This window comes from Heterocephalus glaber, unplaced genomic scaffold (genome assembly GCF_053883595.1).
Source record: "Heterocephalus glaber isolate CG9 unplaced genomic scaffold, H.glaber_assembly_v1.0 deba00001778, whole genome shotgun sequence".
Lineage (NCBI taxonomy): Eukaryota > Metazoa > Chordata > Mammalia > Rodentia > Bathyergidae > Heterocephalus > Heterocephalus glaber.
In genome coordinates this window covers 1-241,722 of record NW_028258465.1, presented here as the reverse complement: position 1 = coordinate 241,722, position 241,722 = coordinate 1, and the positions used below count along the sequence as shown (strand labels likewise).

The window sequence follows — 241,722 nt, the reverse complement described above, 5'->3', positions numbered from 1 at the left end:
TTTGACCCATGGAGATCTGTAAAAATGCAGGTCTCTTCTGATATCAAGATGTGTGCTAGACAATAAAATGATATGGAAAATAAAACATTTTTGCAAAGCACATGAATAACCTTTGGTCTTTTCATTATTGACCCTATTTCCATTCCTGCTATTGCCAGAGATGATGGGTACAGTAACTGACTCCTTTGGAACAGGGATCCCTGGGGAAAGGCAGGCTCAGCAAACTCCAGGGGCATCACTCTTGTAGATTTCACTGGGAATTGCGCCCTCTGGAGTTGTGATGCATGGCAGACTGGGAGAGGTCTACACTTTTTCTGGAGTCATACAATCCTTCAGCAATCTCTCCTTGAGCTCCTGGACTAGAAAGCACACATCACATGCCCAGAGGTCAAAGTTCAGTTTGTGGCTCTGCCTGACCACAGCTTCTCCTGCTTCCAGGTCCTAACTCTGAATGACCCACTAAAGGGTGGAGTAGAGAAGGCAAGAAATCCCCACAGCATCTGCTCACCACACCAAGAAATGAGAAACCTAGTCAAGGAACCCCTTGGGGGTCTTTGACGGGGTACAGACCATGAGCACACAGAGCCTGGCTTTTATCGGGGAACGCAGTTCCTTCTTTAAGGCAAGTTCCAAGTTCCCTTATTCCTTCCATCTTCCACAATCCAGTGTTTCTTTGAATGTCCCCTACAGTCTCCCTAATGCAACCAAATGCTACACATTTTCTGGATATTGTCCAACGTTAAATATTCTTATCTGAGTTCAGAGTTCTGTCAGCTGTAGAAAAGGGGTCATTCTTAGCTTCAGTCTGGGGAACAACCAGGACATCACTGGCCAAGGACCTAAACTGAGAAGTTGGGGAGCTGGGCCAGTAGAGATAATTCAAGCAACTAAGCCCTTGGTTTTGTGTAAATCTTCTGGACAAGAAGAATGAAGTTCGGTGGTGCATCTCAAGCCCATTGTTAGGGGCTGAACTAAGTGTTTGCTAACCCCAAAACTCATGCTTTGAAACGCTAAACCCCATCACGGCTGTGTGTTCATATGGAGCCTCTACACTAGCTTACATATGACATGTTTTCTTCAAATCAGAAATCCAAAGTACAAATATATTAAACAGCAAAAGAAAAGATAGATAACAGAAACAGGGAGATCAGTCTGCTGCAAATGGAAAGGGGGCCAAGGAATGGAAGGAGAGGAAACGGAGGGAAGGGGACGCGGAAGAGTTCAGATGCATCATGTGCATGCACCAGCTCCCCAGGGTGAGTGTGGTCACTGTGTCCTGCAAACACGGACTACCAAAAATAAAGAAAAACACAAGTTCATGATCAGAATTTACCTCTGAAACTACTAGGAGTTATGCGCAGTAACGCACTGGCTATGTGACATTTTTCTTCTTAAGGAGGAAAAAGTAGAAAAACTGTAGTTACTTAGATTACAAGCAGAGGCTTGTTGTTCAGTGTATCCTTTCGCTGTAGTGAAGAGGCAGAAATCCATTGGGAGAATTTTGAGTCAAGGAGTTTTGGTGTGTTTTCATTGTCACTGTGACCTCAATGGCAAAACTGAGACCAAGCTGATTCTTTCTTAAGTCTTCATCAAGAATTTGAACCACTTCTTTTCCTGGAGCAATGACGCATTCAATAACCTTTTATTATACCATCTAACCCTTCCTCTTATATGCCCCAAGGTAGTGGAATTTCTTTTTTCCTCTCAACCCTCTTTTTTTTTATTCCTTTACCTATGGAAAACCTTCACTTCCAGCTGGTGCAACTGTGGGCATGTTATTCTTTCACATACTGTGCCCCGAGGAGCTTGCCCTGGGCCATGCACACACACAGCCAGGTGACCATGTCATGTGTTCGCTGATGATGAGTCAAAACTAAGACTGCCTCAAAATGATGACTCAGTTCTTTGTGTGGATTATGAAACGTGGGGGCAGGGACTGGGTCTTTCCTAACCCCCAGGCTTAGTCGATTTTTTTTCCCTTTGTCCAGACAGAACTTGTGGAGATGGTGGGGCTTGCAGAGGATGCAGAAGGAAAATGGCGGTGCTGTTCTTGCCCTCCTCCCTTCCCTCCTTCCCTCCCCCTTCCTTCCTTCCCTCCCCCTTCCTTCCTTCCTTCCTTCCTTTCTTCCTTCCTTCTTTTTTCCATTCCTTTGTATCCCCCTCTGCTTTATTGACCCCAGGAAGCCCTGAGCTACATCCCCAACTCTATTTTTATTTTAAGATAGGTTCTTGCTAATTTATCTAGGCTGGTCTTGAACTTGATCCTCCTCTAGATGGGATAATAGGTGAGGACCACCATGCCTGTTTGTTCATTCATCTTGATTTTTATAGTGAATCACAACATCTACCCCCCTGCTGAAACCTCATGTGCTAAGGCCAAGAATGGCTAAAAAGCTGGAGGGTAAACAGAGTACACAAAGGTCATTATGTCAAATGTGAAGGACAAAGAACTTTGCATTGTCTGCTTGAACTCAGGTACCAGTGTCCCCATACTTGGCCAGGGGTGGCCGGAGCCTACTCGAGTTGACAGTTTGATAGGCATGCAATGCCTGTGAGGGGAAGTCTTTCAGATTGGAGCCTGGGAACCTCACATCAGGAAGTCCCTGATGTATAACTAGAATGATCCAGCCAATCCTTAGCAGGGAGATATTCAAACCATCTAACACTTGGTAGGGCAGTTGTGCGTAGCCAGCGCAGCTGTGTCCATGTATAGCAGCTGCTCGTTAGCTCTGGGGTGAACTAAGTGTTTCTGCTTTCTCCATTTGCTTCCCAGACAAAAGCTACGTTTGTGGGTTACAGCTAGATCAGGGCAATTAAAATCCAGCCTATCCAATTCTTAGAAGACCATACACTCCACCATGAGAGTCACCCGAGAACGAAGTTACTCAGGAGAGTCAGGGCACAAGACCAGCTCTAAGTCAGACACACATTTAGCTAGTGCAAATGCTTCGTTCAATTTTGTAAAAAGCACCAAGAACCAAAGAACTAATGTCCACAGTAATCCTTCCCAGACACAAGTATAGCAAACCAACACACAAGTGCATACCTTCATCATTCCAAGCCTTCAAACATTGCAAAGATTATAGATTTAGAGCGATAGGGGAGTGTACTCAAAATAGAAGATTTTGTTTGTACTGTAGGAATTATGCAATATGATGAGAAAAAATTTGTTTCTAGAAGGCCTGGCATAAATTCTGTACATTGAGAAACAGTAATAAAGAGAGTGAATATAACTGAGCACAAGGGTCCCATCCAAATTATTTAGGTGACATAGAATTCTTGTACAAATTTGAGGCACAAGCTTGAGAGCAAATTCCCCTGTGTGGAATGCATCTAGGAGGCATGCCAAACTAGAATTTCTTGAATTCTATTGAAGGATTATGTAAGCATTCACTTCAGCCCAAAACACCTCAGTTGCTCAGATGCCATTTATGGAACAAATTCATTGAGAACCCTGCTGAGAGTCTGGAAAACATTTCAAAGACCTTGTAATGATTGAAATACGTAACTCCATGCATTCACTGCCATTCATTATACTTCCTAGGAGAAATCCACCTTATTCAAAATCTCTTTCCCATTTTCTAATAGGTTTGGATGTGTGGTATTGGTACATGGCCAAGGCTGTTAAGTAGCTAAGCTCAGCACTTCCTCTTCCATTTTCACTTGGTATCAGAAACTTAATTCTATTGCAGGAAGTTGTGTACCCATGCAGAACTACATCTGCCAGTTGTAAGTGTGGCAAACTTTTGATCAGTGAAATACAACAGAAATATTATGTAGGAAGTCTAGGGAATATCCCACGAAGGTAGGACTAGCTCTTCTGCCTTCTAAAATGCTGCCTGGAAGTAACTCTGTCAGGCTGACTCAGGGATACACCATGGTCAGTAGTGATAAGGGCTGCACCATAAGGATGTTCCAGAAGAGCTAGAGAGCCAGAAGAAGGAGGAGTCTCTATGAAATTCAAGCTCTGCCATACTAGTCCTGGGCCGCCTTTCTATGGGATTCTAATGCATGAGACAGAAATAAACTTCTATCTTGTTTTTGCCAGTATTACCTTTGTTCTATGCATCTAAGCATGCTCAATGTAAATCAAAAGTAAATTCTAGCAGTGTGATTACTAGTAGCAGATAGATGACACATGGGAGAAGGGATGTCTGAATACCCTTAACAATGAAGGAAGTAACAAAAAACAAGAACAACAGCAAAAAACCAAAATGAAACCAACCAAGTCAGGTGGTACCAGAGAAGTGGGGTCGTTGCTGTGACATTACCTGGCCATGTGGCTCAAGAGCCTTTGGAACTGGCTTGTGGGAGGGGGAAGAATTAAGGAAGATTTGAAGATGCTGGCTGAACAGGTAGAGCTGCTGGAACACCTTAGGCTGTTCTATAATGGAGATTCTGGTCAGAGCTCAGAAGACCAGAAAGCCAGTAAAGACCAGGCTCAGGAGGTTTCTATTAGGAAGAAGGGCTGCATTGGCTGTTAGACACCAGACAATGTGTATTGTGCTTTGGCAGAAAGTTTGTCTGCACTTTGCTCGTGTCCAGAGACTTTGCCTGAGACTGAGATAAAGGGTGGCAGACTAATCTTGCAGAAGAAATTTCAAGGCAATCTAATGTTGAGGCTGTGGCATGGCTATTGTTGGGGGCTTTTAGCCAGATTTATGTTGAGAATCAAGACCAAAGAGCCCAGCAGAATGATTTAAAATGTTTTGAGTTTGGCCAGAAAGGAAAGTACACAAAAGTTGCAGCCTGAAAAGATAGAGCAGAAGAGATCTTCATTGCTGAGAAGGAATGGAATAGAAAAGATGTCCTGAGGGCATCAGAAGAAGCAGCAGGTCTCCACCCTTTGCAGCCTCAAAATTGCAAAAGTGAAAGACTTTGCTTTGAGGAGAGAGTCCCAGAGCACCATGTTCCAGAATGGCAGTGACAGCCTAGAGAATTTGTTCTTCAAGATTGGGTTCAGAGTGCTCAGCAATCCAGGCATTCAACCCCTACAGCCAAGAGAGGAGGAAGCCTGGCTACTGCTCCAGCTGGCAGCAGACCTGGGCATCAACCACATGGTGCTGGTTTTAGGAGCGTGCAAAATGCGAGAGTTGTGGGATTAGGAAGGCTTCCACCCAGATTTCAGAAGAAGGCCTGGGAGACAGGCAGTGTGCTCCTGAGAGAGCTGTGTGTGAAAAAGATGTGAGTGTGAAGCCAAAGGTGCAGTGGAGACCCCAGGAATTTGGAGAAGCCAGAACTATGGATTGTCCGAGGAAAACTGCAAGGAGGGAGCAGAGCTGGCCCCAGAGAGAAGCCATGGGAGCTGCAAACATCAGACGTGCCACAGAGGCAGGGAGCCACCCAACCCCTTTGGGGTTCACATTTCACCACAGATCACTTCAGATGCTGCACATGGAACTATAGGACTTAATGTTTGCCCTGCTGGATTTTGGACTTGCCTTGATCCCAACTCTCTGTATCCCCATATTTGGAATGGTAATGTTTATCTTGTGCCATTGTATTTTGGAAGTGTTTAACTTTCTTTTCCTTTGTACAGGGGCTCACAGCTACGAGTTTGCCTTAAATCTCAGAGGAGACTTTGTACTTGGACTTTTTAGCAATGCCAAAACTGTGAGGACTTTGGCAACTCTTAGAGGTGGACTAAATGCCTTTTGCATAAAGGGATGTGCATGAGTCTTTGGCGGGCCAGGGGCAGAATGTTATGGCTGTGTCTAGATGTCCCCAAGGCCTCATACACACATAGGGCTTTCTCTTTCAGAGGTGGCTGAATCTGGAATGTGTGATGCAGGGATTAATGGCGTGTGGTTGCTAAACCACTCCATATGGGTGATTGGTTTGGCGCCATCCTAATCCTGGTAAGCTAGATGGGATAAAAGGGGCAGAAAGATGCTGTGAAGCTCCCTTGTTGTCCATGAACTGTTGCCTCTCAAACACTCTGCCTTGGAGCCACCCGATTGTGGACTGAAACCTCTACAAACTGTGAGCCAAATAAACCTTTTCCCCTTTAACTTTGGGTGTTGGGTATTTTGTCTCAGCAACAAGAGAAATGTAACTAACACAGGATCGCAGTGAGCTAAGGCCAGCCCAGCTACATAGTGAGTTCAAGGTCAGCCTGAACTACATAGCAAGACCCTGTCTCAAAAACAAACAAAAAATCCCAAACCTATAAATAGGTTTCCATGGCAATCCTTTCACAGTATAGTGTTTAATTACTCCTACTTAGGTAAATTGCCCCACGTTTCTTCAGTTGGTGTTAAGGGCCTCAACACTGAGCAGATAATTAGAATCACCTGAATTAATGATCGCTTGGAGCCATCAAAAGTAGCAATTATGTTTGCTTTAAGAGGTATAATAGGAATGAAAATTTCTTACAAAATTCAGAACACCTTAGTCTTTTAAATATTTTTCTCCCTGAAAGAATAATCAAAAGGTGAAAATTTTCTAGAAATTCTATAATATTAAATAGCACTTTTTTCCCAGATTCTGTAATAAATGAGTTTTCGCTGAATATGGTTTTGACTGTTGTGCTGATATTTTGTAAGAATTATTTTTTTAAAATAATTTCATGCTTACATATTACAGCAATTTATTTCACTCTCTGTTGTAACAAGATACAAATTTTTCCTCCAAAAAGAAAAGGTTAAAATAAAATAAAACCACAAAATGATAGATAACATAGAAATCTCAAATAATAGGCTTGAAATTTGCAGACAACTAAATAAAGAGGGAGGTTGTGCGTTTCCTACTCCCTCTATTTCCTGGAAAGTTGGGGGCTTTTTACTGAAATCCTGTGCGATTCTCACCTGAGCAATGATTTACACAGATGGGTGGTGAGAGCCAGCTCTTCCTGGCAAGGCTCTCAGGGAGGCCCAAGGGAATTTATCTTTCAGCCAGACCCAGATAAGTGGAAAACCTGTTACAGGTGAGACAGCTGGACTGGCTACCTGCCATGCTCCAAACAGCTCAAAGAGGGCAGCAAAATAAACAATGGGAGCGAAAGGTTAAAGAACAAAAACGTTAGAATAAAGTCCCTCAACGCTGTCTTCACTCATGTAAAAAAGTAACAGGAACTCTATCCTCCAATGCCCTACTTTCAGGAGGAAGATGACTAGGCTACATGTTCCCTTGCAATCTTTCAATTTCCAGGATTCTTCAGGTATTTTGTCAATAATATATATATTTTTCCCACAGTTATTTTCAGCTCCATGAGGGCAAGAACTTATTCACAGCATTGTATCCCCATTACTTGACTAGCACGCAGCCTGTGGAGTAGAAGGCACTCATGTTCATGTTGAATGGAGAGATTAATGGCTGAATGAATGGGAGAGAACATGGTTGGGAGAAAGGTATGATTAAATATATAATAGGAAAGGAAATTTTTTTCAGGTACTTACTAGTTTACTGAAAATTGAAATAGTGGAATGTTCCATTTAAATTAAAGAACACCTGTACTTCTATAACCTGACAAATCACCAAGCAAATGGTAATAGACAGTAGCCAGTATCTTTTCTGTAGGTCCAAGTAGTTCTTTGGTCTTAGCCTTTTGGGGACAATGGATTATGATATTTTTGTGTTTGTCTGGACTGTGGGAATTTTTTGGTCATTCAGGAAGTTCTGGGGGTGGAGTTAAAGACTCCTTGGGGTTTATCATAGGTGATAAATGAGGTCAAACTTATTTTTAAAATAATACTAACATGTTATTAGGCAAGGAAAATTTAACCAAAAAATTATCCTTAATTCCTACTCCCCCCAGCCTAACTTTTAATCTGAGAAAGAATCATGGTTCATTGGAAAAACAGGGAAAGAAAACTGTGAGGAGGAAATAGAGGAAAAGAAAACAGTGAAGAGATGCAAATGAAGAGACTGAGAAGTGGACCAAATTTGCCTTCTAATATCCATCTGTACACACACACACACACACACACACACACACACACTTCTAATATGCATTTCTGCCCAACCAGGCCAGACTTCTAAGAAATATTATTCAAAATAGATTACGTAAATAACAATATGCAAAATTTTGAAACTCCAAGTCCAATAGAGGGCCCTAGGGGAGCTTTCCTCTGTGGTGGCACAAAGCCCAGGGACCCGTTGGAGGTGGACAGATTTGCATTTTCTGCTTCCCGGTCCTTCTGCCTCCTTGTGCTCTGTTGAGAAACAGCAAGTCTAGAGCCCGGTCAAAAAAATGGGAAAAGGATGAAAAGAGGCCTAAAAGTTATGCAGACACTGAGTGACACACAGAGTAATAAGAACATACATGAAACTACAGCTCTGCCACATACTTTCTTAACCAGAAACAGAGCTCAGCAAAAACTCAGCCAGAAGAGGAAGAGTGTAACAGGTGACAGGTGTTAGTGCTCCTTGTCAGTGTTGCTGGTTTTCCTCCTCGAACAGCCCCTCCATCTCCAACCATGGACATTAGAGGCAGCCACATGATTTTCTATGACAATAAAATGTGAGTGGCAGTGACATGGGTGGAACTGAAACCACAATGAGTTATCACTACACACCTATGTGAATGACTAGAAAGGAAAAGGATGATGATACCCAGTGCTGGGGGAATGTGAAGAAGCTGGATCCCTGCCACACTGCTCTTGGGGATGTAAAATGACACCGGACTTGGAGACACATTTTGACAGTTTCTTAGGAAAATAAACATACCATGTAGCCCAGAAGCAACTGGACTCCTCGGAGGATTATCCTAGAAAGATGGAAACATATGAGCATGCAAAGACAAGAACACAAAAGTTCACGGAAGCTTTGAATCAGGTGTCCTTCAACATGCAAATGCTTAAACTCCAGTGCACACCCAGCATGGAACACCTCTCAGCAACAGAAAGGAGCAGGACATTGTGACACTGCGCTATTGCAACAACTCCAAGTATTTCTGCTGAGGGGAAAAGCCAATCCCCAAAGGTGCATGGTGCATTATTCCATTTATGTAACATTTGGGGGATGACAAAACTTCAGAAGTGGAGAACGGATCAGTGGTGGCCGGGGCTTAGAGGTCAGGGAGGTGGCGGCAGGCAAATGAGCATGATCACCAAAGGACAACGTAAGATGCTGGGGTTCAACCATACAGTGTCTTGACCTTGGAAGTTACCAACACAGAGGTAATAAAGTTGTACACAACTGAATGCACACATGCGCACACAAATGATACAAGTAAAACTCGAAAAATCTGGTTGTGATTTTATACTGTAATTTAGGCAAATGTTACCATTGGATGAAACTTGGTGAGGTGTACCATGAACCTCTCTGCCTTGCTTCCAACAACTGCATGTTAACGCCATAGTTATCTCAATCTAAAATCTATGTCTGTGTCTACATAGCTTAGAGTGACAGCTGACGGTGTAATAACCCAATCAACAACACATGCCAGCAAACTAACCAATCCCCTAAAGATAATTCTGACAATTCTAGATATTTGTATTTTATTTGTTTTCATTTACTTTCAAATTTATTTATTCTCAGATCCATATCATACCCAAAAGAAGTTTTCATTTTCATTTAAAAATATTAAAAATTTTATTATAAAGACAAAATTGAATCGGAGAACTGTAAAAAATTTAGAGATTAAAAATAAGGAAAATAAAAATCACTTTGAATCCCACTCCCCGAAAGTAATTTAAATAATATGGCTTAAGAAATATGCTATAATATAATTCATTTTTAGTTTTGCCATTTTTATGTTATAATAAATGAGTTCATGCATATGTCTTCACAAATTTCCATCGTTTTACTTCTTAGAATCTGTTCTTTTTGCAAAGAATTTCTATTTTATTAATCACACCATACCTCTACATACAAATAATATCAGTAGACTGGGCCAAGAATCCAAGTTATGGCCTCAATATGCATCCATAAGTGAAATAAATAGGATACACATGTGTAAATACTGAATAGTTTCTCTAGTGTGAGAAACGGAAAGTGTAAATAAGGATTAAAATGAATAATTGATAATTTGAAATAGGAAGAAAAGGTCCAAAGGGATAGGGGAAGTGGGTGGGGCAGGGGAAAGGGAAGAAGGGAAAGGAAAAATGATGAGAAAAGAAAAAAATGGAAACAAAGTCTTTGTAAATAGGGAAGGGTGGAGGGGGTGAAGGGAAAACAGGGAATGAAGAAAAAATAAGAACCAAGATACATCATGCACAGGTACAAGCACCCAATGATAAATGTAAAGGTGTTAAATACCTAAAATGTACCAATAAAAGAATTTAAGCAGTTGGCTGGGGATTTAGCTAAGTGGTTCCACCACCTGCCTTGTAAGCAGAAGGACCCGAGTTCGATCCCTGGTACCAAAAAGCAATTTAAGCAAAAAAAAAAAGAATCCAAGTTATGATGTTATACCACAGTTTTGTGTTTATGCAAATATTGCACGACATGGTTCTTCTCCTACAATGTGTGGCGCTGAGAAACATTTCCAGGCCCCATGTGAGTGAGAACTTCGCCCCCATGTTCCTGTGGGACGCTGGGACCCTCCGTGTGTGCTCAGAGACAGAACCAGTTGCAGTTTCACTCCTGCACTTGCTCTGCTAAGGCTACGTATTCTAGGAGCAGCAGAAAGTCCTCCAATTCAAATTCAGAAATTGCCACTCACAGATTCCTGTGGGCTTTTCTGCACCCCCTTCTGAGAAGCATGTGCCTTCAAAAAGCTTTCTTAGGGCCAGGGATTTAGCTCAGTGGTTTCGCCGCCTGCTGCGCAAGCACAAGGACCCGAGTTCGATCCTCGGTACCAAAAAAAAAAAAAGCTTTCTTAAAGCATAAAGAAAAGGAGAAAAGGCTAACAAAACACACTCCTGCAGAGTAAAATTCTCGGGCCTTGCTCAGTCTCCAGTAGTGGGTGAAGTCATGTTTTTTTGACTCCACTGTGTGAGCTGGTAATGGATTTGCCTGGGCAGCAGGTAATAGGCCCTGACATTTCAGAAAGTCCCCCAAGTAGCATGCACTGGAAAGAACACTCTCCATAATTGAGGAACCATCAAAAGAGGTATGTGATCGTAATTCTCAGTCTTCAGCCTCACGGTGCCCAGAAAGGGCATCAGCCTTCCGAGTCTACAAGGGGTAAAGTGGGTAACGCACATGCACACAAGGAAGCGTGCTATCACCTCCAGTCTGGAGGAGGCGGGTTCAGCAGGAGAGGAGCACCTGGCAGGCCCTGGAAGCCACCTCTCCATGGTGGGTCATTAGTTCTAATGCTTTCCTATGTGATGGTCTTCTCACACTTCAATGAACTGCATTTAGTCCTCATTTCCCCCATTACCCATCAATGGATCCTTTTGTGGTGCAGAAGGATACAAGACGAGTGGACAGATTGAAGAGGTGCTGTTTTCCTTCCTGTCTGTAGCTGTTTTCTCATCCCAGGTTTGCTTTGCCATGAAATCAGAAATGTAACTCTGCTTTTGGCAGAAAGTATCCCAAGCCAGCGCCAGGGCACACAATGATTGGCACCCACATGTGGAATTTCAAAGCCAGCTCATTAGTTTCCTCCCACAGAGCTGGGGCACATATTCAAACAATGAGGTTGCCAGGCTAATTTAAGACATGATAGGAAACAGATTTTAGCACATCAGAATTTTTTTAAATGTTCCCAGACAGGAAATAAAAACAAGAAATTTCCTAGGATATTATTTGGAACTTAAAATGGAAGAAAATTGCTGCATCCATGGCAGCTTCGGTAGCCTCGGAAATGAAGGCTGTCAGTGGACGAGCTGGAATCTCTCCCCTTGAGCAAGGGCATCAGGAGGACAATGTGGAGATAATTTCAACAAACAAGAGGTTTCTACCCAAGGTGCATGGCGATCCTTATGACAGCTGTGATTATCACCTTGACAACTGTGCAGAACAGGCTCAGAGTACTGGGCTACAACTTGGGTACAAATGCAGTGACCATAGGGAGGAGGCCACTCAGTCCATCCCTGAGCATTGTTTAGCAGAATAGACTTAAAATCAAAGGGATGAGTTAACTCCATCCCATTCACCTTTGTTTATTGTTTTTCCTTCTCTGTATCACACTCTCCTTTCTAAGGCTGAGGTTCTGCTCTGGAAATGTAGATTCTTATAACACTTACTTTGATTCATCAACAAGGCTGGTATTGTTTAAAGAAGTTTTGTTCCAAAACCAACAATGGCATTTCAACATAACGTCCTTCCTGCAGGGTTTCTAAGATGGCTGTGAGACATTACCTCACTGAGCTAACACTTCAAAAGACCCATAAAGACAAAAGTGGAGTGCTTTATCTGTGTGGCATTGTGGAGTTCAGACTGCAGTGGAGGCAGTGTCTTTGTTTCCCCATTTATAGTTTGACCTGAGAAGGTCATTTAAGCTTTCCAAAGCTCAAGCTCCTCACCTGAAAAATATGGAGGCTGAACCAAGTGATTGCACAGAACTTTGTGGATCTGTGGGCCTATGAAATTGTGAACTAAGGGAAGTTCTCCTTAGGAGGGGTAGAGCACCCACTTATTATACCTTTAAACATGGGCTGAACTTTAACATCCAGCTTTATCTCCTTAAAGGGAAAATGAATATACTAGGCTCAGCTTATGTGCACCTCAGACGGGCCCTTCCTCACCTATTACCCCCAGAGTTGGGCTTTGTTGACAAATCTTCTCTAACCATAAAGACTCCCCCAATAGTTCACTCCACTGCTGAAGCTTCCAAGACCCAACAGTGATGGAGCCAACATCACAGGTGGAGAAGCATCAACAGACACCATTGACCAAGGAAAGGAGGCCACTGCAGCCATGCCCTACCTGCGCCAGATCTCAGAAGCTCAATGGCTGCCTAAGACAGTGTTGATGAACTCAGTTTTTGGGGAGGGGGAGTGGACACAATGGATGAGTTCTGACCAAGGGGAGACACATGTACACAAACTGTAGGCTCCTCAGACTGGTGCTTGCCCAACAGACTGTTCCAAGAGGCCATTATTTCTATACATTCTCTCTGGAGATGACTTTTCAAGATTGATCAACCAGTGTGTTAGTGTGAAGCTCTGGTTAGCTTGGTGATCTTCCCTCACAACCTGCCCCATTTCTCCATTTTCCCTGGAATCCTACTCTATAGTAAAGTGCTAGTACATAATATTTCTGTTTCAGGTTTCGTTTTCTAAAGGATGCAGACCAGGACATGGAAAGCCTTACAAAAGCAGAGCTCCAGGATAGAACTTTGGGCCTCCACTAAGTGGTGTAAAACCAGTGAAGGCAAAGGTACTGGCATCTGAAGTGGCTGCCATACTTGATCGATAAGAGGAAATGACAATTATAAGGATGCTGCTTTGGATGATAGTGGAAGATTTGCAAAAGTGAATAATGGTCTCAAGGAAGCTAGCAGCTTGCATAAATCATGCTGTGGAAGCTGGAGGGCCTCTGCAGCAACTTCAGGGCAGAGAAGAAAGGAAAATCATGCCCGAGGCACATGTTATAGGGTAGCAAGCCCATAAGGACAAAAACATGCACAGCCTCACAATGTCTCCTTGTCAAAGGAAAGGCCCTGATTGGCAAGAGTAGATGCCTGACACACAATGGGGACATTTGTGTGGACAATTCTGATAATCTTGAAAGTCCAAATTTCCCTAGTCCTCTCTGGAGATTATATAATCACCTCACTTGGAAACTACGCAAGGATATTACATGAAGTCCTGTGAGACAACATCAGTTCTCTTCTTGATCTGCCTACCACCACTACTCACTGCCTCCCAGCCAGTAATTATGGGAACATTTGAGAATTTTCTGGATGGGGGGGTGCTCTGAGGCCCCGGAATTAAAGTGACAGGTAGCAGATCAGACATTGCTAGGTATGAGATAGGACACCTTACTAGAATGTCGGGTTCTCTACACCAAGTTCAGGCTGCAGTGACAGCTGCTATATTTTAAACCACATCACTCATCTAGTTTGAAATTCCTGGAGGTATCTGGTTAAGAATGTTGTGTAGACTCTGAAAAGTCTCATTAGAGGAATCATAGCACAGGCCCATAGGATTCTGGAGCAAAGCCATACCTTATGTGGTAGAAAACAACTCCACATTTGAAAAACAGTACAACACTGGTCACAGGCAGAAATTTCATCTCCACCATGGAACATGGAATGACTGTGAAATCATGTCTGTTTATCATGTTATCAGATCTACAAAATCATAAGGCCATGGTATCTTAGTTACTTTCTCATTGCTGAGACAAAATACCCATAGTTAAAGGAGGAAAGGTTTATTTTAATTCACAGCTTATAGAGGTCCATACTTGGCTGGCTCCAAGACATGGTAGCATGGTAGACGAGAAACAGTCCGTGGCAGGGTAATCAGGAAGCAGTGCAATGTTCTTCTTCTTTCCCTTTTTATTCCATCCATGCTACAAGCCTATTGGTTGATGCCACCCATACCCAGGGTGTCTTCCTTCTTCAGTAAGTCCATCATCTATACCCAGAACTATGAAAAACCAATCAGTGAACTAATTCAGTATCACACACCTATGATCCAGTATCACATATTCATGATTCAGTATCACATACCCATGATCCAGTCACTCCCAAAAGCCCCACCTATGAGCACACAAGACTTTGGGGGGAAATCTAGATGTAAGCCATAACACCATGTGAGTAGGGCAATAATCCATTACATGGGACAGGATACACTCAGGACTGGATTAACATCAGTCCAGAACACCTGAGAAAATTACACAAACAGGTGGCCTAGGCTCATTTTACCTGTCATTGTTGTCCCAGGATCTTTGCTTCAGTCCATACCTATTGCATCCTCAGGGATATCCTGTGGCCAACTGACAGAGGGAGAAAAGAATTGGGCCTGTTTTACACAAGGGTGATGTCACACATTGGTGGTAGCCAAAAATGAACTGAGGCTGCTTTTTAACAGCCTCAGCACTGGCATAAGAGTAGTTCAGAGAAATTCTGTCATTGGCACAGTTAGGAGCAATATATATGGTTATCCATAATATATGGTTATCCAATATATATGGTTATCCATATGGTTGAAGAAGTGGTCCAAGCAAAGGATATATGGCCAGGTGTTACTTAACAATGAGAATATGTTCTGAGAAATGCATTGCAAGACACTTTAGTCATTGCGCAAACATCATAGAGTGTATTTACACAAACCAAGATGAGCATGAGATTGCTAGGTGATATAAACTTAGGAATCACCATCATATACTTGGTCCATTTTTTATCAAAATGTTATGTAATTCATGACTGTGTTCTGACTCCTGAGCAGTAGAAAGTGATTGATCAATTGGTTGATATTGAGAAGGAACAAGACTCAAGGACATAGGACAAGGATTTCTAGGAGAAATACAGGTAGAGATATGGGAGTAGACATGATGTTTACATATCTTTGTAGCATATTAATCCTCACCAGAGAATAACAATCTAATAGCAAAGCTCTCAAAAACAAAGCGGAAGCAATGCATGTCAATCAGCTTCTTTCAGAGTCACTCTAGAGTTCAGGCAATGGGGCTTTGAAACCATGGTGACAAATTAAGCACGGATCAAAGACACAGGATCCCTCTCAGTAAGGCCAATCTAGTTACTGCTGCTGCTACTCCTGAACTCCCACCCACCCTGCCAAGAACAGATTGATGCTAATCCTCTGATATGGCCCCAATTTTGGGAAGAGCTGCCAGCCACCTAGGGGCAGGCACATGACATCAGAGCCCTTCCACTTCACAGAACCCAGGGCTTCGGACTTGCTTGAATTGATACTCTGGAAAAGAATCAATTCCCTGCCCTCAGCACAGCACCTCTACTGACATCGCCAGCTAAGGGCCTGCAGGAGGCCTGATCTATTAACACTGGACAGATGGTCTTTTCTTGGAGCAAAGGATCCATTTTTCAAGCAGCATGTCTGGGCGTGGTGGCATACACCTGTCATCCCAGCACTTGGGAGACTGAGGCAGGAGCATCGCAGAGAATTCAAGGGCAGCCTGGGCCACATAGTGAGTTCAATTCTCGCCTGAGTTACAGAGTGAGACCCTGCCTCAAAAAAAAAAAGATGTCAAAATATTTTTAAAAACAAAAACAAAGACAAACAGCCTGTCACGATCAGGTGTAGCTAAGGATGCTCTGAGACAAAGGTGTGGGTCTGATTTGAGTCACATCTTGATCCCAGCATTAGTCTAGAAACAGCAAGAGCCTGCACACCTGCCCTGTGGTGGAACTGGCTAAGAAGCTAATGTGCTCTGCACGTGCAGCAGGACAGACTGTACTGTGACTGCTCACCAAGCTTCCTCCACAAAATGCAGAGTCATGGAGGAGGAAAGAACAGACCTCCTGCCAACTAGTTCAGCTGCCTCAGAAACAGGATGTGGAGTGGAGAAAAGGAGGAGAAAACACTTGCGCATAATGTTTGTGTTAAATAAAAACTCAAACAGGCCGTGTGTGTGTGTGTGTGTGTACACATACAACAGTGGTATGGGGTTAAAGAATGAAAATTAAGCTTTCTCTCTCAGGAGAAGCCAGAAAAGTCAACTGAGATGATAACAGGAAAAATATAAACATATACCAGTTTGTTGAAAAATTAACAGAAGAAAAGGAGGAAAGGAAGGCTAGAACTATTAATCACTGGAGCTTCTAAACTGCATAAGCAGTGTGACTGAGATTCAGAGGGCCAAAGAAGGGGCTGTATTTAGAATCAAGAAAGTAAAAACAATGACTACAATAAGCCAAGAACAATTCAAACTACTGTATGTGACAAGCTGAGATTTAATGAACAAAGTTGGGTATCTATAAAGGTGGTTCCTGTATGCTATGTACTCCCCAAGTGATGTTCAGGTAGCAAATCAGTTTTGTGTTCTAAGTATACAAGCATGTAATGAGCTACAGGAGGATTCCATAAATGTTTATTGAATGAAAAGTAGTTTTTCAAAATCGTGGGCAATCCTAGGAAATCCCTCTAAACTTCCAAAGGTTCAAACAAAAAATTTAGCAGGATATTAGTTTCTAGTAAGATATTTTTTATTAGTTCTATATATGCATACATAGTAGATAAAATGGAAGAGTGGGTGGATGGATGGATGGATGGATGGATGAATGGATGGATGAAAGAATGGATGAGTGGATGGATGGTGGATGGATGGGTAGGTGGATGGATAGATGGATGGTGGATGGATGAATGGATGGATGGATGGATGGATGGTGGATGGATGGGCAATTTGTTCTGAGGAATTTCCTCGCATAGTTGGAGAGATATAAGTTCACAGTCTGCAGGATGAGCTGGTAGACTGCAAACCCAGGGAAGAGTTGAGGGGTGGATCTTCAGAGGAGGCTTGAAGTGTGGACCTCTAATGCCATTTTGTCCCAAAGTCACCTCCTCTGTTTGGGTCTCCTGTTTCTTCTGCTATTTCTCTCCTTCACCCTAGGAATCATTAACATTCCCTCAAACTTCAACACAGAAGACATCTGCTAGGAAGATAATCCCTGAGATCCCCAATCCCCTTCCCCACACTCCATCATAGAACTCATCATAGGCACCACAGGGACATGCTTGAGCCTTTAGCTCTCCAGGACCATTGGAGCAAATGTATCTCATGGTGACTTGAGGACCATAGCCAGTTCTAAGAGAATCTCCCTTCTCAGAGTCCCCAGTGGTCATGTTTTGTACAATGTGACCCTTCCATCTCCCCGCTCCAGCTGAAACTCACTGGACTAGTCTGAACACTTGACCTAAGTTCTTCTCTGTGAACTACAATTTATAATTCACCAATTGCATCCATGGCTTCAGTCCTGTTGGGCATCAGTTCACCACTGGAACTTAGAAATACAGATGCTGGGCTTTCCATCTTCAAAGATCCTGAGGAACTTGCGGATGAGCCCTGCATTGCTGTGTTTTAAAAAGTCCCTCAGGTGACTCTGAGAAGCAACCACGATGAATGATTTTCTGACCTAGCTTAGAAAGAAGAGTTGGTTCCATTGGATTCTTTTTATTGCAAATTTTAACAAAGAAATGGAAAGTGGGAGAATTTCACAGGATTGAATGAGGGCCATGGAAAATCAAAAACATGTGGCATCTGGAGTGGAATGGATGTGATTGGTGAAGGAGCTGGTGATTAGAGAGAGGAGGATGGGGTTGGTGTGAGGAGAGAAGCTACACTGTGAGATAGTGCCAGACAAACACAGATGGAGTGTCACAGAAAGAAAGAGACAGAAAGAACAGAGGTGGAGAAACAGAGAATCAGGCAGAGACAGAGTAGAGATGTCCTTCAGAACTGCTACTTCCGGCTTTGTCCCCCAGACTAGAAAGCCCTGTGGCTTCTCACCACTCACTATTGGTCAGGTCAGTTCCACCACGGAAGTGTTTTCATGGGATTCCTTCTCCACTCTGCTTAGTCCAGGCCTTCATCAGCACTTGCTGGGACTCTGGCGAAAACCTCAGGCTGGTCTCTCTCCCTCCAATACCCTCCTCCCTCAGCCTCTCCCCAGCACTGTCGCTGGTCAAATCCTCCTACCCTTTGGTGACAAAAAGACAGGCAGCATCTGGCCTCCTCCCCTAACTCTTCTGCCACATCAAGGCCAGGCCTCGTCGGTGCAACTGGGACTCCTTCAGCTTCCCTGTCTGTGTCTGGCAACCTCCCAGTCGGCCTTCAAACCCAGCTTGCCTCAGGGTTGCCTTTTCTACCTCCGGCAGGCAGCGTTAGCTTATCACTAACTTCTCACCTTTCCCGTTGGATGGGAAGCCCCTCAGTGCACCCTCTTTCCTAAGTGTCCTCAAATTCCAAGGGCCCAGTGAGTGCATGCTGTCACCAACTGAGTTTGTGGGTTGTGGTCAATGAGGGAGCAACAGTCTGAGAGCCTGAGAGCTGGGACAGCCCTGGTGGGTCAGCCAGGCCTGCTAATGATTCTGCCTTGTCAGCCTCAGACTCCTGGATTTATGAATCCTTGTCGTCATCCCCATTGACTCCCTCATGTCCTCCGGAGACTCCAAATGAATTTTCCCCACAGCTCCACAGAAGCCTCACCAGAGCCAGGAGGTGAGGCAGCCATTTACATGCGGGGACCTAGCTGCCTTGGTGCGCATAAGAATGGTTTCTTTCCCTTATACTTTGTTTTTTGGTACCGGGGATCGAACATGGGTCCTTGCTCTTGCAAGGCAGGTGGCGGCACCACTGAGCTAAACCCCCTGCCCCTTATACTTTGAATCTTAAGAAAATGCCTCATTTTTTAAAAATCCCATTGGGTGGGGCTGGGGATTTAGCTCAATGTTTTCACCACCTGCTGTGCAAGCACAAGGACCTAAGTTTGATCCCCGGTACCAAAAAAAAAAAAAACCAGTTGGGTGTAGTGGCATGAACCCCTAGTCCCAGCTACCCAGTAGGCTGAGGTGGAAGAATCACTTGAACTGAAGAATTCACAGCAAACTTGGGCAACATAGCAAGACCCCATCTCAAAAAACAAAAACTTGACCTTAAAAAGTGTCTTAGTCATGTTTCTCATCGCTAAGACACCATATCTGACACTTGGAATTTAAGGGAGGAGAGGTTTATTTTGGTTCAGGTTCAGTATATAGTCCGTACCTCCAAGGAAGAAACAATATGGCAGTGAAAACTGCTCACATCATGGCAGACAGGAAGTAGAGAGTCCAGTGAGCAGCGGGGAGACAGACCTCCCCGAGTCACATCCACAGAGACCTCCTTCCAGCAGGACCCCACTGCCACACAGCATGGCAGCTGGGAGTCCTGCCATCCAATCGCCTTTCCAAAGCTCCTGCTGCCAGCACGTGCGGCCTGGAGTGTGAGAGTGTGAGAGGAGTGCGTGTGAGAGGCTAGACATGAACCCTAACAAAAAGGAAGAAGGTAGAAATGTGAATTAACTCACTTTCTGTGACCTGAAACTTCCAGCAAAGCTCCAGTGGGAAATCTGTGACCGATGGATCTCAAAACCATCGTCCTGCTGTGAAAATAGACAGAGAGCAATTTCTGACCAGCTTTCGTTTTGCATAGTTCTCCCTTTGATGGTGATGACAAACAGTAAGATTTTTGCTCACTAGAGGAAGCTCAATAGCATGGATCAGGGCAATTGAACTCTCTAGGGGCTAAGCACGAGCCAGGGGCCTATTGAACCTCAGCTCCAGGACTTTCATGAATCTTGGTGGCTTTCACTGGCTGAAAAAAATACTGTACAATCTTGACTCATACAATAAACGTTTTCATTTTGGTTATGACTCCCCCTCGATGGTATCAGCTGGAAAATGAGCAGGAAAGGGTGGATTTCTGCCAACTGAAAGGAGAAAGGCTAGTCTGGGCACAGCAGTTCACAGGACGAAGAGTTGGTTGTAAGCCAACTATTTTTAAATCCTTGTTCTTATGAGCTAGCACATGACCTCTCTCCTAAGGGTGAGGAGACTCCAGAATTGCATGCAGTGTTTGCCATCCTGAGCAGACTGTGTGATTCATCTACAGACTGCACCACTGCCACCTGAAATTAGTCATAGTGATGAACAAGGTGTTGAGCAGGCCAGGGCAGGGAGGTCAGTTTCATCTGATAAGAACAGAATGCACGTTCGAGCTGGAAATTGCTGACTTCCATTACATTTAGGAGACTTCTATGCAAGTTCCGGGGGAGGAGAGGGTTTCTGGGAAAGAGGAAGAGTGGCCATTAAATTGAGCACCTGCTCCAAGCCCTGGTTTTCGATGGTGTCCGGAATCTGAGGGATACTAACGCCACTGGGTGCTGCTCTTTCTTCCTGGAAAGGCATCTTTCCTTCCATGCCTGCAGGGTTCCTGTGTGTGTCCAAATCATGTTAGGAGCAGAACGCTTCACTAATAATCAAGCACCAGTTGGAGGCCTTTCCTATGAAATGTATGGTTTTAATTTCAAAGCTTTCTGCTCCTTTGTTCTTTTTGCACTGTAAAGAGCTTGTAACTAGCTGACTTGTTCTCCCACTTTGGCTAGGAAACCACGAGCAGATCTGGCATAACCTTCAAGCCAGACTTTGTTGATTTTTGTTGCTGCTGTTGTTATGTATTTTTGAAAGAGGTGTGGGGAGAGAGAGAGAGAGAGAAAGAGAGGGAAAGAGAGAGAGAGAAAGAGAGAGAGAGAATAGTAATGGTATTTGAAGTTGCTTTTGGTGTTTTAGGGAAACATTTCCTTCCATCTGGAAAGAATGTCTCCTGTTTCAATTTAGTTCTTGAAATGGGAAATGCTTCGAAAGCAGCAGAAATCTGGTAAAGGATCACAGACTAAAGGGAGATTTGAAAAGTCACCAAATCAAAAAACTCTGGGATCCCACGAGACCGTGGGTCCGTGGTTCCCTTCGGAAGTGTTGCAGCTGGAAAATAGGGATTGGAGCTGAGCCTGGGTCCCTACGCTTCTCTCTTCTGTGTCTGCTTTCAGGCCTCTGAAGGTGACTGCTCAGTCTGCATTGCAGAGGGAACAGCCGCAAACAGAACAGGGTTAAAAGCCCAAATTTGTCCATTTAATGGCTGTTTGACCTCACCTAAGTTACTTGAACCTTCTGACTCTCCATTTCCTCATCTATCATGTCTTCATCCTTGAACTATCTTGCAAAGATTGTAAGATGAAATAATGCTACACACATATTAAATCTCCCCACTTTTCAACATATGCAACAGATTTTTTAAATTAATTTAAGACAAAAATATCTATAGGTCAAGTTCTGAATATAAATTTAATAAAGTTGATGTTTTGATAAGATTAAATGCATCTGTGACGTGAATGTGACAGAGTTACATAAAGGTTCATTAGAGGTGAGTGGGACTATAACACCAAATAATGCCTTTGAGTGTCCTAGGAATTCAGTTCCTTCCCAAAGAAATCAGCCTGTTTGCCAAGCATGCTGGTTGCCAGGTGCTATTTCACCCCTTCTGTCTGAGACTGATGCTTGGGCCAAGATGGCTCTTGTTTACTCAGCTCCCTCCAAAGCCAGCCAGGTCCACTGGTGACCCATAAGGCCAAGCTCAAGCAGAGGGAACTTGAGTCTGGCTGCTCCGTTGCAGTCTAGTTGACATCCACCATCGAGGGGCCCAAGTCATGACCCTGGCATTCAAGATACCACAGTGCTTTCATTACTCACCAGCTTCACCCACTTCTATTCACCAATGTGAAGTTTCTGCTCCTGCCAGTATGCCACACCTGACCTTCCCTGAACACCCGTGCTGTTCAGCTGCCTATTCAGGCTCTACTCGTGCCTTTCTCTTCACTCATAATGTCTTCTCCTAGTCCTTGTCAAAAGCCCTAATCACCCTTTAAAGTCCATCTTCTCTACCCAACCTTCCTTGGGTTTGTCCCAGTCACTTAATGTGAGTCATAAATTGCCTCACATGAGGTGAGTATATTCAATACTATGATCTGTCTGTTCCAGGAACTGGGATCAAATTTGAAGGCAGGGTTGTACATTGTACGAGCTGGTATCTTACCCGCTTTTGACCTTTTATGGTCTTTGATGACACCACACAATTAACTGAATGAAGAGAGGAATAAATCAGCAACCCGGTGACTCATCTTGTAGATGACTGTACATGGCTGTAAGAAAATTGTTTAGTAGCTGCTTAGAATGTATTCAAATTAGATATTTTACCTCGAGTTTATAAGTGAAAGGCAAGCGTTCATTTGAGATGTAGGAGCTTGTCAGAGATGTTCAAATGCTGCTTATTTAATGTTAATTTGCAAAAGAACATGTAAAATAACAGTCACAGAAAGTGGGCGTGATGTGGAAATATGCTTTCAAGAATAACGTTTTACTGATTTATAAGGAAAGTAAAAATAGAAGCAAACAGAGAAAAGACTGAAATAATCTTTTCTCTGTATGGTTTATTTTATGTTTGTTTTGCTTCTGACCATCCAAAAGCAAAGTTGCAGATAAAATCCAACACTTTTTGTCAAAGAACAGGGGACTGTTTAGCAGCCATATATTTAAACTTTATAAGCAGTAAGTAAAAAAAGTGCTTTAGAAAATCTGGGATCTTCAAATAAGGCTGTAATAATACCTAAAATGGTAAGCTTAAAAAAGTCAAAAGAAGCCAAGTTGTGAGTTACAAGGCTGTTTTAAGTCATTAAAATTTCTCTTAATTTTTATTCAAGCTTATTCTAAATCTCCAAAGTAGTGAGAAAAGTTAATCAGGACTTGCTTCTATCTTAACTGTTATTCTTGTAGTAGTTTTTATAGAAAAAGCAGTAGTGATTAGATCATGATCAAAATGCTTTCCAACATTACTGTTTTCATTGGGGAGCCATCTACCCAGTGGTCCAACATTTTTATTTTCTTTACTCCTTGTAAGTTGTCCTGTGAAGAGAAGATATGTAGTATTTGGTGAATGGGGGATGGAATGAATGAAGAAATGACACTGTTCAAAATGATCGTCCAGCGACACCTCACTGAATAATGCCAAGTGTCTCAAAGGCTCTGAACAAACTTCAAAGGCCTGTCCTTGGAGATTCATTTTTTTAAGAATCAGAAAATTACAAAACATTTTAGATGACTTTATTTCCCTCTGTTTTAGACCTCTGGCTCTAGGTGTTTGCTGTTCTCTGGCCTCTATCTCCCTGCTCCTATTTCCAGACTCCAATGTTGGCATTGTTTCTTGGGCTTGGCGTGTGGTTGGATTTACTGATGGTTTTACCAGTGGATTAAAATATTAGATGGGTTGGGGGGGGTTATGAAAGTCAGTATCTTATTATTCTATTCGCATTATTTACTCACTGTGGTGATTTTTTTCCCCCTGCTGTAAAAGTTGAGCTTTCAGGGCTTTCATTTTCTTACTAAGCCTTTTTTTCCTTTTATTACACAACCATTTTATGTTGGCTCTTTTCCCAGTGTGCTGGCACTTCCGCAGTCCTCCATGAAATGTTAAAGAATAGCAGATGTAACCCTGAAAACGCTTCGCCCAATTCAGTGAGTACTCTGGGAAGGAGGTCACACTCCCTGTAAGTTTGGATGCAGCTCCTCTATATGCAATCTGGGACCCATCTCCTGCTCTTTTGGGGGGGCTCCCTGTCTTTATCTCTCGCCCATAGTGTGCTACTGTTTTATACTAAATCAGTCAGGTGATAGCAAGCTGCCTGGGACGGAAATTCAACTCCAAGTTGCTTAAGGAAAATAACAAGAAATTTGATAGGTCAACTAGGAAGTCCAGGGTGCAAGGCTTTAGATACGATTAGATCTAGGGACATATGTTGTCTTTGCTTAATTGTATCTTCCTGAAACAGGAGAAGCTACCAAAAGCTCCAAGCTTCTGTAGTCCTTACCTTTCACTATTCCAAAGAGAGGGCCAGAGGGACTGAGTGCCCCCAGGGGCCACCCAGAATCCCACTAGGAGTCCAAAGCTTGGCTTCACAGCAAGCAACAAAATGTTCCTAGATTGCAGCTTCTGCTCTTGACAACAAAGCCCAAAATGAAGTGGGCACCTGGCAGCTGTTCTAGAGAGGTCTGGTCTCTATCAGGTATGATATTTGAGAATCTGAATTAGCAATAATTTGAATGTAAGGAGAATGTGATCCAGCCACAAGGTAAGTCCTTCAGTTATGAAAACCAAAGCTAGAGGTGAGAAACCATGTTTTTCAGCTGTGCTGTGGAATAAATTCAATCAGGTGAGTAAATAAGCCTGAAACAATAGCCCTCAGAAAGGCCCAGAGCTTACACAATACAGTACACAGCCACATATTAGACTCTCCCGACATGACTCTAGCACTTCTACCTCCCGTCGGGTTGGGTTTGTCTCATGAAGGAGTTCCAGTGGTAACCTGACCTTGAGTTTTGTGCAGGCATCATTTACAAGAGGCAATTGCCTTCCCCTGATAGCATTTACTCCACTGGTTATCTCCCAAGCAAAGAGGAGCACTGTGGTGGACGCTTGTGTTTACAGAATGAAGTAGGGCATGAGTGCAGCCAACTCAAACAGATTTGGGGCTTGGGAGGACAATGGAGCAGGGCAGTTCTCACCACTTGGCGCTTGGCCTTCAGTGAAGTGTTAGACTCCCTATCTGGAGCGTCTGCCCTTTGGAGAAAGATCATTTGACTGGAAGATCTAGTCATTTCCCCCATCTGTCAACCTCCGGAAGTCACCCATTGTTAAAGTTCTTAAGCAGCATCCCATGGGACTTTCCGGGAATGATATAGAAAGTCAGAAATCTAAACACAGAGCATGCAGCCCTAGGATATCAGTTTCTGTTTTAGTTTAAATATTTTTCATGCCCATCCCGTGAGGTCAGACATATTTTTTACAATAGGCATATTATAGATTCTGGGCAGGACAGTAGCATACAGGACAAGCTACCACTGTGTACCAGTCATGTCCAAGCTTCGCGTTCTGGCCTACTGGCTGTTTCCACAGGGCAAGACACAACCAACACCCCACCCTGGGAGAAGCTGCAGACTGACTGTCACCTAGAAGGAGCCTGGACAGATGTCCCTGGATACCTTCCCATGGGTCTTGGTAACCCTGGCTTTTATCAATCCATCTTTTACATCCCCAGAAGTACTTGGTAAAGATGGTTCCTGCCCTGATGATTTTCTTGTGGAGTTTTCTATCCCCAGTGGCAATGAGGCACTGAACTCAGGGGCTGTGCCTCTCTTTGAGAAATGATTTGGAGTATTAGACAGCATTTTCTGTAAAAACCAATCAACAAACAAGCAGTGGTGGCTCCAGAGTCTTGGAAGGGACAGGCAGGGAGCCTGTCTATGCAGGGGACTTTGCTATGCAAATTCACCATCCTAGTTTAGATGATCTGGGTTTGGGAACAGGAGAGTAGTGCATCTTATGAAAATGCAAGAGATCCTGAGGCATATTTGACATCACTACCTTGTGTAGGGCTGACACACCTAAATACCTAATGCATGGAGATGGTATCTAAATTAACTAAATACCTAGCTCAGGTCTTAGCTAGGTATGAATCTGACGGAGGTCACCATTCAGGTATGCAGGCTAAACAAAGTCAAGTATAAATCTGTACAATCTTTTGACATAATTATTATTAGTCACATGCCCTCTTCCTCCCTCCTGCATCCGCCCTGGTGTAAAGGACAACCAAGTCTCCGGCCAAGAGCAAGCTGGTGGGGTCCAGTTTATTAATTCTGTAAAGCCTGTGATGTCTCAGGCACAAGCCATTATGCAATCACAGATGACAGAAGGCTGGAGAATAATACCTGTGTTGTTTAAACGTGACAGGGACTCTTAGAGATAAAGTCAAAGGAAACCTCCATCTTCAGCGGCCCTGTTATTTCCATGTGGGAATAGTGCCCTCTAGCGCTTTCTTAGTGTTCCAGCCTTTGGAACCAGCTGAGGAAAAGAAATCCTTCACAAGTGGACCAACATTGATGAGGGATGCATTAGAACTGATTGATTTTAAATGGTGTTTTTCTCTTTAAAACTGTGTTCTTTAACTGTATGCAAGACTATTCCCCACAGCGCCAATCTAGCACAGAACGGATAACTTGGTGAGCCACACAGAAAGGTCAAAGGAGCCAGTAGCACAATAGAAAAGACATTGGTTTATTCCAGCTCCTCAGTAATGATCTGATGCTGTGAAGACAAACACTTCTGGGGATAGAAAACATCAGCTTTTGCTTTTAAGAGTGAATTCATTATTTTCACCCAACAGAGCTACTGACCTACGCTCATCTAATTTAGTTGAGTTTGGTTTCTTTTCGTTTGTTTTTGAACTGCACAGCTGTTGGTCATTTCCACACATGGAAGAAAAGAATGCAAAAGGTTTTTACTAATAGATTTTCTACAATTTGAATGTGACTTTGAGTTTGAGGTGTTTTTTCCTTTGGGGATTGTGTGTGCGTGCGCGCGCGCGCGTGTGTGTGTGTGTGTGTGTGTGTGTGTGTGTAGTAAGGAATTCCCAAGCATTTGTCTGTGTTAGATTGCTTTATTCCTTTCAGAAGATCAAGCTGATAATTGCTAAGGGGGAAAAAGGAGCTGCTTTAGTTTCTGTCCTCCAAGATGTGGACTTGTATCCGCCCATCTTGCTATAAAGGGTAATATTTGGCTTACTTTTCTTCTTCTTTCTTCTTTCCTTTCTCTCCTTTTTCAGAGGCTGTATCAGGAATGGAGAGTGATGGGAAATATCACTTTAGAACAGAGAAGGAAATTAGGCAGCATTCACTCCTACAGGTGTATATTATTTGGTTGGAACAGGGTAGGACTATGCTACACTAAGGCATTGTGGGTGGGGGCTGGTGGGTGTGTGGCTACATTTTTAAAATTGCGCTAACAATTGAAATTCAGGCAGTTTTTTCTTTGAAGCTCAGATCTGCACTGCCAGTCTGAATGATTCTCCACAGGCCCCTCATGTTCCTGTCCCACACGGATCTCACGTTCACAAGGCCTGATTTAGGGGCCACTCACTCTTCACTGAGTGGCTTTCTGTTAGTGCTCAGACCTCTGAGTGCTGGTGCTGAACTTTGAAGGATTTCTATCAAAATAATCACCCTTTTGGCTCTTCCCGCCTCCCCTCCTTTGCTCCATCCATAGAACCAAGCTTCTCTCTGTCCCTTCCCACTCCGATTTCCGTAATAGCATTTCCGGTGTGGAAATGCTCATGGCCCAGAGTGAATCCCTCTCACACTGAGGAATCCAGGCCAGCATTACGAAGCTACCACATTGTTACCACGCTTGGAAGGAAGACATTGTCCCACGGGGCGCCTTAGCATTAGAAAAACCATTCCTCTTTCCTCCTCCCTCTCTTCCTCCCTCCCATTTTCCCTTCCTTCCTCCTTTTCTTCTTTCCTTCCTTCCATCTTATCTCCTGGCCTCTTATGACTTCCTGTGGCATTTAAGTTTAGCATTTTCATTCAACTGTGCACTGGTTAGTTTCAAAAGCTTGTTTTGTCTTTTCTGCCTATGCAACCCTAAATCACTGTCATTGTGATGCACATAATGTAGACATTCCTAGCTACTTCATACTGGATTGAATAGATTCTAAACAACTGTACAGCTCTAGCACCTAAAAGAGTCTCTGGGGACTTCAGCTTTTGGACATAACAAATTGACATGGAATTAGGGTTGTTAGGAAGCCCACTTAAATTTCAATTTCAGACACACTTATAAGACAAATATGGGCCATAAGTGTACTTTAAAAACCTCAGTGTTGATCTGACATTCAGATTTACCCAGTCTTGTTTTATTTGGTTTTGCTACCTCTGCCAGAACTGGGTTCACCCTCTCACCTTCCACAGCTAGACAAACCAACAAAACACGGAACAGTGGTTTTCAGATGCTGGCAAACAGTGCAGAGAATGATGCAAAGAGAAGTGGAGAGGTGAGGCAATCCTCGTGGCTCCTCCAGCTTGCTCTCTGGAGAAAGTTTCTAAGTTCAGCATGGAAGAGGAGCCTGGCAACCTCTCCGAGAGTAGAAAGCAGAGCTGAGAGTGCGGGGCAGCCCAGGGCAGGTGCCCTGGAGGAAGCTGCTCAGGGGCTCTGATTCTTCAGCCGCCTTCTGGTTGTCCCACATGTGAAAGGACCTACCCAGGCTGGAGGAGGCGGGAAACCTCTGAAGGAGCAGGTGAAGTGATTTCTGGAGCTCACACAAGGTGCGGCATAGAGTAGAGAAATCTTGTAACACGTGATGAAGGCAGAAATCGCCAAATCAGGTTTTTAAAATGAGATCAAATTATATACCATGTATAAGAAATTCATTTCAAATACAAATAAATAAATTCATGAAAGGTAAAAGATTGGAAAACTATATATCATGCTAATCAAACAGAGCTGTAGGGACCATATAAATATAGGACCAAATAGACTTTAGAGCAAGAGATAATTGTCAGACATGATGGGGTCATCTTATAATGATAAAGGGAAGAATGATGAAGTGGTCAGCATTTCAGAATGACCTAGAGGATAAACAATGCTCAATTCGTAGGCACCTAATGGCAGAGCTTCATAATATGCAAAACAAAAGTGACAGAATTGGAAGGAGAAGTAGACAAATCCAGATTTAGAGCTGAAAGTTTCAGTGTTTTCCCGATAAATAGAATACATAGACAGAAAATCAGGAAGGATATAGAAGACTTGAAGAATACTATGGATCAGTGTGACCTGATATTCGTAGAACACTAGACCCTAAGGAGTAAAGAACAAATCCTAGTAAGTGAATTAACTCTAAACACTGACAAAATAGAACACATTCTGGAATGGAAGTGTGAAAAAAATCTGGAAAATCTCCAAGTATTAGAAATGGTTTAGAAATTAAATGACAAAGTTCTAAAACAAACAGGACTGGGGATGTAGCTCAGCCTTAAGCTCTCACCTAGCATGCATGAGACCCTGGGTTCGATCCTCAGGACAGAAAAAAGGTTAAAAAGCTTGAAAACAAACAAAAACAAACCTCACCAAACCCCATAAGCCAAAGAAGGATGCACAAAAGAAATTAGAAAGGATTATGACTAGAATGGATGAAAATTGAGATGTACAATATAGCAACATTTTGTGGGCCACAGTTTAAGCTGAAGAAAAGGGGAAGTCTGTACTGTATATGCTCCAACTAGGAAAGAAAAAGTTCCAGCTAATAAATAACCTAAGCTTCCACCTTAAAATATAGAAGAAAGAAAAGCAAATTGAAACAAAAGTAAATGGAAGGAAGAATATAAAAACAAGAACAGAAATCAATGAAATAGAAGTCAGAAAATCAATGAAACTGAAAGCTTGTTCTTTAAGAAGATCAATAATGTTTATGAACTTCTAGTCAGATAGTCTTGGGGGGAAAAAAAGAGAAAAAGTACCAATTACCAATACCACAGCTGGGAAAGATGACAATATAGATTTTACAGATAGCTAAAAAAATTTTAAAAGAATATTAAAATAAGTGCTTCTAATAACATTTTATGTAAACTGGAGAGATTTTTTGAAAGATACAAAATATCAAAACTCATTCATTAAAAAAACAGTAACCTAAATAGTCCTGTAATTAATTTAAAAAATGAATTTATAGTTTAAAATTTTCCCACAAAAAATGGGTAGACATGTCTTCACTGGTGAATTCTTTCAAAAACTTAGGGAAGAAATAGTGCTAATTCTGCACAATTTCTTATAGAAAATTGAAGACAAAGAAAACAATTTCAAACTAATTTTCACTCCAGCAGTACCCTAGCAACAAAACCAAAGACATTACAAATGAATTACAGACCAATATCTCTCACGAAAATAGATGCCAAACTTTAAAAAATAATAGCAATTAAATCTGGCAATGTGTACAAATGATAATATAGGACAACTAAGTAAAGTTTAGTAGAAGAATTCAAGACTAGTTTAACACTTGAAAACCATTGTAATTCATCATATCCACAGATTAAAGAAGAAAAATCATATGATCATATCAACAGATGCAAAAAAGAATATCTGACAAAATTTCACATTCATTCATGATTTTTTTTTAATAAAAAGGAATAAAATTGAGCTTTCTTAATCTAACAAAGGACTTACAATGAAAACTTACAGCTAGAAACTGAATGCTTTCCTATCAAGACCAGGAACAAGGCCAAACTGTCCTCTCTCATCTCTCCTACTAATCACTGTATGGGAAATGCTAGCTACTGCAATAAGGCAAGAAAAATAAATGAAAGGTATATAGATGGGAAAAGAAGAAATAAAACTGTCTTTATTCACAGATAATATGATTGTATATGTAGACAATCCCAACAAATCTACAGGGATACTTACAGAATTAATAGGGCAGTATATCAAGACCTCAGAATATAATGCCCAATATATGGATTAATTGCAATGAACAACTGGAACTTAGAATTTTTAATGATATCATTTATAGTCACACTGAAAAAGGACAGAAGTAATTTGACATAAATATAACAAGATATGTGTACTATTTGTACATGAATGAAAGAAATCAAATATCTAAATGCATGAAAAGATAAACCAGACTCTTTTATTTCTGGCAGTGGGGGTCAAACTCAGGACCTGGTACTTGCCAGGCAGGCATAGTGCCACTGAGTTTCACCAGACTTTTAAAAAATGTTCCTTCCTTTCATTTTGTTTAATACCACCATAAACAATGCAATATTGGTCATTCATGTAGTCTGGAGAGAGGGAGGAGGTATGTGAGGGAGACATAAATAACTTGATATGGGTTATTCAAGCTGAGTCATTAGACCTACCTCTAGACATTCTCATTAATCCCTCCTTTTTATTTTTTCTTTTTTGCAAGTTTCATGCCACCGTTTTTCCTCTACCCTAGTCCTTCCCTCTCTAATTCCTTCTGTATTTTCCTCTTTCCCTTCCTTTCTCCCTTTCTCTTCTATGCTCCACTTTCCAAGTTTCTATTTAAGTCTTTCTATGGAAGTTTTCAGCTGTCTTTTCCACCTCCTACCACCTCAAGCTACTTGACTAAGGTATTTTACTAAATATAGTTCTCTTCCTAAAATATTTGAAAGAGAGAAAGTGACAGATGACCTCCTCTTTCTCATCAATTTGGTGTTTGGATAAAGTTGATAAATGGTAATAAAGTCTATCAACTGTGTATAACTTTACAAACCCATCACTGTAAGATATTCTTATAATTACCAGTGGTAGTGACAGCCACTTTGGGAATGAAGGACCTGGGCAGAGCTTGTCACTAGAAAGTTACCCTCTGCAGGGAGGGCTGATGACAGTAACAGAGCTCTCTCCCAGCCCTCTGTCTCTTAAGCAAACATTTATTGAGTGCCTGCAGTATGCCAGGCACTGAGTCGGACACTGAAACAAGAAAAATAGCATTTTGTCCTGACTCTAAATGTTCAGTTCTGAGATAAACCAGCATGTGAACAAATATATAAAATATAATAGGGTAATTTAAAGGCTCTTTGACCAGATGAGTAGAATTTTTGGGGAAAATTAGTTTATTCTATTTTCTAACCGCCTTACCAGATAGTATAAACTGAGGCTATAACCACATAGCTCGGCGCTCTGCTGACAAGGCGTCTGAGGTCCTGCCGTGTAGAGGCTCCTAAATGCAAACCTAACTGCATGCCAGAGGGAGGGAAAGCTGGGCAATCAGAGCGGATGAATCATCCCAGGCTGCGCACTGCAGCGAGAGCCCTCTGTTCTGGAATTCATGTTTAAACCACTAAATCGCCCTCTCCCACAGCTCTCTGAGCAGTTTACCGCTCTGGTCGCAAGAGCAGGAAAGATTTGTGTGTGTTATTAACGTGTGTGAGTTGTACGGAGTATGGCTTCACACTGGCAGGGTGGATCTAAACACTGCCTGGATCATCCTGAGTTTGAATCCTGCGTGCGTCCCCCGCTGTGAGGAGCCCGCTGACCCTCCGTGTCCTCTGTCAACTGGAGGTGACGGTGGTGCTTGGCACTGTCAGAAAGCTGCCAGCGTTAGGCAAAACCTCGCCCCGTCCTAGCGCCCCATGGGCTTGGCGCTAGGGCAGTCTGGAAGAAAGCGGAGATTCGTCGACTGCAATGTTCCCGAGGTGGCAGCAGGGGGAGCACAGTCACTGGAAACGAGACCTGAGGAACCGCTGCCGCCTCTCGTCCAGGCTCCCCGTCAGGGCGGCGCTTCGGCGACCTGCACAGACCCACAGGCTGTCCGGTCCCGGAGTCCTTGCTGTCCCGCTCACTCAGGACTGGCGCGGACACTGTCTTCGTGTGTGTACTCGTCGGTCTGTCCAGCCTCCAAGTCCAGCTCACTCGAGTTTGCCCGGGAACCTCAGAGGAAGCTTGGAGGGGAGATGTAAGCTCCCACCACAAACTAAAACCAACTAATCCTCCTCCTCCTCCTCCTCCTCCTCCTCCTCCTCCTCCTCCTCCTCCTCCTCCTCCTCCTCCTCCTCCTCCTCCTCCTCCTCCTCCTCCTCTTCTTCTTCTTCTTCCTTCTTCTTCTTCTCCTTCTTCTTCTCCTTCTTCTCCTCCTTCTTCTCCTCCTCCTCCTCCTCCTCCTCCTCCTCCTCTCCTCCTCCTCTCCTCCTCCTCCTCCTCTCCTCCTCCTCCTCCTCCTCCTCCTCCTCCTCCTCCTCCTCCTCCTCCTCCTCCTCCTCCTCCTCCTCCTCCTCCTCCTCCTCCTCCTCCTCCTCCTCCTTCTTGAGACAGGGTCTCGGTATCTGGCTCAGGCTGGCCTCAACTCACTGTGCAGCCCAGCTGGCCTCGAGCTCTATGAATTGGGGGAAGAGGGTGTGGGCCCTCTCCTTGGCAGTGGGAGGAACGTCTCCCTCTTTGCTTCTGTCTGCCTCTGACAGAAGCAGCTCAGCCCGACACAGTGGAAACACAGTGAGACTCGGAGTCTGCTCTGCTTCTTCCTCAGGAGTGCAAAGAAGCTGCTGACCCCAACCTCTTTTCCGCTCCCTTTGCTCATCTGTACAATAAAGGGGAAAGAAAAGGTGAATCGTTCCTCACATTTATCGTTATTCTATTGATAACACCTACCCTTGATAGCTCCTTTATCCTTTTCGCATTACTTATATCAGACCTTTGAATCTTCCTATCAATTTATGGGGGATATAATATCCCCATTTTTATAGACAGGAAGTTTGCAATTCAGAGAGTTTAGATAACTCATCTCATACAGCTGGCAATTGGCAAGCTAGACTAGAATCTACTTTTCTCAAAGTAACAAAACAAAACAAAACAAAAACGTTATTTTCCCTAACAGAAATCTATCAGGATGAGGCAACAAAAACTAGGGTTAGGATTTATAGCCAGGGGAATTGGAGCTGATTTACAGGGGAGAAAGAAATATGTAGGGGCCTTTGAGCTTGGGAAACTTTATGGAGAAGTCACTTTAGTATTTGTTTAGTTGGTTGGAGTTGGGCCAGAGCCAGCATAGGACCAAGAAATTGAGGACTTGGCCATTTAGACCTAATTCTTAGAGTTCAGTGGGCACAGTGATGCCCTTTCAAGATTTCTGGCTCTGCTCATGAAATAGGGGGACAGGGGTCCAAGATGGATGCTTCAACTAAGGACAAAATGCTCATTTGGGAAGAGATTCCCCCATGATATACACATCTGGGTAAATGGATTGCAGTGGACAGGACACAGCAAATAGAGCAGAGGTTCTGTGTCTTAAAATGCCTGTGAATGGCCCCCAAGATCCTTCCAGGGTCTTTAAGGTTAAACTCATGTCATAATAGTACTAATATGATTTGTACAATGGCACCAAAGCAATGGTGAGAAAAACCCGAAGTGCCTTAGCATGAAATGAAGCAGTATTGCCCAGTTATACTAGCAGTTATTTTGTTCTTCACACACTCACAATAAAACTTGAAAGATGGTACTTGGGCTTCAGAACAATTTTGATGAAGTGGTAAAAGGGATTAATTTTACTAAATCTCAGCCCTGGAGTACATGTGTTTCGAGTACGGAAATGGGAAGCACAGATATGAAAGCCGGATGGTCATCTTGAGGAGAAGTACTTGTGAGACTGAGTTGCTAAGGTGAGAATTTGGTTTGTCAGAAAACAGCTGGCGATATCTGTTGTTGATAATGAAATTAGACCCTTCAGAAAGAACAGAATGTAGAAAACATATCCATCCCCATGAACTTGGCACTTTCCCTTGACTTAAAACGCTGTTCTCGTGAAATGAGATGAGTCATGATAGGGCCTGGTAAGAATTTCTGCTGTTGGATTGTGAAATGTGTCAGCTTTTAGAAAATCTGCATAATTCAATGGACCAATATTTTCCAAATGACCAATGTGCCTCAAAACTGTGTGGGCAAATGTTCCATTCGAAATACAAGACACACCAATGTGTTTTAATGTGACCATATACATAGTTTATTGATGAGATTTCGCATTCCATAATGCCGCTGGCCCCTACGAAACTACTGCTTGTTGAGTTTGGGTATGATCTCAAAGAAAGACTACATTATTGGAAAAGTCTACAATTATACTCTTCCCTTTTCTAACTACATTGGCTATGTCAGACTAAATTATCTTTTTTGTTTCTTCAAATATTTCAGAAAAAAAGTATTGTACAACAGATTAAATGCAGAAGCAGATATGAGAATACAGCTGTCTTCTCTCAAATCAGATATTAAAGAGATTTTAAAATGTAACTCAATGCCACTCTTACTAATTTTTTGTGTTGGAAGACATAGTGTTTTTTTAACTCAATTGTGTTATTTTAGCACACAATGGGCATGGTATTTTAATTTTCAATGAATATTTTAAGTTTATCAGCTTTAAGTTTTAATGAAGTGAATACAAATTTCCTGCAGAACAAAACTACAAAGACTGAGGGAAGTTGTCAACAATTTAAAAAAATTATAAGGGTGTCTTGAAACCAAAGAATTTGAGAAGAGCTAGGGAGTCCTACAGCAAGGCTGTTAGAGTACAATTGCTCGGTATTAGATGCAGTGATAAGGACTTGTAAAACCAGCCTGACTAACGCTGTCAGGCAGGAAGTAAAAGGCGCCAAAGGAATGGTCTACATCTGTGCTGTCCAATATGGTAGCCCCTGGACGCATGTGGTTTTTAAGCAGTAGAAATGCAGCTGGCCTGAATTGAGAGGAGCTATATGTACAGCGGACACACCAAGACTTCAGAGAGCTAGTATAGAATCAGGAATGCAAAGTATATCCTTAAGAGTTTCTACATTGATTATATGCCAAATTTGGAACATTTTGTAGATATTAGGTCAGTCTTAATTTCACCTGTATCTTTTTTCCTATTTTAATATGGCTATTAGAAAACTTTGGGGCCGGGGATTTAGCTCAGTGGTTTCGCCGCCTGCTGCGCAAGCTCAAGGACCCAAGTTCGATCCCCGCTACCAAAAAAAAAAAAGAAAGAAAACGTTAAATTACATATGCAGCTTGTGTTTCATTTCTCCTGGCCAGCACTAGTTTGAGCAAGAAGTGTGGTAAGAGTTGGGAGCAGGGAGAAGTTGCCAAGGGTCTGGGTCCTCCGTAGGGTCTTCACCATGAAGGATAGGATTTTAATGAGTGGGCAGGCTGGGGAGGAAATTTCCGGGTGAAGGGAGCACCAGTGGTGAAATGTCAGGTTACTCTAGGTAGCCGAGGAGACAGCTCTGAGTTGCGTTGTGGGCTGTGTAGGAGAGAAAAGTTTCAGAATGAACTGAGCTTGGAGCTCTGAGAATTTGGACTTTTCCCTATCAGCAGCCACTTCCCAAGAAGAAGAAAACAGGTCTTGCCCGGCAGCTTATGGAACGGCCTGAACTAGGTCCTCTGTTCATTTGGGGACTGAGCAACATAACTGGGAAGCTGCCAGGACCAGGCCTGCCTGAGCAGTGGATTCAGAGTGGTGAGGACAGCTGGCCGCGGGGTTACCTATTTGGAGGAGGCTGGGGCGGGCGGTAGGTTTGGCTCGTGGTGCTCACGTCGCCTGGAGAGGGGGAGCCAGAGGGTGGCCTGTGTGGTGGCCACTCAGCAAGGCCTCTCCCCCTGGCGCAGCGCTCTAGGCTGCGCGTGGGCAGACTCAGCCTCGCTTTCTACCTGCCCTTCAGTCTGTCTTCCTTTTTATTTTTGTCTTTGTTTTACTGAACACTTCCAGAGCCCTTGCTGGGTAGGGAGAGGTAACATCTACCTCGGACCTGAGCCAGCGACTGCAGGCAGGCCGGCCTCTGGGCTGCATCCTCGTAGGAGTGACCTTGTCACCTCCCCGGCCTCGGTGCCCGCAGGCCGGAAACAGGGTTAGCAGCGGAGGGGACCAGGCGGCCGAGGTCGCAGGTTCCAGAGCTGGCGGCGTCACTGGGGCGAGTCCCGGGCAGAGGCCGGGCCTGGGGACCCGGATCCGGCCGCCCCTTCCCCGCCGGGCCGAGTGGAGCCGGAGGCCAGGACGCCAGCGAGCCGAGCCGAGCAGCGCCGCTGCAGGTCGGTGGATCTGGGGGACTCAGGCAGACGTCGCCGGGGAACCCCGAACCCGGCGTGCAGCCCCGGCCTCGGGCGCGCCCGGGAGGGAGCGGGGCGGGGGCGCCAGCGCGGGCTGCGCCCGGGAGCAGCCGCGACGCCGCCGGGAAGACCCGAGTAAAGTCCCGGAGCCTGCGGCTGACGCACAGGAAAGCCTCGGTGGGCGGGGAGATGTGGGTCCCGCCCGAAGCGGCGCCGCGTCCCGGCCCGAGCGGCCTCACTGGGACCCAGCACCGGCCGCGGGCGGGCGGGCCAGGCCAGGTAAGCGGGCGGGCGGCGGGGACGCCTCGCGGGTCCGGGCTCAGCCCCTCGTCTCGCTGGAGTTTCAGGGCACAGCTGCAGCAGGGCCCCCGGACAGTGGCTTTGAGCGTGCTTGCGAGCGACTTTCCCCCTTTTTGTAGCAGCTCCGTGAAACTTACTTTTCTTGGTTCACGTTCGCAGTGTACAGTGATGACATTCATGGTGGGGAGTTGGCACATGTGCGTAACCCATCTTAATTCTCTTTATTCTCCTTCCCCTCCCCTCCCTCTCTTTTCCCTCTATCTCTAGACCCTCTTCCCGTTTGCAAAAGACCTGTTTCCTGTTGTGTTTTATTTTGCTTTTTCAGTTGTGTACACTTTGAGTTTCTCATATAAGAGAAGCCATGTGGTGTTTAAGCTCGTGTGCCTGATTTATTTCACTTAACATTATGGTTTCAAGGTGCATCCATTTCCTTCTCATGACTCAAATTTATCCTTCTTTATGGCAGAGTAGTACTCCATTGTGTGTAAATATCACATTTTCTTCATCCATTCATCTGTGCCAGTGCTCCTGTAGGGCAGTCGTCTGCCTTGTGAGCTTCAGGTCCAGGAACCAAATAGTCCCTGTTACCAGCTCCCAGGGGTGGAACAGATGGGCATTGGTGCCCCCATCTATGAAGGATCAGACTTGGTGGTCGTGGGACAGGAGAATTAGCCCTTATGAAAGCAAAGAAACATGCTGAAGAAGGTCTAAGGGCATTGTTTCCAGAGGCTGCAATGAAGGAGAGTGTCCCGGGTGATTTAAACCCCATCCCCCCCCCTTTTCTGCTTTGAATTCAACGCTTTGAAAGGAAGACTCAAGTGTTTGGAATAATTTAACTTTTAGATTAATTCTTAGAAGACAGGTTTGCATCCAAATCATAGATGGGATTTAACAATAGCAGCCATTAACACTGAGATGCATCCAGGCATGGTGGCACACACCTGAAATCCCAGCACTTGGGGGGGATAGAGGCAGGAAGATTGCAAGTTCACGCCTCACCTGGGCAACTTAGTGATTTAGGGAGACCCTGTCTCAAAAAAGTTTCAGTGCTATTTTCAGCTGTCGTTGATTAGTTGTTACCTCTTTGGCCTTGAGGGTTTTTTTTTTTTTTTTCACTTTTTAAAGTCAAGATGATGCTTACTCTCCACCTACTTATTCACTTAATTCCTCTTTTAACAGGTATTTATTTAGCGCTTACAATACGCCTAGAATTACAACATCCAAAGGTTTTCATACACATAAAGTAATATGCAAATTAAAGATAATTTCTTTTCCCACTTGCTTTCCATTTAGCAAGATATTGGCAACAATTTTCTTTTTACACATCTTAAACCATTTACTGTGAACTTGGGGAAAAGATGCTCAAAAAGGGCTCCCTTTGCAACCTGGAGGACATGCATATGAAATTTATTATCATGATAATAAGCAAAAAAAAAACCTCCACTTACCTTCGAGATATGTTGAATTACTCTGGTGACTGATCACGCAAAAGAGTTTTTCTTTGACTTGCTGTTACTGCCAAAACAGTAAGAATTCTGACTTGGAGGAAAGTAAAATACTGCGGTATCAAGGAGACACATTCACATTAACTTCCTTGACCCAGGAGATGTGTGTACAGTCTCTGCCTTGGCCAGAGCAGGGCTACATGGGGAGAAATACATGCTTCTGTTTTACAACAGGCTGCCAAATATATATCAAATGTGGTTTCTTCTTTAGGTAACCTGAGGGTTTAACCACTGTCAGACACACATCAGAGACAGATTAAAGGTAGACTTTAAAAGCTTTGCCCAGCCACTGTGGATCACCACAGAGAGAAATAAAACTATGGATGAGTTAGAAGTATTTTGAACTGACAGAACTGGAATCAGGGAATACAGACATGAAATTTATCAGGAAGTGATGACAGTTACCCTAGAAGTCAGCTCATCAGAGGGCCGGGGATTTAGCTCAGTGGTTTCGCTCCCTGCTGCGCAAGCACAAGGACCTGAGTTGGATCCCCATTACCAAAAAAAGAAAAAAGAAAGAAAGCGCACCAGAAGCCAGGCAAATCTGAAATAAAGGGGGGGAAGGTTTCAGCAGTTCCTGAGGGTTACTCCTCAGAAATAAAGCCTCGTGCAGGTCCTGGGACATAGTCGGGGCCTGTGCTCTGGAGTCATGTGCCTTCAAGCTACTCAGAGGCTGACAGATGCTGGAGGTGTGGGCCGCAGAAGGTGCTGGCTGAGAACACAAGCCAGGAAGAAAGTTGGGGCAAGACTGTGGTGTTTGGGGGAGGGTGGAGAACGCTTCTTGAAGAAGGGGGGCAGGAGGTCACGCTAGAGCAAGAAAGGATGTGGTCAAGGGTAGAGGAAGGGGACTGTGGTTCATGGGGAATAGCTTGAGACCAAGCTAAGAGGAACTGCCCTATCTTTGGCTTGAAAGCATTTTTCTGTCGTCTTTGAGTGACTATAAAAATAGAGAAATTTGTCTCTAGTTTCTTAACTTTGTCTGATTGAAATCCAAGGAAAGAAGTAAACATGGACCATAGCCATCCATCAACAAAATTTTAAACTCTTAATTTACCCCTTCTTTTGTTACAGCATGGCTCAGTGGAATCAAGTCCAACAGTTAGAAATCAAGTTCTTGGAGCAAGTAGATCAATTCTATGATGACAACTTTCCGATGGAAATCCGACATCTGCTGGCCCAGTGGATTGAAAATCAAGACTGGTAGGAGCAAGCATACTTTCCCTAGAAGTTGATATACAAATGCTTTATGATCTGTCCATATGGAGTTGTCCTATAGTCTGCTTTTGACTCAGTAGATGCATCCTTTTTAAGTACAGAATTTTGGCAGGGGTTTGGAAAGCCTTCTCGAAAAAGAGGGCAATTATCCTTCCTAGTTTCATCAGTAAGACTTGAAAATGTACAGGTGTTAGTGCTTCTTCTGTAAGCCAAAACCTTCCAATTTTTTAACATATTAAAAAACCAAGAGAATCTATTCACTATATCAATTCCCCACCACAGACTCAATGTAAACAGATATTTTCTTTAGGAACTCCTGTTCCCCCTTCTCCAGGGATCTTCCTCCTCCACAGACACCCAAGTCCTGCCCCCAGCTGTCTGCATGAATTTGGATTCATGGCCAACTCCTTCCTGGCCCTGGCTCCTCTGCCCTTACTGGAGTACCTTGAAGATAAATGACTGGCTCTACACCGACTGCATCTCCTAAGACCCTCTTGAGCCTTTATATGTGAGGAACACCTCAGAAAGGCTTCCCTTATATGTTTTTTTTTTTTGTACCAGGGATCAAACTCAGGACCTTTTGCTAGCAAGGCAGGTGGCAGAACCACTGAACTAAATCCCTGGCCCTGCTTCCCTTATATGAAACTATCTGATTCATAAGCATTCTTCCAAGCTCTATTCACACTCTACCATTTTTTTGTTATCATTTAAAAAATTGTGGCAAAGTCTACACAATATAAAATTTACCATTTTGGCCATTTTTAAGTACACATTTCAGTGGCATTGAGTATTGTCACACTGCTGGGCAGTTATCACCTCCCTCCATCCACCTGCAGACTTTTCATCTTCAAGTGAAACTGCGCTCCTTAAACAATAACTCCCGTCCCTCCAGTCCCAGCCCCTAGGAACCATGGTTCTATTTTCTGTCTATACATGTGACCACTCTGGGTATTTTATGTAAGTGAAATCTCACACTGTTTGCCCTCTTGTGGCTAACTTATTTCATTTAGCATAATGTTTTCAAGATTCATTCATGCTGTTGCAGGTATCAGAATTTTCTTTATTTTCAATGCTGAATAATACTGCTTATATGTTTGTACCACCTCTGGTTGGATCAATTCCTTGGTCACTGGATATTTAGGTTGTTTCCATCCACCTTAGGTTGTTGCCAATGAAGTTGCTGTGAACACCGGCATGCAAATATCTGTTCAAGTCTCTGATTTCAATTCTTTTGAGTATAGACCCAAATAGAGAACTGTTGGGTCATGTGGTAATTTCATGTTTAGCCTTTTTTTTTTTTTGGTACCGGAAATCGAACTCAGGACTTTGTGCTTAGCGAGGCAAGCGCAGTGCCACTGAGCTAAATCCCCGGCCCCCTCATGTTTAATCTTTTGAGTAACTATCACACAGTTTCCATATCGGCTGTACCATTTTACATCCCTATCCTTCATCCATGAGGGTTTCAATTTCTCAGTGTTCTTGCCAAAACTTTTGTTTCCATTTTTTGGCTGTTGCTTTCTGATAATGGCCATCCTGATGAGTGTGAAGTGGCATTTCATTGTAGTTTTGATTTATAGTTCCCTAATAACTGTGATAGTAAACGTCTTTCCACGTGCACAGTTTAATTTTAGCAAACCTCTAAATGATTATTGCTGTGGTGCAGATTCATCACCTTAAAATTCATGTGGTAAAGAAATAGATATTTCACCAAGTTGTTTGCTGACGTGTAATATCAAAAACCCCTTTGATTTTTAGGGAGGCAGCTTCTAACAATGAAACCATGGCGACAATTCTGCTTCAAAACTTGTTAATACAACTGGATGAACAATTAGGTCGTGTTTCCAAGGAGAAAAACCTGCTCTTGATACACAATCTAAAAAGAATTAGGAAAGTCCTTCAGGTGAGAATGCATTCTACTTTTTCTCGATATTTAGGTGTGTGAGTCTTGAATTCAGTAAGAAAGAAAAATATAATCTTATATTACTTTCAAACCATTTTAAGGGTAAATAATTTTAATGATCTCACCATTTAAAGTTTTTGTGCTCAGTCTTGTTTTATTACCCAATGCTCATCTTTCATGAAATTTTGCATCTAAACTGTGTGTGGGAAGGTGCATGTATGGGTTGCTCATGTGGCTTGTTTAATCACTAGGATCAACTTCAGAAATACTCGAGGAGATTTAAAAAGACAATAGTTCCATAGCTGTCTTCCAGCCCTTCATGCTCTGTGTCACAATCTGAGTTAGTATTGTTCTCCCTCATAAGTGGACGCATCATTGGCCTATGTTCCCATCAATAAAATAATATTGATACATTACTGTTAATTTAAAATCCAAAATTTCATTAAGATTCACTCTTTGTGCTATATCATTTTACAAGTTTTGACAAATATATGTCATGTGTCCACCCTTACACCAGCATACAAATAGCTTCACTACCCTACAATCTTCTCCTCACCTGTTTTTCCTTTCCTCCCTTCACACTGAATGCCAGGAAAATGTTAATCTTCTTACTCTTTATAGTTTGTTTTTTCTAAAACATCATACAATTGTGACTATACTGGTGTAGCTTTTTTTGTATTTGTTTTTATTGGAGGAGTGTTGAGACAGGGGCTTGCTGTAGGCTCAAGGCTGGCCCTGAACTCACTATGTAGCACAGACTGGTCTCGAACTTGCAGTGATCCTCCTGCCTCAGCCTCCCAAGTGTTGGGATTATAGGTATGCGCCACCACGCCCAGCAATGTAACCTTTTGGGACTGGTTTTTGCACTTAGCGGTAAATATTTAAGGTTTCTTTCTGTCTTTTCATGGTGTTACAGCTGTCTTCTTTTTGGCACTGAGTAGTATTCCCTTGTACGGATATACAACCATTTGTTTATGTTTGGCAGTGCTGAATAACGCTACTGTTAGCATTCATGCACTGGTTTTTATATGGGCATACACTTTCAATGCGTTTGCATGAATATCTGAGTGTCACTTCTGGATCATTATTCTTGGACTTTCTCTTTGAAACCTTTTTAAAAAATTTACTTTCCTCTTTGTTTTTCTCCTTCAGAGTGACTTATTTAAGAAAAATACAAATGATGGATGCTCATAATTTTTAAAAATACGAAGCAAAGCAAAAATGCAAACAATGCAAGATCTACTTAGAAAGAACCATATTAATATTTAATGCACATTGATCTATGCATCTCTCCCTCCCATAGATAGATAGACAGATACTTAAATAGGCAATTGCCACCTGCAGCATCTCACCCTCCTGTCCTCGTACATTTATATGTACAGGTAGATGAGATTACTGTCGCTGCTCCTTCGATCTCTTGTACACGCGCATGCGCGCGCGCGCACACACACACGCACACACACACACACACACACACACACACACACCAGGAACTCCCTATGACCCTCACCTCACTCAGTTTTCCTTCATAACTTTTATCAACTTCTGATCTCGTCTATATTTCCCTGTTTCTTTATTTTTTACCATCAGAATATAATTTCCTCTAGGGGAAGGATTTTGTCTACTGCTGTACAGTGCCTATTTTATTGTTTCTCTTTTCATCATCATTGGCTCTCTGGTAGAGGAACCCATCTCTTCGGTTTTATACGGTGTAATTTTTGTACCAAGTAATGCCTTTTACAAATTTTAGGTAGAAAAAATTGTATACAGTCAGCAAATATTTGATGCCTTTTTATGAGGTTATCAGTCACATTTGAAGCATTGGGGATGCAATGGGCCAAGTCGTGAAGCTTACAGTCTAAATGTTTAAACTTCCTGAGCTCTGTTTTCTAAATTATATGAAATTTTGTGGCTGTTTGTCATGAGCTCGTATTAGTGAATATGGGGGGGAAGGCATCAGTAATCTTGTCTGATAATAGAAAAAAATTCTATCAATTACAAAGGTCTGTTTAGAGTTTTGGTGTTAATTCTGTGGTTAGAAATCTGACCACCAAGGCTGGGGATTTAGCTCAGTGGTTCTGCTGCCTGCCTTGTGAGAAATCTGACCACCTATGAGAATTTTTCACAGACCGTGCCAGTGACTCTGTTAGTGAGAGTTTGAAACTTGGTGGGTGAGACACACATGCACAAACATAACCCACATCTCACACGCTCTGCTCTCTGCACCACCATGGCCTTTTTCTAGGAAGATTTTTGGAGAGCTTGAATAAAATTTGTTAGAGCTGAAAACTCCTTGCAAATTGAACCAAGGGTGGATTCTTTCTTCTCCAGTCTGTAAAAATCCAGATCTTGGTTCTGAAGATCCAGAGAAGTGAGACTATTAACATGACAAGGTAGGCGAGGACTGGAGAAACATTTTGTAAGATCACAGGATAATGTTTTACATCCTGAGCTCTCTGAACTTGCCAGACAGTATCCTGTACCCCTGCTGGTTTCTCAGTTCACTCCTCTTCCTTCCCCTCTCTGCCACACACAGAGAAGCCAAGAGATCACCACAGGGTAAGGCCTGAAGGAACACAGAGCACCATGTAGAACCCTAAAAAAGCTCGGAGTCAAGGGGGATCAGTCTTCTGTGCCATTTTGCCATACAAGAGTGGCTGTCAATTTGTTAATCACCCCACAGTTATTTTCTCAACTCCCCAAAACAATCCCTCAAAATCTGTCTTCCTCTAAGATAATTACCTGGTGCCAATGTCACAACAATCATATTTCAAAGGTTTAAAGACTTATATGTTATGTCATTTAAGATGAAATAAGAAATAGTTGTCCAGCGTTCGTTTGCTGCATAATTTGAGATAGTCAACAAAAGGTGGATGCTGTGTGTCTTAGTCACTTCTCTCACTGGTGAGACACAATACCAGATACACAAAAGTTAAAGGAGGAAAAGTTTATTTCAGCTCACAGTTTATAGATGTTTCAGTCTATTGTTGGCTGGCTGCAAGGCAGGGTGGCGTGGCAGAGGGGCATCAAAGAGGAGAAACAGTCCAAGGCAGGGCAGGCAGAAGGCAGCAACTAGCAAGTAGCAAAAAGCAAGGCTTTCCTTCCATCTTTCCCTTTATATTCCATCCTGGCTACAAGCCCATTGATTGGTGACACCCACATCCAGGGTGAGGCTTCCCTCTTTAGTAAATTCATTCAGACACACTCAGAACTATGCTAATCCAAATAGAATAATCCAGATATCACACAACTTAATCCATATTCACACAGCCTAGATCCAGCCACCTCCCCGAAGCCCCACCCATGAGCACATGAGGCTTTGGGGGACATCTAGATACAAGCCATAACACTGTGTTTCATGATTCCTTACCCTAGGTGCATCACAGCAAATGGGAATCCATCTGATCAATTGAAGTTGCCAATCACTGGAAATTTCATTCTTAAACAATTTTGTATCTATTTCTTCAAACCGTCATCTTATTTAAGACTGTATAGATTGGGCTCCTTTATTTAATACAAAGAATCAATAGTAATTTGTCCTTTCCCTGCATTCTGATTCTCCATGAAGTTTGTCCGAGTCTAAGGCTTCCTTATGGAATACATTGTGTGTAATGGGACATGGTTTTTATTCCAAATGGCAGTTTAGATTTCTTAAAAGAAGAGATTATGTAATTTGCTTTGCAGCATACTGGGTAGCTACTCCATAGATATTTATTAGCTGAGTTTTGGTTCCAATGTATTGACTTTTACATCAGGCTAATACTGACAGTTGAAGATGCAAAGTGAAGAGGATGTAGACAAAGCTCTTAAAGAGCTTGCAATCTTGAATGTGCAAGGTACAAACAAATATTTATGATGTAGTATGGCATGGCACCATGGTAGAGGAAACGGCAGCCATAATTTGCAAAGCTGGAAACATTCACGCTGGTTCTGAAAGGAAGATTCAGTACTCTCTGAAGACGGGAAGGGAGAAAGAGAATCTTATATAATGGGAAAAGTGAGAGCAAGAAAAGGACTGTAAGAGAATGCCTTCCCCTCTGAGCAAGTGGGGCACTTTTCATAAGGAAGTTGAGGACCTTCAGTGCCATACCAAGCAGCTTGGACTTAAGCAATGAGAACTGTCAGAGATTTCTAAGCCAAAGTGTGATATAAATACATGTTTTTATTGAAAACATATCTGAAACTGCTTTCCTCTCTAAGCAGATTCACTCGTCTATTGTAGGAAAAGAACATTGGAGAATTCTGAGGCTGAAAGTTTCTTCTCTCCTGATTTTAGCACCTATTTTATTTTTCCTAACACAAGAACTAGCTGTTGTGTTTCCAAAGGGGGAAAGCCTAAATGGTTCATACGATGAAAAGTCAAGTACATGACTTGGTTTTTGGGAAATGTGTCCTCCTAAGCTCTATCCAGCAACTGATGTGGGAACTCAGACACTCTGATGGGCATGTGGGTCCACTGCCCAGTGGCCAGAAGTAGGAATGCACAGAGCAGTTGTCAGCCCCAGAGCATTAACCCATGGGTGGGAAAAAAGTTAGACTTCTGGAGGGATGACCGACTGCTCCCCTGAGAAAGAAGGAAGGAAACAAAGATACCAGTTGATGGAGAGGACAGGAAGACATTGAGAGCCATATTGATTTTTACTATCCATTGGCCTCATATACCTGGAGCATCATGGGGACTATGAAGAATGTGTGGGCAGATTTTCATAGTAACAATGGGAGAACTGTGCCAATTTGCTAGCAGTTTAATAATTTTTTAAAAATTAGTTTTTCCCACAGCCTGGACATGAAAACCCATAAGAAAGCTGTCTACACTATTCTAAATCCATCATGATCTGGACCAAAGAGATACTTAACCTAAGATGGAGGCAGTGCACAAGACTTGTTATCTTATTAAGTAAACTGTTTGAAAGCATACTGGGTAGCTACTCCAAGCTATTGTTGTAAAAGCAAGTTTAATAAGCAAAAGCATAAAAATGGGAGCAGAAATTACTGAAATTGTAAACAAAGTTAGTCCAAAGCAGTTAGAAACTAATTTTTGTTTAGCTTCACAATTGTGATTTAAGTGAGTAACGATCAAGCAGAAGGTATCTAAGTGTAGGTCGTAAGCATTGAGCAACTGCCTTTACCTGGTCCAAATTAATCGCTTCAAAGGAGTCCATTTTAAGTCACCAACAAGAAGTTCACAACTTGGGGGAAAGCTAGTTCTCTCATCAGTCTACTAAGCACACTTAGGACCTTTGCTGCTGCCTTCTCCAGAAGTGACTTGGGGATAAAACATTTGATCCGCTGACACCTGCCTCTCCCCACTACTCCCTTCTAGTAATGAGGACCCAGTCAAAGGACTTGGTGTGTGACAGATCTTCAGCAGTCTCTTACCACAGTTGGCCACTTTGGTCAAGAACTCGCCAGCCTCTCAGTGGGCTCCCAAGCGCACAGTCAGGTGTGAATGGCACTGAGCAATGGTGATACCCAAAGAACAAGAGCTTCATGGGCACCTGTGTCAAGAACCTGCCTATTTTCTGGCACTTAATCTGTGCCCTGTGCCGCAGTACAAAGATATGGGAATGGGAAAATAAGTGATACTATATCAAACTTAAAGTCGACACAGCTGCCTTTCATAATGTATGTCTCATGTCGGTCAGGATTTATGCTGCAAAAAATTTAAATGTCATTAGCTTTCTGGAGCTAATAATCATTTCACCATATCTCTTTAGATTCTTGTGTTCCTTTCCGTGAACCATAAATAGTTTCCCCAGGAGTGGGATGGGGAGGAGGAGAGACTGATTTCCATGGCACATGGTGGTTAGAGCAGCAGAGGTGATGCAGCCCTATCCGGATGGCACTGCAACAATTCAATAAAAAAGAAACAGGATGCTGAGCTAGGCAGTGGCGATGGGAGTGAAATATATGCACTGGAGTTGTGAGATAATTTGGTAAAAGAATTGACTTGTGTGAGAGTGAAAACCAGACAACTGAGGGTTTTGGTTTGGTTGTTAAATAGATGTTGATACACAGAAGATTGGGGTCGGGAAGGAGGTGGGATAACGAGATGAGTTTGATGAATTCTAAGTGGTGTGCAGCAGGAAGCTAACAGGAAAGAGCTGGACCCAACACATCTATGTATTTGCCTGTCTCTTCCATCAACTGAGCCCCTCGGGTGCACTTTTCTCTGAAATCCCGGTGCTCAGTAGAGTCCCACACACTGCGGGGTTCAGTGTCTGACACTGAAAATATGAATATTGCCTTGTTGCAATGAGTATTCCTAACGAATGGGGCAAATATCACATCATTATTACAAATGCAGTTTAGACAGAGTCCACAAAAGCAATTTAGATTTTAAGATTTTTCTGCTGGAGTCAGCAGTTTCTAAGGATGGAAGGAATTGGCTCTGCAAAGCAGTGTATTTAGAACATATGGCACACACAAGAGAAGGTCAGGCTGGATGAGAACAGAAGCAGAAAGCTGAGGAAAACTTTCAGAGGAAGGAGGGAGGCACTAAGCATCTGGTAGCTGAGAGAAAATGGGCTGTCTCTAGAGAGAAGTAATAACTGAAGTGAAGGAGGCCAAAGACAAGCACAGGGACAAGCAAGTAGCTTCACAGGGAGAGAGGGTGGATGTGGTGTTGAACCAGCACCGACTCCCAGGAGCCAGAAGATCCGATTCTTTGGACTTAAGGAATGCAGAAGGTTACACAGCAGAGTGAGTTACTGGAATACCAGGGTTGTGTCCTATGGTGAGGAAGAATGAAAGCACAGATGGAGGAGGCAGGGTATAAGCAAATTTATTTAAAAGATATAAAGGCAAGGAAGTAGAGCTCCCACTAGATGGAAGGGGATCCTGAGTAGGACACCCATGAAGGCTCTTTGTCTACGGGTTTCTAAGCAATTTAGAAGGAAGCTTGGGCTACTGTGCAAGCAGTATGATCTTTCCCCTGTAGGAAACTACATACTCTTCTAGGTGCAATCTATGTAGTGTTCATGCAGTGTCCACGCATGGCCCATGCACCCTTGAGTCAGTGGCCTGCTCGATCATGCTCTGGTTATGCTCTGGGGAGGTCCTCGACAGCTGTAGAACATCTGGCAGATGTTTCTGTTAGATCCCTAGAGGGTGATGACTCAGTGGACTCCATTTTGGATTTCCCAACTCCATTTGGGGCCACTGTCCTTACTGCCTAATAGACTCCTAACTCCTGTCTCAACAAGACAGTACAATGACAAAATGATCATTAGAGATTCACTTGGAAATTGCATGAGAGGACTGGTAACACTTTCTTTCACTGCCCTCTCTGCTTTCACTGGAGAGTTATACAGTCAATCTGAAAGAGACGTAGATTGAGATCTAATGTTGTGTCATATTTTAACATAATGTTCAGAGTAAGGATATCACTTTTTTTAATGTTTTTATTGATATATAGTATATATGCATACAGTAGGGTACACAAATCTTGATTGTACAACTCTATGATTTTTTAATATATATATATACTGTATCACTAATTTTCTGATTGGATTGGTGTAGATTTGCTTGGTTGTCTTGAAATTCATGTGACTGCAATTTTGCAGAATGATTTTCTGGGGTTAGATCTTTTTTCACTTTGCATTATGAGATTTATCCATGTTGTTGTATGTATCAGTATTTTCCTTTTTCAAAAATACAGCTTAGTATGCCTTTATAAAAGCATAACACAATATATTCATCCCTCTGTGGGTGGAAACTTATGTGTAATGCAAATAATGAGCATTCTTGTTTGTATTTTATAGTAGGTGTGAAAACTCATTTCTTTTGATCGTATTCCCAGAGTTACACTTGTTGGTTTGTAGAGTGTTACAGATGTTTGGGTTTAGGAGATGCCAAAATGCAACTTTTCAGTGGGTTGTACTAATGCACACTGCCACAGAAGTGTATGAGAATTCTGTTACTCCTCTGCTTACTAAAATGTGCTGTTGTTGGTCTTTTTCACTTGTTTTACTGTGTGTACAGTGGTATTGTACTGTAGTTTTAATTTACATTCTCCTGATGATTAATGAAGTTCAGAATTTTATACTTAGTGGCTATTTTGATGTCCTCTTTTTAAAATGCCTGTTTAAAGTATTTTGCCCATTTAAAAATTATTTTGTATCCTTGTGTTTTATTGACTTGTAGCTTTTAATATATTCTGAATGACCCCTTTTATGTATGTCTATATATGTGCACATAATTATATATTTATGTATATAATATCATCTTCTATATTGTGCCATTACTTTTCAGGCTCCTTTAAATGCTGTCTTTGATGAACCAAAGTTCCTAATTTTAATGAGAACTAATTTTTCAATTTTTTAAATGGTTACTGTCATTTGTTTGTCCTATATCATAGACATTCTTCTAGATTTTCTTCTAGGACCGTTATTGTTTTAACTTTTCACATTTACAACTATGATCCTTTGAAACTAATCAGTCCAGATAATTGTCCACTTGGCCCAGAACCATTTATTACAATGACCATCCCTTCCCTTTGCCTTTAGTGCCATTTTTGTCTTGAATCATGCCTTGTATTTATGTGACTATTAATATGCTAGTCCGTGTGTCTTTCCTTACACCAATACAGCTAATTACCATAGAGTTAGACTAATTCCTGATATATAAAAGTTCAAAAACCTTGTTCCCTGTCTTCAGAATTATCTTGACTTTTCTTGATGCTTGCAGCATTCATTTGAGCATTAGAATTAACTTATCAATTTCCACTAATAAATTTGATGAAATTTTCATTGAGATTATATTGAATGATCCAGAGATAATTTTGAGAAAAGTTGACATCCTAATAATATTTAGTCTCCCAATCTATGAACATGAAACATCTTCTCACTTATACAAGTCTTTAATTTTTCTCAGCATTGGTTTTTAGTGTTCTAGGAAAGTCATGTCTTACAGATGTGCCATAATTTAGCCAGTCCTCTAGAAATGAGAATTCCACTTCCAATTTAACTTCATTGTATATTTATCTTTATAAGCACAATGAAATGTAAAACTCACATATTTCTTAAAGTATGCTTTTCAAGTGCAATAATTGGTACCTAGCACCATTCATTCTTCCCCCTGTATTCTGATCTATAGGCAAGAAGTCAAAGTGCAAAAAAGGACCCTAATGTGTCCCAACTTTTGGTTTTTTAGAAACCACAGCTGAACCATGTTGATCTATTTCCTGTTACCAGAATCTCTGGGGAATGATTCTTTGGCCTTTGCAAACCAATACAATCACCAGGAAACTCCTCCTTTTGACTGCTGCTATGAGTTAAACCTATTTTCCCATTCCTCACTGAGTGAGCAAAATAACTGATCAATGAATGGAAGAACATTTCACCTTTTTAAAAAGTTATCCATTTCTATCTATGCATAGATAGATTGTTGATTTTAGACTGTTAATTTTTCAAATTTGTGACTCGTTTTTAGCTGTACTGAAAAGCTAAATACATATAGGTCTGAATCTCAGCCTTGTAGGCAACTCTTGTAAATTTATTACTTTTCAATCCACATGAATCCTGACCCAGTAGAGGGTTTATCTCTGTCTTTTTGCTAATGCAGCCAAATATATCTACTGATTTTTAAACAGCTTTTTATTATAAATGTGATATATATCCAATAAAACTTATAAAACATACCACCGCCTGTCTTGCAAGCAGAAGGTCCCAAGTTCGATCCCTGGTATCAAAAAAAAAAAAAAAAAACCCACAAAACTTACAAAACATAGATATGCAAAAAACATCTGTAGCTCTATCTTTGATTGATAATCACTAAAACATTAGATAGCCTAATATTATTTTAAAATGAATATTATTTTGTAATGTTCTTTCCTAAACTTAATACATTAATGTAGTCAGCATTCTCCTGTGACATTAACTCTTTTCAGCATTATTTTTATTTAATTGCCCATTTGTTATTTTCTCTGGTTCTTTACCTATATTACCAGGTGAAGTATACATACTTACTGTCAGAATTTCATTCATATTTCTGATTATTTTGTTAGGATGGTGATTTTAACCCTGTGCATCAAAGTCACATATTGTATTACAGTTTTTAATAGTCATTGTTGAGAAGTCTAAACTGTGTTAATGAGGACAACAGTAGCTACTCTAACAGGTGAGATTTTATTTATTGTGCATGTAATAGTGTGGTTGTTGTTATTATAGTAGATGTGGGTGGCTTTTCTTCTCAGGATTCAGGCATCTGGGATCCTCATATCGCATGGCTCACCTGTTCCTAAAGGGCCACAGGATGGTTCCACAGATAGGGAGAGGAGAGAAAGAGCATAAATCATAGCCACACCTTAAATTCTTTAGCCTAGAAATGACACATCATCTCTGCATCCCGTTAGCAGGAAACAGTTGTGTGGCTTCCATATCATTCAGGGCATGCTAGGAAGAGGAATCTGTGGTTAGGATGCCACCACCTACCTGTCAAAACTTACTGCATCCTCCCATGAAGTAGACAGTTAGCTATGCCTGCCACACTGAGTAAAACCATTTTGGTACAGAATTCGCAGTATCCAAGTTTAACATGACACAACAATTCCATGTCAAGATATGTATCCATGAGAAATTCTCACACAGGAAATGGATAGCCAGACAAGAGTGTTCTTTGTCTCATTATTCATAATGAAAATGTAAAAATGAATGTCTGTCCTTAAATGTCCATAGTGAATGAAGTTTTTAGATACATGTTATAGTACTATCAACGTATGGAAAAAAATTGGTTTCTGTCTCTGGGACTAATTTATGATAATTTTAAATAAGCTTCTTTTTCATTGATGAATCTACTGCACATTGCATACTTCAGTTTACTCTGTAAGGAACACAAGTAAATCAACGCAAAGTTGGTTATGACTCATGTAGAGTGAATGAAAACACAAATTCATCATTAAATGCCAAATAAAGCAAAAACAAAACTAAATGGATCCCAATCCATTCATGTATCACTTAACAACAGGGTCGTAGGCAATTTTAGCATGGAGGGAACATTAGAGTATTCTTGTGCAAATCTAGATAGCAGAAGTTGTCACTTAAGTGGCCTTTTGATGTAACGAGAGACTTCAGTGAATATGGGATACCAGCCTAACACACACACTACCTTGTAGTCAACTCTTTATAAGTAAGAGTATACTCTAAAATAATGATAAAAAGTAAATGCATAAGCCATAAATACACTGTCACTTATTACCATTATCAAATACTATGTACTGTATGTAACTGTGAGTTTAATACTCTAAGACAGTCAGTGTAGTAGCCTTGTTTACACCCAAGTCACCATGAACACGTGATTCCCACACTGCATGATGATGTCACGATGGCTAGAAAGTCCCTAGACCATAGAAATTTTTCAGCTCCATGAGAATCTCATGGGACCACCATCTTTGACCCAAAAGCCATCGTGCAGTACAGACTGTAAACTGAATGGAAGGATGACTCTAATATATATTATTGAGTTAAAAAAAAATACTCAACCCCATGTCTGATGTAATTGCCCATAGGAGCAGTGGGAGAGGAAGTAGAAGACAGAGTTCTCACCAAGTTTTGATTTGTCTGTTATTTGAACTTTTAAAAAATAAGTCCAAATTACAACCTTACTTTTTCAAAAAAAAAAAAAATTCAGAAACTTTATTCCTAGAATCTCTAGAGTGTGAGGCCCAGAAATCTGTAATTCACAAAAGCCTCACAATTGATTCTGATAAACTGCCAAGGCTAAAACCACAGCCTTGGGATAAATTTCTGCAAGTGGAATTGCTCTGTCAAAGGGTGTGAAAAATGTTCAGGCTTTTGATAAGAATTGCCAACTCGTCCCCTAGTAAGGCACCAATTCACATTCCCACCAGCAGTGTGTAAAAGCTCTTTTCTTCATCAACAGTGAGTGGTATAAAGTGTTTTAATCTTTGCCGATTTGATAAATGAGTAAGTGGTACGTCTGATTTATTTCCACAGAAGCGCTAGTTTGTTGCATTTGGCTCTCTTTGGGGGACATTCTGACCCATCTATCTTCCTGCTGAACAGTTTGGCTAGATTAATCTCCTTCAGTTAGTGTTTCATTATAAAAACTACTTGGGGAACTTGGTAAAAATGCAGATTTGGAACCCTGGCTTCCAAGTGGTGGAGCAGAAGCGAGGTGGGTTTGGAAATGTGGGTAGCAGAGGAGGATCCAGGGAGTTCACAGAGCAAAGAGAGGCCTCCGGGCCTGGGAGTTAGATGAATGAGTACTGATGTCTTTAGGGCACAGCGCTTTGCATTCCTAGAATCACCTCTTGCTCATTTCTTGCTGTGCCCTCTGCCCAGGACTCGGTTTCCCTTTCCTCACCCAGTCCACGTTCCACTCTGGGTGCCGTGAAAATCCGAATTGATTTCTCCCTCCTCAGCTCTCTCGAAGCCCTTAGTGTCTGAACAGCTCATCCTGACACTTCATCACACCTGGCAAGTACTTTAGATAGATGAGAGTCAACTTACAGTAATAAAGCTATAATCTAATGAAAGTTGTAGAAGTAGCATTTTAGTACAAGAAGAAAGCCCGAGGGTAGCCTTGGAAATAATCCTGCAATAAATTACATTTGTGATAGCACTAAATTAAAAGCAATGGCAACTCTTTAGAACCTGAAGTTTAAAATCGGAATACCCTTAAAGAATTAGAAATTAGTGTTTCTCTGCTGACATGAGACTGCTTTTTATTTTCCACCCGGCAAAGGTTTAAACCCCTTGATACCACGTCTGTTTGATAGCAGACTGAGCTGCTGAGGTGAATCTGAGGACCAGATTAGGGTGGGTAAGAAAGCCCCTCGACCGATGCTCTCCACATTGGTTAGTTATTAGGACCCCTAGAGATGTACCTGAAAGTTAGCCATGCTCCGCACCCGCACCTCCTATGTTCTGTTTCAGTTGGGAGATTTTAAAAAGTGTATGGGTGATTATAAAGTATAGCCAAGTTTGAACCCAAAGTAGTGCAAAACAAATACATGTAGATGTCACAGACATTGCATTACTCTTTGCAAAAGGAAGGGAATTTTTGAGTTGCCTTTCTAGTGGAAGTGATTGGTTCTCAAAGATTTACTTACTATTTACCTCAAGCTTCCTGTCATTTCTGAGAAGTCTGAATCAATTTACTTCCATTCATTCATTTCCCCAGGGAGTGTGTAGTAAGGAAATCCTTCACCGTGGACACTGGTGATGTTGAGGGTCCCCTGCCTGCACTCCTGATCTGTGTAATCTACCAGAGGACATAAATTATGCAGATCATTGCTAGCAGTTACTCTGGAACTGAGTGTTCCGGCAGGCTTAAGTGGCTTCCTGCTTTAACAAAGAGAGACAACCAGCATAGCCTACTCCCCAAATTGACCAGCTTTGTCTAACTTGGATGCAATACGGTTTTTGAAAACTTTCGTAAATCCATTACGTTATTCCATCTAACTTATTGTAAATCCGAATGATTACATTAGCAGAGTATTTTCTAGGTCACTCAAGGTTACTTCTTTCTAATCTGAAAGAACATTTCTCAACTTTTCATAGGCTATTTTTTTTAATACAAGTAAGTGGACTCTTGTTTATCTAAATGTTTGCTTGCAGAGTAATTTCACAGCAGCAAGATGAAGGCATGAGGCCAGGTTGAATGAAGTAGGTCACAAAGTCCTTTAGCGAATTTGGCAGCGGGTCGCAGTTCTAACTGTGTGGTGATATCAAACCGTTGCACTTGTGTCCACACTGGAGGAAGACAAGAGTGATGCTTACTTCACACAGACAGTGGAAGCAATGCAAGTGTTCCACCAGCTCAGTCAGGCCCCTTATTTGAATGTTTGATGGGAAGAGAAGAGTTCGTTATAAACAAATGCACTTTTTCTGACGACTCAACAGCATTTGATTTTTTTTTTTCATGATTTCACATGAATGCCCCATTTGACTAACCCTTTACTCCTGGCAGGATTAAGCCACACTGTATCACTGATCATCTTTTCTGACATTTTCAAGGAGCCTTGCTTGAACAGTCAACAAAGAAGCTAATGCTTAAAATCACAGCTCATCTTTGGATCCTACTTCTCCAAATTGATATGTGTGGATACATGTGATTGTGGCGTGTACAAGAAGATACACAACTGACCATGGGCTTCTTCACTCTTTGTTTATTGATAGGAAGTCAGTGTTTCTTTGGTCCGAGGTCATGAGCAGCCTGGACCCCAAGATAAGCAATGCTACCTAGGGTCTTCATTGGAATAGGGAGCTATAAGCTGTTGTGATTTTGTTCCAGTGGGAGCAGCAGTCTATCCAACTGTGCACAGATCCATAGTGACAAAATGAGACACAGCGGAAAAGGAGTGGCCCATAAGTTTTGGGGTAACCGATAAGATAGCATCAAACACAAAGCAGATGTTCTCCAAACAGTGCGCTGGAAGGCGCCAGAGCCTGCTTGACTGTGTAGGTCCTGCACAAGTGAACCAGGCAGAGGGACGAGTGAGTGAGAAAATCCAGTCCCCACCTCTGTTACAAGCTGTGTGTCCCAACATGAGGCGGCCCTGGTGGTTCTGTTGTAAGTTGCATGAAGGCATCATAGGGCCTAGCAGCGCCCTTGGTTCTCTGTAATCCCCTCTCCCCCTGGGACTCCACACTCTGATTCGGCTGAGACACATCTAGTTTCTTGAACACGTGGGTCAAGTCGCTATGAACCTGGTATCCACAGCAGACCTGGCCACCAGCCACCAGCCAAGAGGAAACCACTTAGGAGGGAGGTCCTAGTTAGGCCATCAGTGAGGCCAGAGGCTGTGGACGGGCAGGACTTGGGAGCCCAGCCAGCCTCGTCCTGTGCACAGCTGGGAGATGTCGCTGCCAACCAGCGGCAACCACGAGAACAAAGTGTCCCTTTTGCTCCCATGAGTCCTATAGAGGCAAAGAGATTTTTTGCAAATACTTTTTAAAATCCATATGGGCTCAGGATAAAGCAAATACATAAAAGGAAGACCTTCCTTCTGCTCAGTTTGGAATGAAATCTCAAGGTCAAACTGGCCTTAGAAAAATACTTTCTGTCCGCTTCCTAAAGTCATGAAGAAAAAGTGAAGGACACAACACAAATTAAATCCACCAAGCCCTCCAAAGTGTTTGTGTAATTGGAGACAGATAAGTAATTTTATTCTTTTTATAAACTAATGTATTTTCTTGATTATAAAAAGAATCAAGATACAGAATCTTTTAAAAAAAATCAGTAAATTTATCTTTGTAATCACACCTACCACGAATAAACAAAGCACATGAATCATTGACGATAGTGGGAAGATAGCTTCTCAGCACCCCACCCAGCCACCATGTGGCTGTTCAACTGAATTCAAAACAGAGCTCCATCCTTGTCCATTGGGAGACCCCTGGCCCACGGCAGGTGAATTATTTCGGTAGGAGAGCCCAGTGCTTTGATTTGCTAGCAGTGACATCACCTGTGATCAGAGGTGTTGCAAGGGGATTCTCCCCAGAACCAACTCCATATTTCTAATAAATAATCAGCTGCAAAATATGCAGAGAGTGGAAAACAAGAGTTATGCAACTGAGAGTTGTGACTTCCTGTTAAACTTTATGGAGGAGGTGAGAACAGAACAGTAAGAGAAACTATGCTGAAATACTTCTTTTTTTGATCTTTGGATTTATTTTGCTTCCACTGCCATTCTATACAGTATTGAGTACATCACTGTCCGCAGAGGCATCTTAGAAAAGCAGCACTTTAGATAAGGATGGGACCTTAGGAATAATGAATGCTTATGCAGCATATATCATCTGTTGGGTAAGAACTTGTTTTTAGGGAAATTTTTATTTTTAAAGAAAGGAACAGTCTGTTGATATACAGTCTCCTTAACCACGGTTATGCTAAGACTTCAAGCTATATGGTTCATGTCTCGGTCAGCTGTAGAGGTCCTGTGAACACTTTAGCACTGCATGCCACAACACTTGAGGCTTGAGCTTTTCATTACTTTCACTGGCAATTATTTCCTTGTTTCTAACACAATTCAGTTTGACAAATGAAGTCTACACGGACACCTAAATTGTAAAACAAATGTGGCCCAGACCAAATTGTAAGAGCAGCTTCCTGTGTATCACACCTTTGCTCAAACCACAGCTTTCTTCAGAAACAGTGTATTTTAAGCATCAGGTCTGATCTGCCATAGACTCCTGGGGAACCTCTTGCTTCTGGTGGCTGAGCAGAAAGGAGAGATGTATCAACAGTATGTAGAAAAGCATTTTCTTCACATGAATCACTTTCTTTATATAGAAAACCAGTCACATTTATACAACATTCTCTGCTGCTCTTGGGAGAACTTCTACACTTAAAAAATAAGAAATTTCCGCTACGTAGATTTGTGTATTTTTTTCCTCCATACAGTTTCCCTGGGCCTTTTGCTGAAACTCCAACTTGGTATTGGTACACTTTCTAAATTTTTTTTTTTTTTTTGGTACCCATGATTGAACTTGGATCCTTGCACTTGTCCAGCAGGCGGTGAAGCCACTGAGCTAAATCCCCAGCCCCACTTTCTAAATTTTATCCTTAGCCTATTTAATCACTCTTCCACATAACAATAAAAAATAAATTTGGCTACTGGTGTCTAACTGGCTTCTTGCATCTCCCTGGAAAGTAAAATGATTCCTGAATCTGTTAAACCAATTCTTCTGTTTTCTTAGCTGCAGAAAATGGGGGTGATAATGGTCCCTTGCATAGCTGACAAAATAAGACTTTTTGGAAAGAAATTACAGTAATAATAAAAATACCTTTTTCGTAGATTGATTTGTGTGTCTTCTGATTTCACCAGCATCCTATACTATGTAGGACTGCACTACATTATATATTTAAGTAAAAGTTCACATGCACAAGCATATATCCATACAAATTCAGATGTATGCATGTATCTTAGAACAGTGGTGAACGTCATTTTTTTTGTATATCCTTTTATTGGTACATTTTAGGTGTACAATATAATGACATTCATCATTGGAAATATGCACCTTTACATACTCTCTTGGTTCTTATTTTTTCCCCCTTCCCCTGCCTTCCCTTCAACCCCTCCATCCCTCCCTATTTGCAAAGACTTTGTTTCCTTTTTTATTTTCTCATATTAATTCCATTCCCTTCTTTCCTTTCCCCTACCCCTCCCACTTCTCCTTTGCCCCCTTTCTTCCTATTTCACGTTATCTACTAAACCTTTTAGTCCTTATTTACACTTTCAGTTTCTCACGCTAGAGAAACTTCAGTATTTACATGTGTGTCCTATTTATTTCACTTAAGAGTATCGCCTCAATGTGCATTCATTTAGCAATAAATTTCTCTAATTTCTCATTTTTGATGGCTGAGTAGTACTCCATTTTATTTAAAAACCACATTTTCTTGATCCAGTCCCCAGTAGATGGTCATTTGGGCTGTTACAAATTGTGCTACTATGAACATGGGTGCACATATATAACTGTGGTATTATTCTTTTAATTCTTTGGGGAAGATACCCAGCAGGGGAATAGCTGAGTCAAATGGGACTTCCAGTCCTAGTTCTTTGAGGTATCTCCATACTGATTTCCACAGTGGTCGCACCAGTCTATACTCCCACTAGCAGTGGAGCAGTGTTCCTCTTTCCCCACAGCCCCACCAGCCTTTGTTATTGGTTGATTTCTTGATAGCAGCCATTCTTTCTGGGGTGAGGTGGAATCTCATCCTTGTTTTCATTTGCATCTCTCTAATGGCCAGTGATGTTGAACATTTTTTCATATGTTTATTTGCCATTTCTACTTCTTTGTCTGAGAAATGTCTGTTCATTTCAGATGCCCAGTTTTGGATTGGGTCTTTAAATTTGTGAGTTCTGAATTTTTTAAGTTCTTTATAGATTCGAGATAGTAGACCTTTGTCTGAGGGACTGCTGGTGAAAATTGTTTCCCACATTGTGGGTTGTCTGTTCACGCTGCTGGTGGTTTCTCTTGCTGTGCAGAAGCATTTTAGTAAGAAGAGATCCCACTTGTTGATTGTTTGTGCTAGTTCACGGGCAACTGAGGTTTTGTTCATAAAGCCTTTTCCTACCCCAATGTCATCAAGAGTTCGACCTAACCTCTGTTCCAGCCGGTTCAGGGTTTCTCTTTTTATATTTAGATCTTTAATCCATTTCGATTTTAGTTTAGTGCATGGTGAGAGATATAGGTCTAGTTTTAGTCTTTGGCAAGTTGAAACCCATTTTTTCCAGCACCATTTATTAAAGAAACTATCTTTCCTCCAGTGAGGGGGTTTGGCTCCTTTGTCAAAGATGAGGTGGCTGAGTGTGTCTGGAGTTGTTTCTGCATCTTCTGATCTGTTCCACTGGTCCTCAGGTCTGTTTCTTTGCCAGTACCATGCTGTTTTTATCATAGTAGCTTTGTAGTATAGTTTCAAGTTGGGGGTTGTAATACCCCCTGCCATGTCTCTGTTACCTAGAATTGCTTTTGCTATTCTGGGTCTCTTCTTTATCCAAATGAATTTTTGGATTGTTTTCTCAAGGTCCATGAAGTATGCTGCTGGGATTTCAATTGGGATTGCATTGAATCTATATAGCAATTTTGGAAGTATGGGCATTTTCACTATGTTGATCCTTCCTATCCAGGAGCAAGGGATGTCTTTCCATTTTCTGGTATCCCCTTCAATCTCTTTTTTCAAAGTGCTTTAGTTTTCAGAGAAGAGGTCTTTGATTTCTTTTGTAAGGTTGATTCCTAGGTATTTCAGTTTTTTGGATGCTACTGTGAAAGGAATTGTTTGCCCTATTTCTCTCTCAGTGAGTCTGTTGTTCGTGTAGAGGAAAGCTATTGATTTTTGTGTGTGGACCTTGTATCCAGGTACTTTACTGAGTTTGGTTATTAAGTCTAGAAGACTTTTGGTGGAGTTCTTAGGGTCTTTGATATAGAGGATCATGTCTGGTGAACATTATTATATGCTGGCTACACTGCTACATTAGATGCTAACTACTTTTATGGCCTCATTTAATCCTTGGGGGCCTGCAAAGATTAATAAATCTATGCAAAATCCCTTACAGGAACTTATTATCGTTATTTCCCCCATTTTACAAATGAGGGAACTTAAGTTTGGAAAGGTCACACAACTGCCCAAAGTCACATAGATAGGAGGTTAAAGAATTAGGTTGCAATCTTTTTTTCTGAATCTAGAACCTATACCCAAAATTTTATACACATATAGGTCATTGCCTCAAATTTTGTCTTTGTGTTTCTTCCCCTGAATTTCAATTTATGATATTTTAACAGCTATCCTGAGGTATCATGAACACATACGTAAAGTGTCCAATTTGTCCAATGTAGCATAAGGATATGCTTGTGAAACAATTACATAATTAAGATAATAAACATACGGGCCGGGGATTTAGCTTAGTGGTTTCGCCGCCTGCTGTGCAAGCACAAGGACCCGAGTTTGATGCCCCGTACCAAAAAAGATAATAAACATACCCATCACTTCTAAAATTTACCTAGTGTCCCTTCACAATCTCTCCCTCCTGCTCTGTGCCCCAACCAACTACTGGTCTGCTTTGCTCAGTATAAATTGGTTTGCATTTTCTAGAGTTTAAATAGAGCCACACTGCCTGCAATCCTTTTTAATTGGCTTCTTTTTTTCAGTATAATTATTTTGTGACTCATCCATATTTTTGTCTAGGTCAACAGTTCATTCCTCTTATTGCTGAAGAGTGCTCCATTGTATGGACACACTATGAGGAGGTATTATTTGTGATCATTTTTAACAATTCTCTAGAATCTGAAATAATCAAGAAGTTAAAAAGTAAATCAGATTTTTAATTCAGTAGCATTCTGTTCTTTATTTTTATTTTAATACTTATCATGCATAGATCCCTAATATATTAAATAGATGTTAAATTTTAAAAGAATGGGGTGGGGAGTTAAGAGAGAGAGGAGAGAAGAGAAGAGAAAGAGGGTAAAAAATTGTGCCCCAGATATAATACCATTCCTGTCTTTCAGCTATAAATTAGTTTTGAAATATGACTTTTTAAGGCATGCATATGAAATATATATTTTGCATTATGTATTGTATAATTTTCTACACTTGGAATTTTTTATTTATATAAATTAATTCAATGTGCAAGTATATTCAAGTATAGAAACTCACTGATACAGTGCTTCACTTTTAACAGTCGAAATCCACACATCTTTTCTTTGGCAATATAGTTGTAAGTGGGCAATAAATTTGCTCACCTTGGCTATATTTATACTACTGACGAAGAACGCTTTAGAGGAAGACAGATGGCTTCTTTTTGAGACGTGCAGATAGGAATTAACATAACACCTAGCTCCAGATGGCAGGTTTGAGAGACTCATGAGTGTCACCTAGGCTGGAATCTAGCTTCCTTAAGCCTCAGTTTTCCTGCCTTTAAAATATTAATGGCTGTTTTGAAAGGCTGCTTTGGCTTTAAGCAAAACGGCATTTCTGAGCACGTGACATGTAGAAGGTATTTATTTATAAATGCTATTCCCCCACCACCAGCACCACTACCTCGGCCCTTTTTCCTGAAGAGTTCTGTAGCCCCCTGGGGCTCACAGGCTTCTTCAGCCCCTTCCTGTTTCCCAACTTTTCATGGACCTCTCAGCACCTGTCCTGGGCCAGAGACTGGCATTTGGATGTCGCTGAATGGAAGCCTGAAGGAGATCTTTTCTACCTTACAATGCCATCAAACCCAGGCTGTAGCTTTGGAGACTGGGGACTAGGAGGGATTGTTCTGTGTCTTGTGTTTTCATGGGGCACCAAGGAGTGTCTCCCAGAGGGCTTGTGGCTGCTGTGTGGCCAGGGCCTGTCACAGGCATTTGGATTCTAGGTGGGAGGTGACAGCTCATAATGGAAACCAGGAGTTTGCATATTGTGGCCTTTCTCCATTAATGGGGCCCCTGGGGAATGTAACAGCCTATTGAGTGTCGTTTGGACTAGCCTGAGTGTTGGCACATCCTCAGAAGTGGTGATTAGGAAATCATGTACCCCAGCACTCTGAAAAACCCAAAGAAGTTGCCAGGGAAAGCCATGAAGAAACAACTTTAAATGTTTGGAAACTTGGCTACGTTGAGTTAGAAAATGGCTACATAAAACCAATAGGGATGCTGTTTTCAAGGGAAATATCAGGATGGAAGCAATTTAAGTTCCACTGGAATAAGAGGAATCCAGTGCAACTTAAACATTAAGAAGACTGGTTAACATATTTAAAGTTCTACACTATAACAGACTTATGGTTGGGGGAAAGGGGGATTGAAACCAGGTTTGAGTTCCAGGTCAGCTTCTTACATAGTTCATGACCCCAAAAGCCACTTCATTTCATGAATCATCACTAAGGCTATGAACTGGTGATTCATAGTTATTTATGTCACTGAATTACTGCATAAGAGGACTACATAAGAGTAGGAACAGATAGGCCAAATACAGGACCCAGCACATAGTAAATGCTCAATAAATATTTAGCCAATGAACGACTGAAGGGCACCTCATCCTCTTAGGGATACAAATGGAAACCATCACTGTAGCTCCCCCTTCTCTTTAAACAATATTTAATCATAATGTATGTTTCCATGAAAAGCTGAAAGAATATTTATCAGTGCTAACAGAATGTCCTTTAGGCTTCTGTTTGTCATCTATAAAATGGGGATGATTCCACCTGCCTCTTGGTGGTACTTTGGGAAGCACAAGCCCATCACTAATACTGGCAGTGTGTAAACACTTCAGATAGCGAAGTGCCTTTGACAAACAGACAACTAAGTAAAGCTAATATTTGGTAATTTTCCAGTAGAAACCAAGAGGTTTCTGGTTTTGCCAAACGGAACAAGGGTTGTCACACAAACAGTTTTATTTTGCAGGTAGTTTATAGATATGGAAATTCAGTTGAGAAAAAGCTATTTTGTTGGTGAATCTTTATCGACATTTGAAGAGCACATACCCAGTGTTTTAGAAATTTAGAGGGGTTTCCAGTAGTGAGTAGTGCTTGCTTTGGCGGCACCCTTTGCTCTGGTTTGAATCTCTCAGGGCTGACCACAGAAGCATGGTCTCAGGATGACCTGTTTTGTCTTTTTAACCTATTCATCACCTATTTTGCTGATGCTGACCAAAAGATTTCCTTTTCTAAGTAAGAAAAACTCATCTGCTTGTGAGCATTATATAACTTGCGTGCATGAACTGATGAAGTGAATCAGCAGTATTTCACCTGTCTCTTTTTTTCTTCCCCCAGTCACCTCCTCTGCATTTCATATTTGACTTATTTGTCCTGAACCCTCCAGAGTCAGTTGCTGAATCTGTTTCTCAAAGCATTGTTGCGTGTGAGAGACTATGTTTTCAGAAGGATATACATCTAGAAAGAACTATGTTCTCACTGTCATTAAATTTATAGTTATATGCTCTACTCTTCCTAAGTAAGTTGCTTCCTGTTACTTCTCTATTAAGCAAAACAGTTGATAATGTCTATTTCATCATTGGTGTGCTTTATGGATGACAATAATTGTTTTTAGAGGCCATGGAAATTATTGCTTTTTATAAAATATGGGCATTAATAAAAGAAAGAAATGTTCCATGGACACTTCAAGCCTTCTGTCCTGTAGAAAATTGGGACCTCCCCCACAACAAATACTGATGAAAAAATAGAGCTATCATTCAGATAGCTTGGCTTCTGTTTTTGCTATGTGGTCTCTGCTTGTGACCATACACCAGAACATCAGGAGCTCCCTGATAACGCAGTTACTTTTTAAGGGCATATGTGTTTGCTAATCAGACTGCCTGGGTTCAAATCTTATCTTGTCTTAATTTTTTTTTCCAGGTTCTCACCTATTAGCTACGTAGAGTTTCAACAAGTTACGTAACTCTCTGCACCTTGTTTTTCTACGTTCTCTGTAAAATGCAGACAGTGATGGTCTTGTGTCCATTATTGTAGGGCTGTTATTGAGAGATAATTCATCTAAAGAGCACAGCACAGGGCCTGACCCTCACAGAGTCTTCAATAAATGTCGGTTTATAAATATTATCAAGAACTGCGTGTAGGAAACATGTTTCTTTAAGATTGTTAATAGGCAGGAAAATTATACTGAAGGGTGAGCTACTGGGTTTCAGTATGAAACATACTTTGAGAACATATTGAGGTCAATTACCAGGTTTGATCCTGATGTTAAAATAATGACTGCCACACCAAAAACCTCACAGAACAAAAAGACTAATCTCGGGAGCTCTTAGCCGCTTTTCATCTTATTGACCTCACTGGACATTGTGCAAGAAACACCTCTATTTGATGTCATGCAACATAACTTTCTACTGATGCCATTAAATGTGCAGAGTATTTGATTTCAATACGTACATCTGTTGAGTCCAAATAGCACTTGATTGACAATCTGAGCGATCACCAAGCACTGAATGTCTCCTCTCCCTGAAAGGAAACACCCTTCTTCAGTTGGCTTTACCATCTCTTTCTTGCCTAGAGGACCCCAGAATGTTCCCTCATGAAAGTGGGAATTCTCTACTTCCTGCAGTGTCCTAACAACAGGGTCCAGACTAATTCTAATTCGGGGCGCAGGCTCACTGGCCCAAGGGACCAGTCTTGCTCTTTTCCTGAGGGATGTATGTTTGCTTTTCCTAAAATGCTTTGTTAACTCAAACACACTTCTCTTCTAGAAAACTACTCAAATCAGAGGTATCTTAATTTTTTTTCCAGGCAGCTATTGCACCGTGGAACTTAAAACTTAATCAGGCATAGGTTTTGATTTGTCTTCTCCTCTGCCAAGTTAGAAAAATTCCTCATACCAAGTGATTTATTTGGCCAAAAAGTCACAAAAGCACAAATGAGACCTGGAGGTTTCCAGGATCTTTTTTAACTTCTGTGTTCTAATAGAAGGCTAATTATTTTTGCCTTGAGACAGCTTGACAGCAAAACAGAGTAACTGAGAGTTGGAATTCTGTGCCACTTAATCCACTCTGAATGTTGCTGATGATTGATTTGTGGCCATCATGACCTGACCAGAATTCTTCAGTAACAAAAAAGCAGTGTCAGTGTCTGTTGCAGCCCTGGCTCTTTACCCTGCAGTCTTCACGACAAATCCTAGCAATCACCGACAGAATCGGACCATCCACAGGCCCATACTACCCCACTGTAGAAATTAGGAGTTATTATTTATTTTATGTCTGTATCCATTAGCAAAGAGAACTAGGTACCATCTGTAGAAGCCCGGACAATCTCAGAATCCCTGACATGAACTGATTCCACAGTTTGCCGCCCAGCTAAGTCATTAGCATGTATTTATTTGCTGTCATGTCTTTAGAGGCTATTTGATGACAGAAAAATAGTAAATGAAAACTGTGGAATACAAATCTGCATCCAGACTTCATATGGGAATAGATACCTGTAATCTTTAGCCAGTAAAATTAAAGATTTAAAAAAATTTTTAGGTGTACTTTTCCTGTTTTCCATACTTTCTACAATGGATCTGGATTTTCTTTGTAATCTGAAAGGCAAAGGATGTTGTTTGAAACAATCCAACATATGAAGTGTGACTGAAAAATAGTGTTTAAATAAAAAAATAATTACGGTAAAAGACACATTGCCATTAATCTCCCTCAAAGTACTTACTCTCACTTCAAACACATGTATCTCAACATTCGTGCTACAGTTCTGGAAGTCCTTTTTTGCCAATGTCTTTCATTGTGCTGTTGTGGCCGCCTAGATGTCCTGAATCAGTTCAAAATGCTTGCCTTTGATGGTCATTTTGACTTTGGGGAAGAGCCACAAGTTGCACAATGCCAGTTCCAGTGAGTAAGGTGGCTGAGGACACAATACTGTTTTTACCAGCCTGCCTGTCCATTGGGCAGCACTCGGCAGCAGTATGCCCCATATTATTTGTCACACCTTGTAAAGACACTCAGGAAAGAGGACTTCCAGAACTGCTTCAGAAAGTGGCAAGAATGATGGGATAGACAAGTGTGTTTGAAATAAAGGAGAGTACTTTGAGAGGAATTAATGGTAATGTTCCTTTTACTGTGATAAATGTTTTAAAATTTAAACATTCAATGTGTTTTTCAATCACCCCTCAAGCTCAGAATCAACTGAAGAGAGGAGTTGGTAGCCATAAGAACCATGCTTTTTACAAAGAACGTGTAAGTGTGCGTCTGGCACATACTATATATGTCATTCACATGTGACTGGTTTGTGTGGGACAAAATGAAGACTCTAGCTTTCATTCTGAAATGAGAAGCCTTTGGAAGGTTTGGATGGAGTGATGGCATGATCCAGCTTGCATTTTGACAGGGTCACTTGGAGGCCACGTGGAAGCCAACTTTTGGTGGGGCAAGGGACAAAGTCAGGAAACTGAATTTGAAGAAGGTGGTAGAAGGCAGCCAAACAAGGATGGTAGTGGGAGAGGTGGCAAAAGGAGGGTGGATGCCGGCTATTTCTCCATCACAATGTTAGATTTTAGAAACTATTCTCACAATCAGTTATTTATTACATAGAGATTTAAATATCTTACAGTTTACATTTTTATCAGAAGGCTCTATGATAAATATAAAAAGCATTGAGTATAAAAGAACTTCTCCCCAAAACCAGTACCAGCACTGATTTTACCTTTCCCTCTCAAACACCTACCAATTATTAAGTACCCTGTCTGTACGGAGCCAGATAAGATGAGCCCTTGGGACTTCTTCCTGCGCAAGCACCAGAACTAAGTCTTCGTTCAGAGATCTCAAACTCCAGCCGGGCCATCTTTGATAAAGATGTCAAAATTATTCTTTGCAAAGGATAGTTTTTATGCTGTAACAATATATAAAGTATGATTAAAATGCACAGTGAATGTTTAAGTTTTAAAAAAATATTATAGTAAAAGACACATCACCATTAATATCCCTCAAATATTCCCCTTGTCTCAAACACGCTTAGCCCATCATTCTTGACACTTTCTGAAGCGGTTCTGGAAGTTCTTTTTCCTGAGTCTCTTTACCATGTGTGACCAAAAACAGGGTGAATGCTGTTGCCAAGCGCTAGCCACAGAAAGGCAGGCTCATAAAGCATTATTGTGTCCTCATCCACCTCAGTTCCTGGATCTGGCATCCTGTGACTTTAGGCTCTTCCCAGAAGTCAGAATGGCCATGAAAAGTAAATGTTTTGAATTGATTCAGGACATCAAAGCAGCCACAACAGCGCCAACTAGAGACACCCACGGAAGAGGACGTCCAGAACTGCTGCTGAAAGTGGCAGGATCGATGGGATAAGTGTGTTCAAAATGAGGGAAAATACTTTTAATTTAAGCATTCATTACATTTTTACCAAAACTTATCATATAATTTTCCAATAATTTGGGGAAGAATGTTTCGTATTTTATGAGATGATGATGATGTGCATGGTGGTGGTTGTGGAACTTCCTTTACTATGTACTGATGCTACTTTTTTTTTGTACCGGGGATCGAACTCAAGTCCTTGAGCTTATGAGGCAGGTGCAGAACCACTGAGCTAATCCCCGCCCCCTGTACTGATATTACTTTATTACTCAGAAAGTTACTTTAATTTTCTGGTGCATCAAATCCTCAAGTCTAGAAAACACGCTAGTCTATATGGCAAAATCTTTATATAAACCCATTGCAAATTTAACCTTGTTTTTTCTGGCAACTGAATAAAAAATGAGCAGTAATTTTAAATGTTCATATTTACAATGCACTATCATTCTGTCCCAGAAAAGAAATGTTAGAACTGAGCATCATAAAAACAATTCATTGGTTTAATTCCTTTATGATCAAAGCTTTGTTCAGTGAGGAAACAGCAGACTTTTTCTTTGACTCTGTAAGTAATGCATATTAATTCTAGGGATCTGGAAAAATGAAGAAAAACAAGGTAATAATCATCCATGGTACCATCCAGATTTGTAGCCACTGTTGATATTTTCACATATTTTAAGTGTGTTACAGAGGAGTAGCTCACCCTCCTCCATGAACATCTTTTCCTCCTCTCCTCTTCCACCTTTTCCTCTCCTTCCTCCTTATTTTTCACAAAATGGGGATTATATGATTGCCCTTTAGTACTTTACATAAAACATTATCAAAAAGACTGTTATGTAGAAAATTTAGTTACCAAAAAAAAAAAGAAAGAAAATTTAGTTACCTGTTACACATAATCTCAAATTGTGGTTATCTTCGGAGATGTGCAAATGGAGCTATGTGTGCTATAAAGATTGGACTAATGATAAATTCAGATAAACTGTGAGAAAACCTGTAAATGTCTTATTGTCTGAACAATTTCCTTCAAGTTAAAATACATTAAATAATAGACATTAGTATCTCAGTGAGATTTTCTTAACCTCAAAAGATGAAAAGGGAGATGTAGAACAGAAAACATCAGACTGTTTAGTATTATGAAATAAGAAAACTACTTCTGGACTTTTTCTTTTAATTGTCATGAGAAGGAAATGGGCATTGTATATTAAAATCTAGTGTATTTCCCCTTGGTAAATAGAACAGTGACTACAATTTTTTATTTTTAAAATCAAATGGTGTTTCAACTTGAAATAGGAATGAGTCTATGAATAAGAGAACTGTGTTTTCTCATTTTGCTTTTAGGGGTTGGAATAGGAGATTTAACTCCCTAAGGAAATCTTTTGTCAGTCTTCCACAGTGCTTAGGATTAATGCCCTTGGCTTTGGTAAGAAGGACTTCAGCTTTGTAATTGATAAAAAAATTTTCACCAAGTTTTCAGATGAACTATAAAAAGAAAAAAGACAAATATACAAAACATTAAACTGTAAAATAATTGGACTATTAAATGCCAGAACATTAGTGAAATCTATACCAGTATCGGGCAAAAAAAAAAACTAAATCAGAAAAAGCAACTCCACCTTCTTCTAATAAAATATTTTCCAAAGATATATGTCTGAGACCTATGGAAAAAATACTGTATAACAAGAGACTTGTAAGCACACAGTGTACTTCTGAAAATGGTCTACTCCGCCATACAAAGATCTTTCCAGGAAACCATGTGTATAAAATAGGAGCAGAAGTCTGAAAGGAGAAATAGGTTAAATTGAAAAATTCAACAGAATGATATGAAAAGAGGGACACGGTGACTAATGTAAGAAAGGATTCCATGGAGGGGGAAGAAAAACAAAAGTAGAATTAAATCCATGTCGGATATGGTTGACGCCATGGATGATAAATAGGTCACATGAGAGTCATATTTGAAGTACACAGTGTGCTGATATGAAAGAAAATAGTTTACAGACATGAGATTAAGAACAGCCAACAGATCACTGGTGTAGACAAAAGCAAATGGAATGGAAGTGACAATTGAGAAGATATTCTAGATGAACACTTCCCTGGGCTGACGAGGAAACCAAGGAGATACAGATTTGAGAGACTTAACGCAGCATGCCATTTCTTATCTTGACATGGAAGTTTCAAAACCTGAACTTTTACTCCACGCCATGACAGTTAGGCTTCAGTGGCAGCGTCACGCATCCATGGCGAATTGCGATTGGTACAGGGGAAACAGTGACGGGGGAGGGGAAAGTAGGAATCACACATAATCAGAGGCAGGTGAATCAGTGCAGAGCCCACAGTGCGGGGCGGGCAGTGAACGTGAAGCTATCGGTTAGGTGGTTGTGGTGAAAACAAGGTCGTGAACTGCTGGATGCAGAGATGCTTTTGCTGAATTCAATAATGATCGTAATAAACATGATAAAGAATACACCTTCCAAAATAGCAATGGGAAAGATAAAAGCAACAGGAGTAGAGACTACATAGCAGAAGACAAAGGAAACAGAAAACTAAATGACAGAGTAAATGAAATATATTAAATATGGCAGTGACTTCAAATGGCTGGAGTCTTCTTGTTAAAAATAAGATTCTTCAAGGTCCTGAGTTCGATCCCCGGCACACACACACACAAAAAATAAGATTCTTGCTTAGAATCAACACAAAATTCAGTCATGCTGTTTATAAGCAACCACTAATACAAAGCATTAAAAGAATTAAGATGTATTAGGTGGATCCATGTAAAAAAGTGTGTGGTCATTGTTCGTCATATTATAATTATAATAATTATAATAATAATAATATAGAAGTGAGATATCATAGGTGACATTTATTTAGTACCAAAGACATGCGATATCTCATTTAATGCTCATATTAACTGTAAGGTTGTCAGACGATGTCAAACTTCTAAAACAATAATCATGAAAAATATTGTAACACCGTGAGACAATTGTATGAACTAACATGTAAAGTAAAAATTATAAATACAAAAAGAAATGAATATGGGACACTTTTAATACATTTTCTCAGTCTTCTGACATCAAGTAGGCAAAAACATAAGTGAACAACATCTAAATGCCATCATTTAATAAGGTACGTTTAACCATAGCATTTTGATGATGAAAAAAATATAAATAAACTAAATCCTAACAGTGAAAAATTTATTAAAGAAAATAAGATGGGGTCTAAAGTAATCATTCAACCACTATTTAAAATTATATTGTTGAATAATTTTTAACAATATTGAACTATCAGTTAAGTGAAAAAACATACATAATGATGTATAGCATAGTTTGTGGATTTTATTTTAAGGTGTATATAAATATATATAAAGATACAAGTAGAGAAAATAAACTAAAATTGGTATTTATCAAAATTTTAAGATCATTTATCTCCAAATATTGGGATTTTAAGAGATTTTATTTTGTTAGTGATTTTTATGAACCTTAATGATTTTGCATCAAAGTTTTTCTACAAAGGCTATTTTTACATCTCTCTCTCTGCAAAATTGACCTTTGTTTAATCTTCTGCTTAATTGGCTGTGATCTTATGAACATCCCACTTGGTTCTCACCACTTTGGGAAGAAAGGCAGGGTAGAGATTTTACACAGAGAAAACGAAAACTAAGGGAGGTAAAATGGGTTTTCTTTAAATGTCATCGTTAATTACGACAAAACTGGATCCAAAGTCCTTGACTGCTGGGACCTCATATCCTCAGGACTGTCCAGTGTAGTCTTCTGGATAAACCATGTCACCTCAAAGACCTTCAAATGCTGCGGGATCAGGGTTCCAAGTTCATTATCAGGGACCTGAGGTAATAGAATACGTAAATCCATAGCTTGATATGATTCCTCACCCAAGATGATAGAAAGAGGGGACTACATACGATTCATTTGTTCTAAGTCAGTAAGGAACCGAGGCAAGGAGACAGATACATTTTCATGGGTCTTGAATGTAGAAATGACCATGAGCTTCAAAGCCAGTCAGCTTCACAGGCTGACACTTGAGGGACAAATTTCACCCAGTCAGCAACCTCTCTAGAGAGGCCCCAAGAGAAAAGATGTCTTAAATACAAAATGTTACAGTGATTTGCATTTTAGACCAAATCAAAGGCCACTTTGAAGTGTCATTCTGGGTGCCTGTAACCCAGCTTCAGGACTCAGAGTTTCAGAAGTGATGCAGTGTCCTGTCCTCATGTCCACTGGTGACTTATAAGTGCTTTACCCTTCATCTTTCCATTATTTGTGAGCCATTGCCAAGCCCTTCAGTTTCATTTCTCTCGGTGTTTGGACAGTCTTAATACTCCCTGCACAGTTGCACTAGATATCAGATTTTTGTTCAATGGAAAATGCACAGGGGCCTGTGAGGGTTGCTTTGTAAACGTCAACAATCTTCACAGAATGGTTTTGTTTCTTCGGATTGGAATGATTTTTCCACTTCTTGCATTAGGAGTTCTAAATTTTGTACATTATGTAAATCAATTAAAGCTTTTTACCAATGGAACTTTTATTAGGATGAAAATAGCTTTATAATTTTTTGTTCTGATTGCTTAATAATGCAAATCTTCAGAAAAAATGCAAATGGTAATAAAAAGGCTCAGAAGAAAGGAGAAAAATCCCCTGAAATTCCAGCAAAGTAAGAGAACCATCAGTAACATTTTGGTTGCCATCTTTTCATACATTTACTGCCTAAGTATTCATTTTATTTTCCAATTTCCCCCCACTACTTTTTGCCTTACCTTATTCACACCATTACCCTTAAAGACATCAGCACCAACCAAATGGTGCACACTTCCATATCTAAGGCTATGATTGCTTAGTTAAATAAAAATATAGGATTTAGGCCCATGCATGTGTATGTGTATAGCTATGGCATCTTGTAAATGATGAAGTCAAGATTTCATCATTTACAGAAATGAAATTTTATTTCTCGGCTTTCTAAGTTTTACAACACAGAAGGCCCTTTCTCTTCCTGGTGGCCAGCCATCCATTGTGTGCACGTACCCTGGGTCTTCAGCCACTCCTGTGAGCCAAGCAATCTCACTGCTGGGGTTCTCCACCGTGAGCAGTACCACAAGGAACAACCTTATACATAAATTACCGTGGACTCATGCTTTTATTTTTATGGAGTAGATTCCCAAAATGGACTTACTAGTCAAACATGTAAGCTAAAATTTAATAGATATTATGAGATCGCTTTTCTGAAAGGCTGTAACATTCACATTTCCAACAGCAAAATACATGGGGACCTTTTTCACATAGCTTCACTGACAGATACTATTCTTTTTCATTTTTATCAATGCGATTTTGGGGAAATAGTATCTTTCTTTTATCTTGATGATTTTTTTCTTTTGGCCTACTTGTGAAGTAGCAAATCTTTCCCCATATTCAAATGTACTTTTTTGTGAATTTCCTGTTCACTTATACTGGGCTTTTACATCAGCTTCAAAGAGTTCTTTTTATATATTAAAGTTATTACTTTAAAATATATTAATAATTCTTTCATGAGTTACTAATATTTTCCTCAGTTCATCATATGTCTTTTAACTTTATGACATCATTTTCCATACAGAAAATTTAATGTAATGAAAAATCTATCTTTGTATAATTCCTTGTATAATATCCTTCTATAAGTTTCTGTATAAAAAGTCTCCTTAACTCTTAGATTATACATGTCTTCCTCAATTTTATTGTAATACTTTTTTAAAGTTAGTCTGGTAATCTACGTGGAATTCTTTATATAGAGGTCTTTTTCTTCTGGGTTATACAAGCAAGATTTTTTTCTAAATAACCATTTTTTCCCACTGAACTGAAATATACCACCTTTTCAAATGTCAATGTTATTGCATAGTATTTCCACAATTTTATTATGCCCTGCTAATTTAGTTATGTGTTGGTAGTATTGACTATAAAGGTTTATTGTAATATTTTATGCAGCAAGTCTTCCTCCCTCCACATGGAGACAGTTAACTTGGTAGCTGATTAGTTAAAAGTAACTCAGCACTAGCATCAAGTTGGATTTTGGCTGAAAGTTACTTACTATCTCTTTGTGTCACTTACCTGTAAAGTAGGATGACAGCCTTTATCATAAACAGCTGTGAGGGTCAAATGACGCAAAGGAGACCACTTAGAAAAATTTGACATATATCAAGCACTGAAAAATGAGTCTGTCATTTTCTTAAGTATCGTCTAACATCTTTTATATAAACTCTAAGATCCTTTCTTTGAATTATTTCTTCAATCGCCCCAAGCAACTCTTGGAAGTCTTTTATTGCAGTAACTAGACATATTTATTTGGGGGTAATTAACATTTTTATGATACTAAGTGCCCATCCTTGAATTTGCTATGTTTTTAATTTAGCTCATAGTTTTTATTGTTGTTGTTGTTTGTTTCGTTTTTATTGGTACCAGGGATGGAACTTGGGACCTTGCGTTTGCAAGGCAGGCAGCCAAACCACTGAGCTAAATCCTCGGCCTCCACGCTATGTTTTTAATTTAAATCTTCTCAGGTCTTGTTTAACATTTTCAATGTAGCTCTAGTTTAATTCATAGAAGGAAGACCTGCATCTTTCTTGTTAAATTTGTTCTCAAGTTTTTTAAATTTTAAGTTAAATTTGTTTTTAACTGATACTTAAAAACATTAAAATAATACATATTTATGAAGTACCATATGTTTCATACTTATATCGATTTTGTGATATTTAAATCAAGTTAAACATATCTATCTCCTCTAACATTTGCCATATCTTTATGATGTATTGTTCTTAAATTTTTTTTATTTTGAAAACAGTATTTTTCCTATTTCTAGCTGTAGATGCTATTGCCAGGAAAGAGACAACTTGTGTATTCATTCTATAATTTTTATGAGCCTCTCTTTTTGCTTCAATGCATAGTGATATCCTCAAAGAGAGATCGGTGTATAGCTTCTTTATCAATATTTACATTTTCTATTCCATTTTCTTACCTTTATAATTTCATCCATGCACTCTTTACTGGTGATGATGATGATGATGATGATGTATTTATCGTTCCCCAGAGGGTCGGTGAAGGGTGACTGAGCGTTCCTGAGGGACATAAGCGAAGGTTGGAGAGGACAGTGTCATCCCCACCAGAGGAGCAGGCTTGAGGTTCAGTTCTTCCCACGGCAGCCTTGGACCAATGATACACTGCTCAACCAGGGCAAGGGTCCCTTCTGAATTTCCACAGCAGAATTCCCAGCCCTAGAGGTCTATTAGTCCTCCTGTCCTCTTCCAGCTAATCTCAAGACCCTAGTTTTGTATCTTTATGGATACTAGGAAGAAATAACTAATGAAAACTCCAGAAGGCTTTAAAGACAGATGTCTTTACCAATACAAAGCCCAAATAATATGCTTTTTCTGTTTTTCTCTGAGGTAGGAAAGGACTGTAACAATTTACTCATCTTCTCTCTCTCTTTTTTTTCTCATTCGACAAGCATTTATGAAGTTTCTTTAAGGTGACAGCTAGTTCAAGGTTAGTCTTGAAGATCACCAATCACTCTTCTGAAAGATGCAGTTTGGATGGGAAATCAGATACTATGTGGATATTAAAAATGTGACTGCTATGTGTTGCTGCATTTTACACAGAAGCAGAACAATGGTGAGGGCCTTGCGTTCTTGGCATTCCTTAGAAGATCAGGAAGGGACACTTACCAGCAGGGCCACAGCAGTCGCCTTTACCAACAAACAGCAACTAGAACTGCCAGGGGTGTTAAAGACCTAAGTCATCTCAGCAAAAGTTTCTTAGTAATTTTATAGTCAAACACCTGGTTATTGTTACTATCTTGGGTGTTTAAGCCCTGCAGCTACCTTGGGGTTCCATAAATAGTGATTACCCTGAATAGACTTAACACAGATGTTCAAGGAAAGTGAATGTAGCTTGTAGCTCACAGGAGCTATTGAACAAAGAAAGGATCAATTTTTTTTCTTTTAAAGGAGTAGTGATTTGGAAAGGTTTAGAATGAGAAACACCTGGATTTGCTGTGTTGCTTTTCCTTGGTTTCCTGGTTCTGCAATTTTCACAAAGGGTCTAATACCTGGGCTTCCTAATATGTACTGCAAGGTTACTGCCCAGGTAAAGACAAAGTCTGTAAAATATTCCGCACATAATAGGCACTCAGGAAACAACAGGTTACCTGTTCTTTTCCAGTCATTTTGAATTAAGCAACTTATCTCTTATTAAAATGCTGTGAATTCTCTCAGAGCATTGAATTTTATTCATACTAGTCTGACTCTTTTTTCACCTGGGTGCCAAATTTTCAAAGCCAGTGTTCATCTTCTACAAAAACCTCTGCATAAACCAAGCAGAGAGAAAGATTTGATATGGAATATATGTGTGTACTTTATCACTTCTTATTTAGTTTTAATCCTAAAAGTAATGCGTGCTTCATTGTTTTAAAGAAATTCTAAGAATACCAAAGAATTCAAATGAAAATGAAAATACCTACCCTCGAGTCCATTCCTCAAAGGTAATCAGTCATTGGTGAGAGTTTGTGCCCGTTCAGGTCTTTTTCTGGGCAAATAAAAGTGAAGCGTTAATGATTCTCTTTCAAAGATTACATGAATTCTGGTCAGGTTAGCACTCTCTATTATTCCTTCTAATTGCCAGCGTGTGAGAGTTAATTCTTTATTCAAAGCAGCTTTCGGTGCATTTTTGGTGCGTGTGTGATTTAGTCCTTGAGAAACACCAGGAAAGTCCCCACTGCCTGATGTTAAAGACCCCAAATTCGCAGCCTCTCTTTCTGGAGTTTCTTTGATATGTATATAAATCAATTTCCTGAAACATGATTCTGTCTTACTTCATCGGCTTTGTAATCAATTTTGGTCCCTTCTGTAATACTAGTGGGAGAATTTTTTCTTCTGTTTTGATGATTTACCGTTCGTGAGCTTTAAGCTCCCCTAACGCAGCCATATAGAACCCTCCTTGTGTCCTCAGTGCTTTACAAGTTACAGAGCTCCCTCCATCGCCTCCCACGCCCCTCCCAGTGACCCTGCAGAGAAAGGCCTATCATGAATCCACCTAATAATATTGTACAGAACAGTTTCATGCCCCCCAGATTCCCTGAAACCACTAACATTTTTATTGTCTCCATAGTTTGGACTTTTCCTGGACTTCATATAGTTAAAATACATTGTGCATCCTTTCTAGATTGGCTTCTTTTGCTTAATGATATGCATTCAAGTTTCCTCTGTGTCTTTATGGCTTGATAATTCCTTTGTTTTCAGCAATGAATAACATTATATTGTATGGATGTACAACAGTTTATCCATTCCTCTACTGAAGTGCGTAAAGTATTGGGTTCTTCCAAATTTCAGCAGTTATGAATTAATCAAGCTACTATAAATATCTATGTGCAGGTTTTTGTGTGAAAATGAGTTTTCAGCTCCTTTGGTTGAATTCCAAGGAGTGTGATTGTAGGATCCTATGGTAAGAGTATGTAGTTTTATAAGAAACTGCCAAACTATCTTCCAAAATGGCTATATATTTTTTTACATTCCAAACAACAATGAATGAGAATCCCCCTATACACACATATTTTAACATCTCTGAAACCAGAATGCACCTTATAATCAATAACACCTCGTAATTGCTGTTACCATGTGGCAATCACAATGTCATTGTTATTGTCTGTGATGTGAAACTGGGTCATAGCTATTCATGTTGTTACCACTGTAGTTAAATTATATGCACCTCTTGTACAGCACATGTTGAGTTTAATTGCTGTTTAAAATGTCATCAAAATATAACACTATGATTTAGGGTTGGAGCAAATAGTTATCATGTATGGAAAATAGAATAAGAAGAACAGGATATAAATCTGATATTTGTTAAGCAAATATTTGTTACTGGGTGAAATTTTGTATTTTCTTAGAAAGCTACAATAAAGTGCTTTATAGTATGCAAGAAGGGAATTTTCCCACAAGTAAATGAAATTGTGTTATATTTTATTACTGAAATGGGTGCAAAAGAAAAAAAAAGAGATTGCCTGTCATACTCAAAACAACAGTAGCTGGAGAAATCATCAAATTCCTTATAATAGATGAAAGAATCTCAGCACAATAAGAACCTGGAGTAAACAAATCATGCACCTCACAGCATTATCATTAAGATGTACAGCATCAATTTATCAGAAACATCCTGCTGATTGAACAGAATGCATTTAACTTCCAGCATGATGCCACTGAGGAAAAATGAAAAATATGTGTTTAATCAAATGGGTAGAGCTTTTGGGTGGGAGGCTGGTTTATCTCGGCAGGACTTAAAATGACACTATCAATACAACCACATCTTTGAGGGGATTGTAAAAAGCAGAGTGTCACCATGACTTTATGTCTAGCTGCTGGTTACTGAAGCTGCTGTTGTATTTAATTTTAAAGTGTAAGATAATGGATAAGAATAAAAATGTAATCCTCAAGGTGTTACTGGAGTGAACCACAGTGGATAGATGATGCTGACCTAATGGAAGACTGATCAGAAATCTTCTGGAACCGGCATCTACCATATGTTCTAGTTCTCAGTGACTTCATGGACATCTATCTGCACAGTTAAACAACACTACCACTGAAAAATCTGTAACATGGTAGCTAATTGTGATGGTGTGACTACATCACTAAACCCCTCCATCTTGGTGTAAACCAGCCATTGAAAGGATGCGAGTCCTGGTTCTTTTCTGAACTTTCTACTGAGAACTTCTAGTACGATCGAGAAAATGCCAGCATCAAAAATTACAGAAGAGATAATAGTTTTGCATACTCTAAATAAATTATGCCTCACTGACATTTCTGATGCCCCACAAGGCATTCTTTTTACAGAAAAATATGGTAGCAAATAAGTTTAAAAGAGTCAGAAAAGTAGAATTCTAAATAAATGAAGAAATTTTTGGAATATATTAACTCATTTGTTTCATACTGATATATGATTAAATGTCTACATCTATGCTGAAATAAATTGAAAGAGTTCCCTCAATGAGGAAAAATACAAATTGAAAGTCGTTAAATTTTTTAACATTATGTCATAGTTCATATTTTTGCTTAAAGGTAAAAAAAAGCCTTACTAGAAATAAAGGTCAGCTTGTTGTAATGAAAGATTTTACTCACCAGTAATGTACAAGTCTAAACATGTCTGACAAAAACACTAAGAGAAAAATTCATAAAGTGGCCTTTAATATAATTGAAATTGATCAGGCCAAAAAGAATTGAGCATGGATAAATTTAAACAAAACAATTAATAAATTTGTTTTGATGAAACTATTTAAAATATTTGCACCCACAACTCAGAATATACATTCTTTACAAGTCAACATGATACTTTTACAAAATATCCATATAATGGGCCACAAAGGAAGTCTTAACAAACTTAGAGTGATTGAAATTACCCAAAGCTATATTCTGATAAAAATTAAATTATGCTAGAAATCAGTTTTAAAAAAAAATAGAAAGTCCCTGTTTAGAAATTAACTGATACATTTCTGAATAAGTCTTCCAACCGTGGTGAAATCCTGATGGAAATTAGATGATTGGAAAGGTGAAAAATTCTGTCAATATTTGCACAGGATATGATTTGTGTATGTAGAAAATCCAAACATCTACGATATAATTTTCCAATTGATAAGAAATATTACAAATATATTATTAGACCCAGTAAGAGTTGAGCAAGCTTTCTGGAGTCAAAAATCAATATATGAAAAATAATTACATTTCTGTATATCAGCAAAAAAACCAATTAGGAATGAAAAATACCAGTATCAAAAAAATGCCAACAATATAGAAATTAGCTTAGCATAAGATACTTAAAATCTCTATTGGAAAAGTACCATGTTAGTAGACATTAAAGAAGGCCTAAATAACTGTACTAGAACACAATTATAATCATACCAAGTCTCTAAATTTATCTAAGGATTTAGTGCCATTCAAATGCTCGCTTTGGTTGAGCATGTTGTAACTTAAACTTATTTTAAAATTTATAAGAAAATGCAAAGAAAACCTATTCTACTTGACATCACAACTTAGTATAAAGCTGTAGTACTAAAAGATAGCCTGTTGGTGAAGCTGAGACAAAACCCTAACATGGAAGAGAGTCCAGGAACATTCTCACCCACCCACCATTATTTATCCACTTGGTTATCACCGAGTCAAGAATGTTTAATAAGAAGTGTCAGTGGAAATGGGCAGTTTCTCTTTCTCTGGCTTTCTTTTTCCAGCTTCTTCCCATCAACACACATTTAAGGTTTGTTTTGTTGTTGTGTGACGTGCCTATACTTAGTAACTACTGATGCAGGACCATGAGTGTGCCTTGATACTTAGGAAAACTGCTAATTTGATAATGAATCTACAGTGCTCAACTTTCCATAAGGTGTTTTGTCTCATAAATTTAAGTGAGATGCTAAATTAGTAAAAATTAAAAAGTGAAAAGATATCCTTGAAGAATACAGTTGATTCCTGCCTCTTAACAAAGGAGAAAAAAATGAGTAATTTAACTTAAAAAATATGGGGGAAACTGAATCTGAAAAAGAAGATAAAAGAATCTTAAGAAAAGAAATTGAAAAAGTGTACAAGAAAGCTGAGAATGTTGAATGATCAAGGAAACATTCCATAGCAGTGAGAAAAACAAAGACAAATACTGGTAATTCTTGAGGTGCTAAAGGAACTCCTGACCTTAGGTCGGACTAGTTCTTGAGTTTACATTAATAGCAGAGCTTCCTAATTAGCCCTAGAAGCAGCACTTTCTTTTCAGCAATGGAATGAGTTTAAAATAAATTGAAGGCAACATGAGAAAATGTGTGGCTGCTCTCAGGGAATTAAGTGCAAGTTATATTATTTTAAAAACCAATGGATGGGAAAATCAACAACGGGAATAAACTCTAATAAAGAGAATCTTTTTTTTTGCTTAAATTCTTTTAGTGGTACATTTTAGGTATACAATACATTTACATTTATCATTGGGTGCTTGTACCTGTACATGAGGCATCTTGGTTCTTATTTTTTCCCCATTTCCCTGCCCTCCCTTCACCCCTTCCACCCTTCCCTATTTACATAGAATTTGTTTCCATTTTTTTCTTTTCTCATAATTTTTCCTTTCCCTTCTTCCTTTTCCCCTTCCCCTCTCACCTCCCCGACCCCTTTCGACCTTTTCTTCCTATTTCAAATTATCAATTATTCGTTTTAATCGTTTTAATCCTTATTTACACTTTCCGTTTCTCACACTAGAGAAACTATTCAGTATTTACACATGTATATCTTGTTTATTTCACTTAAGTATGGCCTCAATATACATCCATTTAGCTATAAATGTCTCTAGTTTCTCATTCCTTATGGCTGAGTAGTACTCCATTTTATTAAAAAACCACATCTTCTTTATCCAGTTTCCAGTTGATGGGCACTTGGGCTGTTTCCAAGCTTTAGCTATTACAAACTGTGCCGCTATGAAGATGGGTGCACATATGTCGCTGTGGTATGATTCTTTTAATTCTTTTGGGAAGATACCCAGCAGGGAGATAGCTGGGTCAAATGGGACCTCCAGTCCTAATTCTTTGAGGTATCTCCATACTGATTTCCACAGTGGTTGCACCAGTCTGCACTCCCACCAACAATGGAGAAGGGTTCCTTTCTCCCCACACCCCCACCAGCATTTGTTATTTGTTGATTTCTTGATAGCAGCCATTCTTTCTGGGGTGAGGTGGAATCTCAGTGTTGTTTTCATCTGCATCTCTCGAATGACCAGTGATGTTGAGCATTTTTTCATATGTTTATTTTCTGCTTTTACTTCTTTGTCTGAGAAATGTCTGTTCATTTCAGATGCCCATTTTTGAATTGGGTCTTTGAATTTTGGAGGTCTGATTTCTTTCAGTTCTTTATATATTCTAGATAGTCCTTTGTCTAAGGTACAGCTGCTGAAAATTTTTTCCCACATTGTAGGTTGTCTCTTAGCTCTGTTGGTTATTTCCCTTGCAGTGCAGAAGCTTTTTAATAAGATGAGATCCCAGTTGTTGATTCTTTGTGCTAGTTCCCATGCTACTGAGGTTTTGTTCATAAAGTCTTTTCCTATGCCAATATCTTCAAGAGTTCTACCTAATTTATCTTCCAGCAAGTCTAGTGTTTCTGTTTTAATATTTATATGTTTAATCCACTTCGATCTTAGTTTAGTGCATGGTGATAGATATGGTTCTAGTTTTAATCTTTGGCAGGTTGAAATCCAGTTTTTCCCACACCATTTATTAAATAGGCTATCTTTCCTCCAATGAGGGCGGTTGGCTCCTTTGTCAAAGAGGAGGTGGCTGAGTATGTCTGGAGTTGTTTCTGCATCTTCTAATCTATTCCACTGATCCTCAGGTCTGTTTCTTTGCCAGTACCATGCTGTTTTTATCACAGTAGTTTTGTAGTATAGTTTCAATTTAGGAATTGTGTTACCCTCTGCCATGTCTCTGTTGCTTAGAATGGCCTTTGCTATTCTAGGTCTTAAAGAGAATCTTAAACTGTTAGCATGCAGAATCAGAAATGTGGTATCCCTGCTTAATAAATAGGATCATTTTCACTTCCTGAGTTTCCATCAAGTCATTTTATTTTTCCTTTTCAAGATTTCTGGTGTAAGGAGGAAAATGAAGTTTTTAAAAGACTGCAGAATATGGAAGAGCAGGAAATTGTAAAACCCTAGTTTTACAAATAGGAGTGTTAACATGCATCATCTGATAAAAATTGTGGCAGCAATTTTTAAAATGTTTACAACCAATAATCTATTTTTTTCCTTAAAAATAACCCCTTGGTTTACCAGTCTGCATAATCTACTCTTGATTAAGAGGAGGGCAGAAGGAGACTAAATTAGTGCACTTCACTGATCTGCCTCCCATTAACCCTGCTTCAGAAAAAGTCTGTAAAGAAGTTTAACATTATTGGCTGGTGATGTTGCTATTAGTTCTATAAATCAAAGCTAGAAAACCAGCAGGTAAGGTAAATGAGTGCAGGCATTCTGATTGGTGATCACTATGACAGCCATGGAGGGTATTTGATTCACCCCCCACCTCTCTCAAGGGATCTGGTATTTTAATTTACACAACATCCCTGGTGGCCGGATTAGTCCCACAGGCTGCCAGTTTATAGTATCTGCAGAATTAACCTTGGTAAGAAAAGATGTGTATGCTTAGATATAATAAAAACATTGTTCCTGAAATGTGCGTATAGATTCACTTGAGTGTACCCATGTAGTTGTGCGCTAGTAGACGTGAACACCAACAAACAGCAACCCAAACAAATGTTTTGAGCATAAAGCACAGAGTTAATAAGTACTGGACTGTGACCACCCTGGTTCATGAGCGTTCGTATGGGAGTAACTCCTGTGTCCAAACCCTGCCCTGGGCCTAACCTGGCCTCCGGGGTGTGTTTAGGGTCTTTCCTAAAGAGGTGCTGGAGAACACATAATGATTGTGAAAAGTGATTTCTGACGGCAAAGAAAGTTATACACCCTTCTTAAAGCTCTATGTTTGGAATATGAATTTCTGTGGCTTTAATAATGGAATAATTATTGGAACAAACCTCACATAATTACTGTTGATTTTCAAGTGATGGTGTTTCTTTATGATATATATATATATATATATATATGTTCTTATACTGTTTTTTGCAACTCTTTTTCAGGGGAAATTTCATGGAAATCCAATGCATGTAGCTGTGGTTATCTCCAATTGTTTAAGGGAAGAGAGGAGAATATTGGCTACGGCCAACATGCCTGTCCAGGTAACATTTTGTGAGCTCATAATTTGCTATCATCTTGAACTCAAGAGACGTTCTTATCTTCTATCAAACTGAATTCTTCTGTCTATGTTAGTGGTGCCACCATTGGCCCAGTCACCTGTAATCAAGATCTTGGAATCATCTCTGAGTAGTTCCTTTCCTCTCCATATTGTGATACTCATCAAGTCTTTCCAGAGTTCATTTCTAGAATCTTATCTATATGTTCTTTTCTGCTACCACTAGTCTAGGAATATGGTGAACACCTTTTAGCTGAAATCATAATAATCATTTGGACTCTGCTTTCTCCATTACGTGAATAGTCACACACTGATCTTGACTACAACTCTTCAGTAGTTTCCTATTTCCTACCACATAAACTAGTCTCCCAGCAGGAATTTTGTCTTACAGAAACTCCACAAATACTTCCTTGTTAATTGTTTGAGTGTAATTTTCCCTAATGTGCTTTAGGTTATAGTTTATCCCACTATAATGAACGAACAGAGCACCCATCAAAGACAACTAAAGGAATCAATGAAATTTCTAAGGAATACTTTTCCAGTTAGTCCTTATAAACTTAAGGGAGTATATTATCAGTTTTCCAAAGAACATCCTCCATACTTTAATAAATCATACCATCATATTTTTGAAGATATAACAAAAGTCCCTTTTTTAATCATTAAAAATTCTCAGGCTTAGTTATTGTCAGATTATGAATGTTTCCAGAGAACTCTGAAATTTTAACAGCTTATCCTTTTTAGATGATGAAGAATATTATTATTTTCATTTAAAAACTATAGCAAGTTTCTAAAGTACATGTAGTTTGATTCAGTGCCTTTTGAGTAAAAATTAAGACACCACAGTGAATATAAAATATTCTGAATATACAAGGGGTAATCAAACATACAGGTGTAGAGATTTTAAAATTCTGACAATAAGACACATTGCCATTAACCCTCTCAAAACACTCCCCCTGGCTTTAACCACACTTTTCTCATCATTCCTACCACAGCAGTGCGACTACACACTCACTAGAAAGGACCGCCAGAACTGCTTGAGCACACAGCAAGAATATTGCAAAAAGTACATTCAACATAAGGGGAAGTATGTTGAGGGGGATTAATGGCAATATTTCTTTTACTGTGATAATTATTTTTAATTTTAAGAATTCAGTGTATTTTCTGATCACGTCTCCTATATTTGCAAGAGTCCTTTTTTGTCTCCATTATTTCTAGTCATGTGTTTGTGTGTTGTCCCCTTCAAATGTCAAATATTAGTCAAGTGGAAACATTTGTCACTCAGAATAATCTGCCAGTACCGTAAATTGCTGTGAAAGAAGCACTGGTTTTTAAGTTTTAACTAGGAAGACAAATAGTAGAGTCCAAAATAAGAGAAGGGGAATTGTTTGGAGGCTTTGGCAAACTGGAGAATGTGGTATGGTTGAACATCTGACAAAGAGTCGAGGACCCAGCTCCCCCTTGAGTTCCGCCTCTGATTTGTGCGGATTTTAGCCACCAGACTTTCTACCCATCCCTCCCGCTCGCCTGTGAGATAACGGGACAGCTTGTATGTGTCATGGTCACATGCCTCTTACCTGTGAGGCTCCACATGGTGGAGAGTAAGCCTATTTTAGAAATCTTTTCTAGATCAATGAAATTGATACATCAGTAGCTCATAGCCTCGTAGCCTCATAGCTAAGATCGTTAGAGTGCTGGAGAAGTGGCAGTCAGAGGAGTAGCGTAGCCTTTCTGCTTAGCCAGACTAACATTTTCCATCTCCTTCAGTAAAGCCTTTTGTCCTAGAGTAGAAATAAATCCCACCCCGGGAGATTTAATCTCTCCAGTGGTGAATTTTATTTGAATTTAATGTAATTTCATTGTACTAATTTTTATAGAATTTCAAAACTAGTGTAATTCTGCCATAGAAAATAGGAATATTTAAAAAATCATAAAATCATCTGTAATTGCAGAGAACACACGGGTAACAGTTTGGTGTGTGTGTTCTTCCACTCATATGCTCTTGAGTTTATATCTATACACATATCAGTATATTTTACAATAAAGATTACATACACTTCCATTATAGAAGCAATACATACACCTAGCGAACATATACATAGTGTTTTATAATCTTTTCAGTTCCTTAAACTTTAACACCATTTGTATTATTTCATTAAATACTTTCCCACAGCATGGCTGTATTGTTTTGGGGGCTTGGGATTTTCTTGGTTTTTGTGGTTTGGTTCTGGGGTGGAACCCAGGGCCTCGTACATGGTAGGCACACACTCTGCCACCCTCAGCTCTTAGGAGGTAAATTTTTAGTGGCTGTTTAATATTTTACATCATGTTGATCGAAATCTCAGTTCTGAGTGTATGCTGCATATGTTGCATTCATCATGAATCTGTTTTATCAACATCAGTGAAATGTCAAGATCCTTTTTCCAGGGACCCTTGGAGAAATCCTTACAGAGTTCTTCAGTTTCAGAAAGACAGAGGAATGTGGAGCACAAAGTGGCTGCCATTAAAAACAGCGTGCAGGTGAGTGTGCTTGTGTAGACACCAGAGAGGCTGGCTGTAGTCGCCACACAAGGAACTGTGCACCAAGCGGGTGTTTGCAGAAACCGTGAGACAGTTTGTTAGTAAGATATATCTCTCTCATGCAGTCTGTTTATATGGGGAGGGTTTCTTTGTGGGAAGCTTTTAAACTCCAATCTGAATTTCTGTGAGAAAAATAAAAGCTATCAGGATATCTATTTCTTCATGAATGAGCTTTGGTAATTTGTGTTTTTTAAGAAATGTGACCATTCCAACTATGCCTTTATTGGCATAAAGTTGCTCATAATATTCCTTTATTTTCCTTTGAATATCTAAAGAACCTATAATGATATCACCTCTGTCGTTTGATACTTGTACATCTGTTTTCCTTTCTTCCCCCTAGTCAATCTGGATAGAGATTTATCAATTTCATTGATCTAGAAAAGATTTCTTAAATAGGCTTACTCTCCAATATGTGGTATATGAAATACAATGCTAATTTCCTTTTCTAAAACTTACATAGTGTTCATTTAGTCTTTTATAAAAATAATAACTATTCAATAAAGTTAAACTACTGGGCCAGGGATTTAGCTCAGTGGCACCACCGCCTGCCTTGCAAGCACAAGGTCCTGAGTTCGATCCCCCCCAAAAAAGTTAAATAAACTACAGACATTTAAAGGTAATCTGCCGCATACGTTGCCTGAATAACACACAGAGAGTTTAAAGGACAGTATTTCCAAGCATTTGTTTTCAGACTTCTGATTAAGGGATCTTCCAAAACAAGTGAAACGGGCGTGCAAAGTCTCTCTTACACTGCACAAGGACAAGTCAGGTTCACAAGATAGACCTAAGGCAGAAAGTCTCGGTGCGTTACAGTGTCAAAGCAGTGGCTCTACTGACTACACGTGTGTGCGTGCAGATGAGTAGCGTATTATGGTGAGAATACTGACCACATTCATCAGGCACACATGGGTTTTGCATCCAGCCTCCCCCCCCCCCCCGCCGCTCTCATTTGCTGTGGTGCTGGGATGGGACTGAGAGTCCTGCACACCCTAAACCAGCACTGTCTCACCCAGCTACCCCAGCCTCTCCGCCTCAAATTCCTTTTGAAGCCCTGAGAAGTGTGTTGCAAGAGAAGCACACCTTTTGGAGCCCAAACCAGATCCCTCCCGAGGCCTCTACCTCCTCCCCACCTGTCGTGAGTGCTGGCTGCCAACCAGGCTACCCTCAGTCAGTGACCGAGTGACCGGGCTGGGAGGAAGGGCCAGACCTCGCCTCTAGGTGGGGTTAACTCTGATGCACGTCTCGTTCCCGGGGTCTTTTGGCACCAAGACCAAGTTGGACTCCAGGGGGCCCACATGCTGGCCAGCTCCTCCCTCGCGGGTGCCTCTGCCTTATTTCCCCTCTCCTGGGAAGACTCCGTGGGCAAATCTCATGCACCTGCTGCCCATCCTGGGTCTGAGTCCAGGAAGCCCGGGGCCCCATTGGCCACACCGGTGCCTTCCCCACAGGTGCTCCCCCCACTTGTGCCTAACCTGGTCTCTGAGAAAAGTTTGGGGATTTGCACTCTGGCAAGTGTCTCAGGCCACCAACAGGGCTTTGCAGGTCATTGCTGGCGTTTTCACAGTGGCAACCACTGATGATGATATCTGAAAGCTTTGTAATTACTTTAGCATTGATTTTTCTAGTTATAGTTTAATATACTTTTATTCATTTTGATGTACTTTTCGTTAGAAGATCCTGCACAATGTTGTCTTCTTTCAGCTTTTAATTAATGTTGCCATCAGAACAGGGAACCCCAGTATATCTCTGCCTTAAAACTATCATGTTTTAATTTGTTATGTTGTCTCAGGCATGAGTTTTAGGAGCCTAGAGACATCCACAATCTTGGCTCTTCAGAAATTTACCATTAACATGAAGTGCTGCAAGTGATAGTAAAGTATAGTGAAAAGAAAGAGATCTTGAGCTAGACTAGACTGGATTTGAATCCTTGCTGGAGTATTTGTTACTGTATGGCCAAGCCTCGATGTCCTCAATTGGAAATAATTCACTTTGCAGGTTGCAGAAAGGATAGCGTGTGTAAGATTTAGGCATGGCAAAGGTTGCTAAAAAAATTCATAGCTGCTATTGTTATATAGGCAATATAGTGGGTAGTCAATAGCTGCTTCTTTGTTTCTTTTCTAAGATTTATAAATGTCAACAAAGTCATTTTAGAGAGCGAGATAACAAACAGGGTGGAAAAGAGGAATGGTAGCTGATGCTTGTGAAGCATAGACCTGACCCCAATACCATTTTTGTTTGTTTGTTTGTTTGTTTGAGACAAGGTCTCACTTTGTGTTCAGGCTGGCCCTGAACTCACTCTGTAGCCCAGGCTGGCCTGGAACTCATGGCGATCCTCCTGCCTCTGCCTTCTGAGTGCTGGGTTTATAGGCGTGCACCACGGCGCCCAGCTCAAACACCATTGTGCTGTATGATCTTACAACTCCATACATACTTTTATTGTCCTTCCTCCTCCTCCACCCACCTGCTCTGCCCTGTTCTATGGACAAAGAAGCTGACACACAAAGACGTTTTCTCCAGTTCATACAGCTTAATTAATAAGTCACAGAGTAGGAATACAAATTGAGACTCTGACTCAAAATTTGATGATTTTCTTAATGAGTAATTTAGCTGACTAAAATTTGGAATTTGTGGAGAAAGATCTGCTAAGGTAGATGCATGATTTCTTAGGACCTGTTGGAAGGGGTAGGCAGTGGAAATTTCAACTTTCTATGAAGAAAGAAGTTTGTAGCCTGGAGTCTAAGGAGCAGTTGGTCCAGCTTTGGTAAGGGTAGAGGCTCAAGAGTCTGACTGTCCAACCCTCCCCCAAACTCCTCCCCAGAACCTGCGTGACCTTGGGCAGTGAGACCTTCCACGTCTTCAACCTCTGCTTCTTGTCCTGTGAAGGCGAGGATGACCCACAGCTTGAGTAGCATGAGACTCAATGAGATACTATACAAAAAGCCTTTTGCCCAGATGTTGACATTTAAACACTGTTATGACAGAGCAGGAAAACATCATTGGGGTTGGAAAAAAGTAAAGTAAGTCTGTCTCAAAAGACAGAAGCAGGCAGGAGAAAGCATGGGTGTGTCTTAAGCAGAAAGAGAACATACCTAGGCTGAATTGTCATAAAGTTACGGCAGCCTGTTTGAATGGAGATTAGGCAAGAGGTGATCGTTGGCCCACTAATGGAGTTAAACAGAACTGCTTAAGAGTTGTAAAAGGGCAAAAGCACTCATTTTCTCCAGTTTTTTTTAAAAAAGAGTATGACATCACTTGAAAACAACTGAGAAATGAGAGATAAGAAGCCAAAGGATTTCCAAACAAGCAGAAAAAAAAAAAAATAGTTGAAAGAGCAAGTCCAACCTGGATCTTCCAGCATTATTCAACTTTTTGTGAATTAGCTTTGCAGAAAAGTAGGTTCATTCTGGTCTTCCGATGCTGTTGGAGGCTGGAAGCACCAAACTGTTATTTAAAAATATCTGTGAGGTTATTTCATTGGCATGCTGAAACACTGCCCCATACTTTGATATTTCCTTTTGAGTGATACATTTTCTTTTGTGTAAAGATGACAGAACAAGACACCAAATACTTAGAAGACCTGCAAGATGAATTTGACTACAGATATAAAACAATTCAGACAATGGGTAAGTTTTTATTTTGTCTATAACTCTACATAGGGACATGAAGGTAGCATGAATATTGAGGCTTAATTTTGCTGAGAGTTGATAAGCAAATTTGTTCTACTTCCTTAGGTGAGTGTTAAAAAAAAAAAAAGAGGATACAGACAAGGTGTATTTCTTTGTTTTTGCTTCTTCCTTTTCTCTCTCTCTCTCTCTCTCTTTCTCTCTCTCTCTCTCTCTCTGTCCCCCCCCCCCCCGCCCCATGTTAGCAAGGAAATAAGTTATGGTGAACACTGGAAAGCATTAGATAATGAGATTTTCAGTTCATAAAATGCTACATAAGCAAGATTTTGTTACCTCTGGGGTCTAAAAGTTAGTGAAATTGTAAATTATTACAAGCAGGAATGAGTTCCTGGAGATCAGTGCTACTTTGTAGAGAAATTAGCCACAGTGTTGTTCTGGAATCTCATTTTCACAATTACACAAGTCAGATTAGCATCCCTACCCCACGTTTTTATAAACATAACTGGCCAGCATAAACAGTCACTTGCTGTATATCAAAAACTGTAATGTTCAAATTTAAAAATATGATGTTTGTTTATAACACATCCCCACTGAAGAGGCTAAATTGCTTTTGTTTTGTATTAGATATTTTTGTTAATTTGCCACTCTGTCACTTGTAGTTTTAATGGGAGTCTAGCCCAGTGTGGACAACAAAAGGAAAAATAAAACATTTAGTCTTTATTAGTTCCTAGACCAAGTAAATAAAACAAACTCTTGCAGGCAGTTACCTTACTTATCTATTTGAAACTAGATCTCAGAAAGAGTCAAACATGATTTAATTCTGGGCACAAAGGGAAGCCCCTTCCTTCCTTATTTATACCAAATACCCAAGCTTATCTTTAATACAGAGGTGTCTAGTAAGGGACCCATTATAAAAACTTCTTACTTTCCTCCCTCCACCATCAAAAAATGAACATTGAGTGAAGAACGAATGGCCAGCCTCAAGGTTTGTGAGACAGAGGTCGTCTTCCTCAGGCGATGGATGTAATTCCTTGGATGTAATTCTTCCTGCCACAGTGAGCATATCCTTGAACTCAGTTCCCAAGCTCGACTGTCATGGCCTCATTTTGTCTCTTACAGCCTAGGTTCCTGCTCTTCTCCAGGCTGGTATGGGATGGCTGCCTGAAACCCGTTGGGCTTTTGGGAGCAGAGAGCTTTGGCTTGGAGAATTCCCAATCTCATGTGTCTTCCTCCGCAGATCAGGGAGACAAGAATAATGCCCTGATGAATCAGGAAGTTTTGACGCTGCAAGAAATGCTCAACAGCCTAGACTTCAAGAGAAAGGTTAGTGAAGAATCTTAATTTGGCCATTTGCCCATTTTTCTCTGTTTCTTAAAGCTAATCCTACTGAAAAGAATCATGCTCTTAGATTTTATCAGTTCCATTTGCACCGAGTGAGTGACAGGCAGTGTTTCTAGGAGCAGTGCTTGCGAACTGCCCAATTCAAAGCTCCCCCTCTCTGAGTCTGTTAATCTGGCTCACGGGTATATTTACTGTAGCTATCGTTAATTTCAAACTGGAAATGTTACTCGATTATTTTCACTATTTCAGACATAGCTGTTTTAGTGGCTTTGCTTCATTTGCTAAAATGGATTTCAGTGTATATGTGTAATTTAAAAATTACTTGACGATTGCTCAAATTTTATTGGAAATAAGTGTTCTAGTTCTTCCTCTAAGAAATGACACTATGTTAAACAATTCTCTGGATTTCAAATTAGTTCACTCAAAACTGAACGCATTCAGTCTAAACTCAGGCCAAAGAGAAGAACTTTTCTTCTGGTTCAATGGAATATTTTTCATAAAAGGAAATGTGTTTATTTCCATTTCCTACTTCTCTTCGAAAAGAAACACAATTGATATTTAACCAGTAACTGATGATCGGTAGTTCATTTTTTTGTTGTTGTTGTTTTTTTTTGGTATCTGGGATCGAACTCGGGTCCTTGCGCTTGCGCAGCAGGCGGCAAAACCACTGAGCTAAATCCCCAGCCCAGATCAGTAGTTCATTTTTAAAGTTCAGCTTCATTTTTTTGTTGTTGTTTAAGAATTTTTATGAACATTAAACATGGAAAACTATAAACTCAGAGAGTTATACATAAGTTTGTAAGCATGCAAGTAGGTAACCCAAGGTAAAACTTAAAGCTTCTATGGATAATAAACCTATGCTATATACTTTCTGCGTGCCATGTTATCCTATTTTAGAAATAAAATTTTAAGGAGAGAAAGAACCTTGAAAATCACTCAGTCCGTTCACCTGGTTGTATAGATGAGAGACCTGCATTCCAGCAAGGTTAAATGCTTTGCCTGAATTCATAGAACTTGTGGCAAAGCCCGGATAGAAACTCAGGCCTTTGAATGTTATGCTTTTCCAGACCCTAATAAAGACCTAATTAACACAGAGAGGCTCAAAGTTTAGTCTATATACCTTCAAATTAATGAACAATCATATTTCTGAAAAAATAAACATTTTTATACATCCATTGAAGAGGCAAATACCTGGTTTTTGTGTGCGTTAGTGGTACTGGGGATTGAACTCAGGGAGTGGTGTATTGCATCCCCAACCCTGTTTATTTTTTTATTTTGAGGCAGGATTTCACTAAATTTCCCAGGCTGGCCTCAAACTCACTCTGCTCCTGCCTTAGCTCCCCAGGTAGCTGAAACTGCAGGCATGTGTTTCCAGGCCCAGCTAAGTGTGTGGTTGTGTGACGACAACATTCAGCACTGTCCCAGAAATCACCAGTTCAACTTATGTACACTGAAACACATGAGAATGTTAGATGGGGCTCATTCTTCTTTCTGATGACTCAGTCTAATTGTAATCATTAAATTGTTTGGAAAAGCAGGGCTGTGGTGCCCAGGAGCTAACTCCTGGTGGAATGTTTGGTCAGACTTTTAAGCAAGCTTTTATCTTCTAGGTCCAGTTGTTTTCTAAGTTTGATTCTGGTTGTTTCTTATGAAAACCTCTCGGGCGGTGCCTTTGTTTCTAGGAGGCCCTCAGTAAGATGGCACAGATAGTGAATGAGACAGACTTGCTGATGGGCAGCATGCTGCTAGAGGAGCTGCAGGACTGGAAGCGGCGGCAGCAAATCGCCTGCATCGGGGGTCCGCTCCACAATGGGCTCGACCAGCTTCAGAACTGGTAAAGCGAATTGACTTGAGTTTCTCATGAAAACCACAGGAAGTACAAACTTCAGTGTCTCTCAGCCAGAGAATACAGGTTTCCATTTAGCTTATTGGTGGCATATGAGCAGCTGGAAACTCAACAGTAGAACACAAAGATGGATTTGTATAAATGTTCATCTTTTCCACTTCTTGGGGTAAGAGGATGGTGTGTCTTCAGGATGCATAAGAATTGCTTCATTTTCCCATGCAGAATATCAATCTAAAACTCTTAAATGGATTTTGGAAACCAGCAGTACATTTTCTGTAAGGATATAATAAACACTGGCTTCAAAATCTTCAAAATTTATATATGTGCCTCTTAAAGATACCAGAGTTAAACATTAGCTTTGTGTTTTCAACACAAATTTATTTTGTTAAAGATGTTGATCAAAAGATGCAAAATTTCAGTTAGAAGAGAGGAATAAATTCAAGAGATCTATTGCATATCATGATTGTAGCTAACAGTGCATTATCACTGACAATTACTGAAGAAAATAGAGTCTAAGAATTCTGACCATTATAAGTATGTGAGGTAATGCATGTCATTTGGCTTTGAGTTAGCCATCCTACGATGTTTAATATATCAAAATATCATGTTGCATACTGCAGATATACACGATTTTGTTATGTTAGTTATAAAATGAGTTTTCAAAATCTCAAACAGTTGTTAGAACACAGCATCTCCATCTGTGTATGTGCACAAGCAGGTAAATGTAGGTATCATCCTTTTCAATATCAGATAAAAATGTCAATAGTCTTTCCACCTCATAGACACAAAATAAAATTATCTGACTAAAAAAACAATTGTGAAGTATAATGAGAAACAAAAATGCACAGATAAAGTTCACAATCGGTTCATAAGGGTCCAAATGAAAGCTGTGGAATCATGCAGGGACTGAGGGCCCTCCCTCTCGCTGAGAGCTCTACTTCTCAGGAAATGTAAGGGTGGGCTCATTTTAAAACACAGTGATTTCCAGTGGGGAGGTACTTTGATTCTCTAGCCCACTGTCCTCTCTTGTAAAAACAAGGTAAATGATAAAAAGGAGCAATAAAGAACTTTAAAAAATAGTGCTCATTTCAAAATCCTGGCAGGGACTAGAGAACCCTTTCCACAACTTTCAGAGGAAAGAGTTGTTTTGGAGCCAGCGGGGCTTCTCACATCCAGTGATGTGGTTCGTGTCCATTTCAGTCTTTCTTAGTCTTCCCTGTTCATCTGGCCCAAACCATTGATCATTTTTAGCTAATACTTAGGGCTAGGGCGCACACGCATGTGTGTGCGTGGAGATTCTTCAGTATTCTTACACATGATCTTCTTCGTGCCATGCATGTTTTGTAGTTTTAGATTGCTCTTGCTTTGCCTTTTAGTGAGTGCTATATTCCTAAAATACCTAATAGAGAGAGATTTGGTTCCAAGTATTGACAAAATTTCATAAATAATGTCTTTAATTGAAAAATAAATTAGAAAACACCGAAATCATTTAACATGTGATGCATATTCAAGAAGAAATGGATTAGGAAAAGAATAAAGAATTCTCACTAACTTTAATTGGAATGGATTCATTTTAATTTGATAACTAATAATTTAACATTTATGAAATATGGTCAGTTGTTTAAATGCTCAATTATTAAGTGGAAAAACTATCATTTGCTGTTCAATAGCTTTACCCTACTGGCAGAAAGTCTTTTCCAACTCAGAAGGCAGCTGGAGAAATTGGAGGAGCAATCTACCAAAATGACATATGATGGCGATCCTGTACCCATGCAAAGAACTCACCTGCTGGAAAGAGTCACCTTCTTGATCTACAACCTTTTCAAGAAGTAAGTCAGTCTTATCAGTGTAATGCTGTGTGACATCCTCAGTTCTATGGAGTAAGGACACCCTTATGAGATTCAGGGGGTGGGAGTTCAGGTGGAGGAGTGGCAGGAAAGTTTGAATACTGAGCCCCCAGGAAGAAGTGAATTGAGCCCCTAGAAAGTTCTGAAAACCACATCTCTACTTTCGCTACTTGTTCAATAATACTTCTCCCACCAACTGACTCAGTTTTCCATGAGCTAAGCCACGTCACCCATCTACAGCTCAGTTTTAACATTTTAGAAAAGATTTCAAGGATTTCTTCCTAAACACATATCCAAGAAATGGAAAGAGGAGATGTTTTTGAGTTTATAAACTCACTAAAAAAAAGATATTAATGTGTACCAGAAGTCCTAATATTCAGCCCAAAATGACATGAAATTAACTCTCTAATATGATAAAAATGGACCCCTTGTGATGACTCAAGTATAACAACTAAGAATTATTTACCATTATTACTTAGGGACAATCCTCAGGCATTTTCCTATCTTGTGATCATTACTTGTGTGTAGCTGCTGGAAAAGTTTGCATTTAGTGGGCATTTGAAAGTCTTCTAGGTGTAGAAAATTTGCACTTATCGAGAGGATAGCATCCTGTTTCTCCGTGGTTTGCAGCCTGTCGATATTCACAATGCTTTCAGATGACAGCTTGATTTCCTTTCCATCTAGCTCATTTGTGGTTGAGCGACAGCCATGTATGCCCACCCACCCTCAGAGACCGATGATACTGAAAACCCTCATTCAGTTCACAGTGAAGCTCAGGTAGGCAGAACGCCTTCTCTTGTTCCATGTTTGTGAGCTGTCGCCACTGGTGGTGAGGAGGCCATTTTCTCTTAGGGTGCCTCACATTCAACTCGTCTTTCTGGAGCACCAAGCTTCTGTAAATTCCAGAAATGTTAACATGACCACCTTGCTTGTCAAGACCAGGACAGTGTGGGATATTAATGAGGACACAAGGGACATTCACGTGAAAGTGTCAAATCCTAATATCAGGCACAATGCGATTAACTGCTGAGAAGGTTAACTCACAAAGAGGACCCAAGAGACCTGAAGAAGGAGGAGAATGACGCAAGAGGGAGCCACAGAAATAACGACTTCCTGAGTCCATCAGGAGACAGAATGGAAAAGGCAGATGGGGGACAGATTGTGGAAGGCTGTGAATATCCCATCCAGGAAATGTAGTGGCACATTTTCCCTCTGTGATGGCCTAGTAACTGGCTTCTCAAACTTTCCACAGAAACTCTGAACACTGCAATTATCAGGATAGCCCTACTGTGTACCCGATTTAAAACCACATGCCTTTTGTGTTGTTTTTGCTCTGCTTTAACTGTATATTTGATCTTTTCCATTAGGATGAGCAATCAAAACTTAGTTTTCCCTAATCACACAACAATGACTTTTTGTTCTCTCTGTCAAAGATTTTTATCGTGTCTCTAACTCCAAGCCCTAAAGCTCAGAATTCCTAGACTCCTGCTCACTTCTGGGAAGCTGAGACTGCAGACTAACAAATAACTGGTGCAGCCAGAGTAGAGAACAGTTTAGGGTCCTAGCTAGAGTCCCTCAGCACAGGTCAGCCTTGGAACTCTGTTTTAAAGAAAGGCACTTGTCCTCAATTTGCATTTCAAAGCCTTAATTTAACCTCTCCCTTGGTTTTTGCACCAACACCTGAGAGCCAAAACCCAAAAGGCTGAAGCCAGGTTCTTTCTTAAAATGTCATTCTTCTCCGAAGTTTATTGCTCATCCCATATCTGTGTATCACTCTGAAGACTGTAAGAACAAAGGGAAATGGGATGGGCGGGGGTGGCACCTCCTGCTTCTGGAGACGCGGGCCCTAGAGATGACCGAGCAAGCCCACAGTGCTCTCTGCGGAAAGGGGAAGAGAGAAGAGGGCGCAGCAAAAGCTTCTCCACGGAAGAGGCCCCTGGACAGGCACCTTGTATGCTGTCGGAAGTGAGTGCAGGGGCATAGACCAATAGTCCCCGGTGTGGGCGCCCTGTCGCCTTCTACCCACAGCTGGAGCTCCTCCTCCTCCTCTGAACCCTGCTCCCCACTGTCTTGATAGACGATCCTTTACTTACTATACAGGTTTCCCTGCACCCCTCTCTACCGTCACAAGCACTCTCCTACTTCAAAGGGAGGATGACGTGGGACCCTGGTGTCAGTCACAGCATCATCGCACGGTGAATGAGATCACCCTCCTAGGCAGGATAGGAAGGAAAGTGGAGGAGAAAATATCCGACCACATTCACTTTCAGTGACTTTACACTTAACATACTCAAGACCCTGAAACCATTCTGTGCTTTCTTTGTACAGGACATTCAGGGACCTTTGCTATATTCCACCCACCCTTCTGTTTGGGCTGTCTGTGACCTGTGATTTTATTTCTCTAATGTTGAGGATTTATCACCATATTTCTGTATTCCCTCTGCCTGGCTGGACTCCTTCCTTTCATGTGTAGCTGACTCTACATTTCTCTTTTCCTGATTCTCTGCTATACCAGTTCCCAGGTCCTGGAGGCTGCGTTGGGTTTCTAAAAGGAGGTCATTATATACTATTTGTTCAAAGTTAGGTCGTTTTTAGTTACAAACATTTTTGTTTACATATAATGTGTTTAAAGATTAAGAACGTATTTGAAATGGGATTTTCCATATTCATTTCAGAGGCACCTGGTCTTTTTCAGTATTTTCACTATGTGTAACAGTTATCAAAACATTTAGTTTGCTAAGTTGACAAAACTTTTTTGGAATATGATGATTAAATAGACCCACGTTAATACCCTTGCAGAGAATTTTTCTTATATCTACACCGTTGACCCACATGTGGACTTTAGCCAAAACAGATGCCTGTATTCGTGACCTGGCCAATGTATTACCCAGCATACATGACAGAGCAATGGGCAAACTCTCAAATGTTTGTCTGTGATGATATTGAGGGCCTGATGTCAGCATTGGTAACATGGTGAGCTAAAGAGGAATTATACATTTTAAAACACATTAACATACAGCCAGGGATTTAGCTTGGTGGTACCGTGCCTGCCTGGCAAGTGCAAGGTCCTGAGTTCGATCTCCGGTACTGCAAATACACACACACACACACACACACACGTTAACATATAGCAGGAGATAATATAAATTTTATGTATTTGTATATGCTATACATATATTTAATTCTTTAAAAATAAAAAGGCCTTTAACACTTCTAATTTTTATCTTTGATTCTGTTATCTCTTTTCAGACTGCTAATAAAATTGCCAGAATTAAACTATCAGGTGAAGGTTAAAGCATCAATTGACAAGTAAGTTTTCTAATTTCATTAAAAAATGTAACAATGTAAGATATTTTTAAGTGAATTACCCTTATTTTATACAAGAATTTTAAACTTTTAAAATTACTTCTCTAGCTTTATATATCAATGTACTTCAACTGTTTGACTTTGAAGTTCAAATATTTGACAGAACCCAATGAAGAAATAATTTTTTTTTTCCCAGTCCTGGGGATTGAACTCAGGACCTTCCACTTGCCATGTAGGCGCGGTGCTGCTGAGCTAAATCCCCAGCCCTGAAGATTTAATTTTTAAAACTGTATTATAGGGCCGGGATTTAGCTCAGTGGTTACATCACCTACTGCGCAAGTGCAAGGACCCAAGTTTGATCCCTGGTACCTAAATAAATAAATAAATAAATAAAAATAAAATTGTATTATAAAAGCTCTGTTATATATGATCCTGTAAGGTAGTCTAGAAAGTTTTTCTAGACCTACTAAACAGATGATTTTAAAGAATTTTCTTGGTTTTACAGGAATGTTTCAACTCTAAGGTAAGATGCTTATATTGTAGAATTATTTTTGCTATTCTTATAAATATATTGTACTTGAGGCCAGATGGATAAATGACTAAGATCTCCTCTCTAGCAATCGAAGATTTGTCCTTTGTGGAACACATGTCAAAGCCATGTCCATTGAAGAATCCTCCAATGGAAGTCTCTCCGTAGAATTTAGACATTTGGTAAGTTTGAGAGTAAAATTACACAGGCTTTTCTTCTCACCCCAAATTGAACACATCTTTACTAATAGGCCTTATAATTCTGTGTAGTTTTGTTAAATATTTCCTCAGTGAGATTAAGGATTATATTGAGAAGTGAAATATACTATCATTGGAGAACTAAAATGTTATAAAGAACTCACACAATCAGAGTTCTTAACAATGGTAGCGTACTACCTAAGTATATAGAATAGTTGGTCAATCTATTTGATGATAAAGACAAAGATGATTTACCTTAAAATGGATAGGCGTTCCTGGTTCCTCTTTTTAAATCTCCCCAAGGAGCAGTATCCTGCAATGACACAACGTGCCTAAACGTGTTTTCATCTCAGAACAGCTTGAGTGGATGGGATGTTCCTGGTCACAGCAGTTGTGCGGTTTACACTGGCATGTCTAGAAAGCTCCAGCCCACCCTCATCCTGTTGCTTCTTGTTTTTCACCACTTCCTCTTAACCTAGAGTTCTCTTTCTGTCTTCTTCCTAATTGTCTGCGTAGATAGCTCTTAGATTCCCAAGGGCCTGGTGCTATTCCTGCCACACAGCATGTTACTCTGGTTTATTAACATTTAGCAAGCCCCTCCCCTGGATGTTGAGGCACCACCAAATCAGCCTCAAGAGGTCTGCTTTCTGAAAGATAAATTTCAGGTTAACAGAAAGAGATCTCTATACCCTCGGTTGTAGTGGTTTTTGTTTTGGGGTTGGTTTCCAGGATTCCCTCCTGTTGAATCTAGGCAACTGGATCAAGTTTCAGTGAGCTAGAAAGTATCAGGGTGACAGTTCTAGAAGTCAAAATGCCCAAGAAAATGATGACAGTAGGTACAACCACTTTGATTTGTAGCGGAGTATTCTCCTCATTTAAACACTGTTGTTTTCTTTTACAAAGCAACCAAAAGAAATGAAGTCCAGTGCTGGAAACAAAGGAAATGAGGTAGGAAATATTTCCTCCTGGAGAATTTTTAAAGAAAGAATCCTGTAATATCTCATTTTTTTACAAAGCTCTTGCACTGCTTAATTTTACATAAAATCCAATCCATGTTTCTCGGATTATAAACACTAAACTTGATAATTATGGACAGTAACGGACATTTTTAATGGAAAAATAAAAAGAACATATCATAATGCCCTCCAAAATAACTATTACTACTTTGGTACACATTATTGCAATATTTTATTTATGTATATATTACTTTAAAAATATATCACATGCATTGTTTTATAATCTTGTTTGACAGAAATATGTGGTGAATAGCTTTCTGTAACTTTCAGTACACTTGGAGAACATCATTTAAATGTGTTGCATTATATTGCATCTTAAAGGTATGCCATAACTTCTTTAGTTGGTCCTCTATGATTGTAAAATATCTTAAAAATCACTTATTTTCCCACAGAATTGAGGTAAGGCTCAAAAAACATGACACGTATGAAAATCATAGGTGAAGAACAACCCTTTTATTCTGTGGTATCCATTATCTGGCCCTCTGAGGTTTGTACTGCACTAGATAAATTAAATAAAACAACAGATTTATGCAGTCTGAGTACTCACACTTGAGTCAGTGGATGACAGAGTGGTGAGATCCTGGATTGGAAGTCATCATGGAGATCATCTATTGAGACAGCATTGTGTCTGTTGACCTGTGTATTTGCAAGTAGGAAACCTAGCCATGCTCTGACTGCTAATGTGATCTTTGGCAAATGATCTGGTGGAGAAAAACTGCATTTTCTTTGCTAAGAGGCCAAGAGAGAAATGCCCAACGCTCCCTGCATAGAGATGTTGCATATGTCAGGCCACCTGCATGAAGCAGAAACTTATTTCTGTGCCATTGGTACAGGTCCAGTTTCCTACCCTTAGTCATAGCCCCGATGAGAAAGAGCTTCGAATTGTTGGGAAGAAAAGTGCTTGAGTAATCCAGCCTCCAAGTATATCTGGTCTGTTATACCCACAAAACCACCAAGACCGTCACAAAAAGCCCTGCGCCATTTTCCCCTCTTAAGAATTCTTCATTCTTTTGTGCCTTAAAAATCATTTACCAATATCACAGTCCCACCAAAGATAAGCTACTCATAAGTCTTCCTAGGGCAGAATTTCTGCTTAAGGCAGAGCCCCAAGGAATTTTCTACTGTCAAAGATATCACCTGAGCACAGCTTTTGAGTTTGAGGATATTCTAATGAAACAAATAAGTGGGAGCTAGTATTCTCACCTGGTGCATTATGAATGAAAGCCCATTTCACACATATCACTAGAAGTTTGACCAAAGTTGTGTTTCATTCAGCCTGACATTCCTGAACAGTATAATTATACATGAGTCCGAACAGACTAAACACAATTATTCTGAACTTTTCTTAAGCAAAACAAATACAATGGGAATACATCTAAATAGCTGAACTCTACCAGTACATTGCCATGTTTATGAATACAAAAATCAAAATCTTTACTTGGATTTCCCTAGAGACAGGAAATCAAAGTAAATCATTTCCTGTAGAAAACCAAACACTGTTTATTATCACTGTCTGCTTTTATTGTTTAAATTTATTTCCTCTTATTTTCTTACTAATAAAATCATGCTGTCATAGCATGACCTTGTTTCTTCCTTTTTCTTTCTCAGGTTTGCTAGAGCAGGCTCGTTGTACGTTAAGCTGTTCTTCGAGCCCCCCCTGTTGACAGAATTTTAGTATGACTCCCAGGGACACTTAACCAAGCCACCAGGCTATGTGGTTATGTCCCGAAATATGTGAAGAAGTTGAGCTGGCCAGGAGGGATGACCAAAAGGAAAGTCAGGAAAGAGTGGGGGACGTGCTGGCATAAAGTGGGGTTCATGAAGCTGTGGCATTTGCATTGTGCCAGGAACGCAGAGCTTCACCAATGTAACCCTTAGGTTTGTGTAACTCTTGTGGCAATGCTATGGAGTACATACTATTACTTGCTGATTTCAGTTAGAGAAACTGAGGCACTGAGCGCTCACACAGCTTACTCAGGATTACATGGGCAGTTTGTGACCAGGCCAAGATCCAAATGCTGGCAGTGTGGATACCCCTGTCACGCTGCTTCCAGGAGGGCAAGACCCGGTGGTTGTCTCCTCTCCTCCTTCTCCCTCCCCAACCACCCCATCACCTTACCAAAGTGTCATCAGCTCACAGATCAAGGCTATCTCCAAACAGAATCCTTGCCAAGTTTAGAAGGAATGTAAAACAACACCTGCTCGGGCACTGCCATGAACAGTGCCCTTATCTACTGTGTCTCTCTGTGTATTTTGGTTGTGTCTCAGTGGGATGGGGGGAAAGAGCACCAGAGTTGGGCTCTGCCTCTCACCTAAAGTCTGACACTGCAAGCTACGGGACCTCCCCTGTTCCCAATTTCCCTGTCTACAGAATGGGATAACATTACTGTACACTTCCTAGGGTTTGCCCAGGACCAAGTGAGATGGCATGCGAGAGTCAAGGGTGGAGAGTTGAAGACTGGGGCCATGTTTGCTGTAGGTCTTCTAAATCAGCCCTCTGCTGCCCCCTCTGTAGATAGCAGATATTACACCAACTGAAACCTGCTCTAAAAGATGGGTCCTCAATTAAGACAGCTGCTGACCCTCATCCTTCTCTGGCCATCTGCCTAGTACTCCCCTGGAGACATGGTCCCCTTTAAAGAACTCTGAGTTCTTCCCTCTTCTAGCTCCACAACCCTAAGTCCTCAGACCCCCATTTATGTACATCCCTTTCATGGGATTTTAAGTTTAGGGTTTCTATTACCTCTCCTATGACTCCTACACACACACACACACACACACACACACACACACACACAACTTTGGGTTCTTCAGTTTGGCTCTTGTGGTTGCAAGAACTCAGAGTGAATAATCATGAAATGACTGAGATCGTATCAAGATGTCAGGAATGAGTTTCCATAAGGTCACCTTTCCAAACCCCCTTAAAACTCCAGCACCCTGTGACTGACATGAGACTGCCTAAAAAGAGATGACCGAAGTGTCGGGATATACGGGAACTCCTAGCTCTAGCGTTAGATAAAGACAGGAAGTTGCACAAGACCACTCCTGTTTCCAGAAGATCCAGGAAGACCAAAAAGGTGCCTCACCCTACTTCTTTTGGGGCAGCTTCGTATGATGTGTTTTACACATGGAAACCTGGATGGGAAATTTACTCTCAAGAATATGTTCCCAGGTTTAAAAAAAATTTTTGAAGTCCATTGGACTAGGCAGTTTCTGAAGCTCCTTTGACTAATATTCCCCAATTCTCAGAAGTGCAATACAGGCTAGAGGCCATAGATTTTTAAAGATGAATTTAATTTTTAAGAATTTGCTTTTGAATTTTACAGCATCCCTTGAGGAATCTGTAGACCCTGTGGCAGAATCAAGGCTAGCAATTATCGCCTCCTTCCCCCACCTTTGTTTTTTCCTAGGAAGAGGCAATGGAGAATTGATTCCTAGCAAGTGGGCCGAGTCTGAAGCCTTTAGTCCGTGCCTGTAAAGCAGACATTCCCATGAACCGCCCCCGCCCAGGCCCTTATCACACAGGGAGTCAGGCCAGCCCAAGAGTGATCACTGAGATGTGAAAACTGTTGGAAAGGGGACGCTGGACGTGTGGTCTCTGCAGTTTGCTCTTTGTCAGGAGACGTCAACTGATAAGTGACAGTGTTAGCCACAGGCTGGGCTGTTAGGTGATTTTGTTTATGTGGTGGGAGCCATGAAGCACAGAAAAGCTATTAGTAAAGCCTGGGTGACTTGAGTTTCATTTAACAAACAGCCCGACAGATGTCCTGTCCGGTTCAGTGTGCCCAAACACAGACACACCACTCGCATCCACCCAGCCCAGCACTTCCCAGCAAGCTGGTTCCCTTCTGAACTCCTGGAAGCTAGAGTTGCAACCCTTTCAAAATTTATTTTTTCTTGAGATACTGGGGGCCAAACCTACAGTCTTTGCACTGAGCTACATGCCTAGCCCTAGTTTTTATTATTTTGAGCTAAGGTCTTTCTAAGTCATTGCATTGTGTGATGCTTTTCTTAGAGGTAGAAATAAGCATACCACTAAAACCTTAGGCTACAGTGTGCACCATCCACACGGCAGTTGTTTTACATAGTTATCATTCTACGTCATTGCTTGTGACTCTGGAATTAGAGGTCATCTCTCGGGGGATTGCTCCATCCCCCCCCTCTTTTTCATTGCTTCCCAGCAGCTAACCCGGTGTCTAACACATAATAGGTGCTCAATGTTTGTTAAATGGATTGTTTTGTTTTCTGTACCACACAGTTTTCCATGTGCAACAATATAAATGATGGCTTGCTAAGAAATAAGCAAGAAATTTTTCTTAGCAGAGGTATTATTTCAAATACTGGTGCATTGCTAGTCACTGAGTAGAGAAAATGAAATAAAATAAAGAGACATCTAGACATACCTATCATCCATTAGATTGTATATTTTGCCCCAGGTGGGGCCCTGGCCAACTTATTTGACCAGTCTTGTAGTTGCTTAGTAGATTACCCACTGGGTATTTTTCCTTAGAAATACCACACAGTCAGTCTAGCTGTAACATTCAGTGCCACCTGATATCAGTATTGTACATGTGGCTATTTTAGATCTGTGGTCATCTCAGATGACAAGGGTGGCTTTCACTGCAGACACTTATGGTGCAGCTCATCTATGCTGTTTTCCCCCTCTGTGAGCAGTGGGCTCTGGGAATGTGAACCTGAGTAGCCTGTGGCTTAGACCCCACAGAAACGGGAGTGAAGGCTGTGACTGATAGCTGTGCGAGCTGTTTAAAATCGACGATGCTGCTCTGGCAGGGTTGCTTTTCTCCTCATATGTGTGCTGTCTGTTGGATTCATTGCTGCGTTTTGTTGTAAATGTGCATCACAGTTGCACCAGAGATTCGCAGGCAAACTTTGGGAATTAGTTTAAATCACTGAGACATCCTCTCATCACCCACATTATAGTTCAGTAAGTAGCACCTAAATTGGAAGTCTTTCCCCAGTGAATAGACAGCCCTGAGTGTCATTGCTCTGTCTGGAGTCCTGGTGTCTCACAGTCTTTGTGACCCACTGTTTGGATGGTGAGCACACAGGTGCTACAAAGAGCTGAGGCAATTATGCATAATGAATTATTCCAGCCACATTTAATCATATAAATTAAACTATAAAGAGGCTAGAATGAGCAAAAGACAGAATTCATATTTTGGGTTTTCCTGCTCTCTCTCGGTGCAGAATTCCTTAACTCTAATCACTGTCATGCATGTGGGGAGTCCCCCTCCCCATGCCCTATTCCCCAGCAGACACCCAGTTGACGTCCTACAACCTAACTCAACTCTGACGCCGTCTGCTGATGTCAGACTCCATGGGTTAAGGGCCCTGGGACAGCTGAGCCCCCTTCCATTTCAGATGCCCATTGCCAGGTGAGATGGCCACCCAGAGCTCCGGACCCAGAATCTCCAGTCTGAGCAACCTCGAACTCACTTTGAGAGCATGAGGGGGCCTCCTCTCGAGGTCTCCCCTCGCTGCATGGATGGCACTGTCACTGCAAGCATCCCCAGGCACAGGGAGAGCCCTAGAAGCCACACTTGTCACATGAAGCCCTTCACACAGGTGCAAGAGGAGAAGCTGGACAGTGACCCCGGCTCCCCATGCCCTGGCCTTGCCACCATGTTCCAGCGGGACTTTGAGAAGCTCAAATTAGCCAGTTAGGTTATGTGAAGGCTACATATCAAGGAAAGAGGCTAGCAGCCCCTATTTTACCAGTTTGTTAATTTATAGTGGTTAAATATTTAAACGTAGTATTGAATCTCCATGTGTACACTTGCCTGGGGCCTCTTGAATGTTCCGCACACACTTGAACCACCCTGCCCACCGCTGAACCTGGTGAGAACATGAGAGGCACCCATCAGTGAACAAAAACTGGAAGTTATGTGTTCCTCCGCTGTCTCAGTGCTTTACACAGTGTAAACACCCTCTCTTCCTAGGGTGGGGGGATTTTCTGTTGTTCACAAATGTGTTTTTTGCTTAAATTGGTGCCTAAGCACAAACCAGCTAATTGATCTTTCTTTAGTTGTCAACCAAAGAAACAGCAGTTTATTTCAACACTGTGGGAGGAGTGGCTTGCTGGTGTGTTGGGCTAGGGGTTCTCCTGGGGGAGTCTAAGGGGCTCCAAGCAGAACTTTCGTGATGCATAACTTCTCCTGACCCATGAAAGTGATCCCACTACTCAGTCTGTTACCTGCAGGCGCCACAACCACCCAGCGCAAGGGAGAGGAGATTACTTTAATTCTGTACCTGCTTCTCAGTAGCAAACCCTAAACGTAACATCTTCATTGCTTCTTTAAATATATATAAAGGATAATAAATGCACACCCTGTGGCCAATTTAAAAGATTCCAACTTTGCAAATAGAGTTGAAGCTTCCTAGAACCTCTCCTTAGTCCTTTTCCTTTACACAGGTTTATGTGATTTCAATACTCTATGTGTATGTTAGGAATTATAGACTTAGGAGTGAATCTTAAGATCTGGCTGACTCATGAAAGACCCCCCACTCCCCGGCTCCCCAGAAGTGCAGATGTCGTTTTTGGGAATTTTAAGCCTGACTGTTGTTTGCAATCCAAGTGTCAAACAGAGAAGGGGGCATGGACTTCACCGTGGACTTTCACAGCGTCACCACTGCTCCAGCAGGGCGCCTCACCCCTGCCCACAGCCTGACCGTGACCCTTGACTGCACGGGTGGGTGGGGCTCCCGCCTGGCCCCCTCTTCAGCCTTCCATGCTGCAGCGTCAGAACCGCTCAGCACTGCAACCCCCAGGCCCTGTCACCTTCCACACTCCTACCTCTCACTGGGGATCCAGATTACAGTTGTCCTTTATGAGAAAGTGAACAAAACCCACACTGTTGCCTTATTAGGGTTTCTGGAATGCACAGAGGAAAGTGCATGGTCTCACCTACCATGTCTAACCGGAAGGCAATGTTCACAAATTCATGATGGTGCTAGGAGTTATTTCTGTACACCTACACATACATGGGATATTTTATTAATATTGGGTAAATCAAAAGGACAGACTTTCAAAAATTAAAATAAATAATTTGCATTTCAATTAAGGAAAATAGATTGGAATTTAAAAAGCCCGAAATGATCTTGTTTTTGGAGACTTAAAAATCACTCTCTTCGTGGAAATGAAGATTTCTCAAACTCTGTATGACTTTTATGACAGTAAGAGAGAACGCCCAATAAGAGGGGATGTCTGGAGAGGTTTACTTTAAGGTTTATTAATTTTAAAGAAACAGGTCTGGTATCAGCTAGCAGGTGTGCGTTTGCAAGATGAGTCTTTGTTACTCCCGCAGGGCTCTCACGTGGTGACCGAAGAGCTTCACTCCATAACCTTTGAGACACAGATCTGCCTGTATGGCCTGACCATCGATTTGGAGGTAGGTTTCTCTAATGTGATGAACAGAGACAAACGATAGAGCTATTGACAGTATATTGTTCCGACCCTCTTCTGACAGTCACCATGAAACTCAAAAGAATAAAGAAATCTTGGGGGTTAAATTGGACATGGTTGACTCTGAGCACCTTGAAGGCAGGATACCCTGCCCTGTTTGTACAGCACCATCCTGGCCCAGTATCTAGTGCATACTGTAGCAGATCCTCAATATTTGTTGAATAAATGAACCAATCAGTGTGAGGATAAACAGAATGTAACACACCTTGAGTATAATCCTGTTTGTGGAGTGTGTTGTTTTAGAGTGCTGCCTTTGTTCTTTTATCTTAATGAATGCAAACAAGTTTGTTACACTTTCAGAGGTCCCCTCCTCATCTCCTTTCCCCAAATCTCTGGCCCCATAAGCTATTAAGTTCCTGAAGTGGGTCCATTATTGTCTACAGGAATCTGATATCTGTTATTGGGAAGGGGCTGTTCTAGGCTGATGAGTCTCCCAGGCCAGTCTGCGAAAGCCTCTTTATTCCATAAGGTAGTGCAGTAGCATTAGTTCTGCAACAAGACACCAGCTGGTACCAGCTCAGATAGCTTCCTCTCCACCTTTTTTGGAATAAAATACCCCACTTCCAGTACTGACATTCATTAGGCATTAGGTCATCCTTTGAATATTCAGATTCAACCAAAGGTAAATTTAAAATCAGATTCTCTAATGTAATTTAGACAGAGGAGAGTTGCTAAATCAATAGGATCTCTCATTAGTTGCATTTGAGGCAGTACTATATGTGACACCGGAAGTGTGAATATCTGTGCAGGGGCAGGGGAGACACTGGGGAAGCTGCCTGACTCCCTGTGCCCTGACTTGCATCTGCTCTGAGAGTCCTGCTGCCCTCAAAAGTCATTTAGTGACAGACAGCATGGACATTAGGACTGGAAGTGGGGTTGGCCTGAGATGACCCTTTGGAGGAGAGGGTTAAGTGTAAGTGTAATGTGAGGTATTACTACCTGTAATAATTCTTCTTTTAAATACCAGACCAGTTCATTACCTGTGGTGATGATTTCCAATGTCAGTCAGCTACCTAATGCTTGGGCGTCCATCATTTGGTACAACGTGTCAACCAGTGAGTCCCAGGTAGGGTCCTTATTCCTAACCTTTTCCCTCTAGTTTTGTTTGATTTATTTTATTGTGTGTGTATAGTTTTATTTCTAGCTGCATGATGCCTCCCAAGACTTATTTAAAGTAGCATGTTCTGACACATTCTGAGAGTTCTGGCTAGCAAAAGGGATAAAAATCTGTTATCTCTGAGTGTTTGGTCAGCTCTCAACAACAATGTGCATCATAGAGAGTTCTCTGGCCACCTTCTGGCTCTGTCCACCAGAAGCGAAACTCCTGGACTGCCATCAGAATCTGGTATCTTACTTCTTTAGCTTCCTCTGGACCTTTTCCCTCAATGTCTTCCATAAAAACAGAGAATCAGTTTCTGGAATCTTCATCCATCTTTCCTAACTGTACTCCGACAGTACAAAAGCTTGGTTGATTCCGTCAGTTGTGCCCTTCCAAGGCTTAAGCTGGGTGTTAGTGACATCTAGCGGTTATTTGAGACCCTGACCAAAACTCATCTCCAGTCACAATGCGAGTGATTAATAGATGCTCTACAAAGACCAGGGAAGGGAGTGGCCAGAAAAGATGAGCCAGCACTTCTTCTTGCTTCCTCTTCACCAGATCTCAGTGTATGGTTTCAGAAACCACCAAGGACTAGAAAAATAGGTCAAATCTAAATAACAGCATGTCTTGTTAATTCAAACCAAATGTTCCCTCCAAAGAATTCTTTCCTGTTAGATCCCAGCAATAAGAACAAAGCCAGTATAGGTCAGCTCCACGTACTCTTTCCCTTCAATCAGAGATGGCGGGGAAATTGGCTGAGCCCTACTCCTCCTTGAGCACAGATGCCCTCACCGGGAGGAAGCTGCCCTGTCCCTGTGCCAGGCTTCTTCTCAGCCTGAAGAGGTGGAGAACTCAGTGAAAAAGTCACCTGGTCTTTAAGGCCAAGAACAGCCCCAAGATTAAATGCCACTCCCCATCTGGAGCTACACATGCCTCACTTTTCCTTCCGCTCCGGGATGGAGGGAGGAGATGAGCTACTTCCCTGTCCTCCAGCCTCTTGTCAGCAACTCTGTGGAAAAGCCACCAAGGCCATCACGCTAACCACCCCTGATTTCCTCAGTGCCAGCCCGAGACTGGAGATTAGGACATACCCAGCTCCTAAATCCCCTCATTACACCACTCATTGCAGAACCCGCTAAGCAGCTAACCCTGATTTCTTAATTCTGCCCTGCTTTGGAGCCTAAGCTTTTTGACCCAGATTATATTCTGTGCTTTCAGACATTTTTCCAGACACAAGGAACGTTCCCTAGAAATTATTTTTCTTCTCTCCTCTTCTTCCTATCTCTCGCTCCTTGTTGGAGGCTGTGTCCTCCTATTCCCACTCCCTGAAGTGTCTTGGTCCTTTTCCTTGCTGCCCAGCATAGCTCGTGCTCACCAATGGCCCCTCCAGATATTTCTCCAGGTTTCTCAATGCTTCCCCTCCTTCTCTTCTGAGAACATATTTCTTGGTTTTCACACCTAACTGCTTTCCCGCAATCTGGAACAAAGTCTTGTACTCCACTATGGCTGACCCAGTTGCTAGCATAACCTTGTTTATAGTTGATCATAGGGAATAGTCTCTTATGTAGAGCAAAATAAGAAAAGAATACTGCACTACCCATAAAACAGGAGTCTGAGGTTAATCATAAACTCGTATTATAGGATTCCTTTCCTTAGCCTGTGACTTTACTGTTTCTTATACCTTGTGATGATTGATTGGGCCAAGGTATAACTTGTGGCAACTCATAACGAGCCAATTAAGCATAATACAAGCTTTCTTTAAGATGAATATTGGTAAGCACAGTGGCATATCCCTGCAATTCCAGCTGCTCTAGAGGTTGAGGGAGAAGAATTGCAAGTTCAAAGCCAGCCTGGGCAACTTAGCAAGACCCTTGGTCAAACTTAAACAAACAAACAAAAAACTAGAATGGTATGGGGATGCTGGTCAGTGGTAATGTACTCCTGGATTTGATCCCCAATTCTGAAAAAAATTATTATTATTTCAGAAAAGAGTATCCGTCCAATTATTTGTTAGATAGTGTTAAATACTTATATAAGCTGACTGATAGTCCAGGGACAATTAAGAGATGCCAAATGATTCTTTCAGGAAAGAGGGAGCCCTGAATTATATTACACTTAAGGAACAAAAGGCCCTTTGGGAAAAAGACAGCAGCAGTCCTTAAAAGGAACAGGATGACAGCACATCTGTGCTGTTAACCTAGGTCGGCCTGGGCTGTAAATCCTGTGCATTGAGTTCCGGTGTTTTCAGGGTAACGAACAAACACAGTCCGCATCACAACTCTGTTTCAGAACTTGGTTTTCTTTAACAATCCCCCACCTGCCACCCTGAGCCAGCTCTTGGAGGTCTTGAGCTGGCAGTTTTCTTCCTATGTCGGCCGTGGCCTTAATTCGGATCAACTCAACATGCTGGCAGAGAAGCTCACAGGTGAGAGTGGGAGGGGTGGGGGGTTCCCTGCTTGGGCCACTCGTGTTTCCAAGCGCCAGGATGATGTCACTGCCATGATTAGAGGGCCTGTTGCCACAGCTTCGTGAGTGGACACCACACTGCCAGCCACAGGGCTAGTGCTGCTGTGTCCCCTTCAATTCTCGCAGAAGCCCTTCAAGGCCCACATTTATAGATGAGGATGCAGAGGAGCAGAGGTTAAGTGACTGCCACCCTGGTGGCCAAGACGCGGTGGAGTCAGGCTGTCAGGGCCCCTCTCCACACCACACTCCAGCGTGTCCGTCAGCTGCCCCCACTGAGCGTGCTACGCGACCTTCACGGTGCCTTCGTCACTCACATTCACATCTCAGCCACGTAACCCACCTGGAAAAGGACCGATTCCTTCAGCAAGTGCAGGAAATGGGACAGAAACTTCAAAGCACCCAGTAATAAATTGATCTGACTATCAAGAAAGTTTCAGCTTTGACTGAGATTTCTGAAGTTTACAAAATAGTTATTAGTACGAAAAGCACTGACCACAGTCTAAGCTTTGTCTAAAAGAATTTTAAGAGATATCTGTATTTTGACTAGTGTGGTGTTGACAGATTTACTACTAAAAAGAGTTCATGTTGGTCTGTACACATTTATCCCAAAGTAGGGCCAAAGATGCATTCCTGCAGCAGGGATAGAATGACGTGTGATTGAATTTTGACCTCAGTCATGCTGGGTGGTTTATTACCTGACCTCATCAATAGGTATTTAAATAAATCAGGACTATGGGAATTATTACAGAAGTAGATTATTGCATACATCTTTTTGATCCATATTCAACTCATAAATAGCAATAGTAGGCATTTAATTAATATGTGTTAATGAACAAAGTTTTTAATGTGTACTATAGATAGCATCCATATTCTTTCAGACCCTTATCTAACCATGCATATGAGTTTAATTAGCAGAACAATGTAGGTAGTATGTCTAACTCCTGTCATACTCTGGATCCAGACAGCCTACGCTGCCTATCCTGCAGTGGATATTTAGTCCATTCTTTACATCTTGAGGCGAGGCTGTTGGCGATCTAGCTACACCCAGTTTGTACCATTTTATTTATAAATGTTAATTCACCTTCATCAGGCATCTTACTGTCCCTTGTAGGAGGCACCCTCATGTCCAGCACACCTTATCCTTGTCCCACATTATCCTTGCTCCCTGGAATTCTTCCCTGGATCTCTTCTCACAGTTTATATCCTACCCTTTCCTGGTGCTTCCTAGAGCCATTGTTAGTGGCTCTGTCTAAAGCTTCTAAGAAATGTCCTAGGAGTAAGACAAGCAATCATATATTTGTATCATCCTACTACTCAGTACACTGTAAGACCAAAGCAGGCACATAAGCAATGCTTGAAAGGGAGGAGAAAAAAAATCTACAGTGAACACAAAATTCAAGAGTCTCATTATGGAAATGTTTTAATCTTATTTTATTTCCCTTCACTTCAGTGCAGTCTAGCTACAGTGATGGACAACTCACCTGGTCCAAGTTCTGCAAGGTACAATAGGGGAGGGAAGGGAAGGTCATTGAAACCAATACTGCTCTTGTCTAAGCTGAGGTTTCGAGGATTTCCTGGATAAGGATATTTTTCAAGAAAGTAAAGTATTGTCCAATTTAATGAAAGCATTTTATTGAAAAATGGAGACTGAGTTACTGCTATACAGTGTTATTGTTTAAATAACCATTATCCTGATGTGCTTATTTATTCCAATAGGAGCACTTACCTGGTAAATCATTTACCTTCTGGACATGGCTTGAAGCAATATTGGATCTAATCAAAAAACACATTCTTCCCCTTTGGATTGATGGGTGAGTGAGGGGCTGTTTCCATGAGTCAGGTCCTCTTTTTCTGTTCTTACTGGTTTTCTTTTCCTTTCAAAGATGTTTAGTACCATGGGCAGGAGAAAAACATCTGTAGTTTCTAACTTTCTCCAGAAAGTGTTGACATACATCTATGAGTATGTCAGGGATGACTAACTTTTGGTTATACACAAACCGATCTTTAGGTCTATTGTTTATGAATGAAATAAATGCAGTAATGACCAGCTGAGCCTTGTCTTGCTCCATTTTAGGTACATCATGGGCTTTGTTAGCAAAGAAAAGGAGCGGCTGCTGCTGAAGGATAAAATGCCCGGGACATTTTTACTAAGATTCAGTGAGAGCCATCTGGGAGGGATAACCTTCACCTGGGTGGACCAATCTGAGAATGGTAGGCCGTCTATTCCTGTGCCTTTAGTGTCCTCTATTTGGGTTCCTGGGATTCCCAGACATGTGTGGTGTGTGGATCTGTCAGCGAGCACTCACAGTGTGGTTTTCCTGCACATTCTGAAAGCCTGTGTGGTCGCCCGTGAGCACAGGCACCACTTGTACCGTCCAGGCTGCGCAAGGTCTGATGTTGGTTTTCAATCCTGAACTTAATGTGGGCAGGAAGAATGGCCTCGAGGAACATCTGCAGGATCTGGGATGTTCCTCCAATGTCTGTCTTTCAGGAGAAGTGAGATTCCACTCCGTGGAACCCTACAACAAAGGCAGGTTGTCTGCTCTGCCATTCGCTGACATCCTTCGAGACTACAAGGTCATTATGGCTGAGAACATCCCCGAAAACCCTCTGAAGTACCTGTACCCTGACATCCCCAAAGACAAGGCCTTCGGTAAACACTACAGCTCCCAGCCATGCGAAGGTGAGGGCCTCTCTCTGCTTTTCTCTCCACCTTTTGGGAAATAACATCATATCAGAGCAAAGTAAACGAAGCCCCTCTTTTTGTGTACTTTGATCTCTGAGCCCCAGGGTAGGGAGCACCGAGGTCAGTGGTTGCTGAAGAGGGGCCGCTGGAGCCATCAGACAATTAGTGGTGGTCACAGCACCCCCTCCCTATCGTGGGGGTCACTGTAGACCTCAGGGCTCCTCCTTCCCAAGACAGGAGCAATGCTGACTTCACTTCTAGTCCTGGGAGAAAGGAAGAGAGGAGGAGGTGACAATTAAAGCTTTTACAGGGGTCCAAAGGTTTCTCACATTGCTGTCATCTTATAATTCAGTGCTTCATCTTCCCCTCCCTTCTCTACCTTTCCTGGTGCATCCTGAGGGCCTAGAACAGCATCTGGCCAAAACAGGCATTCAGTAAATATTTACTAACTACATGAAAGAAAATTAACGAAATTAGCTATAGAATTAGAAGGTGAGTTCATGCTTTTGGCTCCTTAGTGAAAGTACACTCCCCTGCCCCATGTCATGGTTTCTTGCTGCATCTGCAGATTCAACCAACCCATGATTAAGAATGTTTTTAAACTGCATCTGAGCCAGGTGCAGTGGCACATGCCTATAATTCCAGCAACTTGGGGGACTGAGGCAGAGGGCTGCCAGTTTGAGGCCAGCTTGGGTAACCTAGTGAGATCCTGTCTCAAAATTTAAAAAAAGAAAGGTTGGGGATATGACTCAGCTCTCCCTGAGTTCAATTCAGAGAGAGAGAGGTGGCGAGGGGAGGAGGGGAAGGAAAAGGAGAGGGGTAGGGAGGAAGAAAAAAAGAAAAAGGAAAGAAAGGCAGGCTGGGATGTGGCTTAGCACTCCCTAGGTCCAATCTGTAGTGCAAGGAAAGAAATTTTTTTCTTGCCATTATTTCCTAAGGAGTGCAGTATAACTACCACTTAAATAGCCTTTACATTGTATTAGGTACTATAAACAACATAAAGATGATTTAAAGTATATGAAAAGATGCCTGTACGTTACATGCAAACACCACACTGTTTTATATAAAGGACTTAAATCCAAGGATTTTAGTATCCACTGGGTTTGCTGGAACCGATTCCTCGTAGATACCAAGGGACAACTGTGTGTGCTGTCTGCAAAAACCTTCATCTCTAGTGAGTGAATCTCTGGGCACTCTTTGTGGGAGATCCTAGGGTTGTCACACTCACAAATGGTGACATGCTGCTACCAGAATTCATCCTGCTCTGGAACAAGTGGCCCTTAAGTGGCACTCTAATATAATGAAATGCAAATGCCAGTGAACAGGTGGCTGTTGGAAATTGGTGTACCTGGGAATGCGGGGAATGTTCCCCAGGGTGGGTGAGCAGTCCTCATTACTACAGCTTTCCTAGTCAGGATGGGCAGTGGTGTTTGAGGAATGCTCATTCTGAGCTTCAGAAATTTGTGTAATAATAAGTTATGATTAGTGTCAGTTTTACTGAAAAGAACTGGGGTACTATAAATCCTGTAATGCATGAATAAATCAGGACTTACAATCACATGTAAATGCAACGAGAAGAAAGGTAATATAGTTCTTAATTTTTCTCACACACTTCAGACACGTCAATATGTGAAGTCATGTTAGGCCTTCAGAGGGACTAGTTCTCTTCTTGCACATTTTGTGCTGATCTAGATGACTGTTTCTTCTATTTAACTGAAAATTTGTGTGAATCACTGAACAACTGCATTCTCTCTCTTCCTTTTAGCATTACAGATATTTCTCGAGATGCATTGGTTTCTATTTTTATCAATAATGTCGGTAATGTTTCCCCCCAACACTGTGCCCTTCTTTTCCAGTTTCAAGACCAACAGAAAAGGGAGACAAAGGTTATGTTCCTTCAGTCTTTATCCCTGTTTCCACAATGTGAGTAATCTTAGTCACATGTAAAATATTTATTATTGAATTTTTTTATTAAAAAAAGATCTTCCTATAAGAGATTTAAGGGTAGATCAGAGTGCATATAACTGAGAATAAAGCATTTTAATATCTAATAATTATGTCTCCTTTCTTGTAAGTCATAAAACTAGTCTTCAGGGCACACTTACTGCAGTCTCTTATGACTGGAATTAAAAGTTGCCCTTTTATATGTCATATATAGTGTGGTTTATATGTCATCTATAGTGTGGTTCGATGCTGTGATATGAAATGATGAATTAGGCAGCTCAGTGTCACAGACAGATGCAGCCCTAGAAATGGGTTCCGGACACACTAAGTCACCATGGCGCTGATTCCCTCATCTTAGAACCCTGACCTATTGTCTTATCTCTTCAAGCCGAAGTGATTCTGCTGAGCCACAGTCGCCCTCCGACCTCCTCCCCATGTCTCCAAGTGTATATGCAGTGCTGAGAGAAAACCTGAGTCCCACAACCATCGAAACTGCCGTATGTTCCCTTCCTTTTCCATTGCTAGTCCAAGCGTTTGCAATGAAATGAAGGGGGGTGTGGATCAGAGCAGGAAATGTGTATGGGTACAAATTCATGCCTGGTGCTGGTGTCCCTGACACTGCGGGCATTGAAAGCAGACACCTTACTTTGCTGGAACTGCTTTAAATTGCTTCCATCAGAGAATTTGCTCCACCAGAGAACAAAATATCCCTACCCAGCACACTGTCCCTAGTCACAGCCCCATCAGTTCCCACACTCTCTCCACTTCAGTAAGCAACATAGACGCACTAGTCAATGTGTTTATGCCTGCCTTAACACCTATTCGAACAGCTTCAGCACCACAAATCCCAATCTCCCATCTCCGGAGCCTCTCCAAGTAGTCCATGAATAACCATTAACAGCAGCATAATGCGACTCTTCTTTCCGAGATTCTGATCTGCAACACGTGAATGCTACTCACAATGCATTCTGTTTGTTCTTATCCCCCCAAATTGTCAAATCGTGCTCCCAATTTACATGAAAGTGACATTCATCATCAAAGAATCTTGAAGGGATCCTGAGACCCCAGATTTGTATCTGGCTAGAAACTGAGTGGTATTTAGTCCTTCTCTGGAAGATTTCCAGGGACGGAAAAATTCACACTCTTCTCTAAGAACTTATTCCAATGTTAATTGCCTTTAACACACAGTTTTTAGGTCTTAACTGAACTTTTGCTGCATTCTACATCCACTTTTTCACTGCATTTTTGGTGTGATGAATGGGCTTTCTTCAGTTTTCAACCTACTCAAAAGGTGCCTTTTATTTCAGACTAATCAACCACAGTTACTTTTCTTGAGTACTTAGTGATTAACTGATAGAGAAATTATAGAGCAGTTAGTAGACAAGAAAAAAAACAGTGATTTATTGGTAGTTTCCTCAACAAATATTTTCATTTTCAATTTTAGATGAAGTCGCCGTATCCTGCTGAGTGACCAGATAAACTCTGCCATTAAAAGACTGTTCTTTGCCAAAGACCACATCTTGTTTCTTCAGCTTTGTAAATACTGGTTTCCAGGAAATGGAAGGAGTCTGGAGAGCCCCTCTTGCTGGCCTAATGCCTGAATGGGCAGAGTGGTGGCTGCAGGGCAGCAGATCCATCCACACACCTTTAAGAAACCAGTGTTAGTAACAATATAACATTCACAAAATACAGTACTTCTTTGCATGGTTTTTTTCTTTCTGATTTGTTTCTCAAGTGCCGCTTATGATCTGCACTCTGGAAAGTGTAAACATTAACATTTTAGGGTATGTTTAGAAAAAGAGACGCTACCTTACTCCAAACCAGCAGGAAGGCCTGGGAAGCCGAATCAGAGCCAGCACATAGATCCAGGATAGGTGTAAGGAGGAGGCCCCGAGAGCTGCAATATGGCCTAACTGTGATCCTCTTAATTAGCAGCTCAACACTGTCCTGGCCCACGAGGGGCACCTGTCTTACTAGGGAGAGAGACCCAGGGTCATTCCTAGCCGTATCTTCAGTTGCATGATGTTCCAGGCACTGGAAGCAGACAGTGAGGTAAGAATCTCATGAAATGAGAGCGGGGAAGAGTAACAGCCCTGGCCTCAGGTGACTGATTCCATCTATGGGTTGTGTGCTCTTCGTTTCTAGAAGAGATTGAATCAATGGTTCTTTCCAGCTCTACTGGCCTGTGCTCCTCAGAATTTAACCTGAGACCACAGTGCACTTTCTTTGCTCTTCTGTGCTTTGCTGGGTGGAAATGCACGTGTATGAGCCGCAGGTCTGTTTTCGCCCCTACCTCCCCATGACCAGCTGCTTAGCGATACCAGGGCCCAACCACTGACCTCAGTAGTAGTATGAGATCCCCAATGCCCAAGACCTGAGGGCTCCCTGAGTCTGATGAGCCCAAGGAAAACTGCTGAGCCAGGGGAGGAAATTGTACTACTGAGGGATCTTCCATGACTGACTGCAGAAATCCCCTAAGCTGCTTTCCAAGGGGGAGCCCTGACTGCAGAGTCAGAGACCACAGTGCCCCCTAAAGGGCTTCCCTCTCCTTCCATTCACCTCCTGGCCCCCAGGCAAACCCAACAGGCACAGACTCAGATTGATGGAGTTTGTCATGGTTTATATCCAGATGTCTCCCCCGAAAGCCTCATTATGACCATAGGTTTCTGGGGGTTGACTGGATCTTGGGGTTATGGCTGACTTTCTGTTATGAGCTGGACAGAAGAGTTGGGTCACTGTGGGCGTGGCCTGGTAAGGTATGTCTCCCTCCCAGGCCCTTCCCTTCCCTCCCTGCTTCCTGTCCGCCATGCCATGAGCAGCTCTCCTCTGCCAGGCCCCTCTGCCATGCTGTCCTGCCTTGGAGCCTGCCCACTTTGGACTGAAGCATGAGCTAAAGTTGATCTCTCCTTTAAGCTGTGGGTGTCAGGTATTGTGTCTCGGGACGAGAAAGTGACTAAGACAGATTTCAAGGAGAAAAATTAGCTCTTACTATTATAAGCTGCCTTTTCCCTTAAAGAGACCCACCCACGACTAATCTTATCATCTGTACCCACCTGCATGTTCCCAACTGGATCCTATATGGTTCCCACAGGGCAAAACCCCCCTGCTGCTCCAGAGCCAGTCCCTTACTGCTCCGCAAGCTCCAGACAGAACCCTTAGGGCTAAGGTGTCCATTGTTGGAGGACCACAGCTTTCTTAAGGTGCCTTTCCCAGTCTCTACAAACCCACTTTTCTACAACTGCCTGAGACGAATGTATCCACTGGCAGCAGAGATGGAGGAAATAGTATAAACCTGAGTGTGATTATTACAGTTTTATATTTGAAAAAGTAATTTGCTACCAAGAAGTGGTCAAACAAGTGGATTTAGAGACCAGAAAGCTGCACATGAGCTACGAATGCAATGGGAAGGGAATTCAGACCATATTTCCAGCAAACTCCAACCCGGAATATTCTTTCTGCCAACTATGACTTAGTTCAGACTGCTATAAAAGTAGATGGTCTCTAAACAACAGTAGTTGACTTCTCACAGTTCTGGAAGCGTGAGGTCCAAGATGGAGTTGCTGCAGGGCCAGATTCTGCTGGGGCCTCTTCCGGGTGGCTGACAGAGGACTTCTCACCTGCTTGAAGCACCCTCAGATCAGCAGCGAGCTTGGGAGTCGCCCGGCTCTCTTTGCAAGGGCATGAATCCCCCTGAGCCAATTATTAGAATTTCAACATATGAACTTGGGGGTGGGGACAAACATTCAGCTCCCAACAAGCTCGTGACAAACTATAATGAAATAAAATATAGTTTCAAAATATATATCACATTTTCACTTCTTCCCTCACTCATCCCAGACCAATCACAGGTATGCATGTTGCTAATACCTTTTCAAGTTTTTTAAATGTAATCACTTGAACAAATTGTATCCGTGCCTTTACTGGGAAGTGTGGAAGTAGGTGGCTAGCAGAAGGTTCCCTCCAGATGTAAGGTAGGAAGGAAAGGGAACGGAGTTTAGGGTTGAGCCATCCTAGGGCTCTGTTGTAGCAACAGGGTCCAGACTTAAACTCTAATCCTGTGCACGGCTCCAGTTTCTAACACAGGGTAAAGACTCTGTCTTTAAGTTGTGAACATTTATGGATTCGATGTTACATTTTTATAATCTGGCTTATAAGGGTATATTCAGAGTAAAATTCACCCTTTTTCTTTTTGTCTATGAATTCTAACAAATCCACACAGTTCAGTACCCACCACTGTAGGACACAGAACATTTCCACCAAATTGGCCCATTTCACTCCCTGTTGAAATCTTTGAATGACGTGACTCTATGTCAGCAATTCTTGCTGGGGTGAATGGGCAGAAGACAGGTTCATAAATTTGAATGGCAAAAGTTACAGTTTTATTTCTACCAACTTCAAATTGAAGGTTTTAATTTCCATCAATTCTGAAGAAGGGCAGCAAACCATAACCCACACTACTTTTTTGTGATATCATAGTAGTTATAGTTACCTCAAAATATTGTTTATCCAGAACATAATTTGGAAATTGTATTCATCAGACCACTTCTGGCTACTTAATGCCATTTATAAAAAAGCACTTATATTACAAAGGTGGTTTCAATGCAGCTTTAATATATCACAAAGTTGGCTCAATGTCTGTATTTCAATACAAACGGTTTCCTCTTTAATCTTGGGTCTTTTATTTAAATAAAAGCATTACTCTTCAAAGGAGTTTATAGGTTTTGGCAGGCTGCCAAAGGGGTCATGGCACCAATTCTTTTAAAAATAGGAATTCCAGGTCTGGATAGAGACCTAATTCTCCACAAATATCCCAAAGTCATATACTCTTTGGCCTCAGACTTCAGGTCCTGTCCTCCAAAACACAGACACAAGACTGAAAGCTAGAACTGCTTTCAGTTTGCCGGCTCAGGCTCTGCATGTCCTGGCCGGGGCCTCTCCTTCTTCCAACGCCATCTCTGGATGTTGTTCATGTACCCCCAGGCTCTCCACAGCCTTCCTGCCAAATGTACACCTGTGCACACCCTCACAAGGGTATGCAAGAAAGGCACGGGCACACCCGCCTCCCCTGCAGCTTCCTCTGGAACCTCGCACAGCACTCAGCACGTTGCCATCCATACACACCATCTGTCCCTCACCTCTCCAAGCCACCCTGTAAGTGCAGGGATCAGGATGGCCTTGTTCAAGCTTCCACCCCTAGAAGCCAGCAGTCTGCCCCTTCATAAATCTTTGCTAACGATTTAGTGTTTGAACACATTCAGGACAATGATTTGCCCCATCCTTTCCTTTGGTCCTTGCTCTGTCGGCAAGACTAGGCTACAGTTCTCTAGGAGACGCCTCCAAGCCTCAAATCCCTCATGCTACAGCGCAGCTAACCACAGCATGCTGTTGGCAAATACAGGACTTTCGCTCATTTCACCTCCCCTTAATTTCCACGCTCTGTAGAAATGGCCTGGAACAGCACCATTTCTAAGCCCACCCTGACTTCCCCATGCTTTAGATGTCATCTCATCGGCGCCTAATGACCCCACATCCGCCCACCCACAGATGAGCCAAATGTTCCTGAAATTTCCTTTAACTCCCCCTTCCCCGGCCATTCCTACTCCTGGCCCTGTTCAAAGTCCACACAACACGCTCTTCCATCAGGCTTGACAGCCCTGACTGTTACAGATGGAAAAAGTCTAAGTGGCAGGTCGCTCTAAAACCCTTCCGCGAAGATTTCCAGAACATTCTTGCTCACGAGTCTCGTCCTCCCAAGACGCTGCTGCAGTCAGAAGGAAGAAACCTGACTCACTCCCGGCGGTGGGTCAATGTGTTCATCCATTGCAAAAATATGTTTGAGGACTACCCTTTATCAGTCATGCCTTTCTCATCTAAACCCCAAGACCCAGAAGTGATTTTCTTGGTGATTTTCTCAGTTCTCCCAAGGATGGCACACAATGGAGGCAACACGGCACAGTCTTTCCTGCTGCACTTATGCCCTGCTGAGGAGAGATGAAAACAGACACATAATCTGGGAAACGAGGGTGGTAACCAGAAGAGCCATCGGCGAGGGTCTTTCTGGGGGGGGTGACTGAAACCAGCTAAAACACAGGAAGGAGCCTGTCCACGAGCAGTCAGGAAGACAGCGGCCCAGAAGCTCAGTATTCGATGCACAGGACTCAGCAGGCAAAAACTCGGGGCATTTGAGGAACAGAGGGGCCTTCTTAAACTTCTTCCTAAGTTTGGAATAAAGGCGCCACATTTTCCGTCTGTACCTGGCCCTGCAAACTCTGTATCTGTCCTGGGTGCTGCTTCTTCGCACAAGGGGAAATAAACGTGCACTTGCTCTGCGGGGTTCACGGCCAGTGCCCAGGAGCCATGCAGGCCTCGGTGGTCACGGGGACCGCGAGAAGGCCCCTCCCACTGGGGGTTCCCACCGAAGTGGGCGCCCAGGCCTCCCAGACCAGGCACAAACTCAGCGGGCCGGGCCCAGCTCGTTCTGCGCGGCCACACTGCAAATCTCTCGCACTTCTGCTACAATCTCAGACGGAGCCCACGCGGGTAGCAAGCCCAGTAACAGGACGCGACAGCCGTCCCCTCCAGCGGCCCTCCGACTCAGCACGGCGCAGGCGGCGTAGACCCGGAGGGGAGGCAGGGTGGCCCGGCGGCCCGGAACCTGTGCAGCACTTGGAGTAATCGCGAAAGTCCCCTGGCTGCCTCCGCCTTGCGCAAGAGTCCAACAGGCGCTCGCTGACCGCAGTCCGGCAGGCCACGCCCCTCCCGGCAACCCGCCCCGGCCCCGCCCCGGCTCCGCCCCGGCTCCGCCCCCGTTCCCGGACTTCCCCGGGAAATCCCCGGGCCGCGCCTGCGCACTGCGCCCTGCGCCCGCTTTCGCTTTTCGCTTTTCGGTTTCCTATCAAAGGGCGGCTTCTCGCTCCAGGTCGGTTTCCCCGAAACCACGCGGGGCGGCTCTTCCAAGCAGTCGCGCCCCTCCCGCCGGAGCGCCCGGACGTCGCCGCGCAGCGCCCCCTCGCGGAGGGTGGAGGCTCTGCAGGGACAGCGCGGTCAGGGCAGAAGTGTGAAAGGGACCCGATAGCGAAACACAGTACTCCCTATGTTCACATCCGTTCGCATGTCTGTGTTGTTACAGTAGGAGGACGGCACTGTTCTCATCTTCATCTTCATTCAACTTTTAAGTGCGTGTTTTCCAACGTGATCACGTCTTTGAGAGCACATTTATTCCATACATGGTGCTTTTTCAGTCGGAAGTACAGGTTGCTTCTGGTTTTTCACTGTTATAAACGCAGCTGCCGTGCACACCTCCGGAGACACACGTCACCGACACCTGGTTATTTCCTTGTAGATTTCCTTTAGGTCCAAGGCTTCTAAGACATGATTTCTGTTTTCTGCATTACAACATTCATAGGATTCTGGGTGTTGAGCCAGAACACAGCTTGTTGCATGTGTCACCTTCCTAAAATATGCAGGCCTTTCCTCCACACTGGCGTGAAAAACCTCAGACACGCACAGTGATCTTGTTCAAACCCTGCTTTGTACCCCTGCATTTTAGTTTGCTGCTGTGCAGACAGCTTCCTGTAACTGAGAAGAAAGTACATTAACCAAGACAAGTAAGAGACTATACGATCCAAATCCAGAATCCAAACTAAACTAAACGAATTAGAATGTGGAATTTGGAAATTAGAAGCCCTTTATTTCATTTCCATTGTATTAAGAATGCACAAAGTAGGCTTCTACTGACAGACATTCTCGGAGTTGCATGGTAGCATGGCTTACAACTAGGAAGCCAGAGGATGAAGACATATTGACAGGCATTTTTAGAAATTCCTGTTTAGATATTGAGTTACAGCAATATTACCAACATTAGGAAAAGAGGGTGACCTGAAGGAGAGGGAAGTCTCTAAACATCTGCTTTGGGCCAGACTTGTAAGTACCATTTTGAAAGAGATCAAGGCTGTAAAGAGCCCCCACAAGGAGGGCTTTGATGAGGATGGGAGAAGGACACACAGGCTGAGGAGCTTCTTGAACATGAGAGGCCCCAGGGGAAATGCTGGAGGTGGCAAAGGCGGTAGGTGATCCTATGTGGGGAATTTGGTTTCAGGAATCAGTTGCAGCAAGCTTAGTTCTGCCCGTGAGATCTACACCAGTGATCTAAAACAGAACGGAGGCTGCTGCAGTGAAAACCAAACTATTCCCACACCCAGCAGGGCGAGGTCACTTATCATGCCGTGAGTCTGGTCCTGCCTGGGCTCTCCCACGTGCTGAAGGCATGGCACTGACTCAGTCGTGGCCTGTGGTCCCTCATCCTCCAGGGTCCAGCTGGGCTTGTCGTGGGGGCCAGGCAGGGCTCTGAGAGCACCTACGACCAAGCTCCAAAGGATACCATGTCACAACTGCTGCACAGTGCTGGTCAGATCCAGCCTGGCCCCAGTGGCCAGGGAAACAGACCCCATCTCTTGCTGGAAGGAACTAGAGTCACACTGCAGAGAGATGTAGATAGCACAGAAGGCAATGATGTGGCTTGTTGAAAATAATTTACTAGAAGATCCTTCTAATTTGTTATGATGAGGACTATGTAAGTGATAGTATCTTTTGCTGGCTTGTAAGCTTGTGGTCTTTATATTTCTAGTCATTGTAAATATTTCTGTTATGAGTTCCTTTAAATGCTTTTCGCAACACCAGGCGTGGTAGCGCTTGCCTTTCACAAGTTCCAGCCCAGCCTGGGCAACTTAGCAACAACTTAGCAAAATTGTCTCACAGCAAAAAGTACAAAGAGGATGGAGCGGTAGCTCAGGGGCATGACCCTGGGTTCAATTTCCAGTAGTGAAAAAAATGCTTCGTGTAGGACAAGGCAGTCAAATAAACGAGGTGACCAGGGAACACAAGAAGGGATGAATAAAGAACAGGAGTAATATTGCCCTTTTTCTCCTCCAAGCACAAGGAAATTTCCTCCAAGTGACCGGGCTTGAGTTGTTTCTAGCGTCTTTGCACATAGCACCACGCGTCTGCCTCACTCGTGGAGGATGTGGTTTCCAGACTCCTGATTGTCTTCCCTCTCTGTCTGCACAGCTCGGAGATGAAGATTCTCATCTTACCCGGTGTTTCTGATTGGCTGCCAGTGACAAAGAGGAGGTTGTTTGTTGCTCTTTTCTATTTAAACCCAATGCAAGTCTTTGCATTTATTGTTTGAAATCATAGCCCGGCAGCTTTCTAGCTTGCTAAGATAATGTCGGGTTTCCATTTTGTCCTCTGGGAAGGAGTTCTGTCCGTGGGGGTGGGGCATCTCAGTGACACAGGTGACGAACGCACACTTCTCACTCAGGACTCTGTGGGGCAGGTGCATCTGTGCCAGGTGGTGGGATCAAGGGGTCCACACACCTCTCCTTCAGGCCCCAGGCTAGAGAAGCAGCAGCTACCAGGGGGCAGGCTGTCTGCTGGCCCAGGCAGGGAGCCCAGGACCACCAGTCAGTCCCCACAGACCACGAGCAGTTCCAGGTCAGACGGTAGGACCTGGAAACTGCTGCTCTTCCCTTGGCCAGAGCAAGTCATGCAGAGTGCAGAGGGGAATGCTACCCGTGGTGTGCCCACGATGCTGCAGGAGGGAAAGAAAAGATTGGAAAAGAATACAGTTCACCAGGCATGGAGTCAGCTACTTTTTCCCTAGTTATGTATCTAATGCAAATGTGATATTGTTGATAAAAAGATATAGCTTCCCAAGCTGACGTCTATCATGGGTTTGGATCTTGCGGTTTATGGATCTCTAGCTTTTTATTTATTTTGTTTGTTTTTTGTTAACGCAGTCAATATATTAAGTAGTCACACTTATAGTTTGCCTGCCAAGAATTTAGAATCATAGAGGGATAAACTTGGATGCTTCAGCAATCTGAATAAGAAGGGAGCATCAACATTAAAAGCATTAGGAGAGAGCAGGACATAGGGAAGCTTAGTTGGGTCATTGGACAATGACACACAAGGCTGGAAAGAAAGGTGGGAACATTTGCAGAGGCTCCAGACCAGAAGTCAGCTCACTACTGGCTTCACTCGAGTGCATGTGTGATGAGAAAACAGAGATGGAGAGAGTGAAAAGCTCTAATTATGCACACACGCCACATCACATCCCCGGGAACTTGTGCAGATCCTTCTCCATCCAGAGTTGCCTTATTGTTCAAGGCTGGACTCAAATCCCATGCACTTGAAGGACCCAATTGGTTTCATGGGCCTTGGCCATGCCTACCTGTGAAGGTGGCACGTAACCTGAGGTTTGACGCTGAGACATGGAAGAGGAGTTGGCCAGCAAAGAAGATGGGAAGAGGAATGCTGGCTCAAGGGGCTTTCCAGAGAGAGAACTGCGGTAAGAAGGCCCTGAGCTTGGGGAAAAGAGTTTGGCATAGTTGACGAACAAAATGCTGAAGTAAGCAAAGGAGAGTGGCACAAGATGGGGCTAGAGAAAGTGATAGGGAAACCAGGGCTTTATAGGCTGTATTAAGAAATTTGAAATTTATAAGCACAAGAAAAACCAGCATAAGATTTTTCAGGTTGGCCAGCGACGTGACCTGCTTTGTAATTAAAAAAAAATCACTTGGGGCCAGGGATGTAGTTCAGTGGTAGAGCGCTTGCCTAGCATGTGCAAGGGCCTGAGTTCCACCCCTAGCACTGAAAAAGCTATTCACTCAAACTGAGTGTGAAGAATGAATGGAATGGGGCCTGAGAGCTGAGAGGAGGCCGCCGTCTGGGCTCCCACTGCACTGTCCAGGTGGGAGTAAAGCGGGCGGCAGAGCACAGGGAAAGGAGTAACTGAGACTGGGCACTGATTAGGAGACGGAATCAGTGGGCTTGAGGATCAGGTACAGCCGAGGGGCAAGGGTGTGTCAAGGATGACTTCCGGCCTCTTGGCATGTACCATTAACAGGAAATGAGCAGGCCTAAAGAGGAGGGTGGCTTTGGTATTTTTTGTTGGTTTTTTTCTTGGTGCCGGGGATCAAACTCGGGTCCTTGTGCTTCTGAGGCAGGCGGTGGAACCACTGAGCTAAATCCCCAGCCTGGCTTTGGTATCTTTAATTTTTAAATTTTTATAAGTCTGTCTTTGCAGTACATAATGATTACACTCATTGTGGAGAGTCGCTAAATATAACATCTTAATTCTTTTTACTTCCCCTTCCCCTCCTCTCGCCCTTCTCCACCTCTAGATCCCCCTCCTCATTTGCAAAAGATCTATCTCCGTTTCCTAGTGTCTATTTTTACTTTGCTCTTTGAATTACTTATACTTTGGATTTCTCATATAAGAGAAACCATGTGATATTTAAACCCACGTGTCTGATTTATTTCATTTCACATTATGGTCTCAAAGTGCATCCATTTTTCTATAAATGACTGGTTTACCCTTCTTTATGGCAGAATAGTATTCCATTGTGTATAAATACCACATTTTCTTTATCTATTAGTCTGTTGCACATATAGGCTGCTTCCAAGGTTTAGTATGAGTTGTACTGCTATAAACATGGGTATACGTGTATCACTGTAATATGGTGTCTTTAACTCTTTTGGAAAGATACCTAGGGAATAGCTGGGTGGGATGGAATTTCTACTGTTACTTTTCTGAGAAATCTCCATAGTGATTTCCACAGTAGTTGCAGAAGTTCACATTCCCACCAAAAACGAAGAAGGGCCTCCTCCACCTGCAGCCTCGCCAGCATTCTCTATTTGAGCTCCGGATGAGGACCATGCTCTCTGGGGTAAGATGGAATCTGGCGCTATTGCACCTGCACGTCCCCAGGGCTGGTACCCAGCATCTCTAGGCGGCTGAGGTCACTGGGTATCCTAGTAGGGTCGCAGAGCCAATCAGGTTCGTATTCAGGAGCCCTCCATCTAGAAGGACCCAGAAGCTGGGAGAAAAGGGTGGGAGCTGCCAGCCCTGGGTCAGGCTGGGACAGAGACAGCAGTCCGGGCGACAGGAGCAAGGAAGACGTGTTGCTATGGAGAGCAAGGAAGAAGGCGTCGCCAGACTGCAGCGTGCATTATGCCAAGGCTTCAGGGGATCAGGTAAGGCCAGGACCAAAATGTGTGCAGCGCCTGGGTTTAACAAGAGGAAAGTCAGCTGCTAGACTGTTCCCAGAACGACACCATCCCGAACCCTGTCCTCTGCCCGGAAGATCGGCGCCGCGGCTATCCCGCAGCGGCTCCCCTGCCGTCCCGGAGCACGCGGACGCTGGAGTCCCGCCCCCGGCTGGGGCGTGCGGAGGGAGGCGCGCCGCGCACGGAACAGCCGCACCCGATTGGCCGAGCACAGAGCCGGCGATTGGCCGAGGCGGCGAGGGCGGAAGGGGGCGTGGCGGCGGCGGGACCTTTTCCCGCTGGTTGCTTTCGGTTCCCAGCCTCCGGTCCGCGACCAGCGCAGTCGGTGTCGACCCCGCCTTGACCACCGCTGCCCCAGCTTCGGCTCCGCGATCCCTGGTGAAACAGCTTCACCCGCGGGCCCCACTGTCCCCGAGCCTCCCGCCCTGTGTCCGCCCTGCTCCTTCGCGGCGACCCCTCCTCCTGCGGAAAGTCCGAGCGGCGTCGCGGACCGAGTGGACTCCGGCCGGGCCCGACCCGACCGCGGCGGCGCTGAGCCCTGCCCGAGGCACAGCCCCTCTGAGCGCCCGCCGCCAGGTCAGTGCCCGGCCCTGGGAACGACCGGACCTTCAGTCTTCTTGGTGCCGTTGTTTGATACTAACGTTAATGTTAGTGACCGGTGTGTGTTCGCAGTGTGTGATTGCGCGCACCGCGGGAGTCGGTGCGTGTACGGATCGCACCTCATTGCTTCCTCAGCCCTCACCCGTTCCTCCATGTCTTGGTCCTGTTCCCGTTTGTCAAGGCTTGAGCTCCCTGTTATCTCGTTTTGCTCTTTAGTTTATTTATACTGGGGGTTTGTCATATAAGAGAAACCATGCAGTATTTAAGCCTGCATGTCTGTTGTACTTGGCTTCGTTTTATGGTCTCAAGGTGCACCCGTTATTATGTCAGTGTTTGAGGGCGAGGAACGTGCTGAGCTCCAGGAACGTAAAAGCAGGATTTAGTTCCAAATAATGTAATTGCTCTTGTAAAGATAAATTCTGAGCTGTACCAAAGAGTTCTCGGGCAGATATATAGAAGTGCGGTTGTTTGTGCCTCGGATGTTGTTTCTGTAGGTTAGAGAAGGAGTTTTTGTTGGTATAGAAATAAGACAGCCTCCAGCACAATCACAGTGTGCACCATTGGTACACAGTGTGTACCAGTGTGTTCCACAATCAGTGTGTACCATTGGTTAATGAGGACGCTGCCCTGGAACTTGTGTGATTATTTGAAACGTACAGGATTTCAGTTGAACAAACTTAGTGAGCACCTACTGTATGCAGAAGTGTCCAAGGCTCAGAAGGTGGTAAAAAGGAAAGTGAGCCCTGGGGTGCCGGAGCTTACACTCTCTGTGGGACAGGAGATGTCATAGCGCTTTATGAGGAAGATTGATGCAGGGACAGGGCATGATGAGGACAGGTCAAGGTCGTCTCTGGGAAGTCTCAGACCCAGGGCGTTTATACCTCGCTTTGATTGCTGGTAAGATTGAGAGAGGAGAGGCTGTTTTCAAAAGGGTGAGTGACAGTTGGGAAAAGCACAAAAAATTCAGTAATGCAGAGGACCGTAATATTGATTATGCCCAAGGCAGGCTGTGAAGTTAACCCCACAGTTGGCTTCTTTATAGAAGTGAGCCTGGCTGAAGCCTACATGCCAAGGTCAGAGTAACTTGCACCCAAATTCCTTTCCCACAACTAAACCTTCTAACTAGAAGGACAATGTTCCAATTACAAGCATATGTTTTGTCTATTCTGTTCCTGCTTTGAGAATGCTTTGTCTTGTGCTTTATGAGCCTTGTTTACATTAAATTCCATAGAAACCACACATAGTCCTGCCCTTGCATGTGGCTCACCTTTACCCCAATTGATTGTCAATAAAGTCAGTGCCTGGGACTGGCCAGCACCTTTGTCGGTTGCACTGGCATTGGTCGTCCTGGTGCCCCGCTTTCTCTCCTAGTTCTGTCTCTTAGTGTATTTTTTTCCTCAGGCCTGCATCGTGTACTGGGCTGGTGGATACTGGAACCTGACTACAGGGGTCTCTGGCACAGTAAAAAAATACATGAATAGTTTGGTGTCTGGTTGCTTTGTTGCTGGATGAAGACGTGGTGGGATGGAAATCAGCCTCAGAATGGACAGACTTGCATTTTTGCGCAGGAATATGGTCCAGCCCTGGTGCTCAGAGGCCAAGTTGGAGAGAGAGTGTTGGAGGCAGGAGAGGAAGGAGTCCACCCTGCATTTGGGGGTGATGTGGGGTGGCCGTGCCACTCCCTGGGTTGGTACCCAGTTTCCTGAGAAGGTGGGATTGATTCTGGATATGTTAACATGAATTTATTGATTCACCTGCTGTGTGCCAGGTACCCTGTTTGCATTAGCTCGTGCAGTCCTAACCAGCTTGAGAAGGGAGCTTCTGAGACTGCTTGGCTCAGAGGGATGCATTGTAGCCTCCCACTGCCTGATGGTCCAGTGTATGTGCCCGAGACTCCTGCCTGGCAGGAGGGAGACAGCTGCAGATCTGGAGCCTTCTGCTCAGATAAAGTAAATTTGAAGTGCAAAACGAGCTTGCTGCAGCAGAGGTGCCGGGGTGTGGCCTTGGGGCATCTTTACTGGGATGATGGTGACTAGCTTTGTGGTGTACAGGACTCCTCGCTCTTTGGACAGGCGCTGGTGGAGTAGGTGTGACTTCGTGCCTGCACATGTGTGTGCTCACGCTAGGCGTCCTGAAGATCCAGACCCCGTTGTCCGAGGTCTGGTGGGGCAAGATCTTTTGGGACAGTTCTGAGTGTTGCCAACCGGGCACTGCACCCCTGCTCGGATCTGGATCTGGATCCTATCATGTGATGGTCATGAGGCTCTGTGTTCCGAATGGATTTTTGGACTTTCTTAAATCAGGGTTTTGTATCTTTTAATCTTGAGAACCACCACATAAAAACTGGCTTAATAGTTATCCAAAGAGGTATTACCTTCAAATTGTATTTAACATTGTTGTATCAGTCTTTAAAAAATCATTACTGAAATTTAGGAGTTCTTTGTGGCAGATTTGTTGCTTGTAGTAGGCATAAAAATGTATATCTCTTAAAATGTGTATAACAAAAATATTAACTTCACAATGTAAATCATAAAATATGAAATACCAGCTAAAAGTATTTGGGGTTAAATTACAACCATACTGTAATTTGTAGGAGAGCAGTTTTTAGAGAGTTCTTGTGACTTGTCTTAAATTTAATAATACTTTCCATTTATTTATTTGACAAAAGTACAATGTTATTTTAAAGTCATATTTATTGATGTTATTTTAAAGTCATATTTATTGGACAAAACTACTTTGTGCCTGACATTCTGGAGCAACCCCAATAAATAGAAATCCCCTAAATACTTCTCTTCATCAGCCTAAAACAGACAATAATCAGAATTTTAAAATATATGTGTGGTACATCAGAAGGTGGTTTGTGCTGTGAAGAAAAACATTCCAGGGGAGGGGATCGTGTTATCCAGGGTAAGAGGTGATCGCAGTTGCAAAAGGTGGCAGAGGAGCGTCCCTGATCCATGGACATTTGACTTGAAAATGTATTTCCTGGTGAAGAAAAAAAATGTTGACCAAAAAGCGGGTTTTGGATATAGGTACCATTTAAATAACATTTCAGAGACCAGTGATGGCCTGGGTTACACTAGAGAGTAAGTAGTCAGGCTTGAGGGCTTCGTTCATGGTGTGTCTTTCCTCCCGCAGGATGTCTCAGTGGTATGAGCTCCAACAGCTGGACTCCAAGTTCCTGGAGCAGGTCCACCAGCTCTATGATGACAGTTTCCCCATGGAAATCAGGCAGTACCTGGCCCAGTGGCTAGAAAAGCAAGACTGGTGAGCGCAACTCACTGGGCAGGGGAGAAGAGTTTATCCACGCTTTAAAGATGGTTGTTTGTGAAGGCGAATCTCCTCCACAGCCCTGGGGTCACTTGTCACAGAAAACTTTGTTGATTTAAAAAAGGTCGTGTGTCTCTGTGAAGCTAAATTCATTAATCACTGGGCACTTTGACATAGTTTTATTAAATTTAAGTGTAATATGTATTCACAGATGCTTTGGGCAAGTTGGACAATACTGACACTAGTTCTTTTCCAACTTGACATCCAGATTATGGAAAGAATTAGTTTAAAAGAAATAATTAAAGGCACATTGTGGTAAAACATCGATTAAAAATATAAATAAGGTCATAAAATTAAGGGAGTGTCTCTTAAAATTGATGTGTTCTACTTTAAAAGGTATTATTTGCTGACTGAAAAATCCTAAAAACTCTGAAAGTATTTGACATACAGTGATGGCGTTGTTGGTTTTTTTTCTCACCAAATAATCACCCTGAATCGTTTCCTGCACGACCTCTTAGGCATTGTCAATTTTCATGTCAGTCTTATATGCTAAGAATACTACATAAACTTGCTAAAAGCAGAATTTTAAAAAGGAAACAATAAGACCTAAGAAATGCTTAAAAATTACTTTCTAGCAATTTCAATGGGGAAGGCAGCGTCTTGTGTCTCCTAGGGAGCATGCAGCCACTGATGTGTCCTTTGCCACCATTCGCTTCCATGACCTCCTGTCGCAGCTGGATGATCAGTACAGTCGCTTCTCTTTGGAGAATAACTTTTTGTTGCAGCACAACATAAGGAAGAGCAAGCGCAACCTGCAGGTATGGCCTGGGGTTCGTGTTTGAGCTCATGTTCCCACGCTTGCCCAGCACAGCTTTTAACATCTGGTAAATGGCCTGAGCACGCGCTCCTCAGTGTTAGGGCAGTTCCAGAGCTGTACATGAACCCCCATGTACAATCTGGGCCAGTAAAAAGCCTACTCACTATAAACCCACAGGAACGTTAGGGTTAGGTGTAGCACTGTTAGGTGTCAGTGACAGTGGGAGAAATGTGAAGCCTTGTTTTACTAATATTGTTAATATTTGAACTAAAGAGAAGGGGCTTGGTTTCAGGAGTAGTGAGCTGCAGTGGCACACAGCTTGGCGGACGGACCACCGGGATCAGCCAGGGCTAAGTCCTCGGGCACAGATGAGGAGGTCGGGGAAGTGTGATCTCTCTGAGGCCCCTGGTGAGTTGTGACTCGTACCAGACTCCACCTTGCCTTGCTTCGGGTGGAGTCGCCTCCCCTGGAAGAATGGCGGTAAGGCCAGGCATGGTAGCACACGCCCTGTATTTCCAGCACTCAGGAGGCTGAGGCAGGAGGGTCACTGTGAGTTCTAGGCCAGCCTGGAATCAAAGACTGTCTCCAAAAAAAAAAAAAAAAGTGGAAAATAAAACCAAAGATTGACCCAGACATGAGAAGAAGCTGCAGAGTTTTACGAGTTCATCATATTCCCAGCCTGCCATTAGCCTAATGTCCATATTAATTCTTTATTAGTGAGACTTTTTCTGCTTTAATGGAGGCAAAAACTATCATTTTCTTGTTTTCATACAGCAAAACCAAACCTTTCACTTTAGATAATTGGAAGCTTTTCTTTTTCTTTATGAATGTACCTGCGATGAGTGGGGAAATCAGATGAACTTTACAGAAATTTGCTGTCATTTAGACTTTGCCTGAATGTACCTGTGATAAAGAGCCACGATGACCAGTATTTGGCATATAGGCTGCCTGCGATGGATAGCTTTTGCTTAATTCAAAGCAAAGGTCAAAAGATGCATTAACTGAGGAGCATCACAGATAACTCCTGCATAACTTTGTAGCCTCTGAACCCTAACAGGACTGTCAATACAAAAAAAAGTCTAGGTGAAAATATTACAGGAAGGGCTGGGGGTGTGGCCCGGGTAGAGCACATGCTTGGTTAAACCTCTAGTTTGGAAGAGAATATTTATATGAATGTTCATAAAAGTACTTGGTTTTTAAACCAGGAAGTACTTTAGGTACCTGCCCTGAACTGGTAAGTTAAAACCACTTTTGCCCAGTTTGGGAAAGGAGTATTTTGATTTAACTACAGCAGCTTGTGTGGAGTGTGACAGATGAGAATTGAAGTTTCTCAGGGAATATAAACAAGTCCAGATCTATGTGTAATATGCAGTGGTTTAAACATCCGGAGCTTTAGCTTGTCTTTATTCTAACCACCTGATTATGTTACCATTCTAACCACTCGATTTTATTCTGACCACTAAATTATTCTATCTAGGATAGTTTCCAGGAAGACCCAGTACAGATGTCTATGATCATCTTTAACTGCCTGAAGGAGGAACGGAAAATTTTGGAAAACGCCAGGAGATTTAACCAGGTACTTTTTTCCTAATTGAACACTAAAAGTAAAAATTCATTCCTTCGCTCATTCCACACATACCACCAAGTCCCAGGTCAGAGCAGTGGTGAATGGCCCTCTGATTTTACAGGCACCAGCAGCAGGGAGAGCCAGATTTAGAAATTCTGCAGAACCAGGCTTTGAAAATGATCCTTGTCTAATGTGAGTAGCTTCCAGTGAGGAGTGAAGCAGCATAGGAGCTCCTTGCACGTGGAATGAAGACACCATGCTGGGCTGAAACAGGAATGGAAGCAGGCAGAGGGCGAGAAGGTTTCTGCAGCCATGCAGGGAGTCTGTTCGGGGTCCGTACTCCGTAGAGGGGAAGAAGTAGTAAGTTTTGAGGGAGAAAAAGAGGTTGACAGGCTTTGTAACGGGCAAGTGAAGTGAACAGACACTTCTCAGAAGTATCGCTGGCCATTAGAGAAATGCAAATTAAAACAACACTGAGATTCCATCTGACCCTAGGAAGAATGGCTATCATCAAGAAATCAAATAATAACAAATGCTGGTGAGGCTGCAGGGAAAAGGAACCCTTCTACATGTTGATAGGAATATGAACTAGTACAACCACTATGGAAATCAGGATGGAGATTCTTCAAAAAACTGAAGCTAGAAATTCTATATGACCCGGTTCTTCCCTTTCTAGATATCTTCCCAGAAGACTTAAAGACATCATAGTACAGCAATCCATGTTTATAGCAGCACAATTCATAGTAGCTAAATCTTGGAAGCAGCTTATATGACCATTAACAGATGAATAGATAAACAATATGTGGGATATACATACAGTGGAGTATTGCTCTGCCATAAAGAAAGATAAACTTGAACCATTTGTAGGAAATGGGTGCATCTTGAGACCGTAATGTTAAGTAAAGTATATCAGACACACAAGCTTACATATCACATAGTTTCTCTCACATGAGATGCCCAAAGTATAAAGAACAAAATGAAAGCTAGATAATAGGAAACAGGGAGATGGATCTTTTGCAAAAGAGAAGGGGTTCAAAAGATGGGGGGGAGGGAAGAAGAATGAGGATGTGTCACGTGCATGTATCAGTGCCACACAGGGAGCGTGATCATTGTGCACTGCAAGCGTGTACTAATAAAAACGAAAACAAGAAGAGAACCAAGGGCTTTATTTTGAACAAGATTGAGATCCTTATTAAATATTCAAGATTTCCAAACAGCAAATGAGTCCAAATTGTATGGTACCAAAGGTGCCAAGGTGTTTGGTCATGGTCTTGCTATGCTGCAAGCCTTCCTGATGGGGTTGGGGAGCAGCAGTTTTTTGAAGTTCTGTGGCATTTGCTGTCCCCTTCTTGAGCAATAGTGGTGAGAACAGCCCAGGAGTGGGCGGTTGAGCAACCGCATAGCTTGGGTTTTGACTGAGACCATTCTGACCTGGGCAAGAATCCAGGGCACACAGTAGGAAGTGCACTGGGTGCATTTTATCGACAGACAGCAAAGTCAGTGGGTGCCGATGGGAACCTCAGAGTGTGGGAGGGGCTGGAAGTCAGCAGAAGGCATTGTGGGTCTGCCCTTTCTGCATGGCCAGAGAAGCCCCGTTGATCACTTGGTGCCTTGTGGTGCCTGGGACTGATGATACCAAGCATTTTCACGTATTCTGATCCTGATATGTATAGTTCAGATGCTTTGAGCTTTATACATTTCAGAGTGTATAACATGAAAGAAAACTTTCTATGAATAGACAATACCTGAACCTGGTAGAGATAGAACAAAAAAGAAAGTTATAGACCAAGTTTACTTAGGACTGTCAGTGTAAAAGGCCTGTTAAAATATCAGGGGTCAGAATTAAATACTACATTAAGGAAATAAGGTGTTAGAGAAAGGTGGGATTTCTTATTGCAGGTTACCAGGGTGGACTGTAACTGGGGAGTCCATTAATACCATCCACTGTCTCGTAGATCCAAGGAGGAAAAGCTTTTGCTTCTTTTCACAGGTACTGAAGGGTCCCATTCCTGATTAACTCAAGAGAAAATATCTCCTGAGATAGGAACGGATGGACACCTCTTACATGTGCTAAAATATACGTCTTAGTTCTAGAAGTGGCGTTTACTCAACTGGGAAAACTCTAGCAGTGGGAAGGAAACACATGGCAAGACTCCACTATTTTCACTGCTAGTGAAGAGCATATTGGTGGTTATTGGTCAGGGCAGTTAGGTAAGAGAAAAGCATTAGAAGCAAAGAATCGAAAATACAAGAGGATAAGCTCTCCCTGAGTTAATTCATAACTGTAATGTGATCCCAATAAAAATGGCCACAAGTTGTCTTCTGGATGTGAATAAGTTGATTCAGAAATTCATGTGGAAAATAAACATACAACAGTAGCAAGCAAACTCCTGAATCCATGGAGCAAGGAAATGGGCCTGGCCTTCCGTGGTATACTGTGTATGTTCTATAATAAGCATGGTTCAGAAGTTCAGGTTTATGAACTGGGAGGAAGAAAAAGAAAAATTCTGGAAATAAACCGAGATGCATATGAAAATCTATTGATAAAGGTTGCAGCCCAGAGCACTGGCACTGAATGCAGTTAAAACAGGTGGATAGGCAAGTGGGAGAAGTTAAAATTGGACTTGTACACAGAATAAGCTTCAAGTATTTGAGAGATCTAAAAGTAAAACTGAGGGCTGGGGATTTGGCTCAGTGGTTCCAGTGCCTGCCTTGCAAGTGCAAGGTCCCAAGTTTGATCCCCGGTACCAAAAATAAATAAATAAATAAATAAATGTAAAACTGAAACTCTGGTGTGGCATTGCACAGCAGGGTGACTCTAGATAATAATTATGTGCTGTGTGTCTCCACAGCTGGATGAAAGGGTATTAAATATTTTCACCCTGAAGAAATGATAGAGGACTGAAGTGGTAGACATGTTTGCCCTGAACAGTATACAGTATATACATACATTAAACCATCACACAGTAGCCCATTATTGTGTACAGTTTTTATGTATCTGTTTAAAAAAGATAAAATATTTCTAAATGCAAAAATTAAGTAAAAAATGAAATCTTGCAAGTGCAGGGGAAAAATAGGTAAACTCTCACAATCTTTTAATAGGAAAAGACTTTAAGGTAAAATCTAGGTATTAAGAAAATAAAAGGCTGGTAAGTTTGGATGCATTAAAAACTCCCACGTAGAATCTGAGCTTTGAAGAAAGAAGGAAAGCAACTTTCTTACTTTGAAAGTTACTGTGTGTAGACCTTTCTTAAGGTCTATACACACTTTTTGCTGTGTTGGGGCTTTAACTCTGAGCAAAAAATAATGTCTGTCTAGAGTCTGGTCTCTGTGAAAACAAGGACAGTCATGTTTGCCACTAACACCTGGGCCTGCAATACTGTCTGCCACATCCCTGACTAAATCAGGGTCCCCCAAATGTGATGAGACATGGTCAGGTGTAAGTCTTAGTTCTCATTCCTGGGCAAATGCCTTGACACCTACAACTTAAAGGAGAGATTTATTTTAGCTCACAGTTACAGTCCATGGTCAGCTGGCAGAAGGGCATAAGCAGAAAAGCTGCTCATGTCTTGGTGGCCAAGAAACAGAGAGGGGAGAGAGAGAAATGCTTCTGGGTCACACCCCTAGGGACCCGCCTCTTCCGGCCAGGCCCTGCCTCCCGACAGCGAGCCCAACTGCGCTGCCCCCATGATTTAGTCACCTTCCAGAGACCCTGCCTGTGAGTTCATGAGGCCTTGCGGGGGACAGTCTCAGTCCAAAGCACAACATAACAGTTACTATGCATCATCTCGTGTACAGTTTGAGAAACTCTGACACAGTGCCTATGTGGTACCATTCAGCTGTATGAATTCATGGAAAGTGCTCGAAATACTGTTTATTTCAGAAATGAACTGAGGTAAGACTCTGTAGCCTTCTTACCAGTTTGCCAGCATTTTTTTAGGGCTTCAGGAACTGAGCTTTTTAAAGTTGAAATATATGTGGGAAGCCTGTAGTAAATTTTGGAAAGTCTCAGAGGCAGAGAGGGCATGAGGTACCTACCAACGACTTTGGAGTGTGGGAGAAAATGATGGCTGCTAACCAACCACGCACTTCCTATTACAGGCCCAGTCGGGGAATATTCAGAGCACTGTGATGTTAGACAAACACAAAGAGCTTGACTGCAAAGTCAGAAATGTGAAGGACCAAGTCATGGTGAGCATTGAGTAAATACATGCATTTATTCTGTAATTTCGATAATGGAAACAAAGTTTCTATATTAGTCATTTTTCCATGGCTGGGACACAATACCTGACACCCACAACTTAAAGGAGGAGAGGTTTATTTGGCTCATGGTTTCAGAGAATTGAGTCCATGGTTCATTGGCTCCAAGGAAGAAACAGTATGGCAGAGGGGCAGGGCAGAGGAAAGCAGCTCGCACCATGATGGGCAGGAAGCAGAGAGAGAAAGGGGAGCAGAGGATGAGATTGCAGCCTTCCAGGTCACACCTCCAGTGTCCCTCCTCCAACCGGCCTATGTCTTAACAGCACATCTAGCTACTGAGCTCATCAATGGATGAATCCACTGAAGACTACAGCACCTCCATGAGTCCCCTTCCACACACATGAGACTTTGGAGGGATTTTAAATCTAAACCTCAACAGTTTCAGTTACCCGGAACATAAACCTAGTAACTAGTTTTTCAAGTCATTGAAAAGAAAATTTATGCTAAAGTTTCAAACCAGAAGTAAATAGATTAGTAAAACCAGTGATCAACTAGACTTTTTATGACCCCTATTGTAACTTCCAGACGCTGAGGTTATCTTTTTCTTCCTTCCAAGATCACACAGTAAATTGCTGACTTTGCCTCCATTGTCCAATAGATGAGATGTGCTTCTCTAAGTGGCCCTTTAATTCCGCAACCCTTAAATCAGGGTGTTCCTGGGGCCAAGCAGAGCTCCAGGATAAACATGGCCCATCTGCCTCAAGTACCTGTTTTAATCTTAGACTTGCAGGAGGAACAAAAAACAGGAATTCAGATACATTTCTGATCAGAATAAGATGTCCACAGCAGTTTTAAGCTAAAACTTCCAAGGCAGGTTGTAGAAGCACTGGGCTACTGCAGCCCCTTGTTGGGATAGCCCGCCATATGCCTGAACATATGGCAGCATGGCCTGGACTCTTGCTCCTGACAGCATCTTTTCAAACCCAGATTCATCAGAGCAACTGTATCCTGAAGCCTCCTAGAACATGCCACTAAAGTAGCATCAAGTGAGCTAGGTCTGGAATTAGCCAGAGAAATCCAGAGAATAATGTGTAGAAATGTGATGAAATCTGAAACAAATGAGGTTCATTTGTGGGGTGAACATAGAGTTGGTTGTCTAGACTGAACTTTCTCTGGGTGTGGCAGGGAACTTACTAATTACACCAAGACAGTGGACGTTCAAGCAGGACTGTTCCATAGACGGGGTGTGTGGTCACCCTCCCTCCTTGGAAGGATTGAGGACATTGGCCATGAGCTGCCTGTTCCCTGCTGTACGCATCACACTGAAGTTGTTAAATCCTGAGGGAGTCCCATAAATGATTAGGAACTGTCAGAATTTAGGCCCCAAACCAAGTGGTGACAGTTTGAGGATTGTTACATGTTCTCGTTTCTTGGAAAATGTGACTACACACTTGCTAAAGGGATAGATACTACTCTGTGTATGTATTAGAGTTTTATAAGTCCCATAAGTCTCTGAGGGAGCTGAAATTGTTACCATGTTTTCCTGGGTTCTGTGGAAGCAGCAATCTTTTTCTTGAAGTCTTTAGAAGCTGATGATCAGTGAAAAACATGTTTGTCTTTATTTGTAGAGTATAGAGCAGGAGATCAAAACCCTAGAAGATTTACAAGATGAATATGATTTTAAATGCAAAACCTCGCAGAACAGAGGTAAGAGTTAATAAAGCAGTTTTATGTACACCAGATATCAAAGGCGGTCTTTCCGTATTTGCCAAGTATTTTATGATTGATTCGCCAGTCCGGACTTCCTGATGATCCAGTCCACACGTCCTTGGGCTTGCTTCTGTTAACATTTTGAGCCAGATCATCTGTCTCAGGACTGTCTTGCGCCTTGCAGAATGTTTAGCAGCATCCCTGACTTCTCCCTAGTGGTGCTGGGTGCCAGGAGCATTGTCCTCTCAACTCCGCAGTGACAACCTGAATATCACCGGACAGTGCCCGATGTCCTGGGGGGAGGGCTGGCTCACCCCGGGTTGTCCCATACTTATGGTGCCTCAGCCAGCCCTTGATCTGGACCGGCGCAGATGTGGTGTTTCCCTGCCCTGTCACCCGACATGCCTCACCCCCAAGTCCATGTGTCTGTATCACCTGGGCACTTTTTTCGCGTCTGAAAGCAGTTTCACTCTGTGTCAGTGTTGCTGCTTGTTTTCAGTGATAGTAACTGCAGAATGCACACTGTACAGCAAGTGCATGTAGGGGACTGCTTTTCGCCTAGTAATTGGTTGATAGATGGGGATTATCAGTATGATTTGGGTAAAAGGTATGAGAGAAAAGAACCTCAGTTACTGCCTGCTAATTGTCCACTCCTCTTTCCAAGCTGTGAAGTTTTGAATTTTGTCATTTGTGTTCATTTAGGTAAAAGTCTGGCAGCAATTTAAATAGTAAACAGTACTATTTGCAATTTCCATGGGTCACTGAAAACTAGTACTTGGTTTCAGTGTGTCCAGTTTTTATAGTTAGGACATTTTTTCTTGATTGTTCAATAAAGATTAAAGAACAGACTGCATCTGTATCATCTCTCCACTAAATTCATGTGAATCTTGGTTTTCATTGGTTTATCTTCTTACGTGTTTTTATTTTAATGCTCTCAATTCACAGAACATGAAACCAATGGTGTGGCAAAGAATGACCAGAAACAAGAACAGCTGTTACTCCATCAGATGTATTTAATGCTTGACAATAAGAGAAAGGTAGTGCTTACTTTCCAGAAGAGCATGTTGCTTTTGATGCAGTGATAGACTTGAAGTTTAGAACAGAGGAAAAATTTTTATACCCACTTGGCTTAATGTCCTAGTTGAGAGTGAAAGGATATTTGCTTTGCTTGAAAAAAAAAGACTTTAAAAATTCAACGATTAAAAACAAACTTATTTCACCTCACTTCCTCTTCTCTCTTTAGGAAATAATTCACAAAATCAGAGAGCTGTTGAATGCCACAGAGCTGACCCAGAACACCCTCATCAATGACGAGCTGGTGGAGTGGAAGCGGCGGCAGCAGAGTGCCTGCATCGGGGGGCCGCCCAACGCCTGCCTGGACCAGCTGCAGGGCTGGTAAGATGAGGCCTGGAGCCACCCAGGCACAGCTGGCCCTGCCAGAGCTTCTGGCTGGAGCTTGGTGCAGAGCGGCTTCTTCCGGGCCTGGAAACACTAGGAGAGCACAGTGTTGTTCATGACCGTGGCCACATCCAGCCCGGTCTCTTAGTTTGGAGGCTGCTAAGACCTGGCGATGCATCGCTGGACTGTCCCCAACCCCAGTGGGGTGGGCGCGAGGCAGCGCACTTCACACCTCGAGTCCTGGAGGCTGATTAAGAACACCACATCTGACGCCTTGTCTGGTCTCCCAGGAAGCATGGGTTTGATGCGGCAACCATTTGGTCACCGCCCAGAGCACTTGAGAGAAGCTGCGCCCTCAGTGTGGAGGAGGGTTGATTCTTGTCCTTGCCTGGCGGGATTCTCAGTGTGGGGGACAGACGGACAGACCGACAGACATGGGAATAGTGCATGGCTTCTGTGGGGGGCGGGGGAGCCACCCGCCCCGCCCGCCCGATGGTGATGGGCGCTGCCTGAGCTGGGATGGCGCTGTCCAGCAGAGCAGCCCGGTAACTGCGAGGGCTGCTGGAGCGGCAGGCGGTGCTGACCAAGGGCGCGGTTCCCTGGTGTGTGCTTAGAAAGCTGCTCTGGCACAGACTGGGGGCAGGAGCAGAGGTACGGTCCCAGGACCTTGTGGCTGTCCGCGGAGCCAGGAGAGGCTGCATGGGCACGGAGAGTGTGGCCTTGAGGCGGCACTGACGGACGGAGGCCTGACACAGTCGTCCAGTGCCCCAGGACTGCGGCCCTGGTGGGGGCCTACTCGTGAGACTGCGCTGTTAATTTTTAAAAATCCCAGCTCAGCCATTTGTTTTCATTCTGTGAGTTGCCCGTGTGCACCCGTCTCATGGTTAGACAGTTCCCAGGCTGTTTGCTCTTACGCCCTGAGAGACACTGACTCCTGAGACCTCCCCAGACCCCTGCTCCTGCCTCAGCCCTCCAAGTGGCTGGAGCCCCGAGTGATCACTGTGGGCCACAGGCTCCCCTGGCAGGGACAGCTCCCTCTGGCGTCCCCCCTGCGCCGTGTGAGGACCGATTCCTTGCGTGCCAGGGCTCCTGGGCAGGATGCTTCTCCTGGGCACCCCTGCTTCTCGCTCTGGGGTGAGGGGCTCTCAGTGTGGGCTGGGCCAGGGAGCGAAGCTGCCTAGTGAAGCAGATGGGCTCCAGTAGGAGAAGACGCGTTTCCGCACTTCCTGTGTCGTCCTCCTGGCAGTGGAGGGGCCCCTCGCTGTTAGCACCTCTCAGGAAAGAAGAGCCGAGATGGTCTCTGAGCTTCCTCATCGGACTGTGCTTCTCCAGGCCTTGGGAAGCTGCAGTCTGCATTCTCCCCTCTCCCCTCCCTGCATGGCCCCATGGCTGGTGCTCAGGTCCCTGCCTTAGTGTGAAACATCAGCGGCTCCTCACAGCCTCTTGGGTCACCCAAGGCATCTGCTGCTATTTCCCCTGCCCCTCTCTGCCCCCTTGTTCTCCCCTTTTGAAATCCCAAAGACCTTAGAGGTCTGTTGAGCCTAGCATGGTGGCACATCCCTGTAATCCCAGCTCCTTGGAGGCTGAGGCAGGAGGATCATTGTTGCAGTTCCCGACTGTGGCTAGGCACAGAAAGATGAAAGATTATTCAAGGATCACTTGGAGTCAGTGTCCAGTCTGTACTCCAAGAGGGCCCAGAGGGGCTGCCGTTAACCAGACCCCTTGGTGGGAGAAAGTCTCAAATGATAGCCCTGAACTCTGTGTAAACCTCTGGCCAACGCCCCCACAGATCACAAGTTCGAGGCCAGGCCGGGCAGCTGAGCGAGACCCTGTCTCAAAATAACAAATTAAAGATAAATAAAGAGGGCTGGGATATAGCTAGGTGTTGGAGGGACCCTGGGTCCAAGCTCAGGAGGGTCGGTCCCTCGATCTCAGGGGCCCGCAAGGCTTTTGATCTGGGCTGTGATCTTTCGGTGCATGTTGGTTTTTTCTATCTGAATAACTGAGCTCCTTAAACCACAAGCCTGGTTCCTGCCGGTCCTCACAGGCGGGAGTGCCCAGCACAGGGAGCGCGTGTCGCCCGCCCTCCCCAGGTTCCTGGCAGGGAGCACGCTGGTTTCCGTGCCTCCTCAGCCCCGCCGCCTAGGGCTGTTGCTCACCTAGACTCCCGTGTCTCGCACCCAGGTTCACCGTGGTGGCCGAGAGTCTGCAGCAGGTGCGGCAGCAGCTCAAGAAGCTGGAGGAGCTGGAGCAGAAGTTCACCTACGAGCAGGACCCGATCACCAAGAGCAAGCAGGGTCTGTGGGACCGCACCTTTGCCCTCTTCCAGCAGCTCATCCAGAGGTAAGGCCGCCGATTTGTGTGCGTCTGTCCTCGGAGGAGTGCTCTCCAGCTGCCCAGATTTCCGAGGGGTTTAGTGGCGGTTGGTGCCTTCTGAATTCCTCCTCTGTCTCAGAGGCCCCCACTCATTCCACCCCAGCCTGGAGCCAAAGTAACTTCTTCTGCCTTCTTCCCCTCACCCAGGCTGTGCTGTGCATCTCAAGCCCTCTCTTCTGAACTCCTAGCAGGGCACCTCGCAGCCTGGCTCCCCATCCCCTGACACCCAGGGGTGCCCTCACCTGGACGTGGCTGCCCACCAAGCCCAGCATCACATGCTCACACACACGGTTTCCAGGCTCACCGGGCCTCCTGTGTCTCTCAGGTCCTGGCTGCAGGGACGCCCTGTGCCTCCCCTGTGCGCATCTCCCTCCCACCTTGCGGCCACTTAGCACCCCTCTGCCCAGACAGTGGCGTCCTGGAAGTTTCAGCCTCACTGTCATCCTGAACTCTTCCCTGAGTTCCCAGACAAACGTTCTCTGTCTTCCAGACCTCCGAAGCTCGTGGTCCTCCCCGAGCCTGCCTTGTGCTGTCAGTGGTCCCGTGCTTCTGTTACCTCGGTGGTCCTCCCCCACGCAGGGCCTAGCACTGCACCTTGTGAACAGCAGGCAGGTGTCCCAGGCGTAATTAGGAGACAGACATAGTTAAGTGGAAGAGCAGAGTTCATATCACAGGGGTGTTTGTTTTTGTATCTTGACACTAACAAGTCATACAGAAAATGTCTTGTTTCCCTATGGCTAACTTCCAAACAAAAATGCGTATATGCTGGATTTTAAAATAATTAAGGAGACTTGTTTGTTTTTTGTGTGCAAATCTGACCGTTGGTGCAGATTTACAGAAGAACGTAATTGAATTCAGGTGTTTGCTGTTGGACAGTGTCATGGGTCGTTACAGTCACTGGGTGTGCTGTGTGTAAGTTAGATGTGGGGCTGTCTTACTGGCTGGTGAATGCAGCTTTGTTCATCCAGTTTGTTAGGCTTTTTTGAACTGTTTTTCAGGCTAGGCTCTCTAACTCCATTTCCTTTTTAGTCGTTTAGTTTTTACTGCCTCAGCCTTGACAGAAATGCTAATTTGTCTGCATTTGCTGGGTATTTGCAGCTCCTTTGTGGTGGAAAGACAGCCATGCATGCCAACGCATCCACAGAGGCCTCTGGTCTTGAAGACTGGAGTACAGTTCACTGTAAAGTTGAGGTAATAAAGAAAAAATGCAGCTATGTACACTGCCCATAGCATAATTTGTCTCTGTTATCTCCTAATACAAAGCTATTACAGTGGACCCTCGCTCAAGTTATGACCAGCCTGACATACAAACAACTTGGGTTAGGATCAGAATTTTAGTTTTAACTTATGACCAAAGTCTTGAATTATGACCTGAATGCCAGCCACTTGTGCTTCCAGATGGTCTCGGGTATAGATTTAACCCTTAAAGAGTCCTGGAAGGAACATGACAGCATCCTTTCCTGTGTAGGGTTAACTGAGAAATCCTGGGCCAGTGTCTCTCTAAGGACACTGAGATCTGCCTGTGTACAGGAGAGAGACTGTGAAGACTGTAGAGGAGCCTGAGCCTTCAGTTGACCAGCCTGAGTTACAACCAGCCCTGGGGAACAAATTAAGCTCATAAATCAAGGGTCCACTGGATATAGGGGTTTAAGAGGAAATAGTTTTCAGTAGGCATTGTATTATGAATTCTTAGACTATCCAGGCTGCTGTCTTTTATCGTCAGGATAGAAGTACAGCCAATATAAATGCAAATACACGCATCTGTTTTTCCTCTGACTGCATGTAACGCATGTGCATAGTGAAAAGGAGTTCACAATTGCACACGAATGTGATAGAGCATGGCAGTTCCAGCAGCCTCCCTGCTCCTGAGAGTAGGCCCATAACAAGAGCTTCCAGACTCCCTGAAAAGGGAACAACTCTTGAAGTAGATTATACCTGTGGGTTTTTCTGGTGAGTGAATTCCTAGCTTTCGTGAGATTCCCACGGTGGTCTGTGATCCAAACGTCAGTGGACCAACACCACAAATGCCCGGTGTTTGCCTTGCATAGTGTTGTCCGTGTCCACACAAATGCGCAAAGCCGAATGGGTGTGTATGCATTCCTTACACAGACACACATGTAAAACATGTGATGTGCATTATTTCAGTTTTGAAGATGAGAACCATACATGAACATTGTTTTGTAGCTGGCTTTTCTCCTTGGCAGTAGTGGGCGAAGTGTTTCCAGATGAGAACATCTGGCCTTGCTCTGTCCTCATGCATGGCCCATCATTCATCTGCTCCTCTGGAGATGAGCACTGCACCCCCAGAGGGGGCCATACCCTCAGGATTAGCCACACCCTTTCTCGAGGGGTGCTGCACTCCCTCCCTACTGGGCCATGAGCAGTGCTACAGGCTAGCGTCCACGGAATCCAGAACTCAGCACTGCAGGAAGAGTAGAGATGGAATCCATTGCTGACCCAGGACCCGGCTCCTCCCACCCTCCAGCTCATAGAGGAGGGACCCAGAATCCTAGGAGCCCAGCGCTCCAGGCTCCGTCCTTCCACACTGCCCTGATGTACAGGAGGGCAAGCTTCCTTTTTCCGATTGTGGGTGATGGTTTTTCTTTTCTCCCACTAGGACAGAAAAGTAGTTCTAAGTTCTACAACAAGTAATGTTCACTGCTTTCCGCCCATCTGAGGCCAGAAGTAGAACAGTTGGCGAAACTTTGTGTTGGGGAGGTTATGTAGGACATAGCCACCTTTGCCGACCCTGGTAAGAACAAGAAGTCAGTGCTGGGTTCCCCCAGAACTTCATGCTGCGGTTCTGCGCCGGCAGTTTCACAGCTAGGAACTGAAGCTGCAGGTGCATGTGCTGAGAAAAGCCAGGCAGACATACAGCATGTCAGTTTCATTGTTTGTAAGAACCAGCAACTAGAGGGGTGACGGTTTCCATACATGTTCATAGATGGACACTTGGCATAGTAAATAGATTGTCGTAGATCGTTTTCTAAAGTAATGACTTTTTTTTTTCTCTCCAGACTGTTGGTGAAATTGCAAGAGCTGAATTATAACTTGAAAGTGAAAGTCTTATTTGATAAGTAAGATATTTTTAATATTATCTAAGATAATATACCATTGAAATGCTAGTTTTGTTAACCAAATGTGGACTGCCCCCGTTGAATGTGTTGATTCCCGGTTGCCTGGCAGCACTGGGCCCTGGGTGGGAGGAAGTGGCCTTCCTGAGCACGAGGGCTGAGCCCGGCTGCTACTCAGGTCCACCTGGGCCGACACACGTGGCCCAGCAGATAGAAGTCGATGGGTGCCACACTGCATGTTGGCTGCGTCCCCTAGGCCTGTGCCTTAGATGAAAATGAAGAAAAGAAGGCGCATAGGAGATCACAGCTGGACTTGGCACGTGTAGGCCAGCTCCTGAGGGCAGCCCTGGCCAAGCCCAGCTGGGGCTCAGCCTGCATGGCTCCGTGGCCGGCTGCGAGGCGGTTTCTGGAGTGAGCTCAGAGGCACTGGTGTGGGGCTGTCACCCCACCTCTCCTGGGCAGGGGGCCCATTTGCCATACCGTGCGTCAGCTCAGGCCCTGTTTTGGTTTGTTTGTGCTCCTTTGTCTTTTCAGTGTCTGCCAGCTCTGGTCTTTCTTCTGCCACACTCTTCCTTGTACTGTAAATTCTTTTTTTTCAAGTGGGAAAATAGATCCCTTTTATGGCAATTGTTCTTCACAAAACACTGCCCTTCGAGTTGAGATAGGAAAGGAGGATCGCTTCCTCCTGGGCATAGTTATCTCTAAGCCGTATCTAGGCTGTAACATGACTGTCGTAGTGTATCTGGTATTGCTGTAACGAAATACTTGAAACTAAGCACTTTATGAAGAACAGGACTTAGCCCATAGCCTGGTGCTGGGAAGGTCAGGATTGGGAGGCAGCATCTGTGCAGCATCATGTCCTGTAGGGGCGTCCTGTGGGCTGACTGTGGGGATCACACACAGGAGTGGCAGGAGCCAGCTGGGAAGGCCGGACTGGCTTCACTGCAGCCTGCCCCTGGGGCAGCCAGTGCAGCCCTGCCAGACCTAACCCACGTGCCTGTCACCTCAGCATGGCCGCCCAGGACCAGGGCACTGGGCCTCTGGCGCGTGACCTCTAGGGGACAGGCTGAGGCCAGAGCACAGCAGTCGCTGGGTCTGTGCAGAGCCAGCCTTCCGCCATCGCAGCCTCGGACGTCGTGTTGCCCGCTCCCCGAATGACCTGGCTCCTCCAGAGCTGTCTCGGGGACACTGTGGTGACGGAGAGTGAAGGTGAGGGAGGGTCCCGGTGGAGGGTGCTCCGGCTTCTGTGGAGGCACAGCGTGCTGAGCACGGGCCCTCGCACAAAGCCAGGCCTTCACACAGCTCACACCTCACGGGGCCCTGGAAGGAAGCTTGGCCCAGGGTGAGAAACTGACCCAGGCGGTTTGTTTAGTGACACATGGCGTGTTGCGTGTGGGAGGCAGGAAGGGAGGGAGTGGATGAAAGGTCAGCAGAGCAGCGCTGTAGACTTTATTTCTCCCTTGCTTACTTACATGCGTCTCATGTTTCTGTTAAAGCTAATTGCAAAGTTCAAATCCATCCTCTTGTTTTTGCAGGGATGTGAACGAGAGAAACACAGTAAAGGGGTAGGTGTTGCACTCTGCACTGTGGTGTTTTGCTACCTTGCTGTCTGAGTTTGAAGCCAATTAAGCATTTGTGTCTGATTGTGCAGGTTCCGGAAGTTCAACATCCTGGGCACACACACCAAAGTCATGAACATGGAGGAGTCCACCAACGGCAGCCTGGCGGCCGAGTTCCGGCACTTGGTAGGAGGCCAGTCCTCCCAGCGCTGTCTCTGGTCTGTGGGACTCGCAATGCTGGGCAGTGCTTGGCCAGGCGGAAGATGCCCCTTGACGTTCTTGGCTGGCTGGTGACCACTCATCACTGCACTGGAGCATCCTGCTTCCGCTGCGTCATCCCAGCGCTGTCCAGTGCTCTGCCAGCGATACCTCTGCATGGCTGCAGGGATCTCAGTAAAAATACTTCCTGAACCTGCATGTGCATAAGCTGTCTGCACGCGCCACTCCACGGTGGGACTACCACGTGGAGCCCAGGGTTCACTCGAGGCTGCTGCTCCCACCCTCCCTCCTGCTCCTTCTCCCAAACCCTTCCGGGCAGCAGCAGCCTGACCCTCCCACTGTCTGCCTCCCAGTTGGATTTTCGGGCTGCGTTAAGTGGCAGTTGCCTCTTTCTGCTTCCATGGAGTGGGGCTGCCGGGTGTCGCTGCTGAGCCTGAAGTGAGGTCGCGTGTACCATTTCTTCTAGTGACTGGCTTGCCAGCCAGCGCACCTTGTCGCTGGGTTCAGCTCAGGCCTGAGGGTGGCCCTAGGTGCCCGCAGGCCCCACAAAGTCCCCTGGAGGGTGCTCCTGCTTGGGCCTGGAGTCGCCTGATACACACTATCTGGGACCCCCAGGCCCTGTACTGCCCGCCCCATCCGTCTGGCTGCAGCGAGAGGCACTCAGTTCGGAGATCCACAGGGGGCCATTCTGCCTCTTGCCCACCCTGGAGGTCTTGTCCTCTCTTCCTAGTCCCAAGGGTGGTCAGTGGTCAGTTACAAGAGTGAGTCCGAGCTGACAGCTGGCATGCAATTTACTGAGAGGGTTTCTTGTTTTTCAGCAACTGAAAGAACAGAAGAACGCTGGCAACAGAACCAACGAGGTGAGGGCCCCTCGGTTGCATGAGCTCCAGGCAGGCAGGTCTCCCCGGGAGGGTTTGGGCCCGGGGGAGGGGCTGGGGTCTGTGGTAATGGTAAAAACCTCTGCTGCCTGCTTTCCCGCTGTCAGGCAGCCCAGAGGAGGCGCTGGTGGGTGGGGGAATTAGAGTCCCAGGAAGTGTGCAGGACTTAGCTGGGCGCAGTCACTGTCCAGTGGGACAGAGCCCGTCCGTGACTGCACGCTGAGGACAGGGTGGCCCAGGGCGCACTGCTGCCTGGTGGCATTGTCTTTTCAGTTTCCTTCTCACAGCCTGACCCTTGAGGAGTCGTTGTGATGCATTTAACAATGAACCCTGGGCAAAGGACAGGGCTAGAGTTTGGGTTTGGATGGGCTCTTTCCTCCACACACAGCATGCTGTCCTTCCCACCATGACCAGTGGAGGTCGCTGGGACAACGAGACAGACTCGCTGGTGTCCCATAGCCCTGGTTTGCACTGTAACTGCTGTGTGACCTCATGGTCTAGCCTGGTCCTAACCTGCCTAGTTCTAAGTCAGTTGTGATGCTTAGGGGAACTGGTTTGTATAAAGGGACTTTGAAAACCACCCTTTTCTACCCAAAGGGCAGCACTTCTGACCCGTCAGGAGTTGGGAGTCAGCACTCCCTGTAGATAATCACACCTGAAACACATCCACACCAGGAAGCCTTAGGTTGTGTGCAAATCTAATGGAAGTTGCTGCTCCCCGACTTGCATTTCTTTCTCTGAATCGCTAACCTTTGCCATAACTGCAGACCTTTTATCTCAGAACACTGAGAAGCTTGGAATAATTAAATCTGGGATCAACTCTTAAATATTGGAGTTTTCAAGCTGTAGCTGTGTGGTCCAGGATCTCTGCCATTTGTTTATTTCGCTTTTGAAAGTTGTAGGATCAGTGAATGAATTCTTATATCCTTTTCTTCTTCTCTTTTCTCTGTAAGGGTCCTCTGGTTGTTACTGAAGAACTTCACTCCCTTAGCTTCGAAACCCAGTTGTGCCAGCCTGGCTTGGTCATTGACCTCGAGGTAAGACTTCTCGGGTCCCCAGGAGATGACTGTCTATGTTTGCATCTCACTAGTACATGTATTCCAGTTTTTCAGTTTTTGTTTAGAGTTACTTTTTCAAGTATAAACTGCGCAGAATTACAGTTCATCCTCTGTTAACCTTAGAGTACACAGTTCTTGCGTTGAGATGATCTCAGGCCTTTGTCACTTTGCAGACGACCTCGCTGCCTGTGGTGGTGATCTCCAACGTCAGCCAGCTGCCCAGCGGCTGGGCCTCCATCCTGTGGTACAACATGCTGGTGGCGGAACCCAGGGTATGGAAATGCGTGTGCTCTCATACGGGGTGGGGGGTGGGGTAGTTCACCAGGGACCCCTGTTCTAGCTGCTGCGTCTCCAGAACAGCCCGTAGAGGCCAGATGTGGAGAGGGAAGTGACAGACTCTTGTGGGGTTGGAGTGACCCTCCGAAAGTGCAGCGTGTGTATGTGTGTGTGCGCGCGCACGAGCCAGAGGTGAGGAGAACGATTCTGCCTCCGAGTGGCTAGGTGCAGCCAACTCTCATTGTGGAGGAGGCCTCTGCTGTCACCGGCTTGCACCATGCACATCTAAGAGGCACTCTTGGAGCATGGCTGCTCCCTGCTTGTTCTGCCGAGCAATCCTGTCCTCAGCATCATTGGCAGGAGCTCCGAGTGATTTCTTGCAGGGGAAGTGCAGGGTTAGGGTCCCGGGCAGCTCTGGTCACGTCTTTGCCCACCCATCGCACATATCTGTGTGCATGTTTCTAATGTATATGGTGTTTGTTCACTTTGACCCGGTGGCCAACAGCACTGCAGTTCAGGCCCACATGCAGCGCAGCTAGCATGCATCCTTTCTGCGTGACATGTCCCAGCTTTGTTGTGCACAGAACGTCACACTGCACTTTAGCTGTGCTGGGTCCCACTTTACACAGTGAAATCACCAAGAGAAAGCACAAGACAAAATCGTCACTCTGAATAAGTGCACAAAGTGCACTCGTTTGCAGCCCGGGTGCTGAAACTAGAGCCTGGCGGGCCCGGAGTTTTTCCATTTCGGTTAGAGGTGGAGGTGTTGCGGGGCTCCATTTGCTCGGCCCCTCTGTGATATCACAGCATCAGTAACCACAGAGGTGCCGGGCTGTCAGCTTTGGAGTGATAAGCAAACCTGAACAGATTGGCAGATGCAAGCCTGTCACAATGAGAGCGCTCTTCTCCATGGAGATCATGTGTGTCGCACCTGGACCTGAGCTTGCAGGTGGGTGTAGGGCGGGGCGATGGCCCCTGGTGATGGCTCGGCTCCCTGTTCTCTCCCTAGAACCTGTCTTTCTTCCTGAACCCACCCTGTGCACGGTGGTCACAGCTCTGCGAGGTGCTGAGTTGGCAGTTTTCATCCGTCACCAAGAGGGGCCTGAGCGGGGACCAGCTGAACATGCTGGGAGAGAAGCTTCTTGGTATGCACGCTTAACTTCATGGCCTGCACAAATCGAAGCCCAGAACAACCTCTCTGCTTGCTTTCTCACCCGTTTATTCTCTGTTTCGGGGAGGGTGGAGGAGTTCCAAAATCCAGCTGCTGCTTCTCACAGCTAAATGGGAATCAGATCTCACCTCGGAAAGAACGAGACCTGAGGAAAGGCTTCCCTGACCTGTTCCTCAGTGTCTCCTGCCAAGGCTTCTGAGAAGGGGCCCTGAGGGAAAGTTTCTTGGATTTTGTAGAACACATTTTCCTGTGGAGGAAACGAGTTCTTCATGAGAAAGGTGCGGCCTTAATACGCTTAGGGAGAGAGGGTTAGGGTCCTGATGTGTCTCTCAGACCCTGGCTTTGGGTCAGGTCGTCCTGTCAGTGACCAGCACCCATGCTTTGTTAGTCTTACACCCAAGAAGACCCAGGACTCCCGCCTCTCAGAGCCGGGTCTCTGTGGGAATGGGTGAATCGGAGTCATTCCTGCAAACTTCACAGGCGGCCCTTGTGCAGGTCTGTGCGCACCTGCCCCTTCCTGGGCCGTCCTCCATGGCGGGCTCTTGCACTGTGTAATACAACGCCCACACCCTGAAGTCAGAGAGGACCTCCTTGGCCTGTTGTGGCTATCTGAGGTTCTCTCGGGAGGGCTACAGGCCTTACCCCTTAGGCCTAGCTGTGCCAGGGCCCTCCTGGTGAGGGTGGCGGTGGCCTCCGGTGCCCTCAGCCCGTTGGGAGGCCTTCGGGATGTATGTCATGAACGGCTGAGGTGTGCCCGTGGTCAGGTGTCCCTCGGGTGCCCACCCACGTGTGGTCTTGATCTGAGTTTGAACTTCAGGCAAAATGCGTGCGGGGCCTTTGGAAGAAGGACTCCACCTGTAGTGGTGGTGGGAGGGGTGTGGGTGCGGGTGCTGGGCAGGGCCCCCAGTGCAGCTTCTGCAGAGCCCACCGGGAGGGTGATGTTCAGCCCAAGGCAGTGGCAGTGGGCAGGTGAGGGTAATGCGAGGACTGAAGAGACCTCTCTTTCTTGAGGAGAGGGAGGGACAGGAACAGATGGTGCAGCTCCGAGGCGCTCCTGCTTTCCCTCAACACCGCTTAGGATCCCGGTGCCCGGGGTCCACTGTCCATTCCTTCGGGCCATGAAAATAAAGTCAGCGCACACACCTTGCAGACTATTTCAGTCACATCCTTCTGTAGCGTATTCGATCCCTGCTAAATCACCAGCATACACAGGGTCTTCCTCCCGCGGATGGGAGGCCTTTTCTTTGAGAGCGAGCACAAGAGCCGCCAGTGCCCTAAGCATCAGAGCAACTGCTGACAGCTGACAAAGCGTCTGTGTCTGCCTAGGTCCTAATGCTGCCCCGGATGGTCTCATCCCCTGGACTAGGTTTTGTAAGGTGGGTCCCGCCGGGTGTGGGAGGCTGACTGCTTCTTGCTCTGTCGCCTTGCTCCCTCATTCTCTGCTGCTGCAGGGAGCTGCTTGCTTGTTTTGGCGTGTCTCTGTCTCGCCCATGGAGCCCTGGGGCAGGCTGTTTTCTTTCCTTCACACAGAAGCTGGGTCTCCAGGCCGGAGGCTGACAGGAAGCACCTGCTGGGAGATAACATTCTTTCCCTTCCCCAGCCCTTTGCCCAGCAGTGTCTGGCCCCGTCGTGTGAACCTCGAGCTCTGTCCCCCTGCGGCGTCCCTGGCCGCTGCTCCTGTTTGCAGAGGAAAGCAGGGCCCAGCTGCGGGGCTGGGTGGGAGGCCCTGGCCAGTCTGCTGCTCTGCGCTGGGGACTCTGTGACTGCGGGGCGCTTTGCGAGTGGAGTCCAGTGAGGGGAGGAGAGGCAGGAGAAGTCACTGCTCTGATGATGCATCTGTGTGTTTTTAGGAAAACATCAATGATAAAAACTTTTCCTTCTGGCTTTGGATCGAAAGCATCCTAGAACTCATTAAAAAACACCTGCTGTCTCTCTGGAACGACGGGTAAGAGCAAGAGCCACTGATGGCTGTATTTCTGAAAACATTTTTGGTGCCTCCTCCCTTGTCGAAAAGCCCAGACGAAGCCTGAGTGGGTATCATTGTTTGGCGGTTTGTGTCCCTTCCCAGAGATGCACACAGCCAGGCAGTCAAGGTTCTGTGGCAAAGGAACCGCATCAGGTTAAACTTACACTTTCTTGTCTATGTGTGCAAATATTTATAAAGCGAAACGTAAAAAGTTCTGGGTGCCACTCATGCATTCATTCATTCAACAGAAATTTCTTGAGCATCTATTACATTGCCCCTAGAAAAAAAACAAAAGCTCTTTCAGCTTGGTACACTGTGCCTAGGTCATTTTCCAGATCAACTGATAGTTCAACAAAGGCTGTAAGTTGACCAGAAGGGCTGGAATATGAAAACGCATTGTCTCTGTCTTTGGATTCAGTATTAGAAATGCACAAATTCAACCATTTTCATGGCCTGTAAAGTCACTGGGTGACAGCACAGGGTTCGAGAATGCTCCCGTATTTCCTGAGTGTGCCATCCTGCGGACCCCGTGCTCCTCGTGGTTGTTTTGTTTTGTGTTTTATTTGGCACATACATGTGTAAGTGGAAGTCTTTTGTAAGTGCCAGTTAAATATATTGTAAAATCGTCCGTATGTCCTCATCCTGTGTTCTGTGCTCAGTCCCCTGGTTCATACAAGAACATGAAAACTGAAAATCTGCGTCTGAACCCGGGCAGGTGCATCATGGGCTTCATCAGCAAGGAGCGGGAACGCGTGCTGCTCAAGGACCAGCAGCCCGGGACCTTCCTGCTGCGGTTCAGCGAGAGCTCCCGAGAGGGCGCCATCACCTTCACCTGGATGGAGCGCTCGCAGAACGGAGGTGGTGAGTGGCGGCCCTCCCACCTGGCAGCTTTGGTTGTGAGGTCCAGGTCCCATCCTTGCCCGCTGAGGCCCAGGCAGGGGTCAGGAAAGCCTCTGGACACTGGCAAGTGCCTGCCTGGAAGGCGTTATGGAAATGATGACTGTAAAACACAAGGCCAACTTCTCTCCTTTCTGTCCGACCTGTTCTCTGCAGATCAGGATGTGAGTCAGTGTCCTTGCAGATCTCGGGCGGGTTCACATTCCCACAGCGAAGGTCCCCGCCCCCTCAGGGTGGTGCCTGTGTGAGGGCACGGAGGAGCACAGGCATCGCAGGGAGACTACTGTTGGTTTTCTCTACCAGCGCCATCATCCAGGGCCTGATGCCAGGGTTGTGGGGATGGCTGCGGCCTCCAGTCGGCTTCAGGACAGCCGCACATCTCTGTTTGGTGCTTGTGTTGTATTTCTGTGCAACCAAACGAGTCCATGGCTCCAAGACTCCCCAGACGCTGCCGTTACACGGCACAGGCGAAGAAATTGTAATGTGTTGATTGCTTTGCACAGATGCTGATAGTCTGCTTGGAGGACTGGAGGAGAAACTGATTTGTCCCAAGACTTAGGTTTTCAGTGGGGAGACGCAGAAGGCTGGGATACATTCTTGATCTGTTTTCTTCTGATGGAAAAGCAGGAGGGCTGGGTCAGAGCCCGGGCAGGGGTAGATGTGGAGCCTGCCCAGTCCCCCTTTCCCTGGAAGTCCATTTCCTGAGCCAGCAGAGAGAAAGCTTAGCAAAGCAAAGGCAGGAAAACACTTGGCAACCAGGAGAGTCTGAGCAGGGGGCGCAAGCTGCAGAGATGAGCACAGCGTGGTCAGTGGTTGTCGTGAGCCCAGAGCAGCAGCTGCTGGGTTGGTTCCGAAGAAGCTCTGCCTCGGGGCTGGGAATAAGAACAGGAGGGAATTAAGCTGTGACTTATGGCATGAAGGGTTAGAGGCAAAAGTAGGATATTTTCAGAAAGTTGTTTTCTGTATTTAACCATCCTTTATTTTAATAAAAAACTGTGTTTTTCAACACGGAAAGAAGAACAGAAAACCAGCTTGTCTTTCAGTCCCTCAGTCTGTGGCCTGAGTCCAGATGACTGGTGGTGCTTAGTGGTTTATCTGCTCGTGGGCAGCATTTTGGTGGAGATGCAGGCACTTCAAGGGATTGAACAAATGACTTTTGGCCATATTTCTGAATCTCAGTAAAAAATGACAAATGCCTTGTTCCTGAGAGTAAAGGCTGCCTTTGCTTTTCCTCTTTTTAAGACAGGATTCGAATTAGAAGTAAAGCAGTCCACTGTGTGTCCGATAACTCCTAGATGTCGTTCTGTCCCTCGAGGCTCCCTGGGGTCCATAACTCTGCAGGGTTTTGGTCCCTGCCTGTTGTCTTGGGCCACACTTTGCAACTCACTGAGCTTTCCCGTTTGCAGAACCCGAGTTCCATGCGGTTGAACCCTACACCAAGAAAGAGCTTTCTGCCGTTACTTTCCCTGACATCATCCGCAATTACAAAGTCATGGCTGCGGAGAATATTCCAGAGAACCCCCTCAAGTACCTATACCCAAACATTGACAAAGACCACGCGTTTGGAAAGTATTACTCCAGGCCGAAAGAAGGTGAGTGGGGAGCGGGCCACGGCCCCTGGGTGGAGGCTGTGTCCTCAGCTGGGGTGGGTGACACAGGTACACCTGGCTGTTGCTGACCCACCACAGGCTTCCCAGCCCAGGGTCAGTGCCATTGGAATGAAATGTGTTACTTGGCCCGATGTAGCTCATAAGAAATGAAACCTAATTCATGGGTCAGGAGCACAGACAGTCTGTTTCTGGTCTTGTTACATTATCACTTTTCCCCATGAAGCGGGTAAAGGTTAGAATCACAGCCGCCCGATGTCTGCCAGGCAGCTCATGTTAAACTGAGGAAACTGAGGTGCAGAAGAAGGGAGCCCCCATCCCAGTTAGATCCTGTTGTTATTAATGGTTATTACAAGGGGGGGCCTTATCTTAGGATATGAGTCTTCTGCCTCTGGCTTGTCCGTGAGTTGCATTTGAAAAAGTTCAGCTTAGAACCATCTAACTTCCAAGGCCATAAGCCTTGGAGCACAGCATCACCAGCACAGCAGGTTGCTCTTCACGGTCAGAAGCCTCACCATGAGGATGGTTACCCTGGCGTGGAGATGCCCTCGGCTTACTCTGTATATCCACATCAGCCACACCAGAGCGTGCTTCCAGTGTGTGCGCTCCGCCTTCTTGATCGACCTTAGCCTGGCGGGCAGAAGCTCCCAGCAGGAGCCCTGCTGCAGTCCCCTCTGTCCTAGTCACTCTGCACCCCCACAGGAATCTCAGGCAGAGAGGCTCAGAGCCTCTGCAGAGATGCAGGACTCTACGTTGTCAAGGACAGCCGTAGTAGCAATGGCTCCGTCACTTGTGTTTCTGCTGATGGAATTTGTACTTGCTGTGCTTTCTTCCAGCACCAGAGCCGATGGAGCTCGATGGCCCTAAAGGAACTGGCTACATCAAGACTGAGTTGATTTCTGTGTCTGAAGTGTAAGTGAGTGCAGAAGAGTGGCATGCTGGGAACCTGGAGCCAGCCTGCAGGCTGGGGCCTCTCCATTGTATTTTGCTTTGCATTTTGCTGTTCCATTGTAACTGCTATTGCCTTCAAGGTTGGACTTCCTGGAGAGAGCCCAATTAGGATCCTGGTGTTACTGCCTTTAAAAAGCAAAATGCAAAACACAATAAAAAGCCAAAGTTGTATTGTAAAGTATATAAGTTCTCCCCAAACTGAAACTTGGAAAAAGTACAAATAAAATAAACTGTTTTTCAGTGGGAAAGTAGTTCTTTTCAGTCGAAGAAAGGCCAAATAATGATTGAGATCCATTTTCTCCACTTGCTTTTATTTTGTTGTTTCATTTTGTAAAAGGTAGAAAGAGTTTTGGGAAGTCCTTGTCAGTTATTTGGCCCGCAGCACTGTCTTGGGGTGAATGGATGTAGCCTTCATGTAAAAACCCTCTGTGGATCCACTTTATCTGCATACAGACATCAAGGTAGGGACGAGGGATTCCCCGGCTTCTCAGGTGCCTCTCTGTGCAGGGAGGCCAGGAGACGCTGTCCCAGGCTGGCGCTGCACACGCTTACCCGAGGCATCCCCAGGCAGAAGTGCGCAGGTCCATCTGGCTCTTGCTCCGCACACCTAGCATCCCATGCACTCCCCAAAGGGCCGGGCTGGGGACATTAACCTCCCACGACCTATGCGTTTTATTAAGTGTATGGACTTTCCCACAATAAAAGTACAAAGCGGTCAATCACAGAGAGGATAAAATGTCTGGATTTGCACCCTGCTTTCATAACACAAATGTTGACACCCCTCTCCTCTCTCCCCATTTCAGTCACCCTTCTAGACTTCAGACCACAGACAACCTGCTCCCCATGTCTCCCGAGGAATTCGACGAAGTGTCCCGGATCATGGGCCCCGTGGAATTTGACAGTATGGTGAGTAGTGGGGCAGGGCTGTCCCACCCTCTGTGACCAGTGCCCACTGGCACCAGGGCCAGGACGAGCCTCGGGCAGAGCCACGGAAAGGGCCTTTGTTAGATGAGTCAGGACGAGTTGGAGCCTGCAGTGTTTCAGCAGCCTATGTCCTCAGCAGGAGTTTTGATTCCTGACACCCCTGCAGAAAATAGGAGACACTTCAGATACTTAAGTCCCCCGGCATTTGAAGTAGAAAGTTCTACGTGTGGCAGAATGTCACATGTAAGGGTTGATACTTTTCTGATGAGAAAATGTTTTTCTCTCTTGTTACTTTGTCACCGCGTCTAAGCGTGCCATCTGTAGGAAGGAGCCTCATGTTGGGGCAGTAATACTTGGTGGCTACAGTAGTCATGCTTAGCTAGCAGCAGTGAAACGATCTCACGTGCTTTGTATAAATCTTTTTTTTTATTTGGAGAGCAAGTTTGGACACCAGCTCCTGAAGCTAGGAAGGGTTGCCCCAGAAGGCCCAGGTCAGGGACCGAGTCAGCGAGTTTCATGGTAGAAATACGGACCTGATTGTTTGCAAAGGCGAGATCTTCCTTTGGGGGAATGTTTTGCAGTACATCAAATAGTACTGTTTGCCTTTCAGCCTGAAATCCTTCCTCTTGAAGATTGTGTTTGGTTGGCTGGATTTTTGCTGATGCTATTTAATTTTAAGCTCTTTTCCACATGGAGTTATTCCAGCTCATTTTGAAAAGTTTGTTTAATGCTTTAGAAAAAAATCCTCTCAGAGTCATTACTGGCTTTTCATACCTGGTGCCTGGCAAAAACATGCGCTCAGTCATGAACGAGGAAGTTAGGGAGAAAGGGAGCTTGGGGATGAGAAGTCCCTGCAAACCCAGGGCCGTTAACCCATGTGGTGTGCTCAGGGACTGCATTTATGTGGCCTCAGTGTTGGCTACTCAGATCCAATCTCTCCTGTGTGACTTTTTCTCCATCCCTTTCCCCTACCTTATGAAGTTCAGGCTAAAATCTTTGGAGAGTGTAGTTTCTTATACCTTCCTGATTGTTGAGGATGACAAAGGTCACTTAGAAGAACACTTAGCTAGTGTGGCAGCTGTTGGCAGAATGAATCTTTTATCTGTGTATGGTAGCATCCCAGCCCTGTGATAGAAAGTGCTTTATAAGCCCGATATGAAAAATGGAGTAAATGTGAAGTCTAATTAGAAAACATAAGATAGATCAATGGAACAGGAGTGAACTTTACATCGCCTTCCTTCTTCCTGACTGGTTAGATCATCACCACCACCCGACCACGATTGCCAGGGCACTGCCTAAGCACCCGCACGGCCACGCCCCTGTGGAAGCCGTCTGCACGGTGTTGTAGGGTGGCAGCGTGGCCTCTGGGTGAGGGGCTGTAATTGGGATTTTGCGGGCAGAGTTCCAGTGATGTCATCGCTATTAGGCCCCATGACCTTGAGAAAAGAAGGAGATTAGCTCCCTCCATCTGGGCCCACAGTGGAACTGCTTTCTGTGGGCTCTCGGGTGGTACTGTGGGAACAATTTAAATATTGGAAGTAAAGGCCAGGAAGTGGGTTCGTGGTCCTTGGTGTCCCCTGCAGCCATTCCATTCCATTCCATTCCAAGTGATTTCATTCATTTATCTGTAAAATAAATCTCAGTCCCTTTCTGTCTCTCTCTTCATCACTTTCTCCCTCTCTCTCTGTCTCTCTGTCTCTCACCCCCCCACACACACACGTAGAGCCTCTAGATAAACCCATAAAGACCTAACCTAAAAGAGGCTGTAACACAGGAACCATCCTGTTAGATACAACAAAGCTTGGCTTAGTCTCTAAGCTGGGCTGACTGCCCTGTGGTTTGCTGTGTCCCCAGCCTTGTGACTTCCTTCAGCATCCACTCCTGGAATTAGGGCAAGTGCCAGAGATGGACGCCCCTGCTCGGAGCTGGTGACTTTCACCAAGTTGGGCTGGCAGCTGTGGGCAAGAGTGGCACCGGGAGCTGCTGTCCCATCCACCTCAGCAGCAAGAGGACCACAGGCTGCCAAGGAAGTTGTTCAGGGGGGTGGAACATCAGTGTTTTTTGCAGCGTGACTTGAGTTCGGCCTAGATTTCCAGTCACTAAACTTTCCCTCTGGACTACAGCAGAGCCAGGCCACTCTGAGAGCCCTTTGGCCAGAGTGCGGAGTAACAGGAGCATTTCTTCCTTGTCTCCTGGTTCCTTTAATTTACGCTGATTTATCTTTTTGACGAACCTGCCTGCTAGGGCCTGGCAGCCCACCTAATAGATGAAGACTTGTTACGTGAGTAGCACATTATGGTCACAGTGACAGGATTTGAATCCAGGCTTCCTTCTTTTCTGTCTCCCCCCTAAACTCCACCATCTCAACTCCAAGTCTGCGTGGCTGATGAGGCTGCAGCACAGGGGCAGCCTCCACAGTGATTTCAGACTGTGCCATGGGCCCTGCTTGGAGCCCCTGGGCCTTGGAGATGCTCCCGGAGGGGCCAGTCTGGTGCCCAGCATCTCAGTCTCCACTCTCCTGGCACCGGGCTCAGTGTCCTTTGCTGCGGAGCTGCTCTGTGCACTGTTGATGTTCAGGGTTGTCCCTGGCCTCTGCCCACTGGATAGATGCCAGCAGCACACACCAAGTCGTGACAAACAGAAAGGTCCTCAGACATTGAAAGGAACAGAATCGCCCCTCACTGAGAACCTCTGGTCTGGGGATAGATGAGTGTGACAGTCAGGGACCAATGGTGGGGGAAGGACCACAGCACTCTCTCTGCAGCTGGGCAGAGGCACGGGGGGGCAAAGGAGGTCTTAGTAATTCTGCTTCTCTGACTCGGACCCAAAGTACATTGTTTATTTTTCCTACTGAGTGACCTTTAAGGAAAAATCATCATTTCCCTCTCATCCCTCTCCTCTGGCATACAGCTCAGCATTTCTTCTTCCTTGTTTTGCATGAGCACATTTGTCACATTGCTCTGTCCCCAGACTTGCAAAACAGCAGAAAGCTTTCTGCCGCCTGGATGGATTCACAGAGCTAAGCCAGCCAGCTATAGAGCAGTAATCCTCCAGCTTAGGCGATCTAAAAGGCCTTGATTTGTCCAGGAAAATAGCTAGGACATGCTGAGGGCCCTGTAATCCCATGGTGGTTATTTGCTTGCTCTTGGAAGTATCTTCCTGCTGCCCCATTCCAGAGTGAACAGTAATGTGAAATGTGTGAATCTGCATGTCACAGGGTCAGCGTAACGAACTTACCCACGTTTTATCTTTTCACAGATGAATGCTGTATAAAGCGTGAATTTTTCTGGTCTCTGGCGACATTTTTCCTTCCCATCTGCAGTTCCCTCATGCTACTCTGTTCCTTCATGGCCTGTGTTTCTAGGGAAATGAAAGAAAAGACAACAGACTGCAACCTGTGGTCACAAGTGAATATTCCTGTAAGTCAGAACCATGCTACCCTGGAGGGCTTCATGCGTCTGTTGATGGTGATGCTGAAAGACACTCTCCACAGAGTGGATTTGCAAATGAAAAACATCCAGAGACCCCTGAAACCTCTGAGTAGATTGAGAGCCCTTTGGGAAAGGTGAGGAGTTCAGCAGCATCTGCAAAAGCTGTGCAGTCAGTGCCTGAGAGTCACAGGCGTTGGATGGATACACGGTTAGTTGCGGAGCTCCATGTAGGAATGGTGAATTTCTGCTCTTGACAATTCTATGCATTCTCTCTGCTTTAAGTATGGCTAGAAGTTTTGGATTGTTTTATTTGTGGAACAGTTCGGAGCCAAGTTGGGTACAGTTATACGGTGTAGTAACACTTTATCAAAGGTACCGATCTCGCATCTGAGTGGGGAAGGCAGAGGTTGTGCTCTTTATTATTTGTGTTTTTTTTGGTACCGGGGATTGAACTCAGGTCCTTGCGCTTGCGCAGCAGGCGGCGAAACCACTGAGCTAAATCCCCAGCCCCGTGCTCATTATATTTTCCACACTGGCTGCTGCAAACTGAAGACAAGTTCTGTCTTGAGAAAATTTGCCTTCTTCTGTTAGATGTGGCTAGTGCTATTGGCTAATAACAGTAGAAGGAAGTTTGGGCATTTCTCACATTCATGAGTAGTGAATTCTGCTTAATCTTTAATATCCAACACTGAGTGTATTCCGCTTTTGTCTCCATCACCAGTGAGTAAAATTGTGACCTTCTGTCAAGAGAGCCAGCCTATCAGCAACATCTCCCTCGAGGAAAAACTTTTTTTTAATTGAAATTCTTTTATAGATTGTAGATAAAGCCAGAAATGTAACTCATGCTTCTTTTTTGGGGCGGGTGGGGGTACTGGGGATTGAACTCAGGACCTTGAGCTTGCAAGGCAGGCGGCAGCACCACTGAGCTAAATTCCCGGCCCTTTAACTCACATTTCTTTTTTCTTTTTTTTGGTACTGGGGATCAAACTTGGGACTTTGCGCTTGCAAGGCAGGTGCCGGAACCACTGAGCTAAATCCCTGGCCCCTAACTCACATTTCGTAAGTGGCTTGTCTTTATTGTTAGTAGCTGGTAATCTCAGCCATACAGTTGAGAATGGAGTAGAGAAAGTAGTAACTGACAACTTGAATCCTTAACCAGAGATAATGTGAGAATCCAGTGTCTCAAAAACTTGTGTCCTTTGTACCTGCACTGAGAACTCCATCTTGTTCGCCGATAAATGTGTTTTCTGACAAGTACCCTTGCAATGGCTCCGTGATCTGTCCTGAGCTTTCTCCAGGCCCTTTCTGAAGGGGCTTGTGGTTTTCCCTCCCTCAGCTCTGACACCCAGAGGTTCCGGGGCACGGGGAGGGGTTCTGCTAATGACTGCACACCTCATGTCTCCATCGTCACCCCACAACCTCTCTGTTGTAGAAATGCTTTGGTTTTCTTTGGTGGGGATACAGTTTTCTTGAAATCTGTTTTGAAAGTTGAGCTAACGTATACACGCTGCATTAAACACAACCTGCGCACAGTACAGTGCTACACACAAATTGAGGCCTCCTGTCCGTTCTTACCTAAGACAGCATGAACCTGGCTGGGTTTTGGTTCACTCTTTAAGTGGAAATGATAAGACACAAGACAACATTTTAAGAAATAATTGTTTATTTGCTGAGATTTAACTATTTGCCATATTTTTGTCCTGTAAGAATGATATGGCATGCTTTCATTTTACCAGATTCCTGGCTTCTAAAAAGTATTAAAATTCTAATGTTAGTCTCTCATGAGCATTTAGTATAAAGATTTTTAAAGTTGGCCTTGTGAATTGGTTTAATATTTACCTTATTTACATATCAGTCCTCATTTTCACATAAGATGAATAATACTATTTTCCTACTTGTCATTCTTATCTACCCTGCTTCTAATCAGAGCTGTGGCAGGTTGAGAAAGACCGATGGGAGAGAGGGGTTTATATTCATGTGTAATTGGCCACTGTAAGAATCACTGACCAGACCCTGGCTGAAGGATGTAGTGGTTTTTTGGGGGGTTTTTGGTACTGGGGATCAAACACAGGTCCTTGCACTTGCACAGCAGGTGGCGAAACCACTGAGCTAAATCCCTGGCCCGGATGTCCCATTTTGACAAGGCCTGGTGCCTGTACTGCACTGGCAGGTTTGGAAGGAGCTCTCGACCATTTCCCTTCCACTGGTACAGGCCCACTTGCTCTGAGTGGATTGTCTCCTGAAGATCTTACTGCTTTTTCCTTTAGAAAGGGGAGGGGGTGTTGGAAACAAACTGCATGTGTACCACTTGGAATAAACCTACCATTTCTAAGCAACAAATTTTCTGAGATGGCAGTAAGTTAACAAGCAAAATACATATTTGCCTACAAACTAAACTATTATATGAAGGCAAGTCTTAATAAACAGAGCTATTCTCTGTCACATCTGATTGTCCCAGGGGAAGGACAGGAAAAAACTACAGCATTTTGAAAATTCTTGTAGCTACCATTTAAACCGTGCACTATTCCCAAAGTAAAGCCATATTTACTGGAAGCATCTTTTGGTTAAGATTCATTCAGGTATTAATGCATCAGATAAACGTACACTGAGCTGCCACGAGTCAGGCACTGGCTAGATGTTTAGAAAATGCTGGTAAACAAAACAAGGACCCCTATGCTTGAGATCCTAAGTTGTTGTAACATACTGGGTCAGATAGTCTAGTGCAATCACCTAACCTACTAAAGCTTAAGATTTTGTGAAGCAAACATAGCCAAAAGCTACAAATAATTTAAATGTAATATATAAAAATTAGTTTTAGAAAATGACATTTAAATCAGTTTTAGGAAGCCTAAAGATAATCAGTATTATTTTTAGAGCTGTCTAAGAGAAGTTTATTGAGCTCATAAGTGATACTGATCCCCAGCGCTTGCAAATTTTGGTGAAGGTGTTTGTTATGCTCACTGAGAAATTAAACTCTGTTTGATTTATTGTCCAAAAAGGAACCATACTTATTTGAATATGCCTGAAATGTAGCAAGCTGTCAGATAGCCTGTCGGCAGACTCCCGCCGAGTCCTGTACTTCATGATGCTGCCATAACACTCAGACCTCCCTGTCAGCATCTGTCTGCAGCCTTCCTTGTTTCATGATGTGTTTGCTGTTCTGGCTGCCTGGCTGCCTCACTTCGGAGCAGGCTTGTTATTGACCATTTGGAGAGACAGCAAGGGGTGTGGCCTGCCTCACACAGCCGTGGAGTTGGGCTCAGGCTTGGGAATAGAAGTAAAATCCCCAACCTCTACCTTCAGTGCTTTCCATCCAGCTGCTGTACCTGATCTCACTCCTGTTTTGAGTAACTTCCTTAATTTTCTAAACCGTCTCATCCCAAAACAACACACACCTTGTCTAATCTGGTAAATTACATCCCTTCCAGACATAACTGTAAAATCACCTTTCCCCAAAAACCATGTTTTAACTGCTACCTAATATATTAATGGGCTGCCTCTCCGAACTATGCTTTATAAATTTACTATGACCTATGAATAATACTGTGAGGATTAGCAAGTAAAATTAGAAAGATTATCCCCATCCCACAAAAATAAAATGATCTTTTTACACAGCAGCACATACAACTTTTCACAGCTGGCTCACCTCGGTGTCTGATCTCTGCACTGCTGTCCCTCTGTGGGCGCCTGCATACTCAGCGGGGCTTGAGCACATGTCAGGATGTAATGCTGTAGCACTTCTGCCTGTCTGTGACACTCAGCAGAGACAGGCTCAGTGGCACACACCTATAATCCCAGCATACGGGAGCCTGAGGCAGGAGGTTGCCAAGTTCAAGCCCAGCCTGAGCAACTTAGCAATTTAGCAAGACCCTGTCCTACAAAATTTTACAAGATTTAGAAAGGGCTGAGGAAGTAGGTCAGTGTAAAGGATCTAGGTTCAATCCTCAGTACTGTAAAAATCAAAGATCACCTCAGGTGGCCTAAGTTGTAAGTTCAACACATGTTCTACCCAAGCTGCGTGAGCTGTGCTGTAGGATGCAGAGGAAGCCCTGGGGCTAAGGGTCCTGCATGGAGGCCTGTTCCTGGGCCCAGCTTCACTGGAAGAGTGGGTTAGATAAGGGAACTTCTGGTATGTCTTCCTTTCCTAAAGTGTCAGTAATGAAGACGGTAAACACCCTGGCTCCTGTGGCCGAGCAACTTAGTCTGTGAGAAAGCACCTTGATACATGAAGACATGGTATTCGCCCACCCCGAACCCTGAAAGGACACCAGCGGTTCCCACAGGAGGAGCTAGGCACGAGATCTGGCTCACCAGCTCGCCCAGCTCAGGTCCTGGCGAGGCCGCCTGGTTCAGCTCTCCATGTAGATCTCAAGGCCTTGTGAAAATTACCTTTCCTCTCTTTCAAGACTAAGTTCAGTGGTTCAGTTAGACAAGCATTTGCCTACTTTGTAAGCTTCTCCAAACCGTGGGACAGAGGACTGGAAATGCATCTCCCAACCCCACCTCCCCAGGACGAACTCCTTGTAGGACTCTCCTCCTGGTCATCAAGGGAATCCCACCTGACACCCTGCATACTGCCTGGCTCAGAGTAGACATTAGAAGTGGCTCTGAGAAGTGGGGGTGGCAGTGCTGTAATCCCAGCTACTCTGAGGCTGAGGCAGGAGGGTTGAAAGTTTCAGGCCAGCCTTGGGGCAACTTAACGGCACCCTGTCTCAAAATATAAAGAGGAAAGGACTAGGAATGTAGCTTCATGATAGAATGCCCCTGGTTTGATCCCCAGAGTCATAAAAAAGAAACAAAAATGTGTTTGAACCATCTGGACACAGTACCTGTGTTCAGCAGATTACCAACCCAGTGACAAAAGAAAACTTTGCAAGAAGATTCATTTTTCACAGGTTTTTTTTGATACATGTATTTATTATGCTGTAAAAAGCAACGCTACCTGATTTCATTTAAAATAAACGTTTCCCAATTTCAGAATACTTAAAATTCATAGTTTCAAGATTAGATTCACTTTGGGAGATGTTGGAAGCAAATACATTCATAGCTGTGTAACCCCAGGAAGAACCTAACTCCAACATCAGGCCATTCAGTCCCTACCAGACAGACAACAGATGAACGGCTGATCCAGCTCTGCATCTAACAGGCGCAGGGGGTGGGGGTGGGTCAACAGGATGAGACGATCAGAACTGAGACCAGCAAAACAGCAATGCATACAAAGCTATAAATCAACAGGACCATCTAAAACTCTACAAAAAGGCCATGGGATCCTAGAGCCAAACAAAACTCTGGAGTTTACTGATGGCAGCAATTAACAGCATGTTCAAAAAGCATTTAAAACAATGTACTCATTATTACCAGCCAAAAGCAAAGAGGCAGAGCGTAAATAACACGGATAAATAGGGGCATACCGTGCTACACCACAAAGGTTTTACAAAACAGTTTTGATTTGAAAAAAAAGATGAAGAGATGAACTCTTGTTATCAGAGAAAAGCCTCAAAATCACTGGTAGTCTTCAAGCCACACAGTGGAACCGCCTTACTATTCCATTCAGGCACACGAAGAAAGCTGCTATTTGTGCAAAGTTATCTCAGTTGATTTCAACCCCAGTGCAGTCAGTTGCAGTAGACCCAGGGCTGGTGCTGCCCACACGGCATCTCTGGGGACCTGACTGGCCTGTGGGGAGTAAGAAGCAGTGGCAGGACTGGATGCCCAGCCTGTCCCCGGCATGGAAGCGGGCCTGGGAATGTGACCCAGTCTCACCCAGGGAGGTGCTGTCTAGGAATGAAGCAAAGCCAAAGCACCTGGAGGTTGGTGGAGTGAGTGTGTAATAAAGCTTGGAAACAGCAGTTTGTGCTGATCAGGGACCAAAAAGGAAATGGCCTTCTGAATGTGGTAACAGCTAGCATTTGGGTAGTTGAGATTTTTGTTCATTTTGTTAAACATAGCTTCAAAAAAGTCCATTTGGGTGTGTGTGCGTGTGCTGGACACGTGCTTAGGATCAGAAATCCTCAGTAACATACCCCTTTATCTCTTTGAGGCATGAGAGGACAAAATGTATGTGCAAGTCCTAGGAAACTGTTATTTCCATTCTGAAGACCCCTTTTACCCACTTTCTAAATCATGAATTCACTCCCTTAGAGAAGTGATGGGTCTCAATTTAGTGAAATGGCCTTTTCTTACTATTGAACTACAGAGTCCACTGAAAATTATACAACTGAGAATCAGCAGACATGTGGAGCAATCTAGTGGTCCCCAAAGGGGACAAATATCTTGGTGCAGACTTTGAACAACAGGTTCTAAAACAAATGTCATCTGCCCCAGTTCCCATATCATCAGAACGACTTTGGGAGCGTAGAACATTTCTAAACGTGTGTATAATTTCTTTGAGAGCCACAGAAGCACACACCTTCATTTTTTTAGACTTATGAAGTGGACTAGTTTATACTTAGCTTAGTATTTGGTCTCTGGTTCATCCTCTATAGACAAAGGGTGAAGTGCTAGCTCTGATGCCAGAAGTGCGAGGTGTTTTCTGACTGACTGGAAACGTGAAAACTGCATAGTTCGCCAGCATTCCCTGTCCCGGGCAGAGGGACAAGGCAGATAGCTAACACCTGAGGACAGGGGCCGGACTGAGGGGACATAGAAAAAGGAAAGTTTTTTCAAAAGTATAACTATATTCACACATACATTTTGGTCACCAAACATATCTTAAACAGATTCCCTGATAAAGTAATCTGAATTTACATATCCTACTAACAGTTGTTAACTATTACGTTTTTTAAAGTTACATCATGAATTGAGGGTGATAGGAGATATTTTAAACATTCAACCCTAAGTGCATATTGTTCAAACACTCAAACTAAATCTATATTTGAAGTCTTGAAAATCACACGGTTTGTTTCTAGAGACAGCCTCGACCCCTCGGGACAGACTGTACAACAGTTTAATTTGTAAATGCAATCAGCAGGTCATCACCATAAACTGAAAGTTCACGACACACACAAATCATGAGGACCACACAGTTAAGCTAGCATTGGTAACTATTTCTTTTACATCAAATTGTACAATGCACGAGGTAAATATTGATCACATTATGGAGGGAGATGTTTTATTTCTATTTTTTCCCCAAAGAGATCAGATTTGTCCTGTGCGCACAATGAAGAAAACTCCAGTAACACTGAAATGAACAAATGTGGTAAAATATACATCACTACCAGATAGAAATACACACGTTCTTCATAATCATTTTCCACAATTAAATAGGTAAGTGACTTCAACCTTGGGATTTAAGACTTTTATAACAATCCATCAAGATTCTTGTGGACGGTTTGATTTTCCTTTCCACTGTCGGCATCTCCTTGAGGTGTGTACTGGGTTTGGTATTCCTGGAGGATCTTAAACACATCATGGTGTCCAAAGTGCAAAGCTTCATCCATGGGAGTGTTATTCCACCTAAGACAGGTGACACAGGAGGGCAGGTCACTTTCTATATGAAGGTGAGTGTCCTGCATTCCTAGGTTTTCAGTGCAGGCTAAATGGCCATTCAGATTTAGCCACTAAGTATAAATTAAAAGGAAATGCAGAAAGGGATTTATAATTCAAAGAGTGGTCTCAGACATAAGTTGGGATGTGAGGAGGAAAAGGATCTCTATAAAAGAATCTTGTTTGCACTCCCAAGGGCTTAACCGGGATCTTTATAAGGGAAGTCCTATTACTGACAGAAATAATAGACATATCTAGGGTTCCTGAATTGTAGCTCCATGAAAAGCCCAATGGGTCTCTTTTAAAATAAAATGGTAAAAGAAAAAAAAGCAGGTAAATAACATGCATCATCCTAGCCTTTGACAAAAACTCTGTGATCCCATCCATTCAAAGATCACGTGAAATCTCAGGAGGCTGGAAATGATCGTGGTGTCACAAGCGCTTAAACACACTGCAGGGGCAAGACTGGCCCTCAGGAAGTGACGCTTTCTTCTTCTCCGGCCTGGATGGGAAGTGGTGCCCCACTGGACCACTGCTGACCGGAAGACTAACTTCCCTTCCGCACTCGGTGGTGCTCCAAGCTGAGCAGTGAAGATTGCAGGAGAAGTGAAAAAGACACAGCACCACAAAAGCCAGGGGCCCAGCCAATGACAGAGTGCACCTGGGTTCCTTAACATGGCAAACCATGAAGCCAACTTCCCACTCTAAAGGCCCGGGCACTGACTTCCTGTGGCTGCTGGGTTTGTATCCCTGGACTCCTGGTCACCCTCCTGCCCCTTCCTGTGTCCTTTCTTTTCCGTCTCCTCAACCTTTTAGCCTCTTAATGGGGGTCACAATGTGAAACCAAGAGGTGTTTAAAGTTCTTAACATTTTAGGTAACCTTAATTTTTAAAATCAGGTAAGTAACACTTTATGCGTATCTTTGTGTTTCTCAAAAAATGGCAGAACTGGTGGTGTTGTGCTCCTCTAAAGGCCTGCATTAGTTCAGGGAGTCAGCGGTTTTACACAGGGACTTTTCAGTCATCCTCAACAGCAAGTGATGATGTGAGTTTCTGTAAACAGTGCCGGCTGCAAGTTACCATTTTCTATGCAATAAGAAAAGAATTATCTTGAGTTTCCAGCTTCTCTTTTGCAATATAGACAAAGGTGCAAGATGTAGTTACCAAGTTAGTTACTTAGCTACCTAACTTTCCCTGTCACAGGGTATTTTTACTTCCACAATCATAGAGGCCAGTTTTGGGGACAGGAGTTCCAAATATACAAAGCACAGTAAGTACAGTATTTCCCAGGTGTATTAAATACTGCTTTAGCCAGAACTGTAAACCCAAGGAAACACACTTTACACTTCCTTGCTCTAAAAAGAGCTGATGGCTGTTGCTGAGAAGTGGGCTGGCAGCCTAATGAGGTTTTGGAATAAGGTCATTTTGATCATGGTGTTTTTAACAATTGCAGAGATAACGTTAGATAATCAGATTGTTACCACACTCACAAAATAGTTAACAACTTCTCAGGCACTGGCATCGTAACTTTTCTCATTTCTTGAAAGGTGAACCATTAAGACCCAGGCCTCCATTAAAAGCAAAAAGTTACAGCGTAATAAACAGGTCTAAGTGCTGGAGAGTAATCAGGTTGCTGCAAACTTACTGTAGCTCCCATTTCTCAACTCTAACCCCGAAGCCCTCAGACCTGTCAGCCCCTCCATCAAGCACTTTCTCCTTGTAAATTCTTGGAAACTTATTCTCCCTGCCACTCCAACACGTAATGTCCAAGCACATGAGGACAGAGGTCACTGCACAGACAGTGTGGACCTCAGTGGCTCGGCAGCCCTGCCCTGCCCTGCCCACTGGACAGCATTTGCTACAGGACGTGTCAGTCTGCCATGTGAACCCCGTGGAGGGGAGAGGTGCAGGCTGCACCCTTCCCACTGCTCGAAGAATGCCCTCCTTCGTTCCACGCCTTCCAATCTCATTCTTCTCCAAAGCACTCGTTAAAATCCAACCTCCACAAAGCCACCTAGAATGGATTCTACCTAAATCTGGGGATTTCAACAAAATCCAAGATACTCTCAAGTTCTTGTGTATTTTTTTTTTTACTTAAATTCTTTTATTGGCACATTTTAGGTGTGCAATACATTTACATTTATCATTGGGTGCTTGTACCTGTACAGGATGTATCTTGGTTATTTTTTCCCCATTACCTGTGCGCCCTTCACCCCTAAATCCTTCCCTATTTACATACTTGGTTTCCATTTTTTTTTTCTTTTCTCATAATTTTTCCTTTCCATTCTTCCCTTTCCCCATCTCCTCCCACTACCGCCACCCCTTTGGACCTTTTCCTATTTCAAAGTATCAATTATTAGTTATTAATCCTTTTAGTCCTTATTTACACTCTCAGTTTCTCACACTAGAGAAACTATTTGGTATTTACACGTGTGTCTTATTTATTTCACTTAAGAGGATGGCCTCAATATGCATCCATTTAGCTACAAATGACTAGTTTCTCATTCTTTATGGCTGAGTAGTTACACATGTATTTTTATGTGATTCTGTAAATGTTCACCTTATCTGCTGGATGTGTAGTTAAAAGCCCCATGAGGACAGAAATCCTAGTTCTCTTTCCAAACACAACTGTCTTTTTCAAACAGTGACTTGATAGGCAAAGCTGAAAACTTCCAAACAATGTATGGTCCTTAGCTAAGAAACAGGATACAGGAGATAGAATAATCTATGTAATCTGTAAAGACACCGTAACAAATTCAAGAACGCCATGGTGGTGCATATACCATCACATGAACACACCAGTCCTGCATCATAAAAACCTGACCTGCCAATTACATTAGAAGGGAATATAAGGGCTGGGGATTTAGTTCAGTGGTTCCGCTGCCTGCCTCACAAGCACAAGGACCCAAGTTCAATCCCTGGTACCAAAAAAAAAAAAAAAAGAATATAGATGCTCACCTGTCTTTGGGGAAAGGATTTACTTTGCAAGCTTCCAGCAAAAATTTAACAACTTCAACGTGACCTATACCCACCCAAAACAAAAAAAAGATTTTAGTTTTGAGTAGAAATTAAGTCCAGAGAAAAAAGCAGGAATGGCTTATGTATTACCCTCTGCAGCAGCTACATGGAGTGCTGTTCTGGAATCGTAGTCCCGCTGTTCCATATCCATGGCCGACAACGCAAATCTGAAAATTCATAAGCACAGCTATTCATTACACAGTAAATCTAATTCACACCTGTAGCATTTACTCTATCACTACAGGCCAAGGGCCCCAGGTGCCTAGCCTCACCTGACTCGAGACCGGTAACTAGAGCCCCATCCGCCAGGACACAGGTGTCCTGCCTGGGAAAATGCTACTCTACCTCCATTCCTTAGCTTCGCTCTTTTGGGGTAAGATGAAACATTAACCATCTCTCATTCAAACTCAACAAACAATGCCACAACTCTGCCAACGTTTAGGGGCTGGGTCTCAAAAGGGCAAGAAACTAGTATCTAGTGATGTGTTTTCACTGAGTCTCCCACTGTTTAAACAGACACCTTACAGTCTATAGTCTGCGTGTACTAAGCAGGCTTGAAACAAGCATGGAAATGAGGCCTAGACACTTTCCACTTGAAAGCTCAGATGCAACCCTATACAAGCACCTTATATTCATAAAGTGGAAGAATACGGCCTTTCTAATCCTGGTGATCTGCTGGACACTGAATGCGTCCAGTTAAAGCAAACCATTAATACTAGTTGGCCACTTCCCACTGGGGGAAGAAAAATCTGGGCTTTTAAAGGAGAGAGAAAGGACAAGACTGGATAGCAAGCCTTTGTCACTGGAGCTGGGGATTTAATATATATTGTTCAGATCATTTTTACTAAAGAGAAATGGCCGTGAACCCTTAGTGTGTGCTTGCTCAGAAGGAATTTTCTAGGTGCCTGCAAACCACATGCTGATCCACCTGTTAACATACCTTCGAAGAGCGGACACATCTCCAGTGTACGCAGCAAACAAAAGGTTTATCACTGACTTGACCTGCGAAGAAAAGAAAGTTCAGAGCTCCACAGGAGCACACACAATGCCCAGCTATCCCAGAAGTATTTCCATGCACTTTGAACACTTCAGCCAATCATGAAGTTATCCCAAGAGCTCTTCCAAAACTGAAAGGACACACACGGTGTGTCCCACACACATGAGGGAAAATTCATAAAGATGTGCACAGGGGAGGGAACAGAACGATGATGTCCGCTCACACAAAGAAACGGGCACTCAGTCTGAGATCTCCGCACTTGGGGCGACTTTACAACTCTTCTCATTTAGTATGGCTCAGTACTGTGGTCAACTCTATACTGATCAAATTCTCATCACATCCTTATTAAAAACAGAATCATGCTAGGTAAACGTGTTCCCACTGCCAGCCATCACTTTCCTCACCAGTCACAGGCTTCCTTGCATCTTAAGGGACAGAAGTCAGTGTTTATCATCTTAAATTTAACAATGGGGAAAAGAGGGCTGTACCATACTCCCTGGGGTCCAGGCGAGTGCCCAGATGGTGCAAACTGGGGCCTTCTTAGAACCCACGGCACTGCTTAAAAGGTGGGTGAACTCCCAGATATTAAGTCACTGTCACTGGGTGGGTCAAGACTCACAGTGAATATCTCGATAGTTAAGCACTTTCTTGTTCTTACAATTAAAGGGAGAATGCTAGTTATCTTCAAAGGCCACTCGTTTCTGGTTTGCTTTCATACTTTATCCAACTCTGCTTAGGAAAAACTCCACTATTGATCATCTGTTTGTAAATACTTCATACATTCCCAATTTTGTCTCACACTTTGCAACTTCAACATTCATACTGATGCCACAACTAATACTGGTAGAAAAATTAATTTTAATTGGAGGGATGGAAGGTAACTCGGCTCTCCATGAACAAAGCCATGGCCCTGGAGCTGTGCTTCAACATCTGAAACCAGAGCTGGGTGTATGGGTCCACACCTGTAATCCCACCACTGAGGAGGCTGAGGCAGGAGGACTGCAAGTTTGAGTGCCACTTGGGCAACTTAGTGAGACCTTGTCTGTCTCAAAAATCCAAAATAGGGCCAGGGGTGTAGCTCAGTGGTGCCACACCTACCTGGCAAGCACAAGGTCCTGAGTTTGATCCCTGGTACCGCAAAAAAAAAAAAAAAAAAAAAATCAAACATAAAAAGGCTGGGGATGTAGCTGAGTGCAAAGGCCAGGGTTCAATCCCTGGTGCTGCAAAAAGAAAAAAAGATCTGAACACTGGAATCCTCCCTTTGCATGACAGTTTCCCTTTCACACAACCTGGGAACGTGTAAACTACGAACTGACAACTGCTGGGCTTCTCTAACAGCATTTTCAAGTGTGTCTTATAGAAACTAGCCCACAAGGTGCTCTGTGGAAGTGAGGGTTCTGCTGGATGTATTAAATCTCTTGGTGGTTCATGAACGTGTGAGAGCTCAGCAGCTATCTAGCTAGCAGAGCTGCACACCCCAAAAGGCCACCACTTATGCATGTGTCAGCATCTCTTCCAAGCCACCTTACCTCTGTCCCTCCGGCCCACTGGCTTCTCGCTATGCCCAGCACCCCGAAGCTAGCCCGTAAGAGTTCAGAACTCTGTCCGGCAGGAGAGAGAATGTCACCTGGGGTGCTCTGACACATTTACCAGCATCTCTCCTGGGTCCAGTTGTTGGACCCCTGCACCTCAAACTCACAGTCCAGGCAAATGAGGTAAACACAGGATTTGGGGTGTTGTGTTGTTTTCATCTCTAGGTGACTGATTTGCTCCTGGGTTATAAACCACTACTCCAGATGCCTTCCACTTTATTTCCCTCTCAGTAGGATCACTTCCAGATCCTCAGTTCCCTTCATGCTTAGGCCACAGGGTACTGACCAGCTGTTAAGAGAATCTTCATCCTCCCACTAGTCTCTTGACGATTTCTTGGCAGTTCCCTTCATACTTTCTTTAGGCCTTTACTACCAATGGTGACCTTAAAACAGGTGATATTCACCAAAATTTTACTGAAAGATGAAACACTGTTCTCATGTCTCCCCTCACTCGTGCAAAACACTTGCTAGTAGCTACCCCTTCTTCCTTCCCACCATGCCTCAAACCTGAAAGCATCCTCCTCATTCCCGAGAATTGCTTCCTCACCTCGTGCTCCAGATGTATTCTCCAGACCCTGTGACCTGCCCGTGCCTCTCCTGCTCCTACCATCAACTTCTCCCTCCTCCACAGGACCCCGTCTACCTGGACAGTCACAAACTCATCCTATTCGGAAAAACCAACACTTGGTCCCATTGCTCCCCACCTCCATGAACATTTTTATAGTTTATATTTTTAACTCTGTGGGAATGACCGCCACATCACCGGAGCTCCAGCAGCTCCCCGACACCCCGAGTCCTGCTCACCGGACACTCCCCAAGCCCATCTTCCTCCATGCTGCAGACCCCCCCTTCCCCTCCCCTGGCTGGCTGCTCCATGGGAGCATGGCCCACTGTCTGCTGCTCACTGGACTCCAAGGGCCACTCCAGCTTCTTGATTTTTAGCATGGTGTCCCTCAGAGTTCCCTGTCTTCCTCCCGCAGAATGACTTCCCAATCCAGACCTCACATCCAAGCAACTGTCCCTAAACTCCAACTCCACAGCTCCACTTGAGTGTCACCCTGACGCTTCAAACTCAAAATCAGCAACAGCCCGAGAGCCCGTGCTGCACAAGTCCGCGCTCACCTGCCTACCAGATGTCACCTCCAGGAGGCCTAACAGGCACCTCAGCCTAAGGTCCAAAGCACAGCGACCAGCCTGGCTTCCCCACCTGCACTTGGCTCTTCCCGGCTCCCACCTGGGGATGACACGATAGTCCCCTCTTGCTCACCTACAACGCGAGCATCACCCGGGGCTGCTGTGTTTGCTCAAGGACCTTGGGTCCTCCACAAGTCACCAGCCCAGCCCCAGCTCGGCTTCTTCCCATGAAGGTGAGTGTTTCTGCTGGGAGGTATACCACACCCTAAAATGTAGGCAGGATCTGCGTCTTTCCAGGCGCGGAATTATTAACCCATACAGGATTATACTGATCATATGTTAATATGATCGTACAAGATCATCTTCCTTGATTCTGGGCTCTCACAACCCACACCTAACACCTGGACAGCTCTTTCCTCTACCTCCAAAGTACGCCTGCATCTCTCCCCAGTGCTCTCCTTTTTGCTGTTTATTTTCGTTTCTTTCTTTCTTTTTGAGACAGGCTCTGTGTTGTTCAGGATGGTCTTGAACTCATGTAGCCCAGGCCAGCCGTGAACTCCCCTCCAAATATTGAGACTGGGTTTCTTCACTCCTCCCACCTGGTGCACCTGCTTCTACTCCTACCATCCAGAATATCGCACACACTTCTAATCATCTTCTAACACTGCTCTGATCAGTTTCTAAGCAGAGGGTGTCAAGAGACTCCAACATCATTGGTGATAAAATTTAAATTCTTTAGCTTTGCATCTGCGGCTCTTCAGTCTGGCTTTTCTCTCAACCTTGAGACAGTGAAACCAGCCTCTCCTGGTACCCCGTTTTGTCTGGGTGTCTCTGATAACTCCCAGATTCCCAGTCAACCCTCCCCTGCCTCCCAGGCCTGCCTGAAATTCTTTCTCGCAGCCACACTTGCACAGGGAGGCCACCCCTGCACCCATCATCCACACCGCTTGTTGCCAGTCGCCCTGTGACAGCACGTACCAAGGCAAGGACAGGCACCAATGAGAGGCCTCCTCTGCCTCCCCAGCCCTTCCCAGCCACCGCGCACACTAGGAATCCCATCTCCTGAAAGCACCTTGTCTCTGCCCGTTTCTCATTGAAATGTTATTCTCTCCAGCCCCGTGAATGGTTCTCCAAGTAATGTCCTGCTACATTGCCTCCCTGTGGCAACGTCACACATGCCACATGGTACATTTCTGTGTCTTACCTCCCCACTCCTGAAGAAAAGGCTGCCACCCAGTGCTTTCCTCCCTGGGGGAGAGGAACACTCATTTGTGACCAATCTCCTGACTTTCACAAAGTGAGCGTCCTGTTCTCCAGATAGGAAAGCACTAGAAGGCAGCACGTGCATGGGCATCATTTAAAACCAAACCCACAAATGCCCTTCATGCCAGCAAACAGCCACTGATATTCTAAGGTATATAAACCTTGAAATGAGCTATGGGTAGGATGCTGAGCAAGAAAGTGAAACTGGGTTAACAGCTGTGAGACAACAGAGGCAGTGTTAGGTCACTTAGGGCCAGTTCATTTCCTGCTCTGTGAAAGAGTTCTGCCCATATTCCCGAGTAGAAGGACACACACTCTGCAATCCGCAATGGCCGCCACAGCGAACTCCCCAAGGAGAGGGTCCCGGCCCAAGTTCACTCCTCCACCTTCAAGGCACGCCTGTGAGAACTAAGGCGCTAAACCTGACGCAGCCATGTCCCCTGCTGGCTACTTCAGTCACGTTAGTTTTAAAACACCCATCAAGAAAGCCAAGGTCCACAAACAATGGCCAACAGTAACCTCCAGGCATGTAACACGCGAAGCCTGGGCAAGGCAGACGACACAGGGAGGCAACACAGCCTCTGGGGCTCACGCTCACTGGATGCCACCCACAGGAGCCAGAAGCTCCATCTGGGGAGTCACTAAGCATTTATTAATTAAACGTCAACAGTTTTCCCTTCACCTTGCCGATTTTCCAGTACTACTGTTTTTCTTATCATCTGTTAGAACCTGCGGGAACCAGACAGCCTTATCTTAGTTTATTTGTACAAGTCATGACAACGGAGGACAAAAATGTTACAGTTCACAGAGTCCATTTAACACTGGCATGCCTGCTGTACCAGAACCTCACTGTTTTCCATGACAGCTAGAAGCAGGTAGCGATTCTATCAATTTTACAGGTCCCACGTTGACCTGTAAAATTGTGTAAGAAGCTAACTTGCCTGCCTTGCAATTATTAGTTATATCATCACATCACTTTGTACTTACATAGCAGATGACCCTAACAAATTCAGTAAAGTTTTTTTAAATCCTTGACAGGCTGGAGGTAAAATATATTGATGGGAGTTCTTAACAGAGTTCATCATCTTATCCAAAGGACAGAAGGAAATTAAAAGATTAAATAGCACTCTGGCTCTAATTCATAAAAGGTCTTTACTAAATACTGGGAGAATGGGAAGAAAAGGAGAGGGAAGGAGAGAAATGGAGGGACACAGGGAGGGGGACACTGTGTCACCGGTTTTACATTTTACTCAACTACTAATTTCCAACTTCTACCAACTGCAAAACTAAGTCGTTCCTTGTTTTTCATCCTTAGTTTCTGTCCTCTTACAAAGACTAATTCAGCTCCTTTGTAGTGGCTCTAATGAAAAATAAATCAATAAAACCAAGGACCTGAAAAGCCATCCTGTTTCTGTCCCTTCTAGTTTGACGGGCACTGCTCTCCAGTTTCCAGGTCGCTACAGGATCTGTGCTGTGGAATGGATCCCCTTCTGCTCCTGTTAAATAAACCATCAAGACTGCGGATCCAGTTTTGTTTTAAAAGCTTCACTCTGACTTGGCCACTTGAGGCTTTGAAATGAAAACAAGCTTTGAGACTTCTTCATGTTTCTCTCATAGGCAGGTTAAAACACAGTACCCGTTATAGCGTAAAGGAAAAACTGCAGTTCCCGATTATGTAAATTAAATTCCTTGGTGACAACGGCAGAAAAATAAACCTGTACACTGTATTGTAATCAAATGTATTTCCTCTTTCCAACCCTGCTGAGCTTAGAATTAGAAAGGATGTATAAAACAAAATTACACTGCTTTTTCTTTTCTCTCCTCTCCCCGGGGCAACTGGGGTTTAAACGCAGGGATTTTGGCCTGAGCTACCTCCCAGCCCTTTCTGTTTTTCTCATTTTGAGACAGGGTCTCACTAAGTTGCTAGGCTGGGTTCAAACTCACAGTCCTCCTGCTTCAGCTTCCCAGAGTGCTGGGGTTACAGGCGTGTGCCACCCTGGTGGCTTTATACTGCTTTTCTGATTAGATTGAGGCCACATTTCTAAGCTTTCCAATGGTTTACTCAGACCCAGATATTAACATGCTACATACAGAAGAAACTAATCCAAACTGAAAAAATCAGATCAGAGGATTAGAAACAATCTTTTATGGGAAGAGCAATGCAGCAATTTCATGACCATATTTCCAAATTTTTACACAAATACAGGAGGATCTCATATGGTAATTTCAAGAGAGAAAAGTCCATCAGTAATTTCACCCTAAAGGAGAGGCTATTTTATAGAAATTTACTTTAACTGTAGAGGGTCAAATGACAGCTCCAAACATTGCATTCTGCTCTTGATTCAGCTAATATGTATTTCAGCATACCATTTCCAACATTTATCAATGAGCACATTAATCAGAAATAACTTCATTGGTAAACCAAGGAGTCACGAGCATCTCAAACAAGTCTGACAACTCAGAAAGACAGGAAATTCCTAAAGAAGAGTATGAAGCAACTGCTGCCCAACTGAGCTGCGTGGCATCAGTACAGCTCCTCCTGGTGATACCCTGAGGACTGCAGGCTGAGGGCCAGACTGGCTATCACTCTCATGGTGCCCAGGCTGCTAAGTGGCAGAAGAGGACTCGGGCGCAGCCTGCTTGGTGCCAGGCCAGGCAGCCGCTGCCTACACACCAGCACCAGCATTTCCCAGCAGCACTTTCTCCACACGGTACCAAGGTGAAAGTATGTTGGGACAGGGAATCAGAAAATAACAATGATGAACCACCTGACAGGAAAATCAGACACACTAACTCTCTACTGAGGTGCTAACCAAAGACGCTTGTTTTGAATGAAAACAAGGGGACAACATAAGTAACTCAAGTTGATGTGTCAATACAACAACAAATGGAAAAATGTTAAAGATATCATCCTTAGGGGCCAGGGATTTAGCTCAGTGGTTTCACTGCCTGCTGCACAAGAGCAAGGACCCAAGTTCGATCCCCGGTAACAACAACAACAAAAAAAATTATCTTTATTCTTTGCATCAAAATTGCTAAAAATGAGTCTCGGGTTAATGTGAATAAAAACAAATATGGCTACTACAGCACTAGCAGCAAATAAACTCCTTATCTCAGTGGCTCAAATTATTCTGGTTGTGCCAATGAGTGGCTTAAAAGGATACCAATGCACTCATAAGCCTTCCTCTTTTTATGCCGGAGTATGAAAATAGGTAGCAATATATCTCTGTGCAGTCTGAAAACAGCACTCCTAATTAATAAGTACTAGAGGAAAATAAAATTGAGATGAATAAAGTAAAGGCAGTTGTTCTGAAGAATGAACCTCCACTTTTTCATGCGCCAGCCCCAAGAGTATTTGCGTTGCTCTGACAACTATCAAAGTCCTCATTCACACTCTTCCTTGTCGTCTTCTCTTTACAAATATTTGTAAAGCATCATGAAGATTAGTCAGCGATACATTAGCGGGCTCAGATTTGGGCACAAGGCCTTTCTGGAACCCTGAAGTGTTATGTTTGCTTATAGTTTTTATTTAACTCAAACAACTACACAGAACCCAAATGTCAACCTAGAAACAAAGATAAAATAGAGAAGAAATGTGTCACCAAATACACATATTGCTGAAAAAATAAAATCAAGGGCCACTGGAATCAAAAGATTCTTATAAAGACCCTATCTGGTGTGAATTGAAAATAAACACAAAGAGCCGGGGATTTAGCTCAGTGATTCCACTGCCTGCGTCGCAAGCACAAGGTCCCAAGTTTGAACCCCGGTACCGCCCCCCCAAAAAAGAAAGAAAGAAAAAAAAAGAAAAGAAATACAAACAAGGTCCCCACGGGGAGAGGAGGCTGTTCCTGCTCCGAAACAAAACCAGGTTTTGGCAGCAGCACAGGTGGAGTTTCGGGCTCACTTTGAAGTCCGTGGACCTGTCTCCCAGCGTGCCCTAGACCAGTGATGGTGACCTTTTAGAGCTTTCAGTGATACAGAGCCCACTGCAGCACACCGTGCCATAGGTTCACCACTGCTGCCCTCCATCCAGCTGCGAGAACAAAGAAGGTACGTGGAAATGAGTGTTTATCACTAGTCCAAACACAATATAGCCTTACCAACTGCCTGTTAGGGGGACAAATTACCATACTTAACTGTACTCTCCTTGCATATGCTGTATGTGTATATATACTTATGTGTCTATTTAATATTTGTATGCATATACATACACGCATGTACTTTTAGCAATACTGGGGACTGAACCCCAGGCCTTGCACATACACGACAGGCAAGCACTCTACTCCAACTCTTTTTAATTTTGGGAGAGGGTCTCACTAAGTTTCCCAGGCTGGCCTTGAGCTTGTGATTCTCCTACCCCAGCTTCCTGAGTAGTGTCACTATATTCTATAATATAGATATTCTTTACCTATATTCTTGTTCTATCTATATTCTTTAATATTTACTTCATGGTTCCATTATGAGAAGTCCAACACGTGTGCTTTATGCACCCTACACACACGCGCGTGCACACGCAAAATAACAATGTGTTTCTCTTGTGCTTCTGGCACTTTCACAGCCACCCTAACCTGATCATTACTCAAGTTACAGTACCAAGCTCCTCCAGCGTGTTACGCAAAGCTTCTGGAGAAAGGGACATTTTTTATACCCTCAAAGGTAAAGCGCTTGAGTTTGGTATGTGTGTATCAATGTAAAATTTCATGTATGTAATATGCACACACACACAGGGACAAATTGTAAAACTTCTTGGCATCTATATTTCAGCATTCCCCATTCTTATCAGTGATTTTTAAAAATTCTATGAAATAAGGAGGTCACACATGGTGCAATTACACACAGATCTCACTTGTTAGTATAATCTGTATTAGTTGAAAGATCTCCAAGTAGAAGCAAAAAAAAAAAGCAACCCTAAAAACAGATATTCTATGTAGAAAGGGCCCAAAGAAGCTTTCAAAGACCCTAGGATGTTGTAAAAACCTCTCTCTGGCAAACAAATGCCTGAAATCCCCAGCCTGACTGAAGGTGCTACCGGCCTAAATGCCAGCTCAGGACACACAAACTGGGCACCAAGGGGACCACCAGGGTGGACAGCACCTCTGTCAACATGGCCAGGTTCCTCCAGCTCTGTCTCCCGCTCCACCATTGCAAACATTTCCCACCTTCTCCTTGCTCGGAAGCCCCTACCAGCCTCTAACCCAGTCATCTGAAGCAGAAACCTCCAGGGCTCTTCAGAATGCTGGCAGCCGCCACGCCTTCAGCACCTGCAAACCTCCCTCTCTGCTTCTCACATCCTGCTGTGCAGAGCAGTGGGGTTGTTTGTTCTTGTTTTCTGAGGCAGGGTCTCCCTATGCAGTTCAGGCTGGCCTTGAACTCACTATGTAGCCTAGGTTGGCCTGGAACTTGCAGTGATCTTCCTGCCTCAGCCTCCCAAGTGCTGGGATTTTCGGCATGCACCTAAGAGGAGGCACTCCTTCTACCACAAAGCTAAAGTGTCGGACCCCATGTCTTCTCAGGGACCTCACTGTACTGACCACTGCCTCTTTTGTGTCTACTTCGAGCTCTCATTCTTTACTGGATCGGTTTTTATAGAGACAAACATGCTCTATTTTAATAGTCCCTGGCCTTTACATTTCTAATCTATTTTTTACTTATCTATTTATTTTTTTGGTACCAGGAATCGAACTGAGGTCCTTGCACTTGTGAGGCACGTGGTGGAACCACTGAGCTAAATCCCCAGCCCTCTAATCTATTTTTTAAAGGGGAGGGGTAGGAGGCTACCAAACAATAAAAAGTGACCATACTAACATTTTTCAAATAACCCATTTTAATATCGAAATAAAAAGAAAAACAGAAAGAGCAACACATAAATAAAGCCTCCTCTGTATCTGGTACAGTTCAGTGCTCCAAACTTCTCGAAATGCTCTTCCCCTTGACTCCTGATAGTACCACTGCACTCCCTCATTTTCTCCTCTGGCCTCTGCCTGAGTGAAGCCTCCTACTCTATCCTGCTTTCAGGCGGGAGTTCTTAGGGTTCCTTGTCCGACAAGCTGTCTCCCGGGCAGCCCCACACACTCTGCATCTCCAGCTTCCACTCCCTGCCCCGTCACGACCTGGCTAGCTTAGCAGACCCTTGGGCACTGGTCAGCCTCTGCACTCTGCTGACTGCTTGTGAGCCCCGCCCTCCCCCTCCCCCTCCCGCCCCAGCAGGATCTCTTGCCGCCCGCCCGGTAATCCCAGAGTGAGGCTAACAGTGAATCCACCAGCGTGCAACAGAAGGCAACAGGCAGGAGGCCGGGACCAGCACACTCCAACCCCAGGGCTGGCTGGCGGAGTAATTGTTTACCTTAAGACAGTACCAGTCCTAGTCTTAGCCTTATTTTGTTTATAAAAAAAAAAAGCACACCAAAAACCCCTCTACTGTTGAATCTCTTGTTTAAACCATGGTTATCGTGATCCTTGTTACAATGGCCAACACTAAGCTCCTGAAGTTTGCTTCCCCAGTGCGCTCTCCATCTTAGTAAACACAAACCCGTTACACCAAAAACCTAGCAGCCAAACTGCTCTCATCCTTCACACCCACCAAATACTATGCCACATGCACCCCTGACACACGTAACTACCCCACCTCACCTCTGCTCCACACCCCATCACACTTAGCTTGTCTCCCACTACTCCATTTTGAACAAGGCAGTGTTTAAAGACCAATCATGTCATTCTCCTTCGTAAAAGCTTACAAATTTCAAGATGCACTGTGAAGTGACCCCCTAATGTGGCCTATTAGACCTTGCAGAAATGTTTCCCAAACCATGTCCAGAGTCACCCGTGGCAAATGCCTGAGTAGAAAGTAAAAGCTTCAAGCTCAAAGGAGCTACGTTCTAAAATGAAGACATCCTAACAATCCTGATATGCATTAAAATATGAGAAAACCCACCCACACTGCATAATGTGGTTGTAAGACTCATGCATGGCCAATTTTCTATTTTGCCTCACTCTTTCAGTATTTGTCTTTTGCCTCAAATGTGCTAAACTCCTTCCTGTCCTGGGACCCTGTCTCAAAAAACAACCCCATCTCCTCCATAAAACAGGAAGTGAGGCAGCAGAGAAGGGTCTGCAGAGGTGCCTGGGTTGAGGGTGTGTCTGGCTGCTTCCACCATTAAGAGCATGAGAGGTTTCCGCTGAAGATGAGTGGGGTTGGAGGTTGAGTGGGGCTGCAGAGTCTGGGACCTTAAGCCAGACTATCCCATCACTGTACCCCGCCTTGCCTCTGAGTCCTTCCCAGCATAAACATTACACTTCTGGGAAAGCCAACCACACCGGAGCACCCAGACTGACATCTGGTTATACTCTCTCCAGCACTCTACTTTCCTCTTATTAGCTTCCTTAACAATTTTTTAAAGACATGTCATTAAAATTATAGCTGGCTATTTCTCCCTGTGTGTATTCCTCTTCCTCCCAGAAGCATGCTGTCTGAAGACTGATACGCCTTTTTTTTTTTTTTTTTTTTTTTGGTACTGGGGATCGAACTCGTGTCCTTGCACTTGCGCAACAGGTGGCGAAACCACTGAGCTAAATCCCCGGCCTGGTATTCATATTTTTATACTCTTAATTATAGTTTACTTCTGGCGATTATAGTGTTATTTGTGTCTCATCAAGTCTGTTACAGATGTATAAAAATGGCTATGGGATCTACCACTTTGCAACTCCCCTCATGATTAAAATGAACCAGATCTCATGCATCGGCATTAAACCACTGCTCATTTTGATTATTTTAGTCATTATTCAGTAACTACCTCCTACATTACAGACCTCACCAGCTGGACTGTGCTGCAGAATTCATCTCTACATATCCTGGGGACCCTGTAGTTTCTGACACTTAGCAGGCAAGTGAAGAACAATCAGTGTACACAGATCTGAACTACACCATCAAGCATCTTAGACTAAATATGTCTGCGGCTATGTAAATAAAAACTAGTGAAATGTTAAGAGGGGATAATATCCCTCTCTTAACCTTCTTTTGATCCTTACATGGTAGAAAAAAGGATCTAAAGTAAAAGAATTTTAAAGATAACGTATTTTCATGAGGGGCCTGTATGTGCTGTATTACCATAAGAGGGAAACAAAATTCCTACAGAGCAAACAGGATAAAAAACTGATAACTAAAACAGGGATTGAGAATACTGAGCTGGAAACGGAAGAGCCCTGAGCCCTGGCCTTCAGCCACTTTCTAGAGTCTCTCTCACAGAGGGAAAGCAACTTCCAAGGGCAATGAGCTATTTGACCACTCTCGTACCACACTACATCTATTAAAAAAGCATTACGAAAAAGAGTAGCTTAAATGTAAAGTGGATAAAATTGCCAGCTGTCATAGTAAAGGAGCTGGGACAGCAAGGGGGAATTTTGTTCAATCTACTTCAAAAGTAGAATTCTAGGGGCCAGGGATTTAGCTACATGCTTTCACCACCTGCTGCGCAAGCCCAAGGAACAGAGTTTGATCCCCAGTACCAAAAAAAAAAAAGTAGAATTCTGTTTCTTCACAGTACAGTAAATACAGCATATCCCTGGCTTGTGACTGTGGTTATATTTAATACAGTCATTAAAAATCAAAATACATAAAAAAGGCCAACCATAAATGGCAACAAGCAATACAGAAATTTCACTTCTGTCACTGAGTCATCATAGTCTTGGTCCCTCCAAAAAACCAAAGTGTATCCTAAAAACAAGCACAGAAGTAAACAAAGATAAAATAATCCTTGGGTAATAAAGTTCTAGATCATAATTGAGAACGGTCATATACAGATGAAACTTCTACCTGGGGTTCTATGAGAGGCTCCTGGAATTATAGGTAGTAAACATTTTTAATCTTACAGGCATTCAGAGGAGACAAAAGGATTTTTAAAATGCATTTCTAAAATAGCTTGCAAGCTACAATAAACATCTACTTTCAATAACATTAATTTTTATTTAATGCTGTAGGACTATATAACAAGAACTTAAGTAATGAAAAGCATTCACATCAATAATAAAGGTAAAGAATGATTTTAATGTTAGCATTTAGGACGCTTTACCTTCTAAAATCAAGTAATATTGGATTTAACTTTCCCACCTACTTTAGAACACATTTCAGATGATGTCTGAACTTATCTACTCAAAACTCCCCAATGGGAGTATTTAATTTTCACTAAAAGGAATTTCTTTTCTATAAGTAGAATACACACGTTTATATTAAAACCATAGGACACTGGTGATATGGGATGTAGACACCACTCGCTTTATGCAAGGTATAGTGGAAAAATAAACTTCACAGGATAACCTCGTTTTCCCTAAGGCATTTTAAAATTCCTACTGTCCTTTATTTTCATGAATTATCCCAATTTTATTAGTAAGATGACAAATTTCTCATTATATTTTACAGTATGAAAACGTCAGTGTGGTCCTGAGTCACGGCGGAAGACGTCGAATCACCCTGCTGCAGACAGGCAAGTCTGCCCACACCCTACCGAGGTCCCCAGTCCCACGGAACATGCCTAATCAGCCCGCTGCAGACAGGCAGGTCTGTGCACGCCCTACCGAGGTCCTGAGTCACACGGAAGACACCGAATCAGCCCGCTGCAGACAGGCAGGTCTGTGCACGCCCTACCAAGGACCTGAGTCACGCGGAAGACACCGAATCACCCCACTGCAGACAGGCAGCCACCTGATTCCACATTACAAAGGCACAGAGGACACCAGACCACCAGACCAAGGTACTGAGTCCCGCTGTTCCCGGCCCAGAGGTAGGGGCTTCTGAGCCGTCGTCCCACTGCTCCTGGTCCAGAGGAAGGAGCTTCCCGGTCACCATCCCTCCCGGTGCTCCCAGCCCAGAGGAAAGGGCTTTTGGCCCACCTTCTGTCCCTCTGCTCCTGGCCCAGAGAAAGAGGCTTCCGGGCCACCATCCCTCCCACCGCTCCCAGCCCAGAGGGAGGGGCTTCTGAGCAACCATCCCACTGCTCTTGGTCCAGAGGAAGGGGTTTCCCGGCTACCATCCCTCCGGCTGCTCCCAGCCCACAGGAAAGGGCTTTTGGGTCACCATCCCTACCGCTGCTCCAGGCCCCTGTCCCACCTCACCCAGCTCAGAGGAGGTAATCCGTGCAGGCGCTAACAGCCCCCCGCCCCAGTCGAAATGAGAAAACATGTAAATAAGTCTCAAAACCAGACTTCCAGATCACCTACAGCAACCCCAAAGGGAAATGAGATGGAACACTCTGATACTCAACCACCTGGACCCACTGAACTGGCAACAAAAGGGGATCTGGAAAAAATGAAATCAGAAATAATTTCTCAGATAACAGGAGAAATTGTGCCCTTAGTGCAAGACATGATTAATAAATCTAGAGAGGAGCTGAGGAACATGATGGAATCCCAACATAAGAAACAAATGGAATCCATAAAACAGATGAAAATAGATTTCCAGGACATGAACAACTCCACTGAAAGTCTACACAGCAGAATGAGCCAGTGTGAGGACAGAATTTCAGATATAGAAGATAAGATTGCAATTAGTGACCAGGAAAAGAAAAATTGCTTCAATATTATAAGGGGACATGAGAAATCAATCCAGCAGCTGCTAGACGATGCAAAAAAGCATAACATAAGACTGCTTGGGCTCAATGAAGAAACAGGAGAGAGTGCTGATGACATAAAAAACCTCTTCACAGAAATAATGGCAGAAAACTTCCCAAGCAGGGGAAAAGAGCTTGACATACAGATAAGTGAGGCATGTAGGACTCCAAATAGCCTTGATCAAAACCAAACTACACATAGGCATATAATTGTTAAGATTCCAGAAACACAACAGAAGAACAAAGTTCTCCAAGCAGTCAGAAAAAAGAAACAAATCACATACAAAGGAAAGCCCATCAGAATCACAGCAGACTTCTCAACACAAACCATCAAGGCAAGAAGAGCTTGGAGTGACATATTCCAAGCCCTAAAAGAAAACAGCCTCCAACCCAGATTGATGTACCCTGCAAAACTATCTTTCAAAATGGAAGGAGAATTAAGATACTTTCATGACAAAGAGCACCTTAGGAACTTCGTGAATACCAAACCGGCACTCCAAAGAATTTTACACAATAGCCTAGGAACAGACATTGAGGATCACAACCCCAGGAAGCAAAGCAGAATGAACCCATCTGGCATGATGAGAAATTCAATGTAAAGGGGGAGAACCCAACAAAAAGAAAAAGTCATGGCAATGACAAGTCAATACGTTTCAGTTATAACCATCAACGTTAATGGTCTCAATTCACCAATCAAAAGAAATAGACTGGCAGAATGGGTCAAAAAGCAAAACCCAACAATATGCTGCATACAAGAAACACTTCATTCAAAAGGAAACTCATAGACTGAAAGTTAAAGGGTGGAAAACAATACTCCATGTGACAGGAACCCGAAAAAAAGCAGGAGTAGCTATCCTTTTGGCAGATCAAGTAGATTTCAAACCAACACTGATTAAGAGAGACAAAGAAGGACACTACATCCTTGTAAAGGGAAGAATCCAAGAGGAAGAGATGACAATCATAAATATCTATGCACCAAACACTAGTGCACCCAACTATATAAGACAAATACTAACGGACATGAAAAGTCATATATGCACTAATACAATTGTAGTGGGGGACCTCAACACCCCACTGTCACAGATAGATCAACTAGACTAAAAGTAAGTAATGAAATACTAGAACTCAATCGAACTCTTGAACAAATGAACTTAACAGATGTTTACAGAGTCTTCCACCCCACAAAATCAGAATACACATTCTTCTCAGCTGCACATGGGTCATTCTCAAAAATAGACAACATACTCACACATAGAACATGTTTAAGTAAGTGCAACGGAAGTGAAGTTATCCCCTGTATATTATCAGACCATAGTGCAATAAAATTGGAGATCCATAGCAAAAGAAACTCAAAAAATGTCATAAACATGTGGAAATTGAACACACTTCTGAATAACCAATGGGTCACAGAGGAAATTAAAGAAGAAATCAGACAGTTCCTTCAATTAAATGACAATGACAATACAACATACTGGAATCTATGGGACACAATGAAAGCAGTCTTACGAGGGAAATTCATAGCAGTGAATATGCATATTAGGAAAACAGAATGAGCCCAATTAAACAACCTGATGCTGAACCTCAAGCTTCTAGAAAAAGAGCAGGACAAACACAAAGCTCATACAAGGGAGGAAATTATAAAGATCAGAGGAGAAATCAATGCAATGGAGACTAAGAGAACAATACAAAAAAATCAATGAAGCCAAGAGTTGGTTCTTCGAAAAAATCAACAAAATTGACAAACCTTTAGTCAACCTTGTCAGAAAAAGGAAAGAAAAGGCCCAAATCCATGCAATTAGGAATGAAAAGGGTGAAATGACAACAGACCCAACAAAAATCCAGAGGATCATCAATACCTACTTCCAGAACCTATATGCCAATAAGATGGACAACACAGAAGAAATGGACAGATTCCTAGATACATATGAATTACCAAAGTTGAACGAAGAAGACCTAAAAATTCTGAACAACCCAATATCAACCAATAAAATTGAAAATGTAATTAAAAACTTATCAACTAAGAAAAGCCCGGGCCCTGATGGCTTCACTGCTGAATTCTACAAGACATTTAGAGAGGAACTGCTGCCACTACTGTTTAAACTCTTCAATGAAATTGAAAGGGAAGCAATACTCCCAAATTCATTCCTGGAAGCAAGCATCACCTTGATCCCCAAAGCAGAGAAAGACCCAACTGAAAAAGAGAACTATAGGCCAATCTCACTAATGAACAGAGATGCAAAAATCCTTAATAAGATACTGGCAAACAGAATGCAGAAGATCAAGAAGATCATACACCCTGATCAAGTGGGATTCATCCCAGGGATGCAGGGATGGTTCAATATACGAAAATCAATCAATGTAATACACTGTATCAATAAAGCCAAGGAGAAAAACCATATGATTATCTCCATTGATGCAGAAAAAGCATTTGACAAAATCCAATACCCATTTACGATAAAAACCCTACAAAACATTGGAATAGATGGTCTCTACCTCAAACTGATAGAAGCCATCTATGAAAAATCCAACAGCCAATATCATACTAAATGGTCAAAAACTGAAATCCTTCACAGTAAAATCAGGAACAAGACAAGGATGTCCACTATCACCACTCTTGTTCAATATAGTTCTGGAAACATTAGCCATGGCAATTAGACAAGAGAAAGAAATAAAAGGAATAAAGATAGGTAATGAAGAAGTCAAACTGTCATTGTTTGCAGATGACATGATACTCTATATAGAAGACCCCAAGAACTCCACCAAAAGTCTTCTAGACTTAATAACCAAATTCAGTCAAGTAGCTGGTTACAAGGTCAACACACAAAAATCAATAGCTTTCCTCTACACCAATGACAGACTCACTGAGAGAGAAATAGGGCAAATAATTCCTTTCACAGTAGCATCCAAAAGACTGAAATACCTAGGAATCATCCTAACGAAAGAAATCAAAGACCTCTTCTCTGAAAACTATGGCACTCTGAAAAGAGAGATTGAAGATGATATCAGAAAATGGACAGACATCCCCTGCTTCTGGGTAGGAAGGATGAATATAGTGAAAATGGCCATATTTCCAAAACTGCTATATAGATTCAATGCAATTCCAATTGAGATGCCACCAGCATACTTCATAGACCTCGAGAAAACAATCCAAAAATTCACTGGAGCAAGAAGAGACCCAGAATAGCAAAAGCAATTCTAGGTAACAGACATGGCAGGGGGTATCACAATCCCCAACCTGCAACTATACTACAAAGCTACTGTGATAAAAACAGCATGGTACTGGCAAAGAAACAGACTTGAGGACCAGTGGAACAGATTAGAAGATGCAGAAACAACGCCAGACACACTCAGCCATCTCATCTTTGACAAAGGAGCCAAACCCCCTCACTGGAGGAAAGATAGCCTCTTTAATAAATGGTGCTGGAAAAATTGGGCTTCAATTTGCCAAAGATTAAAACTAGACCTGTATCTCTCACCATGCACTAAACTAAAATCAAAATGGATTAAAGATCTAAATATTAAAATAGAAACTCTGAACCAGTTGGAACAGAGGTTAGGTAGAACCTTTGAAGACATCGGTGTAGGAAAAGATTTTATGAACAAAACCTCAGTTGCCTGTGAACTAGCACAAACAATCAACAAATAGGATCTCTTCTTATTAAAAGGCTTCTGCACAGCAAGAGAAACCACCAGCAGTGTGAAGAGACAACCCACAATGTGGGAAAAAATCTTCACCTGCTCTTCCTCAGACAAAGGTCTACTATCTCGAATCCATAAAGAACTTAAAAAGATCAGACCTCCCAAATTTAAAGACCCAATCCAAAAATGGGCATCTGAAATGAACAGACATTTCTCACACAAAGAAGTAGAAATAGCTGATACATGAAAAAATGTTCAACATCACTGGTCGTTTGAGAGATGCAAATGAAAACAACGCTGAGATTCCACTTCACTCCAGAAAGAATGGCTGCTATCATGAAATCAACCAATAACAAATGTTGGCGGGGCTGTGGGGAAAGAGGAACCCTACTCCACTGCTGGTGGGAGTGTAGACTGGTGCAACCACTGTGGAAATCAGTATGGAGATACCTCAAAGAACTAGGACTGGAAATCCCATTTGACCCTGCTATTCCACTGCTGGGGATCTTCCCCAAAGAATTAAAAGAATCATACCACAGTGATATATGTGCACCCATGTTCATAGCAGCACAGTTTGTGACAGCTAAAACTTGGAAACAGCCCAAATGCCCATCAACTGGAGACTGGATCAAGAAAATGTGGTTTTTTTATAAAATGGAGTACTACTCAGCCATAAAAAATGAGAAATTAGAGACATTTATAGCTAAATGGGTGCACATTGAGGCAATACTCTTAAGTGAAATAAATAGGACACACATGTGTAAATACCGAAGTTTCTCTGGTGTGAGAAACTGAAAGTGTAAACAAGGACTAAATGTATAATAGGTAATGTGAAATAGGAAGAAAAGGGGCAAAGGGGAAGGAAGTGGGAGGGCTAGGGGAAAGGATAGAAGGGAATGGGATTAATATGAGAAAATGGAAAAATAGGAACAAAATCTTTGTAAATAAGGAGGAATGGAGGGGTTAAAGGGAGGGCTGGGCAAGGGTGAAAAATAAGAACCAAGAGAGACTATGTAAAGGTGCAAATTTCCAATGATGAATGTCATTATATTGTATACCTAAAATGTACCAATGATTAGAATGAATAACCGATAATGTAAAATAGGAAGAAAGGGTCCAAAGGGGTAGTGGGAGGCACAGGGGAAAGGAAAGAAGGGAAAGGAAAAATGATGAGAAATGGACAAAATGGAAATAAAGTCTTTGTAAATAGGGAAGGGTGGAGGTCATGAAGGGAGGGCTAGGAATGGGGAAAAAATAAGAACCAAGATACACTATGTAAAGGTACAATTCCCAGTGAGAAATGTAATTGTGTTGTATACCTACAATGTACCAATAAAAGAATTTAATACAAAAAAGAAACTCAGCCGAACATATATGTGTGGTTCTATTTCTAGATTCTCTGTTTTATTCCAATGATCTATATGTCTTTCCTTACACCAATACTGCCTTGATTACTGTCGCTTTAGAGGAAGTCTTAAAATTAGGTACTAAACGTCTTCCAACACTGTTCTTTTTCTTTTTCTAGGTCCTTTGTACTTCTACATAACTTTTAAATTTCAATATCCAATTCTTCATTTATACCAAGTATACATAGACCTGAATTTTTATATATACCTTGTGTTTTCTAATTCAGCTAAATTCAAATACAAGTGCTAGGGGCTCCTAGAAATTTCTTAGTATTTTCTCTGTCTACATATAAAGATTTTGCCTCTGCCTTCCCAATCCTATCCTAATTGTGTCATTTTATTGCTAGACTATTTTGGTTTAGCCCTATGTTTCAAAGTTTAATGGACAGATGAAGAGTAGGCATGTCTGCCCTTGTTCCCCACCTTAGGGAGAAAGCATTGTATCTTCTCCATTCATATAAGGCGTTCTCTCTGGAAGTATGGAGTACATGTCTTTGATCTGCTGAGAAGGTTCTGTTCTACTTCTAGTCTCCTGATAGCTTTTACCATGAACAGCTGTAGAATTTAGTCCAATACTTTTTCTCCAACTAGTGACAGGATCATATGGCTTTTTCCTTTCCTCTGTTAAAATGATGACTTTTGGGGGTGGATCTTCCAATGCTGAACCAACACTGCCATCCCTATAATAAAACCACTTTCTACATCCTGCCAGATCTGACTTCTAATAGTTTGTTTTGTTAAACAAATTTCTATCTATGTTCATACTTTTTTCTTCTATTATCTTTCTCCAGTTTCAGTATTAGCACTATGTTGATTTCTTAAAATGAGGGGAGAAGTGTTCCTTCTTTTTTCTGCTTTAATTGTTTGATATAATTTATCAGTTAAAATGTATATGAGCCTGTTGTTGTCATATAGGTAGATTTTCAAGCTAGGAATATACTTTCTTTAATCGGTGCTATTCAAATTTGATATTTCCTCCAGAGTTAGTTTCATTAATTTGTCTTCCAAGGTACTTCTTAGAAGTCGTCAAATTTATTTCAAAAAAGATTTTTGTAATATGCTCTCTATATCCTTTTACATTCTGTAAAATCTGTGGTAATGTCTCCTAGATCTTGATATTGTAATTTAAAATATATATATAATTGATATTGTGTAATAGGAAGAAAAGGTCTAAAGGAGCCGGGGAAGTGGGAGGGGTAGGGGAAGGGAAAGAAGGGAAAAGAAAAAATATGAGAAAAGGAAAAAAATGGAAACAAAATCTTTGCAAATAGGGAAGGGTGGAGTGGGTGAAGGGCAGGCAGGGGAAGGGGAAAAAAATAAGAACCAAGATACTCATGTAAAGGTACAAGATCCCCTGCTCACTTCAGCAACACATATACTAAAGGTACAAGATCCCAATGATGAATGTAACTGTATTTTATACCTAAAGTGTACTGATAAACTTAATGTGGAAAAAAATTTAAAAACAACCAAAAAAAATAGTGTCTTGGCATAGTGCAGTTTCAGTAATAATTGAAGAATGGAATAAAATTGTTTTTCTAAAAAAATTATCAAAACTTAATAAAAGAAACTTAATAATAGTTACATTTCTATAATTCAATTATTTAGCTCAGAACAATGCCAGAAAAATTCAGTCCAATGTGGAATTTACAAACCCAACCCACTCCCTTAGAGTCTCTTCTCTAGCATAAGATAAATGTAGACCTCCAAATCTTTTCTGCCCAACTTACTCACCAATCCTTATCTCTTCTTTGTTCACCCAGGATGAGACAAAATCTCTGCTCAAAAATAGCTTTAAGACACAATGAAACTGAGTTCCATGTTTAGAAAATAATCTCCCAAAGGATAAAATCTGCAGAAATGCATTTCCATGCTCTATAAAGGTGAATTTTCTATTTTTTATAGTTTAACTCATAAAAATTCTAAATGTATTCATTCCAAAATGGGCCCTATCAATTTTCAATAAAATACCCAATACAATGTTTATTTTTCAAAATAGTGATTTTTCTCCAAAATGAAATCATAAACTCCATGTTTAGAGACATAGAAACACTTTTCTCACTTCAAATTGGCAGCTTTCCTTCTTTGTGGATATCAAAGTATCCAAAAATACCTTTGGGCCCAATTTCAGTAGAACACCAACTGTCTAGGATATGTTGCTTACTCACTCTTATAGCTTCTAGAACAACCCGTGGTGAGTGGAAAATCCCCTCTGACCTGAATCCGCAGAACTGCTCTTTCTCTCCTTGACACTCAAGGACTCGGTGATTATCAACATTTGCTACCTTCTGGACATCCACACTTTGTGGTAGACGTTTGCTGCTTTAGCAGATTTCAGCTAGGTCAACCAAAGGAGAAGGGTAGAATTTGTTTCACTAAAGCTCATTGTCTTCTCTTCTGTATTCATTTATCTTCATTATTTATTATCTTTCTCCTCACTCATAATTTCCTTCCTCACTATCACTCTTCCTCTCTATCCTCCCAATGTTCTGCTCTGTGATGGCCATGAAAACATGCTTCTCAGATTTGAGATTTTGGGCACCCTTGTCTGCTGTACTGTGAATCTGTAATTACATTTGAGCCAAAGCCATTCTTCCAGTGGGAAGCTTTTAGCCAACTGAGCAAGGTAGGAATATAATGGCAGCTCTCTACTCCTTTGAGGGGCAGAACTTTGATGCTAGAATTTTCCAATGACTTTGCATACTTTTTTAGAGCTAACTAAAGTCTAAGACACTTCCCCAACTTTCCTGCTTTTCTTCTCTTCACCCAAAGATCAGATTTGAGTTGTAGTCTAATGATTGTCCTTGCCTTCTTTCTGTTATCCTCTCACATTATTCTGCCCTCACAAGTGTTACACTTAATAAATCTCTTAGTTTTCTCCTCCTATGTCAGAGCCTGACTCTGGAGGGTACCCAGGTTAACATAAGTGGTACTGAGAATTGGCTGAGAACACAGGTCATTAAGTGGAAGTTTGGCATTGGCTCAGCCACCACCTGGCAGATGTTATTCTGGTTAGTAAGTGGGATATGAACAGTACCTACACAAGGTGGTAGAGGCTCAATTGCTAAAAACTTCACTCATGGTTACCTGGGAAAATATCCTGGTGAATAGGAATTCTGTGGCTAGTTCATATTTACCCACTGGGCTTGAGGATCCACCCACTAGTTATTCCCTAGTTCCTGACAGTGTTATTAGAACTGGCTTGGAAGTTGGACTACCCTCATGATGTGTCTTTGGACTATGGGGAAAAGCTATCATAGTGGAAAAGATTTAGTGGAAACATCTGAAACTATCCATAGACATCCAAGTTGGTAAATAAAAAAAAGTATCATATCCCAGAAGTAGAGTGAAAATTATTGCTATCATAAAAAACTAAATGGTGCAGAAGTGATGATCACTCTGTTTAACTCACAAGCATGGCCCCTGCAGAAATCAGTTGAATCTTGGAGACTAACTGTGGACTATCATCTACTGGATCAAGTAGTAAACTGATGCTCACAGTTACTGCAACAGGTGTGATATTGTGCTATTCTTGTTAATAAGATTTTGGGTACATGACATATAGCTGTTGATTTGGGACAGTGTGTTCTTTTCCTTTCTCATTAGAGAAGAAGATCACAAAAAATTTGCTTTCATGTGAAATAGACAATAATACTGATTTTCAGTTTTGGTATTACCCTGACTCTCTGCCATAATTTTTTTTCTTTTCTTTTTTTTTTCTTTTTTTTTTTTTTTTTTGCAGGACCAAGGATTGAACTCAGGACCTTGTGCTTGCAAGGCAGGAGCAGTACCACTGAGCTAAATCTATGGCACTTCTCTGCCATAATTTTATCTGAAAAGATTTGTTGGCAAATTAATAGTTATACCACATTTTGTGATTTTCTAGGGTGCACTGGACACTATTGTTATTGCTGATTTTACTACTTTAGCCAAGGCAACATAATTGTTCTAATCAATTGTTCTTCCTTCTAGCCAAGACTGAGATTGCCTGTGGGTCATAAACAGTACTATAGTCCAGTGCCAAAGAAATAGGGGATAGGTCAAATAGGCAGCAACTCCTCATCTCCAATAAATTTAAGAGGGGGGATTGTGCAACAGACTCAAAACTCAAGAGCCAGGTACACCTGGAAGACATCTCTGAGAAGTGGTCATTTCCTCAGGGTTCTCAATACTAGCATAAACTATACCTACCATAAACAATTTACAAGCATCAATGGGGAATTAAACTGAAAATAGAAAATGAGAAGACACAGAAGCAAGGTGAGTGACCCTAGACTTCCAGCTCACCAAAGGCAAACCCAGGGGGCAATGAGGTGGAACAATTTGAAAGCCACCCACCTGGACTCTCTGAAGTGGTAAGGACAAGAGTAACAGAGCAAATGAATGAGGCTCTAAAAAAAATCAAATCAGAAATAATTTCTCAGATAACTTTTGAGATGATGGCTATAATAAAGGACATGATTAGTGAATCCAGAGAAGATACAGATTAGAAAATAGAAGAGCTTAGGAAAGTGATCAAAGCCATGAATATTCAACATAGGAAAGAAACAAAATCCATGAAACAGATCCAGATATCCAGGAGATTAAAAATTCTGTTGAAAGTATATGTAGCAGAATGAACAAAAGTGAGTACAGAATATCATATTTACAAGACAGAACTGCTGTTAGCAATCATGAAAAGAGAGATTTCTTTTAAATAGCAAGGTGCCATGAAAAAATCAATCCAACAGCTGCTAGATGATGCAAAGAAGAATAACATAAGATTGCTCAGAGTCAATGAAAAAACAGGAGATAGCACAAACTACATAAAAATCCTGCTCACAGAAGTAATGGCAGAAAATTTTCCAAGCATGGAAAAAGAATCTGACATACAGATAATTGAGGCACACAGAACTCCAATTAGCCATGATAAAAAAAACCTACCCCAACACATATAATAGACACAATTCCAGAAATTCAACACAAGAACAGAATATTAAAAGCTGATAGAGAAAAGAGACAAATCAGTTATAAAGGAAAGGCCAACAGAATCACAGCAGACTTCTCAAAAGAAGTGCTTAAGGCAAGGAGAGCCTGGAGTAAAGTATTTCAATCCCTAAAAGAAAACAACCTCCAACCTGGATTGATGTATCTTGCAAAAGTATCTTTCAAAACTGATAGAGAAATAAGATAGTTTCGTGACCAAGAACACCTGAAGAAATTCATGACCAACAAACCAGAGCTCCAAAGTGTTCTAAAGGACATTTTAGAAAGAGATAATAAAGACTCCATGAAACCCAACAGAATGAATCTCTCCAGCAAGGCAAGTAATTAAACAGAGGGGAAAGAAAGGGAACCAACAACAGGAAAATAACATGACAAGGATAAGTCATGTGACAAGAACCCAGAAAAAAGTGGGAGTAGCTGTTCTATTTGCAGCTAAAATGGAATTCAAGCCAAGACTGATCAAGAGAGATAAAGAAGGTCACTACATCCTTGTTAAGGGAACAATCCAAGAGAAAGAGATAACAATAATAAGTATATATGCACCAAATACTAGTGCGCCCAACTATGTAAAACAAATATTAATGGACATGAAAAATCAGATAAGCACAAGTACAATTGTCACATATAGAGATCAACTAGATAAAAAAATAGAGAAATATCAGAACTGAGTCAAACTTTTGAACAAATGGACTTAGTAGATGTCTACAGAATGATCCATCCCACAACATCAGAATACACATTCTTCTCAGAACATTGGATGTCCTCGAAAATAGACCACATTCTAGCTCATAAAACATGCTAAGTAAATGCAAAAGAATTGAAATTATCCCATGCATATTATCAGACCATACTACAATGAAATTGGAAATTGATGGAAAAATAAACCACAAAAATGTAAGAAAGATAGCCTCTTCAATAATTGGTGCTGAAAAAACTGGTTTTCTTCATGCCAAAGATTAAAACTAGACCCACATCTCTCACTACACACTAACTGAAAATTGAAATGGATCAAAGATCTAAGTATTAACACAGAAACACTAAATCTGCTGGAAGAGAGAGTAGGTAGAACTCTTGAAGATATAGGTGTAGACAAACACTTTATGAACACAGCCCCAATTGTACAGGGAATATCAGAAAGAATCAACAGCTGGAACTTCATCTCATTGAAAAGCTTTTGCACAGCAAAAAAAACCACCAAGTGAGTGAAGAGACAACACACAGCATGGGAAAAAATTTTTTGCCAACTTCTCCTCAGACAAGGGACTAATATCTACAATATATAAAGAACTCAAAAACATCAGACCTTCCAAATTTAAAGACCCAATCTAAAAATAGGCATCTGAAATGAAGATACTTCTCAGATGAAGAAGCAGAAGTAGTAAATAAATATATAAGAAAATGTTCAACATCACTGGTCATTTGAGTGATGCAGATGCAAACAACACTGAGATTCCACCTCACCCTAGAAAGAATGGCTGCTATCAAGAAATCAACCAATAACAAATGCTGGCAGGGTGTGGGGAGAAAGGAACCCTTCTCCATTGTTGGTGGGAGTGCAGACTGGTGCAACCACTGTGGAAATCAGTGTAGAGATTCCTCAAAAAACTAAAACTAGAGGAAAAGCGGCCCTACACGACCAGCTGAACCGCCTCAAGGTGACCCTGCCGTCCTCCATTCCTCCTGCATGACCCTCGCCCCAGTCCAGCCCTCCGTGGCAACTGCTGGCTGCCTCCGGTTAGGCCAGGCCTCATCTGGCCCTCACAGGCCAATTTAGCAGCTTAAATGAGTAGCTAAAGCAGCTGGGAGGTTGCTTAACGATGAGTAGGCCCCACGCTTCTGAACCTTGAGATCCTGGCCTAAACCTGGGAATTGGCCCTCTGATCAATTACCAATTTGACAGAAGAGGATGGGAAGGTTTCTTCTCAGTCTGCAGCTGAACAGTCACAGGATGTAGGCTTCATCAAGTTTTCAGGAAATATTCTCTTGAGACCATAATGTGAAGTGAAATAAATCAGACACATGCATGTAAAATCGGGTGCTTTCTCTTATATGAGAAACCCCAAATATAAACAGTGTAAAATAAAAGAGGAAGTAGTGAGATCTTTTTCAAATGAAAAGGGGAACACGGGATGGAGGAAAAGGGGATGAAAGAAAGAATTGGGAGAAAAAATGGAGACAGCCTTCAGAAGGGGGTCAAGAAACAGAGGGAGCAGATGGATAACGGACCAAAAAAAAAAAAAAAAAAGGGGTGGGGGATGTGGCTCAGTGGTGCTGCCACCTGCCTTGCAAGCGCAAGGTCCCGAGTTCGATCCCCAGTACTAAAAAAACAAAAAGAATTAAGATGTGTTTATGTATATGTAGCAACTCCCTATGATGAATGTAATCATTATGTACTGCAAACATGGACTAATAAACATAAAAATTTTAAAAGCGGGGGAAAAACCCTAAAACTAGAGGTTTCTCAATATATTCCTCTTCTTGGTGTCTTCCTGAAAGAATTAAAGGCATCATACCTCAGCGATATATGCACACACATTTATAGCAGCACAGTTTGTGATAGCTAAATCTTGGAAACAGCCCAAATGCCCATCAACTGGAGACTGGATAAAGAAGATGTGGGGTTTTTTTTATACAATACCATTCTGCCATAAGGCATACAACTGAGACATTTTTAAGTAAATGGATGGACCTTGAGACCATACTCTGAAGTGAAATAAATTGGATACACATGTTTAAATATTGCATGGTTTCTCTGGTGTGAGAAACTGAAGGTATAAATAAGGACCAAAATGTATACTAGATATTGTGAAATAGGAAGAAAATATTCACATGGGAAGGGGAACTAGGGAAGGAGGAGGGGGAAAGGAAGGAAGGGAAAAGAAAAAACAAGAAAAGAAAGGTAAAATGGAAATAAAGCTTTTGTAAATAAGGAGGGAAAGAGGTGTTGAAGGGCGGGGGGGGGAAGGGGAAAAAAAGAACCAGGATATATCATGTACAGATACAAATTCCATGTGGTGAATGTTACCATTATGTATATCTAAAATGTATCAATAAAATTAATTAAGTAAAAGAAATATCAGATGAGATGTTTGCCTTCATGAAAATATTACAGAAGGATGCACGCTAATATATTATTTAAAATTTAGACTTGTCAAAAAAGAACCCAGGAGAACGCTATTAGACAGAAGGAAGGGATGAGGTGGGGCATATGGATATTATCAAAATATGCTGTGTGCATGTATAAAAATACCACACTGAACCCCAAAATTTCATAAAATTAATATTCACTAGTAAAAATAAATTTTTAAAAAAGAACCCAAAAAGTGTTTTGAGGAACTCAAAGATTAACACTAAGAGATTTCTTATAATCACTAAGTGATACAATTCTAGTTAAAATATAAGACCCACAGATATAACTAATGTCTTACTTTAAGGAGGTCAGGGCATTCCCAGCTCAAATTTCCCTCAAGAGAGCCAAGTTTGAGTTCTTAGATACAATTATGATAATTCTTAGATCTTCTAAAATTAGTCAACCATTTCTCAATTTAGAGCTTAGATTCTCCCCCCATATTGTGAACATTTAGGGGTGCCTCGTCAGAATTGAAGAAAGGTGTCCCCTTGGGAATTTCACCTTCCACTCTCTCTTGTGAAGGGTGCAATCTCACCCACTCAGCAGATAATCTTATTGCCTACCTCGCAACGAAAATTGAGACCAAGAGTTGCGAACTCCTTCAACTTCCTTCATCTGCACCTCAGATATGCTGCTCTCTTGGCATGTGTCTTGTCTGGGACAGACTTACCACATCCTCCTGGGCTCTTGTTCCTCCCTTTTACAGCCTTCAGGGTCTAGTGCAGCCCAGTTAAGACCTGCTCACACCTTCAGTCCTGGGGTTGTGCTCCTTTCTATGGTTTGTTTTCCTCAGTTTTCAACTAGTCTTAAGTTTCCTTGCTCTAAAATGCAAAAGCTTTCTCTTCAATCTGTTCTCTAATGTCAAACTTCTTGGAAAAGCACTGTGATTTTTATCATCACCTCTTCCCCTCACGTTGGCTTCTCAGTGCTCTACACTGTTATATCTCAACTCACAGCTCCATCCCAAGACTAACAAAAAGGTCATTGTGTCTGTTTTATGCCAGTACCGTACTGTTTTTGTTGCTCTGGCTTTGTAGTATATTTTGAAGTTAGGTATTGTGATACCTACACCATTGCTCTTTTTTGCTCAGGGTTGCTTTGGCTCTTCTAGCCTTTTTGTTTCTATATGAAGTTAGGATTGTCTTGTCTAATTTTTTGAAAAATGTCATTGGTGTTTTGATGGAAATTGCATTGAATTTGCAGATTGCTTTAGGAAATGTAAATCAAAATGACATTGATATTCCATCTCAGCCCAGTCAAAATGGCTATCATCAAGAATACAAAAACCTATAGAGATTGACGAGGATGCAGGAGTGGGTGGAAGTAATTTATATACTGTTCATTGGGAATGTAAATTGGGAAAAAACTATGGAAATCAGTATACAGTCTCCTCAAAAAAACTGAAAATAGAGCCATCATTTGATCCAGCTGTATCACTCCTCTGTATTCATGCAAAAGAAGTAAAGTCAGCACACTAGAGATACCTGTATACCTGTGTTTGTTGTGCCACACAACAATTAGCTAAACAATGGCAACAGAATAGGTACCTATCAATTGACAAATGGATAAAGTAACAGTGGTATATGTGTATATACAATGGAGTATTATTTAGCTATAACGAAGAATTAAATCCTGTCACTTGCATGAAAATGGATGGAACATGTTAAGTAAAATAAGTCTGTTATGGCTTATGTCTAGATGTCCCCCAAAGCCTCATGTGCTCATAGGTGTGGCTTTTCAGAGGTGGCTAGATCTAGAGTCTGTGATTGATTCATGCTGCAATGTTAGGATTAAGGGTGCTAGGATTAAGGGTGTGTGATTACTAAATTAGTCCACCAATTGGTTTGGCACCACCCTAATCCCAGTAGCCTAGATAGAGTATAAAAGGGGCAGAAAGAAGCTGCTAAACATTCCTTCCTTGCTTTGCTACCTTCTGCCTGCCATGAACTATTTCTCCTCTGCAATGACTGTCTGCCATGCCACCCTGCCTTGGAGCCAGCTGATTATGGACTGAAACCTCTACAAACTGCAAGCTAAATAAATCTGTTCTCCTTTAACTTTGGATGTTGTGTATTTTGTCTCAGCAACGAGAAAAGTAACCAACACAAAGTCAGATTCAGAAAGATAAATATTGCATTTTTCTCTTATTTGTGGAATCTAAGGGGAAATATAGAAAAAGAGGAAAGGAGTGAGTAAGGGAGGGAGGAGGGAAGGGAGAGAGAGAGATAGAGAGAGAGAGATGAGAGAGATAGAGATGAGAGAGAGAGAGAGAGAGAGAGAGAGAGACTAAGGAAGATGTGAATAAAAGCCCTAGAGGTATAACTGTTATTTTTGTCATCTCTAAAATTTATCAATTCATTTAGGTGCATTAGGCTCTCAGTCAAGACTTCCACTTTGCCATTCTATTGTGCCTGGATGAGGAGATTACACCAGGGATTGGCTCTGAGACATGCTTATGAAACGGATTGGTAGTGACTCAGAGTTGAGCACACGCATGGAAGCTCTAGTGGCACATGACATGAAACTTTCAGTTAGTAAAACACCAAGTCAATAGAATAAACTGCAGGAAGATCACACCAGGCTGGCAGAGTGGGCAGAAGTGGAGGAGACAAATGTTCACGGACAAGACAGCAGATGCACACCAAACAAGGCTCCTATGTTATTGAGAACTTTTTCATGTTTGAACTAAGGTTCTTTATCTCCACTGAAGTTACTCTTCATTTCAGTGAAGGTCAGAAGGCTTGAATTTTGAAACCAAATCTCAGGACTGGGTTTTATAGCAAGAAATTACCTTTGGTCAATATTTTCATGTATATTTGTAACTGAGGTAAGGTTTTTTAAACCTAAATCTAGTGTCCTTTAAGTAGACATTATTAAAAGCTATTTATTGTGAATATGCTAACATATTTTCCTTTTTGTTTCCATTAGATGTATGTGTATATCTTTCCCCATGTATATCTTTTTACCATGCATGTGTTTGGTAATAGAAATATGTAATTACTTGAGGTGTTATTAAAAGTCTTCGGTAGGCCATCTCAAGACTGTATTTTTTTCAACTGGTGTTGGATTGCTCTTACAATTTCCACTAATAAAAATATGTGCCCTTCAGACAGGAACTAGATAACCAGCTTGTTTCTGCAAAAGTTGAACTGCAGCCAGTCTTGTACAAACTCATTTCATAAATATTTCTCTCTTCAAAAAAAAATTGAGGAGATGGATGGATTCAAAATTTTCCAGGAAGGCACCAAGAATTCTGCTCATGATTATCTCAGGGGGGAAGCTTCCATCTGTTCCCTACAGTAGTTTAACTTACTTTACTTTGCTTCATATTTCAGGACCTTGGAGTTTCTGCATAAGAGCAAATGTTTTTCTGATTTCACTGTTTTATTAAAATATCACATTAATTTGAAGGATAAGTATTTTGCTGTATTGCTTATAGTATTATTTTAAGATAGAGAAAATATTTTGTCATAAAGATTTCATGACATCTCTGAGGCTATATATTTATATATCTTTGAAATGTTGTGATTGATTGTGTATTGTCTCCAATTTCTCTGCCTCCCTTACAAACCTTCTCAGGGCCAGTTATTTAGCTCAGTGGTTCCGGTGCCTACCTTGCAAGCTCAAGGTCCTGAGTTCAATACATAGTACCAAAAAAAAAAAAACAAAAAAACTTCTCAATAAGGTTTAAAAAAACTTATCTCATTTATTTCCCATTCAATTCTGCTCCCTGGCCCATGAAAGTCACCTTCATGTAATGATCAGATGCACCTCTTAACTCTACAATTTCAATATTATGCATGATTGTAAACTAATGAGAGTACTTTTAAAAATGAGTAGGATTTGAAGATTGTTTAAGAGGAAATCCAAACACCATTTGAAGAATAGCCGTAGCATTGGAACAAACGCATAACTTTTTCTGCTAAATCTTTTGAATATGTAAGTGCTGTAATATTTATGTACAAAATCATTTACATTTATTATCTCATTTCATACTTTGTATTAATATGCTATCCTGTGTTTTTTAAATAAACACTTTCTTACTTTACTATTCATCTAGAAACTTTCACAATAAAAATGAGTAGATCTTAATTTTTAGCAGTCTTCTTTTTCATTATATTCTAACAATTCAATATGGAAAATATCAAAGTGAATCTCTATATGACAGTTAAGCTGAATTGTCAACTTGATTGACTTGAGAGTAGCCCAGGAAATTAGTAAAGCACATCTTTGAGTGTGTCTGGGTGAGTCATGGAGACACAATCTTGGGTGCTGTGCCTGATCCCTCTCCCCTTCCTCTCTGGCCCTGTTCCCCTGCTTTGCTTTCTTCCTTCCAGGAATTGAATATTTTTGTTCTGCCACAACCTCCCCCTATCATATTCCTGCCTTGAAGCCACCAAATGTGGACTGAATCCCCTGAAACCATGAGTCAAATTAAATCTTATCTCCTTTAAGTTGTGGGTCTCAGTTATTGTATCCCAGTGACAAAAAGCTGACTAATACAGTCCATAAGATTTTCTTTAATTAGAGGAATTTCTTACATTAAATTTTTTTAAATCCCCAGGCCAGATAATTTATTATGTTAAATTATTTGTTTAGAACTTTAGAGACTTTACTGCTGTTCTCAGAAAAAAAAAAAAAAAAGCAAGCAAACAAAGTCCATATGAAGGTACTTTCAACTCTTAGGTGAAAGGTGGTTCTTTATAACATTTTTCTAATGGGCTCCTGTAATTTTCCATCACAAATTAGTAGCCAAGCTTCTTTCAAGCAGACACATTTTTCATATGCTCTACATACAGGGTTGAACTTGGGCTATGGGAGGGAACCAGCCCAAATAACTCTGTATGCTCACATTTTCTGCTCCAAACATTTTTACACAGAAAATCAGGTTAAAAGAAATCATCCTTGTCGGAGAGAATGAGGAAGTTGCAGAAGAACCACACCCAGTCCAGGCCAAAGGTATGCATAGAAAATAAGCCAGTCCTCCCTGCTTGTCTGGATGCAGGTGCCTGGCAGTAGGTTAGGCTCCTTGAATATATCAGTGAGAATCCTCCTCCCCACCAAAATGTATAAGGTCAGTGAGTCCTCACAACCCTGTGAGGCAGGTAGTACTACTTCTCCCACATTTTACAGAGGAGAAAACTGTATTTCAGGTTTATTGTAGCACCAGTTGGAGAATTGGACAGCTGCCTGAGTGAGTCATGGTCCAGATGCTCAATCCTGCAGCCACAAGGGCCCAAGACAATTACCCAATGCTTTTGGCACTGTTTGGTTTAACTGTGCCCAGCATTCCCCTTGAATATTTAATAATATATGCTTACAAATAACTCATTGGACTGATTATCCTTTAGATATATATTCTAGTGAACATTTCTTTTCAGTATTTGAATTGTCAGTTCTCATTTCAGTTCTGAATTTTAACTCTGTCCTGTCATGCCAAACTGAGAAAACATTGGCATGGATGTTGGAAGTGGGCAATTCTCCCACCCAGCAGGACCATATTTCACACAAAATAGGCAAACATTGAAATGTGCTGTTACCTCATCTCTTAGAATTAAAGCTAAAATTGAGGAAATCTACCACCAGGGGGCAATGTACTTCTTATCACATGATCAGAACCAGAAGTAACAAATTGGATTGATGGCCACCAGCCATATTTTGTTTGATTGTCATGGTTTGTTGGCTTGGTCATTTGAAATGGGAGCCAACATTGAATAATTAGAAGTGTCTACATAAAAATATAGATTTTCATTTTTTTCTTGAAAAGTCAGAAGATCTAGCAACCACTGGCTCTACATTTCCTCAAGGTAACAATTGGCTGTAGCTGAATCCAGCCACCCCATTTGCATAGCAGGGCACTCTAGTCATTCACTCAATATATACGTGTGTAGTTACACCCAGCCTGCTTAGGGTTACTCACCTGGCTCCTGGGGCATCTTGAGTCTGTGAGCTCCTCATCCTAACAATCAGGCTATGACACAAAGTATGGTGACAAGGCAACTTATATGCACAAACCTTCTAGACTTTTTAGAGTAAAAATATTCATTATTTTAAAATGACACTGTACCAATGCCATCTGGAGTACAATAATTAATACAATAATTAAACATTAATATAGAGCTAAATTTTTTAATGACCAAACTTGAGGTATAATTTGACATAATTTTCACTAATGCTTAATTAATTACTAAAATTAATTTATTCTAACTCTGTTCTTATCTTCTGTGTGAAGTAGAAATTTGTGTATTCACCTTGAATCCACATTGTGGAGGAATCAAGACCCTTTTTTGCCCCAACAGTACTAGGTTTTGGGGAATTTGGTTATATGTTTTGTTTTTATTTTTTCCTGTACTGGGAATTGAACCCAGAGCCTCCTACATGATAAGCAAGAGCTCCACCACTGAGCTATATCCCCAGTCCTTTTCTTTTTTATTTTGAGACAAGGTCTTGCTAAGTTGCCTAGGCTGGCCTAGAACTTGCTATCCTCTTGCCTCAGCTTCCTGAGTTGCTGGAATTAACGGTTGTCGGCCTTCATTGCCAACCACACTATATATTTTGTTATTTCAAACAATTTGGCATCTGGTCATTGTTGCAGGTGCAAGCAAGAATTGTACAGCTGTCCCATGGAGATTCTTTAGACTTCTTACCTATTTCATTCCCTCTAGCAGACAGAAGAAACTGTTGGAGGGAATTAAGAAACAGAGCCTGCTCTTCTCATTTGTCTTCTCCTTGCTCTTTTGCGAATTCAAGTCACAATCACAAGCAAGCAGAGAGAGAGAGCACTGGTCTCCAAGGACTTGGAAGTGAAGATTTTTTTCCTGCTTGACCCTTAGACTACCCTCACTGTTCAGAGTAAAACAAATTGCTGTTTCACCCAGAGTTACTATTGTTTTATTGAGGTAGTTTGGGGCAGAAGACAGCTCTAGCTTTTGGTCAGAAAAGTTTGTTTGAATTATTACTATTATTTACTGAGTATTCTAAGACAATTTACTATTACTTGTATGCTGAGACTTATTTTTCTCAACTACAAACTGTGGATAATACTTTTACCCTTACTACTTCCCAAAACAAAAAGGATTATGTTATTGTAAATAAAGTAATATGTAAAATGAACACAAAGTGTAGAACAATTTGGAAAATGACCCTGAAGCAAACTGACCTAAAATGGCCACTCCTCTAATTCTGAGGATTTAGTAGCTAGGATGCGTGAAACAAGATCCTCATCCTTATCCTCATCCTCATAGTGAAAGAATTTTGGCCGAGGAGAGTTAGTGAGTTCTTGAAATTCTGCCAGTTTTCTGGTGCTAACTGTATAGGAGGACACCAGAACATAGGATTCCCTTGTTATGAAATCTTTCTTTGATCAGTAAATAGGCAAATTGAACTTCAGAAATATGTCTTCTAAATGCAATCTCTACCACCTGGACCATAACCAGACAAAAACTTGAGTGTTACAAAATGAGAGGGAATGGTTCAAAGATTATCAAAATAATTTGTCTTTCAGATTGATAACGTTTTTTAGTTAAAACTCAGACCAAAAAATATCTTTTCTTGCATGGTGTTTAATATATAATTATAAATTTAATGTTTTCAAATAAAACCATAGCAAAACACATTTTGTTGCATTGCTGGGAAGTACAAATCATGCGTTTCATTGCCCCCACCCATTCTGAACACATAAGGAGACTGAAACATGTCATCTCAGAATAGGGCAAAATGCAAAGTCACGTCAGAAACAATTCCTGTTGGCAAAGGTTAATCTCCAAAAGTTATTGCTGAGATATTTACTCTTGATTTTCAGAATCCGGGAAACCTGCCAGGTTCTGGGAAGACGCATAAAATTAAATGGAGAAAATTCCATTCTATTTGGAATCTCAATCATTTCAGAAATTCAAAATATATTTTTGGGTTTTTCTTTTTTTGGTACCAGGGATCGAACTTGGGTCCTTGCGCTTGCGCAGCAGGCAGAGAAGCTACTGAGCTAAATCCCCGGCCCTCAAAATATATTTTTAAAACCTCACTGTGGCATCAAGGCGAGGCAGATGATCCATTGTGATAGAGGACCTGGCCTCCTCTCTCTCCCTCTCTCTCTCTCTCTCTCTCCTCTCTCTCTCTCTCTCTATCTATCTATCTCTCTCTGGGTCCTGTGTCCCCTCCCTGGCATCATGAAGGATTGAGGAAGGGAGAAGCCTGCCTCGCTCCATGGGTTGTGAAATGTCTTCTGTAACAGCCTTTTTTGCCCTGTTTGGAACTACTTCCCAAGGGATCAATCCCCCAAAGGTTAGAAAGGTAAAAATAAAATATCAACATTCACATCTGATTCATTTTTATGGTAGAACTGAAATTTCTGCTGACCTTTGGTTGTTAAAATTTGAAATACTTTGGCTCTTTCACTTATATTGTTTTTTTGATTCTTCTATTTCCCTCGTGCCTCATAGCTCATCACTGAGTCTTTGCAATTCATGTTTCAGAATGTATCCAAGTTTATCCACCTTTCTTCATTTCCGCCCTTAGACCAATCCATGATCATCTCTCATCTGCAACTTCAGCAATAGCTTTCTGGTATCCCCGGTACACACTTTGCCCTTTTCAGTGTGTCCTCCTTGCAGTAGCCGCTTCAGATGAAATAACCCCCCTGCTCAAAATCCTCCAGAGGCTCCTGCTACACATCCTTTTCCTGGTGTCTTAGTCATTTTTCTTGTTGCTGGAGCAAAATACCTAACACCCACAACTTAAGGGAGAAGAGGATTATTTTGGATCATGTTTCAGTCCATAGTGGGCTTTTCAGTCCAAGGTTGGACAGTCTGGCTTGGTGGAGGAAAGCTTCATGGCGGACAGGAAGCAGAGAGAATGAAGGTAACAAGTAGTAAGGAAGATATATTTGCTCAGGTCACGCCCACAGTGACCTGGACTTCTAACCAGATGCCACCTCATAACAGCAAGTCAGCTATAAGCCTCCCGATTCCAGTCATCTTGCAAACACACAAGGCTTTGGAGGCCATTCTAGAACAAAACTCTAACCTGAGGGCCACTTCCTGTCTCCCTTGCTTACTGTGCACTAGCTCTGCTCACCTTATCTCTGCTACTGAACTGCACCAGCTGGACCTTCTGCTTGCTATCCCCTGCCTTCAGCAGTCTTTTGGTCATCCTAGATTCACTTTAATGTTGACTGCTCCAAGCCATCTTTTGCAGTTCAGGCAAAAGTCATGCTCTCCCACCCTGGGTACCCGCTATCACAACATGCTGCATTTTCTCCATGAAATTACTTTGCTCATTTCTTTGCTTACATGTTTTTTGATGTTTCTGCCCCCATATGCTGTGAGCTGTACAAGTAGGATCTTTTTGTCTTGTTCATAGCTGTTTTTACAGCACATACAACATCCTGTAACACTGTAAGGATTCAAAAACCTTTGCTGAGTAAATAAATGAAAACTTGATTCTGCTTTCAAGATAGAACATTTATCAGTTTCATCCAAAATTTAAAGGCTTAAGCCCACTGACTTGCCACCTTGTCTTATTACATTAAGTATGGAGGGTGGGAGAATTTTGTAGATCAAATCCCTTATTTGGGGCTCTAGCTTATAGACTCAGGCTCCATAGAAAACTTGTAAACAACTACATTTTCATCTAACATATTCTTTTTGAACTTATAAAAAATTTGAAAAAAAAATACAAAGAGCACTCATGTACTTTTCTAGGAGATTCAACAATATTAACATTTTGCCATATTTTCAGTTTTTCTTCTTGCTTTGTCTCTCCACATTCACACACAAACACACACACATACACACATACACATACACACTTCTCTGCATCCATTATTACAATGATGACTTTAAAATAGCAGATTTCTGTTTCTCCTATTCTTGCCATATTTACTAGGAGGCATTATTCACAACCAATGACTTTTTCACACTGGAGGAAGATTTGTATTAACAGAGAAGTCTTAGTAATCTGGGTGTACATTTGAGTCCACCCCACTGTATAGACCTCAAACAGAAAATGTGTTGAGCTCAAAGCCCCAAATAATGAAATTTACCATTGTCAGAAAATTGAAATTTTGAAATATCATTTCTCTTCTTTCAGTATAAAAAAATATAAAAATGTCTATTGTTGTTACTATCATTATCCCATGTGGTCCACAGATGTTTTAAGCTGTTTTGTTATTAACAGTACAAACATTAAAGAGAAGAAATTAATGTGTTTGAGAGACGACAGAAAATTGAAATTGAAACAAAACTTAATGTTAAATTTGTGTAACATTTTCAAATGGCCCCAGAGAATTAAAGAGAAAAATTCAGAACCAATATTTCATTCTTATCTTTAGTTTGATGAGGCACTAATACATTCTGGAGAAACACAGTCAAGATATTCCCAACAGGCAGATAATCCATACGTAATCTCTTCAGTTATAGAATATTGAGTAAAAATTTTTCCCTGGCAAGTTTGATTAACTAGTTATACTTTTGTACAGGTTAAAATGAGGACTGGTTTGGTGAGAAAGGTTTTCTAGAAAATGGATCAAGATAAGCCAAGGGGCCGAGGATTTAGTTCAGTGAAACTGCACCTGCTTTGCAAGCACAAGGTCCTGAGTTTGATCCCCGGTACCAAAAAAACAAAGAAACAAAACAAAAGAACAAAAAGGTAAGCTAACCTGGAACTTGAAATCCTGTATGATCATTGATAAGAACAATAGCATGGAAATTACTTCTCAGGGTTTTAATGTTGGATTTGCCACTAATTAAATGATATAAACTTGGATTGCTTAACCGGTGAGATAATTACAGATAGTTGTAAAATGTATTTGTTCATTCATTCGCCTGCCAGGAGCAGTGTTCCTTTCCATCTCAGCTAGCCACTAGGAGCTGGGAATAATGGGGTGCAATGCCACCATTCCATTCCTGCCATCAGGTGTCCTGCCTAGCCTCCCTGGGCTCTCAGAAGTCTCTCCCAAGAATGGGTGGAGTTAAGCATGTAAGAAATGACAAAAGGAGATCAGAAAAAGGATGCTAAGGTGTCCAGAGTCTTGGTAAATACAAGGACTGAATTCCAGATTGGCCCTGGGGCTGAGAAAGACTGCCTATGAGGTGTAGGTAGGGCAGCCCAGGCAGCCTTTCAGTCTGAGCGCTACACCGACACTGGTGAGGGGCGGGGCCGGATCCCGTGCCCAATTTCACTTGCCAGGCCTCATGCCCTACACTATGGCCTACACTGTGCCCTACACTAGAGCCCATACTATGGCCAGGGCTCTGCCTGTCCCTACACTCAGGCATCTTCTTCCAATTTGCAGAAAGACACAGCATAGAGTATGTGTTCTCCAGACCCAAAACTGTGCCCTTAAAACTTAAAAAAAAAAAAAAAAATTAAGGAGAGTAATGGTTCATGCTGATATTCTGCACTTCATCAAATTTCTCACGTGTACAGAGCATATTTTCAAGACTTCCAGTACATACTGTGTACCTATTGTGTTTTATAATAAGATACAGCGGGCTGGGGATTTACCTCAGAGGTTCTGCCACCTGCCTCGCAAGCACAAGGGCCCGAGTTCGATCCCCAGTACCAAAAGCCCAAACAAACAAATAAGATACAGCAATAGGTTTTAATATGGAGCTTAAATTCTTCATCTACTTTCAGAGCTCAATATTTACATGAAAATAAAATATTCCTATCTTATTCACCTTTTTACTATAATATTTTAAGAATAGTGTTATTTCTATTATTCTATTAAATGAGAAAAACACCAAATTCACGTGTAAACCTCAGTCATTTATTTGATCAAGATTTTTTCATTTATTTTGTTTCAAATCTTAAAATTTGTGGTTCTACATAAAATAAGAAAATGTAGCCTAATCTTTTCACATACCAAATGCTGGTGTGGAGCTTAAAGTCCGTGTCATTTTTATCCGGGTTCAATTTCCTCTGAAATACCTGGGAGCCTTCCTCATGCTAAAAGAAAACAATTTGTGCACTCATGCTCATAAAAATTGAACTGTGAACCTGCAATACAAAACAAACCATTGTGTGGGTGTGCATTTTATTGACCCTAGGATTTGAGAGTTTTCTGGAGAGCCAATCTAAGATATAGTATTGTTGTGATTCTTTAACTGTCAAAATGTATTGAATGTTCATTATGCAAAGCATTGTGGAAATAAGCAGCTAGAAAAGATACCATTTCTTCCTTCAAAAGGATAAGGTTATTTTGGTATTGAAATATTTCTTTTTAGAATATTGTAGTGAGAACATGGGCAAAATTATGTAGTTGCCTTCTCCTGATATGATATCTTTTTGGTACCTACTCCTCCTTAGAATTCCTTCTTTTATTATGCCTATATCAGAATTATTTGCTTATAATTTATTTTCTTAGAGATAAGTTCCCAAAGTGACAGATAGTAATTAATCTATTAAACTGAGCCATACTATGGCATGCTCTATCCCTACTAGTAACATATTGCTCTTTCATTCTGAGACAATATTTTAAAGCATAGAAATGACGCTAACGGGGATTTCCAAGTGTCAAATTGGATGTCCTTCAAATACAATACTTGAAGAGCTGCCAACATTGTCTCCACGTCCTGAGGGAGGGAAGAAAAAATTGGACCAAGTCTTTGCATTGCCCGAAGGAGTCCCTAATAGCACACTGGCCCAAACCACCATAGTAAGGTAGGTCCTGCTACATCTTTGTAGGGTCCTCTGTTTCAACAAGCCAAATCCAGTTTTCCACACTTCTGTTGGGGGAAAATATAGTTCTCAAAAAGGAGATGGAAATGACTTTCGGGCTGTACAATTCTTCCTCCCCTTCTCCTTCTTCTTTCACAGTATTAACACATCTGGCTAGAAATTTTAGCATCTCTTGTTTCAACCCATTGAGTTCCAATAGCATCTCCCTCCTCTCTCTCCACCTGCCCAATCACTGTACTAACCAACATGCTCCCCATACATTTCCAGATATGTAGGACAATCCTGGCGAGAACAATTAGTCCCCCATTTTAAAGCCAATTAGAATTTTCCCTACAGAAATGCCATAGCCCATCAGCCTCACTTTCAGAGGAGCTGAATGGCCTTGGATATCCAGCAACCATGTCTTGGCTGGGAAATACAATTTATGTGTGAGGAAAAAAAGCAGACATGAACTTTCCCCTTCAACATTCTCAAAGTAATTCCAGCCCACTATCTCACCGTGAGTCAGAAATCCAGACTCAACTAAAAGAATGGGAAATTTTTTTGAAAGTAAAGCCATTTCTTGGGATGGCAGCTTAGTGAGGAATAGTTTGGCAGTTTGACATTAATATTTCTAATATTGTGACAGCAGCCCTTAAAGAAATTATTCCTTTTGAGGATAGCACGACTTCAGAATTTCATGTAACTAAAATTGGAGCAACACTCTGTCTCAGGATCAAAAGATCATTTTTAAGGAATCATACATAAGAAAAAATTGAGAAAGGAGCATTATGCTTCATATACCATGATAAAACATTAATATATTTTTTAAATTACTTGCTTAACCCAGTTTTTAGTGAATCAATTTGTTTCAATTTTATTAATTTTTCACGATCCTGGGATTAAATATTTCTAAAATACTAGTGAGAACGAGAAATACATATTACCCTAACAGAATACATGTCCAGATTATGGTAAGTAAATCAAAGTTTCAGGGGCCATAAAGAATTTCACTGAGAGAGTAAAGTCCTTCTGTTTTCTTTTAGATAAGATATATGTGTAGCAGGCTCATGAATGCCAACGGTGCCATTTTATGAAATCATGTTCAAAGAGCGTGATTAACAAGATTGCAGGGAGAATAACTTTTAAAACAATTTATGTAAAAAGTAGAATGTGCAATGTCTGTGAAACTTTCAATAGATAAAATGTAGGGGCTTTTTTGGGCAGTATCAGTATGCTTTAGCAATATTAATGGTTTGTTCCTAGTGTAAAGATTAAGATTGGCTTCTATTTTAAGCACTGAACATTTGGTACATAATGATGCTGATTTGATGTGCTACAGGTGGTTTAATTGTTAGTTATGTTGATAAGAAAGTCAACTATATTTCTTCACCAATGAGCCGTATGTTGACCAAATGCCAATTTAGGAGAATAAAATCACTCAACTGTGAATTCCAAGAATACATGGCTTTTTCTATCTGGTTCCTGGGCACAGAGCCTGGGATGTAGAAGGATCTTGAGGGATGGATAAGTTGCAAACCATTTACTTAGTTCTTCTAGTGCCATAGCCACAGACCTTGGTGGTTCTCCCTCTGAACCCGACTCAACATGGCAAACTCCGATTACTGTCAGTAACAACTGTCATCATGCATTTACTATGCATTAGGCATACAATAACTACTTCATTTAATTATTAAATCAGCATCATGGGATAAGCATTACTACCAACATTTTCAGGTGCAGAAACTGAGTCTTAGAAGTCAGTGATTTGTTCAGGATAACATGGTACCAAAGTACAAATCCAAGTCTCTAAGACCTGATTCTATGTCTTGGGTGTCTATTCTGAGCAAGGCATTGTGCTAGCAATTAGAGACTTCCTTAAGATAAGCTTCTGCCCTCTACAGAGGGAAGAAGCCATGCAAAAAGTCACTCCATTCCCTTCCTAATGGACTATACAAGAAGTAGGAAGATAGCAAATAATAGAATTTAAGGAAAGAGAGCAGTTACATAACATTAGAGATACTGACAATCTGTAAGGAAAGGAGAATGGTTGCGTGTGTGTTGCTCTCTGGATTCCTGGAGGAAGGCGAGTTATGCAAGGTGAGTAAAAGCATCCTATCTGGGTCTTGAACAATTCTGTCCCCAAGTCTAGACATCGTTAGGCAATGCTGTACTGCTCATGACTGTTCAGCTGCTCCTCAGGCCAGCAGGTGTGTACGGAACGGTTCTGCCGAGCTTAACAGTGTTTACTGTCCCAAATGCAATTCTTGAGGAACAGGTGCGCTTCACACAACTCCCATGAATTTGGAAATATCTATTATTTGTGAAGCCACAGAAGGCTGCCTCCCATGGAGCGACAAAGTAAGTCTTCCTTCTCCCACCTGGATTCCCTCTGGCCGATGTCCACTGCTCTGAAGCTTCCCTGAAGAACGCACTGTCCCCACTGTGAAGGGCAAGTCTGTGAAGCAACCTGATGCCCATGCCAAGGGTGCCACTGCTGCCCAGCAGAGCCTCCACAGGCAGGAGGAGGCCCTTTCCGCCGTCAGTTGACTCCCACACCCTGCTGCTATCACCTACTTCCCCACTAGATTTTCCACTCCTCTTCATCTTCTTTAAGCAAAAATCTGTCCCAATAGTAATACAGAGCAGCAGTTCTTGGTGTGTTTCATCTCCTGTTTATATATATCTAGGGAAAAAGGTCTTCTTTTCCTACTATTAAAATATAGGTAAACATACTTACACTTGGTGATAGAAATCTGATCCAAAACTTTACAATCAGCCCTTGCCATTACCAAGCCAAAAGAATAACCTGTTTAGGTTAATAGTATTTGCTTCACATTTGTGTAACTGAAAGAAACCATTCTAGTGGATTTTTTTCCTAAAATAAACAGTTTACATTAAGGATGAAGAAACATTCACTCGTAGTGACCAAAAATGGGGGAGGGGGAAGGAGTTCACAAGTTTTAAAGTGGAGTTTCAACCAAAACACCCTACTTCATACAGATGAAGAAATCCAGAGTGGGTATGTTGGCTTTGGTGGTTAAAATCACATAGGTGGTAGCAGAGACAGGATTACAATCTGGGTTTTCTGCTCCTTGGTCTAAAGCGCTGCCTTGGGGGAAGGAGGGAGAGAGAGGTCAAGAGAAATGTGTTTGGGCCTTTTTCCCACTGTGGGAGAAAGAAGAATGGGCTTCTCTGTCCGGCCTTGGTTAGCGTGTGGTTATTTTCTAGGTATGTGTCATTGCTGGCTCTTGCCTCTCCCACACAGCAGACTCTTATGCACTGAGCTCAGAGGCTCTGAGGCACACACCCGGAGCTTCTTCCCCAGCAAGGGCTGTGCAGGCTGTTGCAACTTTGCACAACGTGCCTCATTCCAAAAATACATTGTCTGCTTTGGCTGAAATGGTTAGATTATTAAGGCTCATTACTGTAGCTTGAATTCTCTCTGGATTCCTTTCACTTTTTCCTTTCTAAATTTCTGTGTTTGGGACCGTCCTTCTATTTTCATGCTTTCATTGTCAAACAATTCAACTTTTATACACTTTGCATAGCCCAGACGTATTTACTTTTGCTTCCTAGTAAGTCATTTTCTCCAGACTTTCATTAACATCCAAGCTTTTTTTCTTTACTGTGCTTGTCTAGACTGCCTGAGGAACTGGAACATAATTTCACTAGCACCAAGGGCAACATTAATATTCTGCTCATTTTCTCTCCTTGGGGCAGGGAGGGGCTCCTTTTCTTCATTTCCATCAGGAGCCAGAAATCTATGCCTCAGCCAGCTTCAGGAATGCCCCTGGCCACACTGAGTGTGATGTGGAAAAATATGTCAGGGGTAGGTTTAGGGCAGCTGCTTCACCACGTTCCTGTTAAAATGCCTGGAAGCATAGACTGCTCATGCTAAGGCACCAAGAGGCCTCTCTGGCCTGGTGAGTACAGGGAGAAGCCCTGTCTGCTCACTGCCCTGGCCGATGCATGTTAGAATGCAGGGTCTCAGTCTTCAGTCTGTGTAAGGTCCACCTTCAGGCAGAGAGTTGAGGCTTGCATTCCCAGCCCTGAGGACTCCTCCTCGAGAAGCCCAGATTTCAGAAGATTCTGATGCAGGGTGTCTGGACCTATTAGGGATTTAAAATTAAGGTTATTGTCCTTTAAATATATATACATATATTTTTTTCTTTAGCTGTGGCTGGATGCCAGTTTTGAGGAATGTTATGAAGGAAATGAACAAACAGAGGAGGAAGTAAACCAGATCTCTCAACTCTGCTCCTTCCTAGTTTACGAATCTCTGATTCTGCACTCCTTTCCATTGGAATTTAGAAGAATCCATGGAATTTAGAAGAGCTTTCTTGGCATTTTCTTCTCCCTACTTCCTCCCCCTACTCAAGACCCTAGGCTGATAGGTTATGCTAAAATATAGAGAACATGAGGGTCGAACTTTGGTACCTTTGTAGAGTTATTCCTTGCTAACTAAACACAACTGCAACATGTGCAGTCTGGTCCTCACCCCCCTTGTCACCTTCTGGGCAGAGTTTGCTTAGCTTTCCCAGATTAGAACTGCAAGGGGATACTTTCCCTACATAGGAGAAGGGGAAGAATGTATCCTGAACTCAGGCAAGCTTAAAAAGTGAAGGGGAGTTTTGGAACGGCAGGGTTCACATATATGTGTCACTGCCAGATCTCATGGAGTATGTTTTTCACATGAGCTGACAAGGACTCTTCTGCATGACATTCCTGTCCAGGGTTAAGGTGCTGAGGAGGGATGATAATACCTCAAACCCTATAAAGACAGAGCTGAAGATGCCTGCTGAATGGTTTCTTGGATTCATTGTATCATCTATAAAGGGTTTTCATTAAAATGTCCAGAAAGCTGTTTTTAATTTAGAGGCAAAAAAAAAAAAAAAATGCCATAAAAGGATGGTGTAGGGGAAAGGGGGAAGAATGCTAATAAATTCAAGAGTACAAAAGTAGGTATTCGGCAGTGTGACCATTTTTACTCTGTTCATCTGTTCAGAAGACAAGTCACACAGTAGAATTCTGGAGAAAAAGCTCGGATTATGTGACAAACTCAACCAATAGAAGGATGGAAATCTGAATAAACCTCACGCACAGGGGCTTCTGACCAGGCAAAGGACACGTCCCTCCCATACTTCAGTAGCTCTGTGTCTGGCTATTAAAAAACAAAATTATACATTTTCTTTGTTCATGCTGGGGAGCACAGCCAGGGCCTCATGCATGCCAGACAAGTGCTCACCACTGATCTATACTCTCGGCCCAGCATTTTAACACATGGGGTCTCTCTCCAGAATTCTCCTGTGAGTGCACATTCATCTGCAAATAGAAATTATGGATTTCTGAACAAAGATAGTCTACAGGACAAGAGACAGTTGTCTGAGGAGAGGAACCTTTAAGAAAAACCCAAGCCAGACAGTAAGGAAGTAGTTAACAAAGTTCAAGAGAAACTCTCCATCTGGATAGTCTACACAGGCAGAGAATGCAGCAGGCTGCCTGGCACCGAGGGACATTCTGTAAACACTCATGGAAGGAGGAGGGAAGGACAGGGCTCTCTAGTGAATGCTTCCTAAATTGTTGGGAGAGATGGCTAGAGTCAGCACTGGGGTGACAACAGGCTAATGAGACCAAACTTAGACTCCAAACAGAAAGGGGCATTAGTTCTGCCTTTCAGAGACCAATGCATAAACACAATGAGGGTCAGGAGCTAACGTGGATGGCTTGGGCCATTGGAAACTGACCCAAAGGCTCACATAACAGACAGGAAGACTGGTAGGAGGATATGCCCAGCAGGAACACTCTGCTGAGAGTCCAGATGAGTGAGTGCTTCCAGGCTGTACCTCTTCTGCTCATAGTAAGCTCCCCCATCTCCTTGACCTTCTTCAAGCCCTTCTATTTACACAAAGTTCAGTTTTGCTCCAGAGCCATCTGTGTATATTGGTAGGCAATGGACAGGGTGAAAGAAAGGGACCAAGTTACAGAGAATGTAAAAAAAGGCAGAGATACAAAGGCACAGTCTTTGATGTAGGCAATTTCTTCTTCTTTTTGCTTAAAACAGACATTCCCTAAATTTGTCATTGGATTGGCTGATTAATGTTCTCCAATTTTTCATGTGTGTATGGGGGGGCTTTTCTATATACAAGTATTGTTATATATGTATTTTTTTCTGGTGGACTTAACTGGTCCCAGTAACAAAGATTTTCTGCCTGCTTTCTCTATGCTGAGCTGCAACATTGAGAAACACAACCGTTTATGTCTCTTACAGCCCAGTGAGGGATAAATAGTCACACAGGATTATTCACTTACTTGAAAGAAAAGGATGGGGTACTATGAGAGGAGAGGGCATTTAAGTGGTGATCTAGAGTAAGTTTGCACCAGAAGCAAAGAGAAAGTTTCAAACAGAATAAAAGGTACATGCAGAGGCAATGAGAGGTTCCACAATGACAATGTAGCAGAGTCTTAGAGGTGGTGATTTGACCAAATCGTGAGTTAAGAGCTCCTTTGCTCCTAAGACAAGAGGGCTTGATGCCTACTGTAAGGGCTAAACCCCCTGCAAATCTGCCCTTGCTCTATAACCCTGCTGGAGCCATGAGATAGCTCTGGTACCCTGGGAGATCTGAAAAAAGGCAGTTGTAGAATTGTCAAGGGAGCCTGGCCAAAGATGTGGCTAGAATTTAGGCACAGCCAGAATGGGCTTGCAGGGAAAGTTGCAAAGTTTTAATTTTATCCTAAATGAAGTGGGAAGCCATTAAGGGTTTTAAGCTGGAGAGTAACCTGATCCGATTTATGTTTAAGAAGGATTATGGTGGCTCCTGGATAGAAATATGGATTGCAGTGGACAAGAAGCTAACATCTGGTGAGTTTCTGTGTGTGCCTGCCTTGGAATACTATATATTATCTTCACAAGCAAGGAAGTGGAGGCCCTTTGAGATTATATAAATTGCTAGAGTAACTAAAAAAGCAGCAAGGAAATGAGTACAATTGTTCCTGTCATTGTACAGTGAAGGCAGGGAGCATATTATACTGTACATCTAATAAAATCTCAGTGATTAGTCCTAAAATGTGGTTAAGTGATGGTCACGTCAAGAATGCAGTGATCAAGCAATGATTAATCCATTTTTGGGCAGCAAATAAGTTCCTGATCCTGGTTGCTCCTCTGAGCAATGCTCATACAGCCCTGTCTGATTGAGCTATTATAGGATTTTGCTCTTAAAACCTCTCTTATCATTGTTAAATGTGCGAAAGACCTATTTTCTCTGTTTTGATCTTTGTGTCATGTTGTTTTCCAGGAAATGGTTGCTAGGAGTGAAATCATTTTATGATTTAGAGATAAGTGGAGCCTAGATGCCTCAATTCCTTAAAAAGTGCAAAAAAATATAGTAATTGACTCGAAACTTATTTTCACGACCCTAGTCCACCTGATTTTTTGTTTACTTGGGGTTATCTCCCTCTCTAATGACTCTCTGAAAAGCACACGCTGAGGTTTGCACTAAAACATTGTCCCGGAGACTGTGAGAGAAGGCCAACTGTCAGGGCTCTTCAGAGCCAACAGCTGACTGTAGCGTGTGTTCTCGGCGCCCACAGGCCCTGCCATGAGTGGAGGGCCAGCCAGATGTGTGGAGTGTGACTTACCCTCAGATGTAGTTGCCTTTTTATAGTCTGAGAGCATCGAGCATGAAGGGAAAGCCCAGTGAGAGGGGAGGTTTGGGAGAGACACATGGACATCCTGGGGCAGCCCAGAGGCTGCTGATAGTCCTGGGCTCTTTGACTCTCTATCTCTTTGCCCTTTCTCCAAACAGCCCTTAACATTATCTCTAATTATTAACCTAAAAGAGTAGACTCTTTCTTTATTGCTCTTACAAAACTGCCATATACTAAGCGGTTTATAGCTTCGGGCTAGTAGCTGTGTTTAAAACATTCTTTAACCTTATTTGGTACATTTCCAATGTATCACCTGAAATTCCCATGATATGTCAGAAAAAGAAATGGACATGAGATCTCATCAGTAACTGTCTAGTAACCTCCAGGTAAAAGTCACAGTTCTGTGGAACCCATGCCCAGAATCACAATTGGAATCTAGGTAGAACCATCCAGGTAAATTAGGCCACACTTCCATTTCATAGGCTTGGAACTGAGACACTGATGGCTCAAGGAATTGCCTAGGTGAATCAGTCAGGTAATAACCAGGCTGGAACTAGACCTCCAGCCTCCTGACTGAAAAAATTTCCTGTCCAGAAAAATTTTAGAGAAATATTTTAAATAAACAAAAAAGCTAACTCTTTGGAATTACACTTAAAATTTATTATAGGAGGCCCAGGGATTTAGCTCAGTGGTGCCACACCTGCCTGACAAGCGCCAAGATCCTGAGTTCGATCCTGGGTACCAAAAAAACCCCCCAAAAATTATTATTGGATTTCTCACTGTACAAGGATGTGATTTTTCTTTTGCTATTTGGGCAAATTCTAGCAACTGCACAGAATTAAGGCATTTTTCTTGGCCACATTCACAAATTATTATTATTATTATTATTACTATTATTATTTGGTACCAGGGGTCGAACTTGGGTCCTTGTGCTTGCACAGCAGGTGGCGAAACCACTGAGCTAAATCCCTGGCCCCTACATTCACAAATTATTGAAGAAAAACTACAATAACCAAGGGGACTAGGTTAATCTCCAGAATCTCCATCTTTGCTCCCATCCTCTCTACCTACTAACTGTAGGCTCTGATGGTAACAGTGGCCAAGGAAACACAGACATTGCCTTTGAAAGCTTATTGTGAATCCAGCCTCAAGGAAGAAGGAATGTGCAGTTTTACATAGGAGACTAGAAATATTTAGTGACTAATACACCCGATGATTCATCAATCCCTGAACCTATTTCACTCTGCTCTTTTTTGTTCTTGAGAGTATCCTTGTCATCTTTATATACCTGGATTTATACTTAGCAAACATCACCCACTCTTGATAGTATTCCCTAATCTCTGTGATAGAATTCATTTCTATATCATTTTATCCATCAAATATACAGATACATGATATTTGTAACATCCAGAATGCTGCATTTTAATTAGGAGTTGGTGTAGCTGTGTCTTTTCTATCTCTTCAAACCTAAACAGAGTATCATTTATCGACGTAAGTTTAGATCCCACCGGGGTGTTTGGTACTGATAGACAAACAAGATGCTTATAAAGACTTTCTGTAATTTGAAATTTTAATAATTTTCCTCTTCTTTATGAGATACAACAGAGAAGAAATTTGCTCAAGATTCAAATAAAATTGTGAAAAGTTCATTTTTAAAATTTTTTTTTCTATTTTTCAAACAATTAAACCCCTGTGTTATCATTAAGAGCTTCAATTATGGTTACTTTTCATATGCAAAATGATGGAAGATGTGTCAAAAGCTAACATAGCTTGCGATTGATATAACATTTGAAACATTTTGAATTCTTGAGCTTCATGAACACCCTATGTTTGCACTGAAGTTTTGAGCCTCATATAAACATCGTATATTTCCATTAATATATGAATTAATTTCATGGTCAAAATGTAGACCAGATCCTGTTTCTCTGATTAAAAAGCAAAGCAGAACCCCAGTTGCTTCTCATAGCCTCTCAGTTAAACCCTGAGCTCCTCACTGTGGTCCACAAGGCCCTGTGTGAGTCATGCAGTGCTACTTCTCCACCTCATCTCTCCACACGCACCCCACTTAAATACTCTTTTCTTTCCCATGCACTGAGGCCCTTCCAGGGATTCTTCACCCCATATGCCTCCTGCCTGCCAATGCCATAGCTATAAATTGTATAAGACTATATTCGATCTCAGATCTTATAATGATTTACTATTTCTACACTTTTATTTACCAAGTTAATAAGCTTTAAGTGTTTCTTATATCCTGGGTACAATTCAAGGTTCAAAAAATAGAAAATGAGTACAAGAATATGAGCCTCATCATTCTCTAACTTATTACATCTGGTCTGCTTTACTTAAGTTATGCACCAAGTCCCATATTTGGGGAATTACTCCTAAACAATAATTTTTAAGAGTGTTTCCGCATGTGCAAATGAGTCTCATGTAGGCATTTCTCTGATGGTTCAAAAGAAATGAGGGCAAGGGCCATATCTAGCTAGAAGGTGTATCTTCACCAACTCTCTTATTAATTAGTGCCATAACCTTACTAATTAGCAATTTCTATACACAATACTTAATGAAACCTGGAATATTACAGGCTGATCTTTTTTTTTGGTACCAGGAATTGAACTCAGACCTTGTGCTTTCAAGGTAGGCAGCAGCACCACTGAGCTAAATCCCTGGCCCCTGGAATATTATAAAGATAAGTAAGCTCCTTCCACCTCTAGGGAAGGAAGGTACTTTTAGTTTATACTTTTCTATTAGTGAAGAAATTGCTTTTATATTTATGTTTGAGATCATCAAGAATCAAATAATTTTCTCTGTAAGGTTTTCATTTAAATATAAGTCATTCCTACATCTTTTACAAAATCTTGACTTCAAGGACGGTGTCTGTAGGTTTGAAAAATATTTATAAGGTTACTATTAATTGCTTACTATTTCTATCACCCAGTATTGGTTAGGAAAATTAAATAAAATTTAAAAGGAGTCATTAAAAATTAATGTCTGATTTGTAGTATTTTCTATGCTTATAATAATAAAGCTGAAATGGTTTTCAACATTGACATAAAAACTTTTTATATTGTAAGAAATTACAAAGATAGAGCAAAAGAGAGAATATAACAAACTATATTTCTCACATTTGTTTCAGGTTTTAAAAATAGCTGTTTTAGGGCCAGGGATTTAGCTCAGTGGTTTCACCGCCTGCTGCGCAAATGCAAGGACCCGAGTTCAATCCCCAGTACCAAAAAAACCCCCAAAAACAAAATAGCTGTTTTAAGGAATCAATCATTACTGATATAATTGGAGCCCTCTGTGTACAACTCTTCAATCCAATTCCTGATTATATATATATCAGAGGCAGTAGCCACTGTACTGAATTTGACGTTTATTATTCCTATGCATGTTTTAAATTTTTAAACCACATATGTATAAAACCATAAATGACAAGTTGTTGTACATCTTTAAAATTTTTATAACCATGGTATTAAATACATCCATCTGTAACTTGTTTTGTTTTTCTTCAACATTGTTTTTGTAGCTTACTCTCTTTGATATGTGAAATTAGGAATCATTAATTCTAAATAATGTATTACTCTATGTGAAAATCGTATGTTATTTTAATCCAGTTTTCTACAAGCAAACATTTCAGTTATTTCTACAGATTTTTTAAAAAATAAAATAAGATAGTTTATTTGGAAAAAGATGGAAAAGAACGATGATAGCTAGCCTGGGAGAGTGGCAGGCATCAGAAGTGAATACCTGTGGATTTTTGTCCTTAGTTCCTTTTTATTTAGGACTAGTGATTTCTCTCATCCCCCACGTGGGCACCTGGAAGTTATCTCATCCAATTGGCTCCTTCTACAGAGATTTTTTTTAAACATACCACTCTGTTTGTTGTACCATCCAGGGTGCATACGAAAAAGGTATACCTCAGAACCGACCCATATGGTGTTGTCCTTAGGAGCACTGGCTCAGTAACAAATGAAACTTGCGCTTTGTAGAGCTGTTTTTTTGTGCCTCGTGATTGCTTATTGTAAATGTCAGATGCTTGAAAAGTGAAGATATAGTTTGAAGAAGCCAGTGGTTCCTGGAAGATCAATAATGATTGTTTACCATGGTATATCCAAATGCATTGTGAACTCTGAGTTTTGGATACAGCTCCATAAATAATGATTCCTGTAGAATTTGGTAATTGGTTTCTGAATTGGTGGTACGATCTTATCATGGAATGAGCATAAGTACATAAAAGCTCTGGCTCATTTTTCTTTTTCAGGGCTTAGACAAATTTCAGAGATTGAACGAACATTAGATTTCATAGCTCACAACCAAGTGTAACATAATTGCTATGGGTCTCATATTTCAAACCACTGCTAATTTTCTCCACGTCAAATGCCCAAATGCCTATGGCATAATGAAATATCAGTCAAGTGTCTTCTATTAGAACTTTTCAAGGTTTTAATCGTCCTTGAAAAAGAATGTTATTCTGACAAGCAGTCTCACTGTCCACTCAGCAGCTCTCAGTTTCAACTGCTTTGTAGGTCAGTGGTCTTTTTTGTTTTGTTTTTGTTTTGTTTAGTAGATGTTCACAATGCATAATGATCATATTCCTTATGGGTGGTTGGTACATGTACATGACACATCTTCTTTCTATTTCCCCATTTCTTTCCCTCTCCCTCCTCTCTCCGCCTTTTGGTTCCCTTCTCATTTGCACAAGATCTTTTGGAGTTCTCAGAATCTCTTCATAATCAATACTGGTCTCCTGGCTGTCAAGTGTTTTTCATTCAAACTGGTAATCTATAGTCAGTTTAACTAAAGCATTTTAAGGTAATGATCATCAAGTCTAAATTACTTACAGGAAGTTATTTCTCTTCATGATATGTCTCAGCCACAGTCATCTTCAACTTTGTTCCATCCCTCGGGGCCCAGAAAAAGAAGCACCTCCCACCCATTCTTGTTCCAAAAGGAAAAGAGAAAGGACAGAAACAGGTAATGACTCAACATTTCTGTCCCAGGTGGCACATGACTTCCTCTCACATTTCATTAAACAGATCAAGGTGGAGCCCGCCACTAAACAAGGTGTAGAAGGACACACACTCTTCTCAGCTACACATGGGACTTTCTCCAAAATAGACCGTATAGTGGCTCACAGAACATACTTAAGTAAATGCAAAGGAATTGAATTAATCCCATGCATATATATTATTAGATCATAGTGCAATGAAATTGGAAATCAATGGCAAAAGAAACCACAAGAATTTCATAAACACATAGAAATTAAATAATCTCCTGAACAACCAATGAGTCACAGATGAAATTAAAGAAGAAATCAGACAATTTCTACAATTAAATGATAATGACAGTACAACACACCAGAACTTATGGGATGCAATGAAAGCAGTCCTAAGAGGGAAGTTATAGTCATAAATTCCCACATCAAAAAAAAAAATAAGCTCAAATAAATAACCTAATGTTGAACCTCAAGCCTCTACAAAAAGAAGAGCAAGTCAAGCCCAAGGCTCATACCAGGGAGGAAATTATAAAAATCAGAGAAGAAATTAATGCAATTGAGACTAAGAAAATAATACAAAGAATCAATGAAAGGAAGAGTTGGTTCTTTGAAAGAGTAAATAAAATTGACAAACCCTTAGCCAACCTCATCAAAAAAAGGAAAGACTCAAATCCATGCAATTAGGAATGAAAAGGGTGAAATCACAACAGGTCCTGCAGAGATCCAGAAGATCTTTAATACCTACTTCAAGAAACTGTATTCTAATAAGATGGAAAATACAGGAGAAATGGACAGATCCCTAAATAGATATGAATTACCAAAGCTGAGTCAAGAAGATATAGAAATTGTAAATAAACCAAAATCAGCCGATGAAATTGAATATGTAATTTTAAAACTACCAACAAAGAAAAGCCCTGGCCCTGATGGATTCATTGCTGAATTCTACAAGAAATTTAGAGAAGACCTAATGCTGCTACTCCTCAAACTCTTAATGAAATTGAAAGGGAAGCGATATTCGCAAATACATTCCTGGAGGCAAGCATTACCCTGATTCCAAAATCAGAAAAGGATCCAACCAAAAAGGAGAATTACAGGCCAATCTCCCTAAGGAAAATAGATGCAAAAATCCTCAATAAGATACTGGTGATACCGGCAAACAGAATGATGCAAATCATCAAGAAGGTTATACCCCAGGGATGTAGGGATGGTTCAACATACACAAATCAATAAATATAATACATTATATTAACAGAGCCAAGGACAAAAACCATATGATCCTCTCAATAGATGCAGAAGAAGCATTTGACAAAGCCCAACACCATTCATGATAAAAACTCTATAGAAAATTGGTATAGATGGTCTTTATCTCAGTTTGATAAACACTATCTGTGACAAACGAACAGCCAATATCATATTAAATGGTCAAAAACTGAAAGCTTTTACTCTAAAATCAGGAACAAGACAAGGGTGCCCAGTGTCACTACTCTTGTTCAATATAGCTCTGGAAATATTACCCAGAGCAATTAGATAAGAGAAAGAAATAAAAGGAATAATAAGAGGAAAGGAAGAAGTTAAATTATCATTATTTGCAGATGATATGATACTCTACATAGAAGATCCCAAAAACTCCACCAAAAAATCTTAGATTTGATAACCAAATTCGGTGGCATAGCTGAATACAAATTCAACCAACACTCAAAAGTCAATAGCCTTCCTGTACACAAATAACAGACTCACAGAGAGAGAAATTAGAGAAACAATCCCTTTCACAATAGCATCCAAACAAATCAAATACCTAGGAATCAATCTAATGAAAGAAGTAAAAGACTTCTACATTGAAAACTATAGTACTCTGACAAAGGGGATTGAAAAGGATATCAGAAAATGGAAAGACATCCCTTGTTCTTGGATAGGAAGAACCAATATAGTGAAAATGGCCATACTTCCATAATTGTTATAGATTCAATGCAATCCCAATCAAAATCCCAACAGCAGGGCCAGGGATTTAGCTCAGTGGTTTCACCACCTGCTGCACAATCCCCGGTAAACACCCCCCCCCCAAATCCCAACAGCATATCTCACAGAATTAGAAAAAACAATCCTAAAATTCATTTGGAACCAGAAGAGACCTAGAATAGCAAAGGAAATTCTGGGGAATAAAGGCAAAGCAGAGGATATCATAATCCCTGACTTTAAATAATACTACAAAGTTACAGTGATAAAAATAGCATGGTACTGGCAAAAGAACAGACCTGAGGATCAATGGAACAGACTAGAGGATGCAGAAACAACTCCAGGCATACTCAGCCACCTTATCTTTGACAAAGGAGCCAAATACCTTCACTGGAAAAAAAGATAGTCTTTTTAATAAATGGTGCTGGAAAAACTGGCTTTGCACATGCTCAAGATTGAAACTAGACCCATATCTGTCACCACACACTAACAAAATAAAAATGGATCAAAGATCTAAATATTAAAACAGAAACACTAAATCTTCTGGAAGAGACAATAGGTAGAATGCTTGAGGACATAGGAGCAGGCAAAGACTTCATGAACAAAACACAGACTGCATGAGAAATATTACAAAGAATCAACAACTGGGACCTCATCTTATTAAAAAGCTTTTGCACAGCAAGAGAAACCACCAACAGAGTGAAGAGACAAACCACAGAGTGGGGAAATTTTTTTTTTTACCAGTTATTCAGATAAAGGACTATTATCTAAAATACATAAAGAATTCAAAAATTCAGACCACCCAAATTTAAAGACCCATTCCAAAAATGGGCATCTGAAATAAAAAGATACTTCTCAGATAAAGAATTAGAAATGGCAAATAAATACATGAAAAAATGTTCAACATCACTGGTCATTTGAGCGATGCAAATTAAAACAACACTGAGATTCCATCTCACTCCAGAAAGAATGGCTGCTAGCAAGAAATATCAACCAATAAAAAGTGCTGGAGGGGCTGTGGGGAGAAAGGAACTCTTCTCCACAGCTGGTGGGAGTGTAGACTGGTGCAACCACTGTGGATTTCTCAAAAAACTAAAATTAGAGTTTGACCCAGCCGTACCTCTTTTTGGTATCTTCCTGAAAGAATTAAAAGCATCATAGCACAGTGATATATATAAACAACCATGTTTATAGCAACACAGTTTGTAATCGCTAAGTCTTGGAAACAGCCCAAATGCCCATCAACTCATGAGTGAGTAAAGATGTGCTTTTTTTTTTTTAATACAATAGAGCACTACTCTGCCATAAAGAAGGATGAGCTTCAGACATTTATAGCTAAATGGCTGGACCTTGAGACCATACTCTTAAGTGAAATAAGTTGGACACATGTGCTTAAATAGCGCATTATTTCTCTGGTGTGAGAAACTGAAAGTGGAAATAAGGACTGAGATGTATAATGGATGTTGCGAAATGGGAAGAAAGTGTTCAAATGGGAAGGGGAAGAAGGGAGGTGGGAGGGAGAAAGGAAGGAAGGGAAAAGAAAAAAAAGTGAAAATAGAAAAAATGGAAACAAAGCTTTCGTTAGTAGGGAGGGGAGGCAGCTTGAGGGGGGAACGGGATAAAATAAAATAAAATTTATTTAAAAATACAAAATAAAATCTGAAACCTGTATTTTCAAGACAAAAAATAAAAAATAAAAAAAACACCCCAAGATGTAGAGGTAATTTCCTGCCTGTGGGAGAGACACAAATAAGGAGGAGCAGTAATACAATCCACCACAGAGGCTGCTTTCTACACAAGCATTCTTGGACTAACTATTGGACTATTTCAGTCAATTTTATCTTTTTAGGTATTGCTAATATATAAGTAAGAATGCTTCTTTATCTCTGGGATGCAGTGTAGTTGATTTAATTTTCCTGCAAATCCACAGAAAAATATTAATTAAAATCACTTCAAAAAGTAATGAATATTTGGAAGTCCCATGATTATAATTGTGGTCTAAGTGTGAACAATATAAACTCATTAATTTACCTAATTGAAATCTTTACTATGCACTCTTAATGAAGGAAAATAACTGATTCCCATTCTACACCCAAGCCAGCCACCAGAGAACCCCCAAAAAGAACTTCATGCAGTATTTTAAACCTGGTCACTTAAATATGTTGCTCAAATTTGATGCAAACCTTGTCATTTTTGTGCAGGTCTTACGTTGATGAGGACTGTGAGAAAGGCAAAGCATTCTTACAATAGTAGGTGGGATGAGACAGCAGGCTAATAGGGAGTTTGTGTTTTACCCAGATGAAACGTTTCTCTTTTTTTATCACTACTCGGATCTCAAAGAACCAGGATATCTTCAGCTGATATACTCTTGCCTTTGAACATCACAGCATCACGGGACCATTGAGGCTTCAGCTGTGACTGGAGGTACAGAGGTATGTTTCCATATCCCATAGTTGGTGACAAGGTGACATTGAGCCTTAGATAGCCCTAATCATAATTTAATTATGAAATGATTTTTCCCCCAAGAAAATACAGTATGGCTCACAACAGTAGAAGTCTTTTACTTGGTTAGCTAGGCTAATGTCTAAGTATTTAATTTTTCTTGGTGCTATTGTCAATGATGTTTTTTCCTCAGTGGGTTCACCATTAATGTATAGGGACACTATTGTATGTTGATTTTGTATACTGCTACATTACTGAATTTGTTTATTAGTTCTAAGAGTCTTTTGGTGGATATTTCTGAGTCCTTTGAAAGTGCAGAGGATCATGTCAACTGCAAATAATGGTAATTTGACTTCTTCCTTTTCTGAAAATATCCCTTTTATTTCTTTTTCTTGCTAATTGCTCTTGCTAATGTTTTAAGAACTGTGGTGAACAGGAGTGGTGATAGTGGACATCCTAGTCTTGATCCTGATTTTAGAGGTAAAGTTTCAGCTTTTCTTCATTTAATATGTTGTTGGCAGTAGGTTTGTCATAAATGGCTTTTATCCAATTGACATAAGGTGATTCTGTACCTATTTTCTTCAGTGTTTTTTATCACAAAAGGATGTTGGATTTTGCAAGGGTTTTTTCTGTGTCTATGGAGATTATCATGTGATTTTTGTCCTTCCTTCTGTTTTTATTGATTTGCATTTGGTGAGCTATCCTTGCATCCCTCGGATGAAGCCTACCTGGTCCTAATGTGTGATCTTTTCAATGCTTTATTGCATTCTGTTTGCCAATATCTTGTTGAAGATTTTTGCATGTGTATTCATTAGAGCAACTTGTCTGTATTTTTCTTTTTTGGTTGCATTCTTGTTTGGTTTTGAAATCAAGTTAATAGTAGCATTCAGGAATGAATGTGAGTACTCTTTCCTTTTCAATTTCATTAGAGTTGGAGGGGTGTTGGTGTTAGATTCTTCCCTGAAGTTTTTGTAGAATTCAGCATTGAATCCATCCAGACTTGGGCTTTTCTTAGTTGGTAGGATTTTTACTACTGCTTCAATTTCATTGCTGGTTATTGGATAATTCAGGGTTTTAAAATCTTCTTGGTTCAGTTTTGGCAATTCATATGTATCTAGGAACCTATCCATTTCTTCTGAATTCTGCAGTTTATCAGTGTACAGGCTTGTGAAGCAGCTGTTCGTAATCATTTTGATTTTGGTAGTGCCCATTGTGATTCCACCTTTTCATTTCTAATTGCATTGCTTTGGGTCTTTTCTTTCCTCTCCCTTTTTTTGGTAACATTGGCTAAGTATTTGTCTATTTTGTTTATTTATTTTTGGTATCGGGGATCGAACTCGGGACCTTGGGGTTGTGAGGCAGGCGTGGAACCACTGAGCTAAATCCCTGGCCCCATCTATTTTGTTTATTCTGTTGAAGAACTAACTCTTCAATTCATTCACTCTTTGTATATTTTTGTCTTAATTTTATTGATTTCTGCTCTGATATTTAAAATTTCCTTCCTTGTAGTAGCTTTGGGTTTGGATTGATCTTGTTTTTCTAGGACACCGAGGTGCACCATTAGGTTTTTTATTTTGCCTTGCTCTGTTTCTATGAGGTAAACATTCACAGCTGTAAACTTCCCTCTTAGGACTCCTTTCATTGTGTCTCATAAGTTTTGGTATGTTGCACTGGCATTATAATTTAGTTTTAGAAACTGTTAAATTTTTCCCTTTATTTCTTCTGTAACTCATTGTTTATTTAAATGTGAATGGTTTATTTTCCATATATCTGCATAACTTATGTTTTCTTTTGTCATTGATTTCTAGCTTCATTGCACTGATAATGTGCATGGTATAATTTCAATTCTTTTACATATTTACTTAAACTTGCTTTATTGGCTAGTATTTTGTAGAAAATTCCATGTGCTGTTGAGAAAAATGTGTATTCTGTTGTTGTTGGGTGCATCACTCTATAGATATCTATTAAGATCACTTGTTCAAAGGTTTTATTCAACTCTGATATTTCTTTGTTGATTTTTTTTGTCTAGTTGATGTATCTATTTATGTGTGCTATTGCATTCTCTTACTGTTATTGTGTTCATGTTTATCTGGTCTTTATATCTAGTAGTACTGGTTTTATGAAGTTGCATGTACCATTTTTGGTGCATATATATTAATAATTGTTTTCTCTTCCTGTTGGATTGTTCCCTTAGTCAATATGTAGTGACCTTCTTTGTCTCTTTTGATCAGTTTTGGCTTGAAGTCCATTTTGTCTGAATATAGCATAACTACACTTGCTTTTGGGGGGATCCTGTTGGAATTCCTATGAAATTCTGTTTTTCATCCTTTGATTTTTATTCTATGAATTCCTTTTTGGGTTAAATGTGTTTCTTGTATGCAGCACATTGTTGGATTTTGTTACTTTGTCCATTCTGCCAGTCTGTGTCTGTTGACTGGGGAATTGAGACTATTCACCTTTGGAGTTATTATTGGTAGATACTGACTTATTCCTGTCATTGCCTTGTTTTTCTGTTGCTGATCCCCTGTCTTTCCCTTCTATTTAGCCGCTCTTTATCTGATGTTTTCATACCACTACACCTTTTGTCATTATTACCTTTATTGTCTCTTTCTAAGATATCTTTCAGAAGTTTTTGGAGTGCCGGTTTGGTGGTCATAAACTTTTCAGGTACTCTTTATCATGCAAATATTTTATTTCTCCATCAGTTTTTCAAGAAAATTTTGCAGAATATATCAGCTTGTGTTGGAAATTGTTTTCTTTTAGGGCTTGAAACACTTCACCTCCAGCTCTCTTGGCCTTTAAGGTTTGTGTTAAGAAGTCTGCCTTCTGATTTTTCACTAATTCCAATTAATATTATACAGACATTCTCATTTAACAACTGAGTTCTGCCTCTGCAGTAAATACCTTGGAGGATAGAAAGACATATAAAGTATGTAGTAAAGGAGTTTACTGATCAGGAGTGTAAGACAAAAGTTAAACACATAGAACAATCACAGAGGGCCATGCATGCTTCTGTACACCTGTAATCCCAGCATGGGGGAGACTGAGGCAGAGGATCACCATAAGTTTGAGGCCAGTAAAAGAAAAACAAATACAGAGCCAAAAATAATAGTGCTAATTGTTCAATTGTTTCCTGTGGCTTGGAAGAGTACACATAGCCCTTGAGAAAATATGTGCATCCTATGATATGACATCTCTGCATATCAAAAAGTGTCAAAGGCAACATCACTTCTAAAGAGTTTGTTTATATCTGAGAATGTATTTAACTACAAGTAAATCAGTTTTATTATCACCTGAGGAACTGTTGGAAGCAAACAGTCCTTAGAAGTGAGCCCAATAAAAGGAGTGGAAGGACACATTTTTCTGGCCCCTAGGAACAGCAAATTTTTCTCCCTCTATCATATGTGATCAATGGGTCTCATCGGACCATGCTCTAAATCAATCTCTCACTATCCAAAAACTATTGGGTAACCCCCTCCAAATGTTAGATAGCTTATTTTTCCCCACTATCAGACATTATAAAAATCATACATGTTTTGAAGACATTTATCTTTTCATGAATTCTGTGTTTCTTTGCACAACATGCTTAGTGAGTGTGCCTAAAATACAGTAGGCTGCAATGGCTGAGTTCCATTCCTGTGACTAGGTCATTAAATGAATTCATCGCTAAATGAGGAATGTTATATCGTACATATATTACAATATTCAGAACAGAGAAATGGCCAAAGGAAACTCCAACTTAATAACTTTACTTTTATTTGCATAACTCTTACATGAAGTACTGCAGTGCATAACAGAATATAAAACTATAGTAGTGCACTGTGCAGTATAATCAGTGAAAATACTGTATAAATAAGGTATACTAAACAAAAAAAGACATCGAGGCTCTACAAACAAGATGTACAGAACCATACCAAAAAATGAAAGAAAGAAAAAGATAGGTCATAAGTCTCAGTGGCAGGTCATAAGTCTGAACAATGTGCCTTGGACATAACACTGAATGGTCATTAAACAGGTGGTTCATTAAACAAGGAGTGTGTGAATTAGTCTTAAATCATCTAGGAAATGTTGGGTCCATTTCTCATGTTCTTTTGTTGTTTTTAAGGTATCTACTATTAATTGGTCACCCAAAACAGCCCTGTCTTTTAGTTCTGATGCTCTGTCCTCACATTGGTCACTTCTGCTGCCCATATATTTGATAGACTTTTTAACCTCTCGGATTTCTGTTTGGAGCCTTTTTTATGAACTGTAATACTTTCCTATGCTGGTCTTGCATGTTTTGCATCATTTTGTTTAGCTCTTTTATCTTTTTATTAGTGCCTTCTGTAGACTCACTGATTGTGTTATCTGGCCCAAAATCTTAGTAGGTATATCTTTGGTGAGCCTGCCAAATGCCTTATTGATCTGTTTTGTTATCTCCCCTGATATTATTTTGAATAATCTGAGTGTTTGGCTTTTGATTTCCTCCCCTTCATTGCCCCATGGATCAGTTTTGGGAGAGTTGGGAGTTTCTGGAGGTATTTTTTTGGCTTGTATTCTCACGTTTGTGTTTGTTTGTTTGTTTGTTTTTGTGTTAAGGCTTGAGGGTTGATTGTAATGGAAAGCTTTGTTTCTACTGTGCAGACCTCTTTAGTTGATGTCTACTTTTCAGTGGTGTCCTCTAGGAATAGCTACCTATTGGCCTTTGCCTCTGTCCCAGGATCCAACCACTTCTGTTTACAGAGATGGGAGGGTGCAACATTTTTGGCCCAGGATGCAGTTCTCCAGAAATGGGCCATGGTGTTGTTAATGACCTTAAGGCAGTCCAGAAACTGTCATCCCCAAAGAACCATTAATAGCAACAGTTATGTCACCTTGGCTATAATAATTAAATCAGCATTGATTATAGCATCAAACACAAACCAAGTATTAATAAACCTAAAGGACAAATAATGTACCATCCTTAAAGATAGGAAAGAGGTCTATAAAGACTCATATCTCTACTAAAAATAGAACAGTGTCCAACAGCAATAGTGCAAAGTTAACTAGCTGTATAGAGATTCATAAAACTAGTCATTATACTAGTAAAAGTAGAGTGGGAGAAAGAAAGAGCAAAATTTGAGAAATTAATCAATGAGACAAGAGGAGGAGGAGAAAAATGGAGATGGGCATCCTACTGAAGAGTAAAAAGGAAGTTAGCAGTGTTAGAGAACAGTCATCAGAAAGAATAAACAAGTAAAAGAAGAAAAAAGATAAACAGAGCAAAAATACAAGAAAGAAAAGAGAAAAAATTGAAAGGAGAAAAAAGAAAAGGAGAGAAATGAAATTAAAAGGGGGGAAAAAGGGGAGAAAAAGCCCCAAATCCCTCCAAAAAACCCAATGTAAGAAAGATAAAAAATATTTAAAAATAAAAAAATTTTTTAAAAGATTGAGTCAAAGAAAAAATTCTTGTGTTTTTGAATGAGTGGTTTCTTTCCAAGATCTGCAATCTTGGGAACCACCCAATCATGATTTTCTCCACCTAGCTCTAGGGCCTACGGGTTTCTGAGGTGCCCTCCCTGCACCAGAGGCCTCTGTGTCTGTTCACCCCAGACTGTGGTTACTGTCTAAGCCAGGGCATGTCCTTGCTCCTATGGGAAAATGGGAAACATGGTCAGCCGCCTGGTCTCTGCTGGATATAGGCCACAGCGGCAGGGACTCATGAGGACCCTGATGACTTCATGTTGACATTCCCAGGGTCCTTTCTCAGCCTAGGCATCATCTTTGGTTAGTCCTTCCCTCCGATACCCTGAGCCAAGGGGAAGCAAAATGTGAAGCCAGCTTGGAGTTAGTGGATGGCACCAGCGTGGGGTGGGGGTGGGGTCACCACTGACCTGCAGGGAACTGCCTGCCCGGCCAAGGGGAGGGTCTTGGTGGGTCCAGCATGAGACCCTGGGCTGACATCCTTGCTTTCCTCAGGGGAGGGTCACCACAGCTCTGGTGCAAGCCTGCCTGCTCACATTGTGGGAGGGATGCCTGGGCCATGTCCTTACTGGAGTTGGGAGAAGGGTAAAGTATTTTAAAAACGTTATCTTAAATAGGTGGCACCTTGGGCATTGAGTGTCTTTACCATCTGTCTTTGCCACAGTTCCTTAGTAGTTTATGAAACTTTAGAAATTATTGGTCTGTTTTCTAAAATTGAAGTAAATAATCTCACTTTGGACTGCTAGCTACTCTTTATATGGTTTTTGATGATGGGATGGTTTAAAACAATTCCCAGTTTGGCGTCTTAATAATGGTCACTGTATTAGTTACTTTTCTCTTCACTGAGATAAAATACCCAACACTCAAAGTTAAAACAGGAAAGATTTATTTAGCTCACAGTTGGTAGAGGTTTCGGCCCATAATTGCCTGGCTCCAAGGCAGGGTGGTTTGGCAGAGGGGCGTCACAAAGCAGAAGATAAGCAGCAGCAATATGCTACAAGTGACAATAGCAGCGTTATTTCTGCCCCTTTTATATTCTATCTAGACTACCAGGTTTACAGCAGGTGTCAAACTAATCAGGGGATTCATTTAGGAATCACACACCTTTAATCCCAGCGTCACACACTGTAGATCCAGCCACCTCTGAAAAAGTCTATGACCGAAGGAGGCTTTGGGGGAAAATCTAAACACAAGCCATAACAGTCAAAACTGTTGTCAATTGTATTGACAACAAAATTCTTTTATCCATGAGTAACATTGTTCTAAGTGCTCATGTGTCACTCATTTAATCCTCAAAACAGCCTTATGAAATAGGTACCAATATTACTCTATTTTCTAGATCACTGTTTTATATATATATTTTTTTCTTTCTTTTTTCTTTTGGAGATAGGTTCTCGATATATACTTCAGGCTGGCCCTCAACTCCCTATGTAGCCAAGGCTGGCCTCCAATGCATGGCTATCCTTCTGCCTCAGCCTTTCCAGTACTGGAGTTACAAGCGTGTGCCACCATGCCTGGCCACAAGTGATTTATATATACTTGCTTTAACATACATCTAAATTCAGCATTGGAAAAATAAGTCCTGTTTCGCAAGCTTTATCAGTAAGGCTCAAGTTAGCTAGTTATAAGCAGGAAATGATCAGAAGAAAGGGAAGTAGCAGCAGAAGCTTTTTTAGGGTTTCCTGAATCTTTTAGTCTCCAAATAGATGAATTTCAAATGAAAAAAGGCTTAGGCAATTCTTTTAAGCCATTGGTCAAAGGAGAATTACCTTTTGTTTACCTCTAAGTCAACAAATAATCTTCCAGTTTTTGTGAAGAGCAAGATCTGAAATGTATATAGAGGTCTTGAAACATTAGCTTTTTCTAATCTCCCAAAGAATGCAGAAGCTCAAGAACCATTCTTCAAGTTAGAAAAGAGACAAGATGTACAAATTCCAAGTTTTCTCTCAGTGGTTGACTGCCTCACCTAGCTGCGGGGCTAGGATAGCTGGCCCTAGCAGTGGCAGACAGGAAGTCTGAGAAGTAGCTCTGACCAACCCTGCCACGTGTTAATCTGGAAGCCTTGTCCCCTCTTGCTGGATTATTGTATATGTATAAGATGTTCCGATAGTGATCATTTCTTTCATATGATATGATTAAATGTAACATATTTGAATTCAGGTTCATAGTTCCAAAATTGTATCATTAAAACATCATTAAAGATAGAAGTTATATAAGATGAAAAAATGAGTCACATGAAAGCTTTGAGTCACATTTTTAATTCTAGTTAATACTTTCAATATGCTGTCTAGAACTTTTTCACTAACCTTCTCAACAAAAGGGATTGAATATCACTGGATTTAGTTCCTCTAAATGTTTTTTTTGGTTTTGTTTTGTTTTTTTGGTACCGGGGATCGAACTTGAGACCTTGCGCTTTCGAGGCAGGCGCCGGAACCACTGAGCTAAATCCCCGACCCTCTAGATGTTAAGAGTAACATTTGTCCCTTCTCACCTGTTCATCTTTGAAAGTAGAAACTAGAATATAATCTCATATTACTATTTCCTTTGTATATCTGTTAAGTGTACTACAAGGCATTTAAACATCAGAAGAATTTTATAGGAAAATTAGAAATTAAGAAAACTGAGAGGAAAACTGTAACTAGATTATCAGTAGTTTGGATGTGGTTGACAAAGAGGAGGTCAAAATAATAATTAGCTGTATCTTAGAGACTGAATAACATCAAGGTTTGTAAGTCATTGATAAGTCAGACTGAAAAGGTTGTACAGTAGTATTTGTTATCTTCTCTCCAAAATTTAATGTTCCTTTTCCTGAATATATCATTACTTTGACTCAGTAGTTTTGTGCCACCCAAGTAATTTGTAATTATCTTAACTGCCTTTTAAAGAAAGGTGATTAAGTGCTTTACTCATGGTCACTTTTTCCATGTTCTTTCGGTTAAAGAACAACTTAAACATGGCAAGGCTGCCACATGCCAAAGGTCACATAACCTGTAGGTATAACCAGGTTCACTAGTTATGAATGTAGTGCAATATTTTGATTCATTAGGTTACTAAATCTAGTGATAAATTAACGACTCATTTGCCACATACCTTTCCAGTTCCATCAAAGTCACCTCATTAACCTTGTGGATGTATGCGTTTAAACCCAATTACTTCAGGAAATCATCTGAAAACACTTTCATCCTGGAGCGGAAAGCTTATGCAGGTTCGGAGAATAATTCAGAGTTTACACGATGCTTGGCTCTTTTCCCACAGGTGCAAAAGAATGAATGGCTAAAGTGATACCAGGTTGAAAGGATTTAGAGAACCAGTGCTCCGATGCTTCTACTTTAAAACAAGGAAGCAGCTCTTAAATCAGAAAAACATCTTAAGGTTTTACTTTTAAGCAAACTAGCATTAATGGAATCACCACTGTTCAAAATATTTCCGGAGCATTGGTGTGTATTTCAAAAATATTAGAGACAAGTAAAGGATAGACAACAGGAATCAGGGGGATACTGTAGATCTTTTGCAAATGAAAGAGATCTAGAGATGGAGGGGGACAGAGAAGGAAAAAGAATTAAGATTTGTTATGTGCATATACTAACTCCCTATGATGAATGTAATCACTATGACTGCAAACGTGTACTACTAAATTTTCTTTTTCAACAGAAGAAAGGTTTTTCTTTCTCGATTTCTTCTCTTTTCGTCCTTCTCAAACTCCAACCCACTAAATGGCTTAAGTCGCACTGCTGAAAGGATTTTGCTCATTTTTTCCAAAACATTTCACATCTGGGTAGCAGCCAACCATGGAAAGTTTCGAGCCCATTTAGGAGAGGAATGAAGCTGGCATCCGCGGGGCCCTGCTCGGAGCCTCGGGATCGAGCTGGGATCAGCTGCGAGCTCGGACCTCGGGCCCACCCCGGCCGCAGGCTCCTGTCCGCGCGTGCCCCACGCAACTCGAGGCCTTAGAGTCCCAAAGGGACGCTCCCTCATTCCAAATGGCGAGAATCCCTGAGCCCGAGTACCCGGCCCGCACATCCCGGCGGGAGCGAGGGAAGGGGGTGGTCGGACCCCACTCCTCAGCTTCGCACGTCAGAACTACCCCGCTCCCCGCCACCCGCCCAGAGCCTCAGCCGCGGAGAGAAATTTGACTGCCCCCTTAGCCAATCAGAAGCGAGGCTGAGGGCCTCAGCCAATCGCATCGGGCGGAGGGGGCGGGCCTCCGGCGTGTGCCCGCCCCCGCGGGGGTGAGCCCGGAATGTCTCCAGCCCTCCCCTGCGCTCGGCCTCAGTGCGGAGCCGTCCGCGGTCGGCGTGAGGAGCAGCAGCCGGTGTCGTAAACGGGACCGCCTCGCCTCGCCTCCTCGCCTCAGCTCGCCTCTCCGGGCCTCTCGCGCGCCGCCGGAGCCCACGTCGCGGGGAGTAGCAGCAGCCCACGCCCGAGCATCCTCGGTCCGGCGCGGAGCGGGCGCGCGGCCTCGGCATGATGCGGCTGCGGGGCGCGGCGCTGCTGCGCGACCTGCTTCTGCGGCCGCCCGTCGCCGTCGGCGCGGCCCTGCGGCGGGCGCAGCCCCTCGTCACGCTGTGCCGGCGCCCCCGGCTCGGGGCCCGGCCGGCTGCGTGCCCGGCGGCCTCGCGGCTGCACCCGTGGTGGGGCGGAGGCGGCGGGCGGCCGTCGGGGCCGCGCGCGGGAGCCCTGTCCAGCTCGCCCTCGGAGATCCTGCCGGAGCTGGGCAAGGGGGGCGCGCAGCCGCAGCCCGGGGCGTCGCCGCCCGCCGCCCCGCAGAGCCCCGGCCCCAAGGACGGCCCCGGGGAGAAGGACGCCCTGGGCCACGGCGAGGGCAAAGAGCTGATGGCCGCTGGCGACAAGTGAGTGTGCGCGGGGCCCCGGAGCGAGCGGCGGGCGGGAGCGGCCGAGCTTCCAGAGGAGAAAGAAAGGGATGCCGGGCGGCCTGCGTCGCCGGCGCCATGTGATTAGGCCCGGCCCGGCCCCCGCGCGCCCACTTCCCCTCCCAGCCGCGGCGCGGGTCGCGCGCGGGGTGGGGCCCCGCCGGGAAAGGCCGCCTGCCCCTCCGTGGGTGATGCCGCCCGCCCTTTTCCAGCGGTGACATTCAGGAGTCCGGCGTGGAGCTCAGCCTGCAGCCTTCGCGAGTTTCCGCCCGCCTCCCTCCCTTGCCCTGCCGCCGTCCCCCTGGAAGCCAGATGTGGCGGGGTGCTCTTAGGCTCGGAGGCTGGCTCCCCGGGCGACTGGAGAGCCGGCTGGGCCTCCGGAAATAGTTTCAGAAATGAGATTAAGAGCAGTAGGGGTCATATGGCCCAGAAGACGAGGCGCGCACGCGAGCACTTGAGCACCTGCGCTGCGCGCCGGGCCTGCTGATTCTTCGAGAGGTGGACAGATGTCTTAGAAAAGTCACACAGCTAAGATGACACGTGACAGCCCTGCAAAATCTGAGTTACGCAGGTTTTTTTACTTGTGATAGAATGTTGACTCATCTTGTGTGTGTGTAGCACAGTAATCAGTTGGCCTCAAAATCGATGTTTCTTAAGATGTAGTGTTTCCTGAATGTTTTGTCGTGTGTAAATGGCACATGGACGCAAACCTTTTTTTTAACCCACTCCGGGTAAACATTGACTGGTCGGTTTTCTGTATGCTCTACTATTTTTCTGACTTTATATTGACACAGTGCAACGTGTTTT

General features: G+C 42.4%; 3 protein-coding genes, 1 long non-coding RNA gene and 1 pseudogene across 8 annotated transcripts; 3 read left to right on the top strand and 2 right to left on the bottom strand.

Annotated features, from left to right (window-relative positions):
* Positions 1 to 36,252: 36,252 nt before the first annotated feature.
* Stat4 (signal transducer and activator of transcription 4) lies at positions 36,253 to 117,330 on the top strand. 3 transcript variants are annotated; one of them, XM_013067154.3, is made up of 24 exons: positions 36,253 to 36,732; positions 39,627 to 39,755; positions 41,526 to 41,670; positions 83,567 to 83,665; positions 86,104 to 86,196; positions 89,801 to 89,879; positions 91,117 to 91,202; positions 92,903 to 93,054; positions 94,737 to 94,895; positions 95,598 to 95,690; positions 98,163 to 98,222; positions 98,725 to 98,742; positions 98,837 to 98,930; positions 99,849 to 99,893; positions 107,287 to 107,370; positions 108,412 to 108,510; positions 110,833 to 110,968; positions 112,460 to 112,509; positions 112,726 to 112,820; positions 113,084 to 113,220; positions 113,501 to 113,692; positions 115,552 to 115,618; positions 116,028 to 116,136; positions 117,084 to 117,330. In XM_013067154.3, the coding sequence occupies exons 2-24, from the start codon at positions 39,628 to 39,630 to the stop codon at positions 117,108 to 117,110; spliced, it is 2,247 nt and encodes a 748-aa protein (XP_012922608.1). In that variant the 5' UTR covers positions 36,253 to 36,732; position 39,627; the 3' UTR covers positions 117,111 to 117,330. The 3 variants fall into 3 exon arrangements, with proteins under 3 accessions (XP_012922608.1, XP_004869015.1, XP_087058791.1); XM_004868958.4 differs by lacking the exon at positions 36,253 to 36,732 and adding an exon at positions 36,938 to 37,029; XM_087202665.1 differs by lacking the exons at positions 36,253 to 36,732; positions 39,627 to 39,755 and adding an exon at positions 51,677 to 51,789.
* On the bottom strand, positions 64,847 to 67,616 carry LOC110346505 (uncharacterized). The gene is made up of 3 exons (XR_002390597.2): positions 67,521 to 67,616; positions 67,274 to 67,438; positions 64,847 to 65,065 (listed from the first exon to the last, which is right to left on the bottom strand). It is a non-coding gene; the product is annotated as an uncharacterized LOC110346505 (long non-coding RNA).
* Positions 117,331 to 128,005: 10,675 nt separating the features above from the next.
* Stat1 (signal transducer and activator of transcription 1) lies at positions 128,006 to 163,208 on the top strand. 3 transcript variants are annotated; one of them, XM_004868959.3, is made up of 24 exons: positions 128,006 to 128,284; positions 131,447 to 131,575; positions 132,252 to 132,396; positions 133,873 to 133,971; positions 138,064 to 138,153; positions 139,791 to 139,869; positions 140,818 to 140,909; positions 141,116 to 141,267; positions 143,455 to 143,613; positions 144,745 to 144,837; positions 146,664 to 146,723; positions 148,256 to 148,285; positions 148,372 to 148,465; positions 149,317 to 149,358; positions 150,330 to 150,413; positions 150,608 to 150,706; positions 151,720 to 151,855; positions 153,208 to 153,257; positions 153,732 to 153,826; positions 154,563 to 154,708; positions 156,151 to 156,336; positions 157,188 to 157,263; positions 158,106 to 158,208; positions 161,485 to 163,208. In XM_004868959.3, the coding sequence occupies exons 2-24, from the start codon at positions 131,448 to 131,450 to the stop codon at positions 161,497 to 161,499; spliced, it is 2,253 nt and encodes a 750-aa protein (XP_004869016.2). In that variant the 5' UTR covers positions 128,006 to 128,284; position 131,447; the 3' UTR covers positions 161,500 to 163,208. The 3 variants fall into 3 exon arrangements, with proteins under 3 accessions (XP_004869016.2, XP_087058787.1, XP_087058788.1); XM_087202661.1 differs by lacking the exon at positions 144,745 to 144,837; XM_087202662.1 differs by lacking the exons at positions 158,106 to 158,208; positions 161,485 to 163,208 and having other exon boundaries at positions 157,188 to 157,542.
* A 3,330-nt stretch (positions 163,209 to 166,538) lies between these two features.
* Positions 166,539 to 173,413, bottom strand: LOC147820992 (glutaminase kidney isoform, mitochondrial-like). The gene is made up of 4 exons (XM_087202663.1): positions 173,100 to 173,413; positions 172,250 to 172,326; positions 172,100 to 172,163; positions 166,539 to 169,112 (listed from the first exon to the last, which is right to left on the bottom strand). Exons 2-4 carry the CDS (start codon positions 172,308 to 172,310, stop codon positions 168,956 to 168,958), a joined length of 282 nt encoding a protein of 93 aa, XP_087058789.1. The 5' UTR covers positions 172,311 to 172,326; positions 173,100 to 173,413; the 3' UTR covers positions 166,539 to 168,955.
* A 67,039-nt stretch (positions 173,414 to 240,452) lies between these two features.
* LOC147820991 (glutaminase kidney isoform, mitochondrial pseudogene) lies at positions 240,453 to 241,010 on the top strand (annotated as a pseudogene).
* The last annotated feature ends 712 nt before the right edge of the window (positions 241,011 to 241,722 follow it).

Bases quoted from the DNA above. Each gene is read 5' to 3' on its own strand.
- LOC147820992 (XM_087202663.1), bottom strand. From the start codon at position 172,310: ATGGATATGGAACAGCGGGACTACGATTCCAGAACAGCACTCCATGTA. The intron at 172,164-172,249 runs GTAATACATAAG...GGGTGGGTATAG, and splicing joins CCATGTAGCTGCTGCAGAGG to GTCACGTTGAAGTTGTTAAA. The intron at 169,113-172,099 runs GTGAGCATCTAT...CACCTGTCTTAG, and splicing joins AATCCTTTCCCCAAAGACAG to GTGGAATAACACTCCCATGG.
- Stat1 (XM_004868959.3), top strand. From the start codon at position 131,448: ATGTCTCAGTGGTATGAGCTCCAACAGCTGGACTCCAAGTTCCTGGAG. The intron at 139,870-140,817 runs GTAAGAGTTAAT...CTCAATTCACAG, and splicing joins CAAAACCTCGCAGAACAGAG to AACATGAAACCAATGGTGTG. The intron at 157,264-158,105 runs GTAAGTGAGTGC...TCCCCATTTCAG, and splicing joins TTGATTTCTGTGTCTGAAGT to TCACCCTTCTAGACTTCAGA.
- Stat4 (XM_013067154.3), top strand. From the start codon at position 39,628: ATGGCTCAGTGGAATCAAGTCCAACAGTTAGAAATCAAGTTCTTGGAG. The intron at 91,203-92,902 runs GTTAGTGAAGAA...CTTTGTTTCTAG, and splicing joins GCCTAGACTTCAAGAGAAAG to GAGGCCCTCAGTAAGATGGC. The intron at 95,691-98,162 runs GTAGGCAGAACG...ATCTCTTTTCAG, and splicing joins CAGTTCACAGTGAAGCTCAG to ACTGCTAATAAAATTGCCAG.